The sequence below is a fragment of the Pelodiscus sinensis genome, chromosome 17 (assembly GCF_052426305.1).
Source record: "Pelodiscus sinensis isolate ZL-2025 chromosome 17, ASM5242630v1, whole genome shotgun sequence".
Taxonomy (NCBI): domain Eukaryota; kingdom Metazoa; phylum Chordata; order Testudines; family Trionychidae; genus Pelodiscus; species Pelodiscus sinensis.
The window spans coordinates 5,448,489-5,734,032 of NC_143068.1; the positions used below are offsets into that span (position 1 = coordinate 5,448,489).

The following is a 285,544-nucleotide window of genomic DNA, read 5'->3' on the forward strand; positions in this document are numbered from 1 at the left end:
ACCTGAGACCATCCTGTTGGCTCAGAAACAGGATGCAAAGAAAAGAACCCAACATTAAATTTAAAAACATCTTGGGATTGTTAAGCCGGTCTTGGGATATTTTTAAACGCCTGACATTATTACAGCAAGAGCGGGCAGATTTACCAGCTATATCATTTTACATGAGTTTTGCCAGGACCCTGCTGCCAGACTGTCCCTTCCCAGGGTGCAGGAGACTACTTTGGGACAGGCCTTGATTGGGTTGCTCTGAAATGCTGGTCAGAGACTCAGACATCCCCTAGCTCACAAGCGCAGAGCAACCAGAGAGAGTCCTCCGAGACATTTGTCAATGCTCCATGTGGTACAGTAAGAGATTTAACTCCAGGTTCAGGAAAGCACTTAAGCATTCGTTAAAACTTTAAATGCCTATTTAAGTGCTTTTCTATGTGGGGAACTTACTGGTGCTGCATCCCTCATTTAGCAAATCTGAGGGTGCATCTATTCCAGAAAAGCTCTGCTGCGTCCAAGGAACGCGTCCACTTTTCCAAAAAAAAATCAGAAAAGCGGACGCGTTTTCTCAGTGTCCCTGCAAACCTCGTTTCACGAGGAAGAAGGAATGTTCGGAAAGAGGGTTTTTTCCAACATTCAGCCCAGTGTAGACAGGCTAAGTGTCAGAAAAGCCTTTTTGGAAGAAAAGTGGAAAAAGATATGCAAATTGCGATTCTCAATTTGCGTATCTTTTTCTGACTTTTCTTTGTAGTGTAGAGACAGCCGAAGAGGATTATTTTCTTTCACTGTCAACTAAACAAGAAAGAAAGAAAGAAAATTAAGCACCTGGCGGAAGGCAGTGCTCTGGAGCTGATGCATTGACCATCTCTCACTTTCTAGAAGGTAAAATGCAGGACTATGTAGCACTTTAAAGACTAACAAGATGATTTATTAGATGAAGAGCTTTCGTGGGCCAGACCCACTTCCTCAGATCAAATAGTGGAAGAAAATAGTCACAACCATATATACCAAAGGATACAATTTTAAAAAATGAACACATATGAAAAGGACAATCAGTACAGTATGTTGATCTTAATGGATTGTTCACTTTCAGTCCTTTTTCTAGAAGGTCACGTTGAAGTCATTTAAGGGCAGAAGGAAAAGTGACTTTTCTCGTCTGTTTCCCTAGGGGAAAAAAATTCAGCATCTCTGCTGATTTGCATAATTCAAAGTTTCTTGAGAACCAAGGACAAGCCGCACTCATCTCCCAGCTGCTTGCCAAGGAGCATGGAGATGGAAGACAAGAGCAGAATTAAAGGAAGCAGAAGCAGCAAGGTTTTCCGAATGCTTTGGAAAGACCTTTATAACTCCCTTGGGGTATGTCTAGACTACAAGCCTCTTTTGAAAGAGATCGTCTAGACATCCACAAGACTTTTGAAAAAGCAATCTGCTTTTTCGAAAGAGAGCACTGAGGCATTCTGGATGCTCTCTTGCGAAAAAGACCTGTTTGCGTTCAAGAACGTCTTTTTTCGAAAGAGCTCTTTCAAAAAAAGCCATTCTTCCTCATAAAATGAGGTTTACCGCTGTCGAAAAAACACTATGTTCTTTTGATTTAATTTCGAAAGAACGCGATGGCAGTCTAGACACAGGGGAAATTTTTTTGAAAAAAGTTTTTTTGAAAAATGTGTGTCATAGAATCCTAGAGCTGGAAGAGACCTCAGGAGTCATCAAGTCCAACCTCCTGCCCAAGGCAGGACCAACCCCAGCTAGATGTAGTGTAGTCTAGACATAGCCTTGGAGTCGAGGCTGCCCATGGGTTGCCCATGGGCTAGTTTGTCCCAACTACACCATGGGCTGAGGCAGCCATAGGCAGAGTGTTTGGCAAAACTGCCGTCTGGTTTTGGATTTATAAATGCAAAGCCAGGGCTGAATCAGATCTGAGTGGAATCATCCCCCGGCTGCAGTTTTAACCCAGGCCTAGGCTCAGTGGCCCGGACTCACCCTGCCAGAGCTCCGTGAAAACTGGAAAGACAGTTACATGGGAGACAGCAGGAAGATCATACCAGGGATGAGTTTAGCTCAACATGTGCAAATTCGCACATTAGATCAAAGGGGCATAATGTGCCCCCCCCCCACCCCAAGCAACCGTCCCCTGAGAAAGATCACAGACAGGCACACTTGCCAGTGGGGAAAGGCTTGTGGGACAGACGGGTCCATGCAGAGATGAGTGAGGCATGGCTGGCCGTGACGGAAAAGCAGCCCCACACATGGCGCCATGAGCCGCTGGGAAGTGTGGGCTGGGGAGTTTTTCCAGCTCCCAGAAACAGACCCTTAGCTCAGGCTGCAGCAAGTCCCATGTTTAGCACCGGATGTCCCTCGTCCCATACCCATGTCTCAAGATGGCAGCGCAGCCTTTGCAGCGATAGACAGCTCTCCTCTCCCCACCACAAAAACCAGTCTGCTTCCTCCTTCCCGAGCGTGCCTGGGAGAGCCAGTGGGCAGGGGAGAGTTGAGGTCAGAGGACTTGGATGGGTAGCGCAGGAGCGGCTGCTTGCAGCACCAGCAGCCCAGCTAACCTATGCTGGTGCAGTCCGTGGCTCACCCAGCACAGCAGCGGGTGACGACAGAACAGCCGTGGTGCAGAACTCCATTGTTGTTTGTCTCCACAGATGCGGCACCCATGGCAACAGCTAGTGACACTTGGGTCTCCCCGCAGCATGACAGCCCTGGGCCTGATTTCTCATCTGGAGCTGCAAAGGTGCGTACGAGCTGGCTTGCTCAGCCCCACAGTGCCTGGTACCATTGTGCACAGGTGTGTGTGGCCACACTAGGGCTAGGCAGGCCCCATGGGCGTGGGGAACATGAGACTCAGCAACATGGTGCTGCAAGAAGAGCCAGGTCCCTACCAACCTTCCCCAGCAAGTGCTGTGCTATTCGTATCTCAAGGGAAACCCTTGCTCCTGCCCCAGCAGGGCTCAGTAAGGCCATGCACCGGGGCCTTGGGCATGCAGATTCCCAGCTTGCACAGTATTTGCTTGCCAGGCTGTGCATGGGCCCAAACTGTGTTTGGCAGCCCTTGGGTCAAAATCAGGTGACACCTAAAGGTGAAGTGCCTGGGCCCAGTTCTCCACTGCACCAGGGCCTCCGTAAAAGGTTCGGGTGGCATAAAGCTCTTGAGACTATTCCCTGAGCTTCCAGTCCTACTGTAAAGTCTCTATCCCAACTCCCCTTCAGCCCCACAGTACAGGGTCATGTTGGGGTGTGACTGGCACAGGGTGCCCCAGCTCGGTGCGTGGGAAGCAAAGCATAAGCAACAGCAGCCCAGAGAGACTCCCTCCTCCGCTCACTCAGACCCTTCTCCCTTCGCAGAGCACGGAATGGAACCCAGCAACCACACCGGAAACAGCTCCGGAGTCCCTACTCCCAGGGGGCCGGGCAGACCCGGCACAGCCCCGCTATCCAGAGAGCAGAATGGACGTCTCTGCTCCAAAGGCGGGCTGAGAAGGTCTAACAAGGGGGCTGCTGCACAGAGGCAGGGACCGGTGAGAGCGCTGGAATTTCCTTTGGCACACGGAGAGGCATCTGAGTGGATCCCAAAGCAGCTTTGTTGCTAATTATTTTACAAGGGGTTAGGCGAGGTTTGTCCTTAATATTGATGCTGTGTCAATGATGCATGTGTGTGTGAGCATTCCCCAGGGCTGCGTGTCCGAGGTCGCTGCTCCCTGTATTGTTAGCCTCGTTCCCTTCTTCCGCTCTGTTCTCTTCATCAGCCTCCTTCCTTTCTCACAAGTCAATGGCCAGATGTCTAAACGCTCAATCCTGTGAAGAAAACAAACCCAAAGCAAAAATAAAAACACACTGCGGGCAGGGGAAGATCCTCCCCGTCCCCAGAAAGTGGAGTGGCAGGAGCGGGGAAGAAATTGATGTTTCATCTTTCACCTGGGCTCTGGGGGTGTTGGGAGCTGGCCTCAGAAGTAGGCTGCTGGGTAGAGAGAACGGCTGCAGAAGGGAGGGAAGGGACAGTGCAGGTCTGAGTGGGCTGAGGCATTACAGTGTTCTAGGACGCCTGGGCCCTGCTGCCTCATGGGGAGAGGGGCTGTCTCTGTACCTCTCACACCCTCCAGCCCGCACACAGACAGGGGCTGCCTCTGCCTCTCCTGGCGCCTGGAGCTGCAAAGGTGTGCACCAGGTGGCCTGCTCGGCCCAATAGTGCCTGGTGCCCAGGTGTGTGTGGCCACTCTAGGGCCCAGTGCGGACTAAGGGGTGGGCTAGCCGGGCAGCTGCCCAGGGCACCAGCCTATGGGGCGGGAGCTGTGTTAACCCCCGCAGCACCAGCCAGCAGCACCCTTCCCCCCGCAGCCGCAGGGCCCTGCACAGTCAGGCGCAGCCCACCCCGGGCGGCCCAGGGCTGCGCGCCATCGGCAGTGGCCAGGCCGACTGGGCAGCGTATGCGCCGTGTGTCCACCCACGTGCCCTGGGGGCTGGCCTGCGCATGCGCCTCACACAGACGACCTCACGCGCCGCACGCCTAGGGCCCGGGGCACCAAAATGGCTCGGCCCAGGAAGAGGGCCACAGACTCACAGGGGGAGGGGCTGTCTCTGTACCTCTCACACCCTCCAGCCAGCCCCATGTGGACTGGGGCTGTCCCTGCCTCTCCCTGCTTCTGCCAAACCAGCAGACTGTGGGGCCAAGAGCCTCTCTCCATCTCTGTTGAGCAGAAGACTCCTGTTCTACTTTGGATTCCCTGCCCCCCCCCCCCAGGGAACACCCCTCTCCCCACTTCTTGCTGCGGCCCTTCCCTCCCGTGGGGCCTCGCTCCTTGGCCTCTGCTCCCGTCTCTCCTGGCCAAAGCCCTGACCTCTCGTCACTATCAAGCCCGACCTCTGACTGGCTGCTACAATGGGCCTTAGCAGGGGGCAGCTCCTCCCAGCTTAGCACTCGATTAGTCGGTAGGATTACCAACTTTCTACTGCACAAAACCAAACGGCCTAGCCCCGCCCCTTTGCTGAGACCACACCCCTTCCCCATCCCTTCCAGGCCCCGCCCCCTGCTCACATATCTGCATTCCCCCTCCCTTGGTGGCTCACTCTTCCCCACCTGAGAGAAAGTGAGTGAGGGTGCGGTGCAGGAGGGGTGAGGGCTCCAACTGGGGGTCCAGACTCTGGGGGGGGGCTGGGGATGAGGGGCTTGGCTGTAGTAGGGGGCTTCAGACTGGGGGAGGCTGAGAGACTTGGAATGTGGGAGGGGGCTGCAAGAGAGGGCTCTGGGCAGGGGGTGCAGGCTCTGGGGCAGGGCCGAGGATGAGGGGTTTGGGAGGTAGGAGGAGGCTCTGCATTTGGAGGGGGCAGGGTAGGGGGGCACGGGCTTACCTCAGGCAGCTGCTGGACAGTGGTGCAGCCTGTCGTGACACTGCTGTGCCCTGCAAGCTCCCAGGTGGGGGAGGGGCGCCCAGGAGCCTCCACGTGCCGTGTTCACCCACACGCACTGCCCCCTGCTCCCCTTCGCTGGTTGGTGCTCGGGTGGTGTCACGTTACCAAATTTGAGGGGAGCAGCCAGATCGCTGCTGCACCCAAAGGTGGGGGTGTTGGCCCCAACAATGGTATAGAAGGGGGCCATGTGAGGTATTGAATGGGAGCTTATTGTTTGCTGATCCTGTGTACGCTATTTATGTGAGTGTATAATGTCTGTGTGTGTAGGTAGGAATCTGTAATCTGTGTGGAAGCTGAATATTTCTCTGAATGCCCTGTGGGACAATGGCACTTGATGGGCCAAGGACACACCTAAAGCATGAGGGCGGAGACCTAAGAGCTGCCAGCAGAGAGAGGCTGAGGGCCAGGTGACTGGTTACATACAAGAAGAGGCCAGGAAGAGGGTATAAAGAGGCCATGTGGTAGATGCCATTTTGGTTCTCAGCTCAGCACTTCATCCCAGAGGCAGCATTGCAGGGATCGAAGAGCCCGGAAGATCTGTGAACCCATCCTGATGCTAGGATGTGCAACAAGAACTTTTAAACCAGCAGCTGTAACATCTCTGCTAGAGCCTGCATCGAGGACTGGGAGATTCGGTGCATGTAACGTACTATTCTTTAACAACCTTACTCTCATGCTTTTCTTTCTTGTGATAATAAACCTTTAGATCATAGATTCTAAAGGATTGGCCCAGCATGATTTGTGGGTAAGATCCAGAGGGTAAATTGACCAGGGATCTGTGGCTGGTTTCTTGGAACCGGACAGAACTTGTTCAGGGTAGGTGGGATTGGGTGTTAGGACCCCCCACCTGTGTATAGGCCCGGGGCCATCTGGGGCACGGATATTGCTGCGGTGTCGGAGGGGTTTTGCTTGTGAGGCTTCAGGCAGGCTGCTGAAGCGCTCTGTGGGACTGGTTTGTGGCCGGTTTGGAAAGGTCACCAGTCTGGGGGCTGTAAGGAGCCCCAGATTTGAGCAATTCACCCTGAGCGGACACCCTCAGCTGTGCCCAGACACGGCCCGGTCCGTCACAGGTGGGGGCAGCACATGGAGCCCCATTGCCTCGCCCCCCAGGCGCTAGACCCACTGGCCACTTCTGGGATGCAGCACAGACCAGCCTGACTCAGCCCGGCCAACAGGACTTGTAAGGGCCCAGTGGGAGGTGTTGACTAGAACCATGAAAGTCCCTTCCCACCGGGCGTCCCAGTCGAAAACTGGACACCTGGTCACCTACTAGTTACAACTTCGGAAACTTTTTGCTGGGCCCTGTGGTCTGCGTGGTGCTCACAGGCAAGCTCCATATTGGTGCATACATGGGTGCCTGAGCCTCCGAGCCCGGTTCAGAGACTTGTGTGTTGGGCCCGGCTCAGGGCTTGTGCCACGTTCACCGTTCTCATCCGAGGCCCTGGACCCTGCTCTCCGATCCCAGCCCTGGTTCATATCCCCCCAGGTGCTGGGGGAGGAGCCGGCTCGCTCCGTGTGGAGCCAAGACATGGGGAAAGCCCTGAGTCCGACCGGGAAGCGCTAAGTGGTGGTACGATGGGCTAGGAGAACCACCCTTTTGCTTTCCGCCAGGCCATGGCGCACAGGCCGAGGGAGGGAAACAGACTGTGCCAGTGTCCAGGCTGATCTAGGCTGTGAATGCAGACGGGAGCGATGGCTGGTGAGAAGCCGCCTAACCACAAGCGGCTCAGGAGAGGACAAATACACGTGGGGCTCGAGGCTAGCTAGTTGGGGCCGATGATTAGGCACAATCCCTTGCTCCCAGCAGTCATTGGATTAAAACCAAAAGGGTTTCCATTTCTGCGAGCGGCATTCAACGACCTCACAGGCCCCCACCGTGAGGTGAGCAGCAGTCCCTGCTGCAGGGAGCCCTTGGGCTGGGAGAACAGGAGGGCCAGGCTGGGCTGCATTGACACAGCCGTGCGAGGTCCCCAGGGCTGGAACAACAGGTGGTCCCGCAGCAAGGCTGGAGGTGCATTGGCAGAGCTGTGAAGGGGAAGCCCGGTGCATTGTGATCTCTCGGCTGTGGGCAGTACCATCCCTCTCACGTCCCTGAGCCCCTCCCAGGAAAACACAACACAAAGAAAAGCAGGGACTGGGTCAATGTGTTAGCGTCAGGCCAGCAGCCGCTCCAGACTTCGAGGGTGGTGCACCTGGGTAACCAAGAGCAGGTTGGGCCCAGTATAGAAAACCACTTTTAGTCACAGCTCTGGAGCAGATCATGCTGCCGAGGCCCCGAGTGGGAATCCGGGAGGTTCGTGTAGTGGAGGGCTGGGGTAGGGCAGCCACAGGCACCAGGAAGTGAAGGAGGTGAGGAGACCAAAGAGCGAGCCAATTGTGGTTACCCAGAAAGGTGCAGGCCCTGCACTGGTGCTTGGCCAGAGGTGAGACTGTCGGAGGGAATCCATCATTTTATTCATCCGCTGCAGCCCCACAAGGTGTCTGAGGGATTCCTGTCCATCCAGTTCCATTGACAGCCCTTGCTGACGGCCAGCGGAGGGAAGGGGATTAGTCAGCGCTCTGAGAAGGCTATTTCTGTCCGGCGTAGGTGGAACAGCGTAGCAATTTTTTCCCAGGAGATTGTCTTTGCTGAAGGTTTTTTTTTTAATAAATTAACATCCCAGAAATCCCTCCGCGTCTGCTGGTTTGCGCAGGAGATGGGCCCACCCAGGTGAGCCCTCGGCACGCTTATCCACTAGCACAGGCTACTGCTGGGCCTCTGGACAACATTGCCTGGCTAGAGCCACCCCACTCAGGCTCTGGGAGCTGCTTTGACAGGGCCAGTGACCTTACACACTGAAATGTCGTGGCCAGACTCAGTGGTGATGCAAACGCTGGGGCAGGTGTCAAACCTGGATACCTGGCGCTGAAGATGGGAACGGGAGGGTACCGGCTAGCCCAAGGGGGAGGGAGCCGGCCCTGCCTTACACCCTCCAGGCCGTGTTTGGCCTTGGGCCTCCTCACATGGAAGTGACGCGCTGCACCCTCCCCAGTGCCGAGGCTTTCCTGGGGGCAGCGCTTCACCACTCATACCCCTTCCCGAGCCCACCAGCACCCAGCTAGCCAGGGCTTCACCTGCTCACACCAGCTCCAGCCCTGGCCCAGCGTTAGCTGCACTGCAGCTGGAGAGTCTTGAAACCAGTCCACACAGGGGGCACGTCTCAGGAGCCGCTGAAGTGCTGAAAAAGGGCCGTTGTTAGAGTCCGGCCCAGAGGCGGGAGCCCAAGGCGGCTGTCTCATTGGAAAGCGTCCGCCTAGGCTCCACCCTTCCTGCCCGCCGGAAGTCACAGAACCAGTTCACATGCCCTCCGCGAGGACACTCCCCGCGTGCAGCACCCGCGGTGGAGGAGGAGGCCTTGCACTGCACCCTTTGGATCCAGAATGACGCTCCTTGCAGGATCTGTCCTTAGTGCTCTGATTCACACGGCTCCTTTTGCCTCTCAGCTGCGTAAGCTCTGGACTTCGCTGCTGAGCACCCTTCCCCCAGGCCCATTCACCCTGGTGCACGGATGTCGCCAATTCACAGCACTGGGCATTTGCGGGACTTGTGCATAGCCCTTAGCACCACAACACAGACTTCCGGAGCTCATGGAGCTACTCCCCGGGCCAGTAGCAGTAACAGGCCATTCTCCGTTACATGGATTAGCCAGTAGAGAGGGACGACCTACACTGCTCATGTGCTACTCTGGCACCAGTGCCCGCCCTGCAGCCACAATGGGGCCAGGCAGCCTCGTACATTTCAAACACCTGGTGCTCAGGGACCTTGCATGCAAGCCAGGGTGCGGGGTAGGCAAAGGTGTGCTTGCTCTAGGGATAAAATGGAAATGCACTGGAGGGTCAGACCTTCAGCTGGTGCCAGTCTGATCTGGCCTCTGCTCTGGGTACTTTGTCCCTGTAAGGTTTGTAGGTTTAATTCTTCAAACTCTCTAGCCAGATGCACCTGCTCTGGCACCACCCAGAGATCTTCCTTGGGCGATTGGGGACAATGGAGGCAGAGGGAAGGCCATGGATCCTGCAGGACGAATGCCCCTTGTAGACCACAGTCCCGGGTCAGCGTGTGCGCCCATAGGAGCAGCCACACACAGTCCCGACGGGGTGTGAGACCCAATTCCTCCCTGACACACAGCTCAGGCCTGGATTTGAACAGCTTGAAAGAGCAGCGGTGCCCGTGGGCGTAAAGCCAGGCGCCCATGCAAGCACAGGCTTCATCCCGCTGCAAGTCCCAGCATGGTGCCCTTGTGGGGCTCCTGCACCAGCCCCTCGGAGCTGGGGGAGATCAGGCCTTCCTGAGCAGCTGCTGCTACTGTGTGGCTCTGCTGTCGTCAGGGTAGCCTTGGCCACTGACTTCACAGGGAGCAGTCTGGCCCAGTCAGTCATCCTGGAGCTATCTCCCTGTGAGTGAGCCTTGGTTTCAGCTCTCAGGTCCTTTGCACCGAACACAGAGCCCCTTCATAGAATCATAGAGCTGGAAGAGACCTCAGGAGTCATCAAGTTCAGCCCCCTGCCCTAGGCAGGACCAATCCCAACTAAATCAACCCAGCCAGGGCTTTGTCAAGCCGAGACTTAAACACCTCTAGTGGCAGAGAGTCCACCATCTCCCTAGGGAACCCATCCCAGTGCTTCAACACCCTCCGAGTGAAACAGTTTTTCCTAATATCTAACCTGGACCTCTCCCAATGCAACTTGAGCCCATTGCTCCTTGTTCTGCCATCTGTCACTACTGAGAACAGCCTCTCTCCATCCTCTTTGGAACCTCCCTTCAGGAAGTTGAAGGCTGCTATCAAATCCCCCCTCACTCTTCACTTCTGCAGACTAAACAAACCCAAATCCCTTAGTCTCTCCTCATAGGTCATGTGCTCCAGCCCCCTCATCATTTTGGTTGCCCTCTGCTGGACCCTCTCCAATGCGTCCACATCCTTTCTATAGTGGGGGGCCCAGAACTGGACACAATACTCCAGATGTGGCCTCACCAGAGCCAAATAAAGGGGAATAATCACTTCTCTAGATCTGCTGGCAATGCTCCTCTTAATGCACCCTAATATGTCATTAGCCGCTTTGGCTACAAGGGCCCACTGTTGACTCATATCCAGCTTCTCATCCACTGTAACCCCCAGGTCCTTTTCTGCAGAACTGCTGCTTAGCCATTCGGTCCCCAGCCTGTAACAATGTTTGGGATTCTTCCCTCCCAGTTGCAGGACTCTACACTTGTCCTTGTTGAACCTCATCAGATTTCTTGTGGCCCAATCCTCTAATTTGTCCAGGTCACTCTGGACTCTATCCCTGCCTTCCAGCGTATCTACCTCTCCTCCTAGCTTAGTGTCATCTACGAACTTGCTGAGGGTGCAATCTATCTCCTCATCCAGATCATTAATAAAGATGTTGAACAAAACCGGTCCAAGAACAGATCCTTGGGGTACTCTGCTAGAAACCGACCGCCAACCTGACATCAAGCCGTTGATCACTATCCCTTGGGCCCGACAGTCTAGCCAGCTTTCTATCCATCTTACAGTCCATTTATCCAATCCACATTCCCTTAACTTGCTGGCAAGAATATTGTGGGAGACCATATTAAAAGCTTTGCTAAAGTCAAGGTATATCACATCCATTGACTTTCCCTTCCCAGGCTCCAGGAGGAAGGGCTGCCCTTTGACCCCAGAGGAAGACTACCACTTCATGGAGGCATAGGATGGGCCAAATCAGATTCACACCAGCTGAGGATCTTGTCCCCCCCTTTGTCTCTGACATAAGGTCCCAGCTGACCCATGTGGTATCTACTGCCAATTCTGCCTACACATTGCAAGGTAATGTGACTTGGTTTTGCACAGGCTCCCAGATTACTTGGCCCAAACTGTTGCTTCAGGCATGGAACATGGCAACTTTGAGCTGCTGCTTTGCATCCCAGAATGGCTGCATCTCAGTTGTGTCAGTGAGTAAGGAGTGACACGTCCAGTCATTCAGCCACCATTTGTCAAGGGGCCGGGAAAAGCTGCCGAGAGGCTTAGCTGGGTACCTGTCCTAAAGCAAACGGAAGAAAACAAGCCTCCAAGGCAGAGGGATGCTGGGCAGATTTGTGCCCCAGACACTGACAATGCACCTTTCCCTCTTGCTGGGCGAGCCCCGTCTAACCTCCCTCGGAAAACGTCACGTGGGCCTGTTTTGTAGAGACCCTTGTGAAATTAACCAGCAGAGCACAGTCCAAGCGCACGGTGGGAGTGGGTGGCTCAGAAGCCTTTACCAGAGGAAAACAGGAGCCTTCCAGCGATGGGAGAAACCGAGACTCTCCCCCGCCCATGCCCTGGCACACACTGTTCCCGCAGAACGTGAATGGCATCCCATACAGTTGGGAGTCTTACTCCCAACAGCAAAGCAAACCAAGCCCCCAAATCCTGTCCTATGCAAACACAGCAGGGGGCCCACTACTCCTCCAGTTCCTCTACTCTTGAGTGAGCAGACCACAGCCAAGGGAGCAGCAACAGAGCCTCATGGATACCTCCCTTTCCTACCTGGGAACAGCCAATCTCCTTCAGAGAGAGGACTCACTGGCAAGCAGCCCTGCTTAAGATCCTCTGGTAAGCAAGTAAATAGCTAGAAGGGCCTACTAGGCAATTTGGCTGCTAGGGTTCCAAGCTAGGACCCAGGAGACCTTGGGTTGGCTTTCATTTCCTTACAGCTTACTTTTGTCCCGATCTGTGCCTCAGTTTCCCCGTCTGTGATTTGCAGAGGGTGACAGTTCACCTATTTTTGTGCGGGGCTTTGGGATCCACAGGTGAAGAGCAAGACACAAACATTGCGAGTCACAGCAAACCCGTCTCTCTGGAAACCAGGCAGAATCCCAAGAACAAAGCAGCTCGAAGCTGACGATGCGGTTGGCTAATGTGCCAAGCACCACGATCAGGATTTCCCTGTCAGAGCTGACAACAAGGGAAAGTTCCCTGCTCTGCTTCAGGCTTTGGAGTTCTCATCGCTGGGGACTCAGTTCTGAGAGAGCCGCAGGACATTAGCCCCAGCAGGTTCTGCTCTTGGGGAAGATCTGCCAAGGTTTCGAACAAGGTTTCATGGGTGCCACAAACCTTCAACCTCTCCCCCTGGCGAGTGACCCGCCGCTCACAGACGCCTGCGCTACACGCCACATGCCCAGGTGCCTGCACATCATGCTGCCAGCTGAGGGTCCTCCACTGATCTCAGGGGTTCTGACACTCACTCACCCCACCACCCTCTGCACCAGCATGGGCTTGATGCAAGCCTTGGGCACTCAGCAGCATCCAGATCTGCTCCCTAATCCACCCGGTACCCGTGCCACACACACAGGGACGGCTTTTGGACACTAGCTGCCATGAAGACACAGGTCATGAAGAGGTTTGCCAGGGCCCGGCAAAGCAATCCCCCCCTCCCTCCCCCCAGCACAGAGGAAATAGCAGAGAGATTGGCCCGGGAGCACAAGGCAGCACCATCCACAGGCCTGTCATGAGACCATTCTAGATGCTCTCTGGCTCAAACCCTTCCACCCTGCCCCCATCCTGCCTTTTTACAGTTCCCTAGGTGGAGCTGGGGAAAGGCCCAGCCATGTGTCCAAAGCAGGCACTGCTCCACTGAAGTCAGGGGCACACCTGCCTGTGGTGAAGGTCTAGCGTGGGCCGGCACGTAGCAATCTAGGAGGATCATCAGGCTTCCTCAGAGACTTTAAAGCCAGAAGAGACCATTCAGCCTGGCCTCTGTGTACAGGCCAGAGCCACCCTCCCCCCCAGGGACTCCTTCCCGGATGGGGACTCATGGTTCTTCAGCTGTGTGCTCTTTTGGGATGGGACCCTCTTTTTTCTGTTTGTGCAGCACCTGGCCCAGCGGGGCCTGGATCCCGGACTGGGGCCCTTAGGCACCAGGCAATCCTGCTGTTACTAAGAGGAATTGAACTAAGGGGTTGGGGGGAGGGGAAGAGGACTCCATCCATCACTGCCCCCACCAAGGCCATGCTGGACTTGGGCGAAGGAACTTGCCCCTGAGCTGCAGGAGGGGCCGGGTGGGGGACGCACACGTGGAGAGGTAAGCCCTGCTGTCGCTGCCAATGAGACGGATGCAGAACCACCTGGGCCTGAGCTTGCTAGGAGCAACCCGCCACTTACTGGACAAACAGGGTAAGGCAAAGCCTGCTGGCCCAGGGCTGGGAGGACGGACGAGCCGGGGTGTGAGAGCAGCCTGGTTGGCATCGGCACTGGCCCCAGGGACTCGCCTGGTTCAGCAGCTGAGAGGAAAGCAGCCTTGGCCCTGTTACCAGCTCAGTGGGATCGGAGAGCAAGACGGGGAGCCGGATGCCTGTGTGCACGAGAGAGAGCGTGGTAATGAGAGCAGGTCCTGGTCTCATGCTGCTTTTGTCTTTCCTTCCTTCCTGCAGTCCCTGCTAAATCCCTGCACTCCGCCTGCCATCGACGGCCTGCCGGGCCTTCCCCAGGAACCGGAGAGCATTGGATTCCAGTAGCGGGACACCGGCACTCAGCAGACCCGACAAGGCCCAGCTGTGCGAGCAGAGAGCTCCCTCGCCAGGAGCCATTGGCCTTTTGCAGAAGAGTGTGAATGTCACCCCCTCCCCATGTGCCGCGCGGCCTGGTACCAGCTGGTGGGTGGGGAGGCTGGTATCAAGGCAGATGCTTCCTCTGGCACTTTTGATGGAGAGGCTGAATATAACAAGTGCTGTAAAAATACCCAGCCCTCCGTGAGCATCTCCCTTTGCTTGTGCAAAGCCCGTCAGCATAGGGACAGTGACGCTTTGCTTCTCCAGAGCACCTTCTAGCCCAGGGCCCCAAAGCACTAGGAAAGGAACTGAACAGGGGGGCAGGTGCAGCGAATGTAGGGGGCTGGCCTGAGGTCACACTGAGTCCCTGACAGTTTAGGACCAGAGCTGAGGTTTCTTGACTTGCAGCCCTTTCCAGCAGAGCCCCTGGCTCGGATTTGCAGAGGGCACTTCCAAGCCATTGGAAATACAGGCCCTGAGCGCAGTTCTGAGCTCTCGGGCTTCACCGGGGGTTTCCAGAGAACCTTGCACAGTCAAAGGGAAGCCGGGTGGCTCAGTGGATAAAACCAAGCTACCTGAAGTCCATGCCTGGCTCTGCCACCGACTTACGATGTAACCTCATGCCAGTGATGTTGCCCCAGCTGAAGGTGGAGAATCCATCCTTACCCAGCTTTGCATGATTGCGTTAAGGTCTACAATAGTAAGTGCTACCATCTATCACTCCCGAATGCTTTACCCACACACACTAGCTGCACACACGCGGTCAAACTTAGAATCCCCAGGCGCTGCAGCTGCTATTTCTGGCCCTCAAAGGGCACAAATATGTCCAGCACCTACGTCCCTCTCCCAGTGGGCTGTGGCTGTGCAGGTTGCTGCCTAAGGCTGTCTACGCTGCAGTACAATACCCACAGCGGGCCCAGGCTTGTGGGGCCCAGAGTGCAGGCTATAAAATGGCAGTGTAGACACTGGGGCTTGGGCTGAGAAGGGGGATGTGTTTTCTTCCTTGCTTCCCCCCGGCTTGCGTGCACTCCCAGATGAAGACGTGCCAGGACTCTGAATTCTAAGGTGCTCATTTGTCCAGCATTCAGGCAGTTTAAAGATGGGACAAATTAACCTTCTGTGCTGTCCTGGCAAAGACCGGGAGGAAAAATGTTACAGCTATGTTACAGCAGGGCTGGCCCACAACATTTTGGCACCTGAGGCGGGGAGTTCAAATGACGCCTCCCTACCCCCTCACTTGGGCCAAAACTTTGTAAGTTCTCAATTCTCTGGGTCCTAGTGCCCCCCCCCCCATCAGGCAGTCCCCAAGCTGGACGTGGGCCTACGCGTGGGTCTAATATCAGATCCAGCTCGGATCTGCCTTAAAATACAGGGACGTTTGGACCTTGTGTTCCAGCTTGGGCCCCACCTTTGTCTCAAAGAGGAACTGCGGCCCCTGAGCCAGTTCTCATCACAAGGGCTGGTGGAGAAGCCGCCTGTGTCCCCTTTCCCACTCTCTGGCCAAAGCCCAGCCCCTCGCCACCACTGCCCGGGGCTGCCCACCGCTTGCGGAGCAGCGGCTCGGGGCCAGCGAGAAAAGCCACGAGTTCCAGTGGCCGAAGGGAGCTTTTGGGGAGCTTCCCCAGAAATGCGGCTGGAGCGACCGCCCTCTCGCCCAGCACAGCCACGTGAGAGCACTGCCCCCACCCGCACGAGCCGCACGTCGGTGTTGCCAGTGCCTCGGGCGAGCACGGGTGTTGCAAAGAGAAGGCTGCCCCTGCCTGGGGGGGGGGGGGGGGCTGCGAGGCCTTACAAGTGCCACTAGGCTCCCCGGAAGGTGGATTGCAGACCCCACATCAAACCCGCGGGGCTTCCCTAGGAACTTCCAGCCCTGCCCAGCGAGCCCAGGCTCGGGGGCCAAGCACGGCCCCTGCATCCCCGACGGCGGAGACTCTGCCCTCCCCAATCAGCCCCCCAGCGGGACTGGAGCCCGGCGAGTTAGCGAGCTGGGTCGCAGCCTGTTTCCCCGGTGAAGTGAGGGACGGTCAGTCCCTGCGCAGGGTGCGAGCGCGGGTCCCGCCGCAGCAGCCCCCCCGCCGGCGCTCGGCCCGCGTCTCTTCCAAGGGGCTTCCGTCATGTCTCACGCCTGAGTTTCAGCCCCCCCCCCCCCCGGCTGTAGCAAGGCCCCGCTCCGAGTGAGGGGCCGCGCAGCTGGGAGGCGACGACTCCCCGCCCCGGGCGCACGGGACGCGGGGTTCCAGGAGGCCGGCGGGCGCCCGGGGACTCCTGCGGAGCAGAGCGGAGCCGGAGGGATTTGCTGCCACCTAGTGACCCTCGTTGTCACCACAGGGGCTCGGGGCCGCAGAAGGAGCCGGCAGCGAGGAGCCCAGATCTTGCGGGATGAGCTCATGGGCGGCAGGGGAGCCCGGGGGGGCCCACGGCCCTGCCCCTCTGCGCAAGGCTCCGCCACCGCAGCCCAGGGCCCCGTGGCAGCCAAACCCCCGTCGGGACAGGCCACCTGCCCCCAGCGAGCCAAGTGCGGCCCCAGCCCGAGTGCAGGGGGGAGAACGGGTGCTGCGCAGCCCCCAGCCTTTCCCAGCCCGGCCGGAGCACAGGGGAGAGGGAGGGAGACTGGCACCCAGCCCCCGCCTCAGCAGGGGCCTGGAGGAGATGCACTGAACGGGCCAGGGGTTGGGGGCTGGCAGTGGGGGAAGGCATTGCCTTTCCCTGCCTCTTCTACCCCTCCTCCTCCCCCATGAGTGGCCTACAAGAGTAGCAGTGAGAAGCTATTAGTACCCCAGGCAAGATCAATACGGTGCCATGGAGGACAGAGCGACCCTGCTGTGGCCTCCTAGTGAAATTAAGGCTCCTAGCTCACAGGTGGGCAGTTTGTGGAGACGGTTGGGAGCTTGACCTGCTGCTCACAAACAGGGAGGAACTAGTGGGAAAGTAGAGGTGGGCGACAACCTGGGAAGCAGTGACCATGAGATGGTAGATTTCAGGATCCTGACCAAAGGAAGAAAGGGGAGTAGCAAAATACGCACCCTGGACTTCAGAAGAGCAGACTTTGACTCCCTCAGAGAACTGATGGGCAGGATCCCCTGGGATGCTAACATGAGGGGGAAAGGAGTCCAGGAGAGCTGGCTGGATTTTAAAGAAGCCTTATTGAAGGCATGGGAAGAAACCATCCCTATGCGCAGTAAGAAAAGCAAATATGGTAGGCGACCAGATTGGCTTACCGGGGACATCCTTGGTGAGCTTAAACACAAAAAGGAAGCTTACACGAAGTGGAAACTTGGACAGATGACTAGGGAGGAGTTTAAATATATTGCTTGAGAATGCAAGGGAGTTATCAGGAAGGTGAAAGCACAACTGGGATTGCAGCTGGCAAGGGATGTGAAGGGTATCAAGAAAGGTTTCTTCAGGCATGTTAGCAATAAGAGGGTGATCAGAGAGGGTTTGGGGCCCTTACTGGATGAGGGAGGTAACCTAGTGACAGATGATGTGGGAAAAGCTGAAGTACTCAATGCTTTCTTTACCTCTGTCTTCACAGACAAGGTCAGCTCCCAGACTAATGCACTAGACAACACAGTATGGGAAGGAGGTGGACAGCCCTTGGTGGGGAAAGAACAAGTTAGGAACTATTTAGAAAAGCTAAACATACACAAATCCAAGGGCCTGGATTTAATGCATCCAAGGATACTGAGGGAGTTGCCAAGTGTCATTGCGGAGCCTTTGGCCATTATCTTTGAAAACTCATGGAGATCAGGAGAGATCCTGGAAGATTGGAAAAAGGGAAATGTAATGCCCTTCTTTAAAAAAAGGAAGAAGGACAATCCAGGGAACTACAGACCTGTCAGCCTTACCTCAGTCCCTGAAAAAATAATGGAGGGAATCCTCAAGGAATCCATTTTGAAGCACTTGGAAGAGGGGAAAGTGATCAGGAATCGTCAGCATGGATTCACGAAGGGCAAGTTTTGCCTGACCAATCTGTTTAGCTTCTATGATGAGGTAGATATGGGAAAGTCAGTGGATGTGATATACCTTGACTTTAGCAAAGCTTTTGCTACGGTCTCCCACAATATTCTTGCCAGCCAGTTAAGGGAGTATGGATTGGATAAATGGACTGTAAAATGGATAGAAAGCTGGCTAGACTGTCAGGCCCAACGGGTAGTGATCAACGGCTCAATGTCAAGTTAGAGGTCGGTTTCTAGCAGAGTACCCCAAGGATCTGTTCTAGGACCGGTTTTGTTCAACATTTTGTTAAAGGACCTGGCTGAGGGGATGGGTTGCACCCTCAGCAAGTTTGCAGATGATACTAAGTTAGGGGGAGAGGTAGATACGCTGGAAGGCAGGGATAGGGTCCAGAGTAACCTAGACAAATTGGAGGATTGGGCCAAAAGAAATCTGATGAGGTTCAACAAGGACAAGTGTAGAGTCCTGCAACTGGGAGGGAAGAATCCCAAGCATTGTTACAGGCTGGGGACCGACTGGCTAAGTAGCAGTTCTGCAGAAAAGGACCTGGGGGTTACAGTGGATAAGAAGCTGGAGATGAGTCAACAGGGTGAGCTTGTAGCCAAGAAGGATAATGGCATATTAGGGTGCATTAGGAGGAGCATTGTCAGCAGATCTAGAGAAGTGATTATTCCCCTTTATTTGGCTCTGGTGAGGTCACATCTAGAGTATTGTGTCCAGTTCTGGGCCCCCCATTACAGAAAGGATGTGGACGCATTGGAGAGGGTCCAGCGGAGGGCGACCAAAATGATTACGGGGCTGGAGTGCATGACCTATGAGGAGAGGCTGAGGGATTTGGGTTTGTTTAGTCTGCAGAAGTGAAGAGTGAGGGGGGATTTGATAGCAGCCTTCAACTTCCTGAAGGGAGGTTCCAAAGATGCTGGAGAGAGGCTGTTCTCAGTACTGAGGGATGCAGAACAAGGAGCAATGGTCTCAAGTTGCAGTGGGGGAGGTCTAGGTTGGATATTAGGAAAAACTATTTCACTAGGAGGGTGGTGAAGCACTGGGCTGGGTTCCCTAGGGTGGTGGTGGAATTTCCATCCCTAGAGGGTTTTTGACAAAGCCCTGGCTGGGTTGATCTAGTTGGGATTGGTCCTGCCTAGGGCAGGGGGCTGGACTTGATGACTCCTGAGGTCTCTTCCCGCTTTATGATTCTACAAATATTTTTTGGCTGGGGCCACCCCGGATGGTGCGGGGTCTAAACCAGAAGGGGCAGGGCCAAGTTGTTTCTGGGCTTCCCCATCCCCAGACCATGATTAGTCTGGGGGTGGGGGAGCCTCTTTGCACCCCCGCCCCCCACTAGGCACCCATGGCAGGGTGGGAAGAGGCTTCACATGCTCCCCCATCCCCAGGCCAATCAGCGCTTGGGGGCGGGGGAGCACACGCAACCTCCCCCAACCCTACTCCCCCATCCTCTGCCAGGAGCACACGGCACTGCCACGCTCCTCACAGGGTGGGGGGAGGCTTCACTCGCTCCCCCTGCCCCCAGACCAATCAGGGCCTGGGGGTGGGGGAGCTGCACAAAGTGTCCTTTGCCCTGCCCCCGCCCTGCACAAGCATATAGCACTTTGAAATGCTGCACGCTCCTTGCAGGGTCGGGGGCGGGGGAGGCCAATCAGGACTTGGGGGCGGGGGAGTGCCTGACATCTCCTCCCACCCTGAAGCAGCACAGGGTGCTTCAAAGCACGGCACAGCACTATTTAAGTAGGACCTACAATGCCCAGTACCTTGCCAAGTCAGCTGAAGAGACGCCAAGTTCCTAACAAACCTGGATCCTCAAGTTGTGGCAGACGATGCTGGTATATATAGGGCCAGATTCTCTGCTGGTGAAAATGTCATGCCTATTTATCGCAAAGAATCATCTGGCCCGTAATTTCTTACTTCTTGGAAGGATCTCTGGGTTATCAACTCCAGAGAATGAACAGGAATACTTTCACCCAGCACAGATGGGCAACACCTACTTAAACCAAGTGCTGCAACACGCCTCCCCAATTTAGAGCTAACAGGGAAGAAGAATTCAACAGGCAAGAGAAACTTCTGCATTAGGGAGGCAGGATGTAATTAGCCACATAAAGATTTGGGTAGGGACAGACACACACACAAAAAGCAGGTCAGTTTCACCTCTGTTGAAAGTCACTAGAGGAGGAAGCAATATTTTGCCAAACGAAAAGAACTGACACAGACCAATAACAAACACCATTTTCTTTTTAACGTTAGAAGGAGCTCTTGCAAAGAACAGCAAATCATAAGGAAGGCAGAACATGCAATACAGCTCTTGACCTGCCTACTTCTGTCAAGGAATAAAGTGAATAAAAGCCCCACAAGAAACATTACATCGTAATGGTTATTAGCCTTGTTAAGAGAATAAGCCTGTTAAACAAACATCTAGTCAGCGTGAATGTCCATCAATCAATATGATGTACGCCAAGTGCCTCTCCCAAGTGGATGCCTGCTAATGAAAGAAACCTATTAAAGGCCCCAAATGAGCCTGCACAATGTCTGGGTAATATGTTTAAACAAATCCCTTCTGGATCCCAAATTGAAAGTCTTTGAAATGTTTGTAAGGCTCACACTGACACTCCACTGGAGAATTGAAAAAAACAGAACGGCTGTTTGAAAAATACCACCACGCACAAGGATTTTGCTTAGTCCACACACACAGCAGAGTTTCACAGATAGGAACTGCGTGTCCCAGGTCTGAGCCATCTTTTCCTCCTTGCTGTCCAGTGACCCTGTCAAATCGTACTGAGACCAAAGCCACCCGAGAAGTCACACCTTTGGGGAGATGTACAGAGCACTTGAATGCACTGATCTTGTAAAGACTTGTGTCTTAACTTACACATGTGCCTGAGTTGTCCCTGGGCCACTCACTTAGTGGGAGCTGGTGCTGAAGTCATCACCGGCTAAGGATCTGTCTCATTGACATAAATGATACTATTAACAGGGCAGAAAATGAAGCACCTGAGACAAACACCTGTCAGGGCTAGTGCTTTGTCCTGCCATGAGCGCAAAGGGCTGGATTAGACGACCTCTCCAGGTACCTAACAATCCTGTATTGGCAACCTTGGAAGAATCAGGGTCCGAGGCTACGTCTCTCAGAGCATATCTTGGTCCATAGCCATGAGGAGGGCTTGCCAGCCACACATGCACATCTCTGAGTGTACTCGCAGTTGCCCGTACACCATCTTAATAACGATCAAACAGGATGTGGTACAGCCCTGGCCTGGCCCGTCACAAAGATAAAACTTGCCAGTAAAACCCAAATAAGCAGATCACGTTACATATGTTATGAATGGCATGGTGCACGGTGCAAGGCTGCAGACGTGCGTACTTGACTATCGTTTCATTGCTTAACTGTGCAACCTGCTCATGAAGTTTTTAAAAAGCATTTCCTCAGGTTAATAAAAGGACTCTTATCTGGACCTACAAGAGCAAGTAGCCTTAGGGCTCTATCTCGTTCAGTGTGCCTAGGAAAACTCTCTTATAAAGCCCGATTTATAATAGCACAGATGGTGGATTCTCTGTAACTTGAAATCTTTAAATCACCATGTGAGTTTTTCAGTCACTGGGCCAGAGATTAGGGGTTTGTTACAGGACAGGGTGGGTGAGGTCTTGTGGCCAGCAATGTGCAGGTCAGACTAGAGGATCGTGATGGTCCCTTACAGCTTTCAAGCCTAGGAGATTGAAAAGCACGGGATTGTCTCCCCTACAGGCAACATGTTTCCAGTGTTCAAAATAAAGTACAGAGAAGGCAAATCAGGTTCTTCTGTTGATCTTCTCCCATAAAACAAAAGTACAGGTTGAAACGCTCTTAACTGGGATTCTCTGGTCCGGCAACATCCATGGTCCGGCATAGATGTTGCAGGACCAGAGTCCCGGTGGAAGGCCAGCAGCAAGGTTCCCTGTGGAGTCGGTAGAGCAGTGGGATGCCTGCAGTGAGTTGATGGCGAAGCCATCCAGCACGTGGGAACGGGGCTGCCCTGCGGCGTTGGCTGACCTGGCATATGGCTGCTTGGCGGGGCTGGGAGTTACAGTAGTTTGGTGGGGCAGGGAGCCATGGCACGTGGCTGTCCCACAGGTCCCGGAGCTCCAGGGCGGCAGGCGTGGCTGTCCCACAGGTCCCAGAACTCCGTGGTGGTGGGCGCGGCTGTCCCACGGGTTCCTGAGCTGCGGGGCAGTTGTCCCACGGGTCCCAGAGCCAGGGCAGCAATGGCTGACCGGCGGGCAGGGCAAAGGCCAGCAGGAGGCAGAGAACCAGCCAGGAGCAGGGGTCCAAAATGACCTCCCTTGGTCTGGAAAAATCCTTCATCCAGGTCCGGTCAGGTCCAACCTGTACCAGCCGATGAAAGCACAAATTCAGAACAGATAAAAAGACATCCTTTTGTATACATTGCACTGTGGAACACGCTGCCATAAGGCATCACTGGAGCCAAGAACCCAGCAGGATTGAAGCCTGAATTTATGTAGTACATGTGCATAAATTGCAATATTCAAATGAAAGCTAGTTTTTACCAGAACACTCAAAGATTTCTCCTTCAAGAAAGGCTATTTCCTTACTAAAAGGTTATTTTCTAGCTCCAAATATTTTTGTGAAAGGTTGCTTATTAATGACTTTTGATTAAAAGAAACAAACCACCATGAGATTTTACTATCCCAAAATAATTGATTTATTTTTCCTCAAAATGTTAGAAGATTGGAAAAAGGGTTTTCAAGACAAGAGCAGGCCCAGGATATTTTAATCCAAAAGCTGGAGGTTTGCAAAGTTCTGAGCAACTGAAAACCAAGAGGGTTTTAATAGAAACACTTAGGCATCCCTTGCTGTTCCTAGCCTTCCAACTATGGTATCAGCTTTTCATGCCCATCAAACATTCTTACGAAATAAGGAAGAATGGAGCCCATCGGAACCCAAATGAAGAAGTAAATGCTGCTGCAGGGATGAAAACCAGCAACCAGCTCACTTACCGGTTCCCAGAAGAGGTCTGTGCTACTTGGAGATTAATTCCAACACAGCTTCTTTCTTCTGCCCAGCAGTTTTTATTAAATCATTATTGAAGAACTCATCCCTCCTATTTCCAGACATGACAGGATTTCACACTGCAGCTGACACATGTAGACAAGAGCAGAATGGCTCTTTCCTCCTACCTGACATGGGAATTTTGCTTCTAAATCAAGTTTTTCATTAATAATATACTTATTTTCTTAGCAAGGCCCACCTGCTCCCAGTCAATATAAATAGAACTCGCCCACTAGCTGAGGCCATGTCTAATCAGTGAACTAAATATGCTAGGGCTTTCCATTACAACTAACTTACATTGCTAAGTAGATCCAGAATGATTAAACCTGATTTTAACACAAAGCAATTGGATTTAAAAAAAAAATCAGATTTTTATTTAAATATTTTTAAAATAATCCAGTTTAAATTTAAACAATGTAGACCTAAACTTCCTATCATTATTTAAATAAAAAATATGGGCCAATAAACTCTCCTCACATTTTAATTATATATAGAATCCGGGGAAAGCATTTAACTTCAGAGGTCGTTCAAGAGTTACAAACATGTTACAGTGTTACTGCGTTCATGACTATATTATTCTGGAGCAAATACTTTTCCAAACAGAAGTCATTTCAGTAGTTGCCCTTTCTGCAGAATAAAGATCAGGTTATTAACTGTTTTCTACCCTAATAAAAAAGTCAGCTTTAAGAATTGCAGAGGGGTAGCCGTGTTAGTCTGAACGGGTGCCTCTACACAACAGCGTTATTTCAGAATAATGGCTGTTATTCCGAAATAACAATGCGAGCGTCTACACAGCAATTGTACTATCTCAAAATATATTTGAAATAACGGATGGCTTATTCCAACTTCTGTAAACCTCACTCCATGAGGAATGGTGCCTATTCAGAAATAGCTATTTTGGAGTAGCAGTCATGTGGATGCTCCACTGCTGCTATTTCGAAATAGCTTCTCCCTAAGGCCATTCAAACTAATTACTCCCCAGTGCCCTCCTGGAGCTCTAAATCAAGGTAGCGCGTCCACATTAACAACACTTGGTTTGTTAAATTACTCTTTTGTGGGGCAATTTTTACAGGATGAGCGAACTATGACCCAGAGGTCTAGCTGCTCAAAGGCAGTTAGGTGCATAACTCCATTAAAATAAATGGGAGCTAGACACCGAAATTCCTTTAAAAACCTGACCCACAAGAGAGTAAGTAGCTATCTGAGTCAGAGATAGAGCTGCAAATGAAACTTAGGAGTCCTGACACCTAGCCCTGTGCTCCTACCACAAGACCATCACGCCATTGCTCCTCCACTCAATGGAGCAAAGCTCTGACCCCACGTCACAGAGCTGAAATACAAATGTCAAAGCCATGTAAGGATGTAGGGCAGTGGGCCCTGTAAGCTGACAGCCACCCAGGAGAAATTCAGCTTCCACCCAGATGATTAGCAGAGCGCCCACAGCTGGCAGCATGTGTTTCTACTGGTGGTGCACATCTGCACTTGCCTCAGCATACATAACAAAATGTATTCAACATCTGGATGGAAAAAATTAGAGGGAACACTGATGTAAGGTACAAAATTAACTCTCCTAGCCATTCCAGCTTTGGATTTGCAAGCTCGGAAAATTTTAAATATTTGAGAAAAATGTAACTTTGAACTCTGTCGGGGGGGGGGGGGGGGGGAGTTGTTTATAGACCACTGCATGGGAATTACTGCATTTAAATAAGTCTACTGAAAAGGCTGCCAGGATTGTAGAGGGGTTTTCTTAGATGTTACCCTCTGTCAAACTAGACTTCTCTCCAACCTGCTTCCTGGCTCCACACATCTGAGAGCTGTCAGGAGCCAATTCAGCTTGCACAGATGCTGTGACAAATGCGAGCCCATCCTCTTTGTTCCAAATCCCTGGAGGATCATAAAGCCCTTCAAGCTGAAGTTGATGAACACCACTGCAAACCGGAGATAAGCTCCACTGGGAAGCAAGCAATGCTCAGCCCTAGCACCTGATTGGCAAAGCTTCAGCAGTGTGACCTATTTCTGCAACTGCAGAGCTTTGGAGGCAGCTTCTTTCCCCTCATGTAAGTGCAAAACCCTCCAAGCAAGTTACCATAGAGGTAAGTGATAGAGCAAGCTACACTAGTGGAGTAAAAGCATCAGCCTTGGATTGATATATATAAAGATTAGCCATATTGATTACTCTAACCCATTTGGATTGTTTGGTCAGGTCGCCTGACAGTTTATTTATTGTCATTTAATGAGGCCCCTAAAGTGAGAAGACTCAATGTGACGTATACATTAACTACAGAATGCTACAGAATAATCATGCTGTATTTAGCCACTCCCCAGCCATGCTTCAATTCACTTTTCATTCTTTTAACATACATGTCTCGGTGGGCCAGAGCAGTGATTACAGGTACCGCACAGAGTCAAAGGCCAGCGTTGTAATATCAAGGTAGAATGCAGTAAGGCTACGTCTACACTGGCAGCTTCTTGTGCAAGAACTCTTTTGTGGAAGAGATCTTGTGCAAAAACTCTTCCACAAGAGAGTGTCTACACTGGCATGTGCTTTTGTGCAAGAGCATCTATGGCAGGGTGGACGCTCTCTTGCGCAAGAAAGCTCTGATGCCCATTTTAGCCATAGGGGTTTCTCGTGCAAGAAATTCATGTTGCCTGTCTACACTGCCCTCTTGCGCAAGAGGGCTTATTCCTCATGGGGAGAGGAATAACTCTTCCGGAAGAAGCCCTGTTTTACAACGCTGTACTGTAAATTTACTTCTGGAAGAACGCTCATGCAGTGTAGACAGCCGGCAAGTTTTTGTGGAAGAACAGCTGTTCTTGCGGAAGAAGCTGCCAGCGTAGACGTAGCCTAAGAGAGCCTTGTTGTGAAGGGAAATGTATGGAACACCAAACAGCTCTCAAGAGGGAAGAAAACTAGCTTTGAAATTCCAGCAGTTCACATCACCTTGGAACATCCTTCCAAACACCTTTATTATAAAAAGAAAGTCAAGATGGGAGGGAGGGAAGCTTCCACAGCACAGGGGGCAGCTGAATAAGTCGGTCCATGATGACACTTGGAAAGTTACTTTTCTTTCCTCCTTCAGAGGAAGAGACTAGACATGGACCGCCACCTTCCTGAGACTGCAGGATCAGAGGCAGACTTTATTCAGTGCTATTCCAAGTACTGCCTACAACAGGAGAGAGAATTTACTCTAGAAAGGTATGTGACTATAGATAATGATGGGTTTTTTCTGGCCATCAGCAAAGCCATTGACAAAGATGGGAAGAGATTGTCCTCATCCGAGGAAGTGGGTTTTGCCCACCAAAGCTCATGATACTATATATATTTTTGTTAGTGTCTAACATGCCACAGGACTACTCGGTGTTTTTAAAGAGACTGGTTCAACTGAAAAGGCTAACGTTAATAATTAAGAAAACAGAAAAAGGCTACAGTTAAATATAAGCAAGAGAAAGACACGGATTAGATTTCTTAAGGTTAAAGAGAGGTTAAGTATTCATGTAGAATTTTTAAAATATAGATCTTCCCTGGGACTTCCTTGCTTGTGTTTTACAGTTAGTCCTCCTCCCTTCATCTGACATTTTAGATTATAAAAACTTTCGGGCAGGAACAGTCTCTTTGTGTGTGTTTGTATCACATCCAGCACAATGGGATCACAATGTTGTTCAAGGTCTTTGGGCGTACTTTAACACAAATGCTAATGCTGCTCAGAAAGGAAGTTGTCTTATAAAACAGTTTGGACAGACAGGCTAAATTAATGGTCAGCACCAGCACAACAAAGAAACTGGCACCAATCCAGCTGAAAACACAGGGACAAATGGACTTTTCTGTTCAGGTGATGGGGAGGAGATGGAAATCCCAAAGAAAGCCTCATGCACACAGACAGGAGAAGATAAGCAATTTTTGGCACTGTTCAATTATGCCTGTCTAAGGAAACTGACTGACTTGAAGAGTGACTGGCAAAATGAAAATGAAGTGTTTTTCCTCCCCCCCCCCCCCCGACAAGATGCCACATCGACATGAAAGAGCAGCTCTCCCATTGTTTTTCCCAACCCAAATTAGTTTGACTTTTTCTTTGCATTTGCAGATTGTCTCTGAGTTTGGATGCAGGAGTAGAGCTGGGCTTTTAGCATTAAGGGAGAACCAGCGAGTATAAACCCTTTTGGGCCAGCAAACTACATTAGAAACAGAGATAAATGGAAGATGGGGCAGCATCTAGCACCACTGGAAGTAGGTGGGAAGGATGTGGCATTGCATAGGCACATCCTCTGTCTTATGGAACCCTCAGGGACACTGACAGGTCAGCAGGAGTAACTGCAGATCACAAGACAACTCACCTCAGTGAGCAATGAGCGAGTGCATCACACACGGCCCTGGTAGCAGCGATGACAATCCCACTCGGGGGATTCAAGTGCCGCCCGTCACCTCTTCTCCCTCAAGAGCTTTTGGCAGAAGAGTGCTCTGCGAGGCAGGAAGCCAGCACACCCACTGCTGCACTGACACTTCTTGACACATGAAAAGCTGCTGTCTTGACCCTAATTGGTTACTGTATCATTGCTGCAAACTCATTAACTGTACTTCATTAGTTTCCCATAATGTATATGCATAATGATGACCTAAGAGCAAAACTGCTACCACTCAAGTTTATCTGTACAAAGAAGTGGGTGGCAAATATAATTTTTCCACCAGTAATGGAGAGGAGAAAATGTATTTAGCTGATCGTTTCTAAGATGTAAATAAAAAAATAATAATTTTTGAAGTTACCACCAGGATGTGGAATAAAATCACATTAAAGCTAACACAGCAAACATACAAAATACAAGTTTTGACAGGCTGCACATACGCAGAATATTGCGCAGCCTTAGATTGTTCTGTTTCCCTCAAAGATTAGGTCCTTCCAGAGAACTCACCTTCTTCATCCCTGCACCCAGTGATATACTGAGCCTGCCTTCTTCTTAGGATTTCCCGCTGTGTTGGTTGATGCTCTTTGCCTTCATTTATACATGACTGTTAAAAGGTGCAGAAGGGCTGGGGGTCATGAAATATTACATATCCTGCTCTTAATCAAAAATCATGGAGCTACTAAATGCGAGGGCTATAAAATCCCAGTTAATCAGTTAACTGGTTAACCGACTAGCAGGATCTCATCACTCCAGCCCCTCAGCCTGTGCAGCTGCCGCTGACTTCCAGCCACCAGCTGCATGGGGCAGAAGCAGCACTCTGCCCACAGCAGGCTGCAGGCAGGGGACTGCTCCCTGTAGATCGGGTTAACTGTTACCCAATAAGGGTGACATTTACTAGCTAACTGTTCACATCCCTACTCAATGCTGCTCTGGATTAGGCATAGCCAGTCACTGCAGAGCAACATAAAGCAGTGCAACATCTTTAGCCCTGAGCCAGCATGCTGTTTCTGCAGCTCTCCCAGGCTAGTTCAGATGAAGAAATCGGATATAGTTCTTTTGCTTGGTACTCCAGAGCACTATCAGCCCAGTGAAAGCAAAAATAAAATGTTGATGAAAGCATTGAAACATGAATTATGGGCAATCAGTAGGTGCAGGGAGAGTAACCCTTGCAGATACGAGTTCCTGAAGAGAATATCAATATGCAAGCGGAAGGTGGAGGATGGACTACTGTGTGGTGTAAGAAATAGCACTCGCATTAATTAGACAAAACTGAGCAAAGGAAGATTTAGGCAGTAAAACTTTGCTAATGGTGTTACCTGTTAGACTGAAATGCTCTCCTGACGACCCTCATTATTCAACTCATTTAAACCAGAACAGAAACACTAGTTAAATACACATCGGAGAACAATCCTGGAATGGCTGAGACTGCATGTAGCCAGGGTGGATTGATTTAAATCACCCATTTAAATCATCCATTGTAATAAACATTTCCACTTGTACTTCCGTTATTTTCTAAAGTAAGGTGCATTCTCATTGCTTAAATAAATGTACATAGTTATAATGTATCCTCCTATCTATCTATTTTCAGATTCTTAATTGTACATTTTAATAGGTTAGAAAATGCTTATTTACTAGATAACTAACTGCATAACATGAGTAAAGCTGCATTAGGAAACCAGAATTTAAACAAACTCACAAACAGCACATAATTATTTAAAAATAAAAACAACCTTAAACACTTTGGATGCATAAACTTCTGTCAAAATACATTTCACACTTATAATTAAATCATTTATTAAACAAAGGGATAAACAGTAATCAGTGAATTAAACTGATTATTTCAAGTCAACCTGTGAAAATTTTCAAATATGTCTAAGAGAAAATAACTGCAGTTTAAGTCTCCTAAGTTACTTAGGCTGACCTATTGTGCTGTATTTATAAAGCTTCACTTCAAAAGTAGAACCAGGAAGAAAACATCTTTACATAGAAAAACAGCCTTTATATTTAAAAAAAAAAAGATACATTTAAGGATTTAGAATATTTTTATTTAAATTATTTAAGAAATTATAAGTGTAGTCTTTAACATATTTTGTAGTACATTAATTTCATTTTAAAGAAGTTTATTTTTAAAAAGAAAAAATATGAACAAAAAAGCCATTGACTTCTATTCACTCTGTACTAAACAGATCTTTTCCTATCTTATTTCCATGACTGATACTTGGTTATTCAAAGGCACAGAATCACATGCCTCCTCTCACAGACATTGCACAATATCTTGCATTTTACTATGCTAGTGTTCCTCCTCATTGTGATCTGTCCTTGGCTGAGAGAGAAATCATTGATACTTTACTTCAAGGTGACAAGTACAATAACACTGACACTGCTGTGGTAAGGCTGGAACAATAATAGATCATACAACTTCGCTAAAATAGTTCATACACAAAAGACTGCAGAGATATTTTTATAGGAAGATTTATTCTGAATTACTTTTGTTAAAGATTCATAGGTAGGTTACTGTGTTGTGTTAGACAATACAACAAATTCCTGAAGGAATCTGTCTAGAAAGAAACAAGCGAGTTGAAAAACGGCCTGATCCCTACAACAGTAGGGATTCTTGTTTAAAAAACTGAAACAAAAACTCATCGTCTTACATGGAATAAGACTTACAGGATAACAACAATAGGAATTCAGCTACAAATTGTAAATTATTTTTATAGCATGTTCATTGCTCTGAAAGAACACCAGAGCCTCACAAGATTATTAATGAGAGATGACCAGTGTAAAGCAAAGAACAATTACAGTAAGAGTTCTAGAGATCTGACAAACCATGACAGTCAGTTAAAAATTCTGCCCTGGTATCTCATGGCTGGCTTTTTGTTTTGAAAATCTGGTGACTACTGCCCAAAAATTCCATTTCTGATTCCCGGACTGTTCTGATTCTTACACCAGGCTAAGCAGATTCCGCCTCTCTGTCACTGCAATTACAGTGTTGCCAGTGTCTATGTAAACGTGTTACCCTACTCTTCCAATCTGGTTATTTTAGTGTCAGGGTCACGGAACAGGAGGATTTAGTACAGGATATATTTTTCCATCACAGCATGCAATGGCAAAAGTGACTTGCGGAGCCACTGGATCCAGCTCGTGGACGCTACGGAAAGCCTCAGGCAGGCTCCTTGCTTGCCTTGGCCCACCCAGATGCTGCTCAGAAACATGGCTGCAGGGCAGTTTTTCTTTAAAAGCTTGAGCCCAGAGGGGAAGGGGAAGTCTTCAAGTGCTGCTCCTGCCCCTGGCACAATCCCATTGGCCAGTTTCTGGCCAGAAACTGGCGAATGGTAGCTGCCTTCAAACAGCCATGAAGCACCATGCTCCCGCCCCTCTAGAACTAGTTATTCACAAAGCACGTGGCTGCAGCCTGTCTGCCTGAGGAACTGCTGGGCTGCTGACTAGTAAGTCTCCTGGCCAAAGCCTGTGTCTGGCACTGCAGCCCCTCCCTTTGCCAAAGCTCTGCCCCCTCTCACACTCAAATCCCTTGCCCCAGATCACAATTCCCTCCTGCCCTAGCTCACAATCCAAACCCCTGCACCCCAGTCCAGTGCCCCAAGTAACAACTTCCTTCTTCACCCAAACACCCTCCCAGACCCACACTCCCTCCTGCGTCCTAATCCCTTAACCAAGTTCCCCTTTGCACCTAACTTCCATCCCAGACCCCACACCTCCTCCATGGTATTAATCCATGGAAGAGTGTGGCCCTCGACCACTTTCCAAATTCTTGAGTACTCCCCAATCAAAAATTATTGTCCACCCCGGCCAAGAGCATAATAATCTGACACAACATTTCTGAACTGTTTCAGTTAGATGCCCATAGGCATGAATGCAAATGAGCTGAGTGGAATTTCTAAATTTGTAATATGGGTACAGGCTGTAGGATGTAGTGACCACAAGGCAGGGCAACCTACCTCCTAATTATAAAGGTATCACGCTGGAGTCCAGGCTCCACAAGGCAGATGATTTCACAGGGGGGCTTCCTCAGCAAAAAATGGTTAAAACCATCCAACAGGGAGTTATGTCCGGGAACTGCAGAAGAGCTAAGGAAATACGAGTTGCTGAGTGCTCAGTGATCCTGGATGTGGGTATACTCTGTCCCAATAGATCCTAGAATGATGCCTGAAAGAGCTCTGGCCTGGAGGCGGAATATATAATGTTTCTGGGCTTCCCAGTCCTGCTTCTATAGCAGGAACAGGAATCAACTGGGGATCACCAAGTTCATTTCACACAATAAGCTACAGAATTCAGAAAGCCGGCAAATTTGGGGAGAGGGGAAGAAAAATAAGATACAAAAACCATATGCTAAGTTCCAAGAGAACATTTCATTCAGTCCAACAGCAGTCCTTCTGGCAGCTCCACTACCACTGGGGCACAGTCATCTGGCTCAGTCTCAAAGTCCCATTTGAATTTCTTAGTTAGGTGGGCTTTAAACTTTTCTGCCTTTTTCCTCAGCGTCCTGTCAACCGTGGTGCTGCAGGCGTAGGAAAAAAACACCTAAAAATACATTTGAAGTCAGTTAGATGATCACAGCAGTGATGTTATAAATGCATGTTTTCCTTGCCTTGACATGGGCCAAAGTACCCATCCAAGGGGCAGATTTCAGGTCAGTCTGGTTTGAGAAGAATTTTAATTGCAGGGTTTGCAACTGCTACACCGGAGGTGGAGAGCAGAGAGGCTTAGAAGCACCAATCTCTTCCAGTCTAGAGAATGGGATTCAATTAGATGGCCACATATGAAACTGCACGACCATATATCTCTGAGCAGTTGGCACTATTAGCTGAGAAGAGACTGGGGTGCACTGGCAAGGTTTTGTTCTGAGAGGAGGAACGTGCTGCTGTAATATCCCCTTTGGCTCAGCAGTTCTGGTTTCTCACTGTAACAAAAGCTTACAAACAAACACCACATATTTTCAGCAGATGAAATCAACCCAAATTGGAACTAGCTGTTGCACAATTAAAAACTGACAGCATGAGCCATAAGAATGTGGTGGCAGAACCAGGGTGTATGATCGCCCTCCCTTTCTTTATGGCTTGATATAAAGCAGATTCCCCCCAGTTTTGTCTGCTATAACATGTGACAAGAATATGGTTCTCTAGCATTTTCTATGTCTTAGAGGAAAAGGCAAGGATCTCCTAAAGAAACAGCCTTGGAGACTAGAGAAATGGAAAGTGTCCCCTCGAGATCCTTTAATACAGGTACCTACAGCCTGAAAACATCCTTACGGAGGGATTTTCTAATGTTTCACTTACACTTAAACCCATTAACTTTTCACACATTCACAGTTTTTCTGAGACACTTCAGGTGGTGATTGCAAATGTGTCTGACTAAACAGGATTTTCAGCCTCAGAGCCCATCTCTCCCCCTGCTTGAATTTGTGGCACAAAACTCATTTCCACAACAAATTGATGCTCTAAGCATAAGAATTTTATTGTAGGATCAAACCGAAGGGAAAGCCCCTTTGGGAAGAATACTGTTATTTAAGAGAGACCTAAAGGCAGCCAGAGAAAATACTGAAAATGAACAGCAAAGTTCACTGCTTTGTGCATAACTGTTTGTTTTTCCTTGTTCATCCTGCTGTGAAACTGCCTCTTCACACAGAGATGAACAAAAAACTCTCCTATAAAATGAGGCTGGTGTTTAAAAAGGGAAGATCATGGGGCCTACATTCATCCCTCTGACTAAGTTACACATCAAATTTGTTCATTTACAAGCCAAAACATAAAACTTTTTTTAACTTCAAGTGCTACAAAAACTCAATCTAGAGCAGAGTGACCAAACTGCACACGCATTCTTCAGAAGCCGGAGCTGGTCACACCTGAGAGGGCTCATGGTTTCTGCTCTGTGGCAGATTGGTGGTGCTAAGGGCTCCAGTCCCACAGGAGGCATCTGCCGGGGCTCGGTGCTTCTGTAAGAGCAGGGCTGAAGCCTTGAGCACAATAGGCATCTCCCCTGAGGCTGAAGTCATGTCAGCCCCCCAACCTGCTGAGCAGAAGCCCCTTGCCCTACAATCCCACTGCAGGACAGAAGCCCAGGGCTTCTCCCCCATCCTCCCAGTCTGATAGGTGGAAGTTGTGGGCATGGGAGGTGCCACAGGCTTGCAAGCCACAGTTTGGCCACCCTGATCTAGGGTATGAAAATCAAACTGTGCTCTTTCTGCCACTTCAGTCACCCTCAGGAATAAGGATTCAGCAGCTGAAGCTTAGAGGACGGTTCCATGCAAGAAACAGAAAAGAATTCAGCTTCTATTCCTATGGCTTCAATGACTCTAAAGTGCTAGCAGGAATAAACTTGATCAATGAAGTCAGCAGACAGGTTCTGTAAACAGACAATTTTACCATGTCATGTTTCTGGTTACAATTACACTTTAAGATTGTTCTCTGCTGCCAAGGATGCTATGTGTTTCACCCAAGCATTTGTGGTAAGAGGTGAGTTCATTGTGTATTACTTCCTGGTGTTCCCCTGTCGTCTAGCCAAATGCATTTTTCTTTTGTTCCATTAGGAGTACAATGACCTGTACCCAAGATTTCTCACATAATGGCATCAGTTCTCTAGCTTCCGCAACAGAGGCTAAGGCTCAGGGAGGAGGGTATCTTACACATGGTTCTGTTCCCCACAGACCTGTCTCTGAATTTGGCTGAGTTGGGCTTTGCATGCTCACTCATTTCCCATGAGAATTCTCATATGGCTGCTTCCTAAATAACATGCATAGCTGGTAGCTTACCTGCAAGGTGCTGGTTAAAAAGTTGTCCTGGGAGACTATGTCTACAAAGAAATCAGCTGGGATTTCATTGAGCTGGTGGTACAGGACAGAAATGAGGTTGGTGTAGAGGACACAATGCTTCCCTATGGCATTCTCTGATCTGCACAAGACATTCAGAAGTTTTTTCCAATGCTCAAATGCATCATACACATTCCCAATCAGGAAACAGATGAAAGCAAACTGCAGCTCGGCTGGACACACCCAGTCAAGGGAGGGCATGGAAAAAAAAACCAGGGAAGGATATTAGTCATTGAACCATAAGTGGAACCACCAATGTGGACAGTGTTAATTTTTGCAAATACTATCTGGGTTTGTCTTGCTGACATAAGCAGCACTCCTGATGACTATATTAGCAATCATCAGTCCTCCAAGCACTGGCCACTCTCCATCCCCTTCACCACATGACTAAGCAAGCAAGCACAGCATAGTCAACGAGGACATGTTATAGTAACAACCATTAACCTTCTTGTCACAAGCATCCGTAAATAGAGTCTGAGAACAATGTTCTTAACAAATCAATTCCAAAGATCGTGCTGTAGTGTTTGGATTCTCATGAAGTATCAAAGTATCATTTCTACTTATTACTAATATTCTGCAATAGTAAGCCAAGACATCACATCAAGATTTGTGTGGTCTCCTATGACTCCACTTAACACAAACTTGCCTTGTAGCTACTAAGAGGGAATCATTCTCTCTCTCTGCCTCTCCCTGCCTTTCCTGAGCCCATATGTCCAAAAAGGTGCTGCAAAGAAATTGCTGCTGCCACCACAACTAGATAGTGGTGTGGGAACTACAGTATGGACACACAGAGGCAGACAGTAAGAGCAATCTATGATATTATATGTGCAGAAGACAATGTGGTATTGCTATTACAGCAGCTTTGCTTTCCTAGACCTGGTCCATGTTTCAAAGTTAGGTGCCCCGGGTATGAAAAATCTACATAGTTGAGAGCTATAGATATACCATCCTAACCCCAGATTAGACTAAACTGATGGAAAAATTCCACTATCAGTACTCAAAGAGGTAGATTACCAACAGCAATGGAAAAAATTCCTTTCATCATTGTAGGTATCATCTAAACTACAGGACATCAACGCCATAGCCGGTACTATAGATGTGGCTTTATTTTGCCAGGCAGGATTCAGCATTACCAGATGTTTAGATATCCTTTTTATCACAACCGTTTCTGCATATGCTTTTCACAGAGCACTGGGAAATGTTTGTTAGCTGGGAAGGAAACTAGCTATTTTTATCTCTCAGAACATTTCAGAACAGAGTTCTGCTTTTTTAGGAGGTACATAGTTAACAGATAAAATGACAAGAACATGAGAAGCAAGCATCCAGGGTTTATCTTAAGGGTAACCGTGTCATCTCGGCTGGATTTCAGAGTTCTCAATAGAGTTGGCATTAACTTGTAACAGACGCTGCCATTATTTCCAACAGAGTTAGCAGCTAATTACAGCAATACTATTGAGGGCCACCAGCTGCTAATTTGTGATATGTCAGTAAATAATGCATGTCACATTCTTCTGTACAATGAATACAGTCTTTGTTCAAAGCTTTTCCTCACAATAATCTCCAAATCCTACCAGAAGGCGTCACCAGCAAAGCACAAGAGGTTTCGCCTTCCTAAGCTTGCTTCTTCCCTTTCAGCCTCTGCTGCTCTAGTATGGAGGGGAAGGGAAGGGAGGGGAGAGAAATGAATTTGTTCAAGATTTGCTTCTGCTTAGTTTTTTTAATGAAAAAATGGATAACAAATTAACAATAAATGGCTACAGTACTGTAGGAGCCAAAGCCAACATACCAATTTCTGCATGTCACAGTGATGTCCTATTTGTAGCATTTTTCTATGTCTGGAATAACCCATTTTTTCTGTTCCTAAGCTGAACAATTATGTTGATACCCATCGTGCTGCAAGTAATGATTTCAATATACTCTTCCTGCACCATCCAGACTGTTCCCAGTAATCACCTTTTTCAATGAAAATAATATAAGGCTGGTGGCTTACTTCCTTTTAAAACGTATTTTTATGTAATTAGTTAATTGGCAGGTTGCCAGCAGAGGTGGAACCAGATAATGTGGGATGGAGGAGAAAACCCAGAGATGGATGTGAAAGGAATATTGGGGAAAAACTTAAAAAACAATGAGTTGGAGACTAAAAAAACCATGTACATGGGATGAAGCCACTTCTTCAAGACTCACATCGCAACACTGAGAGCTCATAGCCAACATTCCACATGCTGCTCTGAACATTCACGCATAGCAAATTGCTTGTAAAAGCACTTCTCACTTAAGAATCTCAAAATGCTGCACAACACATTAAGCCCCCAAACACCCTGTGAAACAGGCACTGTATTATCCTTATTTTATAGATGGATAACTGGAGGCACAGAGAGGCTAAATGACTTGCCAAAAGTCCAAATGCTAATTTATTGGCAAGAGTGGAACTAAGACCTAAGTGTTCTGATTCCTAATTCCATACTATAGTCCAGGACCATATGTGGGCCGCGTGGCCCACAGCTCATTTGTTTGCGTCCTGTGGTGTGGTTGGGATTTACGCAGGGCTCAACACGCAGCCCATAGGTGGGAGCCAAAACAAAAAAGCAGTCAATATAATGGTCTTTTGTTGGTATGTGTTTTAGTAGTTAAATTTCTGGACTGTCATTGCTCATTTAAAGTGCTGTCATATGGGCAGAAATCGGGTAAATACTACATTTTATTAATATCAGCAGAACTGACTTAAATGGGGCCTGTGTGTTGTGTAGTCTTGCCTTAAGCTTTGTATTCATACCTGTCGGTGTGAAAGAAGCTATTTGCATATATATTTGCATGCATATGCAACCACAGTAAGTTGTGGCCCTTGGCATATGTTGAGTATCATTGTGGCCCCCGGGGCTTCCAAAGTTGAGTAGCCCTGCTATAGTCTATGATAGCTGGACACCCTCTTACTGATAAGTGTTTAAACTAGCTTGCAATGACTCAGTTTCTAGGACAGCCATTATACTCACCAAGCACATCTTGGGGTTGGCTGGAACACTGCTTGTTAATCACTGTTTCCAGAGCATAGCTAAGGTCCATGCTATGCCTAGTTATTTCCTCAGGAGTAGCACCATCAGGGTACATCTGCTTTGGCATTTCTGTGAACCGGATCTCAGTGCCAGCTTTCAGCTTCATTTTGGGCAGTCGGGCCAGGCCTTCTGCATAGCTCTTACATTCTGTGTCATATCGGGGCAGGTTCTGTTCAGCTCGGTCTTTGGTGTGCTTCCCAGCTAGAACTGGCAGAACTTCTGAAAAGGCACAGATCTGTCCACTCTCTGGCTGAAGCTTCTTCATCACTGGTTCACTGATGAAGTTAGTGAGAGAGATCCATTTCTTGAGGCTCTCATATGGGTATGGTCCAAGAAACTTGTCCATCTCCTGAAGATTTGACCTCATTATTTCAATCTCTTCTTCAGATGCTGGGGTGAGGTCCACCTCCTCATTGGATGAGTTCCAGTGCAGAACCCGCAAATCTCGCTGGTGCAGGCTTAAGAAGAAGCCAGTACGGGGGCCTGTTTCTTTAGTGTTGCACCGGTTGACAGAGCTATAGTGGAAGAAATGGATGCCTGGAGGAATCATCTTGACTCCACGGAACCTGGGGCCCACATGCCAAGTGTTGTAATCAATGCCAAACTCTGTCCCCTCAGGCATATTCAAAATGACAACTGTGGCACCTTCAAAAAACAGTCTCTTGGCCAGGTCTGGATCTATCTGCATCTCTGCCATCTTGTCTGCTGGTCTGGCTGTTGCGTCAGGCCTCTCTACCAAGAATCTAGGATAGGGCAAGCACATCACACTTGTATTATGTAAATACACAGATCCCTCCATCCAGGATAGTTTATGAAAACCTTTGCAAGTTAATATAGTCCAGTGCTGTACTTCTGGACCGTATGCTCACTGAAGAAGAGTGGTTTTGATAGCTGTGCCTTACGCAGTAAAGAAAACAGTTAGTACTTAACAAATAACAATACATAGGTGCCTCAGCACTAGGGATGTTAAAATAGTTGAATATGGTAATGGTGTATCTGCTAAAAGTCGGAGCGGTTACACGCTCTGGGGCTCTGCAATAGGGATGTAAGCAACTAATTGACTATCCAATAAGCAAAACCTTATCAGATAGTTGACACAGTAGTAAACTAGTCGTTTCCCTGCCACTTGCTGCCTCTATCAGAAAGAGGCAACAGGGTGAGAGAGAGGAGGTGGTGCTGGGGGGTACCGGCTCCCCCCAGCTCTGTGGGAGGAGGCAGGAGCACAGCAGCAGCATTCCACCTTTGACATGTACAAGAGCCCCCCACTTGCCCTGGTCTCCACATGGCGTTTCGATCTATTAAATGCACAAGAGCCCCTGCTGGGGATCTTGTACATGTCAAAGGCAGAATGCCACAAGCCACTTCCACCTTTGAAATGTAGCAACAGCCAGGCGGTCTAGCGCTACATTTGAAAGTGGAAGAGCCCTTATTAACTAATCAAATAGTCGATGGAAATTCCATCCATTTTTTGATTAGTTGATTCATTTAATTTTCACATCCATACTGTGTTCAATTCTCCCCCCCCCCCCCCCCCACTATAGAAAGGATGTGGATACACTGGAGAGGGTCCAGCAGAGGGCAACCAAAATGATTGGGGGGCACATGACCTACGAGGAAAGACTGAGGGATTTGGGCTTATTTAGTCTGCACAAGAAAAGAGTGAGGGGGGATTTGATAGCAGCTTTCAACTTCCTGAAGGGAGGTTCCAAAAAGGATGGAGAGAGGCTGTTCTCAATAGTGACGGATGACAGAACAAGGAGCAATGGTCTCAAGTTGCATTGGGAGAGGTCTAGGTTGGATATTAGGAAAAACTATTTCACTAGGACGGGGTGAAGCATTGGGATGGGTTCCCTAGGGAGGGGTGGAATCTCCATCCCTAGAGGTTTTTAAGCACCGGCTTGACAAAGCCCTGGCTGGGATGATTTAGTTGGAATTGGTCCTGCTTTGGGCAGGCAGCTGGACTCTGGACTCGATGACCTCCTGAGAGCTCTTCCTGCCCTATGATTCTATAATACTCTGCAGCATAAAGCTTAACTTTATACTAGGATGCAAAAGTGTGACCGTATACATGGTTAACTGATGAGCCTGGGCTTATCACTTAACCTTCACGGTTACATGCATGCTCCTGGTATACATGTAACCTGGTATACATGTAACAGGGCAACCGCTTAAAAGCCAGCTCCCGGGGAGCCACCTTTCCCCCTCTCTCCCCCACGCTGCTGCCTCTATATCACATGCAGCAATATAGGGTGGGCAGGCAGCAGCCATTGCATACAGGGAGCCAGATTAAAAGACGGTTCCCCATGCACACCAGCTCCTTGGGAGCTGCCTGCCCTCCTCCCCCACATTTATCAGCTGAAATTTTCAGTGGTTACATGTTTACTTGATTAAATGCATTTTTACATCTCTACTTTATACTGGATAGCCCACAGTGAAGCCTCCTCCGGAGCAAGGCCACCAGCAGCAGCGAAGCCTCCTCCCCAGGAATGGGGCCAGAAGCCTTTGCCTGTCTGGCTCCTGGGGAGCAGGCTTTGCTACCCTGTCACAGCAAAGCCACCTCCCTCGGAGTCAGCTGAGTGTAACTGGAACCATTAACCAAAAAGCACCAGCTTATCAGTCAATGGTTATTCAGCTACACTCTAACATCCCTATTTCAAACCCGATATGCAGTCTTCTCACTGCAGTCTGTAATCTGAAAGCACCACCTCACGGCACTCGCACTAGCCAAGAGGAGAAGAGATAAAGCTATAGCAGTACAATGATATTCGGCAGCTAGAAAAAAATCCATCTTAAAATCTTACCAATGAAAACATAAACTCTAGTCACAGCAATTCCCTGTCTAGTCCTTCCAGTAAGGATAATGGGAAAAATCACAGACTACAGCTCTGACACACACCTCTCACCATAGTCTGTTAGTAAGCGAGAGAAGATTTTACAAGGTGTATTTATAAACACACTCAGCAGAGCCTCCTCCTCAGGCTTCCCCTTGCCAGGAATAGTCTCCCAGAACCCCAGTCTCCCCGCCCAGGTATAACCACAGTCCCCTGGACCCCCAGTCTGCCCCCAACACACCAGTGGTATGTAGACAGCTACTTGCTCCCTTGCAGCTTTCTACACATACCACCAGCTCCCATAGCCCCGTATAACCCGCCCCCAGACCCACGGTCTGCGCCCCCCAACCAGCTCCCATAGCCCCGTATAACCCGGCCCAGACCCACGGTCTGCGCCCCCCAACCAGCTCCCACAGGCCCGTATAACCCGGCCCAGACCCACGGTCTGCGCCCCCCAAACCAGCTCCCACAGGCCCGGCCCCGTGTAACACTCCCCCCCCCGCGGTCTGCCCCTCCGCTCTCCCTCTCTAGACCCTCAGGCCCGTCTGCCGCCGACCCCCGTCGCCCACCCAGGGCGTTGAATCCCCCCAGGGCCCCCGAGCCGGGCGGCTGCCGCCCCCACCGCTCACCAGGGCGCCGCTCCGCACCTCACAACTCCCGCCGGAGCGCGCGGCGGACCGGAACCGCGGCGACTTCCGCCGGCCCCGCGAGTCCCCCCCGGAAAGCGGCCCGGGCAGCCCCACTGCCCCGGCACGAAGGGCCCGGCGAGCCAGGGAAACCCCTCCCCCTTCCCCAGCCGGGAGCGGAAGTTCTCAGGCTCCCGGCGCGAGCCCTGAGGTCTGGCTCTGCCTGCCCCGCGCCTGGCCCCTCCCCGCGCCCCCATGAGCCGGGGGGGCAATGGGGGAACGTTGTATAGCCCAGGCCGCCCGCCTCCTCCTGCCTTTTGAACGGCAGAGCCAGCAGGGGGGGCAAGTCAGGGCTGCCTGCCCCGCTGGGACCCCCAGGCCAGGGCTGCCTGACACAGACAGGGCTCTGGGAACCCGCTTCTAAGCCAGCTCCCTCCAGCACCGGCTCCTGCCTCGCCCCGCTGCCTGCCTCTGATACAGGGGGGCTGTGTCTACACTGGGCCACTTATTCCGGAAAATCAGCCGCTTTTCCGGAATAAGCTGCGAGCTGTCTACACTGGCCCTTGAATTTCCAGAAAAGCAACGATGCTCTACTGTACAAAATCAGCCGCTATTCCGGAAAAACTATTCTGCTCCCGCTCGTGCATAAGTCCTTATTCCGGAACACTGTTCTGGAAAAGGGCCAGTGTAGACAGCCCAGTAGTCTTTTCCGGAAAAAAGCCCCGATCGTGAAAATGGCGATCGGGGCTCTTTTCCGGAAAAGCACGTCTACATTGGCCACAGACGCTTTTCCGGAAAAAGGGCTTTTCCAGAAAAGCAACCTGCCAATGTAGACACTCCTTTTCCGGAAAAACTGAAAACAGAGTAGTATTCCGTTTTAAGCATTTCCGGAAATTCATGCCAGTGTAGACACAGCCAGGCAGCAAGGGGGAGGGGAGAACGCGAGTAGTCACTTGACTAATCGACAACCCTTTGACATCCCGACTGGTCTGAGGTAATCTGGACCAAACACCGAGGACGTAGGAAAGTTGGTTTGCAAATATGGGAACACATGATCTCTGTAATCCTGGCAACCCATCCAAAGACGGGTTTCGCACCTATGGCTGTGTAGATGGAGCAAGCATTGATGCAGAAGGAGAAGGTCTACCTTTGTAATCTCTACTTTTCTTTCTGTGCAGGTACTGATAAGCAGGGCAGAGTAACAGTTGCTCTGTTGTGGGTGGAAGTATGTTCTAGATGCCACTGGAATGTATATCGCAGAGTACTTTAGATTTGCCCTAGAGATAGTCAGGCAATGGATCTTGGAGTCAGTTTGCTCCAAAAGCATCAGACTTGGCCAACTGCATCATGGGCAGCATGAAGGAACGAGGTGTACCGGTAGTTCGGAATAGGAAGCCTAATCCGAACTACCTAGTTTGTGCTGCGTGTAGCCGCGGGCACGGAGTCCAATATAGCGGACATTTAAAAATGGCGGCGCTCGGCAATATGCAAATGAAGCCCGGGAAATTCAATTCCTGGGCTTCATTTGCAACTTCATTTGCAGTTGCCTACATTAACCACCCTAGTTCGAACTAGGGTGGTAGTGTAGACATACCCTGAGGGAGTCTGAGGGCAGCTGGGCCCTTTATACTGGCACGCAGTGGTGTTCGGTATCACTGAGGGAAATTCTTTTTTTAAACTGTGCACAGGGTGCAAGCAGGAACAGAATGCACATGTAGAGCTACTTTGAACAAAGATCGTAGCTTGTAAAGTTAGATCTGGGCCATTAGAAAGCATATGTTAAGAACGTTGATTGCTAGCCCGATACTAGTCTGTGCGGGTCACATTCACATCATTAAACATAAATCCAGAGCATGAAATCATCTCCAAAATAGTGTTTCAACACAAATATTGTTAATAATTGCATGTCCTTGACTAGTAGAAATCCACTAATGGCTTCCTTTCATGCTCTTCAATCTTGTCCAGGGAAGAAATAAAGACATAACTTAATCCTTCTACAAAACAACCCTTCAAGGACAGGATTTGCCTTCTAGCCCATTCCTGATTCCCAAATGGAAGGCCATTTTATCCATCTTCCTCTCAAAGTTTCAGTCTAACTACTTTCACCTATTCCTGCCTCTTGGTCCCAGCTTGTTCCCAGCTCAAAGCCTGGTTTCTGTTGCTCGCTACACAATGGTTTGGTGTACTGGCACTTCTCTTGAAACTGCTATCTCATTCTCCAGAATCTCTGCTTTCAGAAAATTATTTTATTCATGTACCAAAGAAGGGGGGGGGGGGGTCACAGATCCACATAGCTTACAGTACTGTCTCATTTTGATGCCACAAATGGCTGGTATTTGAGAGAGAACTCCCACAGCATCCCTTCCAACCCAATCAAGTAGGAGCCTGACCCAAGAAGCTTGACAAAAAACATGGACATATTAAAGACACCACAAGAGCTCAGAGAGCATGCACCTTCATATTTTGCACATTTGTAGAATGTACTGAGAGCAGCATCTCATTTTGGTGCCATGTGTGGATGGAGCTTATTTTTTCTGGGTGAAGACTTGGAAGAAAATTGGGACCATCCATTTAATCTCTGCATTAAATGGACAATGGAATTATCCTCATTCTGCCCAGTCCTGCTCCAAGGCTAACTAGGAAAGGTACAATCTCTCCTGCTCTCATTCAATGCTGCCTCCAGACATACTCCTGTAAAATACCTAGCCCTAATGCTCTTTCTCTAATTTTCCACTGTCCAGATAGAGAAAAGTCAGTTTCAGGCCACAAGCTGGTTGAGCATCAAACACATTTATTTCACTTTTATTGAATACAAGAACAGTGAGCACACACGCATACACCACCAAGCACTGAAAAAGAATATGATAGAAAGGGCTGAAAGAGAGAAGAAGAACGGGAAGAGGAAAGGGAAGTCAGTGAAGGAACTACAGAGCATTGCAGTTGGTTGGTAAGGTGCTTTTCAAATAAAAGTTATTTTTATGATTCATGCAATTGCAGGCCAGTTTTGAAATGAACTTGCAGATTTAGGGACAAACAGGCACTCGTGTCTCCCACCACTTCAACAGAAAGGCCCCCAGGAAAACAAAGTGATAAACTATCTCAAATGTCAGCAACAGTGATGAACAAAGTGTGAGGAAGCCAAGGCCTTAGAGTGAGACATGGCTTCAACACCATCATAAACAATGTAGATCTATAAAAATATATTTAAAGAAAAAGGTTGAAGTCATTGCTCAACTGTCAAGGTGTGGATTATATACATCTATAATACCTACATCTTACCAGGTAAGCAAAATACTCATGCTTTTTTTCTCCCCATTGTCACTCACTATGAGGAATTCAGAGAAACAAATCCACTGTTATTTAGTTCTGAACATGCAAGGTCAGTTTCTAATCCCCCATCCACTGATTTTACAGCAGTGCAACTCCACTGTTTGTAAATGGGTGACTCCAGAATTTACACTAGCATGTGCAAGATCAGAATCAGGTTCCTGGAATTCCAGAGTAGCCTCCAATTCAATTTCAGTGGCATCAACTTTGTACCAGCTTTGTTTGTTCTTGTTTGAAATTCGAAATGTGTCGAAGAGCCATTTTGAGGCATGTAAGAATTTACCCATAACAGAACATACAGGTCCTGTACTTGCACAGCTCTTAGGAACTGGTCCTCTGAGCTGGATTTCTCTTCCTGAAAGCATACATGTTTTTTTACAACTAACTTAGGTTACTGTTTTTTAAAATTCTCTGTGTATTTGCTGTCATTTCTTTTGGTTCTGGTGGGTGTTGTCCCTAAAGCAGCAGCATGTTATGGGCAGCTGTGAAGTTTTAGGTAGAATCCAGGGCAAACAATACACATTTGAATTCATCAGAAACCTGAAAAGACTCTTGCTGGCACTAGCAGATGTGTCTGTATTACTGTCAGGGAGCCTCGTACTTTTTATGCTTACAGGAGAAACTCACATACCAAAAGGAGAACAGACTTTATGGAGACAACTAGAAAGACTAAGGTCTACCAGAGACTCAGGGGTCCTTGCAATTGCAGGAAATTGATTATATAGGGTATGCCCACCTGATTCTAAATATTCAAATAATCCATTTTCATTAGGATTCTCAGATCCCAGGAGCCCTGCTGTAGCAGAAAGAAAGAAAGAAAGAAAGAAAGAAAGAAAGAAAGAAAGAAAGAAAGAAAGAAAGAAAGAAAGAAAGAAAGAAAGAAAGAAAGAAAGAAAGAAAGAAAGAAAGAAAGAAAGAAAAGCAAGCCTGGGCCCAAAGTCTCCACTCCATTGGCAGCAGCAGAGGAAAACTTCATCTAAGTTCCAGGTTCTGATCAAAGTAGCCTCCCTGCCACCTCATCAGTATCTGGCTCCTTAGTTCTGCTGCCCAGTCCTGTAAAACTGCTATTCTATGCATGTTTTTCACCTGGTATCTTCCATATCAACTGTCAATGGACAGGAATCAACCCTAAGCCAGTGTATCAGTGGACATTACCAAGAAGACAAAGGATGGAGTTGCCGCCATGAACTTGCTCTCCCCAGGACAGCTGTTGCAGTGTACAGCCACCCTGGCAAGGTACTTGCTGTGGAGAGGAAGTTGCTTACCTCAGACATTTCACTCAAAAAGCTCTCGAGCTGGCACTGGGGTTTAGAAATTAAACTAAAGACCAAGAGTCCTAGGCCAGTGTGTTGAGGGGATGTCGCCGTACGGATCTCTAACTGAGCCTGGTTTCCAAGAACCTGGTGACAAGCGTGACATGATACCTCTACTGCTCTATGGCTCCAGTTTTCAGGAGTCAAAGACTCCTAGAGGCTGGAAGCATAGGAATCAAGCAGTCTAATCTCGAGTCTCCAAACAACCACAACATCATTGGACTGAAGGTATGGGGAGACATGTATGTCTGGCACATATTGGTAAAGCTAACTGGATGCAGTCTGTTCCTTCTTTCTCAGCCCTTCACTTCTCCGTATTGCTGAACACTCCTTTATCACCAACCAACCAATTACAAACACATACCCTGTGTCACTACACCAACCCCTCCTGCCGCAGTCAGATCAAGTCAGTGGCAAACCTACCATCCTACCTCCCAAAAGGGCAGCGGCTAATTAAATGTTCCTTGTTCCCGTCTTGTGGGGTATCAGTGTGAGCTAAGATTCTCATAGTGTATCAACCACAGTCAACCAAACAATTATAATTTAAAAATGTCATCAGCAAACTTACCAGCACTGTTTAATTATTTTAATATCGTTCCCACCCCCACTTCACACCCCCCATTATATATAATATACATAACTTAAAAGCACATCCATATGAAACCCCTACAGACTGCATTTTTATAAGTGAGAACCATATACATATAGTTTTTGTTTTGTTTGAAATTAGATCTATTCTTAATTACCTTCAGCAGAACAAGAGATTGGACAAGGGGACAGAGGGAAAAGAAGGAAGGCCAGGGGCAGGAGGTAATAACAGAACCAAAAATGATGTAACAGGACTAGTGTGGAGTGGGGAAGAGGGCTGATCACCACACATCCTGAAGCAAAAAATAATTGCAATGTAATTGATTCAATGGTTCTCTCTCTTCTTTCCTTGGGTGGGGAATAGTTTTGCATCTGCTTGTGAGTTGTTGGAGTTTTTTTTGTTGCTGCTTTGTTGCAAAGCACGTTTCCTTTCCATTCAGTGTGCAACAAATGAACCCATGAGTTGTGTAACCTTTAAATGTAACATGCAAAATGGTGCTTTATTGTATTGTTAATATTATTATTGTTGTTATCATGGTTTTTGTTTGTTTTTGTGATGAATCCAGTCAATTCTTCAATTTGTCAGCAAAGGCTAAAGTAGGCGGTTGGTTTTGTGTGTTATTGTTGCTGTTGCTGTTTGCAATTCACCTCCAGCATATAGCAGCAGTGCAAGGATGCATTTTGTTTCCTGTATATATATATATATAATATATATATATATAATATATTTGCTATTCCTTTTTTAAAAAAAAATTGTCTCTCGCCATTAACGTTGCAGCCAGGACATCTAGGTCTCATTAAGGAATCCAGCAGGAAGGCCCCTTCTTCTTTGTTCTCCAAGTTGGGTTTGAATAGAGACACCAACTTCTTTGAACACAGCGATCAAGATTCCTGCACAGGATAGACAGAAATAATTGAACATGGAGCATGTCCTTTCTCATTTGGTTAATATTATTTATTTGTTTATAAAGAGCTTCTTGTTTGTATTAAGGCACCAGACAATCTAGCTGTGAACACCACAAGTGGATATATTCTTCTCCAGTGGTCACCAACCAGTACATCAGGAGCTACTGGTAAATCTTGGAGCCTCTGACAGGTGATCTGACTGGTTTGACCAAGAGACTGTCAAGCACAGCACTTCAGCTGCCCCTCCCAACACTGCTGCGCATCTCCTGCCCTTTGCCTTGGAGCTGCCCCTCCCCGGGAGCTTCCTGCTTGCTGTGCAGGGCAGAGAAGGGAGAGGAAGGGTGCTGATGTCACGGTGCCCTCTCTCCCACCCTGTATTCTATCTCCACAGAACAGGGGCGGAGGGGGGACACAACAGGTCTTCGGATGGAGGGTGTTTGCTGGCTGCTTTTGGGAGTGGTGCAGGCCAGGGCTTGGGTGAGGCTGCCTTAGCCCCACTGCACCACCGCCCAGGAGACACCTGAGGTCAGCAGTGTCCAGCTGGAGCCAGCTCTGATCCCCTGCCCCAGTCATGAACCCCATCCTGCACCCCAAGCCCTTGTTCTAGCCCTTGGACTAGCCCCTTATACCCAAACTCCCTTAAAGAGTCTGTACCCTGAACCCCCTCCTGAACTCCATCTTTCTGCCCAGGCTCAGCTCAGAGCCCCTCTCACACTCCAAATCCCTTAGCCCAACACCAGAGCCTGCACCCCAACCTTCTGCCCTTGCCTGGTGAAAGGGAGGGAGAATGGGGGAGGGAGGGAGGACGGAGTGAGCAGGGGCAAGGCCTTGGAGAAGGGGCACAAAGGATGCGGGACAAGGGAGTTTGAGTTTGATCCTGGATTTCACTTACATTCAAAAAGTGATCTTGTGCTTAAAAAGGTTGGAAACCACTGGTCTACTCTCAGTTCCCTGGTGAAATATGACTGATTTAAATCCATTTGCACTGGTGTAGAGGTCCTGTCATGCACAATCTCTTTGAAGTCACTGATAGAGTTTCCATTACTTGCAGTCATTACATAAAGACTGGATCTAAAAGATGTGCAAATTATTGGCTGGGTTCTGGTGTTGAGTGTTACACAGGGTCAAATGATCATGATCTCACAGCTTTCAGCTGTACAACCCTCTGAAAGCCATTGGAATTGACAACAAACAGCATCTTGCAGGACTGGGCCATGACTAAGGAGATTTTAGCCCCACATTTTACCGCAGTGACCAAGCTTTCATGGTCTCCCTTTATTCTAGATTTGCCTTTTGCCTTTTTGTATTGTTGATACAATGGTGATGCATCCCCCGCTATTTGTGTTGCCTGGTTTGAGTTCCTGTGCTGCCTTATTAGCTCTGTTTCCTTACAGTTTGGATTGTGATGAAAGCTTACATGCTGCTTGGGTGTAGAAACAAACAAAACCCAAATTTTCAAAAACGGACAGATCTGGTTTCCAGCTCTGTCTGGTATTTGTGTCTCTGAACATCTGGCCAAATTCATCTCAGATTCATGTCCTCTGAAGCTGACAGTGTCACACCAGTGTTGCATTTGGCCCACTGCACCTATATATAGTAAAGTTTGTCTGTGTTTCATTTATAAGCTCAGGATGCCTGTGGAATGGATGACTAATACATGAACTGAGATATTCTTAATAACCGGGTTTCAAAATTCTAGCCTCCAGCCCTGAAATTTAAAGCTAGACTATCTAGGTCAATTAGGGTGCGTCTAGACAGTGGCGCTATTTCGTGATACTTACGGTATCCCAAAATAGTGTTTTCCGCATCTTGATAGCACTCCCATTATTTCAAAAGAGCTTCTGAAATAAGGGGTGCACTATTCCAACACCCCTGAAAATCTCGTTCCATGAGGATTAAGGGTTGTTTCGGAATAGCACCCTATTTTGAAATTTGGCACTGTGTAGACAGTGCCAAATTTCGAAATAAGCTATTTCAAAATTAAGTCAAAATGAGCTACACAATTTGTGTAGCTCAAATTGCACACTTATTTAAGGGTGCAGTGTAGATGCACCTTTAGAAATAGAAACAAAAAAGCAGAGGCTCGTTTTCAAGAGGGCTCCAGAAGCAAATTGAATCTGTGAGAGGGCACCTGTCTGCACATGTAAAACACATACTTTTGCACTAGCAAATGGACATTTATAAGGAGGCAACTTGGGGAACCGGGCAGATTTTTTTTAAAAAGGATTTAAGAAGTTTCATTTGGTGAACAGTAGCCAGGGCCAGCTCTAGTTTTTTTGCTGCGCCAAGCAAAACATTTTTTGGCCACCCTCCCTCCTTTTTTTGCCTGGGGAGGGTTCGTGCACAAATGCAGCTTGCATGGCTTGCTTGGGGTGCACGCACAAATGCAACTTGTGCAGCTTCCTGGGGTGTGAGGCGTGCGCTTCAGGGGGATCCCAAACCCCGGGGCATTTTCATCTCCTAGGAGAGCAGCAGGGACTCCCCACGTGAGGACAACGGGAGGGCAGGTTCATCCACAGCAAGCCAGTTAAAGACTTCCAAAGCATGCAGCTGTTCACATCACCTAGTGCTGGAGTCCCGGTCCCACTCCTCACTCTGCAAAGGGATTTTATTACCAGAAGCCTTATAATCACTCAGACTCCAACCCCAAAACATAAGCTGTCCAATTCTTGGTGTCCATGGAGAAGAATCAGCCTCACTATACAATGAAACAGTTCAAAGGGATTAAGAGAACTTTTGTTTCAACTTCCCAGCTCAACTGTCCAGAACAAGACAGGCACCAGACAACAAAATCCCACTAGCCTAGGACCTATTCCATGAGCGCAGCCCTGTGGTTTCTCCTTCAGGGACGGACCAAACAGCCTCTGAAGCAGGGTGGATTGATTTAAATAGCTTTGATTTAAATCTCTAATTTTAATCATGATTTAAACTGGCAAGCAGAAAACCTAGGTTTAAATGAGCAATTAATCATTTAAATTATACTTTTAAAATATTTTCCAAAAGGATGGTTGAGTCTTATTGATTAGCAACCTTTAAAACATGTTGATTTACAAGTAACTATAACCTTTATGCCAAATTTGGTGCTTCTATTTACTAAGCAGGAGAATACACTTAGTACAGCTACCAACTAAATAAATGCCCAAATAATTGTGTAACTTACATGTAATCAGATTCTTAATTTTTACATTTTTATTCTATTACAAAATGGTGTGTAATAGGAACACTTTAGGAGACAAGTTTTACCCCACTTATTATTTGCTAAGTGGTGGCTACTTTTTTTTAAAACATATGATTTGCATCTACTTTGTCTGGATGAAAATTCTAATTAAAATAAACAAAACCAGCATTTAATTTTTGTATGAAATAAAACTACCTTAAATATGAAGGACACATAAAAAAGTATCCAAACACATTTTGCATCTAAAATTCATTTATTAAACAAAGGAAATAGCCACAGTGAATTTAAGATAGACTCTAGTCATCATGCTCTTCAAGATGTTAGAAGGCTCTCATAACCAGTTTTTTACTGAGAGAAGAGGAAAACAATTTTTCTGCTTTGTCAACTCTTGGTTTTGCAACGGTGAATGAACTAATCAATGAACTAAACTAGCTGAATAAACCAAAGTGATAAAAACATTCTTTCTTCACCTGCAGAAGAAGCTACTGCTGATGTAAACACTGGTTCTGAGTACTTACACTAGTGAACTGGTAGAATTTCTTTAAAAGTTGACAGGAGACATGTTCTATTTAATTTTTAAATTTAATTCATAAGTTATTTAAATAGGTTATGATAAATTTAGGCCATAACAATTTTTAATTGAATTTTAAAGGTATATTATTTAAAATGGGATCACAATTCCAATTTTAATAAAGCTCTCCTGCCCCAGACAGGAAGGGACTTGGTGACACGGGCACTGGGAACAACAGAGTTTCCCTTCCTCAGACAAAGGGAGAGGAAGAATTACCTGGGTCCCAGGTAGGTGTGAGGTTGTCGGGACACAGCACAAGGGGGCTGGGTTCCTGGGCAGGTGTATGTGTGTGGGGGGGGAGGGTTCAGAGCCCAGAGAGTATGGGGTGGGAGGATTGTTTAGAGAGCCAGACAAGAAATGGGGATCCAGGTGGGAGGCGGGGGGAGGAGAGAAGAGGAGACAGCATCCCAGCAGGGTCGCACTGGGCCAGGAGGTGGGGTTTCTGGGCAGAGGCTGAGCTGGGGGAGGTGAAGAGAGGGGAGAGGTGGAGGGGGGGGTCGCAGGACAGTGGGCAGGGGCACACAGGCTGGGGGGGGACGGCTGGGCAAGGGGGCGGTTCACAGTCAGAGGAGTTGCGGGGGAGAAAACACAGGTGGGGAGGGCAGGGAGAGGAGGAGTGCACAGGAGGGGGGGCCACACTCACGAAGGTGAAGAAGAGGCCGCCGGGCTCAGCCTCACCAGCCACGGCTGCCCCACACCGCCCTCCCCACAAGGGCCACACCTCGGGGCTGTCCAGACAGAGCTCCCAGTGCCAGGCGCAGGCTCCGAGCAACTGGGAGTGGGGCTCCTAGCTCGGGACAGCATCCGTGGGGCTCCCCGCTTGGGGGATAGAGCCCGCTGCGGCTGAGCCCCAGCGCCCGTCAAGTCCAATGAACTCCGCTCCAGTGAGCCGGCTGCCAGGAGCAGCCACTATGGCTGTGGCCGGCCTGCCCCGCCAGGCTCAGCATCACAAGCAGGGCTGCCCTGTGCTGGGGCCAGGTGCCCTGCCCTCCCAGTGCCCCACCCCGCCCTGCCCTCCCAGCGCCCTGGGGCTAGGCGCAGGCTCCGAGCAGCCGGGCATGAGGCTCCCAACTCGGGGCAGCGTCCAGGGGCCTCCCCGCCACCCTGTTCCTCCTGCAGGCCGGAATGCTGTTCCTGGCAATGTGGCCCCCAAGCACCTGCTTGTTTTGCTGGTGCCTAGACAGAGCCGGCCCTGACAGTAGCAGTCTGGCAGAACCTGGAGACTAACGTCCTCAATTTACCACAGAACGGGCACTTGCAATGCAGTGCTCAGCCAACCTCTGCTAGACATGAGCTGGGGACTGAGAGGTGAAAGGCTTTATGGGCCATTCCCAGTCCTTTGGGCAGGGCAGTCCAGTGTCCATCTGCAAGTGATCTTGGTCCCATGGCCATTTTTGGAAGCCCTTTGAAAATCTGTGCCAAAGTGTCTAAAAAGGAAGATGAATGAAGCACTCCACACTGGGGAAACAATTAAGAGAACTGACAGAGGGTTTCTAGAAAGAAATCTGAAGCTCTTTGGAAGTAAGGAGGGGCCGTGCTGAAGAAATGGGATAAAAACTGGACCCTCAAGTATGGCCTTTGGAACAGTCATTGTGACAACTCTAGACAGAGAACACTAAGCTCATGATTCTTTGCAAGTAGCCAGGATAACTGGCCAGCTAAGCAGTCTCCATAGCACATCTCAAAGGCTGCTCTAGAAGCAGCCTTTTAATAAACTGTTCATGGCTCTTGTCTACATTCTTTCCAGCTGTAACTACAATATGAGAGAGGCTCTGCCTGTATCATCACCTAGTATCATATCTGTGGTGAGAGAGGCTCTGCCTGTGTTGTTTTCTATGAATCACAGCCGTGAAGGACTCCCAGATAGTACCATGGTTTATTGCACCAATGCTACTATATTGCATCAATGGAGGATGCTCTGCCTATATTGTAACCTGTATGTACCTCTGAGAGGGGCTGTACTTTGTAATTACTATACCTGAGGTTTCTTGTCTCTTTCTTCTGGAGATGGTTCTGTTTCTCTGTACACCACAGCTTTGGTTACCAGCATGTCAGGGTGCTGCAGTTTTGCCTCTTTAATTGCCAGAGCTAATGCCTGTAAACCAGAAAAATGTCAAGAGTATTTACCACAACATCAAGTGCATCTTTTGTTAATAGCCAACATATGGCTTACTTCTGGAGCAAGCCACAAGCATGCCCAAAAAGGGGCTCAGTGTATGTGAAATGACTCCTAGTTAAAGTTGGACACACAAGGAACTGGGTTTGGATTGAATTCTCAGAAGCGTAACGATCCCTACAAACCCAAATACAGAGATCCCAACCTGACAGCACATCTTGTCCAGTAGCTGACCAAGGATTTGTAACATCATTTAGGATGCCCGATTCATGATTCTTTGCTGTCTAGATTTTCTAGATAATCATAGAAGGGATTTCAAGGATTATCTAGTCTAACCCTCAGGTTAGATGCAGGATTTGTTGTGGCTAAACCACACAGAGCGGAAGGCTCCTGCCTCCTTTTGAACAAAAAGGCCATTTGAACACCTCCAGTGAAAGTTTCCATAACCTTCTACAACCTCCCCCTCTACTGATCTTACAGGTAGGAAGTTTTCCCTGAAATTTAATCTAAATCTGCTATACTGTAATTTGAACTCACTGCCTCTTGTCCAGTCCTCTGTGATAAGCAAGAACAACTTTTCTTCATCTTTTTTATGGCAGCCTCTCGAATATGTGAAGACAACTGTCATGCCCCCCCCCCCCCGCCACCACCTCTTCTTTTCCAAACTAAATATCCCTACTTCTTTCAGCCTTTGTTCACATGGCTGCATTCCACTCCTTGGCCATCTTTGTCACTTGCCTCCGGATCCTTTCCAATTTCTCTATGTCCTTTATATATGCTGATGACCAAAACTGGACACTGTACTCCAAGTGGAGCCTAACCAGCACTGAATAAAGTACTATCATCAAGGATGTTATGAGATGGGTAACTGGCTAATTGTGTAGTCGACAGAATTTTTATGGACTACATGATTAGTCGATAAGGGAAGAAGCGCTCAGTCCCGGTTCATGCAGGGTCTGGGAGCTACCCCTGCTGTGGCTCTGCAGTTTGAATGTAGTAAGAGCCAGGCATGCAGGTAGCCTGGCCCCTATCAGTGTTGTCTTCAAGTCGTCATTGTCAAGTCCAAGTCGAGTCTCAAGTCACTAAAGTTCAAGTCTCAAGTCGGGTCTCGAGTCTTAATTTAAAAAATGTCAAGTCACTTTTGTACAAGACATCAATATCGGCATTTTCGGACAATTTTTCACCAAGTCAATTTAACAAAATTAGCAAGTCTCAAGTCGAGTCTCAAGTCACAAGCAATGAACCCGAGTTGAGTCTCAAGTCGAGTCACCTAGGCGACCTAAGTTGGACTCGAGTTCAATTTGTGGGACTCAAGTCAACAACTCTGGCCCCTACTATATTTAAATTGCAGAGCCACAGCAGGAGTAGGTCCTGGATCCAGCACGAGCTGGGACTGACTCCTGTACACGGTGGCCCAGGCTGGTCATGGGTCCTTACCCTGCCCCTGCACTGTGGCCTCTGATAGAGTCAGCAGAGTGGCGGGCAGGGGGGACAGGTGGCACTGCAGAGACGGTGCTGGGGGGAACCGGCTTTTAAGCTGGCTCCCTCTAGCACTGGCTTCGGCTGCATCTGTATCAGAGGCAGCAAGAGGGGGAATGTGAGTAGTTGACTAAACTACTTGCTTACATCCCTACCCAGAACTTGCATGCTATACCACTGTTAATGCAACCTAAAAGTGAATTTTCTTTTATGCAACAGCATCGTATTGATTCATGATCAGAATGCGATCCACCATGTCTCTCAGATCCTTCTCAGTGCTGCTGCCAAGCCAGTTACCCTACATTCTGTATGAATATATTTGTTTTTGCTTCCCTAAGCATAGCACCTAACATTTGTCTTTGTTGAATTTCATTTTGTTGTCTGTAGCTCACTTCTCTGATTTCTCAAGATCCCAATGAATTTTAGCTATAACCTCTGGAGTACTGGCAACCCCTCCCCCAGCTTTGTGTCATCTGCATATTTGATCTGTATGCTCTCTGTTCCTACATCCAGGTCATTAGTAAAGATGTCAAACCACACAGGATCCAGAACATATCCCTGTGGAACCCAACTGAGACCTCCCTCCAATCTGACATCATTCCATTCATAGTTACTCTTTGTTCGCAGTTGTTTAGCCAATTCTGTATCCACTCAATGGTAGTTCTGCCAGTTAGCCTGCATTTCTCCAGCTTACTTATCAGAATGTCATGTGGGACTGTGTCAAAAGCCTTGCTGAAGTTCTGGTATATTATATCCATCATATTCCCCATAGCCACCAAATCAGTTATCCTGCCAAAGGAATAACTCAAACTTTTTGGCGTAATTTGTTCTTCATGGCTGCTAGTGATCACCTCTTCATCTTCCAGGTATTTAGAACCTGAATGTTTTATTAATTGCTCCAATAGTTTCCCAGGTATCCAGGTCAGGCTGACTGGACTGTAGTTTTCTGGCTCCTCCTTTTTCTGCTTTTAAAGATGAGTGCCACAGTGACCCTTCTCTAGTTACTCAGCACCTTTCCTGTCATCCATAAGTTTTCAAATACTATTGCCAGGTTTCTTCAGCTAGGGATGCAGAACCTCTGAGTCTTCATCACTGAACCCTTAGCAGCGGTACTTCCGTAATTCTTTGTAATAAGATCATATTTTAGATTCTGCTCCTTTGAAAATAACTTTGTTTTTACATTTAGTTTTTGGGTAGTTTGTATTGTTAAGGTTTTCTTAATGGTATAAAAAAAGTAAGGAAGCTTGTCCTGTATCAGAACCTGGAACCCAGCTCTTCTATCTAAGGGTATGTCTACACTACCCCGCTAGTTCGAACTAGTGGGGTAATGTAGGCATACCGCACTTGCAAATGAAGCCCGGGATTTGAATTTCCCGGGCTTCATTTGCTTAAGCGGGGAGCTGCCATTTTTAAAACCCCGCTGGTTTGAACCCCGTGCAGCGTGGCTACACGGGGCTCGAACTAGGTAGTTCGGACTAGGCTTCCTATTCCGAACTACCGGTACCCCTCGTTCCACTAGGAAGCCTAGTCCGAACTACCTAGTTCGAGCCCCGTGTAGCCGCGCTGCACGGGGTTCGAACCAGCGGGGTTTTAAAAATGGCGGCTCCCCGCTTATGCAAATGAAGCCCGGGAAATTCAAATCCCGGGCTTCATTTGCAAGTGCGGTATGTCTACATTACCCTCCTAGTTCGAACTAGGAGGGTAGTGTAGACATACCCTAAGAGACTTGTGTCACTCTCTGGTACTTATGCACAAAGACCTTGGAGAGCTTCAACACTACGAATACATCCAATGGAAGCCAGTTGGAGTGAAATAGACTACAGCAAAACTCCAGAGAGAGGGTGATACAAAGTCCACGTTTGCTGATATATGCAAATCTCAGCTGCAGCTATAAGAAACTTCTGTTTATAAACAGCCAACCAACTGACCAACGTGACTCTCCAAGTCTGTCTATAATGCAGCCGGAGGTATGCTTTATAGCTTATGTAGATACACCCCTGCAAGCGCAGACTTCAGACTGGGTTGCACAAGCCCAACTGACTCCCTTGGATACATACTTGCTTGTACAACCAACACTGAAGCCCATGCAGTCACACACTTGTTATATTACATAACAAGAGAAGATCACAAGGGCCATATTGGGCCAGACCAAAGATCCATCTGCCCTATCCTGCACAGGGACCAATGCCAGGTGCCCCAGAGGGAATGAACCGAACAAGGAATCATCAAGCGATCCCTCCTTTGTCACCCATTCCCAGATTCTGACAAACAGAGGCTAGGGACACCATCCCTGCCTATCCCGGCTAATAGTCACTGATGGACCTAACCTCTATTAATTTATCTAGTTCTATTCAGTGACCTAGATAGCCTACAGCTTGGACAGGTACCATTTGCACCTGTGGTGGCAGTGTGGATGTTCTCTTGTTTGAATTTCTTTTGTATTGTGCTTGGCTTATGTGTTCAATCCACTCTGTCCTTTTGTGGTTAGAATCTCTTCTTAATCACACCTCTGCATCCCCAGTGGCTACGCTGCATTCACAATCCAAGCTGTTAGCTACATCTGGGAAGAGTAAATACGTGCTGGATCATGTGAGGATTACCTGTTGTGATCTCTCCCTCTGGGGCATCTGGTATTGGCCACTGTCAGCAGACAGGATACTGGGCTAGATGGACCATTGGTCTGACCCAGTCTGGCCATTCTTATGTTCTAACTTTCACGTCACTTGCTCAGGGCACAGAGAGAAGTTTTGCTGTGAGTGCAGAGCTTGCTGTACCCATATAGAGCCTCTACCCCAGTTGATCCCCTCTTCCATCCCCTGGAGAGAATGACCCTTCTCAGTGACAGCGGGGCAGTGGCTGGATGAGTTTTCACAGCAGAGTAGGAAGTGCGTGCAGGAAAGAACCACCACTGAAGGTCCCCCAATACAGAATGGCCTCCCGCAGGTTTCCCTCCTACCTGGTCTTGATCCACATCTTCATCTCCCGTAATAATGATCCGCTTCTCTATTCTGGTCTCTGCAAAGCCTCCTTTCACAGTCTGGAATGGAAAAGGGAGCAGGATGATGCCACAAAGTGGATGAGTCTCACACACTAGACAGGTGACTCGGCGAGCTGAGAACAGAGCAGCCTGATTGCTTTGTGGGGAGGGCCAAAGGGAACATAGTACCCCAGTGCTCCACAGATTGCACTGGCTTCCTGTTCGCTTGGGGGTGCAGTTCAAGGTGCTGTAGTTGATCCATAAAGCCCTACATGGTTTGGGTCCTACATGAGCTACTGAATCGGAGACCCCACCTCTCCTTGTGCGTCACCTCAAGAGACGTGTTTCTGCCCCAGTATTGGGCGCCTGCATGGGTGGCTGTCCCTGAAGGGCTCTTGGGTTTGGCAATGGCTTTCTTCATTGGTTTTGCATTAGGTGGGATGTTCAAAAATGCTCAGCACCAGCCAGACTCTGCTCCCAATTCCAGCTGAGAGCAATGGGAGCTGAGGCAATGCCGAGTGTTTTAGAAATCCAACCTGGCCCAGAACATTTCTCTCTGCCCTGCCGTCTTGGTGGCAAAATACCCCCTTGCCTAGTAGATCTGATTTGGCACTGATGTATATAAATATACAACACATTTACTTTGACTCTTAAGTGTTCATTTGCCAGGTAAATGGCTTGAGCTATAGGCCACTATGGGATGATGCATCTCCTGTTTCCAATTAGTGAAGGGGCTCTCAACTTTTCCAGACTCTTTCCCTCTGTCAGGAGTCTGATATGTCTCGCCTTCCCCAAGTTTCACCTCACTTAAAAACCACTTGCTTACAAACATCAGACATAAAAATACAAGTGTCCCAGCTCCTGTTACAATTGCTGACTTTGTCGTTTTTAACATATAATTATTAAAAAAATGAACTGAACATTGAATGTACATTTCAGCATGTAGTGTATAAAGCAGTATAAACAAGGCTTGGGTCTGTATGGGTTTGTCTACACTACAGCGTTATTTCGAAATATCTAATTTTGAAATAGTTATTTCAAAATAGCTTATTTTGAAATAACGCATCTACACACAAAATGCATTTCAAAATAGCGCGTCCACACTGAGTGGATGCTGAATCGCATTTAAGGCCGGCCAGAACCAGGTCTGGCAGGGCATCAGGTCAGGAGTTACTTTGTGTGGCTGCTGCCTGAGGCAATCTGAGGTCTGTGCTTAAAGAGACCCGCCCTGGAAAGCCAGTTCTCAGCTTTCCCTATTTGCTTGCCTACCTCAATGAGGGTATGTCTACACTACAAAGTTAGTTCGAACTAACGGACGTTAGTTCGAACTAACTTTAATAGGTGCTACACTAGCGCTCCGCTAGTTCGAATTTGAATCGAACTAGCGGAGCGCTTAGTTCGAACTAGGTAAACCTCATTTTACGAGGACTAACGCCTAGTTCGAACTAGCTAGTTCGAACTAAGGGCTGTGTAGCCCTTTAGTTCGAACTAGTGGGAGGCTAGCCCTCCCCAGGTTTCCCTGGTGGCCACTCTGGCCAACACCAGGGAAACTCTATGCCCCCCTCCCGGCCCCGGACCCCTTAAAGGGGCACGGGCTGGCTACGGTGCCCGTGCCAGGTGCAAGCCTGCCAGCACCCAGCTAGCAGACCCTGCACCTGGCAAAGGCACAGAGCCACCCACCCGATGCCCCCCAGCCCACCCCCTTTTGCCGGGACCAGGCTGGCGGCTCCCGGGAGCTTGCCCTGGACCGCAAGAGGCGGGCACCTTCCTGGGCTAGTGCGGACATCGTGGACCTCGTCCACGATCTCCGCACTAGGCACAGGAAAGTGGCCGTCTAGGGCAGGAGAGCTGCCAGCCTGGCCACCCAGGACCAGGTGTGCATGAAAATCAAGGGGGTCCACTGAGACCCCCGACACTGAGCCCTGAGCTTACAATGGCCGTCCTGGGTCAGACCAAAGGTCCATCTAGCCCAGTAGCCTGTCTGCCAACAGCGGCCAACCCTAGGGACCCTGGAGGGGATGGACCGAAGACAATGACCAAGCCATTTGTCTCGTGCCATCCCTCTCCAGCCTTCCACAAACTTTGGGCAGGGACACCACTCCTACCCTCTGGCTAATAGGACTCCATGGACCCAACCTCCATGACTTGATCTCACTTCCCTTTCAACTCTGTTCTAGTTCTAGCCTTCACATCCTCCTGCAGCAAGGAGTTCCACAGGTTAACTATTTGCTTTGTCAAGAACAACAACTTTCTCTTACTAGTTTCAAGCCTGCTACCCATTCCTTTCCTTTGGTGTCCTCTAGTCCTTCTTTATGGGAACTCAGGAAGAACTTTTCTGAATGCACCCTCTCCACCCAACCCCTGCTTTTAGAGACCTCTATCCTGTCCCCCCTCCATCTCCTCTTTTCTAAGCTGAACAGTCCCAGTCTCTGTAGCCTTTCTTCATCTGGGACCTGTTCCCAACCCCTGATCATGTTAGTTGCCCTCCCCTCTCCCAGCCTTTCTCTTCCCCTCTCCCACCTCCTTTTCCCAGTCTCCCCCAGTTTTTTTTCAATAAAGACAGAGTCAATGTTGGAAGAAACGTTATCTTTATTTTGTACATCAATAAGAAGGGGGGCTAAGGAAGGGTAAGTGGAAGGAGGTGAGGGAGGAATGGGGTACGAGCCCCCGATGGGGAGGACTGGGCTAGCTCTGCGGGCTTCTGGGGCAGCCTGCGGCAAGTGCAGCCGGGCTGATGGCCGAGTGGTGTGATGTGCCCAGTGTGGGCACTCAGGGCACTCCAAGCCAGAACTTCTTTGCAAGCGGGGCACCCCTTAGAACTGTGTGTCCGGGGTGGGGGTCGGGACCCTTTAAGCGCAGCCCTCGGCTAGCCTGAGACAGCATCTCCATGCTCTAAGTCCTCCTTTTATGCCCTGCCGGCACTGCTTCCGGCCATCCTTAAGCCCTGTTCAGAGTCCACTCAATGTGGACTTGCTAGTTCGAACTAGCAAAACGCTAGTTCGAACTAGTTTTTAGTTCTAGATGCGTTAGTTCGAATTAGCTTAGTTCGAATTAACTAATTCGAACTAAGTTAGTTCGAACTAGCGCTGTAGTGTAGACGTACCCTGAGGGACAGCAAAGCATTTTGTCTCTGCGTGCTCTGGTTGCCCTCACTCAGGATACCACAGCACTCTGCAACATGGAGCCAGAGTTGCCCCTGGGCACTCTGGTGCTTCTCCTGGACATATTGCTGTGAGCCTGGCTGCGCTTTCTGCAGGCTGCCATCCAGGAGGTCCATCGGGGGGCTGTCAGTATGCAGGAGGCCCTGCGGGAGAGCTTCCACCCTGAGGAGCACTAAGAGCCTCCCTGGTCTGCCCCACTGGGGGCTTGTGCCTCATTCCTCCCTCACGTCCTTCCACTTACCCATCCCTAGCCCCCCTGCCTGATGTCAAATAAAATACACATATTTTCATGAACACAAACTCTCTTTATTTAACAAAACTGGGGGGGGGGAATGAAACTCTGGTGAGACTGGGGAAAGGAGGTGGGAGAGGGAAGGAGAGAGAGTGGGAGAGGGGAGGGGGAAACCTGGGAGGAGGGAGCTGGAAGTGGGAAGCAAGGGGAAGAAGAGGGAGGGGAAGCTCAGGCCTCAAGGTTGGGGGTCTCGCCGGAGCAACTTGATTTTCATGAGAACCTGCTCCTGGGTTCGCAAGTGGCTTTTGGTGGCCAGGCTGGCAGCTATCCTGCCATAGACGGCCGCGTTCCTCTGTCTAGTGTGGAGATCATGGACATTGGGGGCATCCCCCCCCAACCTGAATAAAGTCCATGATCTCTACCCTGGACCAGGAAGGTGCCTGCCTTCTCCGGGCCCTGGCAGGCTCCTGGGAGCTGGCAGACTGCTCCTGGGGAGCGGTGGAGGGCTGACTGCCAGTGGCTTGCTGACTCATGTTTTGGGGCCACTGAGTCAGAGGAAGTGACTGGCTGGATCTAGGCTGGCAGGCTTGGAGCTGGCAAAGGCACTGTGGCCGAAGTCAACCACTTTAAGGGCTCTGGGGAGGGGGGAGGGAGGGAGAGGAGTGTTCTTGTTTGAGGCCAGAGTTGCCACCAGGGCATCCTGGGAAGGGCTGGAGGCCCCCTATTTTGAAATAAGTGTCTATACAGCACTTATTTCAAAATAGCTATTTTGAAATTGGCGTTATTCCTCGTGGAATGAGGTTTACCAATTTTGAAATAAGCGCTCCACTATTTTGAATTAATTTCGAAATAGCGGTTTGGCTGTGTAGATGCTAGTAAAGTTATTTTGAAATAACGGCTGATATTTCAAAATAACTGTGCTGTGTAGACATACACTATGAAATTGTAATTTGTACTGACTTTGCTAGTGCTTTTTTATGTAGGCTGTTGTAAAAGTAGGCAAATATCAAGATGAACTGATGCACCCCTGGAAGACCTCTGCGAATTCCCAGGAGTACATATGCCTTGGGCTGAGAACCACTGAATTAGTGTGTATTTGCTCCTGTACAATCTGCAGTGCTATTTCTCTCACCCCCAAAGGAACCAGCTTCCCTGCCAACAAGGTGCACTTTCAGCAACGCCCCTCTCCTGACTTTGTGCCGGCATCATCCTTACCTTGGTAACATGGGTAGTGGTGGAGGTGGAGAGGGTTTCTGCGGTGGCACCAAATATGCTGGTGAGAACTTCCTTCCCAGCAGAGCTGCTGGTGATCTAAGAACATGCAAGGAAGATCTGTGTCAACAGGACCGAGGGCAAGGGCAGCCCTGAAAGGACTGCCCCTTCCCCATGTGCTATCAGTGTGGGCCCAGGGAGATGCCAAAATGCCTACGACACCCTGGCTCTTAAGATGTATCATTCAACCATCCCTATTCTTTCTTATTCCTTTTCTCTCTTGCACACTGTCTTCCCCAGCTGCTCCTAGATTGCCTCTGTGCTGTGCTGGGGAGGTTGGGAGACAGGGCTTGGGTCACCCACCAGAGTGCAACCAGAGGGAGAGCTGTGCCAGCCGGGGCTAGCTGAGTCTAACCCTGCCCTTCTTGGATGAGATGGGGAGCCAGCCCACGAGGGGAGAGGAAGATGACAAAGGAGAAGAGAGACATGGGGCTCAGCAAGGCCAGGCTCACTCAGCGGTCAGCCTGTGGCTAGCTGCTTGGCTGCCAGACTGTCTGTCTGCTGTGCTGAGGGGGGACGGGTGTGCAAGGCAAGAGAGAGGCTGTACCATGCTTACAACCAGTCTGAGTGGTTTTGTGGGGACAAGCTGTCTCCAGAGCAGCCACAACAGCTGATGGAGCAGCGAGGACCACAATTCCGGTCCTCTGCATTTCCGGTCCCATCTCCAGACTCAGAAGAGTTATGGACAGATGCAATGCTGGGCTCAGCGTATGGCCCAGGTGCACCTACCCCCTTTTCTCAGCTGCAGGCATCTCAAGTGTGTGTGCTGCTTTGGGACACAGGCCCTGCTCAGCGACTGACTGGTGCAAGGGGCAGCTCCGGGCTGGGCCTGCCCCACCTACCAGTACTCAAAAGGGGGAAGCACTAACACACAGAGTGCAGCCCAAAGGCCTGATCCTGCAAATTGCTGCCCATGGGCATTGATGGAAGCCAAGCATCACCCCCCAGAGCCCGGATCTGCATCTGGAGCACAGAATTGGCCTTCCAGGGTCCATGCCATTAGTGATAGTAGACCAAGCCCTGCGTGCTGCTGCTCAAGCAGGTCTCCCCTGGAGTCAATGAGAGCTTTGCTTGACGGAGGAGCTAGCCTCGGGAGCTCTCCCCTCCCACTCGCTGTGCAGCGTGTGCTTGTTTGGGGCAATAGAAAGGCCCCAGTGGCAGACTGGCCCTGCCTTGCCTTGCACCCCTTAGGCAACCGGGAAGGCAGCCTGTCCTCTCTCCTGCTCCCCAGAACTCCCTCCGCTGAAGGAGCTGGTGTTCCCCGTCCCCAGCGGAAGGAGGGTGTCTGCGGCCAGGAAAAGGTAAAGCAGCAGGTGCATGAGCCAGCAGGTGAGGCAGCCTAATGGTAGAGGCCAGGGCCAGCCCCAGAGGGGTGGCGTTTCCCCGCCAGGCAGCATTCCTGCCGCAGCCCAGGGCCTCTGTCCAGCACCGAAACCTGGGCAGCGGAAGCAGCCTCTCAACTCACCGGAGACACGGAGCGGAATTCGGCCGCGGGGCCCGTCCCCTTCCCAGGCTTGGCGCAGTGATCCTGGAGGAACAACATTACACTGGAGCACTGGCACAAGCGCAAGCAGGACAGACTGCTGCCTGCCTCTGGGCGGGTCTGCAGGCCTCTCCCTTCATCTGCTGGAACCTTCAGGGACCGGGACAGTGTCCTTCCGTCCTTGTCCCCAATGGACCAGCATTCCCAACTCCCCCCCAAGCTCAGGGCTGCTCTCTCTCCCCCAGCACCCAGGCCTCAATCAGACGCCACCACTTAGGGCCCCCGGGGAAGTCGGCCTGGCTCCGCAGAGCCACCTGCTTACTGCGGCCATTGAGACGCTTTCTGTGGTGACAACGTGGGACGTGGCTGTGGTCTCTTTTCCGCCCGCCGTGCCTCTGTCGACCTGCGAAGGGAAGGGGAGACCAGGTGAGTGTGCGAGGATGCAGCCGGGGAGCGAGCCAGCTAGGAAGGAGCGCTTGGTCTGCTGCTGATGCACTGGGGGTAGGGAAACCGCAGAACTGCCTTGAAGCTGCAGACGGGCAGTAACTAGCCTGGAGCCATGTATTTAATGAACAGGAATGCAAACCACAGGCTGCTACTATCTGCCCCCACCCAAGCACAGCCAGAGAGCAATGCACAGCAATGCTGCACACCTGCTCAGGAGAGGATGCAAATCCTGAGTTTGCGGGGCATGTGCGGTGGAGAGCGAGGGGGTGTGCAATGGGTACTTTAACCTCCAGGAGGGGGATGGGGCCTTGATTTCATGTCTCTAGAGAAGGAGAGAGCTCATGAGTCTTTGTGCCATCTAGTCTAGGGGTGGGCAAACCTTTTGGCCTGGGTACGGAAATTGTATGGATGCGGCTGTTACCAAGGTGGGGGAGGGGGCTCTTTGGGTTGTTGCATGGGGGGGGGGGGGGTTCTACAAGGGAGTTACTGAGGTGGGGGGAGGGAGACTAATGGGAGCTCTACGGGGGCAGTACTGGGGAAGCAGCCAAGCAGTAAGGATAAGCCTGGATAAGGTTTGCCTATAAGCCCCTGAAGAGCTCCGCACCCTCTGTCCGTGTTTCCCAGAGCACCAGGCTGACGGGGTTGCGACCACGCCACCCAGGCACTGGGGTGAGGCTGCGAGGGAGGGCAGAAGGGGAAGGGCCAGGGGCTATCCTCCCTGGACAGCCGGATCACCGGCCACCGCTGCTTCCCAAGTCTGTCCCAACCCCGCTTCGCGGCCTGAAGGGTCCAATGGCCAGATGTGCCCACAGGCTGTAATTTGCCATGCTCTGATCCGGTCTGAGGCAGCCTAGCATTTTACAGGATTAAAAAGAAGCCTCACCAAACTGACCAGCACATTTTAAAATCCTCACCTGATCTAAGGGTATGTCTCCACTACAGCGGCTAAGCTGCGGTGCTGTAGCTGGGCCATTGTGGCACTGACGCTACACCAACAGACGAGGTTTTCCATAAGGTAGGAAATCTACCTCTCCGAGTGGTGGCACCAAGGTCAACCTAGCCCTACGTGTACGAGCGGTTAGGTTGGCCTAACAAACATCCCACGGGGTGTGGACAATGGGGCTAGGCTTTAAGGTGTAGCTCAGGCCCCAGAAATGCATTCCATTGGTGTGGCCTGGGCAGAAAGAACCCGCATGATTTGCTTTTGTCTGTGGATTTTGCTAACTCCAGACTGAGGCTCTGTAGAAAGCACGTTGGTGCAAAGCTGCTGCCTCGTGCACTTTGTGATTGGCTGTGTTGTGCACTTCAGCAAGTGCAAAGGGGCAAATCACCTGTGTTGTTTCCATTGTGGTGACCCTCTGGTGCACAGAGACCTCTGGTTCCGCCTTCTTCGTGCCAGCAACGGCGCTGACAGTCACAGTCTCTGTTTTCACAACGGATGACTGCAGAGGGAACACAGCAAGTCAGCCACAGACTGCGTGAAACTGTGTTGGCTCCTGGGGCTTGGTTAAAACGCAACAGCATCTTAGTATGTGCTGAATTGCTCCCCTTTCCCTGAACTGCACATCTTAGTATCTTCCTCCCGCAGTTCATGCACCCGGCAACGCATGCTGGGAAGAGCTATGGGTGCCAGGAGGCCTGCGATGCATTTACAAGGTCCCTGTCTTGGATCACTACAGGCCTCTTTACCCTGAGAGACACACAGCACGGACCAGCATCACCCATAGTGCACCCAATCACTGCAGGCTTCTACACAACTAGCCGGTGCACCCCGAGCCAGAGCTTCATGTGCCTTCAGCCGGTCTTCTCCTGAGAAGGCTTCCAAGTGCCCTGGTTTGTAACAAATGGCCACTTGAGACAGGCATGAGACCCACCAAGCTCGTTTCACTGGTGGCCTAAGGGAAGATTTGTAACGCTGGGTTAGATTTACCCCTGTGGGTGTGTGGAGAGGCACAGCTACATCCCTGGAGCCAGGCTGACCCTCAGGGATGCAGGGCAGAGGAGGACTTGCACACACAGAGGTGGTGTGAGTAGCACCTGTCCATGTGGTTGGAACCCTGCTGGTGAAGGCTGCCCAGGGGACACACTGATGCAGCTTTCACCCAGGTGCGCTGGCCATGCCCCTTCCCTCACTTTCTGGGCTGTGCAGGTCTCTGCAGGCCAGTGTGGCAGAGGGAAGGTTGCAGCCACTTCCCCACCTCTGCCAGCGTGGGACTGGAGTGAATTGGAGGCCCAGTTCTTCCCATGGCTCCCGCGGTTGGAGGATACGCTCTGAACACAGCTTTCAGCTCCAACACCCTGTGGATGCCTTCAGGGATGCTGGCTTCACGTCTTGGTCTTATCCTGCATGGGTTTGGTCCTAACATTTGGCTCTGCAGGGGCCTGGTGCGAATCGCCTTGTGGGGAAGCGCTTGATGAGGGGCCACATGTCAGTAACACACCAAACTGGCACCTGGGCCCAAGGGTCGGACACCAGCAACTCTACCAGGTGCTATTCTGGCAGAACAGGACACTGCCGAGGGGCAGCCCTCCCTGATCCTCAGTTCTCTGGATCGCGGTGCCGCGTACGCTCTCCACCGAGGCTGGGTTCCTCTGCCAGCGGCAGGAGAGACCCAGGAACACTGGCGGCCAGAAGACACAATCCATGGTGAGGAACTGAGGCCTTGGACGCAGTTTCAGAATTGCAGAGAGCAAAGAGCTTCATTCACTGGGGCCCAGGCCTGCCCTGCTCTCTGGCACGTGGACACTGGTAGTCTCTCTAGCAAGTCCATGTGCAGTTTGTTTACCTGATTATCCCCCTCGCAAGACCTTTCTATCACGTCCCACCAGCCCTTATGTAAGTTATTCCTTCCCCAGTAGGACCATAGGTTAACCGGCAAGACGTGACTTCAGCGTGCACGCTATTTCATGCAACACACCAGAACAGAGACTTGGGTTAAGAGACACACGCATGCTGCTACAGTACAGGCACAGGGCTCTCCAGCCAAACACAGTGAGTTAAGATGACGACGGCTTTTTCAGTTAAAAGACACACAGACACACTTAGCAGTACAATCGTGCACCGGAGGAGTCAGTAACAGCCATGCAAAACAGAGAGAACATTCATTAGAGGACAACAAAGACACTCCAGAGGCTCTCTGGGTTCTGAAAGCTGGCATGCTCTTCCAAACAGATGCAAGGGGCATGCTGGTCAAGCAACACCAGATGCCAAGACAGATAACACTGTGAGATGAGGACACCGCGACATAAGTCTTGCGGCATGGCTCCCCATTGTACCTCAAAGTGGGATACGTCTGGGATATGGTGGGAGGCCTGATCTTCTTCCTTGACATCTTCTTCTTGGCCAGGAGCTACTTTGTCAGCATCGTGGGAAGAAATCACACCTTCTGCTTCCATCTCACTCCTGTCTCTATCAAGCTCAGGCAGACTTCTGGAGAAGTCTTCAAAGGCTGTGCCATGGAAGTCGCCGATAACAGTAAAGTCCACTTCAGCTTCCAGGCTGGAGGTCGAGCTGACTGTGATGCTCGAACACTTTCGTTCGATGGCCAGGTGGTTGTCCTTCAGAAAGACAGAATCCTTCTCCTGGTCTTGCTCCTCATCCCCAGTGTCGCTCTCAGGGCCCCTGTGTCGAGGTGGCTTCACTTTCTCCTCTGTGCCCTCCCTCGCTCCCGCTCTCTGAATGAGACACAATGGCGGAGAGAGACTCAGACTGTAGGTACCGAAGGAATGGCTAGAGCTGGCTAGGCCAACAGGGGGAGAGGGAGGAGGCAGCTGGGGAAATGTCACAGTAGGGGATTCAAACACAACTCAAGCATGAAAACAGAAACCTTTTTGACAGCAGCAACTTTGCAGGGGGAATTGATTTGGTCTGATTTGTAGAGAGGAATTAGAAAAGAAATAATAATAATCATCATCATCATAATCATAATAAAGAAAAGCTGTCCAAAAGAAATTCTCAGGCATGTCACTGAGCCTGACAGAAGACATGTGCAAAACAACAGGTGTGTTAAGAGACATTTATAAACAGCTCAGACTGCAATCGTGTGTAAGTTTGGCACCAAAACAAACAAGGAAGGTAAAAGGGGAGAGGACAAGAGTTTGAATGAAAGAAAAGAAAAAAGCTCCATCAGTTGCATGTATTCAAGGGGAAGCAAAGGAGCTTGTCAATTTCACTGAGCTCACCCCATAAGAGTTTTACACTCACTGTGCTGGGGCGTCACTGGAGGTTTTTATGTGCTCGTTTTAATCATATATATGGGAGGAACAGTCAGTGTTTACACACAGAAGTCCCATGAATGTGATGGGACAGGGCCCCACCCTGCAGGGGTTCCTGCTGGGAGCTGAACAGAGTGCTTGTGTGAAAACCAGCCCAGACACCGTAATGCTTCCCTAAAGTTTGCTGCACATCAGGAGCGGGCCCATTTGGGTTTAATCGGCTGAGTGGTTAATCAGTGTAATTGACAACAAACTCAGAGCAAAGAGATAGCCTTCCTCTGCCGGCTCCTCTCGAACAATGTGCATACCTCTCAACTGGCCCAGCACAGAATAAATTTCACCCCACCTTGCTTGCCACCTGGGTACTGCTCAGAAATCTGGAATTAAATGTTATTTTTGGTTTAAGATTTGCTTTTTGCTCAAGGAACAGTTTCATTCCTCTATACAGGCTGTACCAAAGCCCACTGACGTCAGTGGAAAGCCGTCCAGTGACCTCACTGTGCTCAGGGTCAGCCCCTCACAAAGTCAGCAATACCCCCCACTTTGGTTGGAACGTTCCATCTCGGCTGCTTTTTATCCAGATGACTCGTGGGTTGAGAGGTATGAGACACGGGGGTCTCCAACAAACTCAAGAGGAGCATATACATATACATATATAGATATACGTATGTATAGCAGCTCTGCAAGGGGGAAGGAGTCAAAAGCATACAGTCCTCAGCTGGTTAAGGTGAGCTTTCATACTTTGGAAAGAAGCAGTTAGTAAAATAGCAGTGAGACCTGGGAGACCACTGGAATACCAGTCCTTAAACTCTCTTCTTTCAGGGTGGCTTTAACTGATGGGCCAGATAAATCCTTTTCTTTCCCAATTGGTTCTTGAGATTTGCTCTGGATTAGAGAAAAGGGTTAGTCTTTGGCAACGAACTCCAAAAGGAACTGAGCTAGTACCTTAGAAGAGCAGCAGAAAGCTATTTCACCCTCCAGCCACCAGCTTGCCAAAGTTGGGAGGGAAGTGGGAGGGACTCAAAAGCCGAGCAAGAGGGGACAACAATTTAAGAAGTGCAAGGGGCGAGCTGGAAGCATGGGAATTTTGCTGCTAGGTGTGTGTGGGGGGATATAAAAGCTCTCTGATCGGCACCCCAGGCCCCGTTCTTGCTCCTGGGCATGAAGCTCATGTGCCCAGTTTAACATTAGCAGCTGGCATTCTGGTGGCCAGCGGGTCTGCATTCAGCTTAGGAGTCAGGCCACAGACACATACATAAAGGACAGGGAATGCAAAGCGGCTGTTCTCAGTCAATGGATGTGTGAGGTGCCATTGAACATGATCATAAAAAAAAGAGCCACGCAACATGCTTATGAACTTTCCGTTGGGACAGTTCATGGGAGGAGTTACCACAGCTTCTCTCAGAGTGATTTCACAGCCCGAGTCAGGGGAAGCAAGTCTGCTGTCATCATCTCCTCTGCGCTTTGAATCGGTGGAAACGCCTTCCTTCGACGATGGAGGCTGGGAAGGCGCTCTTGTGCCTGTCTGGTATTCCCCACCAGGCACTCCCCCAGCATGCCTGGCTCTGTCATTTGAGGCACCCAAGGGTGTGGGAGACATAGCGAGGCCCGTGGCCTGCGGCGTTTCTACCTCTGTTTGTTTAGATGGTCTCTTGGTTTCACTTTCTCGTGGCCGCTCTTGGGCTGCTCTTTTTTGCTTATCAGAGAGTGAGCCACAAGCATAACCTTGTTCAAACAGCTTAATTTTAGAAGCCACAGAGGTTTTTTCATACGTCTCGCAGTCGTGTCCCTGTGAGCCCGGCCAGCCAGTGGTGATGGAGGGTGAAGCCAGCTCTGCAGGTGATTCCTTGGGCTCCCGAGATGTAACTTCCACCCCACCTGCAATGGATCTCAAAGGCCCAGGCTCTGGAGTTTGTTTCCTGTTGGTAGGCTTCCCGCCTTCAGCCACAGCAACAACAGGCTGTGACAGTTGCTTGGCCCCAGGTGATCCTCTTACAGGAGAGCTGGCGGGGAAGGCATCAGCTACTCCTCCTGAAGGAGGTTTATCCTTTAGTGGCTCGCCCATGGCAGAGCCTTGGCCCTTGAGAAGTACATCTGCCATGAAGCTTATGTCCTGAGGAGACTCACTCACCTTGGAGCCTCTAAGTAGCTCTCCCACACTGGGGATGAAATTTTGAGGCGGCTCACCTACAGCAGGGCCTGTGTCCTGGGGCGACTCGCCGGCCTTGGGGCCTGTGTCCTGGGGCGACTCGCCGGCCTTGGGGCCAGTGTCCTGGGGCGACTCGCCGGCCTTCGGGCCAGTGTCCTGGGGCGACTCGCCGGCCTTGGGGCCCGTGTCCTGGGGCGACTCGCCGGCCTTGGGGCCAGTGTCCTGGGGCGACTCGCCGGCCTTGGGGCCTGTGACCTGGGGCAACTTGCCGGCCTTGGGGCCTGTGTCCTGGGGCGGCTCGCCGGCCTTGGGGCCTGTGTCCTGGGGCGACTCGCCGGCCTTGGGGCCTGTGTCCTGGGGCGACTCGCCGGCCTTGGGGCCCGTGTCCTGGGGCGGCTCGCTGGCCTTGGGGCCCGTGTCCTGGGGCGACTCGCCAGCCTTGGGGCCCGTGTCCTGGGGCGGCTCGCCGGCCTTGGGGCCAGTGTCCTGGGGCGGCTCGCCGGCCTTGGGGCCAGTGTCCTGGGGCGGCTCGCCGGCCTTGGGGCCCGTGTCCTGGGGCGACTTGCCAGCCTTGGGGCCCGTGTCCTGGGGCGGCTCGCCGGCCTTGGGGCCTGTGTCCTGGGGCGGCTCGCCGGCCTTGGGGCCAGTGTCCTGGGGCGACTCGCCGGCTTTGGGGCCTGTGTCCTGGGGCGACTCGCCGGCCTTGGGGCCAGTGTCCTGGGGCGGCTCGCCGGCCTTGGGGCCAGTGTCCTGAGGTGGCTCGTTGGCCTTGGGGCCTGTGTCCTGGGGTGGTGCTCTGGCCTTGGTGTCTGCATCCGGGGATAGCACACTGGACTTGGGGCGCATGCTCTGGGGTAGTTCGCCCACCTTGGGGCTTGTATCATGGGGCGGCTCGCCCTTTGTGGGGTCTGTGCCCTGAAGCAGTTTGCAGACACTGGGGCCAGTGTCCTGGGGCAGCTCCCCAGCTTTGGGACCTGTGTCCTTGAGTGTCTCACCATCAGCAGGGCCCGCATCCTGGGGTGGCTCTCCTGCCTTGGGGACTGTGTTCTGGAGTGGCTGACCCTCAGCAGGGCCAGTGTCCTTGGGCAGCTCGCCAGCCTGGGGGCCAATATCCAGGGGCAGCTCGCCGGCCTTGGGGCCCGTGTCCTGGGGCGGCTCACCGGCCTTGGGGCCCGTGTCCTGGGGCGACTCGCCGGCCTTGGGGCCAGTGTCCTGGGGTGACTCTCCGGCATTGGGGCCTGTGTCCTGGGGCGGCTCGGCGGCCTTGGGGCCTGTGTCCTGGGGCGACTCGCCGGCCTTGGGGCCTAGGTCTTGGGGTGGCTCATTGGCCTTGGGGCCTAGGTCTTGGGGTGGTGCTCTGGCCATGGTGTCTGCATCTGGGGATAGCACACTGGACTTGGGGCGCATGCTCTGGGGTAGTTCGCCCACCTTGGGGCCTGTGTCCTGGGGCGGCTCGCCAGCCTTGGGGCCAATATCCAGAGGCAGCTCACCGGTCTTGGGGTCAATATCCAAGAGCGGCTCACCGGCTTTCTGGCCAGTGTCCTTGGGTGGCTCGCCGGCCTTGGGGCTAGTGTCCTGGGGAGGCTCCCCAGCCTTAGGGCCAGTGTCCTGATGTGGCTCTTTGGCCTCGGGGCCAGTGTCCTGGGGCGGCTCGCCGGCCTTGGGGCCTGTGTCCTGGGGCAACTCGCTGGCCTTGGGGCCTGTGTCCTGGGGCGACTCGCCGGCCTTGGGGCCTGTGTCCTGAGGTGACTCGCCGGCCTTGGGGCCTGTGTCCTGGGGCGACTCGCCGGCCTTGGGGCCAGTGTCCTGGGGCGACTTGCCGGCCTTGGGGCCTGTGTCCTGGGGCGACTCGCCGGCCTTGGGGCCTGTGTCCTGGGGCGGCTCGCCGGCCTTGGGGCCTGTGTCCTGAGGCGACTCGCCGGCCTTGGGGCCTGTGTCCTGGGGCGACTCGCCGGCCTTGGGGCCCGTGTCCTGGGGCGACTCGCCGGCCTTGGGGCCTGTGTCCTGGGGCGACTCCCCGGCCTTGGGGCCAGTGTCCTGGGGCGACTCGCCGGCCTTGGGGCCTGTGTCCTGGGGCGACTCACCGGCCTTGGGGCCTGTGTCCTGGGGCGGCTCGCCGGCCTTGGGGCCTGTGTCCTGGGGTGGCTCGCCGGCCTTGGGGCCTGTGTCCTGGGGCGGCTCGCCGGCCTTGGGGCCAGTGTCCCGGGACTGGGCCCCCACAGCAGGCTGGCTTAGTTTCTCTTTCTCTGGACTTTGTGTCGTGCTAGGAGGATGCTGCCAGGGAGGTTTCATAGGGGTTGGTTTCATCTCTATGGCTTCCATCTGAAGAACCATTTCTGACATGTTTCTTTCTCCTGACTCAGTTGTTTTCCTTCCAGTTACTGACATGCTAGAGGTTGCTCCCCCTTTCCACACGTCCTGCTTTTCTGACTCTTTCAGGCCTTCTGCCGGGATGGAGCTTGGTGCTGCACTGTCCCTCTGGTCTGGCTGCTGAGAGAGCTCAGATTTTCCACCTTCCCTGGGGTGGGAGCCAAGCTCTAATTCCACTATTGGGTCTTGCAGGTCCCCATCCTTCGATTCCTTCACTGGAGACTTTGACGTGGATTCACTTTTACCTTTTGATTCGCTGCCTATTGACCTGGCAGACTCCTCTTCCTCTGGTGCCTCTGGCCACTTCTCTGTAGCATGGTGCCCTAGGGAGAATGTCTTTTTGCTAAACTCTAGAACTTTCGCAGGTCTATCCGACTCTATACCTGGTTCATCAGTCTCTGACTTTCCTTGGCAACCTGTTGAGGATGTGGGTTGGAACTTCTTCTCTCCCCTTATAGCTGCTGGGTCAGATGCTGATTCAAGCTCAGGGCTCTTCCCTCTGTCATCTGAAAGGTCTGTTTGGGGCTCCAACCCCTCTTTTTCAGCAGGACAAGACTTTTCTTCCTCTTTCAATCTAAGGTGGATTTTACTCTCCATTTTGTCTCCTTCCATAGCTCCTATGTAGAAAATTCTCTCTCTAGCCAAAGACTCTTTCTCGTGATCACTTGATTCCACGGTAGCTTTAACACCTTTGGTGGGTGGGCTAGGTATTTTGGACTCTTCCTTATCTGAATCTGATGAGACAGACACAGGCTCCTGTACTGTAGCCTTGCTTGCTTTCTTTGGAGGTTCTGCCCCAGAAGGCTCAGACCTTAGTCTTTCATCTGCTTGGGAATCTCCAGGTTGTTGGCTTTGCTTGGCCTTGGCTTCCAAGGAGCCAGCTGGGTGCTCAAGTTCATTAATGATCACCTCTTCTTCCCCCTCCTTGGGCATCTGCTCTTTGCCCTTCTCTGACGGCTGACTTTCTTCCTCCAAAAGGGGTTCTTCTCTGGTTTCATGCTCATACACTTCATCCTCCCACACAGACTCAAAATCCTCTGGACTAGCAATCATTTTGGCTTTTGCACGGGTGTCCAGTTTGACACTTACTGGTTCCTCTTGTGCTGCTTCTTCTTTGGCTTTCCCTACAGCAATGTCCACTTTTAATAAGCTCACACTTGTTTGCGCCTCTGAAGTTCTTGTGCATGCATCATCTTTGGTTCCCACAGCTTTCCTTAGAGCAAGCTCTTCCAGCCTAGATGTTTCTCTCTCTATAAATACCCAATGCTCTGAACCCTGTATTGCAATTTGAGCAAGAAAAGTTAGCATCAAACATACTTTACTCACATAGCTGATCACTGTTTTATTAAGTAACAGAAGGCCGTATTGACTAAACCATTATTATGCATGCAACAACTGAGGCAGAAATGCAAATAAAGGAACTAGCAAGTAACCAACTAATAGCAGGTATTGAAATCTAGGGGCCTGATATTGTATGATTGGTCTAGGGAGTCAATGGAAAAAAGGTTGCTTAGTGTCTCACTGGGCGGGACCCCTCTCCCTTTTCGAATGCTTGGGACTAAATTCTTATTTTCAAAATTAGCAATTGCACCGGGGGAAAAAGAGGCCTCACTTTCCACTAACGTGTTAGTGAAACTATCACCATGTTTCTTGAACTGCTGTAGGACAGAACTGAACTTGAAAGACGCTGACATTCTACATTTTGTTGTTTTTCACTGACATTTTGAATTTGGATGAAAAACAGGATGAAATTTTCTAGAACACGTTAATCGAAATTATGCCCCATTTTTCAAGCAGCTCCACTCTGAGCTATGCCCAAGTATGTCAGATTGACACGGGGCAAGCAAGGAGAGAGTTTGCCTCATATTCAACTCCATCTGCATTAAACAGCTTGGACTGATTCCAAAGCCAATCAAGCTTTGGGAGAATCTCACAGGATATTTTCAAAGGAGAGTTAGGTACAGGCCTTTATGTGCAGTCAGAATGTTTTTACTGTGCTACAAATCTTCAGTTTCCTCTTCACACCTGATTTTTGCCACAGCTGTTTGCTAGAAAGCCTCACTTCTGTAAGAATTTGTCTCTCTGCCAGCCCATCTGTCTATAGAGCCCCTTCTGCTCTGAGTTCAAGCCCACCACTCAAATAGCCCAGGCCTGTGATCCTGAGTCTATTCCCAGATTAGTGGTCCTATAGCATCACTACTTCCTAGACACCCTTGACACCTGTGAAGAGTTTGGCACTGGCACTGGTCACATGAGTTAGAGCTTCCCCTAATTTCTCAGCTCTCTAGACACACCTGATCAGAGGCAACAATTTATCTACAATCCTAGCAAAACTTAGTGCAGGCAACTCAGAAAGGAGCCCATCACAAAAGACAATCTAGAAACACAAGGACAGGGCAGGACAGCTGCTACAGCTACAAGCACTGCAGAAAGGACCAAGAAAAGCAGTTGTGGCAGGGCGTTGCCCTGTACTGGCCCTTTAAGGGGCTAAGACCTGGAGTCGGGAGGAAGCCCAGCTGAGGCAGCTAAGAGGGCCCAGCTGGAGGCCATATAGAGCAGCTCCTGGGAGGAGGAAAGGGACCTGCCTGCTTGCAGGGGCTGCCTGTGATGATAGGCCGACTCAGCCATCGCCAAGGGTGCCCCCTTCAACGGGGTGCCCAGGGCACCCAATGAGACATCACGCCATTGAGGGCCATGCAGGCGGGGGCGCCGATTGCGTGTTCCACCTGGGTGCCAGCTGCCGCAGCCCCTCAGACTACCCCTGCCTGCCTGCAGTGAGAGAGGCTTCAGCCTAGCAAACCCAGGCTACCTGGACTGAGGCCCAGGGGCTGCAAGGAGGCAGTCATGGAGGGCAGGGCTTGCAAGGAGGCAGCCCTAAAAGGCCAGACTGCAAGGAGGCAGCCGTAGTTCGCAAGGAGGCAGCTGCAGTAGGCTGGGGGAGTTTGAGCCAGGGAAGCCCCAGGCCATAAGTCCGCAAGGCAGGGTTGCAGGAGGCAACTGGGCAGGAAGAGTGGGAGAAGAACTGGGGGTCCTAGAGAGTAGGGAGGACCCTGGAGGAGGAGTGGAGGAAGAACACTGTTGGTCCAGAAGGGGGCGTGGACCAAGACCGGAGTGGTCACTGCCGGAGGGCAGTGCCCTGAAGAGAACACCTCACCCAAAGGGGGCACGTCGGCATCGGAGCGGCCAGCTACTTCCCCAAAGCCACCCTGAGGGAAGAAGCTGTGCGTGAAAGTGCGTTGAACCCGCTACACAGTACAACAAGCTACAATATCCAGCAAATACACAGCACCCTGCAGCAGGGACATGGAAAGGTATTTGCTATTTAACAGGCTGTAGCGATCTATTGCTACACAGAGGAGCAGGCTGCCAGGTCACTATTATCATCACTAGTCCACTGGCACTGCAATGTACACGTTTCGTCTCAGAGGACAGCTAAAAGCTTTCCCAGCTGGACATGCACAGCACTGCTGAAGTGTAGCCACTGCTGGGGTAGTAGGTGGGAAATAACCCACTAGAACACAACAGCAGGAGGATGGGAGTTTTCTTCAACAAGGAAGTCAAGCTGACAGTCTGCTCCACGTCCGTGGGATTTGCATCACTCGCACTGAGTAGCCAGGACTTAAGGGGGGTGTATTTAAAGCTCTCACTTGGCATTCAGTCTCTAATGACATCAGAATACTGCAGCATCTTCATGCAGTAACTGGTTGGCTGTGGCTCAGTGTAGTCTATTGCTGGATTGTACATTCCCAATGCAGTGTAGTGTACGGCAAGCTGCAGTCCAAATGAGTGGACCATAGGGGGATGGCGTACCCTCGGATGGCCTGCTGCCAGAAGACAGTGTCTCCTGAGGCTGACCATGTTGTTTTTCTGTGGTACAAAACAGCAAATTTCAGCATCAAAATATTTGCAGCTGGCTGCACTGGTCCTCTTCCAACAGAGAAAAGTCTGAGCTGGAAAGAGACGTAAACTAAAATGAGCAGAAATGACTGTATCCATCAAGGGCCTGGGTACCGGCTGGCACTGACAAGGGCAGAGAAGTGAATACTGTGTCATTCAAACCAGGTGGAAACATAAATCCCACATAAGTCCTATAAGTCCCTGTAGAAAGAAAACGCCCAAGTAGGGAATCATCAAATTTTGGAAGTAAATATGTGGTTGCGCAGATGGTGTCGCAGAGAGGGCTTTGGATTCTTCGACCATGGGATGCTGTTCCAGGCACAAGAGTTGCTAGGAAGAGATGGGATCCACCTAACAAAGAGGGGAAAGCATCTTCGTGGGCAGGCTTGCAAACCTAGTGAGGAGGGTTTTAAATTAGGTTCGTCGAGGGATAGTGACCTAAGCTCTGAGGTAAGTGGGGAGGCGGGATACCGGGAGGAAACACAAGGAGGAAGGTGTAACAGAGGAGGACCCCTGATTCGTACGGAGACGGTAGGGCAATCAGCTAGTATCTAAGGTGTCTGTATATGAATGCAAGAAGCCTGGGAAACAAGCAGGAAGAATTGAAAGTCCTGGCACAGTCAAAGAACTATGATGTGATTAGAATAACGGAGACTTGGTGGGAGAACTCCCATGATTGAAGCACTGTCATGAAACAGCTCAGGAAGAACAGGCGGGGGAGAAAAGGAGGAGGAGTTGCACTGTATGTAAGAGAGCAATGTGATTGCTCAGAGCTCCAGCATAAAGCGGGAGAAAAGCCTGTTGAGAGTCTTTGGGTTAAGTTTAGAGGCAGGAGCAAAAAGGGTGATGTCATTGTGGGTGTCTGCTATAGACCGCCGGATCAGGGGGATGAGGCAGACGAGGCTTTCTTCAGACAGCTAAGAGAAGCTTCCAGATCACAGGCCCTGCTTCTCATGGGGGACTTTAATCACCCTGACATCTGTTGGGAGACCAATACAGCAGTTCACAGACAATCCAGGAACTTTTTGGAGAGTGCTGGGGACAGCTTCCTGGTGCAAGTGCTGAAAGAACCAACCAGGGACCATGCACAGCTTGGCCTGCTGCTCACAGCAGGGAGGAATTAGTAGGGGAAGTAGAGGTGGGTAATGACCATGAGATGGTTGAGTTTAGGATCCTGACCAAAGGAAGAAAGGCGAGCACCCAAACACTGACCATCGACTTCAGAAAAGCAGACTCTGACTCCCACAGGGTGTGTCTACACTACCACCCTAGTTCGAACTAGGGTGGTAGTGTAGACACACCCTCAGAGAACTGATGGGCCGGATCCCCTGGGATGCTAACAGGAGGGGCTAAGGCAGGCATGTCCAAAGTCCAGCCCGCGGGCCAATTGCGGCCCGTGTTCCGGTTTAATACAGCCCCACAGGTAATTTGGCAATATCTATTTTTATGGCCCCCAACGAATCCCCGAGTGCCGCTCAGGACTAAGGATGAGCTCGGGCGTGTTCGCAGCTCCATGTACCCGAACCCGCTGGGAAGCTGACAGCGCGCAGCGCTAATCACAGGTACTGAGACATTTTCCTGGTCCGCAGCTGCAGAGATCAGGAAATGTCTCAGTACCTGTGATTGGTGCTGCGCGCTGTCAGCTTCCTGGCAGGCTCGGGCACGTGGAGCTGCGAACACGCCCGAGCTCATCCTTAGACTCTTCACCACACACAGCCACAAAGGCAAGAGAATTCTTGTTGAGCAGTGTATTAGTGCTCGGACGAACACACTTAGACCAAAACCTCTGGTACTGCGCTCACATGATCCCTTCCCCTTCTGGTCAATTTCAAAAATGGCGACTGTAAATAAGAGAAGGAAAGTTGACAGTGAGGGCCGCTGCTTCCAGGACAGGTGGAAAGTGGAATATTTCTTCATTGAAATACGGAATCACTGTGTTTGTCTGATATGCCAAGAGACTGTGGCTGTTTATAAGGAACTTAATGTCAAGAGACACTACCAGTCGAGACATAGCACATACGACAAGCTAACAGGGCGTGACCGCAGTGAAAAGTTGAAGCAACTTGAAGCTGTTTTAATGTCACAACAGCGATTTTTCACAAGAGCCCGTGAGTCAAATGAAAATGCCACAAGGGCGAGCTATGAGGTGGCAACGTTAATTGCTAAAAATTGCAAATCTTTTGCTGAGGGTGACTTTATCAAAGAACGCGTTATGAAAATGGTTGAGAATATCTGTCCCGAGAAGAAGCAAGAGTTTGCCAACATTTGCCTGGCTTGTAAAACTGTAGCATGGAGAATTGAAGAGATTTCATCAGATATTAAGAGACAGTTGACATCCAAAGGAGTGGATTTTGACTTCTTTTCAATAGCCTGTGATGAAAGCACGGACCTGTCTGACACAGCTCAGTTGCTGATTTTTATGAGAGGGGTGGACGATGAAATGAATGTGACTGAAGAGCTACTTGACCTCCAGAGCCTTATGGACCAAACAAGAGGAAAAGATTTATTTGTTTCTGTTAGTTCCGCCATAGATGACATGAAACTGCCTTGGAACAAAACTACTGGGAATTATTACTGATGGGGCACCTGCCATGGCTGGTGAACGAAGTGGATTATCAACCCTAATCTGTAACAAGGTAATCGAAGAAGGAGGCAAAGCTATTAAACTCCATTGTATCATTCATCAACAAGTTCTCTGTGCTAAACATCTCAAATATGATCATGTTATGAAACCGGTGCTAAAGACTATTAATTTTATTCGCTCTAAAGCCCTGTGCCACCGCCAGTTTAAACAGTTTCTACTGGACATCCAGGCTGAATACGAAGATGTTTTATATCACAACGATGTAAGATGGCTCAGTCGAGGGTCTGCACTGCAGCGTTTCTACTCTCTCAGAAAGGAAATCGGAGAATTCTTGGAAACAAAGGGACAACCAATGCGAGAACTATCTGATCCTATTTGGCTGGCTGATTTGGGGTTTCTAGTTGACATAACAAAGCATCTGAATGTACTGAACACGAGTCTTCAGGGGAAAGATGCAGCGGTGAACCAGCTTTATTCACACCTCAAAGCCTTTGGAACAAAGCTGCAACTTTTCATAAGGCAGTTGTCACAAACACAGCCCAATACCATACATTTTTCAGCGTTGCAGGAAATAATGAACAGTTTTCCACAGGACAATATCAGTGCGCAAACAAGCAGGTATGCAGCAGACATCGCATCTCTGGCTGGGGGGTTTAAACGGCGCTTTCAGGATTTTGCAGCTATTGAAAAGGAGATCAGCCTTTTCTCCTCTCCATTCTCTGTTGACCCAGATGATGCTCCAGATCAGCTGCAGCTCGAGCTCATTGAGCTGCATTGTGACAGCGAGTTACGCAGTCGTCACCAACAGCTCTCTCTTGTGATCTTTTACCGCCAACTGGATAAGAGTCGGTTTCAAGAGATTTGAACATTGGCTAAGAAAATGCTGAGCTTGTTTGGCTCAACATATATGTGTGAGAAGACATTCTCTGCTATGAACTTTAACAAGAACCGCGTGAAGACAAGACTAAGTGACTCTCACCTGAGTGACATTTTGCGCATCAAAACCACTGCCTTTGAACCAGACCTAGCCTATGTGCTGCAGTCCAGATCTCAGTTTCACCCCTCACATTAGTGCAGGCAAGGTTTTTTTTTTTCAATTGAGATGAATACATTGTAAAATCTCAGTTAACGTCAGTTGGTCTAAATCAGTTATAAATATATTTGGACACAACATGTATACTTGGTGTTATGTTCCTATTCATATTTTTTGAACTTAAAAGTTGACAGACAACCTTTATTACCAATAATATGTAATGTACTTTACAATGTTCCTGACATATATTTCAGCTTCCTGGATTTTTTTTTCATCTGGCCTTCAGATATGAAAGGCAGAGTGATTTAACACCTGTTTAGATTTGTCATCCATGTGATGAAATGAAAAGTATGCCGTTTGCAATAAACTTTGCATAAAATAGTTAATTTGCATTCAATTTTAATGGTTCAAAGAATGTCAGGCAAAATGGTCGGCCCTCATGCATGTTCACTTCATCAAATCTGGCCCTCTTTGAAAAAAGTTTGGACACCCCTGGGCTAAGGAGTCCAGGAGGGCTGGCTGGAGTTTAAAGAAGCCTTATCAAAGGTACAAGAACAAAGCATCCCATTGTTCAGTAAGAAAAGCAAATGTGGTAGGCAACCATCTTGGCTTAACAGTGAAATCCGTGGTGAGCTTAAACACAAAAAGGAAGCTTGCAAGAAGTGGACACTTGGACAGATGACCAGGGAGGAGTATAAATCTATTGCTCGAGCATGCAGGGGTGTAATCAGGATGGCCAAAGCGCAGTTGGGATTGCAGCTAGCAAAGGATGTGAAGGGTAACAAGAAAGGTTTCTACAGGCATGTTAGCAATAGGAGAGTGATCAGCTTTAAACAGCAGGTGGCCCTAGCAGGAGAACTGCCTAGCTGGAGGATGCTCTGACTCAGCAAGTCTCATGGGCACACCCTCCTCTGCCCTGCTGCTCTGACTGGTATTGGACTTTTAAGAAGCTCCTCCTGCAGGCAGTTCAAGGCAGAAAGTCAGGGCCATGTAGCAGGAGGCAGCTGGGGCCAGACGTAGTATAGTTAGAAAGTCATTTCAACCGGTTCATGAGGAGAGAGGAACACAATGTCGGAGGAGACATCAGCTGCCAGGGAAGAATCCAAAGTGGCTTTCCTGATGGATCTTCTTTCAGGGGCAGGTGCTGCCATGCTTGGCATGAGCAGCAGAAAGATTCTGCAGCTGTGCTTTGGTCACTAGGAATTCTTCAGTGAAGACAGATCTGGCCAGAAAGGAGGTAAAACAAGCACCCCAGGGGAGTCCTGGGGCCCATGAGCCAGTCTGCAGCAGATGCTCCATAGTTCCTCTCTGACTACAGGTAAGGCTGTCAAATACCTCCCTGGTCCCAGCATGAGGCAACTGGGAGGGTGGCATGAGAAGCCGAGGGTTCTGGGCAGACCAGGATGCATGCCCTCACCAACTCAGTACACAAAAAGATCCGCTTCTTCTTTTCCCCTCAGCTCTCACCAGCCTGTCTGCCATTTCCCTGGGCCCAAATGGGCTGAGAGAAAAGAACTGGCTTGCCTGGAGCTCTGGAAAGCTGAGGGGAGAACTAGTCACTCGTTCTCATTCTTGAGACACCCTGGGGTGCTGCTTTACTGGCTCACTGGCCACTAGCATCCCCATCTAGCTGGAGGCAGAGCCTTGCCCATCAGACCACGTGTAGTTTGCCTGGCTGTTGCCTAAGACCGCAACACCACAGAGGAAGTGGGGCTGGGCCCCGACGCATTCCTTGCAAATAGCATGAACCCCAAGAATCACATCCTGTAAAAAGGGACTGGAGGGCGAGGATTGTGGGAGGAGGAGAATCTTGTTTCAACTGACATTAAATTGCAAGCGCCAAATGATTTCCCTACACCCCAGGAGGACTCGGACCTGTGATTCCACAGGGGGGCAGCAAGGAGCTCCATGGGGGGAGGGAGACCCATCCATCCATTACAAACACTCCAAAGTCAGGAACTCGCTTTTACTCATTAAGAGGCTGGGTTGCACAAGCGTGAAGCTGCAGCAGCCACACATCAAATCCCCAACGCACAGCCATAAACACTCGGAATGAAGTAGAAAGCAAAGCTCAAAATCAGTCCAGCTCTGCACTGGAGTGGTTTCAATCACCAAATGTCTCCAACGAGAGTGAACCATTACCGTGCCAAATGTATGCCAGGGCTTTTATGGCCCCTACTATTGTTGGGGTTTTTATTTCTTTTAAAGTAAATTCTATGGGTATGTCTACACTACCCCGCTAGTTCGAACTAGGGGGGGTAATGTAGTCATCCGCAGTTGCAAATGAAGCCCAGGATTTGAATTTCCCGGGCTTCATTTGCATAAGCCGGCCGGCGCCATTTTTAAATGCCGGCTAGTTCGAACCCCGTGCCACGCGGCTACATGCGGCACGGAGTAGCTAGTTCGGATTAGTTCCACGAGGAGTACAGCTAGTTCGGATTAGAAGCCTAATCCAAACTAGCTACTCCGTGCCGCGTGTAGCCGCGCAGCACAGGGTTCGAACTAGCCCGCATTTAAAAATGGCGCCGGCCGGCTTCATGCAAATGAAGCCCAGGAAATTCAAATCCCGGGCTTCATTTGCAACTGCGGATGACTACATTACCCCCGCTAGTTCGAATTAGCGGGGTAGTGTAGACATACCCTATGACAGAAGTTTGTGGCCAAGCTCTATTTCCATCCTAGGAGTGCACAGAGCTAGCAAGAATGGACCTCCAGCTCCTCCTGGGATGATCAGACCATTTTAGTGCAAACCTGCTTGAATGACAATGATTCTGGGCCTAATTCCCAGGGTGCAACTCCACTGCTATGCTGGTAACACTGCTGAAATCAAAGGTGCCACATTGGGACAAGGCCGTGGTGGATCAGGTCCTTTTGCTGATAAAAGCCACTGGCCGACTGTCAGCCGCTGACTCTAGATGTTTGGCCCACATTCTCAAAGGTCTGTCCTTGCCTCTTTGCCAAAGCATCCTTTGGATGCACACCCCCTCCACTTGCATGGCCTGCACTGAACCAATTCCACTCGTACAATGAGTGTTCTCTTGCGGCTGGTGGGCTGGATGCAGAAACAATTATGTATGGATTTGGGGAGGAGAGCGGAGGAAAATCCAAAGCATTGTTCAGAAAATCAGATGCAGAACTAACTGGAGTGAGGCATCTACCCGACTCTTCAGTCAATAAGCCACCAGGACGCCTGAGAGCTCCGGAGACTCAGCCTCTTTCCTCACTGAAACAGAGCTGTTTAACTGCATTCTCTTCTGTCCTACCATTCTAGACACCTCTGCAAGGGCTCTTTGTTCCGTCAGTCTCTGCTTTAGGCTCTGTCATCACTATTGATGCAGAGAAAGCACACAAGCACTGTGTGCCCAGCAAACTTTGCCAAGTTATCCACAGGATGCCTTACCAGTCATGCTAGCCCATGGGGAGCTACCCTAGGACACTTTCTCAGCAGGGAAACTGGTAATCCCATTAGAAGTGGAGGTAACTATGCTAGGCTGTAGTAGGGTTTGGAAACAATCTCCAAAGCCACCGGGTCCATCTGGGGTAACTGAGTTGAGGGCCAGCACCCAAAGGCTCACCATCCCACAACCACGTCTTAACAGGCTGCAGAGGCCCCAAATAGCCCTTCTCCCTCTCCTGGCTCCAAGCAGTAACTGGCTTGGCCTCACATCTTCCCTGGGGGACCAGGGGGTAATCGGAACCAGTCTCTTAGCTCCCTTTGGACTTGTCTCAGTGGCAGAAATCACCACATTTAAGCAAGGCACTGTCCCAACCAAGCTAGAATCTGATTCATCCTCACCTTGTAGACAGAGCAAACTCATGTTAGGAGAACCATGTTGTAGCCCAGTCTTCTTCCCCTGGGTGGAAAGTTGCATGGCAATACCCCTCCCCCCCGCACGCGCACACACCTCGACATATCAACAAACTGATACGACTTGAGAAACATAAAGAACAAACTGACAGTGGTGGGTAGATTCCACAGGACAGTTCGCTCCACTGCGTGAGGGAGGCGGGTTCTTTTATGCAGGTTTAATGTGGGTATAAGCGAAATATTTCAAAAGCATCCACTGACGTGCCCAACCTGAAAGGCCAATGGCTTGATTGCCAGCCGTGCCAAGAGGCAGCAGCTCCGTTTGAGCTGGAGTGGTGCTCCAGCCCTCTGGACATCAGGCCCAACATGGAGGTCCAGCAGTGCCCTACCACATTAATGACGGCAATGTGCTCAGGCACTTTGGGATGGGGCCATCTAGCTACCAAAGACTGACAGTGGTTGCCCCATTTTTTCTTCTGTTCTATATCATGCCAGTATCTGGCTCCTAAAAGGGGAGATTGGTCATGCCAATTTTCTTCCACTATTTGATCTGAGGAAGTGGGTCTGGCCCACGAAAGCTCATCACCTAATAAACCATCTTGTTAGTCTTTAAAGTGCTACATAGTCCTGGCTTTTGTTTCAGCTCCCCCAGACTAACAGGGCTACATTTCTATCACTGTTCTAAAAGGGCAGGGCACTCAAATGAATGGGGACCCTTGGAGAATGGTGGGCATAGCCCCATATGTTCCCATAACACTTTTCATCCAGAAGGATCCCACTGTGCATCACAAATGATGGGCCAAACCCTAGGGTTCTTGCTCAGATGTTACTCAGGCAAGCTCCCCTTTCTGGAATAGATGCTCTTTCTGAGTGCGGACTGTATAGAAACAGAGCCTGCAGGTGTCAGCCCAATGTACCTCACCTCCCTCAGCACCCAACTGGAACCATGCCCGGGCAGCAGGGCAGCCACGGTTCAGAAGAACAGCCAGACTGGCTCAGACCAAAGGTCCATCTAGACCAGTGTCCTGGCTGCCGGCAGTAGCCAATGCCCAAAAGCACATAGCAATGACCTGACCCAACCCTTTTGGAGAGGAGGTGAAGAAGGTCACCCGAACCAAATGCAAGGGAGCTGTAAGTGGGCAGAATGTACCATAATCACCCCAAGTAGACTTTGGCCAGCACACCAGGGTTAGCACCTTCTCTGCTGAAACACGCAGGGATCATCAGGGGAGAGTGGCCTGCACCTCTGATTTCCATCTCTGAGGAGACAGCAGCTCCAGCATAGCACCTATTTTACCCTGGGTCACTGACTTACAGAGAACCATCTCCTGAACAGATTGTCAGCACTGCCTCCTGCCACATCTGGGTTTTCCTCGAAGGACTCTCATCCAAGTACTGACGAGGCCCCACCCTGCTTAGCTCAACAACTTCAGCACCATAGCTCTAGAGTCTATGCAATAGGAGAACTGCTCAGGAGCCCTGCTTGGCTTCTCTCGCCAACACCACAGCCAAGCCTGTATTCTCTGAGGCAACATACAAAAGCTGCAAGATCCGCACTGATTCCTAGCTCTGTTCCAGAGACCAGGTTAACCCTCCTCCCTACATCACTGGCTTACAATGGGAGAGCCAGCTCAGAATAGGCCCTGGCAGCAAGTGACCAGCTGCCCAGGCATGGCTGGTACATGAGCAGAAAACCTTCCCAGAGGCTGTGAGGTGGATTATACAAGGGGCTACAAACAGAGACAAAGAGGGGGTGGGGGATAGAGAGAAATGGAAAGGCTGGTGATAACCTCAGGAGAAGAGACAAGGCTTTTCTGTGTGAAAGACTCCATGGACAAGGCAGCTCCGTGCTCGACTGAAAACTCCTCTAGGGAATCCTCTTCTATCCTCTGTTTCAGCAAGGGAAGCCCGTGCACCCACAGCCGGGGGCAGGGAGGAAGGGGGAGAGAGAGAGAGAGAGAGAACAAGAACGAATGAATAAATGAACAAATGGGTGGATAAATGAAAGAGGGTCATGAATATTCCAGCTGGGGCGTTGTGCTTTAGCAATCTGTTTTAAAGTCTCATGCCTGCCTGCTGCCAGTGACTGCAGATCTGCTGAGCTGGGCGTGCCTTCCTGCTGACCCCAGCACCCCCTGGCCTGCACACCAGCATGAGCCGGGGCACAGGGGGACCTAGCCCAGCACCCACCGTGAGCGTCCAGCTGAGCGCTGGAGGGGCTAAGCTGCAGGTAGTTATTCTTCCATCAGTGCTACAGCCCCCTACCCTCTCAGCTTCAGAACATCTCCCTGACAGCTTCACCGGGCCAGGGGCCTGCCCCTCTGAGGGCCAGATGCCTGAGACTAGGCAGCCCTCCTTTTTCCTCAGATCCTGCTGAGAAGGGGACGGGGTAACCCTTGAGGAGCTGTGAGAAGCTCTGGGTGAGGGGGGCTATACAAGAAGTCAGGCTTCGCGGTACCCCCCTCTCCCCACACACACACTCCCCGTGGAAGAGAGTGGAACTGTGGGTAGAAGACCCCAGCTGGAAGTTTTGCTTTCTGCCTGTGATGGTCTGGACAAAAAATGGAGCTCAGAGGCAAGAGCTAACAGCTGGGTCTGGCTGATAATTCCCCAGATTGGAGAGGCTGCCAGCTTACTGCCCCATCCTCCCAGCCACCCTCACTGCTGAACCACCCCCACTAGGTGCCAGACCCTTCCCCCACACATCCAGGGAGCGAGCCAGCTGGAGAGCAGCACTCAGCCTGAGAAGCCAACGCCAGAGTGAGCTCAGGCCATAGGACCTCGGCAGCCTGGGTTAAACACCAGTGCCCCTTGCCCTACGGCTGCCCCACAGCCAGTCAGTGGAGAGGCAGCAATGGGCCTGCCACACTGCAGCAGTAACTGCAGTCTGAGGCTTGCCCAGGCTACCTCCTGTCGAAGAGCTGGGGAGCGAGCAACACGAGCAATACTGATTCAGCTCCACGGGTGCGCACGGCTCGCTACCCAAAGCACCAAGCCGGCAGCCATTCCAAGGTAAAGCAGCCCTACAGCTGGGGCAGGGAGAGGGTCTTGCCATTTACATGCTGCACAGGTCGTCTAGCCAGGAGCTGAGGGAGTCGATGCTTGAAGCTAAAGGCAGGTGGCGCCCTTAACCGACAAAGCCCAGGCATCCCCTAGGGCTTTTCCACTGTCTTGGTTTATACAGCCAGTCTCCCCTTCCCAGCCCTCCCACCCACTTCCAGCTCCTTGTCCACAGGTGTCCCATCTACGGGAACCACCAGCAGGGCCGTCCTCAGCAGAGCACAGTTCTCTGTGGTCTCACCTGCCCTTCCTCACCTCTTGCTCACAGCCCAGCGGAGGATGGGCTCAACATGCTGCAGTATCCGCTGCCCTGTTCCCCTAAGGCCACAAGGGGCTGCATGCAGGATCCCAACTTTACAGAGCCATCTCCTGAGCTCCCCTGCATCAGCCAGCAAGCGCAGAGTCTGTGAGTCCTATCGCACACCCGTCCCAGAGCCTTGGGAGCAGAGGGGGCCGGAAACCCTTAACAACAGCTGGAAGCAGGCACCTCTCTCCCCCCCCACAGCAAGCCCAGAACTGCACCCTGGCACCAGAGACAGCTCAGCCAGCATTATTCACTCACTTCCCTTCACACTGCAAGCGCAGGGACATCGGCCATGGAGTCCTCAGCCCGACTCCTGTGTAGGGGTGCCCGAAGCAAGCAGAGCAGCCATCACAACAGAACGGAAGCAGCAAGACACCTGTCAGGCTGGATTTCATCGTCACTCAGGTGCGGGGGCATGGCCCTCCCTGGGTGTCTGGGCGTAAGTCCTGCCTGACTGCAAAGACTAGGCATCAAATCCAGAGGCCAGCTCGGGGCTGCTGCCATGTGCACACACTTTATTCAGGGCCCACTGAACATTTTCCTGAGTAGCACAGAGCACAGGGAGCCCAAGGCACCAATGATCCTCGCCTCCCACCATGCCACAGACACAAACTGACAGAACAGACACCAGAACTAACCTCGCTGGCCTTCTCCGGGGTCCCCTTTGGGGTCTCATCCTCATTCTTGGGCGAGGAAGAGGCTGGCGATGAAGGCAGCCTCCTGTCCCGATCCCGGTGAACCAGCTTGCTATTGGGCTCCTTCAGCGTCCTCTTCAGCTCATTGATACTGGCCTGGTGCTTTAGCAAAACGTCTTCTGGTTTGTCTAAAAACTTTGGGAGGGAGAGGAGCAGGTTAGTAGTAAGGCAGAGATTGGATACCTGTGGGGAAGGGAAACCTGCTTCCCACTGAGCTGAATTTGGGAAATCAAGAGCCAAATGTACCAGGAATCACCCCAAAGACGAGGGCAGCTTCAGCTGAAAGTGACTGGCAGAACTTACACATATTTCTTGGTATTGATCAATGTGCCCCCTTTCCAGCCAGGGACTCAAATGTCAGACCAGGGCGAGATGATCCTCAAGTACTAGTAGAGTGGTGGGACTCAAAGGGGAGTCATTTCCATTCCAGTCCTCTCTAGTCTCTATTCGATTCTACTGGTCTCTGTTAATTTCTGCTGGAGGGTCATCATGTTCCAACACTCCTGAAACCATAGACCCAATCTGTTCCAATCTATTTTACAGTGTTGCCAACTGGAACCCGTTGAAAATGTTCTACTGGTCTTTACATAAGGCTTCCCTGGAACTTGATTCTGGACAATGGTCCAAATCCCTCCCCTTAGTGCTACAATGTCCAGAGGTGGGGTTTGGCCCACTATTCAGGTGTGTTCCGCATACTGATTCAGGCCCTAACTCTACAGCAGAGCCAAACCTTTCCATGACAATGTGAGGGTTGTGAGAACCCCTGTTTCTGCACTAGTGATGGGTGAACCCAGTCAAAAAGAACAAGAACCAACTCCAATTTTTTCCCTAAACTCAAATCTGTTTGGAGGTTCAAAAAAGTTCCAATAAACTTCTATCTTGCCCTTATGTCAAACTCCTGTAGCAACTTGCACATTTCTGAGTCCTGTGCAGGACTGCAAGGGCCAAGAGGCCTTTTCCTGAGAAGTTCAACCTTCTTTGCAGACCCAGAGACATTTAGAATAAGAATCCAAACTGTTATCTGCATCCTAGGACTAGCCACTCTGAGGTTCACAGATCACTAGCACAAGGTGTTCTTGGGTGCACAGGACAGCGATGGAGAATGACACATGCAGAAAGGAATGAGGGATGAGACAGACCATGGAGGGAACAAGGCCAAGCACCTGCAGGAGCTGGGAAAATAAACAAACCAGCTCAGGCTGAAGAGCACATCAGTCATCAAAGGGGCTTGGCAGGGATTTTAGCTAGAGCATCTTTGAGAAAGTCTCCCTGTCTCGATTTAAAGATCACCACATCCCCATGTGAATTGTTCCACTGGTCACGTACCCTCGCAGACCCCTTGCCAAGTGGTTCTGAGCTGCCAGTAAAGCATGCAAGGACCCTCCCTAGCCAGACCCCTCTTCCAAAAGAACTCGTGCTCCCCACTAGCGGGTGGGTGAAACAGACCAAGAAGGATCCAAGTGACCTGCCCAAGGCCAGCGTGGGGGGCTGATTCTGGAACTCCAGAGGCCACCTGATTACTGCTCTCTCCAGGAGAGGAACCCGGGAAAGGTTCTCTTGCATGAGGGCTTGTATCTGACTTGGCACGTAACTGTGGGGCAGCATCGCTCCATGCAGCCCCATGCTTTGCCCAGAGCATTACAGAGGCCTCGCAGGGGTCACCATGGAGAGTTCTGAGCCTGGCAATAATGTTGCAAACTGGAAGAGATGGAGCTGGGGGTGGAGGGGGGAGGGCTGTCTCATTCTCCTCTGTCAGAGGGAGCCGGGGCCAGGGACAGAGAGAGGGGGCTGGGCAGAGAGAAGAGACACAGGAAGAAAATGCAGAGGCATCAGTAAAGAGAGCAGTCGCCAGGACACCCCAGGGGCATGGTGGCCTGGCTGTAGCACCTTGGGAGGGCTCATGTCCACATACCCGAGGCGAGGACAGCTGCCTCACTTAGTGGGACAGAAAATGCTGCTTGTGCTTCGGGGAACACGCCCATGTGCTTGGCCACTGGGTTTCTCGGACTGTGCTCTGGAGTGGGAGGCTCCCCAGTGATGTTTGGGTGCATCCTGTATTCCAGTAAATAGAGTGACACACAGTGGGGGAGGGATGAAGGGGCGGTGCTTGTTTTAAAGGAGATGGACAGTATGATGCACCAATGGGCAGTAAGATGCTCCAAAGAGAGAATACCTCCTGCTTGTGCCTGGGGGTGGTTTCCTGCTCCGGCTGGCAGCAAAGAGAGGGGAAAGGAACCAGCACAGTCAGTCAAGGGAACTTGTCACACACATCACAGTTCAGTTTAACACAGGACCCTGGGCAATGCCAGGGGCAAAATCAGCAACATGAGCTTCCCCATAGCAGTGCCTTGCTGGTGCCACCAGATTTCTAGTCACAGACTGAGATCAACTGTCAGAAAATCCATCTCTCTATGGGGGAGACCTGGAGGCCTGGCCCCCACGAAGTGGAAATAGAGAGAAGAAGCCAGAGGTCTGGACGACTCCTCTAAGACCGATCTGGCATCACTAGGATTGTGTATTTCAGTATGCAAGTGCCTGCGAGCAGGTGTATTTATTTGTAGGTGAGTGCCTGGTGTAAACGTCTGTCTGTGGGGGTGTCTCTATACAATGCGAACATTTGTGAGTGTAGTGAGTGTGTGTCTGCATGTGCAGTGCAAGCATTTGCGTGTGTAGTGTGAGTGTCTGTGTCTGCGTGTGCAAAGCGAGTGTTTGCCTGTGCAGTCTGTGAGAGTTTGTGTGTGCAGTGTGTCTGTGAGTATCTGCATGTGCAATATGAATGTGTGAGCTATGAGTGTTTGCTAAGTCTGCGTGTGCAAAGCAAGTGTTTGCATGTCCAGTGCAAGTGTCTGTGAATGTGTGTGTGTGTGCAGGTGGCTGTGTGTGCAGTGTGGATGGCTGCATGTGCAGTGCGTGTGGAGGGAAGGGAACTAGGAGTGTGGACTGTGCTCTGTTCTTTGGTCATGGCTACCCCCCATTCCCACATGGGCCAGAAGGGGAGCTCAGAAAGTGGCTGCTGCTCCATGACCCAGATAACCCCTGCTCAGACAGTGGCCAACGCTGAAATGCTCTGCCTCTCCCTGAAGGCAGCTGCAAGGTGTGCTGTGCTCTCCAGGTATATCCGAATGGCCCAGCCTGAGGGAAGCGTCTCCTTTCTTGCTCTCACCAAGGAGCCAAGCAGTGGCAGACAGCAAGGCCTGGGAAGCCCTTGCTGGCCAGATCTATGGAGACATCTCATGAGTGGGCCCGAGGTGGCATGAGGCTCCCCGTGTGGCTGGGCAAGGGAAGGAGGAGGGTCCTCCTCCCGAGGAAGACAGGCAAGCCCATACCTTGGAGCGCAGAGGGTCAGGAGCAGGTATCTCTGGGCCAGTGCCTCGCACGGAGGTCTTGGCATTTCCCAGCAGGGAAGGGCACTGCTGTGCGGCAGACACAGATTGTATGAGACAGCCCTTCCCCTCTGGGGTATAGAGCACCTGCTCCCATGTCTCTAGCCTCCTGGGCTCCTTCCCTCTCCACATGCACGCTGGGGCTGCCCTGGCCAATCCATATAGAGGGCGCCCCTCCAAACCAGCCTCTACATGGCCTCACTGCCAGTAGGCCCTGTACCTTCAGCTCCTTGATTTTTGTCGGGGTTGTGACTTCCTCATCCTCTGCCTCAGAGCGTCGCCTCCCGCCGTACTCGCTGTCCTCGTCCCGCCTCTCGGACTCCGCCCCTCCATCGTGGTTCTCGCTGACGGAGGCTGGGCGCGAGAATTCTGCAGGGTGCAGAGAACACACAGATTGGGGTAAGAGGTGGAAGGGGATTAGACAGACCCAGCTAGCCCCCCTGAACGCCGTCCCCAGCCATAGCCAGCACAGGCCTGGTCCTTACAGCCAGTCTCCTAGCAACAAGGCTTCCACTCTTCCCATGAGAGGCAATTCCACAGTCCTCCATGGCAGGGGTACTGCCCTGAGGGCCGGCCTGCATTTGCCGTTGTTTCCTTCCCTCCCCTTCCTCTCCTGCCTGGGACTAGCTCTAGACTACGGGGCTTTATCAGAAAAAGCTCTGCAATTTGCGTAGCTTTTTCCAATCGCTTTTGCACAAGAGACTTTTGGCCCAATCTAGAAAGGGCCATATGGCGGAAAAGCCTCCTCTTTTAGCGGAGGCCTTATGCCTCATGAAATGAGGAACACAGGGCTCCCCAAAAGAGCACGTTTGCTCTTCCGAGAAAAAAAGCAGAAGAGCAAACGCATTCCTTGGACGCGGCAGCATCCCGCAAAACCCTGTCGTCTAGACGTAGCCTCAAGGTATAAAGTCTTCATGGCCAGCTGCTCCCACGTTGCCCCACAGGCTTTGCCGAGACCAGTAATGGAGCTAGCTACGCTCCTCAAGCCCGGTCTGCAAGCCAGGTGAGCTAGCTCAGCTGAAAGAAGCCCCTCCCCTCGGCTAGGCAAGGCCGTAGGCCCAGCTTTGTAAGGCTATTTTGGCGCTGCTCCACCCAGGGCTGCCACGCCCAGTGAACTTCACCTAGGTCTCACTGAATGGCACCAGGACTCAGGCACCTGACCCAGAGTAGCAACACTGAGCAGTGCAATGCCTAAATGGCATTAAAAACCTGAGCCGGAGCCTCAGCAGTCAGGTAGCTGGAAGTGAGTCTGCTACACCCGCCCCGGGGTTGCCACTTCCCTCCCCGTGAACCGAGCACAGACTGGGTGCTCCCACACTAGAGCAGGGGTTTTATACCTGCAGTCTGTGCTGTGGGAGCAGAGATGAACCCAGCCCATTTATCTCATTTATTCTTCCCTCCAAGTCCAGCGGCTCGTCCTGCTTCCCAGTGTGTCAGTCCCTCACTCGAATGGCGCGGGGGCAGAAGGCCACAGGCCTGGGGGATCGGGTATTAGCCTAACTCTCCTACTAATGGGCCAGAAAGAGCCTGGTCCCAAGGGTCACTCGAAGCCCTGAGTTTAAAGCACTCCCAATGCCTTGGCAGACTGCATGCACAGCTAGCTCTGGGGCAGCAAGTGAGGCAGCAGGTCTGGGAGAGGAGTGATGGGGACACAAGCTGGAATAGCCGGGAGGTTGCGGGGAGACAGACATGGCTTGCTGCTCAGTCAGGACTGGGGAGAACTGGCAGAGCTGGGGGAGGAGCTGCGGGTCAGGACTGGGGTGCACTGGCAGAGCTGGGGGAGGGGCCGCGGGTCAGGACTGGGGTGCACTGGCAGAGCTGGGGGAGGGGCTGCGGGTCAGGACTGGGGTGCACTGGCAGAGCTGGGGGAGGGGCTGCAGGTCAGGACTGGGGTGCACTGGCAGAGCTGGGGGAGGGGCTGCGGGTCAGGACTGGGGTGCACTGGCAGAGCTGGGGGAGGAGCTGCGGGTCAGGACTGGGGTGCACTGGCAGAGCTGGGGGAGGGGCTGCGGGTCAGGACTGGGGTGCACTGGCAGAGCTGGGGGAGGGGCTGCGGGTCAGGACTGGGGTGCACTGGTGGAGCTGGAGGAGGGGCTGCGGGTCAGGACTGGGGTGCACTGGCGGAGCTGGGGGAGGGGCCGCGGGTCAGGACTGGGGTGCACTGGCAGAGCTGGGGGAGGGGCTGCGGGTCAGGACTGGGGTGCACTGGCAGAGCTGGGGGAGGGGCTGCGGGTTAGGAGTCGGGTGCACTGGCAGAGCTGGGGGAGGGGCCGCGGGTTAGGACTGGGGTGCACTGGCGGAGCTGGGGGAGGAGCTGCGGGTTAGGAGTCGGGTGCACTGGCAGAGCTGGGGGAGGGGCCGCGGGTCAGGACTGGGGTGCACTGGCAGAGCTGGGGGAGGGGCCGCGGGTCAGGACTGGGGTGCACTGGCAGAGCTGGGGGAGGGGCCGCGGGTCAGGACTGGGGTGCACTGGCAGAGCTGGGGGAGGGGCTGCGGGTCAGGACTGGGGTGCACTGGCAGAGCTGGGGGAGGGGCCGCGGGTCAGGACTGGGGTGCACTGGCAGAGCTGGGGGAGGGGCCGTGGGTTAGGAGTCGGGTGCATTGGCAGAGCAGTGGGGGTGACACCTGTGTGCTGTGCCTCGCTCGTACCAATCTCCCAGCTTCCCTGACACGTAAGAGTTGAGAGCAGCTGCAGGAAGCTGTGAGCTCACAGTGCCAGCCACCCTTCGCCCACACAGCCCCTTCGTCTGAGCCTGTCCTCCCCACTCCCACCAGTGAACCAATCTCCCTCCCCCTCCCCAATTTGGGGCGTACCTCCGTCGAGGCTGCGAGACATGGTGTACCGTTTGCTGGAGGAGCGCTCGAAGAAGGGCGCAGGCCGGTCGATCAGGGCACTGGCCTGCCGGGTCTGGGCCTGCGTCCGCCCACTGTAGCGGAACTTGGAGCCCATCACCAGGAAGCCCTTTGGGGGTGGCTCTGGGGAGACCAGCCTGTGGGGAAGGGGAAGGAAAGCAGTGTCACTGGCAGGCCTGCTCCACTCACACACCAGGCAGGGATTCATCAACATTGCGACTGGAGTTGGGGGGGAAAGGCCACGAAGCGCCACTGTCATAGCAGCGGGCGTTCACCTTGAAGCCGGATGGTGGCTACTTCATTGTTCTACTACAAATCCTTTCAGCAGAAAAATCCAGCTATGTGGGAAGCCTGGCTGAAAACGGTGGTTGTGGGCAGAGCTCAAACAAAGAGTGGCCTTCCCCAGCACCTTGGCGTTTAACCCTGCATCCAGAAACAGCCCTGTCCTGTTAGCAGAACGCTCCAGCCCTCTCCCTCCTCCCTGGTCTCTCGGCCTCCAGCTCAGTGGCTGTTCCTGTCCCGTCTACGTCTACTAAATGGTGAAGGTGCCTGCTGCCTCCCCCACAGCTCAGTGACTTCAGGAAATGCATTATGCAAATCATGTAGAAGTCAGGCAGTGGGGTGAAAGTGAGAGCTGAGGAGGCATGTGCCTAAATCGGATGATAACAGGGGAGGCAGGCGCATATAAACGAGGGTCTCTGTCTGGGGGTATGTCTACACTACCCCGCTAGTTCGAACTAGGAGGGTAATGTAGGCATACCGCACTTGCAAATGAAGCCCGGGATTTGAATTTCCCGGGCTTCATTTGCATAAGCGGGGAGCCGCCATTTTTAAATCCCCGCTGCTTCGAACCCCGTGCAGCGCGGCTACACGGGGCTCGAACTAGGTAGTTCGGACTAGGGTGCCTATTCCGAACTACCAGTACACCTCATTTCACAAGGAGTAACGGTAGTTCGGAATAGGAACCTAGTCCGAACTACCTAGTTCGTGCTGCGTGTAGCCGCGCTGCACGGGGTTCGAAGCAGCGGGGATTTAAAAATGGCGGCTCCCTGCTTATGCAAATGAAGCCCAGGAAATTCAAATCCCGGGCTTCATTTGCAAGTGCGGTATGCCTACATTACCCTCCTAGTTCGAACTAGGAGGGTAGTGTAGACATACCCTGGGTGAGGACAGCAGCGGGGAGGAGAGATACCAGGAGACATCTATTCAATGACATTTTGTGAATTGGTGTCACTCTGGTTGCATACTTTACCTTGAAACAAAAACAAGGAAAAATGCCAAAAAAAAAAATTCAAAATGTTTCAATATGGTTCTTGCAGGCCACTTTTCATTTAGGAATCCTGGCCTCACTGAAACTAATGGCAAAACTCCTGCAACGAGGCCAGGATCTCACAGGCAGTGGTTTTAAAAAGATCTCTGTAGGACACCTTGTCTCTGCTTAGAACAGAGCTCTGGAAACCAGGAGGACCACCAGCCAAGCACAGGCTGGCATGTACAAATCAACAGGCTCCAGAATCAGCATAAGAATTGCCAGGGTGGAGCCGAGAGAAAATACACTGCTGCCCCAATCAGCACAGGGTGCAACGGACTGCCATGGAGAGCCTGAGCCCATCAGCAGATGAAAAGCACACGGAGGGAAAGGACAGGCAGTGCCTCCAGCCCCCACTCTGTGTGCCCTGCCTGCTCCTGGGGGTTTCTTAGGGACCTTCCTTCTCACCTGAAGAAGGTGTGGTGCTCGATGCACACTTTCCAGAGCCTCTTGGCGGAGCGGTGGTTGGGCAGCTTGAAGCCAATGGTGCTCTCAAACTGCTCGTACTGAAAGCACAGGAGAGTCGGGTTACAGCCGGGGTTCCTGCTGGCCCCCAGGCGTGGCTCGGGCTGGTGACAGGTTCCAGTGACAGACCCGGTGTCTCTCTAAACCCGGTGTCTCTCTTCCCGGCATGCTCTGGGGCTGCTCAGCTTAGGCTGCAGCGGCTCCTCTGTCAGGACTCTGCTGGCAGTACAGGGGGGCCAGTTCCCACAGCAACGGTGCCACGTTTCCCTCGGCACTAACTGGCTTTTGGGCGGGAGGGGAAGGAACATAAAAGTCAAAACGTTCTGTTTCCTTCTGGGGGATAATCCGACTTTCTCTCCCTTTTTCAGACTCCTTCCGCCCCCCTGGAAACGAGACAGAGGGTTTGGTTTGTTTCCCCCTGTCATGAGTTTTGGGGGGCCCCCGGTCCTGGTGCACTGTAATATCGATGGGCCTTCCCCGCACACGAGCATGCTTGGGAGAGAAGAGACTTCCTGACATTGCCTGGGAGGCAAGGACAAGCTCTCCCAGTGCCCCCCACTGCTGAGGGACGGGCTCTCGTCAGACACCCACCTCACCGGGGCGGATTTTGATGTAGAAATTGCTCCTCTTGTAGGAAATCTTGAGGATCTTGGGCCAGGCAAAGCGGTTTATCCTCAGCCTGTCCCTGTAGATCAGCAGGCCATTGGCACAGACGCCCAGCATGATGTCGATGCCTTCTGAGTCCTGGGGGAAGCCAGAGGGGAGGGTTAAGGACAAGGCCAGACGGTTAGAGTTTGGCCGGCAAGTGGCCCTCCAGCTACTGCCTCTCAGTGTGGTCCAGAGCCAGCTCCAAGCCAGGCTGGAAATATGGGTCTGAAGCCAACTGTAAAATGTTGCAAGTGTATTCCCTCCCAAGCTCGCAGTGCCACTGGGCAGCCACCCCACCTCCCGTGGCCCCAGCTCCTCTGCTGGAGAGGCCAGTGGGGAGAGGCTGCTGGGAGGGGGCCAGAGGTTTGGAGAAACACTGGCTGTGAGACGTGCTTGGGCAATTGGTCGGGGGACGGGGGGTTCCTAGTGGCATTGAGCTCTGGAGCAGTCTCCGGGGTGGAGAGATAGGACCACTTCCCCAGCACAATGGGGCCCATCAATGGGGCCCACGTACTGACCGGCTGATGTTTTCAGAGGCACCTAAGTCAGTAAGGAGCCTGAGGCTTTGTCTGTGTGAGGTGTCCACTCTCAGTCACAGGGTGGGGATGGGATCCTGGCTCAGGTGGCAACAAGCCGGTCTTGGGGGCAGCCCAAGCTAGAGGTTGGGCTCCTTCATTTCTGATGTGCCTGCCACAGCTCCTTTCCCTTTGCCTGGGATCCCCCTCAGCCCTGCCGGGCCCCAGGCTCTTCGTGGCCTTTGCAAGGGCAGAGTAGGTATCTGTAGTCCTGAAGGAATGCTGCCACTGCGCTCAGGACCCATTCCTCCCCTCACAGGCTGAGGAAACCTAGGACCTTGCTCCTGGACCAGCCAGCAACTGGGGCTACGCTGTGAGCCCTGGACAGCAGAGTGGGCTTGTTGCTGGAGGACTGCCTGTACCAGTTCAGGTGACCACAGGCCTTGTGCCAACAGAGCTGCACTCAGGGATGGGGGCGAACTTCCCAGCAACGGTGCTAGCAGGCCCAGAATGTTGCGCTGGGGCAGAGGGTCGGGGTGGGCAGGGAGTGAGGGCAGGCCCTGGCACATGGGTCACACTATGCGACTGAGAGTGTCTCTTGGATGCCCTCCAGTTCCAGGTGACAGGGCAGCAAGGCCCCACTTGCCTGCACAAGGGGCCCTAGTCCTGCTTGTCCCAGCCTGGGTGAGACGAGCAGCAAACTCCTCAGTGCTGCCACTGGAATCCCAGGCACCATGCTGTACCAAGACACCCACAAGGGACGCGGGTCGGCAGGGGAGAGAGGGAGAAAGGAAATGCTGGACAGAGGGACGTACCCCTTGGGAGTGGGACTGCCGCACATCTAGGCCCGGCCCAGCCCGCGCTGAGCTAGCGAGCTCAAAGGGAAGATGGGCGTAGTGGTGGCAGCACAGGTGGCTGCTTGGGTCTGTACAGGGTCCCTAGCTAAAACAGCTCTAGCATGGGTCAGTCTGCATGTGTGGCTAGACGCCCCCGACCTGCCCAGAGAGGGTGCGAGCGAGACAGAGGGACACAGACAACGAGGCAGGGTGCCAGGCATGAGGTGAGGGCGTGGAGTCTGAGGAGAAGCGCAGAGAGGGCTCCAGTGCTCTGACGCCGTGGGCGTGGGTACCTTGGCGTGGTGCAGGTCGACACCGTACATGGAGAGCTTCTTCGCATTCTCCAGGAAGTGGATCTCCGCCTCGCCCGGCGTCATGCCCCTGGGAAGGAGACGAGGAGCCAAGAGAGGCTGATTAGACCCCCCTTGCTGCCTGTGGGTCTGGTCAGGGGCATTGCTCGGGAGAGGATGTGAGGAGCAGGGAACCCAGGGCACTTGGGAGGAACAGCGGGGGTTGAGGGGAGCCCGACCTGTAGGTCTTGTGCAGCTCCATGATGCGCTCCTCCAGCTCCCTGGTCTGGTTGGGCGCGAAGTGCAGCTCACTGACGTAGTTGCCAACATGCTCCTCGGAGTCGTAGTCTCCCAGCTCGGCCTGCACAGCGTAGGAGCCCAGCAGGGCATGCGTCACGAAGGAGCAGGGCAGGCGCCCCGTGATGATGTCAGCCCGCAGCTGCAGACACAGGTAGTATCTGGGGGGGGAGGGGCAACTGGTGAGATGAGAGAGGACTCAGGGATACACCCTGCTGAGCTCTCTGGGGGGCTGGCAGATTATGACCAACAGAGGGGTCCGCCCATGGCAGGGAGATGGTCACAGGGTGGGGGGCATGTATATGCACAGCCATCACTGCGCCCGTGACCAGGAGCAACCCCCTGTCCCCCACATTTGGGATGAGCCCCCTTGGGCCTCCACCCTCAGGATGGGCTCTCTCACCCTGTGCCAGGTGGGGATCCTCTGCCCCATGTGCAAGATGGATGCCATAGACCCTCCCACCCCCACAACACACCCAGACACAACACACCCAGGGTATGTCTACACTACCCCGCTAGTTCGAACTAGGAGGGTAATGTAGGCACACCGCACTTGCAAATGAAACCCGGGATTTGAATTTCCCGGGCTTCATTTGCATAAGCCGGGCGCCGCCATTTTTAAATCCCGGCTCGTTCGAACCCCGTGCCGCGCGGCTACACGCAGCACGGACTAGGTAGTTCGGACTAGGCTTCCTAGTCCGAACTACTGTTACTCCTCATTACTCCTCATTGAGTAACGGTAGTTCAGACTAGGAAGCCTAGTCCGAACTACCTAGTCCATGCCGCGTGTAGCCGCACGGCACGGGGTTCGAACGAGCTGGGATTTAAAAATGGCGGCGCCCGGCTTATGCAAATGAAGCCCGGGAAATTCAAATCCTGGGCTTCATTTGCAAGTGCGGTATGCCTACATTACCCTCCTACTTCGATCTAGCGGGGTAGTGTAGACATACCCCCAGAGAAACAGTCACACCCTGCACCTGCATGTGCATCTCCTGCGCTCTGCCTCACCCTGCACACCCTATCCTCTAGTCCGTGCCAGAACCCACATCACTGCCTCTCCTTCAGGGCATACCTTATCCCACCTTCCACTTTCAGGATCCAGCTCTATCCCAAGGGCAGTGCATGTTGGCTATCCTGTCGTTCCCTGAGGACACGGGACTTGAATGCACCACCCTTTTCTCCCGAGGCCAACACCCTAGCCCCTAGTTCACACCAGAACCCACCACATCCCACCACCTTATCTTCAGGGCGTCCCTTATCCCACCTTCCATGTGCAGGAGCCAGCTATCCCCGCCCGGATGCGGAGGCGGACCCACCCGACAGTCGCTCTGCACGTGCACACAATGCTCTCTGGACAGACGCAGTGTCGGGAAGGAAGAGCCCAGGCATGGCTGCACACTGCGTGCCCCCGGCTCCTCACCTTGTGATATCCTCTGTGAGCTGGGCTGGGTCGGGTGGGTAGAACTTAACAGTGAAGGCAAAGTTCCAGGGGCCACCTGTGGAGAGGAAGAGAGAGAAGAAAGGGAGTATGGTCCCCATGTGCCTAGGAAACGTCTTTTCCCAGGGCATCCGTCCCTAGCCAGGCGCAGTGGGCATAGGCAGCCCATGCCTGTGACCCGCTCCTCCCAACGCCCAGGGCCTGGGGCAGGCAGAAGAAGAGACAGCTCCTCTGGGGTTGCTACCCGAGAGCCTGGAGAGATGAACCTTCTGAACATGGGAGACACAGGGAATCCGCAGACGGTGATTCCCACAGACCCTACCGCCGTCTGGCCCAGCCAAGGTCTGCCCAGACTCCACCATGCAGGGACATCACCTCCTGTCGTCAACACAGCAACTAGCCCTGCATTTCCCAGCAAGGTTCCCTGAGGTCCACCAGTGAAACCCGAGGTAAAAGGTAAAAGTTCACTGAAACCAGATTTCACAGGGAGAGACTAGACTTCATGGTGACATGTTTTTCACGATTGTGAATTTGGCAGGGCCCTGCCTTGCTCACCACACTTCACACCAGGACCACGTGGTGATGTCATGGGAGCAGCACCTGACTGGCAGTGCTGTGAGTAAGAGAACCAAGCCCGCAGAGCTCCAGAGAGACTTGGCTGTGTGTTCCCGCCAGGGCTAAAGAGCAGCAAAGCCATGCCGACACTTGTGGTAAGACAGGGTCTCCACAGGAAAGGCTTGGTCCATCGGCTACTGGAGCCCTGCTCCGGACACCTTCTGCCAACGCACATGCAGCGTCAGCCAGGCATTCCCCAGCGCACTCCCTGACCTTCCTCTGCAAGGATGTCAGGGGCCCGGTTTTCAGAGGTACTAAGCAGCCCGTGCCACCTCCAGGGGCACTGCAGGCCCCTGGCATCTGCGAATCAGGCTCCAAGCTCGTATTCCTGCTGCAGCCCCATCTCCCCCTGGCTTCTCTTGCCCTGGGGGGCTGCACCCACAGCCTGGCGTTCCCACCAGGGTGAGCAGAATGGGGAGGTGACATAACTGGGCGCAGTGGGAGCTGCCGAGTTCCTTCTGCTGCCTGGCCAGCACAGGGGCACTACCCAGGCCTAACACATGGGGTGGGATAGCCCACTGGACGACTTACTGCGGATCTGCTTTTTGATCTCCTTGGAGGGGTCCAGCCAGTTCTAAAACAACAAGAAATAGCACAAAGAGGGGGTCACGGCCGCTGCCCTGAGGGCGGGGTGGGGGTAATGCAGCAAATGGCCTGGCAAAGGGCCCCAGGCCCCAAGCTTACCTTCTGGCTGTCCGAGTCGCAGAACGTCAGGCCGAAGTAATCCTTCTCCAGGAGGTTGAGGTGCTCACACACCATGTCGAAGAGCACCTGGCCCCGGGCGTGTTTCTGCAGGAGACACAGATGGGAAGGGGATTGGAGCCAGGGTCCCCCTCTTCCTCCAAGGCCAATCATGCTGCAGCTGCCCACCCGAATGCAGATGAAAGCAGGACCCATGGGACACAGGAAGTTTCTGCCCCTTGCTTCCCCCTCCCAGCGACCTCGTGCAATCACAGCCCGGGCTTAGGGTACTATGGGAGTGCCCCCAGAGGGGAGAGGGAGGGCTGGGGAGAAGGGGAGGCTCCCTCAAGGGCTGGCTGTAGGCATGGTCCCACGGCCTGGGAGGGCTGTCCCCTGGGATTGCCCCAGTCAGTACCCAACTCCCCCCTCTGCCTCGCTCTTCCCGGGCTTTGTTGGGGACTCGAACCAGAACACAGCACAGAACTCAGCCTGAGCTCCCTCGCTGTGCTCAGCTTCCCCGGGGGTTCCTTCCAGGCCATTCCTGGCCCAGCGCCCCCGTCCCTCCTCCGGAGAGAGCCAGCCCCACCTCCCACAGAGTCACGGGGCAGAGTCAATCGAGGAACCGACCCTGCCACAACCAGCGTCAGCAGCTTGGTGCAGAGTTTTAGCACCAACCCAGAGGGAGTGCACAGAAGAGCCCCAGCCCCACTTTCTAGGGCAGCGTGAGCGTTCAGCGCTCTGAGGTGAGAGCTGATGATGGCTGCTGGCAGACCTCCCACTGCAACAGAACACAGGCTCCCAGGAGCTGCTCGCCGGGACCTGAGCAATGGTCCCACCGGCCAGGAGCCTGTCTTTGACCAGTACCAGATGCCTGAGAGGACTGTGCAGGTAGCATGACAGCGGGCAATTCTGCAATAGCTTGACTGCAGGGTTAGTTCCTTCCTGACCCAGATGGTGAGTGGCCGGCTAGTGCCCTGAAGCAGGAGGGTTTATACAGCTTATGCCCTTGTATTTATCCTGTCTAACATACCAGTGGGTGTTCTCATTATCCAGTTAAATGTTCCATCATTTTGGGGATCCTACTCAGCATGTGGCTTCCTGCTATCTTGTGACAGCGAGCTCCACAGCTTAAGTATGAGGGGAGCTTTACACATATCACCCTCCAATTTCACTGAGTGTCTCCTTCTCCCTGTAATATGAGACTGGATACACTGAAGCACCTGATCTCCCTTACTAGACCATCCATTCTTTTACATTTACCATGTCCCCTCGAGTCTAAATTTAAGTCCCAATCTTGTCAGTCTCTCCCGGTAAAGAAACCTTTTCATACCTATGACGGTATGGACTAGGCCCTGAGGCCCCTGCTGGAGACTGTGTGGTCCTGCCACACCTGCCCCAGAAAAGGGCAGTAGAGAGGTTCTTAAAGCATCCTAGAGCAGCCGTGAGGGAAGCAGCCAATCAGGAGCCAGCAGGGCCAGAACAAGCTCAATTCCTTGCTGAAGCAGAAGGAGAGATGAAGCTCTGGGCTGGCTGCGGGGACAAGGCCCCTCGGATAAGGATGAAGAAGATGCTAGGGCTGTGGGGAATTATGGCAACAACACAGTTATTGAAAGAGCTGTTGCAGACAGCTGCTGTCTATAGGGCTCCTGGCTGGGACCTGGAGTGGAGGGTGGGCCTGGGTCTCCCCCCACCTCCCTATTAGTCACTAAAGCATGAGCAGGAGTGACCTGGACTTCAAGGCACCCCAGAAGGGGAATAGAACTGTAGTGGCCCAGCAGAGCTGTGGGCAGAAAGGCCCTAGGGCTATGTCTACACTGCAACATGATTTTGAGATACCGGTGTATCCCCAAATAGCCATCCTGCGTCTTCACAGCAAGCCCGTTATTTCGGGCTCGCTATTCCAACATCCCTGTAAGCCTCATTCCACGAGGAATAAGCGACGTTTCAGAACAGCAGGTTATTTCGAAATCTGGCGCTGTGTGGACAGTGCCAAAGTATGAAATAAGCTATTCTGAAATACGATCGAAATAAGATACGCTATTTGCATATCTCAAAGATACGCAATAAGACTATCAAAATAAGATACGCAATTTACACCGTTTCTTTCAAAGCCCGGTGCAGTGTCGCCGTAGCCCGTGAGGGCGAGAACATTGTCTCCGGGGAAGGAGCCCTGGGACACTGCTCTGATCCAGAGCAGGGACAAGCTGACAGGCAGCAGCGGGCACTGAGAGAGGCCCTGTTGGGCTCGGAGCCCCGAAGGGGTTTGGTTTGTTCTAACAGACTGTGTGGGACTTGGCTGCAGGGCTGAGCCCCTGAAGAGCCACTACAGAGAGAGCATGCACTTGACCAGGGGGCGCTCATGAGCAGTCAGTGCACCTACAATGCCTCCAATAGGTTTCCTGTCTCCTTTGATAGAAGTGCTGCAGAACAGACTTTGTTCAGGCCAGAGTATTGGCTTTACGTGTTTGAGCCCCACCTTTTTTTCTGAACCCAGTTTCCTCACTAGCCACAATTACCATTTGCCCACCACAAAGCATTGCAACAATTTAGGACTTCAACTTAACTCCACTGTGAATGGAATCTCATGAGCTCAGACTTCACCACTGACAGCTTGACCATAAATAAAACCAGTAGCAGAAATCAAGAGCAATAACATACCATGAGATGACTGTTTCCTAAGCTACATCCAGGCATAGAATTCTGAGGAGGAGACAGCAAGATATGGCTTATTTCTTGGGTATGATGCAGATATTTGTGGGCACACATTGGTGTCTGTTAGCTAAATATTAATCAGACGCTAGGGAGGGGTGATGAAATCCATGTGCTGTGTCATAGCTCAGAAAAGCTCATCTCTCCTGCTTTAAGGGACCATTTCAGTTGCTATAATGATCCCGTCTATTTACTGCTTTGTCACAATCAGTGTTTCTGCAGTAAATAAAAATGACAGTTCAAGCGTGGAGCTGCTGGAGGGAGATCAAAGGAACAAAGCAGATTCGCATTTCTTCACCCACTCAGTCCCACGCCCAGGCTTCAATATTCCAATTCTTCTATGGGAAACTCAGGGCTGCGGTTCTAACATTAATCTCCACTCGCACACAGTACAGACCTCTATGACCCACGACTTGAACACAAACTGATGTCTTCTGTCTGCTGAGCTCCTAGACCACTGACACCAGGGCTCAAAAATCCCATCACACGGGGGAGTGCCTCCCAGGTGAGCATGGGGCATTGAGGATTCAATTTATGCAGAATCTCAGCTTTCATATTGTTAAAAATACATTTCCAGCCCTTGTGGCTCTTAGGCAGCCTTCCAGAGAGTGCAACACAATTAAGTGCCACCTTCCTGAGTCTCCAGACCTCCAGTGCCTCTGTTGCTGCTCAGAGCCTTGTGGAGCAGCAGCTGAATGACATTAACAAGCGGGGTCAATTTCATGGCTGCTGCCCCAAACAGGTGGGAAGCAATAAGGAAGCAAAAGACCCCACTGAGTTTTATGCCACTGATGTGGCTTGGGATAACTCACAACAGTGGCAGAAGCACCACTCACAGGGGCAGAAGACTCACAGAACAGAGGTTAGGAGCAGGGCAGAGAAGTGGAGTCACCCTACTGCACTGCAGCAATCGACATGCTTTTCACTGCATCACTCGGCTGCAGGAGAGCAGCAGACAGCACTTCTGGTGAACTATTGCATCTCAATGGACACTTAACAATCCTCTCTCGCAGTACAGGAATCAAAATACAGGACTATGTAGCACTTTAAAGACTAACAAGATGGTTTATTAGATGATAAGCTTTCGTGGGCCAGACCCACTTCCTCAGATCAAATAGTGGAAGAAAATAGTCACGGCCATATATACCAAAGGATACAATTAAAAAAAATTGAACACATATGAAAAGGACAAATCACATTTCAGAACAGAAGGGGGATGTGGGGGGGGGGGGGGAGGAAGGTGAATGCCTGTGAGTTAATGATATTAGAGGTGGGGAAGGGTAGATGTCTGTGAGTTAATAGTATTAGAGGTGATAATTGGGGAAGCTATCTTTGTAATGGGTAAGATAGCTGGAGTCTTTGTTCAGCCCCCTGCGGAGAGTGTCGAATTTTAGCATGAATGCCAGTTCAGAGGATTCCCTTTCAAGTGCAGATTTGAATGTCTTCTGAAGTAGGATGCAGGTGAGTAGGTCATTGAGACAGTGTCCTTTCTGGTTGAAATGGCAAGCAACTGTTTTTTCTTTGTGATCCTGTCTAATGTCTGTTTTGTGGGCATTGATTCTTTGGCGAAGTGTCTGAGACGACTGTCCAATGTACATAGCAGACGGACACTTTCGGCACATGATAGCATAGATTATATTTCTGGAGGCGCAGGAATATGTGTTCTTGATCTTATAACTCACTTGGTTAGGCCCAATAATGGTGTCAGCAGAGTGAATATGTGGACAAAGCTGGCAATGGGGTTTGTTGCAAGGGAAAGTACCAGAGTGGTATGTCCTGTGGTTGTTGGTAAGAATCATCTTGAGGTTAGGTGGTTGTCTATAGGAGACTATGGGTCTGTCTCCCAGAGCTTCTTGGAGTTTAGTGTCCTGTTCCAGTATCGGCTGTAATTTATTGATAATGTGTTGGACAGGTTTAAGTTGGGAGCTGTAGGAGATGACAAGTGGTGTTCTATTGTTGGTTTTCTTGGGTCTGTCTTGTAGTAGATGGTTTCTAGGTATTCGTTTGGCTCTTTCAATTTGCTTTTTTATTTCTCCAGGTGGGTAGTTGAGGTTTATAAATGCTTGGTAGAGATCCTGAAGTTTCTGGGCTCTGTCAGTGTGATTAGAGCAGATGCGGTTGTATCGAAGGGCTTGGCTATAGATGATGGATCGTATGGTGTGTGCTGGATGGGAGCTGGAAGCATGTAGGTAACTGTATGAGTCAGTGAGTTTTCTGTAGAGGGTGGTATCTAATTTTCCATTGTTGATTTGTACTGTGGTGTCCAGGAAATGGATCTCTCGTTTGGAATGGTCCAGGCTGAGGTTAATGGTGGGGTGTAGGTTGTTGAAATCTCTGTGGAATGTCTCCAGTGTTTCTTGGCCATGCGTCCAGATCATAAAGATGTCATCGATGTAGCGTAAGTAGAGAAGGGGTAAAAGGGGACGGGAGTTGAGGAAACGTTGTTCTAGGTCAGCCATAAAGATATTAGCATACTGTGGGGCCATGCGTGTACCCATTGCTGTGCCGCTGATCTGGAGGTATAAGTTGTTCTCAAACTGGAAATAATTGTGGGTGAGAACGAAGTTACATAGGGCATTCATGCTAAAATTCGACACTCTCTGCAGGGGGCTGAACAAAGACTCCAGCTATCTTACCCATTACAAAGATAGCTTCCCCAATTATCACCTCTAATACTATTAACTCACAGACATCTACCCTTCCCCACCTCTAATACTATTAACTCACAGACATCTACCCTTCCCCACCTCTAATATCATTAACTCACAGGCATTCACCTTCCTTCCCCTCCCCCCCCCCCCCCCCCCCCGCATCCTCCTTCTGTTCTGAAATGTGATTTGTCCTTTTCATATGTGTCCAGTTTTTTTTAATTGTATCCTTTGGTATATATGGCTGTGACTATTTTCTTCCACTATTTGATCTGAGGAAGTGGGTCTGGCCCACGAAAGCTCATCACCTAATAAACCATCTTGTTAGTCTTTAAAGTGCTACATAGTCCTGTATTTTGTTTCAGCTACACCAGACTAACACAGCTACATTTCTATCACTATAGTACAGGAATCAGGCACTCTGCTCACAGTTTATCTAGCCAGCAGGGCTGGTGAAAATCTCACACTGTTAAAATAATGAGCAATCCTGTGGCATCAAATATTGGTGTAATATCATGAGCTTTCATGGGCAAAACCCACTTCCTCAGATGACCTGGAGTGGAAATAATTGAAATCGAGAATTTATAACAGAAAAAGAAGGGGTCCGGGAAAAAGCATTTGTCAGTTGTAGGGCTGGTGCTAATGAGGTTAGTGGCGTAGGCTGGAAGTGTCCTATCCTCAATTTTTGATATCAGTTCAGGGAAGACTGGCTTTATAATGCAATGTCCCACACTTCCATATTGTTTTCGTCAAAGGAAAATGAAAAACTGTGTTCTGATTTGAACTTAAATGAAAAAGAATCAGTGTACACATCTGGCAACTTCCCCTCTCTCCTTTTTTCTTATCCTCTTTTTCCACAGGAGGGGAAAATGGAGATTCGGGGGGGGGGGGGGGGGAAGATGACAAAAAACATTGGGCAATGCTGATCACTGACTTTGCTCCTGACCCACAGAGGTCTGAGTGCAGTTGATGCAGAGTGTGATTAGCCCATCACAGGGAAGAGGGTGTGGACAAAACCAAAGCAGGTGGTGCAGCCTCCAGCTTCCTGCATTAGTGCTTAGTCCAGGAATGTTAGTCCTTCCTTTCTGCATGATTCCCAGAGCTACTGGCTGGTGGTCTAGAGACCCTCGAGGGCGCTACTGTGTCAGCTGCAATGCTGGGTTTACATCTGCTGCTGAGTCAGCCTCAATTAGGCCCATCATCCCATATGAGCCTGTGCTGTGGAAATCAGACGAAAGCCGGGACCAGTCTGTTGTGGGGGCACTGGTAGCGGTTTCATTTACTGATGCATATCTGTTATCTTCACAGCAAAGCAACTGACAACTTCAGCTGGTTAATAACATGGCAAAAGCCTCTTGGTTGGATACTAACTTAGATGAGTTAGCAATGAAATCGCAAGGAGCTACGCTAAGGAGGGGCTTGCAGCCTGTGAGCCTCAGTCTGAGTAGCACTGCTTTACGTGCTGCAAGCGCTCCTCCCTCGAGCAAGGCCAGCCACTGTCACAGTGACACAGGTTCTCTCACTCACTCTCTAACCCACACACGCCTGTGCTTCATTTTCACCATGATACACAAATAGCAGGCAGCCCCCGCACTGAAATGCATGAGTCAGATTTGCATTCTCACTCCATTCACGTGTGTGCGTGTGTCCATGTGCACTTGGGGATTCGTCTGTGTCTACGTGAATGGGGACTTCCGTTACCGACCCAGGCGCCCCAGATGCCTTACCGAGCTAAAAGGCAGAAGTGTTTTCTGGCATAGGAGAGCTCTGCTCTGAAGATGGGAAATCAAAGGGTGGGGGGATAAGGTACACAGCTACCCCATTGGCTTGCTTATGCATCTGTGCTGGTGGGTGTGCAAATGTGTGCCTCTGCGTGCACATCTGTGCACTCTGAAAGCGTGTGCCTCTATCTGTGCCTGTGTACACATGTCTCGGGTTGCACATGCACATCTGTCTGCCTGTCTCTGGCTGTAGGAGCATGAACGTGCATGTGTCTATGTGTATCAGTAAATGGGGTGGGGGGCACTGCAGTTGGACTAGGAGCCTGGGGAGGGAGCCAGTGAGGATGGGAAATGTGGGTTGGGAGCGCGTGTGACTGAAGACAAGCGAGAAATGAAGAGACAGATCACGAGGTGCTGAGAAGAGGGAGACCGGAGCTGTCTGGGCAAGGAGGTTGGGTCTGGGATGAGAACCCTGGGGCTGGGCAAGGAGAATGGTCTGGGGCGAGGGGCCGTGGTAAAGAGACAAGACTGAGACGAGCAGCCTGGAGGGGATGGGGCAAAGGATATCAAGTTTGGAGGGGAAAGAGTCTGTGCTCACCAGAGCCTGCAACAGAAGCCCAGGTCCCTGAGTTTCACCATTTCTCTGCTAGCAGTGAACACATGAGAAACCCACTGGCAACGTGTCTCCCCTCCCTCTTCGATGCTGGCCCGCACACAGGATGACAACCGACAACAGCTCAACTGGCTGAGGTCTCTGCGCAGATCTGAAGGTTCCATGCCTGCTGAGGACCCATGTGACACCATAGGAAAGAATTTCTGTGTGTTCAGTTTGCCTATTGCAAACCCTAGGAAATCGACCTCCAAAGTAACAACGTGCAAGGCACGTTCTTAAAGTTGCAAAGTCAAGTGCCCAGATGCTAGGAAAGACCAGGCGTAAGGTGGGCTTTTAGGCTTTTACATGGGGAGCTTGCACTGTGATAGTCTTCAGTTGCACAATCATATGTATTTTGGCCACAAGCCCCCTACTTCTTCCGTGCACAGGACGGGCTTGGTGGGGGGGGGGGGGGGGGCAGAATCAGGGTTATTAGTGAAGGAGACTGAAAGACCCCTGTTGCATTTGCTGCAGAAGTTGGAAGGTGTGCAGTGAACAAGACAGGGGCTTGTGGGAAGTGGAAGGACAGTCTCATAGTTAAGGACATTGAATGGTGCAGAGCTCCCGGATGATGCTTGGTGCAACGTGTAAACCAAAACTTTTCACAGGTGGGCACTAATTGCATGTTCCTCCTTTTCTGGAGGCCTGATTGAGAGACTGCGGTCTGACCTGCTCACCGCTGCCACTGGAGCTGAGGGGAGCTGTGCTGTGAACACATGAAGTGCTTTCCAAGAGTGTCTCTTATCTTGCAGCAACCAGCACATCACAGGAAATACCCCGGGCTGGGAGCAATGCTGAAAAGGAGCCTCTGTACTGAAAGCGGGAGGAGCTTACTATGAATCTGAGGAAGTGCTGGTGAACGGGATGGACGTCCTGGGGAAAGCAGATGTCCTTTATGCCAAGAGCTGTGAAGCACAGGCTCTTCTCCAGGGGTGGAACGAGAGACGCCAGCCTAACTTTATGAAACTTTGAATTTATGCACAAAGTGGCAGTGGGCAAGAATGAGCCTCCAACCCCCTTTCTTTCTGGGAACTGGAAAATATGCAAAGTAACCCCCCTCAGAGGGACTGAGGAAGAACCTGCGCTCCCGCTCCTCATGGAGAATGTTCTTGTGAAAGCAACTCTCAAAGGAGGTAGCGGGAGGGTTTTGGAGGGTAGGGATGCAAACTCTATCGTCCATCTGGAATGCGTGAGCTGAGCACCCATCTCTCCACTGTTATTGCACTCCAGGGGTGTGTCTAGACGACATGCCTCCGTCGATGGAGCCATGTAGATTAGACAGACAGGCAAAGGGAAATGAAGCCGCGATTTAAATAATCGCCGCTTCATTTAAATTTACATGGCTGCCGCGCTGAGCCGACAAACAGCTGATCAGCTGTTTGTCGGCTCAGCACGCTAATCTGGACGCTCCGCGCCGACCTGAAAGCCTTTTATCGACATCCCCCTTATGCCTCCTAGGATGAGGTTTACAGGGGATGTCGATAAAAGGCTTTCATGTCGGCAGGGAAACGTCCAGACTAGCGTGCTGAGCCGACAAACAGCTGATCAGCTGTTTGTCAGCTCAGCGCGGCAGCCATGTAAATTTAAATGAAGCGGCGATTATTTAAATCGCGGCTTCATTTCCCTTTGCCAAAAAAACAAATCTACATGGCTCCATCGACAGAGCCATGTAGTTAAGACGTACCCCAGATGTTGACAAAGAAGGGGGACAAACATCCAAGGGTGTGCACGAGCCAGGAGATGTTAGACTCAGCGGCTTTTAGTTGTCAAGCACCTGTTAAAAACAACATTTAGCCGAGAGCTGCGATAGGGATGAGCGATGAACTGCAGAGGTTGGGGGAAGAGGGTCTTTTGAGCTCTCTGCCTCTTATGGGATGGCTTATAAGCTGTCTGGTGAGGAGCTGTTGAGCCATCGGGCGAGGCCAGTATTGCAGCTGGTGGAATTCTCCCCTCAGGGCAGGTGTACATATTTCCAGGGAGGGGACGGTGCTCCTGGGTTCCTTTCAAGTACATAAGGAGTCATCCATCTGTGGCCTGAACAGATGAATCTCACCACTGCGCAGGTCTGCATTAGAGTTCCGAATGTACTGAGGGAAAGCCCAATGCATGGAGTCACCAGTCCCTATGGATCACAGAGGCAGCCGCCATTACCCGGCACCTTGTATCAGCTGTTGGCAGGCCACACGTGCAGACCAACGGACTCTGCTTCCAAAGGCTCTGGGCACGTGAGGCACATGTGTCCCCAACCAGGAACCAGCTCTAGAGGCAGAATGCTGAATACTCTGAAAGATCAGGTCCTGGGAGTCTCCCACTGGACACCCAAAACTCCTGGAGAACTTTTGACTCTAATCTCTTTACGCCTCGTTTCCCAGGGGAGTAGTGACGATAAATCCATTAACGACGGTGACGCACTCAGATGAGCAGCATAAGAAAGCCCATGTGGAAATTCTGGCTTCCAAGAAGAGTTGGAAAGTGGGCAGCCCATGGGGTCTGGGCCACACGCTGAAGAACGAGAAGAAAACAGAATGTGGAAGAGCTGCTCACTGAGGCGCCACTGAGCCAGGGCTCATGGTTATCGAGCTGTGAGCACGAACGGCAGTGTGGCCGCACTAGCACAGGGAGCAGCAGCCAAGGCCTGGCTTAGCCATGCTGAATACAGCCCACCAGCCTCAGGCTGGCTTACATGTGTCTAGGCCATGCTGGACTGCTACTCCCTGGCTATCGCAGGTCCAATGTTATTTGTTCTCACGCTGCCTGATGAGAGCCAGCACAACTACTAGTACGTGAGCAGGGAATCGCACCCCTAGCTTGTAGGCAAAGCATCGCCCGCGAGAGCACCATCCAGCCTGTGCACTGAGAGAGGCAGGGGTCTGTGGGAAAAACAGCATGTCACCTGGAACTAAAGACAGTATCATAACATGTGAAACGGGGAGAAATTAAGGCTGCAGGGGGACCTTAACTCCAGCATTTCCTAACTGCCGACTGCTTGGCTTTGCAACTTTAATCATTCCTTTCCCCATAGCATTGTGCACATGAGAGGCAAATGGGGGTGTCTTAGGGATGCAAATGGTTAACTGGTGAGCCTTAACGGATGGAGTGTACCAGTTCCAGTAAACCGGTAGGGGTTGGAGTATTGCCCACCCGCCCATTAGCTCAGCAGTCTCCTCCTTCCCAGACGAAAAGGCCGGCACTGTTACACCGCCTAGGGCAGAGGTGGGCAATAAAAAAAGGCAGCCTGCATGGTTAGCCCCTGGCGGGCCGCCACCGCTAAGTTAACCTGCGCCTCTGCTGGTATCGAAGGATCGCAGCGCTGGTTGGCCGCAAATTGCTGTCCACAGCCAATGCAAGCGGCGGGAAGCATTGCAGACTTCCCACCACTTGCGTTGGCCGCACACGGTGATTTGTGACTAGCCAGACCTGAGACCCTCCAATATCTAGGGAGGTGCAGGTAAACATGGAGGTCGGGGCCCTCCAGGGACTAACCCTGCAGACTGGATTCAGCCCATAGGCTGGAATTGGCCCACCCCTGGCCTACGGAGTGACCTCTCACCCTGAGAACTGCTGCCATGTCAGAGGTGTCAGGCCTGGAGTCAGCTGGTTACAGGCCAAGAGTAGGGAGCAGCCTCCGGTCTCCTCTCGCACAGCTAGAGAGCGGGGCCAGACGCACCTTACTCCTGCTGCGCTGCCGTTTCTCTGGGGCAAAGCAGCTTGGCCTCCTGAGGTAAAACCAAGGCACATGCAGATTATAAAGCCAGTAAAGCCGGCTGTGGTCGTCTAGCCTGAGCTATTCTGTGACTCGGGCCCTGTGTGAGCTCCAGCAACTCATTTTCAAACGAAGACGGGGTGTTTTTCTGCCTCGCCATGACAGAATCCCCCCAGCCGCGTTACTGCCCCGTTACGGCCGAGAACGGGGACGCCGGCAGAGCAGGGCCCGGCAGAGGCGACAGAGTGACAGACGCATTCTCTGGCTAAGGAGACCCCCAGGCACTCACCTCCACCTCACACTCATACTCGGAGGCGTCGAGCAGCATCACCCTGCAGATGGCACTCTTGAGCTTCTTGGCGATTTTCTGTGGGGATTTCTGGGTCTTGCTGGGCGTGGTTTTCTCCGACAGCCCATCGGTTTCGCTGTAGTCCTTTTCCTCCAAGTCCATGCCCTGCAGGGGGAGCAGCACGCGTTACCCTGTGCCTCCCACAGCGAGCCCTGGGGCTTGGGAGCCATCTCTGGATGCACCATGCTGGGCCGGGGGGGTGGGAGCTGCGTTGCCTTCATACTAGCTGGACCAAAGAGACCCCCTCTGGCTAGGGTTGCCAGATGGTTTCAACAAAAATACCGGACACACTTGACATGACATCACAATCTACATTCCATCTGATTTAGAACACACCAGACAGTTCTATTTTCTCAATTTGTTTCCTGAACAGAAAGCTCAAATACTGGACTGTCCAGTTCAACACCAGACACCTGGCAACCCTACCCCGGCTCTGGCCTGCGCTGAGGGGCACGGGGGGGATCCCTGTGGGGAGAGAGGAGGCTGAGAAACCAGGCAAGGGAGAGGGAATCCTTCCCTCCTGGCACCTCAGTGAAATGGGGGCTGGTGGGAGAGACCGCCAGCGACCCCTCCCTCCCATCACGTGAGACATGGCCGCGCCATGGGAGCCCTGCTGCCATCCCGCTGTGGGGCAGTGGCTCTCGTAACGGCTTTCCTTGGCACGGTTCAAGCCCAGCCCCTCCGCCCCCCAAGCGTGTGCACACACCCAGCCCTCATTCACCAGACGGCAGTGCATGGCCAGCGAGCGCCGGGCCCGGGGCCTGTACTGACAGGAGGCCTGTGAACGGGCAGTGCTGAGCCTCGCCCAGCTCTGCAGGCCGCTTGCCCTCCCAGGAGACGGGCTTGCTGGAGTGTGGCATGATAGTGCCAACCGGTGCCAGCCCTGCTTCATCCTCCTGCGCGCTGGACCTGGGGGGCTGGAAGCACAGCTCCGAAGGACGAAGCTGGCTGGCACCTCCTGAGATGGGGGCTGAGGTCTGCTGTGGAGGGAGCCTCAGTGCACAGCCTGCTCCTTGGATTGTCCAAGAGATTCCAGCGTCACCCTGCCTGCCAGGGAGCATCCGAAATCTGGGCAGGAGGGAGGGTGGAGAACGGAGCAGGCTGGAGTCTCTCCCATGTGCCAGGATGGTAGCCCTAGGGAACTCAGCGGGGTCACGGTGCGTTGACCAGGCCTAGCTGAGATCAGCAGCCCACTAGCACGCCATACACAGTAACGCTGACTGGCAAATCGGCACTTCCCGGGGCTTGGCTGACGGCTGCCTGACACTCCCCAAAGTTAGGTGCTGAGTGGCCCACAGAGGCCTGTGCTCAGGCTGGGGCACATCTGCTCCCCAGCAGCTGAACAGGCCCATCCCTCACCCTGCTGGGACGCCGGGTGCCACGCTCAGGTCAGCGGCCTGCCACGCACTCCAGGACAGCCCCCAGGAACCGGGCCGCGGAGCAGCTGCACAGCATGTGACCCTGGGAGGTGAATGGCACAGGGGCATCATGAGCTCACATTTCTCCTCCCCAGATGAGGATTCGGGGCTGGATCAAGTCCCTGCTGTTCACAGTACCAGACGAGGGAGGGAGTCAGACCCGAGTTCAAGCCCTGCCCTAGGGCCGGTTCCAAACAGACAGACAGGAGCTTGGTGGCCTTTTCTCACCTCGTCGGCATGAGCCAGGGAGCCTTCCTCCCCCTCCCAGTCTGGGCAAGGCGGGCGGATGGGCGGGGGCGCTGCTATCGCCGCTGCCTAGGGTGTGCCCGCGTGGCTAAGGGAGTCAGGCACCCTCCTCAGTTGCGACACTCACAGCACCCCAAAACGCAGCTTCTTCCTGTCTACCCTGGCTTCCAGCAGCACCCCAGGCCTGGGCAAGCAGCGAGGGCCTTGCCGTGGAGCTACAGGAAGCGGTGGCCATTGCAAGGAGGCATGGCAGCACCACGAGAATCCACAGGAGCTCACACTGCCCTTGCACCTCTGCCTCTGCCCAGTGGCCAATGGCTCTTTGCTCACACCCCCGTTGAGCTGAAGGTCAATCTCCATCGCTCTAGCACAGAGGCTGTCAAAGCCCTGGAGCCCTGGGGCAGGCAGATTACACCAGTGGGACTGCAAGCAGAGCTTGGCCTGTGGCCGAGCACAGGAGACAGGATTAGGAGATGGACTCTCCGCAGGGGCCAGGAGGCTGTTCCTTGACAGCTGGTGCTAGCGTGCACCGTGCATCCCCTTCACCTGCTGCAATTAGCAGCTACCCTGGCGTAGCGTCAATCCTCTATCAGCCTGGAAATTCGGTTGGCAATTTTCCCCTGGGCAAGGCCTGGACTGTCCCTTTCCACTGCAGCAGGAAAGGCCTTACCTCCTCGGGTGGCACAACTGCCATAGCCACGAGAACTCCAGCTCATTGGCCTGGTTAACGTTCCTCTGACAAGCCAAGACGCCGCGTCTTAAGTCAGATTCCTGGCCCCCTTCTCAGGTCACATGGATCCCCGGGGTCCAATCCACAAGGAGCATCCCCGAGAGTGTCTATACTGCAGCACAAGGTGGGACTGCAGCTTGGGCAGATGCCCTTCCTAGCCTCCCCCACACTGGCACAGCTCAGCCTAGCTGGGCAGAGACAGCGGCACAAATAGGTGCGAGATGCTGGGAGGGCTTGTATACTGGTCCTGGGCTCCGGGGGTTTGAAACCTCGCTCCTGTCTCTGGGCACTGGCTGAGGCCCAGGGCTTTCCAGTGCCATGGGGAGTTCTTTTCCAGGGGCAACAGAACGGGGCTGGGTCTGGGGGTTGCTGCTCAGCTAGCGGCGCTCTCCATTGGCTGGCTAACGAGCAGGGAGCGAGCTTACAAAGCGCTTGCGCACGCGAGGTGAAGCGGAATCCTGAAGCCACGTGGAACGGCAAGACTATCTCGGTCTCCGCCAAGCCAGCCTCCGCTCTCCCAGCCTGTGTCCCTGGGAAACGAGAGCACTGAGCTCTCCACCAATCCTCCAGCACAGACCTCCAGCCTGAAAGGTCTTGCCCTGTGCGGGGGGATGCGATGGTGTTGCCAGCACCTCGGCCGTGTGCAATGGAAATGCCACTCTGCTTCAGACACCGGCCTGGCACTGCTGAGCCTGGCTTAGGGAGCTGGCTGGGAGCAGCGGCAAGAGAGATGGGGTCCCACGGAGCGCCCTCCTGCAGAGCTGGGCAGGCTTCACCAAGGGGACTGAGAAATTGCTCTCAGTAAAGTGCCCCCAGAGCAGCCCTAAGGGTGTATGAGAGGAGCAGGCCTGGCTGGGGAGACACAGGGTCAGCTCCCGTCTCTGGCGCTGCTCAGAGCAGCAGGAGGGAAGCCCCCAGGACACGCAGCAAGAGCTGCTCTGCACCACTTGCTCCTTTCCACTCTGGCACTCTGGCCAGGGCTGGAGAACACAGGCCCTCCAGAGGCCGGCTCAGAGCAGCCCTTAGCAGCCTTAGCTCTGCCAGGGACTGACTGCATCAGTGCACTGAGGCACATGGCTGCTCACCCCGCTCAGCCCCCCACGGAGGAGGAACGTGGTGGCTGCTCACCAGCTGCACTGTCAGGTCCAGCCTGCTTCCCACTCTCTGCTGGGGCTCCCAAAGCCATGCCCCCGTGCTGGGCAAGACCAGGCCCCAGGTCCCTCCTGCTCTTCCTGGGGCTCTCTGCTGCTGGAGGGTGGATGCAGATGGCTGCTACTCTAATGGGGAAAGGGCACAGAGGGCAAGCAGAGCTTGTACAGCAATGCTGATCACACAGTGCCCTGCAGTGCCAGCCGCCTGTGCATGAGCCACCTGAGCTGGGGTAAGCTCCACCCCCATCCACTCAAGAGGCTCCTTCCTGTGCGTGTACCAGCCTGGATCAATCCCCTTATCAAGCTAGGGCAAGGAACGCAAAGGCAGTAGCTTTGGGCAGGGGCTCAGATTGACTTAGCACAGGTCAGATTCTGGACCCCTCCAAACCCCTCTGCTGGGCAGAGAAGCAAGAGGGTGGCAGGCCACACCCCTGGGGGACCCATCACCATCGCCCTGCTCTGATGCATGGATGCCTCCTAGACATGCCCTTCCTGGAGCGTGTCTGAGCAAAGTCTGGGGCCAGCACATGAGGCTGCTGAGCTGAGATCCTGAGGGCCAGCTCCAGGCTGAAGGAGTATCTCTGGGTATGTCTACACTACCACACTAGTTCGAACTAGGGTGGTTAACGTAGGCAACCGAAGTTGCAAATGAAGCCTGGGATTTGAATTTCCCGGGCTTCATTTGCATCTTGCTGGGCGCCGCCATTTTTAAAGCCCCGCTAGTTCGGACTCCGTGCCGTGCGGCTACACGCGGCACAAACTAGGTAGTTCGGACTAGGCTTCCTAGTCCGAACTACCGTTACTCCTCGTCCGAACTAGCGGGGCTTTAAAAGTGGCGGCACCTGGCAAGATGCAAATGAAGCCCGGGAAATTCAAATCCCGGGCTTTATTTGCAACTTTGGTTGCCTACATTAACCACCCTAGTTCGAACTAGGATGGTAGTATAGACATACCCTCTGTGAGCAACGGCAGGATGAGTCCACTGGGCATTGCCCGGTGGCAAATGGAGCAGCTGGTTGGACATTAATAATACTGATGCTCACATCCTCAGCGCCATCCTGGTGGTTCCGGGGCGCAGGGGCTTGTGGAAACTGTTCGCCCAGTGGGTCTAGCTGATCCATCTCCCTCCCTCCCTCTGCTGAGTGGCCCTGGATGAGGTGTGCACCTGCCTGCTGGGACCAGGCGGCAGCCCACCCGGAACCAAGCCCTGGGACCCACAGGGCAGAGCATTTCAGTGGCCCACCCTGGCCGGACACCCACTCACCGGCTCGGCACTTCTGGAGTCGGCCTGGGCTCTGGGCTTTTCGTTGGCCTCAGCTTCCTGGCTGTTGGCCGTCGGGCCGGGGCCGGTGGTCACCGCGGTTGGGCCGGTTGCCGCTGCCTCCAGCTGCTGCTGCGGGGGTTCCTCCTGGGCATTCTTCACCTCTGAGTCTGGCCCCGTCTCTGTCGTCATGGTGACTAATTATTCTGCAGCTGCATAGGTGAGGAGAGGGAGGGGATTAAACGCCATCCTGGCCTTTGAAACCATCTCCCAGGCATCTGCGGGGAGGCACCCAGCAGCGTTCCAGGCGCTCCCCATGCCTTGGTAAGAGCCACGCCGAGGGCCTCCGAACTCGGTGACACTGCACGGTGAACGAGCCGTCCATCGGGCAGCCCAACAGCAGTGGGGCAAGCCCCCGGCCCCAAGGGTCCCTGCCAGGCCCAGCTCCCCAATCAGCCACAGCCCTGAGCCGTTACCAGCCTACAGTGCAGCTGGCCCATCACACTCCCCAGCGCTCCCTCCTTGCTTCCCTGGGCAGGGCAGGCATGGGGGAGACCCTCAGCCAGTTTGCAGAGCACCAGTGTGGGGGACATGTGACCAGGACAGGGCCCTGCTGGCTTCTTAGTCCCTGGGACCAGCTCCTGCATTCCTGAGCCCTGCTACGGATGCACTCTGGCCCCGTCGACAGCCAGGCTTTGCTGAAGCACTGGCGCAGCCCCCAAAGGAAAGGAGCAGCGGCCGCGTCACTGCTGGGTGTCCCGTCCAGGCGCTAGAGGGGTGGTGGGAGAATGCCACAGAGCCCTGAGCAGATGCAGCCGCAGGCCCTCGCGCTGCCCAGGGGCTGAGGGAGGGGCACGAGGCAGAGTCTGTAGGGAACCCGGCCTGGCCAGGCCTTGGCCACATGCAACACCCGGGCTGGAGACAGAGAATCCACGTGGTGATCAGCGTTCCAGCAGGCGCTGCCTGTTCCTGAGCCCCGATTTCCAGGCCAGGCCAATGCACCCATTGTCAGGCAGGCTTAGCGAGATGGCAAGCGCCGCTGGGCGCCCGACGGAAGCCTGACGGGGGGAGTGGCTGGGGAGGCGGGGCCGCGATCCTCGCCTGTGGGGTTTTTTTTGGTTTTTGCTCAACACATTTTTAGCACACGTCTTCGGTATTTTTTGGGAAATCATCTGGCTGCTCCAGCCTGGAGGGGCCTGTCGCAGACAGGGATGCCCCAGCCCCTGTCCATGGATTAACACCCTGGAGCGTAAAGCCAGCAGCAGACACCCAAATGACCAGCGCTGCTGACAGGTCCCCCTCTCCTCCCCCCAAGGGCCCTGGTCTCCAATACAGCCTGCCCTGCCGGGGCCAGCAGGTCCCGCTGCCCTGCTGAGAGATGCTTGCTCTCACATACCAAGCCTCCGCTCCCCCACAACGCTGCTCACAAACAGGGAGGAACTAGTAGGGGAAGCAGAGGTGGGTGTCAACCTGGGAAGCAGTGATCATGAGGTGGTCGTGTTCAGGATCCTGACCAAAGGAAGAAAGGAGAGCACCCAAACTCTGACCTTGTGCACACACCTCTGGCCACACAGCCCAAAGCTGTACTTGTACCAGAAAAAGGATTCCCCCACTGCTCCATTATAAACATGCAGCCATGGCACTACAAAACCCACAGGTCCTGCTACAGTCCGCGAGGAAACCCGGGGTGCATACGCATCCTGGTGACAGCAGCAGGGGCACTGCCCCGTGGGGCTGTGCTGGGGTGAAATGGAGAGTGCCCTATGTACAGGGCAGTGGGCACCACTCAGAGCTGCTCATCTCTCACTGTGACCCAGGCCATCTGCCAGCAAAAGCAGCATCTTCGCCCCAGCCAGTCCTGAACACAGGCTTTGCCTAGAGTGGAGCTTTGATCCCTGGCGTGGCGGTCGTGGGGAACTGACATTTGCACGAGGGTGCAGCCATGGGCCAAGGCAGAGGCGGTGAGAGGGTGGGGTAGGGCCAGGACTCAAGGCCCAAGAAGTTCAGGCAGCAGGCAGAACGGCTCCTATTCACCCCGCTTCCATTTCTACTCGCCCAGCCCATGAAAGTCGATGGATGCCACCCCCAGGCCTTTTCCCGGGGAGATCGGCGACACGAGTGAAGTGAACTGAGCGGGCGCCCCACGGTCCTGCCACACAAGCACTGGTGCCGCCGTGTGCCGTGATTGGCTGCGTCTGCTCAGGAGGGAGCCGGGACTGGAAGAGCAGGGGCAGCCTGAGATGCATCAGCAGAGCTGCATGTGCACTTGGGAGGCTGATGCAGGGATGGCAGGACTGTGCAGGGGGTTTGGTCCCCAGGCTTTCCCAGTGCAAACCCATGGCGGCTGCAGGCCCAGGCTGAGCGCGCTGTGCTGCCCTGCTGTGCACCACCCCATCTTCAAAGCCTTCGCCCACGGCACCATCAGGGAGACGTCAGGTCACCTTCCCCTGGGAGAGAGAGGAAGGGCAGGACCAAGAGACAGTGCGACTGGCTCAAGGCCTCTGGCTGCTCACCCCAACCAGCTGAGCTAATCTGTTCCCTGCCACCAGACTCCCCTCCGGCTGCCCCCGCTCTGGGTGCCTTAGCAGGCTCTCCCAGGGAGGGGGCACTGCCGCTGGAATGGACTGCGCAGCGCCCCCCACTCACTCCCTGCTCCTCACCTCCATCAGTCCCTCCCAGCCCTTCGCCCTGGCTCCCTCGCTCCCCGGCTTGTCTCCTCCTTGCTCCCTGGGGTTCTGCCTTTCCTCTCTCCCTGTCCTTCCACCTGCCTGCCCCCTGTCCAGAGCCGGGTGGCTCACAGGCACGCAGCGGCAGGGGCACGTTCACACGAAAGAATCCATTTACCAGCATTGTCACCCTGCCAGCAGGAGACATGGACCATTTTCTGGCTGGAGCAAAGCTGAGCAGCTGGGTTTCACCCCTCCCCATGCAGCAAGTACACAGACAGTTGAGACACAGACACCCCCCTCCCATAACAGCCCTCCCTGAGCTGGAGAGACAGGTGCTTTTTAGTAAAACCTTTACCCTGCTCCCATCCAGGTGCTGCCCCGCCCAAGGGTTTCTCACTGCTCCAAGGCCTGTCTTAGCTTTCCTCCCTAAAATCTCCCCATGCGTCCACATCAAACGCTGACAGGCATGAGAACCGTCTGGCCTCTCGGGGTACGTCTGCCCTGCAGTGTGTGAAGCCAGCAGGCCCTGGCCGGCAGCAGGTGGGACCGAACGAGCTAAAGCCATGAGCCTCATGACAGGCATAGCCATGGGTGGGCCTGAGTGGGCCATGCTGCCCGCTTTGCAGGTAGGCTCACACCCCATGCTCTGGACTTGCTTGCTGTGCCCTGGGGCTCCAGCCGGGGAGCAGGGTTGGGCTCACTCCCCCATCCCCCATTCTTGCCCCACCCAAGTGGGCCCTGCTGGCTATGCCACTGGCGCATGAGCTAAAAGCCACATGGCTCTTAGCTAAAGCTGCAGCGCAGACGTCACTCGCCCTTCTCAGTGGCTTCAGGGCTTCTGCATTGCAACCAAAACCCCAGGGCTGGCCTGTAGCAGCTGGCTCGGGCCGCAGGGCTGTAACATTGCAGTGCAGCGGGAGTCTGTGTGCTGGGGCCTTGCAAAGCTATGTCTAGACCATGGAGTTTTTCAAAAAACTCCGCCACGCACAGGGAATGCGGCTGCTCTGCCGAGATTTATTTTGGAACAGCGGACGCGCTCTCGGAAGCCCTGTATTCCTCATTTTCTGAGGAAGAGGGCTCTTCCAAAAGAGGACGTTTTTCCAAAATTTGGCTCCTTGTAGACAGCCCAAATTTAAGAAAAGCCTCCTCCAAAAAAAAAAAAATCGGAAAAAAATACACAAATTGCGGAGCACAAGTTGCGTACCTTTTACTGGAAAAAAGCATCAGTCTAAACGTAGCCCAAGCGGGGAGGACCTCTGGCAGGGGTTAGCAATGCCCCGGTCCAGCACAAGTCGAATGTCTGCACTGCAACTGAACAGCCCAAGCCCAAGCCCAAGTCGCCTCCGTGGGCCAATCCAGGGTGTGTAACTGCAGTGTAGTACAGCCTTGAAAATGGGGGCCGTTTGCTGTCCACGCAAGCCAGTTCGGGTTAGTTTTAGGGGGGTTCTTTTGAAAACAAAGATTTAGGTCTATTTCATTCTGTCCCTTGGCCTTATCTCTGGAGCAATACAAACCACACTACGGCTGTGTCTAGACTGGCACGATTTTCCGCAAATGCTTTTAATGGAAAAGTTTTCCGTTAAAAGCATTTTCGGAACAGAGCATCTAGATTGGCACGGACGCTTTTCCGCAAAAGCACTTTTTACGGAAAAGCGTCCGTGGCCATTCTAGACGTGCTTTTCCGCAAAAAAGCCCCAGTCGCCATTTTCGCAATCGGGGATTTTTTGTGGAAAACAAATCTGAGCTGTCTACACTGGCCCTTTTGCACAAAAGTTTTGCGCAAAAGGGACTTTTGCCCGAACGGGAGCAGCATAGTATTTCCGCAAAAAGCACTGATTTCATACAGTAGGAAGTCAGTGCTTTTGCAGAAATTCAAGCGGCCAGTGTAGACAGCTGGCAAGTTTTTCTGGAAAAGCGGCTGATTTTCCGGAAAAACTGGCCAGACTAGACACAGCCTGGCCAGAGGTTGAACCTCTCTAGCCTGGCACTCTCTGACCCGGCAACATCCATGGCTCAGCATGATTTCAGTCAGCAGGATGTCCACTTACCATGGCTGTGGCCGAGTTTCCCATGGACCCATGAAGTTAGTTTACAGCCCCCAGTCCTGGCTCTCAGTGTTCTGTGCTGTTATTTAGCTCTGATTTACCCCTTCTTCTAGGAGGCCAGTAAGCAGTGGCAGTGTTGATAAGGCTGCTAGACAATATTGATCTCCTATGGGTTGGCAAATTCTCTGGTTTGGCACCGGTCAGGTCCCCAAGGGTGCTGTACGAGAGAGATTCAACCTGTTCCTAAACGCCTTATGCCCTTTCCGCTATTGCAGTTCTGTAACATAGGCAGCACACAGAGGGCATAGGCAACCTTTGGAATACGATCCTTTCCCATGAAAAGTTTCTATTTCAGCAAATCTGCGCTTTTCAAACAATTCCTGACCAGCTGGAGTCCGAAGGGTTAACTTGGACGTGTGTCTGAAACCGGCGTAAGTAACTTGCAGCTTCCCCACGCCTGCGTCATGCAGACACCCCAACCAAATGCTATAAAGCTTTTAGCTCACGCACCACCAGTGAGGGACAACCCAGGCTAGTGAGTGGGCCTCCCCCTCACAAGACTGCCCTTACCCAGACGGTGTCCCGGGACAGGGCGGCTTTGCTAACTGCGCTGGTGTACCTAGAACTGGCGGGGTGCCGACTGACTCGCAGCAGCACTTTGACTGGCTCTCCGGGCCAGTCACAGGACTCTAGAACAGGAAGGGCCCTCGAGAGGACATCGCCTCCAGTCCCCTGCCCTCGCGGCAGGACCTGTGTTTGACCTCACGCACCCTCGCATTATGCGCGCCTCACTTTAGAAACACTGGAGGAAGAAAGCCACAGACAGAAACCAGGGGAATCTGGCAACCCTGCTCATGGGCAGACTGTCTCGCAGGCCACACCAAGAACCCTGATGGGCTGCATGTGGCCCTCAGGCTGCCCACCACTGCACTACACCGACCTGACCCCTCTAGTGTCCATAGCACAGCGCCCGCACTGCACAGATCATCTGCAGGGAGAGCCGCGGATTGGGGCTGCCCATTACCAGCCTATGGCAAGCACCTCCACGGCATTCCCTACTGCCCTCCTCCCCCTGCTGAGTCAGGAGAAGGTGTAACCGCCTCTGGTGTTCCTACCTCATGCCCTGTAATGACCCCTGGAGCTAGAGAGCCGCCCAGCACTCCCCTTGTGCACCTTACTCGACACACAGCCACACCCTCCCATGCTCTGCGTGCTGCGGATTCGAACTCCACGCCGACAGCTGACTCGGGAGTTTCTTTCCAGCCACCGGAATTCCTGAAGCGAGAGCTGGAGCAGAGTGAGCGCCCAGTCTGCTCTCCCGGCTGTGAGCACAGTTGCGTGTTCTCTGCCCCAAAAGGAACGAAGTTCCTTCAGAGGCCAGGGCTGCCACAGAGAGGATCTTCACAGGGCACAAAAGCCTGCCAAGAGAGAGACTCACCAGGGCTAGCATGTCAGAGCCTTGAAATGGCAGCCATCACAGCTTATTCCTGCAACGTAAACTCTGAGCCCTCCTCTGCCAGCATTGCTCTCTCTCCTCTTCTCCCCCGCCACGCCGCCCAGACCTGCCTTCTCTCCAGGCACCTCGCAGCTTCCCTCACCCTGCAAAGCACCAAAGCCGGCTGGGTTGCCTGTTGAGTTTCTTTCTATCAAAGGCGGGGCCAGACAAGCTGTGAGACAAAGCAGCTATCCAGGGAGTTGGTTTACAGATCCCCCAAACCTGGCACCATCTGGCTCCATGCCCAGCCTCTCCCAGGAGTCACTGGAGAAACACTCGTCCAATGTAAAATTCTCTCTCCTGCCACCTCCATCCCTGTGGCTCCTGCCTCCCAGAATCCCACTTGCCACCTGCTCCCAGCCTCGCCCCCATCCGAGACTAGAGCAGCTGAAAATCGATGAGACAGTGAGGGGTGGCAGAGCTAGTTGTGGCCTGTACCTTGCTGGCTGGACACCCGTCCACTGGCAATGAGGCTGCACAGAGCAGGACTGCCCCCCAGCCAGCACACAACCAGCCACGGTGCCCAGAGCCAGGCTGCCCGCAGTGCCCCAGCATGGGAAGCTGGAGTGGAAGGAAGCAGAATGTTCATCTCCCTGCGCGGGGAGAAATCGCCTCTCTGCTCCACACGATGCCTCTGAGCCACCCTCCTTCCTCCCCCACGTGCCAGGAGGCTGGAGAGGAGACAGCCCCTCCCTTCTGCCTGCCAACGCCATGTCCCTCCCTTTCCGCGCTACCCAGCCTGTGCCCCCGGCGCTGTGCCCAGCCTCCTCGGTGGGCTGCAAACTCTGCGCTGCCTCCCCCCTCCGGGTGTCTGGGTTTTGGCAGCGCCCTTCGCTCCAGGCTCAGCCGTACACCACAAGCGTGTGCGACGGAGATGCCGACGGCTGGCAGAATGCGCCAAGCAGCGACCCCGGCTTGGGCACAGCCGCGCCGCGCAGCTCAGCGTGCTCCGGCGGCCGGTGCGGTCACAGTGAACCGGGAGGCTGAACCTGCACAGCAAGCATCCTTCTCGTCTGTATTCCAGCTGCAAGGCATAGCCCGCACTGCAATCACGGTGCTAGGGCGCTGGCTCCCGTGGCTACAGAGACAACGCCAGCCCCACTGAGCTAGCAGCTAAATAGATAAGAGGGAAGGGAGGGAGAGCAGAGAAGGGACTCAACTTACCGCAGCTCATCCCGCAAATCCGGGAACAGAACCCAGCTTTCCTGCCTCTCCAGCTTGGCCCTGCCCACAGGACCACGCCACCGCTCAGAGGAGGTGGCACCCTCCGTGCCATGCATGAGGCTGGACAGAGCCTGGCTTACAACACCCTCGTGGGTACAGTAAAGGGAGGCAACAAAACCCACCCCAGATCCAAGCACTTACCACCGTTAGGATTAGGGCTGAGTTTGGGGCCAGGCAGTTTCCTGGGTCCCTTCCTAAGACACCACATGGCTGGGCAGCGGCACCCTCTGCTCCACTGCCCTGCAAAGCCTTTCTAGCATCAGGCGGCAGGTGGCAGGGACGGGGCGGGGCGAGGGCATTCAGCAGGAGGGCGTCTCCAGCTGGGCTGTATTGACACACTTGTCCTGAGCTGTGGGTGTAGGGCAGACACCCCTGCCTTGCAGACAGCTGAGTGAGGCTCTTGTAGGGTTTGGCAACACGCTGCCCGGGGTGCCGAGTGACACATCACCCCGCCAAGGCCGTTCTGCGCTCTAGATACTGCGTGGCCGGATGGGAGCGCAGGGCAGCACACTCGGCCAGGGAGGTCGGTCGGTGCGAACACGGCAGGGCGTAGCTGTAAGTACACGCCCAGTGGCAGTGCAAATCACTCGCGGGGTCGGTCGCATGGCCCCTCTGCACCCGGCCGTCTGTTTCTGGCCATTCCTGCTGCTGGCTTAGAAGTGCCTGGCTCACTCCCAGGGGCACAGCCAATGGCGGCGACCAGCACTCTCCTGCCTCCTGCTGCACATGACACACATGCCATCGAGGTGCGGGGGCAGGGGAAGTGCCCTCGCTGGGGCTCTCCTTATCTGTATCGCCGAGCCCAGCTTGAAAGCTGCGCTGCCGTCCCAAGGGCACCGTGGCCCTGGCAGGTGGCCAGGGTGCGTGTGCAGAGGCCGTTACTCCATGGCCGGGGTGATCGGTGCTAACACAGCTCCAGCCGAGCAAGCTGGGTTCCAGTCCTGCCGGGGAGTGCTCAGCAGGCATCTGAGCTGATTGTGGAGGGCAGAGTCTTTGCTGTTGGGGATGCATGAGCCGCAGGGACCCTGCTTGGCCCCAGAGCCCAGGGTTGCTGCACAGGGCCGGCTTGTGAAAGGGTCGGATGGGGGCTCCCTGGGAGAGGACACAGACGGAAGCCAGGCTGCCATTTCACAGAGCAGGCCCTGACTGGCCTAAGCTTATCCACAGAGCCCCCCTTCCTGCTCCCTCCCTACAAACCATCCTGCTACTCCAGCTAGACCTCCCTCCCTCCCTGTGCCCCCAGCTCTCTCTGCCCAGCTCCCTGCACGGCCCCTTGGACCCCCTTTGGCCACCCAGCCCGATGGCAAGGAGCCCAGCTCAGGTTTGGCCTCTCAAAGCAACCGTGCTGATACTGCCACGTGCAGCCATAGCAGCAGCGACAGGATGCGCCACGGCACGGAGAGCGGGAATCTTCAGAAACGCAAGCGCGCGCGGTGCTGTTCCCCCAGGGGAGGAGCTGCAGCCCCTTCCCTGCAAGGCCCTGACCGAAAGTGTCTGTCTCTGGGGTGGGCCTTCCCGGGACCCCTCTGGGACCCTCGCCCTTGAGCGAAGATGGAGCCCCCAGGGGTTGGAGTGACAGGTAGACCCTCCCTCCTTCTCCCGCTCATGCCCTGCCCTGGCAGTTACCCCAACGCTCTCCTGCCCTTTTTGGCCTCTGCCATCTCTTTTCCGTCTCAGATTTTTTCTTTCCTGGATGGTTTGGAGTCCTGGTTCCCGTCTGGTTTGCGGGTTCCTCTCCCCCCGCCATGGGCATGGGACTGCAATGCAGACAGGCCAGAGCCTGGCTCACGTAGCTTCCTCCAGCCTCAGGCCCTTCTCCTCTGCCAGGCCCCCTCCCACTCGGCTCTGCCTCACCCCGGCAGGGTACAGAGCACACCTTGCTGGAGGTGTCTGCCCCAGCTAAGGCTCCTCTGGCAGCACCATCTAGGCTGAACCAGCCCATGGAGGTCCTGCCGCCCCCCCATCAGGGCCTACAGACTGGGGGTGGGGCACAATGCAGAGTCAACTCTGGGGGTTGACTCAGACTTCACGCAGTCCCCCGCACACAGACCAATCAGGGTCTGTGGGCGGGGAAGCACAGACGTGTCCTGGCCCCGCCCCATCTGCCTTAGGCCCCGCCCTTTCTGGGGCAGCCTGGGGCCACTTCAGAAATTTTTGAAAATGTTCCAAAAATTATTGCCCACCCCTGATCTAGGCACATGTCTAGCTTGGCCAAATGCTAATCTGAGGCCAGTCAGCTTGGCTCAGGGCACCAACCTGGGACCTGTGAGAGCAGGGAGAAGGCGGAAGCCACTTGCTACAGCCGGGATCCGGCCCCAGGGGTGTGTCTGGGAGCTCTCAGCATGGAGCTGGCAGAGACAGAGTGGCACAGGTAACCACACTCCTTCTCTAGCCATCTTGAAGCCTCCTGTACCTCCCTTCCACTAGATCCACACAGCTCCCCCTCCCGGCATGTGTACAGGGACCCCAACTGCAGTGCCACTCTCCTGTCCAGGCAGGGGCCTGGTGCCCGGAGGCTGCGCTGATGGGTGCACACTGTCCAGTCTGCCATAAGGCAGAACTCCAGGAGGGTGTTGTTGTGAGCCAGTCAAAGTGGAGTGTGGAGGAGCCAGACTGATCACAACCCCTGTCTCTCCTCGCTTCCTCCCACGGTCTGTCCTGCAGAGGAAAAAATCCCTTTCCCCCAGATGACTGAATCCTGACCCTGCTTTACTGGCCATGCCCCAAAGAGCTGTGCCCACAGAGCAGGGAGGGCGTGGCTGGAGGTGGGGGATACCAGTGGGGCCCAGCTCTGCTCTCAGTTACATCACTGTCTGGGGGCCAAGGCGGCTAACCAGTTGAATATGAGCTCCCAGCATGACGCTCTGGGCAAAAGGGCTGCAGCATCCTGGGCTGCATAAGCCGGGGGCTCTCGAGTAGAGGCAGAGGGTTATGTGGCGCCTGGATCCTGCGTCCCGTCCTGGTGCCCATCTGTCAAGAAGGACGTTGACTACCTGGAGGGGGCTCAGAGAGGAGCCAGGAGAATGACAGACGGGCTGGAAAACCCGCCGGCTGGGGCAGCCTCAAGCAGCCCAATCTAGTTTCACAAAGAGAAGGTTAAACGTCTGCAGTTGCCTACCTGGGGGCGCGTTTGGTAACCGGCTCTGCAGTCTAGCAGGAGCAGCGCAGCACGGTCTGGTGGACGACACTGAGGCTGGCCAATTCGGACCGGAGAGGAGACGGGCGTCTTCCGGGGGAGTCACTAACAACGGCACACGTTGCCAAGGGTCGTGGGGATTCTCCAGCACTGAAAATATTTGTCGGGACTGGCGGCTTCGCCTCAAGCTCTGCGGCAGGAATGGCGGTCTCCGGCCTGTGCTGTGGGGGGGGGCAGACCACCCAACCACAGGGGTCCCTTCTGGCCTAGGAATCTCTCAGACCTGGAGTAACGAGGGACTCCTACCCCGCCAGGGGCACCTCCAGCAGCTGTAGCACATCCAGACCCACCGCCTGTCCCTGCTCCAGCCCCTGTGCCCAGCTCCGGGAGGGCCCGACTCTCCACTGCACGGCTTCACCCTGAGCTAGAGATGGGCCCCAGGTCATCCCGGAGAGGCTGCTGAGCTCAGCACCTGCCCAGATCCTTGTGCTGCTAGTTCAGCCCTCGCACGACTGAGTAGCCCTGAGGCTGCCTCGTCTTGCCCGCCAGGTACGGTGCTGTGGGAATGCCCCAGCATGCCCGGAACAGAGAGATGGCACAAGGCACAGACTGTGATGTGGAAGGGCTCAGTTAAAGGCACAAGCATCAGATTAGGCTCCTGCTCAAGCAGCTACGCTGAGGGGCAGGTGGGGTTGGGGCTGATAAAGTGTGAGCAGCTGGCCGGATGTGTGAGGTGCACAGCTCACTCGGAGGGCCCCAAACCCTGCCGGCTTGGCCAGGCCCTGAGGCGGCTGCTGTGAAGAGCAGCACTTTCACAGAATCCTAGAGCACTAGGACGGGGAGGGACCTCGAGAGATCATTGAGTCCAGTCCCCTGCCCTTGTGGCAGGACCCAGTGCTGTCTAGACCATCCCACAACTCTTACTCAGCGTGTCCCAGCACCTGTGCTACCAGGTGGGGCTGCCGCCAAGCCTTCAGGAGCAGGGGCCCCAACTCCCATTGGCTTTTCAGGGAGCTGGGTGCTCAGCTGCTCCTTTTGCCTTGGCAAGTCTGCTCCAGCGGAGGCTGCACTGCAGAGGTGCCAGGTGCACGGGGAGAGAGGTGGAAGGAAGCCTCCCTCCCTCGGTGCAAAGGCCATGGTCACACCATGAACAGCACAACGCCACCCTGGCAGCCTGCGTCCTCACCCCCCCCCCCCCCCCGCCCACACACCTTCGAGTCAGGAGCTGTCTGAGAAACATGCATTGGGCACAGCAGCCCCCCCCCCCCCCCCACAGGTCACCCTGGGCCAGCCCCGGGGAACCCTCGCAGCCTCCGTCTCAGGAGTGGGGCTGGAAAGGGACCTCCATGACTTCCCCGCCTCCAGTGGTACCTCAGGGACATGAGGAGACAGGCCAGACACCTAGAGCAGGAAAGGTGGCACCAGGGCAGTGGGGAGGGCCAGGGAGCACTTGCTGGGCCATTAAGAATCACAGAATCCTACAGCTGGAAGAGACCTCAGGCGGGTCATCAGGTCCAGCCCCCTGCCCAAGGCAGGACCAATCCCTGTGCTGGCAGAGGGACCCAAACCCATCATAGGCCCCTACTGTGCAGAGCCACTTCCAGCTGGGCCCGGCAGGTGCGTGCGGGCTAGCCACTGACTGCCAAGACAGCAAGCCGTGGCAAGCACTGTCTGAGACCCACGCTGGCACAGCCCCATGCCAGGCCCAGCAACAAGGGCTGCATTCAGGCCCTCGCATGCTGCTGGCTGCCAGCCCCGGGCGGCCAGCGGTCCTGCGGCAGGCGCTCAAGGACTCACTGTCCCGTCTCCTCCCATGGCTCCTGTGCTGAATGAGGATGACGAGAGCACAAAGAGCCTGCTGCAGACCCAGCCACCTGCTGGGCCTTGGCCCCTCACTAAACAAAGGCCAAAAGGGCCGGCGAAGGAGTCTGCCAGCGCAGCACAGGCCCAGCTCATAGCAAGCACCCAGGGCCAGTCAGATCCCAGGTCCCTCCCTGTCAGCCCAGTGCAGGAACCACCCTCGGCTCTGTGCGTAGAGCCCCTGACACAGCGAGGCCCGTCCGCGAGTGGGCTCCTGGATACTCCCCCAGCCAGGCAGGAGCAATCAGACTGACTCGTGGCTTTGCATCGGGCGAGGTGGCTCCCTGGAAGGTGATGATTCTCTGTCTGAAACTACCTGAAGGAGCTGCCCCTTTCTCTCCAGCCGTCATTGGCTACTGCAAGTTGGCACCTCCCCACCCGTCCCACAGCCCATGCAGTGAGATCCCCAGACCAGCTGTAATTCAGTGTGTGTGAATTTGCCAGACAGGCCCAGGAGCAAGGGCAGGTTCACTGGGCCTGAGGATAGGGGTGCTGGCGCCACATTGGGGTTACAGACCGGCTCTGTGCACTGCCTTACCACACCACAGACCCCCCCACACACACCTGCACCTTTGGAATGACCTCCCCACTCACGGCTCATGTCCCTGGACTGGCTCTCCAGGCACTGGGGATGAGAGATCCAGGCTTCTCCTCTTGGCCATTCCCGCCCCTGCCACTTCTGGCTCCTCCAGGGCATTCTGCCTGCAGCCGGATCCAGCCCAGCAGCACGCACAGCGCACTGTCTTCCCCCAGCACTGTCTGTGGAGCTGGGAGCCCTAAGGGTCACTTGCCTTCCCAAAAGCGCTCGGACCGCTCCGTGCCGGTTTGCACCTTCCTTCCCCAACTCAGCCCCCCTCTGCTTCCCTGCCATCTTCCCAGTTAGCCCCTTACACCACATGCCAGCAGCCATTCGGCCTAGGAACCCTGGATGTGCATCTAGCCCCAGGTCTCCCCCACCCCATCATTGCCTAGGGAGCTCAGGCCCCTTGATCGTAGTAGTCAGGGCCCTGATCGGCGGGAAGAGGGCTCTTTAAATCGCAGCCGAAGCTCCTGGCAGCGTGGGCTGGGCAGTGCCAAAGGGCTGGCTGGGGGTGGGAACTAGCCCCCAGCCCCGTCCCTTCTGCCGGGACCCCATCCCTGCTGGGAGCCCGGAGCCGGGGCTCCCCCGCCTTGCCCAGACACCCAGCAATTCTGTCGGCAGCCCTTGCAGCTCCCTGGGTAGCACCGCTATATTTTGGCTCAGTCCAGCTCACCTCTAACGGCCAGGAATGGGGGAAATCCTTCATGCCCTGACGGAGGAATGATGGAGGGGAACCAAGCGCATCCACGGTGGGTTATTTCTGCTCCAGCTAGTGCGCCGAATTCCTGGGGAAAGCGTAAAGAACTAACGAACGTGGCACGGCCAGCGCTGGGCACTGTGAAAGTGTGAGTCAGGGCCCCGGGTCAGGCAGCTCCATAACAATCATAAGGTTGTTTAAAATAATAACCTGGGTTTGTTCATTATCTTCTGGAGCCGAGTGTTTCGGATGCCCCGGACTTTGTTCTCCAGTGTGTCTCTGCAGCCATGACGGCTTCTTTTACATTGAAAGCTGAGGTTTCACGTGACTCCAGGAGCTGGGGCTTTAAGACCACTTTGTGCTAAAATCATGAGTGTTGGCCACACTTTGACTAGCGTGGGCGGGACCCGGAGTATGTGGGAGCCTGCAGGGGGCCAGCTGGCTCCGTGAGGCGTTCACTCTGCGAAGATCACACCCAGCTGTTTGGTGGGGGCACTGGCTGGTTCAGCTGTCAGTCCCGTGTCTGTGGATCAGCAGTTTGCACTGTGCACCAGGACACAGCCATTGCCAGTGTTTCCACAGGGCACTGACATCACTGACGCCCTGCGAACCTGCAGAAATCCCCAGGCCACGTTTGCAGATTGCAAATCGGACGCACTTACAAATTTTGTAGCCACACGGGGTCTGGTTATCACTAGTAGTGAACACGAAGCCTCCTCTGACCCAACATCAAAGGTGGGGAGGTTTTTGCATCTGGGCAGGACATAGGGTGCAAGGTTTGAATTGCAGGAGGAGAAGCAGGGTTAAGGCCTGGGGCCCCTGTGTATACCTAGGGGCAGGGACCGCCACCGACTCTACAACTTGGGAACACGCTGGGCCATTTGCCAGCGCTGTGTGTGAGTCTCGAGACAAACCCAGCCGCAGAGTGAAACAGCTGGGCCAGATCCTCCACCAGGGACAGATGGCTCAATTACAGTTCAGTGGAAGCGAGTGGAGCTATCCCATTCACACACACCTGGGAGCTGACTCCGTATTACTGCCAAACAGCAACATCAGAAGAACAGGAAAGTTGCGAAGTGAAGAACTCCAAAGTTCGGAGATGCCAGTGAAAGTTGCTTGTGCAGCCTTGATGTGGCCCCATTGCCCATGCATTATGATCCAGCCGTTAATTACATGCCCACAAACAGGAAGACAATGTGGCCTAAAGGGACAGAGCTCTGCACAGAGACCTTACTCCTATTCTTGACTTGAGTTTTGGGTGACTTTGGAGGAGCTATGTTGCCTCGCTGTGCCTCAGTTTCCCCATGTATAAAACAGGAGTGATGATACTTGGCTCCATTGCAGCACAATCTGAGATCTGCTCACAGCACAGACGAGCTAGGTATTAACCCTTGTGCCAGGGACTCCTGCCTCAAATCCATACAGACACCGCGTAACCACTAGGACTGGTAGCAGTTACAAGGTTACATTTTTAAATGGCCTTTTACAGCCCCACTGGGAGGGACCTGGAGAAGACGCCTAAAATCTTGGGGCTCTTTCCAAGGCTCTAAAGGGGAGTGTTCTCCTCCTGTCACAAATGAGTCGGTCTCTGCCCCTCCCCCATGCCCAGCTCCTTGCCCCCATCCCAAACTCCCCACAGGCTCCTTACCCAGCTGGTTTGAGTCCTTCCCTAGCTCCCACCTTGACTTCCCTCCCTCCCCACCACGGCCCCTAGCTGCCACCCTGACTTCCCTCCCTACCTACTCCTAACCCCTAGCTCCCACCCTGACTTCCCTCCCTCCCCACCCCTGGCCCAGCCTGCTCTCTGCAGGCTCCTGGCCCTACTCTGTTGCCTCACTCAGGTCCTGCTCTTGTCCCCTGTGCATCTGAGTCAGGCTGCATCTTACTTCATGCTACCTCAGTGCGTCTGGGGACAAGGCTCCTCACGCTCAGTCCCTGCCTTTGCACCCACGCTTCCCCAGACAGTCGCGTCTCTGACAAGTTTGAAGTGTCTCTCCATTCCCCTTTCCTCTCCTCTTCCTCTCAGCCAGTTTCCTCTCTGCTCCAGCCGTTCTATTTTTACTTTCCTAGCTCTCTCCCTCTCTCTCATCTGGGTTATTTTTGAAACCGTCTCTCTCTCCACTGTGCTAAATTTCTTCCTTCACTGCTTAGCCCCCCTGCCCCACAGCCTGATCCAACCTCCGTCTAGCCCAGGGGTGGGCAGTAAGATGCAGCAGTTCAGCAGCCGCCTCTGTATTCACCTGCACCTCTGCACGCACAGTGCTTGCAGCTCCCATCGGCCATGGATCGCAGTTCCTGGCCAATGGGAGCTGCAGGAAGTGGTGTCCTGGTCCGCGCCACTTCCCGCAGCTCCCATTAGCCTGGGATGGTGATCCACAGCCAGTGGGGGCTGCGAGCGCCCGTCCCTGCGGAGGTGGGTAAATACAGCGGTGGACCATCGGGGCTAACCCTGGCAAACCAGCTCTGGCCCGCAGGCTGGTATTTGCCTGCCGCTGTTCTAGCCTCTCGCCGTCTCTATCTGCCTTTTCTCCAGCCACCTTCCTTCCCTCCATTCTCTCCTCTAACGTAGCCTGCCCATCTCGGACCTGGGGCAGCCGAGCGCTGTGGACAGCCAGTCATGGGCAGGGCTGTGCTCTCCACTCCTCTGGTGTTACACCAGGAAGGGTGGGAGGGAGCGTCTGTGAGTTCCTCCCTCGTCTCTTTTGGCCCTCAAGTGTTCTCCCCTCCGGCTCTCTCTCCCAGTCCCCCTGGATTCCCTCTCCCAGGCATCGGCTCTTCCTGCTAGAGGTCTGAGCACAGGCCTTTCCTAGACACAGGATTTGGGGATTCCCTTCCTCACCGCACGTCTCCCGGGCTGTGTGCTCTGCCCATTCCTAGTGCATGGTCCTGAGCAGCCCCCTGACAATAACAAACCTGAGCCCCTTCTCCTGGCCATCCCTCAGAGCCGCCTGCCGGCTGCCAAACTGCAGCTGCCATCGAGCAAAGCTCCGCTGCTGTGCCTGCGCAGGGCGCCTGTCGACACTGGGTACACCCAAGGCACGGTGCATCTACCAGGTGCTGGCACCCCCAGCACTTGCCAGCCAGTGCCCCGGCAGGGACTACGCGGCCCCCAGGCTGCCGAGGGACAGGCTCAGTGCGGGGCCCAGCCGCGAAAGGCGTTAGACCTTCGGAATGCCTCGGGCCTGTTCTGCACTGAAGATTTAGATCCACCCTGCGCCATTGCTTCAGGATGCGACGAGAGTCCCGTCCCCGCATGCCGCAGTGAAACCGCCTTAGGCCCAGGTGTAGACACAGCTAGGCTGACAGAAGGATTCTTCCACTAACGCAGCGACTGCTGCTCGGGGAGGGGGAATTGCCTACGGCAAGAGAAACGCCCCTTCCATCAGCACAGCAAGTGTATACACAGGGGCCTCAAACTCACGGCCTGTGGCCCAAGCAGTTCCACAATCCAGCCTGCACATGGCTGCTGGCGCGTGAGTCCTGCAGCCCTGGGAGGGAGGGAGTGTGTCCGTATCCTTCCCCTAGTCCAGCCGCTGCTCTGCTCCCACCCCGCCTCTTCCCAGCCCTGCCCTGCCTCTCCCCCCATCGCAACCCTTCCTTCAAGCTGTAGGGACTTGGTCCGGGAATAACCGGGGGGCCTGGTAGGGAGCAGCAGCCGGGGTCGGGCCCCTCTGCTGGCGGGAGCTGGGGGAAGCAGAGCGATGCAGACGCCTCTGCCCCACTCCCATCTCCCAGGCCAGCCCGGTGCTTCACTTGGCCACGGCAACAGAAGTGGAGCGCCCCAGCCCAGAGCGGGCTGGCTTAGGGGACAGCAGCAGAGCGTCCCCGAGGTTCCTGCCACCATGGTGAGTATGGGGGGGCTCCAGGGCCTGCGGCTGGTCCCAGCCCGCCCAGGGCTCTGCAGGCTAACGTGAGTATGGGGGACTGTCCTGCCTATAGGATGGTTGGGGCAGCCACTGCAGGACCCCCCAAAGTGCAGGGCCCAGAGCGGCCGCACCGCACTGGCCTATGGACGGGGCGGCTCTGGGCCACAGGGACGTGTGGGCAGCAGAGCAGAGTTAGCCGCCGGAAGCCGCTCTAGCCCCACTGCGCTAATGGTGCCAGCGGTGGGAGCTCCCTGGGGAAGGGGGTGTTAAATCACCCAGCAGCCGCAGGCAAGGCTGGGAACACGCAAACACACATACCCCCCCGAGCCCTGCCAGAGGGGGATGCCACTAGCCCACTAGGAGGATGTGAGGATTAGCCCTGGCCCTACAGTAAATTGAGTTTGAGACCCTGGGTCCACCCTGCAGCAGCCCAGCTGCAGAAACCCCGGCTAGGTTCCCGCAGCGGAAGGCTGGCCCTTTAAGAAGCAAGAGGGAGTCTGCCAGGCTGCTGCCCCAGGCCCTTGCAGCAGAGACCGTCCCAGCGGGTCCACAGCTGGCGGCTGTGCTCAGGGCTCAGCCGAGCCGGGGAGAGGAGGGCCAGGCAGCTTCATGTGTCTCCCGCAGCCGCCCCACGAGCTCACACCAGCCTGCCCGGCTGGTAGCCCAGGATGGCCCAGCCCAGGGCCTGGCTGGGGTGCCAAAGGGAGCCCCTCCCCACGGCAGGCAGTCCCAAGGAACGCCGAGAACGCTTCTTGCTCGTCCAGCCAAAGGACCGGAGCCAAGGTGCTGAGGAGGGGCCAAGCCCTGCACCCCTGGCGGGCCCCTGGAGTAGCCAGTGCTGAGCTCCCAGCACAGATCGCACAGCTCTGAGTTGCACAAATCCCAAGCTGGAGACCAACCCGCCCTGAGCCTTCCCCGCACAAGCAGCCCGAGCGCTGCTGTGCCCTGCGCGGCCATCGGCTCTGCAGCGGGTCCCACAGCAACACAAAGCCACCAACGTGCTCCCAGCTCCGGGACAGGGACTAGCTCCTGCCAGGGGCCAGCAGCAGCCTGGGAATGAAACCAGCCTGAAAGCAGAACTCCAGGGGAAAATGTCTCTGCTCCCTCTGCAGCGGAGGCTCCGGGACCTGCATTGCGCTCAAGGCCATGACGGGATCTGGCCTCGTTTGGGCAGCCCCTGGCCACCCCCGGCCCCGCGTGCCTGTCGGTCAGGCAGCCCCTGGCCACCCCCGGCCCCGCGTGCCTGTCGGTCGGGCAGCCCCTGGCCACCCCTGGCCCCGCGTGCCTGTCGGTCAGGCAGCCCCTGGCCACCCCCGGCCCCGCGTGCCTGTCGGTCGGGCAGCCCCTGGCCGCCCCCGGCCCCGCGTGCCTGTCGGTCGGGCAGCCCCTGGCCGCCCCCGGCCCCGCGTGCCTGTCGGTCGGGCAGCCCCTGGCCGCCCCCGGCCCCGCGTGCCTGTCGGTCGGGCAGCCCCTGGCCGCCCCCGGCCCCGCGTGCCTGTCGGTCGGGCAGCCCCTGGCCGCCCCCGGCCCCGCGTGCCTGTCGGTCGGGCAGCCCCTGGCCGCCCCCGGCCCCGCGTGCCTGTCGGTCGGGCAGCCCCTGGCCGCCCCCGGCCCCGCGTGCCTGTCGGTCGGGCAGCCCCTGGTCACCCCCGGCCCCGCGTGCCTGTCGGTCGGTCGGCTCCGGGGCAGGCAGAGCTGGGACTGTCACAATGCGGAGAGCAGCCGGCTGGCGAGTTCGTGCTGCCTAGAAGCCCAGCATTTGCCTTTCCTCTCTCTCCCCCTCGCTCCTGCATGCGGGGCAGCTCCTACCTTGGCAAGCACGGTCCGTCCCCATGCCTGCAGCGAGGCTCCTCTCCTCTCCCGGACGGGGCTGCGCGTACACCACAGCGCTTGCTGCGGAGCAGCCTCTTCTCCAACTTTCACACCCCCGCGCAGTGATTGATGCCTACTGCAGTCGCAGCAGACCTCGCCGCACAGAGCAGGAACGGGCTCTCTTCCCACACTGCCAGGCCAGCTGCCTCACATGAAAACCCGCCGCGTCATCTCTCCCGGGACCGCCCTCCGCAGACAGCCAGCAGGCGCGCAGCGAGCTTTGCACCCAGCCCAGGTATGCCTGCTCTGCACCACGCTGGGGATCAGCCCACGGCCCCGCTGCCTCCCTCGCCTGCAAATGTCTGACTCATTCCCGGGCAGGCTCCAGGCAAGGGGGGCGGGCTGAGCGGATCCTAGAGCATCCTCCCCACGCACGCTGGGGCTTTCGTGTGCAGCACCAGCCTGGGTGTCTGTAGCAGCCTGTTTACCCGCAAGCTTTGCGCACGTCCTACGGGATAAACAAATACCGCGCCCCTCAAAAGCCCATGTCACCCAGGCCTATCTCTGCTACCGCAGGCAACCCAGGCACCTAAATCTGCCAGACTTGCATTGAGTTGTTTGCCCCCACTCCCCTCAACGGGAGCCTCTTCCCGAGCATCACTCCTCTGAGGGTTAGAAACCTTCCCATTTCCAGGCTGAATTCCTTCAGGGCCAGTTTATCCCCCTTTGTTCTTGTGCCAGCATTGGCCTTTAGCTCCAATAGTTCATCGTGCTCTGGTGTCTACCTAAAGGATCTCCAAGCATTCTCCGTTCCGTATACAGAGGCTTGAAAGGATTCAATTTTGATCAGTAAATGTCAGTAAATGCCAATTTCACTGTACACAGAAAATGTTTCCACTGACGACAATCGAAATGTATTCGTAGGCTAAGTAAGAAAAATGTTGCTCGAGAACTTGGTCATTCATTTAAGGTTATTTACTTTGCATAGACGTATAATGTTGACAATTGGTGTTTGAACTATTATAAAGCTTAAACTTTTTGAACCTCAGCCTCTGCTTTTATAGTCTGATCCCCCCATAACTTCCCACAACTTTGAACATTCAAATAGAAAAACACTGCGAAAAAAAGCTTAAAATAAACATTGGTGTCTGTCGAAATTATAAAAAAACAAACAAACCTTGAATTCTGCCAACAGCATATACCAGAAAGGTTCTGTCTGTCTATTGATGGAAAGTGCTATGTAAGAGCTAGGTTTTATTCTTATCCTCCACTGAAATGCAGCCATCTCTGCGGTGGAACATTATGCATTATCCTTTCCTGGGGATAATAATGTAAATCATAATTAATGGGAGCTGCGTGGCTAATTCCCCAGGGGCAGCAGAAAACCTTAAGCAATAGCACTTAGTCCATACAGAACACCTTTAAATCGAGCGTCTCAGCGTGTGCTCCAAAGGTAAGAATCCTGTCCCAATTTTATAAAATGAGGTGACTGAGTGGGGTGAAGGGCCTGCTTTCCAGAGGTGCTGAGCACCCTCAATTCCTAATGAGCAGCTTTGCTAGCTGCACGCTAAGGACCAGAATCTCCTCCTTTACTCACAGAGCGTAGCGCCTTCCTCCACAAATGCTTTCCCTGGAATCAACAGGGAGTGAAGCAGTGTACGGCTGGCAGGGTTCAGCCTACGTGACTTGCCCAGTGAACCAGTGACAGGTAGGCTGAAAACCCAGGAGTCCCCTGCACTAACCCCGAGGCAGGCTTTACTCCAGAGCCCCTGCAGGTTAACATGAGCAGCAGGAGTTTTTCACGGTCCCTCAATGGCTGGCCCTTTCAGCCCTCTCCCGGAGCAAGCCTTCTCTATCCCAGAGCACACCGCCTCGAAGTAACTTCATAAATATGACAATGAGGTTATTTCCCAGTCACTCCCTAATTGCAACATAAATAACGGCCCTTGTAATACGGCAGTGCAGCAGGTTCCCAGGCAGGCGCTGGGAACACCATGAAAACAGCACAGGGCCGCCGAATGACAAGGCAGCCAAGTTACAGGGTTGGATCTGGTCCTCAGTGAACTGAGGGCAAATGTGGCATACATGTGTGGTTTCTGCAGGCGTGAAAGGGGGAGGATCGAACCTCTGGCCTTTCCCTGAAGGCTCAAAGAATGGCAAGTCAATCAGCTCAGAAAAACAGCAGAACCCTCTTCAGCCTGTTGGTCTACATACAGCATGTACCTCCTGCCGCGGGACTAACGGGCTGAGCTTGCTCCCTATGGGTATGTCTACACTACAGCGCTAATTCGAACTAACGGATCCAGACTAAAAAACTAGTTCGAATTAGCGTTTTGCTAATTCGAACTAGCATGTCCACATTAAGTGGACCCTGAACCGAGGCTAAGGCTGGCCGGAAGCAGTGCCAGCAGGGCATCAGAGGAGGGCTTAGAGCGTGGAGATGCTGTCTCAAGCTAGCCGAGGGCTGTGCTTAAAGGGTCCCAACCCCCACCCCAGACAGACAGTTCTCAGGGATTCCCCGCTTGCAAAGCAGTCCTGGCTTGGAGAGCCCTGAGTGCCCACACTGGGCACATCACAGCACTCGGCCATCAGCCCGGCTGCACTTGCCGCAGGCTGCTATCTGGGGAGAGGGGGCAATTGGGGGGCTGCAGGAGAGCTTCCTCCCCCAGAAGCCCACAGAGCCAGCCCAGTCCTCCCCATCGGGGGCTCGTGCCCCATTCCTCCCTCACCTCCTTCCACTTACCCTTCCCTAGCCCCCCTTCCTGATGTACAAAATAAAGAAAACGTGTGGTCAAAAATAGAATCTGTCTTTATTGAACAAAACTGGGGGAGACTGGGAAAAGGAGGTGGGAGAGGGGAAGAGAGAGGCTGGGAGAGGGGAGGGCAACTAAAATGATGAGGGGTTTGGAAGAGGTCCCATATGAAGAGAGGCTAAAGAGACTGGGACTTTTCAGTTTAGAAAAGAGGAGACCGAGGGGGGATAGGCTAAAGGTCTATAAAAACATGAGTGTGGTGGAGAGGGTGCATACAGAAAAGTTCTTCATTAGTTCCCATAATAGAAGGACTAGAGGACACCAAAGGAAAGGAATGGGTAGCAGGCTTCAAACTAGTAACAGAAAGTTGTTCTTCACAAAGCAAAGAGTCAACCTGTGGAACTCCTTGCTGCAGGGGGCTGTGAAGGCTACAACTAGAACAGAGTTTAAAGAGAAGTGAGATAAAGTCATGGAGGTTGGGTCCATGGAGTGGTATTAGCCAAGGGGTAGGAGTGGTGTCCCTGCCCAAAGTTTGTGGAAGGCTGGAGAGGGATGGCACGAGACAAATGGCTTGGTCACTGTCTTCGGTCCATCCCCTCCAGGGTCGCTAGGGTTGGCCGCTGTCGGCAGACAGGCTACTGGGCTAGATGGACCTTTGGTCTGACCCAGGACGGCCATTGTAAGCTCAGGGCTCAGGGTCGGGGGTCTCAGTGGACCACCTTGATTTTCATGCACACCTGCTCCTGGGTGGCCAGGCTGGCAGCTCTCCTGCCCTAGACGGCCACTTTCCTGTGCCTAGTGCGGAGGTCATGGATGAGGTCCACGATGTCCGCACTAGCCCAGGCGGGTGCCCGCCTCTTGCGGTCCCGGGCAAGCTCCCGGGAGCCGCCAGCCTGGTCCCGGGAAGAGGGGAAGGGCTGGGGGGCATCGGGTGGCTGACTCGAGCCGTGCCAGGTGCAGGGTCTGCTGGCTGGGTGCTGGCAGGATTGCACCTGGCACGGGCACCGTAGCCAGCCCGTGCCCCTTTAAGAGGTCCGGGGCCGGGAGGGGGGCATAGAGTTTCCCTGGTGTTGGCCAGAGTGGCCACCAGGGAAAGCTGGGGAGGGCTAGCCTCCCACTAGTTCGAATTAAGGGGCTACACACCCCTTAATTCGAACTAGTAAGTTTGAACTAGGCTTAGTCCTCATAGAATGAGGTTTACCTAGTTCGAACTAAGCGCTCCGCTAGTTCGAATTAAGTTCGAACTAGCGGAGCGCTAGTGTAGTGCCTATCAAAGTTAATTCGAACTAACGTTCGTTAGTTCGAATTAACTTTGTAGTGTAGACATACCCTATCAGAGCTGTTGGGCTGGAATTTCACAGGAAACATTTAATTTGATGCAAGTTTCACATCAGGGTCTTGGCTGCTCTTGGTCATCACAACAGAGACCTCACTAATCCCTGGAGTGGGACGTTAACCCCTCAACTCCAACCTTATTCCTAGTCGACAAGTGCAAGTTGCTACTCTAGAATCCTTGTGGTGTCCATCGCTTTCTGTTCTCAGCTGTTGCTCTGCACCACTAAACAGTTCCACCCTGCATGGCTACTCTGCATGGCTGGGGGGGCGGGGTCTGCGCCAGCGGCCGGGAACGGGACACGCTGCATGGCGGGGGAGGGAGAGGTTTCTGCTCTCACACGGGGACGTGTGTGTTAATAAACTGGGTGCCACATGCCCCCCAAGCGTCAGTGGAAGTGCAGGTCAGTCCTGAGGACAGACCCAAGACAGGATGGGTGCCCTGCTGGGCTGGAGGGGTCACTGCATCCCCGTCCTGACCTATGGAGCTGGTTTCAGCCTGCTGACCACTGCCCCCCAAATAGAAGTCATTCTGCACCTATACCTGAGCCCTCCCGCCATGCTTAGACCCCCAATTTCCCCCTCTCTGGCCCTGGAGTTTTGGTAGCATTTGGGGGGGGGGGCTACAATGCAGCTCTGATTGATTGCCATTGAACTCGCCGGAATTTGCACAATTTGCCAGTTGTCCCATATTCACCATAGGGCAATATGGCCAGGCTGTACATGAGGAATTTTGTCTAAAGCATCTTCGAGTTATGCACATTTATATTCATAAGCTAAACTTCATGAAGCGTGGTGGGAGGGGTTGTCACAGAAACTAAGCCCTTGTCTATACTTGAAATGCTGCATCTGCACCAGGAAAGCGCTTCAGCAGAGATGCTGAATAAATGCTCCCATTGACATTGGTTATTCACCTCCCTGAGAGGCAGTAGGCAGGCTGACAAAAGAATTCTGCTGATCTAGTGATGTCTACAACCAGGTTCAGGGTGCTATACCTATGCCGCTCGGGGTGTGGTTTTCCCACACCCCAGAGATGCAGGTGGGTCAACCTAACGAATGAGTGTAGCCCAGGCCCAGCAAATCACCAGGGCAGGGCCAAACACTGCCCAGCATGGGCCACAGACCAGTGAGATTGGAGGCAATGTTCCCTCAAAGTTTTCCATCTATGTGCAGAATAAATTTTGTTATGTGCACCAAGGCATGTGCAGATGTGCACTACCAATGGAAACACATGCTGCTGGCTGTGATAACATAAGAACATAAGAATGGCGTACTGGGTCAGACCAAAGGTCCATCTAGCCCAGTAGCCTGTCTGCCGACAGTGGCCAGCACCAGCTGCCCCAGAGAGGGTGGACCAAAGACAATGATCAAGCGATTTGTCTCCTGCCATCCTTCTCCAGCCTCTGACAGACAGAGGCCAGGGACACCATTTCTATCCCCTGGCTAATAGCCTTTTATGGTCCCAAACTCCGTGAAATTATCTAGCTTCTCTTTAAACTCTGTTATAGTCCTAGCCTTTACAGCCTTCTCTGGCAAGGAGTTCCACAGGTTGACTACACGCTGTGTGAAGAAGAACTTTCTTTTATTCATTTTAAACCTGCTACCAGAGCTGGGTGCTCTGCTAATCAGCTGGGCATCACCTGGAACTTTCCTGGGTGGCCACACAAGCACCCAGCTTACAGGGAACAGTGGTTGGGGGGTGCAGTGGAGGGAACAGCTTGTGGCAAAGATTTTTTAGGTGGCAGCTGTTGGAAGCAGGCTGAGGATTGGAAGGGTTAGAAATGACCTCCCTGGGGACAGGGTACAGGGCGGTCAAAGGAGCATGTACAATGCTGCATATCACATGGCTCTGCAAAGTACCTGCTTATCATATAACTACCAGCCCCACTCATGCAGCCTGTGCACGCTACACAAGTGCAACGGGAACGGTGGTGTTACATCTGTCTCCATCATAACCTGGAGTCTACAGGGATCTGTATCGCTCTATATCGCACACACCATCTGCCTCTCCCATTTCAAAAGTGGCAGCTGGAATTCATTCCTCTCTGTCACCATCTCCTCTCTGCAGTGGAGTTTGCCTCTGTGCTTCCTCCTCAGCTTAGCCCTGTGGCTGCACAGCCTGCATTGATTTCCCTGTCTTTCCCTATAGGATTCCCATGACCTGCGGCTGGCTCACAAAGGCGTGGTTCTGTTCTCCCCTACAACTCGCGCCCCCATATGCAAACGCCCCCGTCAGAGCCCAGCCTGGTGGCCAGGAATTCCAGTGCACCTAGAGGCACTGCAGTTCCCTGGCACAGAGAGTGTGGTGTCATGTCCTGTCAGCAAAGCTCAGGTCCTCGCTGGCCCTCTCTGGCGAGGATCCTGGCCGAGGGAATTCTGCACATTGCCAACATCATGAGGCGATGATAACAATAACGAGTTCACATTTATGTCATGTCATTCACGCCGGAGGCACAACAGCCAATATGCATGGGGACTGCCTGACGGGGAAGCAGCCACCTCCGGGGGAACAACACGCAGCAGCAGCGTGTTCAGGGTGGGCAGCGTGGGAGAACGCTGTATGCAACTGAAACCCACGGAAGAACGTTAGATCCGTAAACTGTACGCACTCAGACTGAAATCAGGCCTGTCCACGGGAGAAACACGCTTCTTGCAGAAGCGCTCAGCCATTGGTAATGGCCATGAGTGGCCAGGAACGACGTTCAGCCAACTGTCAATCGGTGGAATGACTCAGCACTAAAAGGTCTGCCAGATGTTCTCCTCCGAGCCTTGTAACAAGAGCAGTAGGAAGTTAACATCATCAGAAATGAAGCAGGAAAAATCCCCAGGCTGGAGCTGGTCCCAGTGCTGTGATCCCTGGAAGGGAAGGCATCTCAGAGGCATCTCACCGCACTCTTAGAGCCTGCTCCAAAGTCAAGGACAATTGGAGCCTTCCCCATTCATTAACTAACTTAAATCTGACCCAGTCTCTCCCCTCAGCAGGGCGGGGGGAGTTAATAGCGGGAAATCAGGACGCACTCATTGAGTTTACTGGCCAACTGAACCGGAGAGACAACTGGCCAAGGGAGACACGTTAACAGCATCTTCCCACTTGGAAGCCACCATGTTCTTTTAATTTGCACAAGCTGGTGGAAAATGGGGGGAGGGGAGCCCACCACAGGCAGCAGAGAGACGCCAGTGTAGCTGAGGAGGCGCCCTGGTCAGTCGGAAACACCCTGCTGGCTTTGGAACCAAGCTTTCTGCCGTCACTTAGGGCGAGCGGGTGACACGCCAGAGGCACTGGTTGAATTTCTAGGTGAGATGTGCGTGTGGAGGGGAGGAACATGGGATGAGAGTCAGTAGCACAGGGCTAGTCACAGCCTTAAAGAGACAGATATCTCTGTTGACAGTGTCCCCTCCAGAAGGTAACAGCTCCCCTAATCCCATGGCAGGGTACTGGCTCAGCAGGAAAAGCACCACCTCCTGAATCACCAACCCCATGACACACGTAGGAGCTCTCCCACCCAAGTGCTGCCCAGTGCTACACTGTCGGATGATACGCTGACACTATTAGGAGGCCGGGTGATTGCAAAACTGCTTGAGACGGAACAAATACAAGCCCCTGTGGCCCATGCGAGCCGGACGCTCCACCACCCCAGGGCTGGCCCACAACATTTTGGCACCTGAGGTGGGGAGTTCAAATGATGCCCCCAGTCCCCCTCTCCTGCCTGCCTGTTATGTCTCTTGTGCCCGCCTTCCTCCAGCACCGCACTCCCCCATCTCTGTGCATCTAGAGCAGAGAGAATACATCTGCACCAGCAGCAGACACAATTGTCTACACTCTGGGTCCTAGTGGTGTCCCCCCCCCCCCCCCTCCCACAGTCTGGCACCTGAGAGAGGGGGAAGCACAGAAAGAAGAAAACCTGGGGAAAACCACAGAGGATGCAGAAACAGAAGGAGAGCGACAGAGACCAGGCAGAGAGAGAAAGTAAAAGGCAAAACAACAACAAAAGAGTGAGAAAGAAACGCGGGAGGAAAGAGGTGGCACTAGACAGAGCCCTCGCATCTGTTGCCCTGGCTAGAATTGGGCTGACATCTGATGGGAGAGCTGTTGTTCATATCACCCCTTGCGGAGTTCAGCCCCGGGTTGGTTTCTTCCCCTCGTATGTCTGGGAGCAATGCTCTGGGGAGAGCGACTGCTGGCGACAGCTCCCCAGTGCTGCGAGGCAGGACATGAGGGGCCGCTTGCCCCGTTAGCATTGCCTCCAAAGGGCAGGTCCGCTGGGAATGGGACCGTCCCGCCTCTGCCAGGGGCCAGGAGTGCCAGGTGGGTCGACAAGCCCCACAATGCGCCCCATGACTTGACTGTTCCCTTTCATCAAAGGAAGCATCTCCAGTTTCCCGGTCCTGTGCAGCTGCCGTCTCTCTGGAGCAGCCTGGCAGAGAGGTCTGCGACCTGCGCTGGAGGGAAAGGTCTGGCCTGTTGGGGACCCCGTGCCCACATGCAAATGCCCCTTTCTTCACTGGGGTCATTTTGGTCGGGTGGGGCCCTTTACCCGCTCAGCCCTGTTGCTTTGCAGGTGAGCTGGAGGAGCAGTTGCGGGGCAGAGGCACACCAGGCGCCAGGGCGTGGGGAGCAGGGGCTGCTCTGCCTACTGCACATGATGCCCGGGGAACTCAGCTGGGCGAGAGTCGGCCACCAGCTGCATGTGGGACGCTGCTGCCACAAGAGCCACGGTGCGGAGGGTGCCAAAGCAGTGGCAGGGATTTGCCCAGGCCCTCTCCAGAGCGTCCTCGTGCTGTCCCACGTCTGGCGTCCAAGCCTTCCTCCCGCTGCCAGGGAGGACGGGACAATGGACGGATGAGACACAGGACCGGGTCCAGCCCTTGCCTGGCTGGCGGGGCTGGCTAATTAAAGGGGGAGGGGGCTTTTGCCCAGTTCAGTCCAAAGATCTAAGTAGCTACAGTAAAATCCCAGGCGGGGGAGGGGACACAGCCGGAGAATACAGGAAATGGGGCAGGTGGGAGACTGTGGGTTGGGGGGCAGAATGGCCAGAAGGGGCAGGGTTTGTGTTCCCCCTGTTGCAATGACCAGACTGGCATTCAAGGAGGACAGAGGCGGGGGAGCAGTTGGGCAGGCCTGTTTCCCAGTGACTCAGCAATCGGCCTGCCCATCCCACACCAGCAGTCTGGCAAGGAACAGGCCCAGAGAGATGCAACTGTGCCCCCCAGATCGAGCTGCCTCAGCTCTCCCCCGCTGCTTGCAGTCAGGAGGCTGGGGGGAAGGGCAGCACATAAGGACTACAAAGCAGTAGAAACGGTGACGTCTGCAGGGCGATGAGGCAGACGAGGTTTTCTTCGGACAACAAACAAGCTTCCAGGCTCTGGTTCTCATGGGGGACTTCAATCAGCAATACAGCTGTGCACAGCAGGGGTGAAAGTAACTTACGCTTCTTACAGGTACCCTCGTATCACCATCCCCCTTGGGGGGGATCACAGCAGGAGATTGGCAGAGGCTGGCAATGGGCAGTACAGAAGAAATGTCAGTGTGGGATGGAGTGCAGGGGGGCTCGCGACAGGAGGCTGAGGTATGGGGGGAACTTAGGGCAGGGGGCTGGAGCGTATGAGGGGCTCAGGGCAGGGGTTGGGTATGTGGGTGGTGCAGGAGTCAGGGCAGAGGGATGGGTTATGGAGGGTTCAGGAATCAAAGCAGGGTTGGGGCGCTCAGGGCAGAGGTGCAGGAGCTAGGGCAGGGGGCTGTGCAGGGTGTGGGGCTCAAGGCAAGGGGCTGGACGGTATAGGGGCATTAGTTATGTGGGGGTGCAGAAGTCAGAGCACAGGGTTGGATGTGGGGGTGGAGCTGAGGGTGAGGGTGTAGGAATCAAGGGAGGGTTGGGGGACTCAGCGCAGGGGTGTGGAGGTGCAGGAGGTTGTGAGGGATGGGGGGTTGTGAGGGATGGGGGGTTGTGAGGGATGGGGGGTTGTGAGGGATGGGGGGAGCTCAGAGCTGGGAGTGCAGCCACTCACACTGCCCAGCTGCCAGATCCCCGGGGCTGGCTGGGGCAGTGGCGATGACAACGCCAGGCCACCAGAGCACCAGGGCTGGCCAGAGAGGCAGGGACTGCACTGCCCAGCTGACGGATCCCGGGAGCAGCAGGACCACACAGCTGGCTGCCCATACACTGGGGCTGACCAGGGAGGCAGGAACCATGCTGCCTGGATGCCTGAGCCTGGAGCTGGCGCTTGGGGCCCAAAGTGCCAGCAGCATCCAGAGCCCTGCCCCCAGCCAGCCAGTCACTTACTGGCGCGCCCCCCTGGGGCACACTGGCTTATTTCCACCTTTGGTGCACAGACAATCCAGGAAGCTTTTGGGGAGTGTGGTACAACTTCCTGGTACAAGCACTGGAGGATCCAACCAGGGCCATGCACAGCTTGACCTGCTGCTCACAACCAGGGAGGAATTGGTAGGAGAGGTAGAAATAGGAGGCAACCTGGGCAGCAATGACCATGAGATGGTTGAGTTTAGGATCTTGACGAAGGGGACAAAGGAGAGCGGCAGAATACGGAGCGTGGACTTTGATTCCCTCAGGGACTGATGGGCAGGATCCCCTGGGAGGCTAATATGAAGGTGAAAGAAGTCCAGGGGAGCTGGCTGGATTTTAAAGAAGTCTTATTCAGGAACAAACCATTCCAATGTGCAAAAAGAAAAGCAAAAATGGCAGGCAACCAGCTTGGCTTAAGAGAGAAATCTTCAGCAAGATTAAACACAAAGAGGAAGCTTACAAGAAGTGGAAACTTGGACCGATGACTAGGGAGGAATATAAAAATATAGCTCAAGCATGCAGGGGCATAATCAAGAAGGCCAAAGGGCAACTGGATTGCAGCTGAAGAACAAAAGGATTTCTACAAGTATATCAGCAACAAGTAGGTCATCAGGGAAGATATGGGACTCTTAGGCTATGTCTAGACTGCAGGCTTCTTTCGAAAGAGGCTCTTTCGAAAGATTGCGTCTAGACTGCAGGCGGATCTTTCGAAAGAGAAATCCGCTTTTTCGAAAGAGAGCACCCAGCGAGGAACTTTCGAAAGAAGGCGTTCTTCCTCGTGAAATGAGGTTTACCGCCATCGAAAGAAAAGCCGCGTTCTTTCGAAATAATTTCGAAAGAACGCGGCTTGAGTCTGGACGCAGGGGAAGTTTTTTCGGGAAAAGGCTACTTTTCCCGAAAAAACCCCTGAGTCTGGACACGGCCGTACTGAACAGGGAGGCAACCAGTGACAGATGATGTGAGTGGCCGCTATTGCTGAAAAAATCCCATACCTATCAGGGGAGGTCCCGGATGATTGGAAAAAGGCAAATGTAGTGCCCATCTTTAAAAAAAGGAAGAAGGACAATCCAGGGAACTACAGACCAGTCAGCCTCACCTCAATCCCCAGAAAAATCCTGGAGGGGAATCCATTTGGAAGAGCAGAAAGTGATCAGGAACAGCCAACATGCCTGACTAACCTGCTTGCCTTCTATGACGAGGTTCTATGGACACAGGGAAAGTGGTGGGTGTGATATACCCTGATTGGGCTGTCAGATGACAATGCTGACCTCCAAACAATGAAGTACAGAACCTACAAGGACATGTTCTCGGTCTCCCAACCAAAGCCACAAGGCCTGGGTTGGGCAGGAGATACAAAACCTCCTCTCACACGGAGATCCAGCTCCAGCCTTTATTGGGCTGAGAAATGAACAGGGCACCCTAGAGATCTGACCACAACAATAATGGGAGAAATTCCATTCCACACGGCATACAGGCCTGGGAAGCATCATCTTCCTGCCACTGGAAATTAGCTGGCGAAGTTGCCTTTGCTGTTCTTGGGCTCTGCTGATACGGCTGAACTGCAGCATAATTTTCTTGTGTCCTTGCAATCGTAACCTATGCAGGAGTTTTGTATTTGTATTCTCCATTGCAACCAGAAATGCTTTTCGATGACTCAGATGCTCTGAAATGGAGCCAGCTTCCTCTAGCTACGTGGGATGCAACTTAATATCTCAGCTCTTACAGTGGGTCTTAGCTGAAACTGGGATTCCGTTTTTGTTCAATTCCGGTAGCATGTTGGCCCACACAGGGGCAGACTTCTACCCACAGCAGGAGAAGGTTTCAAGCACAGAAGCTTGGATGGCAACTCATTCAGTCTCCAAGGAGAACTGTAGGCTACCTGGTCACTGCAGAAAATGGGGGTGTGGATGAAAGTGAGCTGGGCCTGAGCAGGGAGCTGAAGACAGAGCCCGGTGCTCTCTGTCAGTGGATAGAGATCAGCATCTTTGGGGAGCCCACAATAACAGGAAGTACTTGGGGGCTTCTCCACACCAGGGTTTTTTTGCCCACAAGCACCACTCAAATGCTGCGCTGCCACCATCATAAGCAATGGCCTCCTGGGGAGAAAATTCTCCACTGACGTGTTTTTCCAGTGGCAAACAGCTTTCCTGGCAAGGTGGATTTTTTACCAAAATGTCCATTTTCACACAGTCAGGGTTATTTGCAAGGACAAATGGTTGAGGCAGGGGTTGGATGAAGCCCCCCAAAGTGTCAGCAGGCGTGGTAGAAATGAGCAGGACTGTCATTGCAGCACCAGTGCAGCAGCGCCCGGCTCGTGCCACGAGGGGGGGCTACGGAAAAGATAAGGAAGAGCTGGGCCGGGGGAGATGACGGGTTCAGAGCAAGAGCTGGCTGCAGCCTGTGCACAAGAGAGAGGTCGATGGGGAGCAGACCTGGTCATAGGTAACAGACCATCCCCTGCCAAGCCCCCCTGACATGCTCAATGGCAGCAGGCAGCTCACTGGGCCAGCCGTGGCTCGCGAGAGCTTCAGCCCCGCACCCATTACAGAAATGAGGTTCCTGCTGTGCCTCCCACCCCGTACGAGGCTTGTCGGCTCTGGAGGAGCCCCAGCCGCCCTGGGTAACTGTCATATGACTGGAAGCCGGAAGGTTAAAGGCGACGCCTCAGCGACACTGCTGCAGTTTCCACACAAATGCTCAAGGCAGCGGCTATAACCCCACCGGCCAGCCGCACCCGTAACATGGCCTCAGCCTGCAATCACAGGAGCCAGGGAGGAGCAATGGGAGGAGCGCTGGGTTCAGTCCCTCGCTACTTAACAGACAGTGAGAACAGGGTGCTGGGGGGGAGCACATGCTCACAAGCATCTGGGTCCCCAACTTTCACTGGTGGCCCCAGGAGTTCAATGGGCCTGGGATCTGAGAGCTCTGACAAGTCCGGCTATTAGTCACTCAGGGGCCTGGTTCCCCACCTGTAAAGTGTGTGTGGGGGGGGAGGGGAATTTTCCTTTCTCCCGACCGTCGTCTGTCATGTCTACTTACACCGTAAGCCAGTTTGGAAGGGGCCTGTCTCCCCATAGCAGCCAATACAAGTTATCCCTAGTGACTGGGGCGGGGGCCAGTTCCAGCCTTGTGAGGCCAATATGACAGGTCAATCGCACACATACGGAGAGATAACACTCGGCACAATTCATTACCAGCTGGGGATAACAAGACATCTAGCAGCTTCCAGCCCAACACCCTTACACATCTGGCCAGTCGCCATACACCACTGGGAACCAGGCCATAGTAATTATCCCCCGTTTCACCACAGGGGAGACCGTGGTTCTCAGCAGAGACGAGGTTTGCCCAGAACAGTGGTAGAGCACAAAGAGCAGCCCAGATCTCCTGCCTGTGAAGGAAAGAACTGGCATCCTCCTAGTGATGTTTTCATCCCCAGGCAGCAATCTGGCTCATAATCTGTCTGACAACTAAGGACATGCCATAGGAGATCAGACAGCTAGTCCTTCACGGCTGGTATCTTGCCTTCAGCACTGACCCATCCTTGACAAGCCAGAGAAAGGTGAAAACCTTCTGTGACACACACAGCCACTGTGCCAGGCGTAGGTGGGAAAGGGAAATTCCTCTTCTTCTCATGCTGAAGGCTGAGCAGGGAGCCAGATGCCTGGACTGTGGGAAATGACATTTCACCCCAGCTTATCGCTTTCCTAGCACAACAGCCAGGACAGTAATCCACACCTGCCCTCTAGATCATGACAAGGCAGAAGCTACATGAGAGGAAACAGGCAGCAGGGCAGGGGGAAGGGAGGGAGTGGCCCTGCACAGTGACTATAAACAGCAGTCAACATCAGAAAACCCACTGGCATATTATGGAGGCAGCGATGTCTAGTACTTAGAGCAAAGGCCTGGGAGATAGGACCCCTGGCTCCCACTAGCAGCTCTCCCACAGACTGGCTGAATGACATTGGACACGTCACCAAACCACTCCATGTTTCAGTTCCCCCTTTTGTCAAATGGAGATAATACTTCGAGGAGAGTATACCCTGGAAGGGGGACATGTCAGACTTTTATAAGCAGCCTTTTCTTCAAATGCTTTGAACTCCTCAGGGGAAGAGCATGCCGTGCTCCGTCTTACAGTTTGTAACCTCCTGTGACCACTGCTCACTCCCGCCAAGGATTTTAAGGCCAGCAGGGACCATCCAGCCTGACACAGGCCATAGAATTTCATTCAGAGATGGCTACATCCAGCCCCTCATTGCAGACTGGGATTGGGCATCTCTCGGACAGGCGAAAGACCTGGATTTAAAAGTCACAGCAAGTGAGCAGGCCGTTAATTTGGGGTTGGTGAGAGCGTGGGTGGGAAACAAAATCAATTACTCTCTGGCCTAGCCCTTTGTCTATTCATCCTGTTTGAAGCTGTCCGTTCTGCACTGCATTACTGCTACAACAGTTACAAAAATAAAAAGACTGCTGCCCCTTTAAAGTCTGGCCAGGAGCCAGCTGGAGTAGAAAAACCACAGTAGCTATGATTCAGTGGGCTTTTCCCAGAATTCTTCTATTTGGGCTGCCAGGAGCAAACTGATTGAAAAATACTTGAGCAAACAGCTAGTGCTATACAAACGTACTGGAGGAAAACACAACAGTCAGAATGTCTCACACACAGATACACATCCACCCAACCATTACACACACACAGAGAATGGTACATAAGCAGGTATACACACATACATCGACCCACCAACTGTTTCACATACAGGCTCTATTACACACACACACACGGACTCAGAATGGTACATGCAGGTGTATGCACATGATTGGTACATAGACAGACACTGAATGGCATGTAGACAGACACTGAATGGCATGCATACAGTTGTTTGTTCCGGGTTGTGTTGTGTTGTGTTGTTTTTTTAAACTAGTTCACAACTTTGTCCACCCATCCCCCTTCTCCAGACAGGGTTAGTGTCATCACTCGTGTTCCAGAGTGACCGAGTGCAGTGGATCTTGTCTCCATATACGCGCAGTGGAACAGAGACACTCAGCGTCAAAGCCCTGTCAGCCCACAAAGAAAAAGAATGGGCGAGTCATTGTGAGATTGTCTCAGAAACTGCAGAGGCGATGCTACCAAGAACAGGGCATTCAACTTCCGTCATTTTACCTCGACGATGGCAATATTTTGTAGGCATCAGAGGGGTGGCCGAGTTACAGACTAACTGGAAAAACTTAAAGTACAACAGATAGTTTTGCAGCACCTTAAAGACTCACAAAACATGTAGGCTACGTCTACACTGGCACCCTTTTCCGGAAATGCTTAAAACGGAACAGTTTTCCGTTGTAAGTATTTCCGGAAAAAGTGCGTCTACATTGGCAGGATGCTTTTCCGGAAAAGCACTTTTTCCGGAAAAGCGTCCGTGCCAATGTAGATGTGCTTTTTCGCAAAAAAGCCCCGATCGTCATTTTCGCGATCGGGGCTTTTTTGCGGAAAAGAAATCTGTGCTGTCTACACTGGCCCTTTTCTGGAACAGTTTTCCGGAAAAGGACTTTTGCCCAAACAGGAGCAGCATAGTTTTTCCGGAAAAGCACTGATGATTTTACAGTAGATCATCAGTGCTTTTCCGGAAATTCAAGGGGCCAGTGTAGACAGCTGGCAAGTTATTCCGGAAAAGCGGCTGATTTTCCAGAATAAGTGGCCAGTGTAGACACAGCCGTAGATGGTATCATGCGCTTTCGTGGGTACAACCCACTTCTTCAGATGACTGGAATATTTCTTGTTTCTCTTAAAACTCCAGCTCCAAGAACCCTGTTTGTACACTGGAGCCATTTTTTAAAGTACGCATCCCTTGTGGTGCAGAGAAATTCCTGAAAATCTCAATCCGCCAGGCGCATAGAATGGAAGGCGAACAAAAGAGCCTCGCGTGTTTATTGTGGCTTTGGGAGCCGGGGCACAGCCTCCTGCTTTTGAATGCTTCAGCAGAGCCTTACGGGAGGAGTTTCCAACTCACAGGCTTCCACTGGACCCTCTTTTTAGCTTGGCTTTTGACTGCAAGGAACTTGTGTTCTGAAGATGGAAACAATCAAATCACTGTGGTGGAGCCAGCCTCCCCTGTGGTGAGCTCTCTGCGCTGCTCTGCAGCAGATCTCGGCTCAGTTCCCATGGCCCAAGTGCTCACTTTCCCAGCGAGGAAGGATGGGGAGTTCTGCTTGTAGCTGGCTAGCACCGGCCTGCTCAGAAATAAGACAGCTGGCTTTGATTCCCAGCTCCCGGGGCAGAATCTTTGCTGCTCCGGCTTGGTGCTGTGCAAAGGGTAGCACGGCCCAGCTCCAGGTGGAGGAAGAACAATAAAGAGGAAAAAGCAGAGCAAGATGCAGGAGACTGCTGCTTTCTAGCGGTCTCATTAACAAGGGCACAATCCACTGTGTCATCAGGGATCCAGAGAGAACAGTCAGTGAAATGTCCCAGGCCTCTCTCCTGCCCCACTCGCTAAGGAAGGACAGCAGTACTGAACAAGAGGGCTGGAAGGAGGAGCTTGGGATGGGAAGACATTTCTCAAAGGGCAAACCCTGCCCCCCTATCAGCATCACCCTCTAGATATGTCCCACCTTAGGGAACCAGCTGCTGTAGAAGAGCACAGATGGAGCAAGGTGCATGGGTGGTGGGGAAAGGTCTAGTGGGTAGAGCCTGGGACTGGAACTCAAATGCTCTGTCTCTGACCCTGCCTCCTCACCTATAAGGGGGTCGATAGTGGTTGTGGAGCTTTGTGGAGAGCTTGGAGACTGCTGGCCAAGAAGTGCTAAACGCAAGATGTCACTGGTGGAGGCTCAAGACTGGCTTGGGGTGATCTGCCAGCCAAAAGGGAGAAAAAATGGTCCCCTAAATCCTTCACAAGCCTTGATGCAGCTGCAAAAGGCTTCCCAATGTGCAGAGCCCCCTTGAACTCTTTGGGTATGTCTGCACTACCACCCTAGTTCGAACTAGGGTGGTTAATGTAGGCAACCGGAGTTGCAAATGAAGCCCGGGATTTGAATTTCCCGGGCTTCATTTGCATATTGCCGGGCACCGCCATTTTTAAATGTCCACTAGTTCGGACTCCATGCCCCGCGGCTACATGCGGCACGAACTAGGTAGTTCGGACTAGGCTTCCTATTCCGAACTACCGTTACTCCTCGTGGAACGAGGTGTACCGATAGTTCAGAATAGGAAGCCTAATCCAAACTACCTAGTTCGTGCCGCGTGTAGCTGCGGGCAGGGAGTCCGAACTAGTGGACATTTAAAAATGGTGGTGCCCGTCAATATGCAAATGAAGCCCGGGAAATTCAAATCCCGGGCTTCATTTGCAACTCCGGTTGCCTACATTAACCACCCTAGTTCGAAGTAGGGTGGTAGTGCAGACATACCCTTTGAGAATGCTCGCCCGCCTGGAACCTAAGCGTTAAGAAAGCAGTAGCAGCCCTGGACCCCAGCTGGGCAACGGAAGCAGAGAGAGGGCAAAAGGAAAAGGGCATAGAGGGAGTATAGAAGAGCTTGACAGAAGTAACGAGGAAACCAAAAAGAGAAGGAAAGAGAGAGAGAAAGAAAAGAAACGATACACACTGTGGGCTCTTTGGAAAAGAGACCATCTTTTCTCTGAGTTTGTACAGCACCAAGCACAGGTCCTGGTCCATGGCTGGAGCTGCCACGTGCGACAGTAACACACAGTAAATAACAAGAAGAACCAGGGTGACGGGAAGAAGAAGAAAGGAACATGAAAGAGGAGAAAAAAGAGAACTGGGGTCAAAGTTCCTGCAGCTAACCCTTGCTCCTTCCCTACATGGCAGCAGCTTTTAGCAGTGGAGAAGCCTGCAGCTTGATCAGCTGTGACCTTCTCTCTGGGGTCACAGCCCTCAGTGGGAAATCCTACATAGGAACTCAGGGCATGTGAGCAGATCTGGGTCAGGCCCCCACGCTAATGAGAAAAACAAAGGCCTGGCTTTTCAGCTGCACTGAATGGGAATGTGCCTGAACTCTGTAGTGCATGGGGGCCTACGCCGACCCTTCCAGGCACGAATTAGGGGAGGCAGGGATGGGAAACTGGTTTTGGGACAATCCTGGGAAATTAAAGGTCTGACGTGGCTTCCTCGGCTCTATTGTGCCTGCACCCAAATGGTGCTTGGGACATTTTTCAGGGTTAAGCGAGGTGTCTGGGGTGAACTGCCATCCTCTGTTCACATGTAACCCTTCCACCGGGTAGCACCAGCAGCAGCCAGGGCTGGGTCCAATAGCTAGGGGTTCCTCTCCATCCTTCCAACACAGAACTTGGCCAGGGAAGACCAGAGTTGAGGGCTATGTCTACACTGGCGGGTTCTTGCGCAAGAACCCGCAGAGCGTCCACACGGCCCGCCCGCTCTTGCTCAAGAAGATTTACAGTACCGCGTGGGAAGAGAGGGCTTCTTGTGCAAGAGCTACGCTCTTTTCTAACAAGTGTAAGCCCTCTTGCACAAGAGGACAGTGTGGACGCGTGGCAGGGGTTTCTTGCGCAAGAAAGCCCTATGGCTAAAATGGTCATCAGAGCTTTCTTGCCCAAGAAGACGTCCACGCTGCCATGAATGCTCTTGCGCAAAAGCACATGGCCGTATGGACATGTTCGCAAGAACCCACCAGTGTAGACATAGCCCAGAGGTGTATCCACAGAGTTCACCTCCCATCCTGAGTTGGGGCAGTGGGATCACCTACTCCACTGGTCACTCGCCAGCCACCTGCTCGCTGCCCTCTGGCACCGCCCTGCTCGCCATTCATTACCCCTTGCTGCCTCCGCTCTGCTGGCTGCTCCTCTTACCTCTTCATCCCCTCCCTACTGGCTACTCATTGCATCTTCCGCTGGCTTAAGCTCTGGGCCAAACAAAGTGGCTGTGTCCACACTGGCATGATTTTGCGCAAATACGTTTAACGGAAAAGTTTTTCCATTAAAAGTATTTGCGCAAGAGAGCGTCTACACTGGCATGTGCTTTTGCGCAAAAGATTTGCTTTTGCGCAAAAGCATCCGTGCCAGCGTAGATGCTCTCTTGCGCAAGAAAGCTCCGATGGCCATTTTAGTCATCGGGCTTCCTTGCACAAGAAATTAACGTTGCCTGTCTACACTGGCCTCTTGCGCAAGAGGGCTTATCCCTGAGTGGGAGCGTTAGAGTATTTGCGCAAGAAGCACTGATTTTGTACATTACAACGTCAGTGTCTTGCGCAAATACTCGCGGCCAGTGTAGACAGGCAGCAAGATTTTGCGCAAAAGCACCTGCTTTTGCGCAAAGTCTTGCCAATGTAGACACAGCCAGTGATTTCAGCTCTTAGCCCAAAGCACAGTCCAGCCACAAGAGGCTCCCGCATTCACTGGAGTACACTTACATACAAGAGGGACTTCTTATGGAGCTGTTCTTTAACTCTATCATTGAAACAGTGGGGAAAAACAGTCTGAACCAGTCTTACAGCTCACATCTGGAGGGCATGCAGCCTGCTGACTTACCTCCCTCCCCAGCACAATCTACAGGACTCCAGAAGTCAAGTCTCTGTCCATCCAAGTGTATTCACACTGACAGGGTGTCTCCTTTGAACTGCATTAAACACAGTCTGACTTTCCTGCATTCACCCAATAACTGCCAGCATTGGTGGTCATATCTCACAATTCCTGCATTTAGTGTTAACACAGTTTGTGACCCTACAACAGCCAAATTGGCTACAATGGGCAAAACACTTTCTAACAGTTGAATATCTAGCAGGCCTAAGCAAACTGAGTGAAATGTATTTACATAACCACACCCAGGATTTCCTTCCCATTCTAGCTGGCTGTAATAGAAACATGATTCAGACCCTGCTTATACATAGTGTGAGGGAACTGTATCTGTGCCCAAAGCTGCTGGCAACACAAGCACTCCATACCAGGCTACTGCAAACCCAGCTCCTTGCCACTGCATGCTGGGAGTTTACACCTCACACTGTCACCCTTGACTGCCCAGTCCCTTGTCTTCTGGGCACCACCCTGCTACCTTCGTAACGGCGCTCTCTGTTTCCTGAGTCCCCTTCGTTCACACTCCTTTCTGCCCAAGGCACTTTGCTGACCATTGTAAAACCAAATTGTGATTGTTTTTAAAAGGCCAGGTTAAAGAACTGAACAAAGGCCAGGAAACGGATTTGGAATAGTAAGGTGAGAGGTACCAGAAAACATTGATACAATAGAGCCTCTGCTTAGTGGCAAGTCACTGTCCTATGTACTGCCATATTTCTCACCCAACGGCCAGTCCTGCAAACAAATCCCAAGAGCTGGGATCCACTTTTCATGAGCCAGGCTGGCAGAGCTGCCTCTGGGATGGATGGGATCTTGTGTCCTTTCTTCTCCCCTGTACACGCCCAGACTTTGTCTCTCTTTTCATACTCGGGGGGTTTCATTAGCTTCAGCTCAGCTAGGAGACTCCCATATTCTTGGGGTTCTTGCACCTTATTACGTGCTCAGGCCCCAGCCTGGTCCAGACGAGGGATGTAAAATCCTGGTTAGTTAGTTAACCAGTTAAATGTTATGTTTAACTGGTTAACTGATTAAATGGAGGTCAGTGGGGGGCTGCTGTTTCCCGGCCAGACTGGAGTGCTCCTGCCTGTGGCCCGGATGGGAACTGCACTGACCAGGCTGGAGCACCCCCTGGCAGGTGGTGGGCCCCAGGTGGCAGGCCCAATGGGCTCAAGCAGCCTCCTGCCCATGGTGGATGAGGGCGACTGCAGTAAGCCTCGCCATTCACATCCCTAGCGCAGACTGGAAAGACAGGCCTGGGCTGGGCTGAAAGAGAGTGAGGGGTCTCACTCTGGACTGGGTTAGCCGACATCTGCCCCCCACCCCCAGCAGCTTTGCAACATAACATTGCACATTTGACACATTTCCCGTACACCCATCTCACAATAACCAGGACGATCGGCGAGTCCCTCGCTTTCGGGAGAGACCCCATGTCACCCAGGCCCCAGCAGAACAACAGGGATGCTCAAAGGGAAGAGACATGAGGCTCCCAACAGCTGCCTGCCACACCTCCTCGCAGCCTCAGTGTGCAGCAACTGGCACCATGATCATTCCAATCGGAACAAGAACGTCCATGGAAAGACGTTGCCGGCCGGAGGATCCCACACTGCCTGGCCAACCCCTGGCTCCCCAGCAGCAGGCAGCTGCTCCCAGGGTATCACAATGGTACATGCTGTTACATGGCCTTATGGCTGCACTAGCTCAGCCTGAAAGCAGAGGGCAAAGCGCCCCTTGCTGAATCACCAGATAGCGCTGCAGGCTCCGGCTCCCAGCTCTGAGCTGCAGAGCGCTCTCCCCTCCCCTGATTTCTTGTGTGGTTCATGGGAAGTCTCCCCAAGGGGCCACGCTGCAAAGCCTCATGTTCCCCATTGCTTCCCGTTTGGGTTGGGTGGCATCCCATGCTGAGCGCTCCCCAGAGCCCTCCCCACCTCCAGAGCCCAGGGGACAGAGCAGGAGCCTTGCCACCAGTGGAATCAGGCCCTTGCCGCACCGTCAGCCAACAAGCCAGCCAGGACATGACCACCCCCTACCACAGCCTAGCTGGGGCCTCTCCCAGCACAAAGGGGGGAGGGAGCCAGCTGCTCCCAGGCTAAGCACACTAGCAACCAGGCCCCAAGGTACTCAGGGCTTGTCTACACACATCCTGACAGAGTGAAAGTGGCACAGTCCCACTAACGTGGCTGTAGTTACACCAGTACAAACAGGGTCCTAGCAAATTCACAGCCATGCAAAACACATCATGGACAGCAACACCTGGTCTTTTGTGGTTTTACCCTACACCCTACACATCGTGGGGACACCAGTGTTTGTCAAATTGCAGCTCCTGATCCAGAAAGGACTTGCAGAGGGTCACAAGCAGGGTTCCCTCTCGACTGTGTGGTAGCACGGCCCTGCAGCTGCTTAGCCAGGGATTCAGGATTCAGGGCTCTGCACGGAGCTACCTGGCGGGGAGAGGGGCACTTCTCCTGCAGCTATAGCAGCAGCTCCCTGCACGGCAGGGACATGTCCCCTCCCCACCAGCTGGGAGAGACTCAGGCTCTGTCCTCAGCAGGGAGCTGCTGCTGCTGAGGAGAGAGAAGTGTCCCTCCCCCAGCCAGGCAGCTCTGTGCGCAGAGAACCCCTGGCTGGGCAGGCTCATTAAGCAGCTGCAGGGCCGTGCTACCATGCAGCTTAGAGGAAACCTTGGTCACAAGGCTTATTTTATGGAGGTTGCAGTATTTGCCACCCTCAGCTCTGTGCTGCCTTCAGAACTGCCTGGCTGCTGCTGACCGAGGGCCCAGCTCTACAGGCAGCAGCACAGAAGTCACTATGGCAACCCCATACCATGGCATCCTTACTTCTGCACTGCTGCTGGCAGAAGCTCTGCCTTCAGAGCTCAGCTCCTGGCCAGCCCCCACCACTCTCCAGCTGCCCAGCTCTGAATGCAGTCCTGCCACCAGCAGCGGAAGTCAAGGTAGCAGTGCTGCAACCCCCTCTACCATCCCTTCTGGCCACCCCACAACTCCTTTCCAGGCCAGAGATCTTACAATTACAACACCATGAAATTTCAGATCTAAATAGATGAAATAATGAAATTTACATTTTAAATTTTTAAATCCCCTGATTGTAAAATTGACCAAAATGGGACATGAATTTGGTAAGTATAAATGAGCTTACACTGGTATAATTTATTCCCATATGAGATGGGGCACATAATTATGCTGGTATAAGACACCTTTATACTAACTGTCTCCACAGGTTCAGAAAAGGGCAACAAAAATGATTATGGGTTTGGACCAGATCCCATATGAAGAGAGATTAAAAAGACTTGGATATTTCAGCTTAGAAAAGAGGAAACTAAGGGGGGATATGATAGAGGTCTATAAAATCACGACTGGTGTGGAAAAAGTGAATAAGGAAAAGCTATTTACTTAGTCCCACAATAAAAGAACTAGGGGTCACCAAATGGAATTAATAGGCAGCAGGTTTTAAACAAACAAAAGGAAGTTTTTCACCACTCAGTGCACAGTCAACCTGTGGAACTCCTTGCCAGAGGATGCGGTGAAGGCTAGAACTTTAACAGAGTTAAAAAAAGAGCTAGATAGATTCATAGAGGTTAGATCCATCAATGGCTATTAGCCAGGTTGGGCAGGAATGGTGTCCCTCGCCTCTGTTTCTCTGGAAGTGGGTGACAGGAGAGGGATCACATGAGGATTGCCTGTTATGATCCCTCCCTCTGGGGCATCTGGTATTGGCCACTGTCAGCAAACAGGATACTGAGCTAGATGGACCTTTGGTCTGACCCAGTATGACCATTCTTATGTTCTTATGTTCACATTGGTGCTTGTAGTGGTATATCCATTTAAAAGACCACATCCCTATCTGACAATTCGGGTGATACAAAATCTGTGTCTTTGTTTTTTCTGCGGTACAGTTTTCTTATAGTTTCCTTTCTCTTCCGTGGTCCCCTTTGCTGTCCCGCGGTTGTCTTTCAAGAACAATCAGCACTGCCTGTATTATCTGCCTTTCTTTTAATTACCATATGTGTGTATTTTATACTCAGGGCAAAAATAAAGCCACTTGAATGCAGCGCTCTGACTGAACAGTCAAGTGTGCTGGGAGTCAGGAATTCAGAGATGGTTCCCAAAGTTGGTGCAGCGCTGCTCTCCCTCCTCCCTGGGACTGGAGCGATCTGGACTGTGGTTTGCACCATGAACTCGATGCCCTGACATGTAGGTGCCGTGTGGCTCAGTTCTAATGGTTGTGAAAAGAACGGTGACTTGGAAATTTCCACACTTGGAAGTGTTCAAACTGTTGGCCTCCTGCACAATACACAAGCACAGGCAAACTGAATGCACATGCCAGGCTGTGCCATGCATCTAGTGCAGCTGGAGAGCAGCCACTTCAAAGACTGTTCCTTCCATGCAGGAGTTAGGGTGGCATGGAAGGGGTTAAATTCACACAGCACTGGCCTAATGCATTTATTTGCACTGGATTTCCAGGGCTTAAAAACAAACAGATGGGAGAGCAGGACAGGGAGTGATGGGGAATCAAAACAAAGGCATTATATTAATTATTTGTAATGCAACAGCTCTTAGGAACCCATTCCTGGGCCAGGCCCCTGTCCTATTGGCTCTGCATAAACACAGCAAAAAGTCTGTCTCTGACCTAACAGCTCAGCACACAACAGCGGTAGCGCCTCCTGTCGGAGGGTCTCAAAGCGCTTTGCAGAACATGTGACACAGAGATCTATTGCTTTCGAGACAGGAAAACTGGACCCCTAGGGGTGGTGAGGTCACACAAGTCAGCTAAGACCAGAACTGAAGAGGCCTGGCTCCCAGTCCCCGTTCCAGCCACTGAACAAAACTTCCTGACAGAAAGAATGAGAAGAAATGGGAAAGATCTCACACTGATAGAACCATCCAGGGCTCTCAGTTACCTGCAGGGGTGCATGAAGCTACAGGCAAAATCTGTCCATTATCTGTCTGGAAATGGAAGAGGCAACTGAGAACAACTAACTGTCAGATCTAATGCAAAAGTTACCGCTACAAAGCACTTTGCCAGCAATAGATGTGCTGGCATTTCCCTCGCAGTCTGAGAGTGAGCAGCCTGGGGACAGACCCCAACTGCAACCAAAGCTCAGAGTCTTTCCACTGACTGCCCTGATGGGGGCTATCAAAATCACCATGGCAACACTTGTATTTACTTCACTGTGCAGAGCTCTATGCCCGTGGTCCCCAACACGGTGCCCGCCATGGCGCCATGGCGCCCGCGGGGGCTTTCAATGCGCCCGCCAGGTGCTCGGGGCTGGCCTGGCCCCGGGCACATGGCGCACGGGCGCTTGCGGGGGGAGCGCGGTTGGCGGGGGGAGCGCCGGCCCCATGCACGCGGCACTCGGCGGGAGGGGGGAGCGCTGGCCCCGGGCATGCGACACTCGGCGGGGGGGGGGGCGCCGGCCCCGGGCGCTCGGCACTCGGCGGGGGGGGAGCGCCAGCCCCGGGCGCGCGGCACTCGGCGGGGGGGAGGGAGCGCCGCCCTGGGCGTGTGGCCCTTGGATGGGGCCCTGCCCCCAGGCGCGCGGCTAGGGGGGGCCCGCCCCCAGGCGCGCAAGTGTCCCCGCCCCCTGGCGCCCGGCGGGTAAACGACCACGCCCCCTGGCGCCCGACAACCTCAAAAGGTTGGGGACCACTGCTCTATGCACACAAGGCGTGAATTTCACCTTAAGTGCTCCCCAGTGCCTGATTTTGGTGTTACTCACTAGAGAGCGTGTTGCACGTCCCCCTCTGCACCAGATCCCCAGTGGGTTTGAATCTCTGACTGGCAGGGCTAGTGCATGCTAGATCACGCTGTAACAGTGCATGCTTTGTGTCCTGCGGGGCCCCAATTTGGCCTCTGTTGTGGTGGCCAAGATGTGTCCAAATCACTTTGTAAAGAGCTGAATTAATGGTCAATTTGATGCCTCAAGATATCAGACGCGCACGCATCCCTGAGGAGAGAGTCTGGGGCATTCTGACTGTTTCAGTCCCAGCTGCTTTGGAGCTACTGCGCCCAAAGAAGGAGACAGCGAAAGCCTGACTAATTTTCTTGAAGAGCAAAACACACCTTTCCCTCATGCTTGAGTAACTGGGGAATGGCTGAAAGTCTCTCTGACACACACAGACACACACACATTTCTCTCTCTCTCTCTCTCTCAGGGTATGTCTACACTACCCTCCTAGTTCGAACTAGGAGGGTAATGTATGCATACCGCACTTGCTAATGAAGCCCGGGATTTGAATTTCCCGGGCTTCATTAGCATAAGCGGGGAGCCGCCATTTTTAAATCCCCGCTGCTTCGAACCCCGTGTAGCGCGGCTACACGGGGCTCGAACTAGGTAGTTCGGACTAGGGTGCCTATTCCGAACTACCGGTACACCTCGTTTCATGAGGAGTACCGGTAGTTCGGAATAGGACCCTAGTCCGAACTACCTAGTTCGAGCCCCGTGTAGCCGCGCTACACGGGGTTCGAAGCAGCGGGGATTTAAAAATGGCGGCTCCCCGCTTATGCTAATGAAGCCCGGGAAATTCAAATCCCGGGCTTCATTAGCAAGTGCGGTATGCATACATTACCCCGCTAGTTCGAACTAGCGGGGTAGTGTAGACATACCCTCACACACACACACACACACACACAGCTTTGTGCTGAGGACAAGCATGGGAATTTTTTGTAACAATATGAATGTGAAAACATAGTGGCTCAGCCAGAATAGCACATGACACTGTAACTAGGGCCCAGTGCTAATCACTCTGTGTGTGATATTATAATTAGAAAATTCATGACAGTGTAAAAGGCAAAGCATTGGATTTCACAGAGCTAGCATGGCATGAATGTAACTAGCAAACACAATTTCAATAGCTCCAGTAGATGCTTTTTTAGTCTTTCTAGACAATGCAGCCATTCTGATCATTTGTCCTGCATCACACTCCATCTCCCCACAGACATGTGCCCAGCACAATGAGTGATACTAATATTTAAGAGCTCATGGTTTGGGGACATTTGCACCATGTCCATGCCCTCTAGGAACTCGTGATTTGCACGGGGCCCTACGGAGAATTTATCAGTACATGAATCTGTCCACTGCAACCATCGAATCTGTAGCCATCCCCATCTCAGCTACTCCAACCATTCCTGCCAGAGCTCCACTGGGATACATGGACCCACAATGCATCTCTCCCCCTTCTTTTGCATGTGAATCACAGCTTTCCTTTAAAAAACTAATTACCTATGGACTCTTCTGGCCTCGTTCCTGTAACGTGAAAGCACATGACAACCCTTCACTTCCTTGCTCTCACAACTCATCAGTGGGATTGCTTCTAACCCCATTCTACTGAGGCAAACAGGGGATAACAGCACCTGAGACAGAGAGACACTTAGTCTTGTCAACACGGGGCTTAATTTGCATTTTTGCATACTAAGTGGGGCATATGAGTTGGACACAATCATTACACACACATTCTCAACCGGGTTTGGATTCAGCATGGATCGTTGCACCTACACAGCAGGGATGTCATGCAAAGGAAGCGCATACTATTCCGGGCTCAGGAAAGCTGACTGAGCAGGTATTTGAACCTGGCTCCCTAAACATCCTTCCCTTATAGTTGGGGAGAAAACCTCCACAGCATGAACCAAGCCAACTGACAGAATAGCGTACACAGTGCCTGTAATCCACCCTCATTCATCCCAGCCCCACAGAGGAAGAGCTAAATCCCAGTGCTCAGGACAGTATCCATCACCTTATTTGAAACATCAGCGTAATCTGTGGTTGGAGTCTCAAATGGGGGGGACTTATTTTGTGGGCAGCACTTGGATGTAGGGGTGTGAAGGACTAGTTGACTAGTCGCTTCCCCCCCTTTGCTGCTCCTATCAGAAAAAGGCAGCAAGGGGGTGGAAAGAGGAGGGGATACTTCAAAGCAGCACCACTTGAAGCCTGGGGCCAGACCCCCGGGCTCCACGCAGTGCTACTGCTTTGAAATGCCACATGCAGCCCAGAGCCAGCTGGGGTGTCCCCAGGCTGCATACGGCGCGTGGAGTCTGGGATCAGCTGGGAACTCCCCAGCTGACCCCGGGCTCCCTGCAGCACTGCTGCTTTGAAACGCTGCAGGCAGCCCAGCGTCAGGCTCCCCACAGCATTTCAAAGATGCAGCGCCATGTGGAGCCCAGGATCAGCTGCGGACCCTGGGCTCCACGTGGCACTTTTGCCTTTGAAGTGCAGCAATAGCCCTAGGACTGTTGCTACTCTTCAAAGGCAGAGCCGACCTATCAACTAATCAAATAGTCAGTGCAAAAATGCACCAACTATTCAATTAGTCAGTTAGTCGATACTTAGCATCCTTACCAGTGTTGCCATAAGCTTTGTGCTTGAGTGAGCAACCACCCAAGAGAGCTGCAGATACCACCCCTCTGATCAGTAGAGCACCCATAGCTGGCAGCATGTGTTTCTGCTGAAGAAGCAAAGCTGCATATACCTTGGGACACAACAAAATTTATCCCACACATGGATGGAAAAAAATTTGAGGGAACGTTGATGCTTACCTTTGTTTCCTGCCACCACTTCAACCTTGATCCTTGCTACACATCTGGCCAGTGCTTTGGAAAGGCAGATGGGATAACATAAGGCAAAATTAGACTGCCCCTCTCAGTGCAGAACTGCTCTCATTCCAGAGGGAAATTTATTTCAACCCCACACCCATCTTGATCTGTTTCTTATCGCTGTGAATCATTAGCATCTGAAATGCTGAATCTGGAAGCAAGTTCAGCACTGCAGCTGCTAAATAAATCCTTCCCACAACTTCTTGCACTCTCACGTCTCACGCCCCTTGATTTGTCTTTGCCTCCATTGCAGCTTTAGCAGACCAAGAAGCACTGCATCGATCTAGCCACCACTAAGAGAACCTCCACGCCTACCTACTCTTACCGACCAGGGAAATTCTACTTTGAGCCGATAGAAGAGCTTGATTTAAATCACTGATTTTAATCAAGTTTTGTATTTGTACTTTAATTATTTGCCTAAAGAAATATTGATTCTCATTGGTTGAGAGCTAGTAAAACATACTGCTATTCAACTAAATATAGCCTTTACATTAAACTTGGTGCTTCTTTTTACTAACCAGGAAGTACACTATATTTATACACATTTATTTAAGCAATTATAGAGCTGAATTTACATTTATTCTGATTCTTAATGTTTTTCTTTAAGAAACATTTAACATTTTTCATTATGTTAGGAAATGGTGAGTGATGCATTTCTTATTTATTTAAATGCTGATTAAATTTTTGCTTGTGATTTATATGAAGCTCTGTTTGGATGGAAATTCAAATCCAATTAAAATGTATAGAAGCAGAACCTTTTTTCATTAAATAAAGCTGCCTTATATGTGCTAAATACATCAGAAAAAAGGTTTAACAAATTCTATCAAAGATGTTTTGCATTTAAAACTAACTCATTTATTAAACAAAGAAAAGATTATCTGGAGTTAGTGAATTGGACAGATTGCTTCTGTTCACTGTGTCTCACAAGATTTTAGAACTAGTAGACCTCATCCTTTGGTATGTAATTTTTATTCAAGTAGAAGAGGAAACCAAGTTTTCCTGATTTTCAAATTCCAATTGGATTCTTAATTCTGAATGAACCTGTCACTGAACTAATCTAGTTGAATAAACTGAAATAAAGAAAACATTTTCTCTTTACTAAAGAAGAGACTACTTCTGCCAAAAGGTGATTTATAGAACTTCTACAAACTCCGGTTTCCAGATCCCTAGCCTGTGACTTCCACCAGTTCCATAGCTTGACTCTCTAAAGCTCGGCAGCAACCATGGGGTTTTTGTATTTAAGTTATTTTAATAGAGCACAGTAAGATTAGGTCTTAACATAAGTTGCTAATTTCAAATTTAACTTTAACAAATAAAAAAGCCCAATTTACATTTTTTTAATCATATTTTTTTTAAATCTTACATCCCTATCTCCACCATAATCGGCTTGCTTCCCAACTGTCTCCAAATATTTTTTAAGCTTCACCTATTTTTTAACAGTTCTTACAAGGATTGAGTTCTTTGCAAAGAGTCAATTATCTTCTCCTTTCCTCCTGGACAACGAAACAGTGTGAACCAAAATTGGCCAGGACAGAATGTCACGCACTGCACAGACATTTCCCATTTTATTAAAAGGAAAAGGGTGCTATAAAAAGAAGGCAGAGATCAATTGTTCTGCATCTCCACCAAGGGTAGGATGAGACACAATCAACTCAATTTGCAGAAAGGGAAACTTTGGCTGGATATTAGGAAAAACTTTCCAACTCTCAGGATAGTTAAGCACTGGAATAGATTACCTAGGTTCAAGGTTACAGGATCCCATCATGTAGCTTTATTAGAACAGGTTAATCCTGCTCAGCATTGCAGTGAATGGAGGAAGCTGATTAGATGGCTTCTTGAAGGCCCCTGCCAACCCTATATTTCTATGACTCTATTCCTCCCACCTACCAGCAGTGCCTCCAACCTGCATGGAGCTGTTCTGCTGACCTGCCACTAGCCAAGTGCAGCCCCTCCCCCCCCCCCCCCCCAGGAATATAGCAGGCTGAGTTACAGAAGGACTGCCCAGTCTCTGGCCCTGCTCCTGCCACAGCAGGGAGGTAGCAGCACTGCGAGAAGCATAACAAGCTCAGCCCTTGAGGATAAGAAGAGCCCCCACCAGCATCTAACTCAGAAGCAGCCACCAAAACAAACCCGGGAAGGGTCCTGACAGGCTTCACGTGGAAGAGGAAGAATGAATTAACTTGCTTCCGCCTAGCCCAGTCATTGGGGATGGCGGCTGGGTGAGGCTATATGCCCAGAGTGCTAGCAGAACAGCCCCATGGAGCTGGTCAGAGGGCCATGCCTATCACTTTAGCTTAAAGCAGCCCTTAGGGAGCTCGAAATCGAGCCAGGAGCCAACCTGGTTCTAGCCAGCCCCAGGATTAGGTGGAGTCAGAGAAGTGACTTATTAGATTCCCCCTCCCCCTAAGATGCTGCACTGAGCACAGGTGGGTCTGGCCAGGGAATGTGGCCCCAGGTCTTGAAGGACAAACAAGAAATATCAGGATCCCATAACAGAGAGAAAAACAGTGCAAGCCAAGGTCTCCGGCCTGCCTCATCCCCACAAGGCACATGGTCAACAGGAGCAACAGCAGGAGGCAGCTTTGAAATCCACGCTGGCTTGTGGCTTGGGCCATGCTGGGACCACCTATTCTTCTCTCGTCAGGGATCCTGGGTGAACACTGCCCACCACCCTGTGTGCCGCTCCGGCAGGGGAGGGGTGGCAGGCGTGTGCAGGGACCATGGGCTTTGTAACTTCTCTGAATAGATTTGGCAAGGTGGCGCCATTGTGATGAAACCAGACTTAACTGACACGTGTTGCATTTGTGTTTGGGCAATTATGTATTTATGTACTGTCAGCAGTTGCCAATAGCCTGGACATCTGCTTACTCAACGTGCATGAGCAATGCAGTGAGTGGCCATTTGACCCTAGAGCGTGAGGCTGTTTATCTGCACTGCGTCTGAGGGAATGACAGGCAAACCCCTTTCCCCACACACCCAGTGTGCCAGACCCTGCAGGCTCCGCAACCCTGGAGCATATGGACCTCCTGCACCCCACACTGGCAGCCCCTGGTCCATCAGTGGCACTGTTCCAGAGGACAGACTGCAGTCTGACAACCTAGCGGAACTCACAGCCTGCTAGCATTGCCTCTCTCCCTCCCTTGGAAGGCAGAGGCCATGCCTTCAGCTAGCACCAGCCAGCCCATCGGGCATAAAAAGTCTGGGTATGTCTACACTGCAAAGTTAATTCGAACTAACGGATGTTAGTTCGAATTAACTTTGATAGGCGCTACACAAGCGCTCCGCTAGTTCGAACTTAATTCGAACTAGCGGAGCGCTTAGTTCGAACAAGGTAAACCTCATTCTACGAGGACTAATGCCTAGTTCGAATTAACTAGTTCGAATTAAGGGGTGTGTAGCCACTTAATTCGAACTAGTGGGAGGCTAGCCCTCCCCAGCTTTCCCTGGTGGCCACTCTGGCCAACACCAGGGAAACTCGTCTGCCCCCCTCCCGGTCCCGGACCCCTTAAAGGGGCATGGGCTGGCTACGGTGCCCGTGCCAGGTGCAAGCCTGCCAGCACCCAGCTAGCAGACCCTGCACCTGGCACGGCTCGAGCCAGCCACCCGATGCCCCCCAGCCCTCCCCCTCTTCCCGGGACCAGGTTGGCGGCTCCCGGGAGTTTGCCCGGGACCGTAAGAGGCGGGCACCCGCCTGGGCTAGTGCGGACATCGTGGACCTCATCCACGACCTCCGCACTAGGCACAGGAAAGTGGCCGTCTAGGGCAGGAGAGCTGCCAGCCTGGCCACCCAGGAGCAGGTGTGCATGAAAATCAAGGTGGTCCACTGAGACCCCCGACCCTGAGCCCTGAGCTTACAATGGCCGTCCTGGGTCAGACCAAAGATCCATCTAGCCCAGTAGCCTGTCTGCCGACAGCGGCCAACCCTAGGGACCCTGGAGGGGATGGACCGACGACAGTGACCAAGCCATTTGTCTCGTGCCATCCCTCTCCAGCCTTCCACAAACTTTGGGCAGGGACACCACTCCTACCCCCTGGCTAATACCTCTCCATGGACCCAACCTCCATCACTTTATCTCACTTCTCTTTAAACTCTGTTCTAGTTCTAGCCTTCACATCCTCCTGCAGCAAGGAGTTCCACAGGTTGACTCTTTGCTTTGTGAAGAACAACTTTCTGTTACTAGTTTGAAACCTGCTACCCATTCCTTTCCTTTGGTGTCCTCTAGTCCTTCTATTATGGGAACTAATGAAGAACTTTTCTTGATGCACCCTCTTCACCCCACTCACGCTTTTATAGACCTCTATCATATCCCCCCTCAGTCTCCTCTTTTCTAAGCTGAAAAGTCCCAGTCTCTTTAGCCTTTCTTCATATGGGACCTGTTCCAGACCCCTCATCATTGTAGTTGCCCTCCCCTCTCCCACCCTCTCTCTTCCCCTCTCCCATCTCCTTTTCCCAGTCTCCCCCAGGTTTGTTCAATAAAGAGAGATTCTATTTTTGAACACAATTGTCCTTTATTTTGTACATCAGGAAGGGGAGCTAGGGAGGGGTAAGTGGAAGGAGGTGAGGGAGGAATGGGGTACGAGCTCCTGATGGGGAGGACTGGGGTGGCTCTGCGGGCTTCTGGGGGTGGAAGCTCTCCTGCAGCCCCCCAATTGCCCCCTCTCCCCAGATGGCAGCCTGCGGCAAGTGCAGCCGGTCTGATGGCCGAGTGCTGTGATGTGCCAAGTGTGGGCACTCAGGGCACTCCAAGCCAGGACTACTTTGCAAGCAGGGCACCCCTGAGAACTGTCTGCCCGGGGTGGGGGTCGGGTCCCTTTAAGCACAGCTCTCGGCTAGCCTGAGACAGCAGCTCCACGCTCTAAGTCCTCATCTGATGCCCTGCCGGCACTGCTTCCGGCCATCCTTAACCCCGCTTCAGGGTCCACTCAGTGTGGACATGCTAGTTCGAATTAGCAAAACGCTAATTCAAACTAGTTTTTTAGTCTGGATCCATTAGTTCGAATTAGCGCTGTAATGTAGACGTACCCTCTGTGTGAATTATACTGAGATTAAATGAGAGTTGCCAGTCATACCCCACATAACTCCATCAAAGACACCAGTGCAACAGCAAAACCTTTTTGGCCTAACAATAGAACACTCAGAGGAAGAAAGGGAAAGTAAAAGGGCTGCTGCATTTAAACAGCTGAGATGGCAAGGTTGGTCGTCTCCACAAACTAGCCTGACACTTCAAAGGATACTGTCTGTCATCTTCAAAATCCCATTTCCCCCTGGAGATACCTGCCCAGCTGGAGTGACAGCTGACCCCTCTGGTTATAGTCAGAGAGAAAGAAATTAACGGGAGAAAAACATCCCATTTTCAGCTTGTTTTCTTTGTGCATTTGACAGCACTTTGTGTCTAGTCAGTCTCACTGCCTCCCCATATAGACAATTAATCACTTTCTTCTTTGCTTAAAAAACAAATCCAAACCAAACCAAACCAAACCAAAAGACTCTTCTAGACATCAGCAAGGGAAGCAGAAACACCACTTATTTGGGTGCCTAAACCTGGACTCAGAATAAGGAGCCAAACTTTGGCCATCCAGTTTTAAAAATCTTGGCCAGTCGCGTTTAGTTAAAATATTCGTCTCTTTCAAGTCAATCAGTGTGCAAAAGTATCGGTTCTTTCTTCCCAATAGCAGACACAGAGCAACACATGATTACAGCAATCAGTCATCTCCAAAGCATCCGTCGTTTAGGGCTCTTTTAAACAAGTTATTTAGCCACCAAGGCTTTTATCCTTTTGGGTGGCATCTTCCCGCTGAATAACTAAATCGTCATGAATAAACTGCAATTCCCTTTTTCTGTCTATCACTGGAGAGTCCAAGTAACACCTTCCACTGAACTTTGACAATATGCAAATGAAGCGTCACTTAGCTGGTAGGCCATAGCTACAAAGGGCAATGTAGTTGTGTAATAAGTACACAGTTCTCAGGAGAGAAAGCAGGTTGGACCAGTTCCATTCTGCCTACAATCTGCTGCCTGTTTCTCTTCCCACTCTTTTCTACTGGCTGTTTGGATTGTAAGCTCTCCAGGGCATGCACTGTCACTTCCTATGGGTCTGGACAGTGCCTGGCACACCAGGGTCCCAATCTCTTTGGAGGTTTCTGGGTGCTACTGTGATCCACCCAACTATCATAGTGCAAGGGCAGTGTAGAAGAAGCCCGGATGGCATGGCCCATGCTCTGCCCATTCTGTGGCTTGATACCAGATTGGCGTCAAAGGCTGTTCCCCCATCTGCTCCTTTTCTGCCAGCACAAAACACACTTTGCTTGGGGTTTTTGTAATGTTAATGTGGCTTCTATGTCATCTGCAAGAACAGTGTCCAGGCCTGCCTCCCTGCACACAGGTCTACCATGGAGGAAGTACCATTAGGGGCATGATGGTCGTTCAGTGTCTGTGCTGGCTCTGTCCCAGCCAGGGCTGTTGTCACAGCTTGGACACTAGCCCCTGTGAACTCGACTGACGCCAAAGCCAAACAATTCTTCCCTGCCACTTCTGGGCACTACTGCCCCAGTGGGATTGGAGCTGACCAGCCCAGCAATTAAAGGCTCTGTGCCCTGCCAAGGGACTGCTGAGCAGAACACAGGAAAGGGACCCAGAAATGCCAGGTCCTTTGCAGAGCGCCACGAAGCCCTACGGGTATGTCTACACTACCCTCCTAGTTCGAACTAGCGGGGTAATGTAGGCATACCGCACTTGCAAATGAAGCCCGGGATTTGAATTTCCCGGGCTTCATTTGCATAAGCGGGGAGCTGCCATTTTTAAAACCCCGCTGGTTCGAACCCCGTGTAGCGCGGCTACACGGGGCTCGAACTAGGTAGTTCGGACTAGGCTTCCTATTCCGAACTACCGGTACACCTCGAGGTTTTAAAAATGGCGGCTCCCCGCTTATGCAAATGAAGCCCGGGAAATTCAAATCCCGGGCTTCATTTGCAAGTGCGGTATGCCTACATTACCCCGCTAGTTAGAACTAGCGGGGTAGTGTAGACATACCCTACGTGATATAGCTGAGCTTGTATTTTTACCCTCTGCCCAGAGTATCTTTCCACTCCCTTGCCTGAGGAAGCAGCCGCGCAGTGCCATACTAAGCTACTTCCACTGAAAGGGCTGGTTGTTATTCCAAAGCTGTGTAATCTAAACCTGACTTCTTCATGCTTCATCTCCCCTCCTCCTCAGCCTGACAGAAGGCAGCTCGTTATCGGGGAGTGGAAATGCCTACCTGTCTCGGGTCTGAGGGGAAACAACCACTTCAAGCCGCTCCCCTCCCTGTTTAACTGATGCCTGGAGCAAGACACATCCCTGTGTCATGAAGTCCCACGCGTGTCTATCCATCAGCCCCAAAGCATTTCCACAGGGCTAATGAGGTGAATCCACATGGCCCTCTAAACATCCCTCTTCTCAGCCTCCTGGTAGCTGGGAAGGGTTGCTCACAGCTGCCCTGCTTGTTCATATGTCTGATAACCCAGGCTGGGAGCAGAAGAGTCTCAGGGCTTAGGATACTGAACCACTTGAACTCTCAGGAAAACTCCCTCTTTTGCCCCAGTGCCCGCTTTACAACTCAAAGCTCTATCAACATAACTGCTCTGGTTCGAGGGGTCAATTTCCCTGAAAAAGTCATCCTCAAAAACACCCCAGCATGGCTGCAGCTACACTTAATGTCTGAACTTCCATTCCTGCCCAAGAGTGGCTAGTGCAATACCAGCATAAGGGTATTGGTATAACCAGTGTCCATTTTCCAGGCCATGCAGCTGCAGACTCAGGGAGGCAGCACAGCACCAGCTGCTCTTGAAAAACCTGCTTTTGCGGCATTTGCGTATTTAAAATTCTGCAGAGGCTGAAGATCAAGGCTCTCGTCCCCAGCCCGGGAAAGCACTCTTCCCTCCCTTCTGGAAAGGAGACTGGTCAAGCTCCAGAGGCATCATTATCCTCATGCTACAGATGGGGAAACTGAGGCACAGAGTGGCACTGTGATTTGCCCACAGTTGGTGCAGAGACAGGAAGAGAACACAGGCTTTCGCCAATTGGGGTCTGTGCTTTCACCACAAGATCCGCCCTCTCAAGGCAACAGCCGTTTAGTAGGGTTTTCTCTTCTCCAGCTGCCCATTTTCTAAAGCAGAGAGGGAAGGACCCACCATGCAGTGCCTGAAGGTTTACTAAGGCTTCTCCGTGCAGAGAGAGACATTGCACAGCTCACCTCCTCTGTCATGTCGGCAGCCCAGAGCAGCCAGCAATGTGCCAGTTGAGACAAATCCATGCTTTCGAAGGCACATTTTCATCCGGACTGGAGTTCAGAGAGGGCGAGGAGCCATAGGAGGGAATCCTCCCAGCACTGAGTGGGACAGCCAATGCCCTCCGCACCGCCAACAGACGTCACTGCACATATCCCAGACAAGCTGCGCGGGTTCCAGGCAGTGGACCCAGGAACATCATAGGAGTTGCTTAATATTCCGCATGCAGCTTCCCAAGGAGTCACAGTGCAGTTCCACTGCACAGACATGCTGAGCCAATGGGTTTGGGTTAATGCTAATGGGGCCACCCCCCAGGAGCACTGCCCTCTTGGTACATTACTGGGCATTTCTACCAGTTGTTGGCCCCGTACCTTGAAGCAGTAACTCCGCTCCTTCTCGTATACTCCCTGCTTCTATCACAAGACCTCCAAGTTCTTTACAAGTGCCAATCTGGAAGAGTGAGGAAGAGATTATACCCATTTCCCAGATAGCAAAACAGAGACACAGAGCAGTATAAATCACTTACCCAAGTTCCCATAGCAGATTAATGGCAGAGCTGGGAAGCCAGGAATTTAGCCATATTATACTGCAGTATAAGTGCAAGATAATTCTTGCTGCCCAACCTCCCCTTGGCTAAAGCCCGACTGCCCTCTCCCCATCCAGTCCCCTGCAGCAGACGCCCAGCCAGGAGTGGGAAGTTGGAGCAAAGCAGCACCACTCTGTCAGGGGCACAGATGCCAGGCATTTCACGGCACTGAGGTGAGGGATTTACCAGGGACATTCCACAGCCGGGGGCACCTGTCTGTCCGCGATCCCAAGATGTACCTGCTGACCTGTCCTCTTTCCCCCTCTGGCCACTTAGGGGATGAGCTGGGAGGGGCTGTGGTTCAGGACCACCCCTAGCTACAAGCAGGAGCTTCAGCTCTGTCTGAGTTGCTAAGATCAGAGGGTAGCGCCTTTTCTCCTTCCCCCAGAACACAATAGCAGCCGCACCCACTCTCTCCGGCACCAATATCAACCGAATTCAGGTCATTCTCCAAGCACGCAGACATGCCACTAGGGCATCGCGACTACCCTGGAGAGGCTGCTGCCTTTGACAACAAGCAATCTCTACCTTCTCTGGTTGCCAGGCAACCGCCTCCTCACAGGATATTAACACAACCTCTGCACCCTTCCGAGCTCTCGTCCCCTGACAGGAGCCGCATCCTCTGGCTGGAACCAGCCCACGTCTCTCCCAGCCAGCACCGGGCCAAACCAGTCAGTGGGGCAAACGAATATGACTGGACATGGACAATGCCTGTCAGGCAGACTACAGTCTCAGAGCTGTCTAGTGAGCGTTGTGCCTCTGTTTGCCAGGTCCCGTGTACATCTCCTAGATACGCTCAGTGAAACACATGCAGCTGGAGGCTGCTGGCTCTGCTTCGCCATTCGCAGGCTGGACTTGCTGGCCTTCCCATCGCCACAGGAGGACCATCCTTTTGCTTGCCTTAGGGTACTAGGGGCACCAGCTTCATCCTTTCACAGAATCATAGAATCCTAGAACACTAGAACTGGAAGGGACCTCAAGAGCTCATCGAGTCCAGTCCCCTCCCCTCACGGCAGGACCAAGCACCATCTAGTCCAGTGGTCCCCAACGCGGTGCCTGCGGGCACCATGGCGCCCGCCGGGGGATTTCTGTGCGCCCGCTGAAACATCTGGGCTGGCCCCACCCCCGGCGCACGGCACATGCATGGTGCCGGCTCCAGCGCGGGATGCATGGGCGGCCCCTCCCCTGGGCGCGCGGCACATGCACAGGGCTGGCCCGGGGCGCGTGGGCAGCCCCAGCCCCGGCCCCAGGGCACATGTGCGGTGCCGGCCTGGGGCGCGTGGCTCATGGGCGGCCCCGCCCACGGGTGCGCGGCGCATGCATGGCCCCGCCCCCGTGTGCCCAGCACGGGAGTGGCTCTGCCCCCGGGCGCCCGACAGCCACGCAACGTTGGGGACCACTGATCTAGACCATCCCCGACAGGTGTCAGTCTAACCTGCTCTTAATTATCTCCAGTGGTGGAGATTCCACAACCTCCCCAGGCAATTTACTCCAGTTTTTAACCACCCTGACAGGCAGGAAGTTTTCCCTGATGTCCAATCTAAACCTCCCTTGCTGCAATTCAAGTCCAATCATCAGAGGCCAAGGAGAACAATTTTTCTCCCTCCCCCTTATAACATCTTTTTAGATACTTGAAAACTGCTGTAATGTCCCCTCTCAGGGTATATCTACACTGCAGAGCACGTGAAGTGAGGTGTGCGCTGCTTGCACACAACACTGAGGCTATGTCTACACTGCAGAGTTTTTTCGGGAAATCAGCTGTTTTTTAAAAAAAATTCACTTAGGTCCACACTGCAATCGCGTTCATTCGAAAGAAAATCAAAAGAACTGAGGGGTTTTTCCAGCATTGGTAAACCTCTTTCTACGAGGAAGAAGCCTTTTTCTGAAAGAATTCTTTCGGAAAAAGGCATGTGAGGACGGGGAAGAGGGAGTTCTTTCGAAAGAAGAGGGAAAAGGAAAAAGCACAGGTGCCCTGGTGGCCACTCTGTCCATAGTAATCACAGCTTAAATGCGAGAGACTGGACGCTATCTTTCGAAAAAACAGATCACTTTTTCAATGCGCTTTGACAGTGTGGTCACTCTCTTTTGGAAGATCTCTTCCGGAAAAGCTTCTTCCAAAAGAAGCCTGCAGTCTAGACATAGCCCCGGTCTTCTCTTTTCTAAACTAAACAAGCCTAGTTCTTTCAATCTTCCTTCATAGGTCATGTTTTCTAGAGCTTAAATCATTTTTGTTGCTCTTCTCTGGACATTATCCAGTTTTCCCAAATCTTTCTTGAAAAGTGGTGCCCAGAACTGGACACAGTATTTCAGTTGAGGCCTAATCAGCGCAGAGTAGAGCAGAAGAATGACTTCTCGTGTCTTGCTCACAATATTCCTGTTAATGCAGCCCAGAATCATGTTTGCATTTTTTTTGCAACAGTGTCACTCTATTGACTCATGTTTAACTTGTCGTCTACTATGACCCCTAGATGCTCTTCTGCAGTGCTCCTTCCTAGACAGTCATGTCCCATTCTGTATGTGTGAAACTGATTGTTCCTTCCTAAGTGGAGTACTTTGCATTTGTCCTTACTAAACTTCATCCTGTTTACCTCAGTCCATTTCTCTAGTTTGTCCAGATCATTTTAAATTTTGACCCTATCCGCCAAAGCACTTGCAACCCCTTCCAGCTTGGTATCATCTGCAAATGTAATCACACTCTCTATGCCATCATCTAAATCATTGATGAAAATTTGAACAGAACCGGCCCCGAAACAGACCCCTGTGGAACCCCATGAGTTATGCCCTTCCAGCACGATTGTGACCCGTTAATAACTACTCTCTGAGAATGGTTATCCAGCCAGTTGTGCACCCACCTTATAGTAGCCCCGTCTAAGCTGTATGATAAGAAGGTGATCCGAGACCATATCAAATGCCTTACTAAAGTCTAGGTATACCGTGTCCACTGCTTCTCCCTTAGGCTAGGTCCACACTACAGCTTTTTCTGATTTTTTTTCGGAAGAGGCTTTTCCGACATTTGGCCCATCTACACTGGGAAGCCAGGGCTTTTGAAAGAGCGCGTTTGCACTTCCGCAAAAAGAAAAAGCAGAAGAGTAAATGCGTTCCCTGGACGCAGAGAATTTTTCTGGGAACCTCCCAGAAAACCCCCGCAGTGTAGACCTAGCTTTAGCCACAAGACTTGTTAACCTATCAAAGAAAGCTATCAGATTGGTTTGACATGATTTGTTCTTTACAAATCCATGCTGGCTGTTCCCTATCACCTTATTATCTTCTAGATGTTTGCAGATGGTTTCCTTAATTATCTGCTCCATTATCTTCCCTGGCACAGAAGTTAAACTGACTGGTCTATAGTTTCCTGGGTTGTTCTTATTTCCCTTTTTATAGATGGGCACTAGATTTGCCCTTTTCCAGTCTTCTGGAATCTCTCGTGTCTTCCATGATTTTTCAGAGGATAGCTAAAGGCTCAGATACCTCCTCTATCAGCTCCTTCAGTATTCTAGGATGCATTTCATCAAGCCCTGATACTTCATGAGCCCAAACACTGTGGGGAAGAGCATGAGACAGGAGGCCCACTCTGGTTCTGATGGTCCTTTCCAGCAGTAGACAAATGCCACAGAGGGAAGGAGGTAGATGGCTGACCCCAGACTGTTCGGGGCAGAGCAACTCTCACTCCACCTCACTCCAGCTCCCCATCTGGGAGCCAGCAGCCTGTGCCCCCAGATGCTGAGATCCCATCACCTTCATACCAAGCAGCTTTCACAAAGCCACATGCAGGATTCAAAGCCAGATCCAAATCCCTCCATCTCCCTGCCCAGAGCAGGTGGCTACTCTCTAACCCCTCAGTCCTTTCTCCTAGCCCCCAAGCAATGGCATAGAAAGCAGCTAGCTCCACAGAGGAGGCCCAATAAATCCAGCCACCTGATCTTCCCTCTCTGGAGAGCAAGCTTGCTCTTTATCCAGCACGAGAGTCAAGCACCAGCTCTGACCCCTATGCTCCTCCCCCGCCGCACGTGTTCTTCTTCTGCACCATGCAGCACTCACACTTTCTGCTTTCTTTCCTGCTTTGCACGTTCCTTCTTGTAAGGCCCTTGTCAAGTTTTAACTGGCAGTGCCTTCAGCAATAGTGAAACCTAGACCACACCTGTGCTTAATTAGTAGTGAAATTTGTAGTTGTAATGAAAATGTCCAAGCTTTTTAAAAAAAAAAAAAATTATAAGTGATGCAGCAAGCCCAGAGGTGCTGGAGCTACGAATTGGCAAGCCCAGAGGTGCTGGAGCTATGAACCGCCAAATCTAATTAAGCACTGGTCCATATGCTCCATGAAAATCCTCCCACAAAACTCACGCACCAATTCCCTGAAGAAAACCCACCGTAAAGAGCAAGTTACGGATCTCCACCTTATTTTTCAGTTACTAAAGCATCAGGGATGGGGTGAGCCCTTTAACTTATTGCAGACTCCTCAGTGAGGGGGAGGTTGGGAGAGGGGAGGACAGATTGTAATAACAACCACAAAAAAAGCAATCAATTAAATAGGAGGAGGTTGAGTTAGGTTTGCAAAATGGTTTAGCTTCTCTTCCTTCTTTTGACTGGTGGCAGAATTCTGTGCTGCATTTCAGCCATCTCAGGACCAGCTGGGAAAGGCGAAGCAGATCGCTATGTTAATCACAGCAAATCAAGCCTGCATATGAAACCTGCTGGCTCTCCCGGTCTGCTCCTGCCACGGAAGGATAAACCCGAGGGGTCAGCCTATTATTCGGACAGAGTGCACGCTACACATTAATGAGGAGAGAGTGAGTGCTTTTCCTTTCAACCACTGTTAAAAGTGAAAGGAAAAAAATACCTCTTTGGAAAAATGGCATGATCACAAGCCCTTTTCAGAGTCAGAAGGTTCGGCGCCTTCTAGTTTTAAGTTAAAAGCATTTTATTTTTATAAATTTAACTTGTGAGCAGATTTCAGAGCTACGCAAAGCGAGTTCCCAGGGATGCTAAAAGGAGCCTGGGCTGGCATGTAAGCTTCCCCCTACAGCTGTCCCAGGCTAGGGGCTACATCTAGACTGCAGCGCTTTTCTGGGATACCTGAGGTATCCTGGAAAAGCATCCAAGGAACGTGCCTGCTTTTCCGAAATTTTTTTTGGAACAGTGGACACGCTCTTTCACCATCCCTGTAAACCTCATTCTATAAGCCATAAGGGTTGTGTCAAAAGAGCACGTTTTTCCTAAATTTGGCACCGTGCAGACATGCCAAATTTCGGAAAAGCCTCTTTCGAAAGAACATCTGGAAAAGATACGTAATTTGTGTACCACAAGTTGCATATCGTTTTCTGATTGAACACTGCAGTCTAGACGTAGCCTAAGTCTAGCCTAGCCCTGACTTGTAGCACCTGCACTCACTGTGCTGGGCTGCTAGGACAGTCCAGTCACGGTATAATCTGGATCCCCAGCACCCCTGTTATTCCAGTCTAGGGCCACTATCAAAAGTTGGCTGAAAAACTGGTTAAGTTTCCTCTGGAACATTTCAAAGTAAAGGGAAAATGCCATTTTTGTCTAAGTTCTCCAAGGAAAACTTTGATATTTTTTCAGCAGAAATTTAAATACAAAAAAATTCTTTTCCAAACCCAAAAATCTCCATTTTCAGAAAAAAAAATCAGTTTTTTCAAATAAATTTTTTTTTGTGAAAAGCAGAGACCTGTATAGTAGAAATTCTAATTTCCTATCAAAAGACAGTTTTCAAGGGACAGTTTTTAGCCACAGAACTGCTATTGTAACACACACACCTAGGCTACAGCTGCACTGTCGCCTTTTTCCAGAAAAGCTTATGCAAATGAAGCGTGGCGTGGACTATCGCCGCACTTCATTTGCATAATTAATTAGCAGCCATTTCTGCGCAAGAGGCTTTTGCGCAAAAAGGAGCTGTGTAGATGGCTCCTTTTTGCGCAAAAATACCCTCTTGTGAAAGAGCTGTTCTTCCTGAAAAGATAAGGAAGAATGGCTCTTGTGCAAGAGGGAGTTTTTGCACAAAAAGAAGCCATCTACACAGTTCCTTTTTGTGCAAAATCCTCTTGCTCAAAAGCGGCTGCTCATTAAATATGCAAATGAAGCGTGACAATATTCTACACTGCGCTTCATTTGCATAAGCTTTTCTGGACAAAGGCTACAGTGTAGCCGTAGCCTTAGGCTATGTCTACACTCGCGGCTTCTTGCGCAAGTACAGCTGTTCTTGCGCAAGAATCTGCAGAGCATCCACACAACCCGCCCACTCTTGCACAAGGAAATTTACAGTACGGCGCCCACTCTTTTTTATCAGGTGTAAGCCCTCTTGCGCAGGAGCTCTTGTGCAAGAGGGCAGTGTGGACGCTCAGAAAGGATTTCTTGCACAAGAAAGCCCTATGGCTAAAATGGCCATCAGAGCTTTCTTGCGCAAGAGAGCGTCCACACTGCCATGGGAGCTCTTGCGCAAAAGCACAGCTCGCACATGGCAGTGTGGACGTTTTCTTGCACAAGACTTCTTGCACAAGAACCCAGTAGTGTAAACATAGTCTTAGTGCGGTTCATAGTCCCATGTTGTGGCACTTAGACCACTTACAGCAAGAGATAAGAACAAGGGAGTTCTACAGCCTAAACTGAGAGCCAGCTGGCTTTATAGCTCAAGCTGTAGAGGCTTCTCTATTCAGCTCCAGAAGCCCATAGGTCAAATCTGCCCTGTGATGGTTAGAAGTGGGAGCTTGTCTGGAATCTCAACTGTGTCTCTGAAATTTGGGATGTGCTTCCTCAGCTAGAGAAAGGCTGTAACCCACACACTTGGGCTGTGTCTAAACTACATGGCTCTGTCGACAGAGCCATGTAGATTAGAGTTATAGGGAAATGAAGCGGCGATTTAAATAATCGCCGCTTCATTTAAATTTACATGGCTGCTGCGCTGAGTCGACAAACAGCTGATTAGCTGTTTGTCCGCTCAGCGCGCTAGTCTGAACGCTCCTCTGCCGACATCAAAGCCCTTTGTCGGCAGCCCCGTTATTCCTCGTGGAATGAGGTTTACTGGGGCTGCTGACAAAGGGCTTTGATGTCGGCAGGGGAGCATCCAGACTAGCGCGCTGAGCGGACAAACAGCTGATCAGTTGTTTGTCAGCTCAGCACGGCAGCCATGTAAATTTAAATGAAGCCGCGATCATTTAAATTGCGGCTTCATTTGCCTTTGCCAAAACAACAAATCTACATGGCTCCGTCGCCGGAGCCATGTAGTTTAGACGTACCCTTGGAGTGTGTCTATACTGCATGCTTATTTTGAAAGAGATATTCTGGAATAATTATTCCAAAATAGCTTATTTCAAAATAGAACATCTACACTGAGGGAAGCCTCAAAATTAGTCTGAGGCAGGCTTCCCTACTGTAGATGTGCTATCTCGATTTAGAGCCCCAGGAGGCACTGGAGAGGAATAACTTAGCCCCTCACCAGGGCCATTCTATTTCAAAATAGTAGCAGTGGAGCATCTACACACGCCTTGTTTTAGAATAGGCATTATTCCTTGTAGGTTTACAGATTTCGGAATAAGCCATCCGTTAGTTTGAAATTATTTCGAAATAACGGAATGGCTGTGTAGATGCTCACATTGTCAATTCAAACTAATGCTAGTTATCTTGAAATAACAGTGCAGTGTAGATGCGCCCCTAGTGTGGTTCTCTCTCCCATGTAGTAGCACTTAGACCACGTACAGTGAAAGACAAGAACAAGGGAACTTTACAGCCTAAACTGAGAGCCAGCTGGCTTTGTAGTTCATGCTGAAGTGGCTCCTATCCAGAAGTCCCAGGTTCAAATCTGCCCAGTGATTGTTACACTGCCACCATTCTATCAATGCACAATATGATTTCACAGCTTTCCTGTTTATCCAACCCTGGGAGGTTTATGTATGGACAACTTCTATAGTACAGTTAAACACTCTTATAGGGACACTGGTGACTTTTGGCAGCTTGATAGACTACACCCCAGAGGCCATGACAGATGAGTGTGGAATAAGCATCTTAGCTGGATGGGTCTACAGTAGTGTTTCTTAAACTTTTGAAGACCAATGAACACCAAACAATTTTTTTTTAATGGGGAACAAGAATTTTTTTGTTGAGAAAAAAAAAAAAGCCTCCAGAGAAAAGCTGCTGAGCAAAACAAACAAACAAACAAACAAACAAAAAAAGGAGACTTTAAGGGCAGCCATTCCCCGGGGAAAAGTTGTTGACCAAAAAAAAGCCCCTTTAAGAGTGGCCATTTTGAATTCTGTTCTCTCCTCTGCACAACTCCGACTTTAAGAAATGCTGGTTTACAGAGTTGACATTTGGGCCGTTGTTGTTAGGCTTCAGAGTTAACTTTCCACAGCCTCTCCGAGCTATGGTTTCTAGCTGGCAGCAGTCTCAGGAAGATGCCACAACATTGACTTATGTTCCATTCAGTTTTAAAATATTTTTTCATCCATGCAGATCAGAAACTTTTTTAAATTGAAAACAGATTCCACAGCAGGCTCTAGCTAGGCGGCTTAGCTGATTTGAGTTGTATCTTCTGTTCACTATCGACTGGAGCTGGATTTGAACAGCAATGTAGAGGTGAAAAGGGACCATCCCTCAGTGCCAATCCATAGCCTCTCAGTGCACTGCTCTGTTAGCGCAGACCTCCACTTTATTCTGGATCGCCACTTGAAATCTCAGCAGTGAGCAATAGGAGGGTGTCAAACTTTGACCCCTTACATGATTCGGGAGAGCACTGAAATAGCTCCAAGCCATATCTGGTGGCTTCCTCCTTTCTACTCCTGGCCCATGCTGCCCCACCGCACACACATGCATGCGACACAGAGATTCTGATCTCACTCACAGTGCTGAAATCAGGAGTGACCCCATTTACGTCAATGGATTTACACAGGTGTAAAAGCAGTGAGAGGAGAACCAGAGCAGAAATAGCACACGAGCTTCCTTTGCAGCATCACTTGAGAATGAATCATCAGCAGGGCCAACTCACTTTGAAGAGCGACATTTACCTCATTATTATTCTGAGGGAAATGCCGAGGCTGCTATTGTCAAGGGAAAACATCTGGGTGGAAAGAACAATAATTACCATTTTCTATACATCCAGAATCCCGGTGCAGGGGCTAGTGACAACATAAAGATCTGGAGCCAGAACTCAAATCCCAGACCCCTGCATGGAAACCAGCAATGGAAGAAACCCATCAAGTTCCCAGACCCTTCTCTGCTCACAGGGCAGGGCTGTTCCAGACGCTCTGTTCCCCAGGGTCTGTCTCAGTCTAGTTTCAAACATGCCAGTCACTGGTGCTTCCATTTCCCTTGGCAGGCTGTCCTGGGGGAGCCAAGAGGATGGGTGTTTTTGAATATTCAGAGTGATTAGTCTTTGCTCACATTCTTCCCGTTACTCCCAAATTAGAGCCCCTACGACCAATCCAAAAATTCCCCCCACCCAGAGGCTGTTTTCACCACCACCCCCAAGCTCCCCAGTGGGTGCTGTAATTCCAGACATACGCTTCGCTCTGTCCGACATCCACCCCACGGTCTTCACTGGGCTGCAGGGGAACGGAAAAGGTGTTTTCTTGGCTTGAGTCAGCTACCAGGACATCAAATCCTAGTCCCAGGGAGGCAGATTCAAGGGTTCTCACAAGGTAGCAAATCCAAGTATAGACACTGGGAGAGCCTACGGTTACTTCAACCTCACACACCTTACGAGTGCAGGTGCACACCCTACTCTGCACTACTACTACTACTACTACTACTACATCTACGCCCCAATCAGAGGCATCACTGCAGCATGTGCAGTACAACCCCGGGTAATTACTGGAGCAGCAAGCCTGCACTGAATCCATGTAGCACAGCTCCTGGTATCCCGCCTAGCTCAGGGAGAACCAGCTCAGCTATGCCTACATATGGGGCAGTCACCCCAATGATTGCAGTGCAGACAGAGCAAGGTCCTACCAGCCTCCAGCCAGAATGCCTAACGTGGTTGCTAGAGACTCTGCACCTGAGGCTGGAGGGAACAAGAGAAAAGACTCTAGACAGACACCCAGATACACACGGAGCCCAAGGAATTCGGATGCCATCATGGTAACCATGAGAACAATGCCTGAATGCTCCCATCAGGGCTGCCAGACAGTCCTGACTCCCAGTACTGCGGACCAGCCAGCCACCTCGTTTAAATGACAGAGATTGCTGGTGGATCACAAAAGGACACTGCCTTTACAAAACAACCTTTCCGAGAGCATTAGAAAGGCTGTCAATCTCTGGCAGGTGTGCGGAAGCTGTACTCAAATGAGAAATCGCAGCAGCATCCAAAATACAGTCTCTAGCCCAGGAGACCTGAAGGGCTGAGGGGCACCCAAGCACAAGAGAAAGCACTCCTATCTAGTCTGGACACACGCGGACAGCTGTGTGGCTAGCAGACATCTCCTAGGTACAGAGATGGCATAGAAGCCAAGCCTGTTTGTATCCAAAGGATTTGGGTGTCAATTAAAGTTGTGACATTATAACTCGAGTGGTTGGTAGCAGTCACCAGAACTCAGCCTTCAGACAGGAAGCAGCTCAGATCTTCCCAGAGTACAGCAGTGCACTATACATTTTACAGAGAGTGACACTGAGGCACAGAGAGGTGAAGTACCTTGCTTGAGCACACGCGGCAAGTCAGAGGCAAATCCAGAAGTGGGACCCAGAATCCAGTCCCAGAATCCGAGAATTATCCTTCCGGCCCATTCAGATTCCTTAGCGGTGCACAGACCTTGAGGCGCATGAGCCTGGGCGGCAGCATACGTGCAGGGCAGGTGCTGTTCCAAAAAATCTAACTCGTGGGTGCTCCAAGGAAACTAAAGTGATGACCTGTCTTTGTGAACACATACATACTCATTGAGTCTCCCCTTTGTTTTGTTCATTTGAACCTGGGGGCTTTTGAAAGCTTTTGGACAACGGATGAATAATGCACGTTCTTCCCAGAGGCTGGAGGGGCTGGCTAGAGCGAAGGAGACCTAGCTCCCAGGGGGTCAGTCATTAATGTATATCTGAAAGGGTTTGGAGAGCCTCGGATGGAAGATGCCAGAACCATGCTGAGTCTGACCCCAGTGGTGCAAGGCATCATCCCCTGGCTACAAGAGCAGGGATTGGTGTATTCCTTAACATTACGCTGCAAAGAGAAAGGGGTGGGGCTTTAATTCATAAAAAGAAGGGCCACAGAGCCAATCAAGTGCCTCCGAATGGTCTGAAAGCCCTGGTTACCTTGGTAACAAAGGCAACGGTACCTTCCTGCTGGCAGCCAAGTGGTCTTGTGCAGAATAGGTTGTGCTGCATCCATAATAGGATTACAACAGCCCCCCTTCCCTCGGCTCTCTCCTCACGTCCTTTTCATCTGCAATTGGCTATTAATAGAAAATGTTCTGGTGAGGGAAAGGAATTATTTTGGAGGAATGCTGCTTCCTCAGCCTCCTTCCCCCCCCTCCCCCCTCCCCCAGACCTGGAGCTAAGCAGTGTGTGAGCTTCCCTCTTCTCAACAAAAGGGCTGTGGAAAATTTAGACGGGGAAGGTTTGTATATGAAGGACAAAGGGGAGGGAGGCAGGGATTAACATGAATCCTCTCTAGGTGCATCTACACTGCATGCTTCTTTAGGCATCATGCAGAGAACATATCTGCACTGGCCCCCTGGCATGGGGACAAAAATAGCTGGGAATCAATGGAGGTGCTGCTTAGTTTAGTAAAGACCCATCTGAAGGGTAGACAAGTACCCTCCAACTGGTGCCTTCAAGCTACAATCAAAGCTCTGTTACCCAGCACTCAAATAACCAGAACGCTCAATTAACTGGCATTCCTCACATCTCCCAATACAAATCTTCAGTCTAGTAACTGGGAGGAGTATACCGCCCAGTCCTTTATGCAGTTGCACATTCTGCACTCTACTTTTGTGCAAAAGAGGCAGAAGGCAGGGATGCAAGCTGAAATCAGAGATTTATTCAAAAATGCAGTTTCCAGGTTATGTCATAGGGTCATTACGGATTTGGTGCATCTCCTACACCTTCTACATCTACAATGATAATTGATGTTTAGAAAAGAGGAGACTGAGGGGGGATATGATAGAGGTATATAAAATCACGAGTGGTGTGGAGAGGGCCGATAAAGAAAAGTTATTTATTAGTTCCCTAAATAGAAGAACTAGAGGACACCAAATGAAATTAGTTTAAAACTAATAAAAGAAAGTTCTTCTTCACACAGCGTGTAGTCAACCTGTGGAACTCCTTGCCAGAGGAGGCTGTGAAGGCTAGGACTATAATAGAGTTTAAAGAGAAGCTAGATAATTTCATGGAGGTTAGGTCCATAAAAGGCTATTAGCCAGGGGATAAAATGGTGTCCTTGGCCTCTGTTTGTCAGAGGCTGGAGAGGGATGGCAGGAGACAAATCGCTTGATCCTTGTCTTTGGTCCACCCTCTCTGGGGCACCTGGTGCTGGCCACTGTCGGCAGACAGGCTACTGGGCTAGATGGACCTTTGGTCTGATCCAGTACGGCCGTTCTTATGTTCTTATGTTGATAATAACGACCCAGAGGCAAGTCAAGACCCTGAAGTACCTTCTGAATCATCAAAAAAAGATTAAATTCTGTTCAGTCTAGTTTTAGTGCTAAGCGTATTTTTAATGATCTGGATGTACACCATATGATGCCCATAGAGATCTGTAGTGTCATAAGATAACCTACTGTATAGAAAACTTTTCCTATATACCCCTAAGTGTGTCAAGCAACCAACTACACTGCAGTGCTACTGCTGGAGTGCTGAGTACCTGTACTCTATTTCATACTTTATACATTTTACTGTATTCTAATTCTTTGACAATTGCCATTCAGTTGGTGAAGTATAACTTTCAGTTAACCACTAAGAACAGGGATAGAAAGAGGCCTCCCTTAATGGGCTTCTATTTGACCACATACAGCATCAACTGGCTCATCCGATGAAGTGGGTTTTACTCACAAAAGCTCATCTCTAAGGCACCCCAGGACTACTTGTTATTTCTCTTAGGAATACTTATCTGCGCCCCGTTCGCCTAGCATCGCAGCCTTCGACACATCTGTAAGATAGAAGCTAAGGCCCAGACAGGCTACATAGGCAGTTTTTGGCACAGCAGAGAATTGAACCCAAGCTGCCCAAGTTCCAAATAAGCATCCAGAGCCACTGGACCATGCTCTGACACCTACCCACATTGCTGCTAAGGGCTGCCCATTCTAGCTGCTGAGTTGCTTCTGGGGCGCTTGGACCAGCAGAGCACCAGCCTTAGATGGCGCAGGATAGAGCCTCTCAGGAACAGGCTGAGCTAGAGGCAGGGGATACAGTTGCTGGGTACAATTAAGGCTCTCTGAGGACCAGAGGGATGTCTGATGAGCAGGGTGGCTGGGACTGGAGGCACTGGAGGGAGGAAAGCACAGGAAAGGGGCGATTCCAACAAAACATGCCTGGGTTTCCCCAGGCAGGATTCAGGTCACATGACATCCCTGGGACAACCCAACAGCCTGAGGTGTGTGCAGTCAGTTCCCCCACATTGTAATAGTGGCTCCACTCCTGGATCTAGTCTCACATACTGAAGATCTGGACAATTTATTTTCTGACATATTAAAACAATAATGATTGAAAGTCAAATTATATTACAAATACTGATGTACAGACGTGTTTTCTAGAAGTAAAATGTTCCATATGACATAGACAAATAGGGTTGAAATCGTATGTCCATTTTAAACCAAGCGCCATAAGAAAGTCCGTAATGTGCACGCTGCAGTGTAAAATATGGAGATATGCTTTGTAGTTCCTTATTCATAAATCTGTACCTATGAAAACTGCAAGGGACAAAACATTATTTTAAAAACAATACAATTTCTAATATAAATTAAATAATAATTATTCTTATTTTTAAAAATGACCATTATTTTTGCACCACTTGATGTGATATATATTATACACACACACATATACGTATAAATAGGCTCCACTCCTAACCCTAATCCTAACCCAGCCCAACAGTCTCTCGCATGGGAAATATTGGGAAAACGTGCAATGCGGGTGTAGCTGTCTTGCAGTGGAACGCAGCGGCTGGAGAGGAGGAGAAAGGCTTGCATGGGCCACCTGTGGGAAAGGGGATGCTCCTTTAAAAGCAAGGCAGGCAGGGAACCACCATGATCCCAGTGTTAGAGGAATGCCAGTGGCACTGGAAACCCCCAGAGGAACTGCAGGAGGAGGCAGTGCGGAGGGAGCGAAGGGGCGGGGGTAGGAAGTTGCGTGTAACCGTGAATGTTAACCAATGAACCTAGGCTCTTCGGTTGAACGTGTACACGGTTACACTTTCACATCCCTACTGTCAGCCATTTCCTCTAAGGCTAAAACAACATCCTGTGGAAACAGCAACCCCAATGGAACCCATCCATCTCCTTAGAGACACTGCCAAGAAGACCCAGTCTTCCCGTTATCGCTCTGCCTCCTGATGTGGGAGATGAGGGGATAGGGTATCCGCTATGCAGAGCTGTAGAACGAATGCAGAGCGATAGCCACGTGCTGATAAACGTGCCAAGATAGGCAGGCTGCTCTGCTCCCTAGATAAAGGCATGGAGATGCTTTCCTAAACACCAGCACAACTTCCCCCGCCGCCTGCACACAAACACGCCTCACCGTGACCCAGACGCCCGCCCACTGAAAGGTGAAGGAAAAGGTGCTGAACCTGCCCAGACCTGAGCCAGGCCTGCAGGGCTCTGCACTTCTCCCACTGCTGTGGTTGATTCTGGAACAGCCTGGTGCACTGTGTGTTGTGGCAGCTTTCGGGGAGCTCTTTCTGACCTGACAGGTGTCAAAGCAGGTCTGCTAAAGCCGTGTTCTCTTAGATCCACCAATGAACCCATGTCCCGAGGTGGCGATGAGAGCGTGTTACTAACTGGAGAACAAGCAGAGCGCATCGGGACACCACCCTGCTTGCACTGCTGTAGGGTTCACCAAGGACATCGGCTGGAGCGGGGATGAGCGCAGCCAGGATCCAACTGATCTAAGCCAAGGCCTTGTCTTGTGGACCCTGACATGCTACCTTCACTCCTGGGAGTCAGCCTATTGAACTCGGGGTGCAGATTCATGGAAGGAAAGCTGCTCCATTATCTGCAGTGGGGTTACCAGCTGACTGGTGTTTGACTGGCCTGGCCAGTTTGTTTATGGAATTGCCGGTTGCCAGAAAAAGAACTTAATGTGCCAGGTTGTTGGGTATTATAACATGGGTTTAAGATTTGCGTTGTTATTAGGGATGTTAAATTTCGAATAATTGACTAATCAAATAGTCGATGCAAATTGCATCGACTATTCAATTAGTCGACAGGGCACCTCCGCCTCTGAAGTGTAGCAACAGCCCTAGGGTTGTTACTACACTTCAAAGGCAAAAGCGCTGCGGGGACCATGGGGCCAGCGGGGCAGCAGCCACTTTGAAACACTGCGGGGAGCCCAGCATCTTTAGCTGGACACAGAAACTTTTGACATTAGATATCTCAGGGTCTTGTGATAACCACTAGGGATGTGAACACTGTAAATGCTTTGAAACGCCACAGGGAACCCAGCATCAGGCTCCAAGTGGCATTTCAAAGCAGCAGCACTGCATGGAGCTCAAGGTCAGCAGGGGAGACCCTGGGCTGTGTGCCGCGTTTCAAAACGGCAGCACCACGTGGAGCCCGGGATCTGGCCCCAGAGTCCATGTGGCACTGTCGCTTAGAAATACCCCCTCTTGTTTCCACCCTCCCTTGCTGCCTCTTCTGATAGAGGCAGTAAGGAGGGGAATGACTACTTGTTCCCATCCCTAGTTGTTATCACAATACCCTGAGATATCAAATGCCAAAAGTGCCTGTGTCCAGCTAAAGATGCTGCAGGGTTCCCACCTGCCACTTTAAGCATAGCAGGTGTGTGAAAACGCAGCCTCTGTCTGCCCCCCAGCACGCAGGTGCCCCCAGTGTGTGTGTGAGGGTTTGAGTCACTGACTGCAGAGACCTGCTGTTACCAAGATGTGCTCTTTCTAGATCCGACATGTGGCTGTTGAAGGGGGAGATGCAGGCTGGCCTTGGGTGGGGGTTGATTTGCAGTGTACTTACCTTATGTGAGGGAGTAGCGATACTGGGGAGTGCAGTTCAGAGTGGCAACCCTAATTTTCAGGGCAGGGGCTTGGAGCACACACTCCAGGGGCCGGGAGCATTAGAAAGCACAGTCGGCAACAACTGCCCTATTTGGATGAGCTGGCTAGCAATAGAGAACTGCTACACACCCACCCACGTGCTGCGTCTGCTCTGGCCCCACCCTGGCTGCACAGAGCCCAAGGAACGGAAGCAAGTGGGGGAGACAGCCTGGGACCCTTTGCCCCTACCAAGCAGCAGAGCCATTTTGAAACCACAAGTACAGCTCCCAAGAGCTCTGCCTCCCTGGCATCTTCCCCCTTTGCCAGCAGACCGGTCAGTCAGGGACCCATTGGCTTCAAGGGGGCAGCAGAGAAGCAGATGATCCACACATAATGGAGCCCCCAACGCCGTCTCTCATTGCATAGGAACCAAGGCGACTGCATGGTGGTCACAAGAGCAGGGAAGAACCTAGATGTGGCCCTCGAGTGTTCCCGCTGGCAGCGCAATGCTGGGGGCAGAGAGAAGCCAGCGGGAGTGTTAGCTGAGTATTCACTTGCATGTCTGACTGTCCTTTAGCTTTAAAGCTGCAAGGCAGCGGAGGGCAGAAACGCCGCAAGCTGGAAGAGACACTCTGGCCCGGATACCGTAGTGCCTCTGAGAACCCTTCGGTGTCATGCTGAGAATGTGGCACAAGAATAGGCCAAACTACAAGAACATGGGGCCAGGAGTCTCCCATGGGACAGGGTAACTGTTCTGCTGCTGCCCCTGGCATAACCCTAAAGCAGCCCAGGATCTCACATGAGCCCTGTGCTTCCCAGCCCTAAGGATCCCAGAAGGCTCGGCCCAGGGGATTGCTGCCCCCTCCCCAGAGGAACACAGCAGCCCTTTAGCCTCATCCAGCAATGGCAGGGAGGAGCGTGGGACAGGGGGCCAAGTGGAATGTTCCATCCAGCTGGCATAGCAGGTGGAGCTTTAGGCAAATGAACTGTTCCATGACGCCTCCATCACCCACTTAGTGCGTCGTCAAACAAGCACCCTCCTGCCAGTGCTCGCTCTCATTCTTCCCATCCCGAGCAGAATGAATTGGATTGTGAGCACCAGCGTGGAGGGGACGTGCAACATCTTGGGCTGGGGATGAGGCACTCGGGGCACAGAGGGCTGGGATGCAAGGGCTCTGGGGTGAGGGGCTTGGAGGGTGGGAGGGGGCTGCAGATGAAGGCAGGGGATTGAGGTGCAGGAGGGGGGTGCTCTGTGGTGGGTGAGCTATAGGGTGAGGGGTTTGGGATGGAAGACCAGGGGATGGGCAATAATTTTTGATGGGGAGCCACTCCAAGATTTTTGAAAGTGGTTGAGGGCCGCACACCTTCTATGATATTAGTGGAGGAGGTGTGGGGTCTGGGGTAGAGGTTGGGTGCAGAAGGGAGTGTGGGGTCTGGGAGGGAGTTTGGGTGAAGGAGACAGTTGTGACCTGGGGCAGGGGACTGGGGTGTAGGTGTTTGGGATGTGACATAGGACTGGAGAGGGTTGTGACCTAGGGCAGGGTATTGGGGTACAGGACAGGAGACGGGGTTTGGGTTGGGACCTAGGGAAAGAGGGGGTGGTGACCTGGGGCAGAGGATTGGGGTGCAGGTTCTGGGAGGGGGTATGGGTGCAGGAGGGGGGCAGAGGGTTTGGGTTATGTGGGGTAATGGGGCAGGCGTGGGGGAACAGAAGGTTGAGGGGGCTGGAGCACCTAGGTGACTCCTAGCCAGCAGCCCAGCACATTTCTAAGACAGCCTCCCTGCCTGCCCCACCCCTGCACAGGCTGCAGAGGCCATGTGCGTGTGTGAATAACTTAGGAGCCAGAGGGGAGAGGGCATGATGCTTTTCAAACACACAGCTCCAATTGGCCAGAAAATAGCCAATGGGATTGTGCTGGGGCCAGGGGCAGCTCATGAAACATTCCCCCCTCCCCTCGGAGCTCACCGTTGTGAAAGAGAAACAACTGGGCGTGGCAAGCAGGGCGCCTGCATGGGGTTCCCTGCTGCATCTGCGGGCCAGATCCTGTGGCTTGGCAGGCCCACGGGCCATATTTTGCCCATCCCTGTGCAAGACAGTGCTCCAGGTTTGGGAAGGAGCTTAGGCCTGCGGTACAGTATAGGGGATGGGCTCTTGGCTGGGGGTGTTGGGTTTGGGGCGGGGTCAGGATAGAAGTTTGTGGTGCAGGAAGTGGCCTGGAAGCGGCCAGCAGGGGAGGGAGGGGACATGAGGCTCCACACGGCACGGAGTCCCATGACTCTAGCCTTTTTATGCTTTTAGTTGCTCTACCAGTTTGCCCACAGTGAGACAACTGCCTCCTGTATCTTACATATGGCATTCCTGTCAACACACCCTAGAGCGGCATTAGCCTTTTGCACACCTGCTTCACACCACTGCCGCCTGTTCAACTGGCGATCCTCAGTAACCCCCAGATCCTTTCTGGCAGTATTACTGGCTAGCCAGTTGTTCGCCACGTTTTACATTTGCATTGTTTTTCCTTCCTATGTCAAGTTACTTTGCCCTCTACTTCACTGAATTTCATACTGTTGAATCCAGGCAAATTGGAGAATTGGTCAAGGTCATTTTGAATTCTATCCTCCAAAGTGCAAGCAACCCCTCCCAGCTCGATGGCATCAGCAAATGTTATAAACATTCTCTCCACGTCATTATCCAAGTCATTACTGTCATTATTGACGAGTACCAAAGGCAGGACTATCCCATCCAGGACCCCACTAGATATATCCTCCCACTTTGCCATCAAAACATTGATAACTACTCTCTGAGTATTGCATTATGGTAATTTCATTGAGACCACATCTCCCTACTGTGTCTATGCAAGTGTCATGGGGGACTGTGTCAAAACCCTTACTAAAAATCAAGGTATATCATGCCTACTGCTTCCTCCCTATCCACTAGAGTCTAGTGGTTCCCAGACTTTTTGGCATCATGCTCCCTTTTTGATTTTTGAGAAACCTTCACATCCCTCCCACCCAAGAGCGGCAAAACTTGTTGAGGAAAAAAAAAAAGGACCAGGGGCCAAAAAACAAAAATAGCAGCAAAACTTAGGTGGAGACGTGAGGGTTTCTCAAAAGGGGGGGTTGATGAGGGAGGGGGACTGGGTCGCCTCACCCCCCCCCCCCTGGAATTTCTTCACGCCCCCAGTTTGGGAACCTATGTGACTAGACCATTAAGCTTGTCAAAGAAGGAAACTAGGTTGATTTGATGTGATCTGTTCTTGACAAATCCTCCATGCTGGCTATTCCCCATAACTGTGATGCCTGATGTGCTTACAGACGGATTGTTTAATCATTTGTCCCAGTGTAGTGAAGTTAGGCTGACTGGTCTAGAAAGCGCCAGGTTCTCTTTGTTCCTCTTTTGAAAGAGGGAAACATAGTACAGGTTGGACCTCCCTGGTCCAGCACGCTCGGGACCTGACCAGTCCCAAACAAGGGAATTTGCCGGACCAGGGGAGGTCCCTTGTCATTGGTCCCCTGGCCCACCGACCCTCCCCAATGCCGGCTCCACTTTCTGCCCGGCTGAGCCCCCCTCTACCTCTGGCCCAGCTGGACAGCCAGCCCCAGCCAGCTCCTGGTGCCCAAAATGCCAGCCCCAGCCAGGGCTGCCATGGTACTTCTGGCTCCACTACCACAGGTTCCCAAGGCTGCCATGGGCTGCCTGCCCCACTGCCACAGGCTGCCACTGGCTCCCGGTCCCGGCCAGGTCTGCCAGACAGCAACCCACTGCCACAGGGCTCCACTGGGATGTTGCTGGACCAGAGAGTCCTGATTTACAGAGGTACAACCTGCACCTTTCTCCGGTCCTCCACGACGTCAGCCACCCACCATGAGTTCTCAGAGGTACCCGGTAAGGGCACGTCTAGACTACAGTCCTCTTTCGAAAGAGGAATGTAAATGAAGCAAATTGAAAGTGCAAATGAAGCACGGATTTAAATATCCCATGCTTCATTTGCATATTCACGTCCAATTGCTTTTGAAAGCGCAGTCTAGACGGGGTTCTTTCGGGGAAAAGAATTTTCAAAAAAGTGCTCGGACACGAATATGCAAATGAAGCGCAGGATATTTAAATCTGCACTTCATTTGCACTTTCAATTTGCCTCATTTACATTCCTCTTTTGGAAGAGGAATGTAGTCTAGACATAGCCCAACTGCTCTAAGAATTCTTCAGCGACTTTCTGAGACCCTAAATGGCTTTCTTCAGGCCCTGCCAACTTGAACACACCTACCCTAACTCAGCACTCTTTCATCTGTTCTTTCCCGCTCTGGGCTCGTGTGCCTTCCCCCCGTAAACACTCTGTCACATATCTAGACACAACTTACGACTGTAGTGAAGACTGAAATAAAAGAGACCTGGAACGTGTATCTCACCTCCACTGGGAGCAATCCCCGGGGAACTGAGCAGCCTGTACACCACCCTGACGGGTTTCCTAGGTCTGCTGGGAGAGGCAGGGTTAAGAACCAGAGTCTCACAGCTCTTTGTCTGGCAGCCAGAAAGCTGATCAAAGTCTCTCTTCATTCCAGCTGATTTTTGCTAGTCTTCTACTGGAGGCAACTCCCCTGTAACCTTCCCCAAGCTCAGATGTGTTCAGCTGTGTGCAGTTGGGGGAGGGAGGGAGTGAAGTGCATTCTGGGATGGTCATTGGGATGTCTGAATATGCAGCAAAAGAAATCACACAGGTGGAGACGGGACAGACACAGGATGGAGGAAGACAGACACAGACAGACAGAGGCAGGATCACACACACACACACACACACACACACGGAACCATATTACAAGCACGTCCCATGGACTTGTCCTATCCGAGGCACAGGGACCACAGAAAGCAGAGAGCACGAGCATGCAGCGGAGGGCGGAGGACGAGGGAAATGTCTCTCTCTTGCCACAATGGGCCAATGGCTCTGCAAGCCCCACACGGTCTAACCCAGGGCTATTCAATTTGTTCAAGATCCACACTTTTGGGTCACAGTACAGTCAGACTCCAGAGAAAATAATAAAAACAAAGATGATAGGTCAATAAAAAGATTTCACCATCCATTCGAGTGTCTGTGGTCTGGATTTGGCCCCGGGTCTGCCTATTGCCTACCCCTGCCTAACCCCACTCCAGGCAGGCCTGGCCCCCTACGACATGGCAGCCGAAAACCCATCTGCATGAGGAATCCATCCCCATGCTGCCAAGACCCAGGAAGCCAAGGCAGCGAGTGACAGCGCAATTTGAGAAGTACATAGCCCCAGGTACATCCAATCCCTCCCTAACACTGGGTCTCCCTTTCTATACCGAGCTCCCCTCCTGAGAACCTCTCCAGAGAATTCACCAGGCACATCTCCTAATGCTGACAGACACACACACTGCGGGATCTTGTGATCATCCGGTCTGACCTCCTGGTCCAATCCAGGAATGCTGACAACAAGCACGGGGCCCTAGGCAAGGGGGAGGGGGGTGCAGCTCTATGCTCCTGAAAGGGGTGGGGCCTCGGATGGAAGAGGGGTCCAGGGCAGCCAGCCCTCCACACCTCCCAGCCCTCAAAGCCACACAGAGCGAACTGCCTGAGAGCCCCGGGTCCCTTTGAATTGCTGGGCCCTGGGGCAGCTGCCCCCTTTCCCCTGCCCCCTCAGCAGGCCTGTACACACTTCTCCCTTGTCAGCTATCAGCTGTGCAAGTTCAAAGCCTTTCATCAGGAGGGCTGAGAGCAGAGGAGGGTCGGCATGACCCCCACCAACGGTAAGGGAAACAAACACATGCTGGCCACATGGCAAGTCAGCAGCAGAGCTGGGAATAGAACCGAGGTCCCCGGCCACTGAGCCAGGCAGCCTCCTGGATTCAGAGTCTCAGCAATGCCTTCTGTCTCACCCATTCTCCTGTATAGCCCCCAGTGCCGGGTGCCTGTGGACAGGCCAGACAGAGCTGCCACCCAGAACTGAACTCTTGCAGACACACACGTGGCCCTCCTGAAGGATGAGCTGGTTGGGATTACCGAGCAGAAATTGCTCATAAAACTTTACAAGCTGCCTTGGCTCAGAGAGAGAGAAAACCCCCAGCCCTGAGGGCCATGCACGCTCTACACTTTAATCAATGGCAGTGACCCACTTCTAGCTCTCCTCCAAGACATGGATTCCTGCCTGGCTCACGGGCCCGGGAGGAATTTGCTCTGACAACACTGCGTCTCTGGCCCCACGCGCAGTGAACCAGTTCGGCTCCTGGGGAGTGCACGGTTCAGACCCTGCCTTCAGGCTCCAGAGAGAGGGAGCCTGGGGAGCTGTACTTAGGACTCATCACAGCTGCACCCCACAGAGTCACACCGCCGGGCTGGACTGCTAGGGAGAGCTCTACGCTGGCACTGCATTGGCGGCGGGCACCAAAGACAGGCAGGGACGAGTATTCTGAAGGGTTTTCTCTCTAGACGGTGGAAGAGAAGTTCGAAGCCTCTGATTTGATCACAAGGCTGAGAATGGCACATGACTGGGTACTAGGGTTACCGGATGGTTTAAAAAAAAAAACGGACACATTTGATCTCAGATGGAGGCGGAACTGGCTGGCAGGAAGCTGGGCTGGCTGGGAGGGGGTTTTGGGGGAGCGGAGCTGGCTGGAGGAGACTGCGGGGGAGGGGGGAGGGAACCAGCCAGCAGGAAACAGGGCTGGCCGGGAGGGGATTGGGGGGGAACAGGGCTGGCTAGGGGGGAACTGGCCACCAGGAAGCATGGCTGGCCTGCGGGGTGGGGGCGGGAACTGGCCGGCGGGGAGCGGGGATGGCCCAGGAGCACGCAGATCCCTGGGTGCTTCCCGTCCCACACATGGTCCTGGCGGGGCGCATGGGTGAGTCCGGCCCTGGGGATTCCATCCCGCCCCGGCCCTGCCCCCCTCCTCTCTACTGTGTAGTTGCGTACTGCCTGGCTGGTAGACACGCTCACACACTGTGACTCACGCAGTATGAGCACGTCTACCAGCCAGGCAGTACGCAGCTACGTACTGATACTCATGATAATAAATAAAAACGTAATTAGAAAATACTTAGCGCCCCCCCCCCCCCCGGCCACACACACACAAACCTCTCCCTATCTCCACGGCACCTCACTTATATCTCCCCAGGGCTGCATCACACGAGAGCCTCCCAAATTCATGCTCTGAGTGCCTGGGTGAGGCTGGGGTTTCTGCTCAGAACAGTACATGAATTGCACTCAAACAGGCAGTGAATTGGACAGCTATCCAGAAAGAGGTGCCATCATCCGACAACCAGCCTCAAGCACCTCATGTCCCCTGATTAAACATTTCAGGCACCTCTGTGATTGAACAGAAGGGGTTTCTACATTCCTCCCTTCCCAGTCCCCGCGCGCAATCTGCATTCCGAGAATAAACACGGAACTAGAGTGGGCTAACCCAGGCTTACGCAGCTTGGCCTGAAATCAGGGAATCCACATTCCAAGCAGATCAATCACCAAGACAAAGCATTTTTCAATGTGGAGCCTCAAAACAGCCCCATCCATAGGAAACAGCCCATTTTCAAGTGCACAGCGAAATATAAAGAAAAGCCCCCAGAGCACCCCAAAAGCACCATTTCTGAGCATTGCACTTGACTCAGAGCTTCTGCACCTCTATTTCCAGTACTCCTTGTGGTTTTGGAGTCTAGTCATTAATCAGCAGGGCCCATTATTATTCACACTGCAGTAGCGCCCAAAGGCCTCAGTCGGGACTGGGATCCTTTCACACTACTGAAAACATTCATGCTTTTAGGAGCAAGCATGTACATGTTGCCTCGGCTAGAAAAAGAGAATAGAGGGCCACTAGCACAAAGGACAGACTCACCCCGTCTCCAAGAACAGCTCTTGGCTCTTTAACGTCTGATGGGGCACCGTTCGGAACCTGGGAGAGAGAGAGAAAAAAAATCATCCAAAGTGTCTTCTAAAAAATGATCAAAACAATGAACGCTGGCGCGAGGCGGAATAGGCATCCCATATGCCATCGTGCGCTCACTGGGGTCTTAGTGGCTTGAGCACTGTATTCAATTCAATGCGAATGTGTTCATTTATGTGCAGCCCTACTTGGAAAAAGGTCTAGATGAAACAGCACCTTCTAACTGAGCAGGTCTGCTCCCTGTGTATTCAGAGGCAGAGCTGCTAATCGGAGTGATAAAAGCCGTCTTTACAAACTGCAGGCAGCCCAGCAGAACCAGCACTGCTGGGAGAAAGTGAACTGGATACCTTCCTGGCTTGCACAGTGAATCATTAACCCACTTCTAATTCCATGGCCATCTGTGCAGTGCCAGCATCTTATATCCCTCAGTTTCACCTACAGCCCCACTGAAGACAACAGAGTTGCCCAGCTGTTGCTGAGGGCAACATTTGGTTTGCAGATAGGTGATGATGCATGAGGCACAAAGAACCCAGTTGGACTTGCAGATGTCACGGGAAGGCTGGCAGGGCTGGCACTTTACTGGTGAACCGAGTGTCTCTGCTATGAAATGGCCCTTGCAAAACAATCTCCACGACAGCATTTTGAGAGAGGCACTTTTTGGAGTAGAACTATGGTTCAGGGAAGACAAAGGTCTGAGGAGCACTGACATCCCTGTAAGTGTATTACACACCAGAACAGAATCAGTATGTTTATGTCATAGGCGCCAAGTAGGAGAAAAGTTTATAGGGCCCAGCTTGGGAATGATACAGAAGAGCTGGGATAGCTCCTACTTTTGCACAAGAAAGATTTTTTTACACTAATAGGTTCATTTTCCAGTGGGACTCCAGCGTACGCCCAGGGAAAGTTGTGGGTAGACTCCCATGCAAAGTACTAATGCAGATCAGGCAGGACGGCACATAATCCATTAATTGGGCTTTGCAAAGTGCTATTGACATGCACAGAGCCCACAAAGGAAGCATGTGTACTAATAAGAACCTCTTTGAAAATCCAACCCCCAGGATCTGCGCTGCACCAGTTCCACATTTCACTTTGATTTAATGAGACCACTTAATTGAATCCAATGTAAACCGCACACCTAACAATCACCTCCCAGACTCTGACTCAGAGCGGACTTTGGCCCAGTAGCATCAGTATAAATCCAGAGTCATTTCACTGAAATCAGTGGCCAGAGCAGAATTTGGCCTGCCATGTGCCTCTGGGGGGATGTAGTCAGAGTCCCAGCTCCGTAGAAATTTCATCTGCAACAGTCCGGCTGCCGCCCTGCAGGCATCTTTCAGTCCCATGAGAGCATGCATTGTCTGGGCCCCACCTCCAATCCACAAGTGGCACGCTCAGTAGGATGGGTTGAACCACCAGAAGGACACACACATTTTGGGGCTCCAAAAAGAACAGAAAAGAACTCCCAGAACCGGAGCCAGTTTTACTCCCGCATCCAAGAGAAGGAATTCACCACTGGGCTATGGAAAAGCCTGGACCGTCTCAGTTCCCAATATGCCCTTCCCCCACAAAGCCTGAACGACAGAAAGAAGGGGCTGGAACGGGAATGAGAACTCACTGAAGGACTGTGCCCCAGGCCTCTCCCCACTCCTGCGCGCTCAGGAGCCCAGCAGAATTACACCAGCCTCCATCAGCAGAGCTGGGGCTGGAGGGGAACTCAGGACTGTTTAAGGGTTTTTCCAAAGCCAGACGTCCCCTTACTGGGCCGCAGCGTGGGGAAGGCTTGGGTGTTTACGCAGCTCCGCCATCCAGCTGTGCCACACCGTGGTAAAAGTGAAACCCACTGAACTTATGCCACATCCCCACCAGTGCAGCTGCAGTTCTGAGGAGCAAGAGTCTGAACAAGCAAGCTGGGCCGATGCCCCCACTGTACGAGCCAGCCAGCCCCGAGTGTGGCTCTGCTGACACAGCCACAGCCTGACTGCAGCAGGTCCCGCTGCTCCTGTCACGGGCCTCTGCAAGCTCTCACATCCCTCTGCAACAGGGCCAGGTGGAGCTCATCAGCCTCCCTACCAGCTGTGACCCGCACAGGGATTTGAACTCCTGGCTCCAGCAAGATGCTACTCCCTGGCCAGCAAGCACCACCCAGCCCACTCTTCAGAGCCACTAACAACCTGCCTGCTGCTCTGCTGCTGGATGCGGATGCTCCCTGCTGATTTCAATGGGCAACATCCCGGAAAGGGCTAGACGGAGAGCGTCCGCACGCAGCATCCGAGCAGTTCATGTGCAACAGCCGCCTGGCTAGGCCTCCGTGGGAAAGCAGGACGCTTCCTTCCCGCCCGTCGGCCCCGTCTTTGCTTGGACAAGGTGCCCACGGTTGGAGACACAAGACTGAAGGGCTGGAGCGTGACGGGATTTCTAAGGCAGAGTTGAGTTCACTGGATCCCACCTCCCTCTGGGCAATTTTGTCCCATCCCATCTCCCCTCCCCCCTCCATTCCCGAGCGCCTGCTGCCCACCCTGATATCCTGGGAGGCCCAACTCTCGGTTTCTTGCTCGAGAGGTCAGGAGGTAAGACACAAACTCATTGCTTATGAGACTGCTAAGGGACCTACCTGCGGGGTCAGTGCTAGAACTGGAAATGAAGGACACCTGCATGGTCTCCAGCTTCCCCACTGACTTGCTGTGTGGCTCCGGGGAGTGACCAAGACCCATACTGACAAGAGCCCTGAATAAGCAAGGCAGCCCAAGAGCCAGGACTTGAATGACCTGCCATCTGAGGGGTCACGCACCCACAGATCGCACCAGCCTGGCCACATGGGCACTCGGCATCTCTAGGAAAACAGGTTCTAGGTGTCTAAAAAATGGGGCCCAAGAATGAACTCAGCCAGAACCGGTGACCACTTGGAAAGCTCATTGCGGGGGGAGGGGCATTCATGCCTCAGCTTCCCCATCTGTAAAGTGGGGATGAGATTCAATCTACCTCACAGACAAGCTGAGGGGCAGTTAACAAGTGTGCGTGCAGCGGTCTGGAAGCCTCAGGAAGAGAGAATTCCTTGTCATCGCCCTGTGCTTGTGTCCTGTCCTACCAAACAGCACACTTCGAAATGTGGCCCCTCTAGCAATGGGACAGAGACCCCCCCCCCCCACAATCGTAAGGCCCGAGACGTCCCTGGTCTGGGCTGGATCAGACCTGCCACCCTGGAGTTCCCACACTCTGCCTTCCACTGACAGAGCCTCTCTCCAGCGGCTGGGATGTCTCCAGGCACCAGACCTGCTGGGGGTTCCATCAGCTCAGTGCTTGCTCTGCGCCCCCAGAGTTTGGGGAGCAGTGACAATTTGCTCCCTTCTCCCCCAGGCTGGGAGGGGCCCATAATTCTGGGCGGCAAAGAACCTGCCCAGTAAGTGCCTCTCTGCTTTCCTGCCAGTGGTGGGGTCAATGGCCTCACAGCCATAGGGAGGGGGAAGTTCTCACCCCCCAACGCCGCGTCCTATCCCCGTCTGGGTTTTCCTTGAGCCCAATTCCAATGCCAGACAACAGGGCCCAACTCTCTCTCCCGCCCCCTGAAACACAAACACGGACGCCAGGAAAGGCCTCTGCCCGCCCAGCACAACAACCTGAACTAAGGGGACAGCCACTGTTCTAACAGCCCAGCAGCAGAGACTGTTCTGCCCTGCCTCCAGCAGCCAGCACACATGGGCACCCCCGGGCCATGCTAAGCCCAGGAGCTGGCCTTTCTAGAGGGGCCCTGCCCTCCGAGCAGAGGCCAGGAAGGTCTATGGGGCAGGCATGCGGCTTGCAATGGGATTCCTTTCTAGAGAGCCCCTCTCCGTACCCGCACTGCCTCACTTCCAGTAGACCAAGCAAGCAGAGCACAGATGTGGATGGGCGAGGCGGATACATCCAGGGGTTCGCTGCGTCGGCAGCTCAGGAGCAAGCGTTCACCCCCAACGGGGGTGGCTGAGACAAGTCCTGAAAGGGGCGGGAGGTTTGCTCGGTCTCTGCTGCCCCTGAACAAAGTGCACCGCAGTGTGTAGATACCAGATACCAGGGGTGCAACAGAAAAAGCCAGGCTGGAGTCTCCGGGTCCCTAGGCAGGGTGAGCCTGAGGGGCAGATCACACCTGGGGAAAGCACTGACCCTACACTGCAGTCATGCCAAGTCCTGTGGCTTCTCTCCCCATCAGGGATGGGCTAGTCACAGCCTTGGCGACATACTAATTAAGGTCACTGCATTCTGCTAACCAAGGCTCCCCTGTGCTTTCAATGGGCACAGAAATTTCCCTCCCTTCTTGCCTTACTCAGCTGTGTCAAGTTGTTGCCCTGGAGGCTGGCTGAGCACCCCAGGCTGTGACCTCCTCCCTCATCACCCCAGACAGTGCTCAGAGGGGCAGTCAGTTCTGCAGGCAGCGCTGGCACGGTGCCAGAGAGCATCGCCCAGATAAAAGTCAGCACGGAGGTCCTGAGCGCCCAGTGGGCATGAAGGCTGCTTGCTGCCGTGTCCTGGCCAAACTGTAACTTGGGCGATTCCACGTGGCCTACCCACAACTCCCTTGGCAGTTTCAGCTGGACATAGTCTGCACTGCTGCTCCGACATAACCCTGCTGTTTAACATTGCTGCCTTGCCAATGAGCTTCTCCCCAGTCAGGCTAGGTCTAGACTACAGTCCATTGTCGGAAAAAGCTACGCAAATTGCCCTCTGCGATTTGCGTAGCTTTTTCCGATAGCTTTTCCAGAAGAGGCTTTTCCACCATTTGGCCCCATTTAGATCGGGCCAAATGACGGAAAAGCCTCCTCTTTCAGAGGAGCCCTTATTCCTCATAGAACGAGGTACACAGGGCTCCCCAAAAGAGCGCATTTGCTCTTCCGCAAAAAAAACGCGTTCCCTGGACACGGAGGAGTTTTTCCGGGATACCTCTGGAAAAACACACCAGCCTAGACGTACCCTCAGCTGCGTTTTACCAGCAATGCATGCCGAAAAGATGCCTACACAAAGAAGATATACAGACATATGATATATTATCCCCCAACCTCAGTGATGTCACACAAGGGCTGAACTTGGGCCATGGTATCGGACAGTGCTTTTCGGCCTTGGGATGAAAGACACTATAACATACAAGTCCTGTCTCCTCCAGGTTACACCCACCCACATCCAGGGCAGGACTGTACCCAACAGCAAGTTTTCTTTGTTCTGTCCAGTCTAATTTGGAAGAGTCCTCAGAGATGAGGCATCTTCCCTTGACAGACAATTCCACAGCTAGATCCATGTGTAAGGCTGGAAATTTCCCCCATCCCAAAATTCAGCCTAAATTTTGCCCAACCCAATTCCATCTCTCACTGCCAGTGATGTACCTAGTAATGCTATTTGTTATAATCAAACTCCAGCCAAACTCTCCACTTGGAGACTCAGCTGCTAACCAGCACCCTCTCTGCATTGGGGAAAAGGGAAAACAGAACAAAACAAAATACTACACATGTGCACAAAACCCCCCAGAAATGCCCAGCAACTTCCCATGCTATCCAATAGCAACAAAAGCTCCTACCAACAGAAAGTGTGCCCAATCAATAGTGTATCTAATTAGAACATTTAATTACTTCCATTGTTCATTGTTCCCCAAACCAGATCATTAGAAAAACTAGCAACACCCTTTTTAGTATTCCAGATCCTTCACACGGTACCTGGATGGTAGCTCCAACACCCCCTCCCCCCAAGACATACTGGATTATTAAACAGTCTGTGTTCCCCCATCCCAGCTCCAGCCTCCCTCCTGGTCTTGAAACCCTCCTTGCTTTAGATGCGGTTCCCAGGTGCACACCTGACTGCCTCTGTCTAAAAACACTTTCCACTTGCACTAACTGCAACAAACAAGATTAGTCAATTACAAAGGGAGTCATTAAAAACGCACCTTCCCCTTCCCAGCCGCTGGGCATGTAATGAAATGGCTCGCTCTCTCCCTGTCAAGATGCAGCTCCTTTCCAGACCCAGGACACAATAAGAATCAAAGCTAAAAATACTCTCTGATTTTCGCTACCATGGCACCTGGCAGTAGTGAAATGGGGGGAGGGGAGAAGTGGAGGGCTGTGGATGTGTTTTAAACACTTAATGAAGCTTCAGAATGCTGTTTGATCACTCCTCATTTATCTGGAATTTCAGAATGGATAAAAACCAAACAAGCATTCCCTTTGTGCAGCAAGGGAGAGAGGACCCCACCCTGCGCATTTTCCTTTCTGTGATACCAGCCCATGCATCCTAGATCCCCCTGCTAGCCAACATTTGGGGAGGAGGAAGTAAGAGGAGGCAGACATAGGGAGAAAGTTGAGGTAAACGGTGGTATTGGGTTACTTTTGCAAAGATTAAAACCCCAGCTGGAGTCATTTTGTGCAAGACCTCTCTACACCCTGCACGGTCCAGTGTTTTATCCACTCTCCAAATGGGATGTTAAGTATCAGTTAACGGAATAGTCAACCTCATGAATTCTTATCAGGTAGTCGACTGTTCTATAGTCCCCGGGCAGCCCCTATCCGGGGGTGAGGGGTCTGAGCTCCCGGACCCGGCACAAGCCGGAACTGAGCAGGGCTGCCTGACCATCTGCCTCCTAATACACTTTAAATACAGAGGGGGTAGGTCCAGGACCCAGTGCAAGCCGGGACTGAGCTGGGCTGCTGGCCAGCTTGCGAAACAATTTACTGGCAAGAGGTGGGGGGCAAATGCTGTAGTCCTGTGGTCCCCAACCTTTCGGGGCTGCCGGGCGCCTGTGGGTGGGGCCGCTCACATGCTGCACGTCCAGGGATGGGGCCACACATGCGCCGCGTGCCTGGGGACAGCACCGCACATGTGCCACGTGCCCGGGGCAGGGGCCGCCCCACGTGTCATGCGCCGGGGGTGGGGCTGGCCCAGATGATTCAGCGGGCAACATAAATGCCTCGACGGGTGCCATGGCGCCCACGGGCACCGCGTTGGGGACCACTGTTAAGTCTATAGCATTAACCTATACGCTTTTGATTATCAGTTAATTGGATCATCGACTATACTATTAGACCCCTAGTCTCCAATACCATATGCAGGCATGTCAGTCTCTCCTGCACATTGTGGGGAGCACAGCATCAGACAGGAGCAGAGCAGGAAGAGATGCAGAGACCTGCTGGATCATGGTAGACTCTATTGACATCCACAGGCAGGACACTTGCCCTGAAAGAGGATGGATTGGACAGTAAATGGCCACTGTAGCTCGTCTTCTCCCGAAGGCCAAGAGCCCTAGTAAAGCTGCTGACCTGAGGAGATTTGTGGAGCTGACACTTTACATTCATTTGTCTTGTGTTGTAAACAGAACGAGGCCACCATAGTACCCTGTGATCACAGGCTCTGGGCTGCCATGCAGAGGACTTGGGACCATTTCCAGTACTGGCTCTCTCCAGAAGCAAGTCCAGGGACAACGAGAGCAGATGCAGCCCCAGGTGGCATTAACCCCAGATGAAATCAAGCCTTGTCCTTCATGGCTGGTGGCCTCAAAGGGAGGGGCTGTGAATTAGGGAGGGAGGGAAGGACACACGGGGATAGTGAAACAGCAGCACAGAAAAGTTCCATGTGAGCTTTTCACAAGGCACAGTCGCACTGGATCTACCCTGCCCACGAGGTTCTGCCCAGTGCACCTCTCTGGCACCAATCCGGAGCTCGCCTAGAACGTTTGCCTTCCTGCTGTCAATCCTCACAAGCATGTATTTCCCCTCGGTCTATACCAAGGGGAAACTGAGGAATGCGGCTTAGGGCCGAAGAGTTACTGGCTCTCAGGGCTGTGTTCAACCCACTGGCCCACATTCTCTGTCTGCTAAAGGCAAGTGAGCCTTGGCTCCCAGCCCAGCCTCAGCATCATCATAGTGTGTTCCCAGGTGCCTGGGAATGCTTCACTCCCACCGGCGGGCCCAGAACGACAGACGCTGCATCACGCTCTACCCTTGCAGACGAGACGCCGGCTGCCAGGCTCTCCGAGGAACAGCTCCCCAGCCTCCCGCTCCACTCCCAGGAGGCACAGGCAGCAGCCCATCCCCCTTTCACCATGTGCCCCTGTGCACACTCAGGTCTCAGGCAACGCAGCTGCTTCCAGCTCAGCCCTGAAAGGGTCCGGCGAACGGTGTTCCACACCAGGACTGTGAAACACGCCAGGGTGGTGCCCTCTGCCATCACTTCCCATCACCTGTCTCCCCCGGAGCCAGCCCAGCCCTGAGCAGGACAGGGGCCCAGCCATTTCCTGCCAGCTTTGAAAACTCTATTCAGGCTTCCCCCTAAAAATCTTATGCTTCTTTTCCCACCTCTGTGACTGCAATGAAAACCCGCTGACTCAGAGCCCTCTGATGGCTCCAGCGAGAACAATAGGCCACTCAGCCGAAGCCGTCACATTCTCCAGCAAGCGCGTTTTCCGACGGCGTGTCGGAGTAGCATATTGATACCGGTGCATGGGAGTGTCTATGCAGATGAGCACTCGGAGGCTGGGGAATCGTCTCAGACTCGTGTTTCTGACTTGGGAAAGGGCTTCAATGGAAAGTGACAGGCCCCAAAAGGAAAGCTAGGCCGGCTTAACTCCCAGCCCAGATCTGCCATGAAACCAAAAGCCCTATGAAAGCGAGGGCTTTCCCCTCTCTGTGCCACCTCCGCCCCATCCTCCAGTCACCTGAGCCGCAATGATATTGTCCTCACAACACCCTCCCTCCAGGCAGGGAAACAGCTGGAGCAACGGGGCACGGAAAGACATGCTCCAGGGCACCTCGCAGGGAGCTGGGATCTGAGCCCAGCCCTCAGCGTCCTCACTAACGTCCCAAGAAGTCACACTCCAGCTTGGGGGCAGATTTTCCAAGGCACAAACAGGAGCTTGGTGCCCAACTGCCCTGTGAGCATCTGAGAACGACCTACCTGGCCAGCACAGCACAGAAACACCAGTGCAAGTCACAGTGCTGGGGGAAATAGTATTAACCCACAGAGGTCCAGAGAATGCTTCTTATTGCCACTCGGCTCACCCCGGGATATGGGGGCTAGTATATGAATCAGAGAGACGCTGAGAGTCAGCAAGAGAGAGGCCTGAAGGCCAACAGGTTGGATCTGCAGTAGCACCACCGGATCAAGGCCAGCACTCCCACGGACGATCCAGCCATGACAGCTAACAGGCAGTCACAGGCAAGTAGCAGAGACCAGCACCCTCAGGAGCCCTGGTGTCAAACAGCAGCTACCCCCAGGACAGCTGTGCTCCCCACACACTCCTAGAGAGCCAGAGCCTGGCTTTGCTGTCTGTGCTGATGGCTGATGCCTCTGTTACTACCTGAAGTTGCTGTTAAAGCAAGAAACACAATGTAGGTTGTAAAAAGAAAAGACAAATACTCCACTGCCAGCAATTGCTGATCTGGCAAGGGGACACGGGAGGCTGTGCTAGGTGCAAAGAACCTGGGGGCGGGAGGATGTAGAGGCTGCATTTGTAATACTACACACAGCTTGCATCCCGATAAGGACTAGAATGAGAGCCAGGGCATGCATACAATCTGTGTGTGTGTGTACGTGTATGTGTGTGTATGTGTACACACAAGTTTAAGGAGGAAAGGGGGAGGCCATTACAATCAAGGGCTGGCACTGAGAGCTCACCACACAGTCCCTGTTCTCACTGCCCAGGGCCAACCGCAGCACTGGATGGAGTCTCCAAAGCATCAGTCTCCTCTGAACACAGGCACCTACCAGGAAGCTACCTATGTAATTAAACAGGCTCCAGTCCAGTGACCACACAAGACCAAGGCCTTGCCATTCAGGGGGATGCTCCCCACTTCTAGCTCTCTCCCATAAACCTGCCCAGTCTCTCCACTACTCTCATTGCTCAACTGTGTCTAGCTTGAAAAAGACAAAGAAACATTGCAGCGAGAGGCTAAACCAACTCCCTGCGAGCACAGTCATGCTGCACATAGCCCAGACTGTGTCAGGGAATGGGATCTCACGAGTACAGAGTTCTCAGGTGGTTTGCAGTGAGACAAACATAAAAATTGGTTTACAATCCAGCATAGAAGCATCGTGTGTGTGTGTGTCTACAGATACGCCCCCACACATAATAACATAGCTCTGGACATTAACACACACGTAGGCAGGCAGCCACTGTGGACTAGAGGCCGTGGCTACACAGCAGCGTTATTTCAGAATAAATTAACATAGTCCACGTCTACACATAATGTTGAAATAATGTCAAGTTGGAAGACTTCTTACTCCAACTTCCATAACCCTCATTGTACGAGGAGTGAGGGAAGTCAAGGAAGAGTGCTCTAACTTGGACTTACTGCTGTGTAGACAGCGCCAAAAGCCAAGATAAGCTATTTTGAATTAAGTTACGCAATTGACATAGCTCAAGTTGTGTAGCTTATTTCGGCTTTAGCCCTGCTGTGTAGACGTGCCCTAAGATAGCAGAGAAGAGCAAAGCCATAAAAGAAAAAAAGGAATCATTAGGGCCCACCAATGCAGCATAACTCAGACTAATAATATACTTAACACATCTCTAGCTCTTTAGAGCTTAGAAGCAGAAAAACATCAAGCACACCTAATGGCAGAAAATTGAGGAAAAGGAGGATTTATGCTGAAGATCAGGGTAAAGCATCATGACAGCGAGATTGATTAGAGCATGGAACAATCTCTCCACGGAAGTGGGGAAAGCTGCTCCTCTAGGGAGGTCTGAAATTAGACTGAGAAAGGTCCAGTGAATACTCCGTAACGCGCTAACTCCCGCCAACCCCTCGATGATCTCTAACTTCCATGACACAGTGTATAAATTAAAGGGCACATTTAATCTGTTTGTTGCTCAGAAAAAGCCCATAATTTCAGATACTGAGCGAAGCATTAGAAATGCAAGAGGGGAGCAATGCTGTGGTGGAAATAATCCATCTTGTGAATGCACCAACGGTACAGGAAGGAGACTTACAAGGTCCCGTCCCTTTGCACAATCTCGGGTATGATCAGACAATTAAGGAAGCACTGTGCTTCGTTATACCTCCAGAGCCTACCTCCTGCCATCTGATGAGATTCCAAAAATAACCCTGCAAATATGCAGGGACACATTCCAAGTTAATCCTGGCTCCCCACACACTCCCCTCTCATGTAAATTATCCTCCTGACATCAACACTCCTGCAGCGGATAGGGAATCAGACACATTTTTTCACCTCCATTTGCAGTTTATTGTTTGGCCGGGTGATTTATTTAACCCCTCAGCTGCCAGAGACTGGGAAGTGTAGCACTAACTGTTCTGAACATCCACATGAAAAAGAGCTTCTCTGGAGTAGTACAGGAGAATTGGCGCGGGCGCATGGGGAACTCTTCTCCAGTAACTGTGATCACAACAAAATGTTAAGAGAGAGCTGAGTCCTAAGGCCCAGCTCTGCTCTAGTCTCAGAAGGTGGCTAACCATCCCCAACCATGTCACTGCTGCAAGAGCCAGCCCCAGGTTGGGGAGGGGGAACAGCAGCTTGCTATTCTCCCAGAGATGTACACAGGCCCTGCCCTGTACAAAGGTGTGGGAAAGTAAACAGTGCGTAAAGCTCATTAACCAGTTCGGAGGCATCAAGGAAACTCCAGGTAGTGGCAGAGAGAGTATTCACAGCACAGCCACTGGAGGAGCAGAGATCTGGGTGTGGTGGCCAAGTCTTGCTCAAGACTGTCAGCTCTAGTGTTTCAGTGCCTGCAAGCTCCCTGAAGGGGAAGAGATGCCAACACTACCTGACCTTGGCAGAGGAGAGGTGCCCTGACAGATCACCTGCTTAGTACAGAAAAAGCCACTCCCCCTGAAAGGGCTCTCTGCTTCCTGGCTGGCTCCCCACCGCTCTCCTCTCTGCTCCACTGGGTGTGTCACTCAGGAAACCCAAACAGGTAGGTTTCAACTGGCCAGTCCCAGAAACTTTCAGCGCCAAATCTCTGTCTTCTGGGCTGCGGGTTAGCCCACCCCAGATGGGATTTTCCCTACCTCATTCCTCCCCCACTCTTGCTGCCACAGTGTAGCTCTCTCCAGCCCCTCCCTGCCAAGGACAACACCAAACACACACACAGTGCACACACACCCCGCACACACACAGTGCACACACGCACACCCTGCACACACACGCAGTGTACACACACACCCCGGACACATACACAGTGTACACACACCCCGGACACACACACACCCTGCGTGCACACAGTGCACACACGCACACCCCGCACACACACACAGTGCACACACGCACACCCTGCACACACACACAGTGCACACACGCACACCCCGGACACACACACAGTGTACACACACCCCGGACACACACACACCCTGCGTGCACACAGTGCACACACGCACACCCCGCACACACACACAGTGCACACACGCACACCCTGCACACACACACAGTGCACACACACACATCCCGGACACACACACAGCGTACACACACCCCGGACACACACACACCCCGGACACACACACACCCTGCGTGCACACACGCACACCCCGCACAAACACACAGTGCACACACGCACACCCTGCACACACACACAGTGCACACACACACACACCCCGGACACACACACAGTGTACACACACCCCGGACACACACACACCCCGCACACACACCCAGTGCACACACACACACCCCGGACACACACACAGTGTACACACACCCCGCACACACACACAGTGCACACACACACACCCCGCGCACACACACAGTGCACACACACACACCCCGCACACACACACAGTGCACACACACCCCGGACACACGCACACCCCGGACACACGCACACACACCACGTTGATCTCCGCTCTGACACAAAGCAGAGCGGGTGGGCATGTGAGGGGCAGGGCGGCTACCAGAACCAGCTGCATCCCCCCCACCCCGGTCATTTTGTTCTCTCCCCGAGGGACCTGCCCGGGAGAGCCGGGGCGGGGCGGGAGCTGCTGGCTCCGCGCTACAGTGCAGTTGCGATTGGGGGGTGGGGCCGCAGGGGGAGGCGAGGACCGAGCCTTAAAGCCAAGAGAGCAGCGGGGAAGGCGCCGGGCGCGCGGGCAGGAAGGGGCGCCCCACGCCACCCCGCAGCCCGCACTCGGGGCAGCCTGACCCGGACTGCGGGGCGCGGCGCGCAGGGAGGCAGCGGCACTTGGCACCGGGGCAGGCGCTGCAGGGAGCGGGGCTGCAGGGAGGGGGGCGCAGGGAGCAGACACCCCCCCCCGCACGCCCCCAGGCCACCGAGGCGCCCCGGCCGCCCGCCCAGGCGCAGGGCCCCGCTCACCTGGCTGCCGCTCCGGAGTCAGGCTGCGCAGGGCGCGGCGCGGTAGCCGCATCCCAGGCTCCCGGCCGCCTGCCCGGTCACAGCGACGCAGCCGCTTCCCCGCCCCGCCGCGGGACAAATCGCTGGGCGAGGGGCGGGCCGGGAGCGCGGGCTGCAGCGGCGGGAGGGGCGGGCCCAGCCCCCGCACGGGGGGGCCGCGGCTGCGGCAGCGCACCTAGGGCCGGGCGCCTGCAGCCAGGTGCGGCGCCGCCCAGAGCCGCTGCCCTGCTGCCCGGCCACGCCTGGCTCTCCCGGCGCTGGGGAGGCCGGTGCCTGGCAGAGCTGGGGCCCCGAGGGACGCGGCACCCGAACTCCCCCTCCACCCCGGAGTTGGGGTCTAGCCCGCCCCGCGCGGAGCCGGCCCCCGCTGCTACAGCTGGGCGGGATGCACAGACCGGCGGGGGATCCCGCTTCCCCGTTTTGGCCGGGCTCGTTCACACCCCTTGCTGCCCTGGGCCTGAAATCCGGGCACACACCGGGCCCAGCGGTTCGCGTGCGCGGGGGATGGGAACGTCCCATGTGCTCTGGCCCAGGTCCCGTGGCGCTGCCCGCGGGGCGCTAAGGAGCCGGAGGCTTGGTCTGTCCGGAGAGGCAACTGACAAATGCTCTTTGGGACAGAGACTGTGTCCAGCGCCTGGCACAACGGGGCCTGAGCCCATCGGACCTGACCGACCCGCCGCAAAACAACCACCGACCCGAAATGACCACAGCGGGGACCTCTGCCCTGTGCTCACAGGCAACTGAAAGGGGGAGGGAGGCTAAAGCATGGGATGAATAGTACACAACACATTCAGTATGGGGAGAGGGTCCCGCACGCTCCCCTTTGCTCCTATCAATAATCCTTCCTGGGCTTGGTTCTGCATTTCTATCCAGGGCTGACTTTAAGGGCTTATTGTTCTTCTTGTGGTGTAATCAGGTCTGTCTGGATCACATCAGATTCCAGGCAGAGCATGTTAAATTACTGCCATTCCTTATATGGCCTCAGTGCTGTGTCTGATTATCTAGGGCTGGGTGACTGTCAGACCTTGCTGCATTGATCTTTGGAAGATTAAAAACAAAACAGATGCATCTATCAATGAGCATCTGGTAAGATGAGCTCCTGGAAAGGTGACTGTCTCCAACCAGGGATAGGCCCTGGCATGAAAGGGGTAGACAGGGAAGGTGGCTAATTTCAGGGTAAAGACAAAGGCAGCAGCTATTTTATTGCTGGTGAACTCAGAGAAGGGTCTAGCAGTGATAGGTCACACGAGGTTGAAGTTTAGACCCCCATGCATGTGGTTTATGTCAATTTATATACAAATCAGGTGTTGGCCTCAGGCTCCTGACAAGTTGCCTCTTTGTCACCAGCTGTCACAGAGGCCCAGAAGCCTCATGTATCCCTATTATTAATCATAGCTGCTGGGAACAGACCCAGCCAGTATGGCCCTAGCTATGTTACAGGAGTAATCTGCCCTAACCTAAGCCCTGCTGTGGTCTCATAGCCTGTGTCTATGTTAGGGGTTTGCACTGGTGACTTGCTTTAATGTGGACAAGGCCTAAATCCATTCCACACAGGACTATGCAGCTTTCCCTATGGGTGCAAAACCAGAGAAAACGTGCCCTTAAGTCTCACGTAGTGAGCAGGCAGCCATAGAACTAGTCCCTGACTTCACATTCATGCAACCACGAGCACACGCTTGAATGAAGGCGGCTTATTTTACTGCTGCATAAAATGCCTCCCTTTATTAGTCACACTGAGGCTTTTTCTTTACAAACCACACGCCAGCAGGCAGTACCGGGAACAAAACTAAGCTGCCTGGTCTAGTGGTTAGAGCCAAGGATTAGGAGCAAGGGTCTTGTCCTCTACTGAGCTGTTGACTCACTATACAAACTTGGGCAAGTCTTTGCCTCTTTGTGCCCTGGTCAAAACCAGCTGCAAAGTCAGGCACATGGCAGAAACTTTGTGAAAAGTTCAGACACTGCATAAGAGCCAAGCTTGAGGGAGCTTTCATCCACAAATAAATTTCAACTTGTTATTCAAAATTCCCCCTGCAGTGCCCTCTGGACATGTTTTTCAATTCCAGCCCTAAACACTCTTGTGTAGTGTTGCTGTGCACCATTAAATAGCTGCTGTGTTTCACCCCAGGGGTGGCTGCAATTCAATGGTGAGTGAAGGAATGTGTGTGTCACACTTCACTAAGTTTGCATGAAAGAAGACACAGATTATTATTGCTGTAAGTACACAATACTGAAGCTGCATTCACTTTGATTCTCTCCGGAAACTGATGGGCAGGATCCCCTGGGATGCTAACATGAAGGGGAAAGGAGTCCAGGAGAGCTGGCTGGATCTTAAAGAAGCCTTATTGAAGGCACAGGAACAACCCATTCCGATGTACCATAAGAAAAGCAAATATGGTAGGCAACCAGCTTGGCTTATCAGTGACATCTTTGGGGATCTTAAACACAAAAAGGAAGCATAAGTGGAGATTTGGACAGATGTAATTACAGGTGTAATCAGGATGGCCAAAGCACAATTGGAATTGCAGCTAGCAAGCGATGTGAAGGGTAACAAGAAAGGTTTCTACAGGCATGTTAGCAATAACAAGGTGGTCTGGGAAGGTGTGGGAGGGACCCGTACTGGATGATGGTAACTTAGTGACAGATGATGTGGGAAAAGCTGAAGTGCTCAATGCTTTCTTTATCTCTCTGCATAGACAAGGTCAGCTCCTAGACTGCTGCACTGGACAACACAGTGTGGGAAGGAGGTGGGCAGCCCTTGGTGGAGAAAGAACAGGTTAAGACCTCTTTAGAAAAGCTGGACATACACAAATTCAGATCTAATGCATCTGAGGGTGATGAGTTGGCTGATGTGACTGCAGATCCATTGGCCATTATCTTTGAAAACTCATGGCTATCAGGGGTTGTGACTATTTTCTTCCACTATTTGGTCTGGCCCACGAAAGCTCATCATCTAATAAACCATCTTGTTAGTCTTTAAAGTGCTACATAGTCCTGTATTTTGTTTCGGCTATCAGGGGAGGTCCTGGATGATTGGAAAAAGGCAAAGGTAGTGCACATCTTTTAAAACGGGAGAAGAAGAATCTGCGTAACTACAGACTGGTCAGCCTCACCTCATCCCCTGGAAAAACCATGGAGGAGAACCACAAGGAATCCATTTTGAAGCACTTGGAGGAGGGGAAAGTGATCAGGAACAGTCAACATGGATTCACCAAGGGCAGGTCCTGCCTGACCAACCTGATTGCCTTCTATGATGAGGTAACTGGCTCTGTGGACATGAGGAAGGCGATGGATGTGATATACCTTGACTTTAGCAAAGCTTTTGATACGGTCTCCCACAGTATTTTGCCAGCAAGTTAAAGTATGGATGGGATAAATGGACTGGTAAAGTGGATAGAAAGATGGCTAGATCATCAAGCTCAGTAGGTAGTGATCAACGGCTCAATGTCTGGTTGCTGTTTGGTTTTAAGCAGAGTGTCCCAAGGGTCGGTTCTGGGACCAGTTCTGTTCAATATCTTTATTAATGACCTGGCTGAGGGGATGGATTGCACCCTCAGCAAGTTGGCAGATGACACTAAGCTAGGGGGAGGGCTAGATCTGTTGGAGGGTCGGGATAAGGTCCAGAATGACCTAGACAAATGGGAGGATTGGGCCCAAAAAAATCTGATGAAGTTTAATAAGGAGATGTGCAGAGTCCAGCAATTTGGATGGAAGAATCCCAAGCACTGCTACAGACTGGGGACCGACTGGCTAAGTAGTAGTTCTGCAGAAAAAGACCTGGGGGTTACAGTGGATGAGAAGCTGGATATGAGTCGACAGTGCGCCCTTGTAGCCAAGAAGGCTAATGGCATATCGAGATACATTAGTCGGTGCACAGTCAGCAGATCTAGAGAAGTGTTTATTCCCCTTTATTCGGCACTGGTGAGGCCACATCTGGAATATTGTGTCCAGTTCTGGGCCCCCCACTACAGAAAGGATGTGGACGCATTGGAGAAAGCCCAGCAGAGGGCCACAAAAATTATGAGGGGGCTGGAGCACGTGACCTATAAGGAGAGGCTGAAGATTTGGGGTTATTTAATCTACAGAAGAGAAGAGTGAGGGGGGATTTGATAGCAGCCTTCAGCTACCTGCAGGGGAAGTGCAAAGAGGTTTGAGAGAGGCTATTCTCAGTGGTAACAGATGGCAGAACAAGGAGCAATGGTCTCAAGTTGCAGTGGGGGAGGTCTAGGTTGGATATTAGGAAAAACTATTTCCCTAGGAGGGTGGCGAAGCACTGGGATGGGTTCCCTAGGGAGGGGGTGGAACGTCCATGCCTGGAGGTTTTTAAGTCCCAGCTTGACAAAGCCCTGGCTGGGATGATTTAGTTGGAGTTGATCCTGCTTTGGGCAGGGGGGTGGACTTGATGACCTTGTGAGATCTTTCAGCCCTAGGATTTATGAACTAGAATTATTGTTACAATAGAACTTTGTCAGGCTATCCAATGGAAAAAATATTTCTTGTGGAGCTAATGTAGATATGCCTCATGCCAATGAAAGCTAAGGACCTGTACGTGGCTTTGGGATTCCAAAGGAGCCATTGGGTAACCCAACTAGCACATTCCAAATGCAGATTCTTGACTTGCTACTTCGTGATACACACCTGAGCAGGAAGTTCTTTAGCGAAGCCCTGGCTGACCGTATTTGGTGCTCAGCAGATGCAGTTTTGCGATGATTCTTTCAGTCTATACTGCAGGCTTCCTGCTTGCGCAAAAACTTGTGGAGCGTCTACACTGCATGCGCGTTCTTGTGCAAGTAAATTTACAGTAAGGCATCGGAACAGAGAGCTTCTTGCGCAAGAGTTGTTCCTCTCCCCATGAGGAATAAGCCCTCTTGCACAAGAAGGCAGTGTGGATGGGCAACAGGGGTTTCTTGTGTAAGAAACCCCTATGGCTAAAATGGCCATCAGAGCTTTCTTACGCAAGAGAGTGTCCACACTGCCATGGATGCTCTTGCACAAAAGCACATGGCAGTGTGGACATGCTCTTGTGCAAAACAGTTCTTGCACAAGAAGCCTGCAGTGTAGACGTAGCCCTATAGTAGTGGGAGCAGTGGAGGCAGCTAGCAATAGCACGGTTCCATGCCAGGTATCATACAGGTGGTCAGAAAATAAAACTGTATTTCTCAAAGAAGTCCATTTTCATCTATACCTATTTTGACTGGATCCAACCTGTTGACTAGTTGCCCCATATTATCCTGCAGGAGTGGCCCTCTGCTTGCAACCACTGTGGCTTGGCACCCTCACTGTAACCTTTCTCTGGAGCTCGCAGGAAAGGGGACTAAACTTAACAGAAGCTGCAGTTTAGTGGAAAGTCATTGCTGGGCCTGACCAATGAAGCTCCGCAGTAGCGGCCTGCAGGCCCAGTGTTCATGCTGCCTGCTCAACTGAAGACTCCCTCTTTGGGGAATCAGGTTTTTGTGAAGCAGCTGGAATGAAGAGAGTCTCTGGCCAAATTCCCACCATCCGGCAACGTTAGCTTGAAATAATGGCTGAAGACAAGATAAATACCAGTAAGCACAAACTAGTACGGCTACAGAGCCCAGCTGCTCCGCTAGCCGAATCTGACAGGCTGGGAGGAAGGTTTGGTCCCTGAACTCCTGACAATTCCTCTTCAGGGCCATCTTGCTCTTTAAAACAACACTGTGCAGCTGATTCTGCTCCCCTGGATCCAGTTGGCCCCATTGACTCCAGTACAGTTACTCCTGATTTACACCAGCCTGAGAGGGAAAGTGAGTTGGGGCTCGTGAATATCTTTGCTTTCCTGATGCTTGTGTTGGAGGGTCATTTCCCTTTTCTCATTAAGTCAGTGCAGTGACTGGGTGTAGGTAGGTCCTGGTTAGCAGGCATCAAACATAACTCCGTCTCTGCATAGTGGCACTGACTTTCACTCAGGTCCTTCTGTCTTTTTAGCATGCCTAATGTCCCTATGAGTAACCCCTAGCATTTACTGTCTTCCACGCAAACATTTATGGATTAGTTCTCCCGTTGCCCAGGTTTGTAATGCTTGTTCTGAAGCATTCTTCATCCGGGCCTGACACACTCAGGGACGGGGCAGAAGTTGAATTGTGCTACCGTTCTGCTCATTTCTAGTGTGAACCCATGTGCACAGCAGGCGCGAAATCCTCAGCTGCTGTAAATCAGCACTGTTCCCCTGAAGTGAATTCTCATCCACACCAGCTGAGATTCCTGCCCCGAATGTCTGTCATTACCTGTGACAAAACTGGTGGGAACAATCCGTGCTCTGGGACACTTGGAACTGCCTCGGATGTGGGCCCTGACCAGCTGTTTTCATGCTGCAGTCCCTAGCGGCAGGGGCAGAGTCTCCAATGGACGGTAATGCAGACAACCTGCTCAGCAGGCCTCCACCCTAGCGCTCCAAAAGACCAGACCCAGTTCAGCGGCGAAGGCACTTGGCCAGGTGTGTCGACAAGGTGCAGCTCCAGGGCCCCATCGATTCTACAGGTGCCCTCAGGCATGTGAGCCCCTGACAATAGACAGCTCTGGCAGCAGCAGGCCTTTCCTCTGCTCCCTCGGTGGGACAAAGATGTCTGTTTTGGGACCCCGCTTAACACTGATGCAAACAAGTTACATGTTACCCTCCCGCCCTGGATAGCCCCGCCCTGCCCCTCGTACGTGTTGGTTTGAACAAAACCCTCCATCCATTAGCCTGACCTGGTCTTTGGGTCACTGCCCCGTCTTCAGGGAGTGTCTTTATATTTGGCTTTGTATTGGGCTATTCTTGTACTACAGGTTGCACCTCTGTAAACCGGGACTCCCTGGTCCAGTAGCATCCCTGGTCCAGCAGGACCACAGATGTTCCAGGACCAGAGAGTCCTGGTCGCGGGATGGTGGCTGGGCTCCCCATAGCTGGGCTGCCCAGCACAACTCAGCAGGGCTGCCTGGCAGGGCCAGGAGACCAGCACACAGGGAGCTGGGCTACAGCTGGGCTGCCCCCAGCAGAGCAGGAAAGGGGGTGGGGGAACCAGCAGGGCAGTGAGACCAGCAGCATGCGGGGAGCCAGCCAGGAAGTCAGCAGCTGGTCCAGGGCTGGGGGAGGGGCCAATAGTAGAGAGGCCAAATATGACTTCCTCCGGTCCAGCAAAATCCCTCATCCTGGACCAGTTAGGTCCCAAGGGTGCCAGACCAGGGAGGTCCAACCTGTACCTACAGAAACACCTAGTGCTCCTTGGGAGTGCCTGGCTTTTAACAGCACCAGCAGTAGTGTTGCCAAGTTTGTGTACTGGCAGTGGGGGAACCTCACAGTGCCCAGTGCAGCCCCTCCCAGAAGGCAGCACTGTAGGGAATGGGGGAATGCTGCTGGCTGCGAGGCCACCCAGAAAATCCAAGTGTGCCTGAACCTTTATTCCCCAGTACCCCCAGCCAGCAAAGCAGGTTTCGCAGAAAGGGGTTCCCAGAAGCTGCCCGTTCCCGCTCCCTGCTGCATCTCAGCCCCAGCGGCAGCCAGGAAAGCCCAGCCGTTGGGGCTCCATGTTTGCATGTTTGCGGCAGGAGGTTATTTTGGAACCCGGGCCTGCGCTGCCGCTAGTGTTGATGCACTGTGATAACAGCCTTTCAGGCCTCTGGCTTGTTTATGCAGGGCATGAAAAGCCCTTTTGTGCAGTTCAGTGAGCTGGCAGCCAGCTGGGAGCTTTGAGGCCCTCTGCACAGCTCCGATCCCCTTCGCCCTTGGCACGCTCCCTCCTGGGCTCAGGGGCCAGGCTGCTGAGAGCGGGGAAAGATCTTTCCAGGGACATTCAGGTCCAGGGAAGGACAAACTTGGACTCTTACTCCATGCCTGTTGTTGAAGGGACATTGTCGGGTTAAAGGTCATAGGGCAGGGGTCTCAAACTCACAGCCGTCCACATGGGCCATCCACAGCCCAAGCCGTTCCACAATCCAGCCCGTGCCCAGCTGCCAGCATGTCAGTCCCTGCGGCCCAGGGTTGGGTGTCCGTGCTCGTCCCTCAAGTCCAGACCCTGCCCTGTCTTCCTGCCCTTGCCCCTCCCCCCATTGCATCCCTTCCTTCATGCCCCCTCCCCCGAGGGATGCAGCCTTGGGAATTAAAGGGGGCCTGGCACAGGACAGTAGCAGGGGTCGCCGCTCACACACACTCACCTGGCAGTAGGAGCCCCGGGACGCGGAGTGACGCAGCAGCCTCTGCTCCACTCTGCCGCGGTCTCCTAGACCTGCCCAGTCGCTCTGCTCCACTGCTGCGCACACCTGCCCCCGGCCACAGGGACGTGTGGGCCAAGGCACAGAGCTAGCAGCCAGAAGCCGCTCTAGTCCTGCTGTGCTGCCGGTGGTGCTGGGGTTACATTGCCTGGGGCCGGGGGACATATGGGAGAGGGGGGTGTGTGGACTGCCAGGTGGGGCTGGGAGACACGCAGGGGGAGTGCACGGAGACCACTGCCCCCCAGCCCTGCCCGAGGTGGGTGCCTGCTGGCCCGCTAGGCGGATTTTGGAGGGCTGGCAGTGGCCCTAAGGTAAACTGTGTTTGAGATCCCTGTCAGAAAGGCCAGAGGCTACTTTCTTACATGACAGTAAACAGCAGAAATTCTAGGAACCAGTGATACGGGCTCTCACTGAAAAGCAGCCACCCACGGCAGTGTCTGTGACACCATCTTAGACTATTAAAACTACAGGAAAAAAATCAAAATCGACATTTTCTTCAAACCCCTCCCCCACACACATGCATGCCCCACCAGGATTTTTCCTTTGCTTTGCCCATTTCCCTCCCTTGGAGACACTGGTCAGTGCTTGTTCCTAGTCGATTTTACTTCCGGAGTTCAGTGTCTGCCTTGCAGGCAGCTAGGGAATTCTTTACCTCCAAACAAAAAAGCTGCCCTGGGAATTTCAAATTGCTCGTAATAAACGTATTAATGTTGCTTGTAGACACTGCACAGCCTTGCAGCTGAAAAGCTAAATTTGGTTGCTTAAACCAATTAGACGTAACTCTCTGGGCATTTGGAATCTGATTCAGAACTGCTGGAGCCAGTGGGAGTCTGACTTCAAAGAGCTTTGGATCAGGCCCTTCTCTTCCCCAAGTACGTTGAGTATCTAGTAGCACCTTTGGGGCAGAAATAAGAAGGCAGCTGTTTTCCTTGCATGCACTTCATCTCTCATGTACCAGGACCCTGCTTCTAGCCCCAACTGCTCCCAGCCCCTCCCATCCTGTTGTGATCTCACCCGAGTGATTCAGTGAGTCTGCCGGGCAAGCAGAAGCCCAGGGCACTGAGTTTCAGAGCCTGGGCCTACAGACTTGGGCTCACCCTATGGCACTTACGCTAGCAGTGTCGATAGCTCAAGCCCAAGCCTGAACGTCTACATGGCTATTTTTAGCGCCAGACGCAAGCTCTGAGACTCCGACCACAGGCTTCCATTGTCCGTGCAGACAGATCTGAGTGAGTCACATCACCAACGGAGAATTAGCTACACAACCTTAAGAAAAGAGCGATCCACATCAGCCACCTCCACATCTTCCAAGTCTAGAGCTGGGCAGAGAAAAGGGGAGCAGCCTCCCAGAGCAGTGTCCTGAAGCCCCAAGAGAAGAGGAAGTTTAAAGAACAACACTGAGCTTTTCCTCTTCAAAGCCCATATCCACACTGCAGCCTCAGCACACCTGTGCGGTCGGGAGGGAGTCATAGCCCCATTTTGCAGGCAGGAAAACTGAAGCACAGAGAGTCAAAGTGACTTGTCTGAGGTCATGCACTGAGTCAGCAGTGAGGGTGTGTCTAGACTACATGCCTCCTTCGACGGAGGCATGTAGATTAGCCAGATCGGAAGAGGGAAATGAAGCCGCGATTAAAATAATCGCGGCTTCATTTAAATTTAAATGGCTGCCCCGATCTGCCAATCAGCTGTTTGTCGGCAGATCGGGGGAGTCTGGACGCGATGCCCCGACAAAGAAGCCTTTCTTCATCGACACAGGTAAGCCTGGTTTCACGAGGCTTACCTGTGTCGATGAAGAAAGGCTTCTTTGTCGGGGCATCGCGTCCAGACTCCCCCGATCTGCCGACAAACAGCTGATCGGCAGATCGGGGCAGCCATTTAAATTTAAATGAAGCCGCGATTATTTTAATCGCGGCTTCATTTCCCTCTTCCGATCTGGCTAATCTACATGCCTCCGTCGAAGGAGGCATGTAGTCTAGACACACCCTGAGAGTAGAAGTGAGCAAGAAAGCCAGGTGGGCTGATCATGTTTCCTCCTACGCGAGACTGTTTCCACATTGGAAACGTGGAAGCTGCTTTCAGAGAACACAGGGAAGTCGGACTCTGATGAGTGACTAGTTGGGAGGGATCAACGACCCATAAACAAAGCAACCAGCCAGAGGAAACTTCTGTTTTCTTCTGTGCTGATTCAAAAGGGAACACTAGTGTCAAAGCCCAGCCACAGCCAATGAACCAGCAGGGGCGCCATTTCAGATTTTGGGGAGAGGCCAAACTGTGCATGACATGATGGGAGGAGAGAGTGAGATCATGGGAGGCAGACTGAGGACAGTGACTTCAGCAGACTGAGGGCAGCATGCTCAGTACAAACCAAGCACCAAATGGGGGGGGGGAGGACCAACTCCATCCGCCCTCCCTTCACATGCATCATCTCTATACATGGGCTACCAAGGCACTGGAAAACTCAGCTTTTTTGGCAGACAACTTAGCAGTTAGCTGACAGGAGCACTGTATCTAATTCCTATATAACAGAAAGAAAATTAAATTCATATTAGACTCCCTCAGCTCTAACACTGATATTCTGACATCTTGTGGCAAATCACTTAAGGGACACTGGTTAGCTTAAAATGTTAATGTCTATTCTTACTATGTTACTAATTCTGGGAACAGAATTAGACCCCATCAGGACTCCTGGGCTCTATCTTAGCTCTGGAAGGGGAGTGGGGTCTATTGCAGTGTTTCTTAAACTTTTTAAGACTGAGGAACACCAAACAATATTTTTTTTTATAAGGAACACCAAGGATTTTTTGTTGAGAAAAAAAATGGTGGTGGGGAAGAATGGGGGGATGTTATTGAGAAAAAAAAGGTCGCCTGCCCCTTTAAGGGCAGCCATTTTTAATTCTGTTGTTCTCCACGGCACACCTCTGACTGCTTTGCGGTACATCGGAATGCCGCGGAACACAGTTTAAGAAACACTGGTCTAGTGGGCTACAGCAGGGGGGCAGATACATTTCAGCTCTATATAAGAACATCAAAATGGCCAGACTGGGTCAGATGAAAGGTCCCTCTAGCCATGTATCCTGTCTTCCAACAATGGCCAATGCCAGATGCTTCAGAAGGAATAAACAGAAGAGGCAATCATCATGATCCATCCCATCGCTCATTCCCAGCTTCTGGCAAACAGAATCTAGGGGCACCATCCCTGCCCAGTCTGGCTAGAAGCCATTGATGGACCCATCCTCTTCAAACTTATTTGGTTCCTATTGGAACCCTGTCATAGTCTGAACCTTTCCACCATCTCCTGGCAAAGAGTTCCACAGGTTGACTGTGAAAAAATAATTTTCGTTTTGTTTAAAATCTGGTGCCTATAAATGTAATTGGGTGAGCTTCTTGTGTTATTTTTAGTGAAGGAATGAATAAGATTTCCTTACTCTATTTTCCCACACCATTCATGATTTTATAGACCTTTAACATACCCCCCCTCCCCCAAATCATTTCTTTTTCAAGCTGAAAAGTCCCGGTCTCATTAATCTCTCCTCTTATGGAAGCTGTTCCTTATCTCTAATAATTTCGGTTGCCCTTTCTGTACCTTTTCCAAATCCAATATATATATTTTTAGATGGGGTGACCAGATCTGCATGCAATATTCAAAATGTGGGAATACAATGATTTTATATAGAGGCAATATGGCATTTTGTTTTATCTATTCCTTTCCTAGTGATTCCCAGTATTCTGTTAGCATTTTAGTTTTTAGATTGCCCCTGCACATTGAGCAGATATTTCAAGGATTCCAAGATTTCTTTCTTGAGTGGTAACAGCTATTTCAGACCCCATCATTTTTGTATCTCTAATGAGGATTATACTTTTTCCATGTGCATTATTTTGCACTTATCAACACTGAATTTCATCTGCCCTTGTGTGGCCCAATCACCCAGTTTTGTGAGACCCCTTTGTAATGCTTTGCAGTCATCTTTGGATTAGTCATTGTCTACCCCTTTTTCAAGAACATTGATGAGAAGTTTAACAGCAGTGGTCCAAATGCAGATCCCTGCAGCACAACACTCATTCCTACACATTCCCCCATCTTTTAAGTGGAGTACCCGCCAATGCTTTAGTGATGATCTAACAATCCTTCAATTACCTGAATAACCAGCCTTTTGTTATTCTTAATCACCCTGCCCCTCCCTCTTTTTATAACAAACTCCCTTCCCCAAAGGCAAAGCTGCAAGCAACTCAAATTCTGTTGGGTTTAAGAACTGCCTCTGGAGTCAGAGCATGCAGCCTTAAACAGACCTCACACATAAAATCCAGGGACTCAGACTCGGGGGGGTCTCCCCTAGCCCTCCATAAATAGTGCCCTTGTGTACTAGTCCCCTCTCCCCAGTTGCCTGTCTCTTGCCCATCTCTAGGGTACCATGTACTGCACAGGTCCTACCCAGCCACTGGAAGGGAAGGAGTGGGAGGGCTTGGCTTGCTTGTCTTGCTCCTAAATGGAGTCAGAGGCCCCTACCCTGGACTGCTGGAGAGCCTTGGCAGCTTAATCCAAGGCCTAGGCTGCAATGTAATGTCTGTGGAGGCATTGGGGGAAGGCTGGAGCTGTGCAGTGGGACAGCTGTGGGTTTGCCCCCTCACTGTGGGAGAAGGAGCTCTCAGTGCCATGGGGGCCTGGTGTGGTTCGAACACACACTGATTAAAGGTCATGATTTGACAACTTAATTAAGCACCAGTCTGAGAATGTCATGCACTGAATTAGATCAGAGTCCGACAACACCCCTGTCCCCCAGAGAGTGACAGCTGACAGCCACCCCACAGCGATCTCCCTGGCTCAGAGATGAGGGAAAGCAGACAAAATTAGGTGTGATACAGAAAGATTCCCACTTGCCTGGCTGCCATCAAGCACCATGCAGCTAAAATCAGCCAACCCCACTGCACATCCCAACCCAAGCCCGGTCTCCAGTCCCAAAGAACAAGCCCTCTTTAAAATGGCTACCGCACTCCTCCACTGGCTCCCGTTCTGAGAGACGCTCTTCAACTGAGGCCCGGATTTAATTCTGTCCTGAACAACCCTGGTGTGGAATGTGGGAGAAGAGGGTGTTCTAGTACTGACTGTATTCCAGCCGAGCTGGTGACTCGTGGGACAGCCACGCTAGAAAACACTATTTCTGCTTGAGAAATTGACCTCATGCTGTTTTATGCTACCTGGGCTATTAATTATCAGTGCAAACATTGAGACCATTGGAACTTTTCTGTCCAGAATTATGAGGGTGAAGAGGCGAGCACAGAGGGGCTTAAATGCAGCCCTGTCAACTCTTCCAAATAGCACGATCAAAGCTCCAGCTCCTGGAGTCAAGTGGTTACATGAGAACTTCAGCTTTCATTTTTTTTAAAAGTGCATTTCTTGATGTAAAAACTTCAGTTGATGGAATATCCACCACATCTCTAGGTAAAGTTAATTATCCTTGCTGCAAAACAGCCATCTTCTTTCTAGTCCAAATTGACTCGCTTCAGCTTCTAGATGTGGGACCTTTGTCCACTGGACAGAAAAGCCCCCTATTCTTATCAGAAATCTCCCCATGCAGTATTTATAGACTGATCGAGTCACCTCTGAGCCTGCTCTTGGATAAACTGAATAGATTCAGCTTCTTCACCTCTCTCAGGCATGTTGTTTTGCAAACCTTGAGTTGTTCCTGTAGTTCTTTTCAGAATCCTTTCCACCATTCAGTGTCTGTGCAAGCTCAGGACTCTTAAGCCACTCGTGACTTCTGGGGGCTTGACAGGGGTTGGCCACCCTTCTCTGTCTCTGCTCCAGATTCGCGCCTTAGAATCCCCTTTCCTCACTTTTGCAGAGTTGTCTCTCCGGAGGAAGCCCTTGGAGGAATGTGGATCGCAGTGAATGGTGGCATCTCTCAGTTTCCACAGAAGGAGCCTCCTTTTCTGCTGATCAAGGCAGGAATAACATTGAGGCAGACGCATCAGCTGAGAGAATGAAAGAAACAACCTTGAGTGGGGTGCGTGCCAGGGACTGTTCCGATCTGCTGGACAATGAGCTACTGTACAGAGACAGAGGGCGTGAGGGTCAAGAGCTCTCCCAGGTGAGCAGCATCGTGAGCCAAGTGGACCGGCAGCGGCTGGATGGCCATATGAACCACACCAGCGGCAATTAATTGTAGTCCTCTCCCTATCCAGTTCCCAAAGGGAAACCCAAAGAATCACCCTCTTCTAGGCTATCACTAAGCCGCTTACGCCCCTGAGAGTTGGGCAGGTCAGAGGAATGAGTGTGGGACTGGCAGAGTAGATGGATAGGATTAGATCAGATAGAGGCAGAATTTTCCTTTTGGGAGCGTAGAGGGAGGATTTATTCCACCCCACCTCAGATGCTCCGGCAGTGATTCAGGAATGTACCAGACCTCGTCAGCCTCCCAGGCCCAAGGGCCACAAACAAGAGGACCACTTCCGGGGGCTGGTGTGAGGCACTTGGGAGGTGAGTGGAGAAAAGGGGTGGGGAACACAGGGGAAGCGTCAGGAAGCCACTTTCATCTGTAAAGAAGAGGTGGGAAAAGATCAAAAGTACTGAGAGAATGAGAGCAGCTGCCTGCCGGTTCCCCCAGCCCAGAGCCTGTGTGAAGCATACAGCCCAGCCAGCCATCTCCTCCTGGCTCCACCCCAGGGGCAGCTAAGGGCTCAGGGTTCACCAGGACCATTGCCGGAGTTCTGGAGACTGGCTCTCTGCATCAGCTCTCCTCAGGCTCTCCACTGCTGCTAATGGCAGCTAGGCCAAAGGGGGTGCAGTTCATTGCCAGCTTCCATGTTCTAGCAACACAAGCAGAGGTGCAGCTGGGAGGGAGCAGACACTGTCTGCAGCCGCACTGGCACCTTGTACAGAACCTGCCGCTCGTGCAGTCAGCAAGGCCGGGGGAGGCGGCAGGAAACAGACAGTCCTAATGGCGCGGGAGGCACTTTGGGAGCAGCAACGAGGGGGGTCAGTAGGGCGGCCCGGGAGCACCGGGCCCAGGGGACACAGCCGTGCAGGTACTTTTTGATCCTGGGCAAGGGAGTTTCCCCATAACTGCTCTCCATTCCTCCTCCTCTTGTATGGCTGCGATGTTGCGAGCAATGGACCAAGCACACCACGGCATGGTCTGTCAGCAAGCTGCCCGGAGGGCCGTGGCAGTACTCGCCTTGTGTGTGTCACCCAGGGTGGCTGTGTCACCCAGCATGTCCAGTGCGCTCCTCCCCTCCCCACAAGCCAGGCCTGCCAGATGGACATGCCCATCCCCAACCACAGAGTCCCCCAGCAGAGCATCCCCCAGGCTGACCAGCAGGGCCTGCCACCCTCTCAGCACAGGCCGCCTGGCAGAGCGTATGCACCACCTCACCCTGCTGGCCCAGGGCCGTCTAGCACACCAGGCCTGCCCAGCTCCTCTGTAGTACGCCCCGGTTCTAAGGGCTGTGGATGGACAAAGGCAGCGCAGGCAGGGGCAGCCCGTCCATATAGTGAACTAGGCGGTCGCCTAGGACGCCAAGTTAATGCGGTGCCAAATGGTGGTGCAATAGCGTTGAGGGGTTGGGGGGGGCGCCGATTGCATGGCTCGCCTAGGGCGCCAGTTGCTGGCAGCTAGTCTAGGGCCGCCCCTGAACACAGGGGCCTAATTTTTCTGTTCCCCATGGAAGGACGTTGGTCACAACAGCCCCGCAGCTGCCCCCACTAGATCAGGCACTGGAGTGTCTCCCTCGGTGGCCAGCACGTCTCTGGGCTGTGCTGCCGGTAGCCATGCCACTGCAGGGGCACCCAGAACCCAGGGGCTGCCCTTGACTCTTTGCTTCGGCTTAAAATCCAGCCTGGCCATTGGGGAGCGCCCAGCCCTGTCATCTAAGATCAGGGCAGAGCCCTGTGGGCTCTCCTCAGCCCCGCTGCATGCTGGCAAGTGCCTGAGCCCAGATGGTGGGAAAGGGGTGGCAGCCCGGATTGGAAATGGGCCTTGGTTCGTCCCCCCGCAGCATAGCAGGAACGGCACTTGGTGGCAAAGAATGAGCAAGGCATTCTGCACTGGGCTGCTGGACAGACAGAACCTGGCCAGCCCACAGGCCTCACTATCTGCTCTCACCCCACAGGGCCTGGCCCTCATGGGCTGGAGTTTGGATCTTAATCCGAATTAAGTCCTTAGTTGGGATTAACTGATACAGCTCATTCCACGAGGAGTAACAGTTAATCCGAACTAAGGACTTAGTTCCGATTAACTTTAAACTGCCGCGTATAGCCGCGGGCAGTTCGTTCAGACTAAGGGGGATTTTAAAATGGCAGCCGGACGGGAACATGCAAATAAAACCCAGGATATTTAAATCCTGGGCTTCATTTGCAACTCTGGTTGCCTGATTTGCCTACCTAGCTCGAATTAACGAGCTAGTGTAGACATACCCAAAGCACTTCACAGAGGCCGTCGATATTGTGACATCGGCTTTAGAAATGGAGAAACTGAGGCATGGAGAAGGGATCAAGTTGTCCACGGTCACCCAGCAGGCCTCCCAAGTCCCTGTCTGGTGTGCTAGTCCCTACCCCCGCCCTAGGCCATGCTGGAAGTGCACCAGCCTGCCCCAGTTCCCATCTGCCACTGAATTCACAGCCAGATCTAAAGGGCAAAAAGAAAACAAAGAGGAGGAGAAGGCTGCCCAGCTGGCTTTGAACAAGGCATTCCCCTGCCCTGTGGTGATGCAGCCCCCGCCCCATGCTACACAGCAGAGGAGCTATGTGCCAGCCAGCGAAGAGGAAAGCTGTTTCCATGGTTCCCCCCTCCCCCAAGGGCTCTGCAAGTTTCCCCCATTAAGTGGGTGAATTGGCAGCTGCAGTGTTAGGGGGCCAGGTGAGCCTCCCTGCCTGCAAGAATCAGGTGAAAGCCAAGACCAGACAGCTGGATAACGCAGGTGAGAGGCCCTGCCCATGAACGGAAGTGGCAGGTGTGTGTGCATGGAGGAGGGGGGGAGGAAAGCAGCTGATTAGCTCACACACTTGACTGGCAGCTGTGAAATTGTATCCCCACTCCCCAAGTGTAAAACACCTGGCGGGAATGTGGGCGACTGACGGAAGCAAGACAAAGCCCTGTGGGAGACGATCCTACGGTGTGGTGCTGTTTGCTGAGAGCTGAACGAAGCAGGTCAGGGAGGGCTCTGCACAGACAGTGGCCAGGGCAAGCAAAGCCCGCCCCGGCCCTGGGAGAGCTTGGGAAAGCAGAGCAAATGGAGGGCAGCCAGTCCATAAGGCACATTTCGGAGCCATGGAGCACGTGAAGTCATGACTCGTGAAGTCATTCTGCCGCTCTACTCTGCACTAGTTAGGCCTCAGCTGGAGTACTGTGTCCAGTTCTGGGCGCCACATTTCAAGAAAGATGTGGAGAAATTGGAAAGGGTACAGAGAAGAGAGACAAGAATGATTAAAGGTCTAGAGAACATGACCTATGAAGCCAGGCTTCATGAACTGGGCTTGTTTAGTTTGGAAAAAAGAAGATTAAGGGGGGACATGATAGCGGTTTTCAAATATCTAAGGGTATGTCTACATTACCCTCCTAGTTCGAACAAGCGGGGTAATGTAGGCATACCGCACTTGCAAATGAAGCCCGGGATTTGAATTTCCCGGGCTTCATTTGCATAAGCGGGGAGCCGCCATTTTTAAAACCCTGCTGGTTCGAACCCCGTGCAGCGCGGCTACACGGGGCATGAACTAGGTAGTTCGAACTAGGCTTCCTAGTTCAAACTACCGTTACTCCTCATTTCACGAGGAGTAACGGTAGTTCGAACTAGGAAGCCTAGTTCGAACTACCTAGTTCGTGCTGCGTGTAGCCGCGCTGCACGGGGTTCGAGCCAGCGAGGTTTAAAAAATGGCGGCTCCCCGCTTATGCAAATGAAGCCCGGGAAATTCAAATCCCGGGCTTCATTTGCAAGTGCGGTATGCCTACATTACCCCGCTTGTTCAAACTAGCGGGGTAATGTAGACATATCCTAAAAGGGTGTCACAAGGAGGAAGGAGAAAATTTGTTCCTCTTGGTTTCTGAGAACAGGACAAGGAGTAATGTGCTTAAAGTGCAGCAGGGGAGGTTTAGATTGGACATTAGGAAAAAATTCCTAACTGTCAGGGTGGTCAAATATTGGAATAAATTGCCAATGGAGGTGGTGGAATCTCCCTCTCTGGACATATTTAAGAGTAGGTTAGATAGACATCTGTCAGGGATGGTGTAGACGGAGCTTGGTCCTGCCTTGAGGGTGGGGGGCTGGACTTGATGACCTCTCGAGGTCCCTTCCAGTCCTATGATTCTATAAGAACCAGGCAGCAGGCAGGTGTGGGCAATCTGCCCCCCCCAGCTCTCATTCCGATATCCATAGCTACAGATTGGCACCAGCCCTCCTGCCCCAGGTATAATAGCAGGTGCATAGCCAGCTTCCTCTCACAACTGCCCAGGAGCTCCAATCCCGAGCCTTGGATCTTCCTTTAAATTAGCCCAGCATCCTCCTGCTTCGGCCATCCGTCTTCTCCGCTGTAGGCAGGCAAATACCATGGGGCATAAGGGTATAGCTTCTCCCCAATCTCAAACAATGTCAAAGCTCCCATCCATCAGGATGGATTCTCCTTCCCTGTCCCTCCCAGTCCTATGCCCTTGCTGCCCCTCCCAGCTGACAACCCAGCCCAGCAGGTGCCTGATATTTTGATTGTTGTGCCTGGGATTCATCTGACTGATCCCCAGTAGATCCAGCCAAGCTGGGTTCCCCAGCGTTCTACTCTTGGTAAACTTTGGCACCAGATGCCCTGGCTGGCATGAAACCTGATGGACACTCTGACCCATCACTGGCATCTCCCTGCTCCCCATGGGAGCGGCAGCACGTCCCCAGGACAGCAACCCCCGGTGACAGGGCCAGTAACTGCCGGCCAACACTGGAACCCCAGGGCCGGGAGTCTGAGCCAAGGCCATTTCAAACAGCCACTGGAGAGCAGCAAGCCCTCTGCTGAGCCACAGCGAGTGAGGTGCTCCCGCTCCGTGGCTGGCACTGAGCAGCGCCCATCTATCTGCACTCCACACTCAGTGCTCTCAAGACAGCTGAGGCCAGAATCAGGCTCAATCCAAGGCCCTGGCCACGAGTGGGCTGGGCTTGGCTGTCACCATCTTCTCATACATGTCCCATTGTTGGCAATGCTGAGGCGCTGGCAGCAACACCTGCAGCTCTCTAGGAACTGCAGCAGGGCGCCGTGGCCTAGGGAGAAGGGAGACTAGCTCAAGCTTTGGGGCTTGCAGGGACAGTGGTTTGTTTGGCAAAGGCTCAAAGCCAGAGTCCCAGGATGAGTCTGGATCCAGTGTTCCCTGTAAGCGGAGTGCTTGGACAGCCACCCTGGAGAGATTCAAATGCTGCCCAGCTGATTAGCAGAAGGGTTTCTCACTGACCTAAGGAATTTGGTCAGTAAGATGCTGAAAGCACATGGTGAGAAACTTAGCTGGAGACGGGTGTATTTTGTTGTTAGGCACCAGTAGAACTTTAACTTTGTTTTCTTGTAACCAGTTCTAGCTTTCATGCCTTATTACCTGTATTCACTAAAGAGCTTGCTCTCTTGGTAGGTAATAAACTTGTGTTTTATCTAATCCTTTGTATAAATTAAGGTGTCTGGGACACTCCATTTGGGGTGATGAGTTGTGTGCAAGTTGTTTCTAGGAAAGCAATAATGGACTTTATATGAACTTGTCTTGTCAGGAGAGGGCTGGGCAGTACAAGGCATATGTTTCTGGGTGGAAATCTAAGACTAGGGGTGTGTTGGGGTCTCCTCGAACAAACTGACAGGAGCCAAGCTGCAGCTGGCTGGCTGCAACACGCACATGCAGACATGTTTATGAAGGCTGTTTATGGGCAGTCCAGGCTGGAAGCTACAGCAGCAAGGCATTGTAAAGGGCAAGGGAGAAACAGCTATTCATTAGTCTAGGTTGCTCCCTGGCATGTCACGCACTCCCATCCCCACTCCCACTGATGCAGCTGGACAATTCTGTGATGCTTTTTCATGAGGGGGGAACAGGACTTCCCTGGGGCATGGGCCCTGGAGCTCAGGGCCTGGATTTCCAAGCAAAAGTCAGCCCAAGGAAAAAGGAGCAAGGCTGTGCAAGCAAATCCTGTTTTGTCTTCATTTCCTCCCCTCACTCCCACCTTGGACTCATTACGCCCTTTGCAGCAACATCTCCCATCACCACTCTGCAGGGCAAGCGGCCATGCAGCAGGCAATGCACGGACAGCCCAGAGTCTTGATCTGCAGGCAGGAGGGGCTGCAGGGGAGGTTCGTCGTTTCTGCCCTGGAAGAACAGACAAGGCGTCAGCAGCCAGTTTGCTCGGCCCAGGGTGCTGGTGACTCCACAAAGGAGCATTCCCCTGTCATTATTTCTCATCACGTCCAGAAGAGTGACTGGAAAACAGAGGCCCCAATCCAGCCACACGCTGTGCCCCCTCACTCCCACTGAGTCCCACAGGAGCCAAGCTTCCTCAGCACCCAGCAGAAGCTTTCCTGAGGCATTCAGGATGGGGCTCAGCATGTGTAGTGGAAACAAGGCATTTCTGAGCAGTGCCCTCCAGCTGGGGTTACCAGCCTGCTGGAAAGGCGCCTCACTGATGTCAAGCTAATTAAAAATCATAACGCGCCCGCCCCCCTGCAGCTGGCTTCTAAGTCCAGCGTCCCCGTCAGGAGCACAGGGCAGGCATTATAATGGGACAGCTTTGTGATTAAGGCCCTGGAATTCCCAGCTCTGCCACAGGCTCCCTGTGTCATCTGGGGTGACGCACATGCAGCCAGGCTGCCAGAATGAACCCTCCAGTGGCTGAGCATCGTCTGCAGCTCTGGTCCCTTGTTTTGGGGCCGACGCGGATGCTGAGCTCTTGGAACTCTAGCCCCAGTTGTGGGTGTGGAGCTGTTTGGCAAACCTACTGCCTCCTTCCAGCACTTCTGGGCTCAGGTTGTGACATGGGGGTGATGCCTCCCTTGCGCAAAGGATTACAAGGAGTTTCCATTGGCAACCTGCTCAGATACCACCCTGATGGGCATCATGCTAGGGACCAGATAACTAAGGGTATGTCTGCACTACCACCCTAGTTCGAACTAGGGTGGTTAACGTAGGCAACCGGAGTTGCAAATGAATCCCGGGATTTGAATTTCCCGGGCTTCATTTGCATGTTGCCGGGCGCCGCCATTTTTAAATGTCCGCTAGTTCGGACTCCGTGCCCATGGCTACACGCGGCACGAACTAGGTAGTTCGGACTGGGCTTCCTATTCTGAACTACCGGTACACCTCGTTCCCTGAGGAGGGTGGTAGTGTAGACACACCCTAACAGGGTGGCTAGCATTATGCCAGGTGGGCAGAAAGCAGTGCCAATGAGTACTCTAGCCAGCAGGCTGGCCCCAGATTTCTCCCCATCCAAATGGCCCGGGTATCTGGCTGCAAAGTCAGGCCTGGCTGAGGCAGCCCCCATTAGCATTGGTGCTGGGCTGGTGCAGAGCCTGGCTGTTGCTCTGCCAAGTTCCCGATCACTGCACCCAGCCCACTAGCAAACAGGGCCAATTCTCCAAAGAATTCCCTGCCTTACAGCAGCCTCTGAGTGACACAGTCCAGGGGACCAAGGCACAGACACTCCAGCCCAGACTGTCAAAGGTATGTGGGCTCCTAAGTCCCATTAATGAATGAGAGCTAGGCACTTCAGTGCTTCTGAGGATCTGGGCAAAGTGACTTGCCCAAGGTCACCCAGGCAGCCTGTGGCCAAGCAGGAATTGAATCCAGGTCTCCAGCCAGAGCCCTACCCACTGGAACATCCTTCCTCTCTTCCTAGGGATGCTGTTTCACCCACAATCTGCTTTGGGGGGGCAGGGGTCCCTGCAGACAATCAGCACCGCCCTCCCCCACACACACACACACACAGGGATGGGGCTAACCAGGAAGGGGGCTGATTCACAGCAGCCCAAGGTGATCTGTGGCCATGGCCCCTGTGAAGCTGTCACCATCTCAGTAGCATCACAGAGGACACTATAAAAACAACAAATGGCCTGGTAGCACTTCACAGAGTAACGAACACGGAGATGGGATCCTGAGCTTTCGTGGGCACAGCCCACTTCTTCACTGTGTTAAACTACACAGCTCTTCAAGGAATGCCTCCCCATTGGGGTGCAGCAGCCACCTGCTGGCACAGGGAGGTACAGCAAGGCTGGGCTGCTCCGCTCCTTCCCTCTGCAGCGCTGTTCCCAGGGCTCAGCCCTTTCCCTGGCCAGGGGCATCTGTGGCTAGAGATAGTACCATGAACACGGAGCTGAGTGGCTGGATGCCCTGATGTCCTGTCTAAAATCAAGGGCATCATTGTCACTGACCCAGAGTAGGCAGGAGAACAGCACAAACAAGAGAGATGATGTTATGCTGGACGGGCATAACAAGTGGGGTTCTGCAGGGATAAGTTGGGGGACTGGTTCTGTTCAATATCTTCATCAATGTTATGGATATTGGCATAAAGAATACATTTAAAAAGTTTGCAGAAGATACCAAGCGGGGAGGGGTTGCAAGTGCTTTGGAGGGCAGGGTCATAATTCAAAATGATCTGGACAAACTGGAGAAATGGTCTGAGGTAAATAGGATGAAATTCAATAAGGAGAATCGCAAAGTACTCCACTTAGGGAAGAACAATCCGTTTTGCACATACAATACAGGAAATGACTGTCTAGGAAGGAGCACTGCAGAAAGAGATCTAGGGGTCATAGCTTAATATGTGTCAACAGTGTGACATTGTTGCAAAAAACCCCAAACCCCATCATTCTAGAATGCATTGTAAGCAAGACACGAGAAGTCATTCTTCCTCTCTATTCTGCACTGATTAGGCCTCATCTGGAGTATTGTGTCCAGTTCTGGGCACCACATTTCATGAAAGATCTGGAGAAATTGGAGAGGGTCCAGAGAAGAGCAACAAAAATGATTAAAGGTCTAGAAAATGTGACCAATGAGGCAAGATTGAAAGAACTGGGCTTATTTAGTCTAGAAAAGAGAAGACTGAGGGAGACATGATAACAGCTTTGAAGTACCTGAAAGGGTGCCACAAGGAGGAGGGAGAAAAGTTATTCCCCTTGACCACTTATGATAGGGCAAGAAGCAATGGGCTTAAATTGCAGCCATGGAAGTTAGATTGGACATTAGGAAAAAATTCCTGTTAGGATTTTACACACGGGAATACATTGACTAAGAAGGCTGGGAATCTCCATCACTGGAGATATTTAAGAACAGATTAGACAGGCATCTGTCAGGGATGATCTAGACGGTGCTTGATCCTGCCGTAAGTGCAAAGGACTGGACTTGATGACCTCTCGAGGTCCCTTCTAGCTCTACGATAGTCCCATATTTAAAAACAAGGGTACTGAATATCAGAGGCACCAAGGAGTTCTCCCACCTCCTTCTGCTTCCAGGACTTGGGGCTCCCCGACCCAGCACCTTGTTCTCCAAAACACGTTCTCAGAACACGGATCTCGGAGAGGAAGAGACCACTGGCCACAGGCAGCAGCATCTCCTCTGTCCAGGTGAACCTCTGGGCCAGGCTGCTCAGCATGAGGCAAATGTCACCCTAACGTGGCACCTGAAATCTAATCACCTGTATCCTTGGTGTCTGTGCCAACTTTGTGAGCATGTGGCATCCAAGCCGAGGACACGACCGATTGTGACATGGGTGACAAATCACTGGTGTCTAGTAAAGAGAGAACCAATAAGGCTAATGCACTCTTCTCGTCTGTGCCCCCTGGGGCTCCTGACATTTGGGGACATCAGTCACCACGGCTGGGGTTTGTTCACAGCTACTGTGGGTCCTGTGCAAATCTTAATTTCTACCAGCAGAGGAGAAAGGTTAATGGCTGTGATGTGGAAAACAGCCTGCAAGTCATGTTAATGTCAAGGACTGTGCTGTCAGCAGAGCTCTCAAAGTGCTGGAACAGCCTGGAAAGCTCCCCCCCCCCCCCAATCCTCTTGCAAAACATGCAGGAAACAATGAGACACAAGCAATCAGTATCTTGCTCCCTCCCTCTGAAATGCAAACTCATGTACAGCGGCTACAATTACTCTGTCACTGGACCATACGTGCTATTACCTTGTACTGTGCATGCCATTACTTTCAGCCAGACACGTTGTTATTCTCTCTACTTATGCTGCCAACATTTGCACGCAATAACCACACTCTGACTGGCGTGTCACTGGGGCTCAGTTGAGTGCTCTGGAGCCAGTGGTTGGACAGATTTTGGGACCAAGCCCCAAGTGAGGGCTAGGGAGCCTGTCCAGGGCCGACACTGGTGAGTGGGTTTGCTGCTAGGAGGTCCTGTGGGACGTCCACATGCGCTTAGAACTACTGATGAAAATCGAGACTCAACATTTCACAGACTGGATTTTTTTCTATAAGACAGAAGTTATTCTGGGTGAGTTCTCTGGGTCATGCAAATCAGACGAGATGATCACAATGGTCCCTTCTGGTCTTTAAATCTGTATCAAAACATCAATATAAAAACAATCACCCACTAGAACATTAGCAATCACCAGCTGGGATCTTGTCCGACAGTGCACAGAAACAGGTGCTTAAGAGGATGAGGCAAAAACGTGCCATCAGGAAGATGTAGGATAATCTGTCCCCCACATTAGGTTTCATTCTGATCTCTGATGGTTAGAGATTGTCTCTACTTGTGGAGCACAAGATGTATGTTCTAGATGTATGTTGGCATTAACTCTAACTCTGGAGTCTAGTTATAGAATTATAGCCACGTCGGGCTGGAAGGGACCTCAAGAGGTCACGAACCCAACCCCCTGCACTGCAGCAGGACCAAGCAAACCTAGGCCAGGCCTGACAGGTGTTTGGCTCCAGGGCTCAACTATCCTTCTGGTGAGAAAGTTTTTCCTAATGTCTCACCTAAATCTCCCTTGAGGCAGAATAAGTCAAATGTCTAGTTTCTTTTTGGCCTTAGGGGGTGAGCAACCTGCATTTTACTAGGTCATTTGCAACTCAAATGGCTGTAAATATGAAACTATAATTCTACTAGCAGATTTACTGGGCGTTGCCTGGTGTGGAACTCAAGAAGTGGTTGGGTGGGTTTTGGTGGGAACTGAAAGGAGGAGCAGAGCTGGGGGGAGGGAGAAGGAGGGCACAGCCAGGCCCGTGAGGAGGAGTGGGAGGTGAGAGAGAATCCCAGGCCCCAAGTGAATCAGAAGGGGGGGGGGAGATGGGGAAATCCTCAGCCCTGTGAGGATGTGGGGGGAGCAAAAGGAATTACCAAGTGGTGGGGGTGGGAGGGGTAACCACTAGACGCTGTAGGACCCTCACAGCAGGGGAGGAATCTCCATGCACCCGTGGGGAGGGGAGGGGAGTGTGCCGGCCCTGTAGCAGGATGGGGGGAGAACACCCAGGCTCTGTAGCTGCGGGGCAGGTGGGAGGGGAACCTTACCAGTAGAAGGAGAGTGTGAGGATCACCTCGCTCCTCTCTGCCCCTCCTTTTCCATGTTCAGGGGAAAGCCCCATTCCCACCACTTCCCACGTTCCCAGCACAGCCAAACCCTGACCTTGCTCTAAGCCAGGGTAAGAGGAAGCTCCCTGCCAAATTTGGTGGCCCCAGCTGTTACCATTGAGGAGGAGTTCTTGCACAGACGGACAGACCTTTCATCTCGAAAATAGAGAGAGAGATTAAGGAAGAAACTTGGGCCCAAAATTATTACGACCCTTAAAAAACCCATTGAAACTATTTCCATGTTTGCTTTGTAAACATTCCATTGCAAGTCTTTGTGTCGCAAATGGGCATGTCGCCAGGCCCCTGTTTGAAGCCCAGAACAGCAGCCTTGCACTGAGACAGAGGAACTGAAATTAGTTCAGGAGTGAACTGAAACCAGGCTTGTTAACTGGCCAGGAAAATTTACCAACCTAAATGCAAAACTTCCTTGCCCACTTACCTTCCCATGGCGGTGGGGAGAAGGGAAATGAAATCTACTGGTATTGTAAAGTACTTTGCTAAAGTGTTGGCCAAGTGGCTGAGGAGAATCAGGAACTATCCTAAGCCAAGAATGAAACTGATAATTGCTCTGTTTAGATTGCCCAAGTGCAACTGATGCCAAAAGTGGATGAACAGCATATAGGAAAAATCAATACGCCTGCACCAATTCTGTCCCTTCTGAGAAGCTAATGCCCCACCAGTAACACAACTAAGGACTTTTATTTTCAATATATTAATTTTAGCTCCACCCAGCCCCTTTTCAGAAAGGGTAAGAGAACCTCAGTGCCCACATTCTTCTCCCCGTGGCTCCTGTCAGAGGCTGTGGCTAAGCTACTGCAGGGAACACCAGCTAGGGTGTTTGCCTGAATCATCAGAGCCTGCAAACCTCTTGGGACACTGTGGGCATGAAAGGAGTTATTGTAGACCCACCCTCTGTTCCATCTGCACCATTCGCAGACTGGGAGTGGGTTGGGGGCTTTGATCTATAACAGAACTCATAAAAGAGAGAGGACAGGCCCATCACTCCTACTGATTCTACACCCCGGGGTTCCCAACAATTGCAGTGCTTGTGAGCCAAATGAGCAGTGTAAGGTCCATTGGTATTGGACAGTCAGCAATGGTGCAGTCTGGCTCCTCCCTGGTCGGAGTATCCACCTGTGCACCAGGGCCTACCCCGGTGGCATCTCATGGAAGTCTCAAGCCACGCATACCAGTCACCATTAAAGCCATAGCAGTGCTAGTGCATTGCTGGTAAGACCACGGTTCCCAAAGAGAAACCAACTATCTGTCTAGGTTTCCCCTCTGTAAGACTCTGGTGTCCTTCACTAGCCTGTACTGCACTGAAGGGGGCAGCTGTAACACCTACTACTTTCCAGCCATTGATCTCTAAGCAGTGCCATGATCTCCATTTACAGCTGGAGAAAACTAAGGTACAGTGGTGTGCCCAAGGCCATCCGCAGGCCCATGGCAGAGGTAAGACTCGAATCCAGGGTTCTGCATGCTAAGGCAATACTCTAGCCACTTAGCCACACAGGCTTAGCATAACTGGCTTATTATAGAAACAGACCCACAGTGGGAGGACAGGGGCAGCAAACAACGATCCACCTCTGCCCGATTGCTCAGAAAGAAGAATGTGCAGCCCATGTTCAAATCGATGGTGCAATTCCGGCAGCTATCCAGCCTCAAGCTGTCCGCAAAGTGGCCACCAGTTCTGCTTCCCACCAGGAGATGATCAGAGACTGGCTGGCCTGACAAGGCACCAAGGGGTTAAAGTAAAAATCACGTGACACCCTGTTTACCTGGAGGAACTGTCTTAATGTTAATGATTAATAGGCATCGGTGGGGGAGAAAGAGAGCCCTGGGAGCTATTAGTGCGGGTGCTGTGCTAGGGAGATAATAAATCATGATTAGGCACGGAGGGCTGATAGATTAGCAGGGTGAGACTCAGAGCCATGCAAGGCTGGGCACCCAGATGAGCCCGGGGAGGGGACAGTGGTGGGTGCAAGGAGAAGCAGGCCGCTGCATTCCCCTCCCTCCCCAAGTCCCAGCCCGCACACAAGGGCCGGATTCTCCTCTCATTTCCACACAGACTCCTGTTTACCAGCAGGAAGTCAGAATCAGACCCTGGCATCTGGCGGTCACAGCCTGTTGATGGAGCCTAATGAAGCCAGCTGTTTATAAAATGGAAGCCAGGTCTCTGCCGTGAAATGGAGCACTCACTCCAGCAGGGAGAGGAGGGTGGGTTGGGGTGTGCATCTCTGAAGAGCCCGGGCAGAGGATGCCGCCACTCTGTGTTACAGACAGGCTCCCTGGACAACACGGGCAGCTGACTGCGCCGAGCGTTTAGCAGAGTCCTGTAACAAGGGGGAGGAGAGGGAGACGCTCCAGAGTCCCTGGACAGCCTGTTTGTCTTCAGCAACCAAGCCCCAGCACTTCCAAGAAACATGTTCACATCTGCGCCGGCTGGCCTGCTGCAGGGAAATCCATTTGTAATAAGCATGATTAGTCCCCATGGCTAGACGCAATTGCAGAGAGGAGCTCCATTAGGGGAAGTGGCTGTAATTGCTGCATGTGCTGTGTGGGGATGTCTGGCTCAGACAGCCCCTGGGCTCCCTGCGCTGAGGCTGATGACAAGCTCCTTGGATATTGGGGCTGGCTATCCTGGGGGAATTCACACCAGTAGAGCTACGTGATTAGCGCATGAGTGCAAAGCCCTAATGTTGTCCTACAGTGGGGTCCTCTTTGGGACTTGCCCCGCGTGTGACATCACTGCAATCCCCAGCACATCTCCGCAGGGGAGCGGCTCCTAGAGTTGCCATAGCAGGGCAGCCATGGCCCGTCTCACTGGGCTGCCAGGGATTTCAATGTATGCTCAGCGGGAGGAGAGACAGGCTCAGCCTGACACAAGGGTGAATGGGAGATGGAAACTGAGCTGAGGATGGACATGTTTTCCTGCAGCTCCACTATGCTGCAGCCAGAACGGGAGGGCGTTGTGTTCGCAGATACATTCAAGCAGGAGCCGAGGGGCACGAGCAACCAGGGCGGGCTGCAATGCTTCCACCTGTCAAATGGCTGCTGAGATGATCAATAATGAAACATGGGGAGGAGTCAGTAGCCAAGGGTAAAGGTGGGGAACAGCTGTTAATTACTGTCACTATTACACGCAGCTATCAGTTTGCCAGCAGCAGGCTAGGTTGGGGTTCTTTACAGCAGTGGTCACCAACCAGTAGATCGGGATCTACCAGGAGATCTTGGAGCCTCTGACAGGGGATCCTCACTGGTTTGGCCAGGAAGCTCTCAAGGGCTGGCACTTCAGTTGCCCCTCCACCCACTCTCATGCTGCTCCTGCTCCCTGGGAGCCACCTGCTTGTTATGCAGGGTGTGGGAGGGAGAAGAGGGGATGCTGATGTCAGGGTGCTCCCCTCCCCCACTCCTGTACCCTGTCTTCACACAGAGAGAAGGGGATGGAGGGAGCTTGGCAATGCAAAGACCAGAGCCTGCACCCCAACCCTCTACCCCAGCCTGGTGAAAGTGAATGAGATTCAGGGAAGAAGGGGGATGGAGTGAGCAGGGTGAGGCCTTGGAGAAGAGGTGGAGCAGGGGCAGGGGGGAAGGAAGCCGTGCAGGGGTATTTGGGTTTGAGGTAGATCTTACATTGCACTTAAGTAGAAAAAGTGAGCTTGTGGTGAAAAAGGTTGGAGACCCCTGCTTGACTGGGTTTAAACTGGGCTGATAACACTCAGATACGAGCAGCAAATAGCCCCCTCCCCAGTAACCTGTGTGACTGTGGCAAGGGGCAGAGACTTTAAGCAAGAAAGGGGGATGAGTGTGAGTCACTGGGCAAAATTCCCCCATTTTATGGCAAATTGGACAGGCATTTCCTTTGCAAATGTGTGGCCTTAGGAAGCACAGGATTGTGGACCTAGATGAAAAGGGGCTGTCACCACAGCACAGCCTGCTCTGCCCCTCTCCAGGGCCATCTCTGCCTCTCACCTGCAAAAATCTGTCTTACCTTCACTGCACCAGGCATGGTTCTCTGTGGATCTACTCCAGGACACAGGGCCTGGAACTGTGGGACAGGTGCCACTCTGCTTCAAACACAACGCTCTGGGTGGGTACATTGCACTGCTCCATCAAAGCCAGACCAGCTAGTGTGGGGAAACTGAACCACTGCAGGGCACCTTCCCAGTCCTAACAGCTCACTACTACATTCTGCCCAGTCACAAATCCTCCTGCAGGCTGCACTGGACACACGATTGTTTCCTACAAGTCACAGATTAAGGCCAGAAGGGACCCAACAAATGATGAACTCATGTCAAACCAACCTGCTAGCTTTCCTGGACAGGATAACAAGGGGGAAGTGCTAGATGCGCTATACCTAGACTTTTGTATCAGTTGCTTTACTGCAGGGGTGGCCAACCTGAACCTGAGAAGGAGCCAGAATTTACCAATGCCCATTGCCAGCCCTGATCATCTCCCCATCACCACTCTCAGCACATCTCGCCCACTGGCAGCCCCCCGGTCAGTGCCTCCTTCTCCTTTCCTCCTGCCCACTGTGACAGCTCTCTCTGGGTATGTCTACACTACCCTCCTAATTCGAACTAGTCCGTGCCGCATGTAGCCGCGCAGCACGGGGTTCGAACTAGCCGGGATTTAAAAATGGCGGTGCCCGTCTTATGCAAATGAAGCCCGGGAAATTCAAATCCCGGACTTCATTTGCAAGTGCGGTATGCATACATTACCCTCCTAGTTCGAATTAGGAGGGTAGTGTAGACATACCCTCTCAGTGGGAGAAGCATGAGTGTGACTGGCTCAGTGGAGAGGATAGGAAGTGGCAGGATCGTAGGGGGAAAGGGCCTGGGGGTTGAACAGTGAGCACCCTCCGGCTCATTGGTAAGTTGGCACCAGTAGCTCCAGCCCTGGATTTGGTACCTATGCAAGGAGCCCCGTATTAACTTCTGAAGAGCTGCATGTGGCTCTGGAGCCATAGGTTGGCCATCCCTGTTTTACTGTCTCACATAATCTTATCAATAAACTAGAGAAATAAATGTAGCTGGAGCTACTATAAATTAGTAGCATAACTGGTTGGACAACTGTTCCCAGAGAGTGGTTATCAAGGGTTCACAATCATGCTGGAAGGACATAACAAGTGGGGTTCTGTGGGGATCAGATTTGGGACTGGTTCTGTTCAGTATCTTCAATGATTTAGACAACGGCATAGAGAGTACGCTTCTAAAGTTTGTGGCTGATACCAAGCTAGAAGGGGCTGCAAGTGCTTTGGAGAATTGGATTATATTCAGAATGATCTAGACAAACTGGAGAAATGCTCTGAGGTAAATAGGATGAAGTTCAATAAGGACAAATGCAAAGTACTCCACTGAGGGAAGAACAATCAGTTTTATACATACAGCCTGGGAAGTGACTGTCTAAGGAAGGCTATGTCTACACTATGGGGGTTTTCTGGGATACCAGCAGTATCCCAGAAAAACTCCAATATGTCCAGGGTATGCATCTGCTCTTCCGCTTTTTCTGCAGAAGAGCAGATGCGCTTTTTCGGAAGCCCTGTCTTCCTCCTCCCATAATGAAGAAGGGCTCTTTCAAAAAAGGAGGCTTTTCTGAAATTTGGCCTGGTGTAGATGGGCCAAATTTCAGAAAAGCCTCTTCCGACAAAACAATTGGGAAAAGGTATGCAAATTGTGGAGCGCAATTTGCGTACATTTTTCTGATAGATCCCTGTAGTGTAGACACAGCCGAAGTGTACTGCAAAAAGGGATCTAGGAGTCATAGCAGATGGACCACAAGCTAAATATGAGTCAACAGTGTAACACTGTTGCCAAAAAAGCAAACATGATTCTGGGATGCATTAACAAAAGTGTTGTGCACTGATTATGCCTCAGTTGGAGTATTGTGTCCAGTTCTGGGTGCCACATTTCAGGAATGATGTGGAAAAATTGGAAAAGGCCCAGGGAAGAGCAACAAAAATGATGAAAGGTCTAGAAAACATGATCTATAAGGGAAAATTGGAAGAACTGGGCATGTTTCGTTTGTGAAAGCGAAGACTGAGAGGGGACATGGTAGCAGCTTTCACGTACCTAAAAGGGTGTTACAAGAAGGAGGGAGAAAAATTGTTCTCCTTGGCCTTTGAAGATAGAACAAGAAGCAATGGACTTAAACTGCAGCAAGGGAGATTTAGGTTGGACATTAGGGGAAAAAACTGAACTGTCAGGGTGGTTAAACACTGGAATCAATTGCCCAGGGAGGTTGTGGGATCTCCATCTCTGGAGACATGTTAGACCAGGTTAGACAGACAGCTGTCAGAAATGATCTAGATGGTACTTGATCCTGCTGTTAAGTGCGGGGAACTGGACTTGATGGACTTGGATCTCTCGAGGTCCTGTGCAGTTGTAGTATTCTATGATTCTATCATCTAGAACTGCAGAAGACAGCTCAGGCCCTGCTGAGTACTAGGATCCTGAGAGGGGAGACAGAAGATGTAATCCTGCCAGACAGCCTGGCCCACTGGGGAGAGTGGAAGCTTAAACTACATCTCCCATGAAGCAATGTGCCACAGACACACAGGCTACATCTATCCTGTAGCCTTCTTGAGGAAAAGCATATGTGCATGAAGCGCAGCATGGAATATTGCCGTGTTTCATTTGCATAAGTAATGAGCAGCCGCTTTTGCGCAAGAGGCTTTTGGGCAAAAAGGAGCTGTGTAGATGGCTCCTTTTTGTGCAAAACCCCCTCTTGCACAAAAGCTGTTCTTCCTGAAAAAATGAGGAAGAACGGCTCTTGCGCAAGGGGATGTTTTTGAGCAAAAAGGAGCCGTCTACACAGCTCCTTTTTGCGCAAAAGCCTCTTGCGCAAAAGCGGCTGCTCGTTACTTATGCAAATGAAACACGGCAATATTCCACGCTGTGCTTCATTTGCATATGCTTTTCTGCAAGAAGGCTACAGTATAGACGTAGCCACATCGGTTAATGCTGAACTGACCTAGAATGGATTTATTTTAATTTTGATATTCCTGATGGGAAAAACATTGAATTTTTGTAAAATGTAAGTTTATCCACAAACTTGTCACAAAGTCATTTGGATGGAAAATTCCCAGCTAGGTCTAGTGACGATTTGATGTGACACTCTCCATACGACAACATGCCAGAAAAGGTTGGGGGAATGCCAGCTGGATCCCAAACTGCTGCTATGAGCGAGGCAAAGGGGGTTAACAGAGTCAGTGGGGCACTCAACAGCGAGCTCCTGGCAAGTAGCACCAGAGCTGAGTGGACAGGAAGAACAAGTGAAAAGCTGCTCTGTGGGAAAAAGAGATTTTGGCAGGAGTTGCACATACAGACCATGGCTGCTGCCACCAGGGCTTTGCTCCTCACTAGGGATAATCATTCTCTTTGCTCTGTGCTTTGAGCGGACCCTGCATCCGCCACAGAAGGGAAGCAGGACGCTTGCAAACACCTCTTCAGCTGAGTTACTGCTGGACCTCTCTACTGGCCAAGCCTGTGCCTCTGAGATTCAGGTCCCGCTCCGGAGGCGTGGTGAAGCAGCTGAGAGGCCATTACCAGTCCATTTTGGGGGAATGGCTTGTGGCTGGGAAGCAAGGTTCCTGTCGGTTCACTGACTCAGCTGAGCAACCTTGTGCAAGTCACTTCCCAACTCAATGCCTCAGTTTCCCCATCTGCCAAATAGGAATAATCACACCGTCCTCCGAGCACTGGGGGAACTAGCTAACAAGAGATGGTGTCAGTTTGTATTCGGAATATCCCAAAGTTTGGTCAGTCATACGATTCTGCTCAACCAGCCGTTGGATTTCCAGTCACTGGGAGACTCAGCAATCGCAGGGGTGAGGAGAGTCACTCTGCCCCTCCCCAGGTGGAAAGACAGATGGACAGACACACACACTATATGGCACTGGAGAAGTGGAACAGTGCCACAAAGTGTGCAGGGAAGAATTCCCCTGGTGCAAAAAGATCTATGCTGTTCCCCTCGCAAGTCCCATGGGGAGGGGGCAAACCCATGGCACAGATTCCAGCCCATAGGCAGCCAAGGAAAGAGCAGCATAAAACATAGTGGGGCTGCACCAGCTGACGCAGAATCCAGGAAGCACCAAGAATTTAGTTACACATTTGCCTCCCCCTCTGTCTGCACATTTGAGACTGCCTGGGCTGAGCGGGCGAGAACTGGGCCTGCAGTTGGAGCTGAGTTAGTGCTCTGAGCCCCACCCCTTTGCAGGAGGTGCTAGGATCCAGCACTCCCTAGCGTTTAGCTTTCCTTTAATTAATAGGAAGGGGGAGCTGGGGGAGAAGAGCTTTAAATGAAGAGCAGCGTAGGAGTGCAAACTTAATGCTGTTTATCAGCTGTGATTTTGCAGCCCCCATACAGCCTGACTAACCTTGGTGTGTGACAGCACTGCAGGGCTAGCAGCAGAAACGGCTCCAAGGGGCAGGAGGAAGCTGGAGCCGATTTTGCTATCCCCACACCCACCCACAGGACAACTTTCCCCAAGGAGCTCAGGGCTCCTTAGAACTGCTGCCAGTAAGAATGCACCAACCCCTCCACAATTAAGGGTAGGGTTGCCAGATGGTTTCAACAAAAATACCAGACACACTTGACATTACATCACAATCTACATTCCATCTGATTTAGAAAATACCGGACATTTCTATTTTCTCATTTGTATTTTCTCAATTTGTTCCCCAACAGAAAGCTCAAATACTAGACTGTCCGGTTAAAAACCGGACACCTGGCAACCCTAATAATGGGAAAAGAGCACAGAAACTCAAACTAGCAATACCCACAGCTAGCTGGCAAGCCGGGCAGCTGGCACAGACCAAATAACCCTTGTAAGGCCACAGTAGCTTGTCTCAACCAGGAGACAAGACAAGGAGCATGGTGGGAAAGAGTAAAAGCCTTAATCCCAGGCTGTTGGCTGGGCCCTTTGTGCTGCTCTGCTCTACGAACGTACCCAGGCTCCACATGCCTGCTAGGTGTCTCTCTGGTGGTTTCTGGCTGGTAGGAATGGCTATGTCTTTTGGGGGCAGGGATGTTGTGCTGCAGGAAGGAGACTGTAGGACTGGCATAACTTGTGTTCTGGTCCCTCTGAGCTGCTGCATGATCCCTCACGTCTCAGGGCATAACTTGCATTGAATTCAGTAAGAGCTAGGCACCTCCTTGTAAGGTCCTGGGCCTTAGAGATGAAATTACACCTGGGGGGATGTAGAAGTCTCTAGGCTGGTTGCAGAAGCTGGGAGAGGCACTCTTAGGCTGCCATTCACAGGGTAAGGAGCTGTGAATGCCTCAACCAGGGCTGGGGATGTGGCCGAGAGGCACACCAAGCCTGCTCTTCTGAGGGTGTGATGCCCTTTGTCTGCCCCACACAGTCACGGGTCCATAACCACACTCCAGAGGAGTTTGACAGCACTTGCGACTGCCACTCCCTCCTCACAGATGGAGGTTGGCCGCAAGGACTGAGGCCCATTGCTCAGGAGGAATCCCAAGCAAAGCTGCACACCCCTTAGCAGTAGAGTTGCCAGGTGTCCGGTATTGACCCAGACAGTCTGGTATTTTCGCCTCCTGTCCAGTAAAAAATTTCAGAAAATACTGGATGCCTGAAATTTCTGGTATTTTCTGGTTTTTTTCCTGCCAGGAGGTGAAAATACCTGGCAACCCTATGACACACTTAGCAACTGGACCCAGCCCCCCACCCACCCATGGCCCCCTCCGTCCCCAGGCCTCCTGCTTACCTGGGGGGGCTCGATCAAGAAAACAAGATTGAGGACCTGAAGCAAGGGGAAGCAATGCCTTCCCTGGGTCTTAGTGCCCAACCACTCCCTCTTGCACTTAAAGGGGCCATCCTGTTTTAATGCTGTTTTATTTTATTTTATTTGTGCTTAATAACTCTTGGGGTCCTTTTTTTTCTCAGTAACTTTGGTCTTCCCCCCTTTTTTCCCCCCTCAACAGAATTTTTTCCCTGGTGTTTTTTTTGGGGGGGAGCAGGGTGTTAAACCATCTGGCAACCCTACTTAGCAGAAATAGCACCAAGCCTCAGGACATGGGTCTGGACTGCTCATGTCCTATCTGCCCTGCTGCTCCACCCAGCATCCCTCTTCACATGCTCCTGAGGCAGCTAAAATCTCTGATCATGCTAATTAGCTCTTTTCAGCCTCTCATTCGAAGCACTTCACAAGGAAGCCAGGATCTTTATCCCCACCCTAGAACCTGAGGCATAGGGGAGAAGGTTCACTTGGCAGGGAAAAGAACCCAGCTCTCCTGTCACCTAAGCCAGCACTCGACCCACTAGGCCACACTGCTTGTTATTCCCCCACCACCATCCCCCAGCGGTATTCTCAGGGGGACCCTACTGTTCCTTTTCTTGGCTCAAATGCCTTCTCGCTCCCTCCCCTTCACTTTTCCACCTCACTGCTGATCTCAGCCCTGGCGGAGGTGGGAGGGAAGAGCCCTTTGGGACCAAGGGGGCTGGAACAATGTGTATAGCAGGGATGCCGAGATCCATTAAACCCTGCGTGTGATGAAAACCTCTTCAAGCCTGGGGCAGCAAACCCAGCCCCTGTATCTGGGGCTCCTGGCTTTGCCCTCTCTCAGGGCTAGACTAGCTGCTTGTTCTGTGACCATTTCTAGCCGGAGCTGCCCAGGACTGGCTGTTCCCCGGGGCTCCGTGCGTGAGGAAAGAATTCCAGGCTGCACAGCTCAGCCTTTGCCCTGCCCTAGCCAGCAGCCCCACTTAGCCGACACCACCCTGCTCCCCGTCAATGGGGAATTTATTAAAGACACCAGCTCCAGACTCTAGGGCCTGGGGAAACCTGGTGCTCCCACAGCTGCTGGCATTTCTGCTGGCAATAGGAAGCTGCTATTTACACTACCAGCCTGGTGGTGGGTCCTCTCCTCTGCTCGAAGCCCTGGGCTTAGCACAGCAGGTCTCCAGGCCCTGGCCCCACCTTTACACTGGCCCAACTGGGCTGAAAATGCTGCCACTGTCTTCCGCCCGCTCCAAACATGCTCAGTGAGGAGCAGGCCAGCTGCGTCACTCGGATAGTCCATGGAGCCGGGGTAGGGAGAGAGGGGCACGGTGCCCCCTGTGCTGCTCTCCGGGGAGTGTGGATGGCAGCCTCTGCCATGCCTAGCGCCTGCCCTTCTTGGCTAGAAGAATGGTTGCCATGGCAGCAGGGGATGCTAGGAACAGGAGATGGGGAAAGGCTGCATGGAGGAGGGGAGAGTCCAGGGCTCTGGAGTCGCCTCTGTGGAAAGCCTGGATTCCTTATGCCTGTGAGACCGAGAGCCTTACCCGTTACCCCCAGCTGAGTCTGGTCCAGCGAGGATGCTCTGGTTTGGATCCAAGTCCGCACCCGGGTGCCACGGCTCAGGCCCATTTCCTGGCAGCACGACTCACAGCTAGAAGCATTCATTCCTTGGCACCATCCCCCTCCAGGCACCTCTTACTATCTGTTGCTGCAAGCAGCTGAATGGGGTAAGGAAACAGCTATGTGTAATGGGGTGAGGGGACTGGGCACTGGGCTGCCTGCATTCAAGCCCCCCTGGCATCCCTAGTGGGGAGGCCTGCCTGTGTCCCCTGTAGACAGACCCCCCCCCCATTCACCCAGGCTTAGATTTTACCACCTGTAGATTGGTGGGCTCATTCAGCAGCTGGGGGAAAGCAAGGGGCCCCCAGTGCAGTCCGAAGCCCTTGGACAGGGCTCCATGTAGTGTCCCACATGAGACGAGGGCATGGAGGGATACTGAATTAATAGCCCTGTTCCCCGTAGAGATCCCCAGCCTCTGGCAATCTAGGGTGAGAGTCCCCCCTCAGTCCATGCTCCAGGCTTCTGCCCTCATCTCCTCCTCCATGAGCATGTTTCATCACATAGTCCCCTAACTTCTACCACCACTAATGTAGTTCTGCTATAGGAGCGCAGAAGTGTAGCTCAAGCACTGTGATTGTGTTAGTAGCCGACAGGTTGTGCTCATGCAGAGTTCTACCTTTCTCTTCTCAAGCCAGCCAGCTTGCATTAAAAGCACCACCATGTGCTAGTTAAGGGCTTCTTGTGTGGATGGGACTTGAGTAAGGGGTAATCCTGGAACTACAAGTCAAGTTAACTTTTCAGTGAAGATAAGCTCTAAAAGCTGTGCTAGGAAGATAACTGGGTGTGGAGATTTGCCTAGGATAAGAGCTCAGAAAGACAATTTAATATGGGGGAAATGGTGATACAGGTAGGTGTTTGGGTAGAAGGAAAACACCTCACTTCATTCCTTTCTACCTCCTAGAAAGGAGACAGAATTTAACCGAGGTCCAGAAACTGTCTAACAAAAGGGTCAGGTGCCAGGGACCTGCTTTGCACTTCCATGAGCTGCTGTCAAGAGAGATGAGAGCGAGCTAGTCTGCAGGAAAATAGATTTAAAGGGGGATTTTGGCTGACTCCACAAAGAGACCTTGGCAAGAAGTTAAGAACAATAAAAGTGAGTCAAGTGTTTCCAAGCCCCCAGGCTGAGGAGCAGGAAATTGACAGATAACCAAGGCCTGCAAAAGAACAGCCAGAACTGTATTAAGTGAGGTGTAGAGGGAGCTAATCATGCAGTTAAGTGGGATAACACAAGGAAAACTTGGGAAGATAGGCCTAATTTTGATCTCATTGATATTAGTCTAAGCCAGAAGTTACACTAACTCTTGCACAGCTCTTTCCACCCATAGATCTCAAAATGCTTTACAACACAGGGACAGGATCCCTCACTCTCTTTTACAGATGAGGACACTGAGGCACAGAGCAAGGCTACACCAGGCTCTGAACTGTAGGAAAATAAACATAGGCCAATCTCTCTCCTTCCCTTGTGAATCCAAACCAGCAAGCCTGGCTGCAGTGCCTAAAGATTAAGTCATACTAGTCAGAAGCATCTGCGGCAGCTGCCTGGCTATTAGCTGGCATTTCTAGAAGCTCCGCATCAGAGGGTGGCACAGTCTGTGACCAGCTCACCCCAGCTCACATATCTGCCAATCACAGCACAGCTGGCTTAGTCTGCATAGGGGAAGGTAACAGCCAACCCCATTTTTCAGGATTTAGGGCAGGGGTGGGGAACTTTCTTTCAGTCAGAGGCCACTGACCCACAGAAAAATCAGTCGGGAGCCACACACAAATGAGAAGCAAAGACAATAACCCAAAGCAGCCAAACCCTCACTGACATGACCCACAACTGAGCAGCAGAAAGACACATTCCCTCCACACACCAGAGCCTGGGGGGCCTAGGCAAGTAGACTGTGTGCTCCAGCCCCATGGAGGGGTGGTGGGAGGGCTGGAATGCCAGAGTGGGCTCCCCAATGCTGAGACTCTTGGGGGCTGGATGCAGGCAAGCCAGGAGCTGCGTCTGGCACCCCAGGCCTTAAGTTCCCCACCCCTGATTTAGGGAAATTGGTCTTTGAAAAACTACCTCACCTGGCTCCTCTCAGCACAGCCTGAGTAGGCCCGTTGCCTCCTGTTGCCTGCATAGGAAGTGTGGCCACTGCGCCATGCTTTAGGGGAGGTCCGCTGACACCCTCCCTTGCAGGAGGTGGGCAGAAGTAGCACCTCCTTGGAAAGAACACTTGTCTTGGATTTGAGCCTGGAACCTCAGGCATCTCTACAGAAACATGTTACTCCACAGCTTGTCGTTTGTCTCGCAGGTTGTGCTGCTCATCAGCGGCAGACTCTATTTGGGGGCAGGAGGGCCATTTGGCCTGGGCCTCAGGAGATGAAGGGGCCTCAAATTTTGACATTTTTCTACCAAGTCATTTCCATTTATTATACGCCTCGTAGTTATAAAAGAGACAACAAAAGAAGCTGTATATACACCTGCAAAAAACTGGGACTCGGGCCTTCGCCAATTTTTCAGTCACATCTGAGTTTCTGTCTGCGTGACTGGAGACTGGAGTAGCTTCTGTGATTAGTGATTCTATGCTATGAAACGCTGATTACGGTCTTTGCATAGTTTAGAGGTTTTGAAAGTCGTAATTAATTCTGTTACTATAAAATGATTTTGCTTGGTCTCAGGGTGAGTTTAACCTTTAATTAAATGTCTCTAATTAGATGTATCTCTGCACAGGAGATTTTCATATTCCTGGTTTTTCTTATGTCTCTTTGTATACAGTAACCATATCAGGCTCAGGTGTAAGCTACCTCTTCATCCAGTTTTATATTCACCTTTAAAGGCTTTTTTGTGATAATAAACTTTTAATTCTAGTGGTTTAAAAAACTTTATATCTAATCTGTCATTGCCCCATGTTCATATTCATAATAACGTACCAGTTATTAGAGGAATTTAATAAAAGGAACATGTAAGCAAATGAAATTTCAAGACTTTGAAATAAGGCTATAAGGGTGGTAGCAAATAACATCCCCAAACCGTTATTATATTAATTGTGAAGTATATACAATTAAAATTTTGTTTAACTAATAGCCTTCAGCAAATTAATTTATTGTGTGTTACTGTGTTTTAAAAGAACCTTTTATGAAAAGTGAAGATTTGAAAGTGGTGTACGTAAGAGACAGCAAAAGCAACAGAGCTAAGCAGTTAAGGGTTTAAAGTCAATAAAATCATTTCTCGTAGAAAAGACACCTCAGCCATTAGACGATAACCATACTGACAGTGACAAGGAGTCCTGTGGCACCTTATAGACTAACAGATGTATTGGATCATAAGCTTTCGTGGGCAAAGACCCACTTTGTCAGATTCATCTTTGCCCACGAAAGCTTATGCTCCAATACATCTGTTAGTCTATAAGGGTGTGTCTAGACTACATGCCTCCGTCGACGGAGGCATGTAGATTAGCCAGATCGGCAGAGAGAAATGAAGCCGCAATTAAAATAATCGCGGCTTCATTTAAATTTAAATGGCTGCCCCGCTCTGCCGATCAGCTGTTTGTCGGCAGATCGGGGCAGTCTGGACGCGACGCGCCGACAAAGAAGCCTTTCTTGATCGGCACAGGTATGCTTCGTGAAACCAGGTTTACCTGTGCCGATCAAGAAAGGCTTCTTTGTCGGCGCGGCGCGTCCAGACTGCCCCGATCTGCCGACAAACAGCTGATCGGCAGAGCGGGGCAGCCATTTAAATTTAAATGAAGCCGCGATTATTTTAATCGCGGCTTCATTTCCCTCTGCCGATCTGGCTAATCTACATGCCTCCGTCGACGGAGGCATGTAGTCTAGACGTACCCTAAGATGCCACAGGACTCCTTTTCGCTTTTGCAGATCCAAACTAACACGGCTACCCCTCTGGTACTTGACATACTGACAGTGGCACTTCCAGTTCTGATTATGAAAATGAGGAGGTCATTAATCAACACACAGAAATGCCAATAGATGCAGAATCTATGCTCAATGTAGAGACTGTGCAGGCAGAAAAGGAGGACCTCAGATGCTGCGTAGCAAGAGCAAGAACTTATGACAAGCACAGGACACAGTGAAACAACAGTGGCATCAGAACCTGATATTTGACTTCTTGATAAGAACAACGTTGCTCAAAGGAAGTCATTTCTCAAAGTTAGCTATTTTCAGATGCCAAGTAATATACCGAAAGATGCTGAAAATCATGCTTTTCCCACTTGTCTGCTGACAAAAACTCTTCCAAATGGAGAGATTTACACAAAAGACTGGCTCTGCTGGAGCATGGAAAATCAGGCTCTGTATTGTGTACCCTGTTTCATTTTTAATAGTAATACTTCAGATGAATCAGTACTGTCTGATCCATCCAGTTGGAGCATTTATAGAGGTTGGAGGGAGTTGAAAGACTGAATATCTGCACATAAAACTTCAGTATTACATAAAGATAACCATGTTACATGGAAATCAGCTAGTAGAGCAGCACTAGCTGACAGTTCCACTGAAAACTTACTCCTAAGTGAAATAAACACAGAAACTGATAATTGGGAAAAATTCCTTGAGTGCATATTGAATTTCATTCTTTTTCTTTCTGAATAGGGATTGGCTTTGTTTGGTTTCAGTCAATATATCAGTGACTCTACAAATGGAAACTTTCTTGGTATACTTGAGCTTCTTAGCAAGTATGACCCACATTTATCCGGCCATGTTAAACATGTTCGTGAATCACAAGAGAGCGGAAAATGCACGCAAGTCCATTATTTGTCTACCACAATACAAAATGAGTTAATTGAGCTGTGTGGGACATTCGTGCAAGCAAGAATTCTTAAAGAGATACGACATGCAAAGTACTTTTCAATTATTATTGATGCAACTCCAGACTGTTCTCATAGGGTATGTCTACACTACCCCACTAGTTCGAACTAGCGGGGTAATGTAGGCATACCGCACTTGCAAATGAAGCCCGGGATTTGAATTTCCCGGGCTTCATTTGCATAAGCCGGCCGGCGCCATTTTTAAATGCCGGCTTGTTCGAACCCCGTGCCGCGCGGCTACACGCGGCACGGGCTAGATAGTTCGAACTAGCAAGCCATTCCGCACTAGCAAGCCGTTCCACGAGGTGTACAGATAGTGCGGAATGGCTTGCTAGTTCGAACTATCTAGCCCGTGCCGCGTGTAGCCGCGCGGCATGGGGTTCGAAAAAGCCGGCATTTAAAAATGGCGCCAGCCGGCTTATGCAAATGAAGCCCGGGAAATTCAAATCCCGGCTTCATTTGCAAGTGCGGTATGCCTACACTACCCCCCTAGTTCGAACTAGCGGGGTAATGTAGGCATACCGCAATTGCAAATGAAGCCTGGGGTTTGAATTTCCCGGGCTTCATTTGCATAAGCGGGGCGCCACCATTTTTAAATCCCCGCTGGTTCGAACCCCGAAATAAGGAATAAGGGATCTTTCGGAAAAGGCTTTATTTTCTGAAAGATCCCCGTCTAGACTGGCGCTTTTTTCCGGCAAAGCTCCGAGCCGGAAAAAAGTGGCAGCCATTTTTATGCAAATGAAGCGGGGGGATTTAAATCCCCGCTTCATTTGCAATTGCGATGTGTCTAATTTGCATCCCTTTTACGGAAAAAGGATGCAGTCTAGACACAGACTAACAGAGTTTAAAGAGAAGCTAGATAATTTCATGGAGGTTAGGTCCATAAAAGGCTATTAGCCAGGGGACAGAATTGGTGTCCCTGGCCTCTGTTTATCAGAGGCTGGAGAGGGATGGCAGGAGACAAATCGCTTGATCATTGTCTTCAGTCCACCCTCTCTGGGGCACCTGGTGTTGGCTACTGTCGGCAGACAGGCTACTGGGCTAGATGGACCTTTGGTCTGACCCAGTACGGCCATTCTTATGTTCCTGTGTTCTTATATAAATCCATGATACAACCACATCTTGAATACCACGTACAGATGTGGTCTCCTCATTTCAAAAAAGATATATTGGCATTAGAAAAGGTTCAGAGAAGGGCAATTAAAATGATTAGGGGTTTGGAACAGGTCCCTTATGAGGAGAGATTAAAGAGAGTAGGACTTTTCCGCTTGGAAAAGAGGAGACTAAGGATATGTCTACACTGCAAAGTTAATTCGAAATAACAGCCCTTATTTCGAATTAACTTCAATAGCGTTTATACATGCAAACCGCTATTTCAAATTTAATTTGAAATAGCGGAGCCTTTAATTTGAATTTGGTAAACCTCATTCTATGAGGAGTAATGCCAAATTCGAAATAGCTATTTCGAATTAACTGCTGTGTAGACACTTAATTCAAAATAGGGGATCTCCAGCCCTTCCCAGGGAGCCCTGGTGGCCACTCTGGGCACAACCAGTAAAACTTACTCTCCTCTCCCCCAGCCCCACAGCCATTAAAGGGGTAGACCCTGGCCACAGGGCCTGTGCCAGCTCCAAGCCTGTCAGCCCAGAGCCAGCAGTGGCCACCGGGGCCCTTGACCCAGTGGCCCCAAAACATGAATCAGCAAGCCACTGGCAGCCAGCCCTCCACTGCTCCCCAGGAGCAGTCTGCCAGCTCCTAGGAGCCTCACAAGGGCTGGAGAAGGCAGGCGCCTTCCTGGACCAGGGTGGAGATCATGGACCTTTTTCTGGTTTGGGGGGGATGCTCCTAACATCCATGATCTCAGCCCTAGATGGAGGAATGCGGCCGTCTATGGCAGGATAGCTGCCAGCCTGGCCACCAAAGGCCACATGTGAACCCAGGAGCAGGTTTGCATGAAAATCAAGTTGGTCCAGCGAGATCCCCAATCCTGGGCCCTGAACTTCCCCTCCCGCTTCTTCCCCTTGCTTCCTCATTCCAGCTCCCTCATCCCAGGTTTCCCCCTCCCCTCTCCCACCCTCTCTCTTCCCCTCTTCCACCTCCTTTTCCCAGTCTCCCCAGAGGTTCATCCCCCGCCCCCAGTTTTGTTCAATAAATCCAGTTTCTATTTTTGAACATACGTGTCTTTTATTTGACATCAAGAAGGGAGGCTAGGGAGGGGTAAGTGAAAGGACAGGAGGGAGGAATGGGGCACGAGTCCCCGGTGGAAAGGACCAGGGCAGCTCTGATAATGAATAATTTCCCAATAATCAATAAGTAAATAATTGAGAACCAATATTGATACAAATATTAACTGTGATTATATCTTTAGTGAAGGGGTTCTCTCAAGTCTAGATTAGTTCAACAGTGACAAACCTTGGCTAAGTCAGCTTTGATCGACTGTATTGATTTAAGAGTTAGAAAAGACAGCCCCTATGCAGAGAGACATACAGCTATCAGAAGCGGTGAAAGACCTTTCCTGTAGTTCACAGCCAGCCAGCACAGAGTCTAAAAATGGTCTTACATCCTTCTGAGTTCTTAAGGTAATTATACCCTTAACTTTTAGCGGACATCATTCCAAGCCTTATCTGCCTTCTCTGGGTACATACTGCTTCTTATCGGGGGTTCTTGCCTAAGTTCCCCATTCCCTTCTAATTTTCCAACTGCCTTAACATCTTATGGTTAGTCATAGTTTATTCCCTTTTTGGAGATGTTATTCATTATCCCTCTGCACACATTCAGATGTTATTGTTACTAAAATAACGGTTGTGGCAATTTGTGAAGATTATCCATAGCTTCTTTCTTTAATCTGTTTAAAGTGTCAGCAAAACAAATAAATAAACAACATTCCTGACCCTCTGAGAAGTCTTAAGGTTTGGGTCAGCTTGAAATCTGGTTGAAGCTTCAGGTTGAGACTCACAGATTCATAGGTTTTAAAATCCAAAGGGACCATCAAGAAAGTCCAGCAACCTTTCAAAAGTGACGTGCCAAGATTTAACTTACTTCTATTTAAGGAGCTGCGTGCTGGGGAGAGAAGAGGGCAGTGGCAGATTGGGTACGGTGACCATATTTTCTGAACCAGCTGCAGCTCAGGAGAACGGTTTAATTTAAATAATTAAACAGATTAAGCATTTAAACTTTCTCATATTAGTTTATCAAACTTCATTTTAAATAAAGTTAAATATTAATTTATGTCTAACACAAAAGGTTTCAAGGTTTTCTTTATTTATGGCAGGGGCAGGGAACCTTTTTTGGGTCAGGAGCCACTGACCAACAAAAAAAATCACTTGGGAACCATACAAGTGAGAAGCAAAAAACTCAAAAAAACCCTCAACCCTTACTGATGTGGTCCCCAACTGAGAAACCTCACTCCTCTAGTGCTCCAGCCTCGCAGGGTGAGGGGAAGGGACAGGGAGGACTGAGGTTCAGGGTTTCCCATAGGCCAGATTTACTTTATTGAGGTTCTGGAGTTAGTAGATTTTATGGACCCTCTTAGGCTCTGGGGTAGGGACAAAAACGAGGGGTTCAATGTGCGAGACAAGGCTGCCAGTGAGTGGGATAAGGATGGGGTGCAGGATCTGGGAGGGAGGTGAGGTGCAGAAGGGGAAGAGGTTGCAAGGACTGGGTGAGAGCTAGGGTACAAAACTTGCTATAAAAATGCCATTGCCTAGCCTTGCCACAACGGCATTTCTGCATAGAAAAGCCAGGCCAGCCTTAAGGGGTAGCATGAAGGGCAATGGCCCAGGGCCCTGCACAGCTAAATTGCTCAGACTTTGGCTTCAGTCTCAGGTGGCCGGGCTCAGGGTCCCAGGCTGTGGGGCTTTGGCTTTCTGCGCTGGGCCTTAGCAAATCTAACAAGTCTGGCATTGGCCATGCTTGGCGGACTCCCTGAAACCTGCTGGCGGCCTGAGACTCCTGACTGAGAACCACTGCTCTACTCTGACCTCCTGTGGTATTGCCAGCCTTGGCATGCATGAGCCAGAGCCCCCAAAAGTCATGCTTTTTTCCCCAAACACTGGGCTCTATATTTTTGGGGCTGGCTGGTCTCTGAGCCTGTCTGCTACACTCATGCCATGAGGACTAGAAACTGAACAAAGGCGGAAAGCGCTGAGATCCTTGCACAATCCCTGCAGATGTGCGTTTGGGGCTTTAAGAAACACCAGATCTTCCCCATTGGCACCACAGCTCGTGCCCCGCACAGACCACAGAATGACAGCCAATTCCGTTACTTAACCATGTTGCCCTCCCTAATGCCGAGGTGGGATGCAGCCATAACCCACCCCTCTGAGGAAGGACAGCAGGGTTTGACACACGCACCCCAGCCATGTTCAGTAAATTCTCCAGAGAAGCAATTTGAGGAGGAATGGCTTGCCAAGGTAGGGCAAGTTTTAAGACTAAGTTCTTTTGGCAGAATCCAATCAATCTAAATAACAGATCATAATTTGCCCCTAATTCCCTCCATTAGGGATGCCAGTGAATCGCTCAGTCAGTCACAAGGCAGTGTGAGGAGTCGCTCTTTGTCAGGAGCACTATGCACAAACAGAACTGAACAGCGGCTCAAAGACTGCAGCTTTGGCTTGGCTCTCCCAGGGCCTGTTGACTCATGCAGGATGGTGCATCTCACCCCTAGGCTGGGAGAGCCCCCACAAAGGATGGATGCAGAGCAGAGGCTGCATGGAGAGCTGTAGTGTGAGCACAGGGATGGGACCCGGGGACTGTTGTGTTCTAATCTTGGCTCACTTCAGTGGCCCTGGAGAAACACCCTCCTCTTTCTATGCCTAACTTTCCCCTCGTGTCACACAAGTATGACACTTCCTGATGGGGCTGGGGGTGAAGGTTAGTTAGGTTATATTAAAAAATCACTTTGAAGTGAAAATGTTCCTTACAGAGTGTTACTAGCCCTTGGCCCCTCTGCTTTGACTGACAAGCTGCTTGTGTTTTTGTGATATGGCAGAAAGTGACTTACCCGCCCCTGGGAAGGGTGTGAGATAGCAGGTCTCGTGGTCTCGTCCCACAGTGCTCCCTGCCACGCTGGCCCTGCAATGGTCCCTTGCAAGTTTCACTCCTGGCAGGGTATTAGTGTCAGAAAGCCAGGACTGGCAGAGGAGGTCACCAAGGAGGTCATAGAATCAGGAAATCATCGAGTCCAGCCCCCTGCCCAAAGCAGGACCAACCCCAACTCAATCATCCCAGCCAGGGCTTTGTCAAGCCGGGTCTTAAAAACCTCTAGGGATGGAGATTTCACCACCTCCCTAGGGAACCCATCCCAGTGCTACACCACCCTCCTAGAGAAATCGTTTTTCCTAATATCCAACCTAGACCTCCCCCATTGTAACTTGAGACCATTGCTCCTTGTTCTGCCATCCATCACCACTAAGGCTACGTCTACACTGCAGCCTTTTGTCGGCAGAGACAATGCAAATGAAGCGCTCATTAGCATTTGTCACGCTGTCATTTGCATACTCTCTGCTGATGCTTTTTGTGGAAGAGGTTTTTGCGCAACAACAAACAGTGTAGACGGGGCCATTTTGCACAAAAAAAACCCTTTTAAAAAAATACATCCTTGTTGGCAGCATAAGGGATCTTACGCAAAAGGGTTTTTTGTGCAGAACGGACCCATCTACACTGCTTGTTGTGTAAAAACCTCTTGCGCAAAAAGCATCAGCAGAGAGTATGCAAATGACAGTGCGACAAATGCTAATGAGCGCTTCATTTACATTGTCTCTGCCCCCTGTTGACTCATATGCAGCTTCTCATCCACTGGAATCCCACAGCTTTTTCTGCTGAACTGCTACTTGGCCAGTCAGTCCCCAGCCTGTAACAATGCTTGGGATTCTTCCATCCCACGGGCAGGACTCTGCACTTGTACTTACTGAACCTCATCAGATTTCTTGTGGCCCAATCCTCCACTTTGTCTTGGTCACTCTGCACCCTATCCCTGCCCTGCAGCGTATCTACCTCTCCCCCTAGCTTAGCGTCATCCGCAAAGTTGCTGAGGGTGCAATCCGTCCCCTCATCCAGGTCATTAATAAAGATGTTGAACAAAACCAGCCCAGGACTGACCCCTGGGGCACTCCACTTGGTACCAACCGCCCACCAGCCATCGAGCCATTGGTCATACCCAGTGAGCCCAACGATTTAACCAGCTTTCTATCCACTGTGGCAAAGCTCCAGCTATTCCCCGTGGGTCTTGCGCTAGTGGTGGATGGTGTTAGCCTCAGAGGCTCACTGTGGCTTCCCACGGCCGCTTTCTCTTCACTAGAGGCAGGAGCCACAGCCTACTAGCGCCTCACAGGCTAGTTCTTAAGTTGGGATAAAATCCCCTCTGGAGTCCTGATCTCCCTTCTCAGGGCAGAGGTGGAGATGTTGGGGGGAACCCGGGCCCGCCCACGACTGCAGGTTCTGGCCCAGGGACCCTAAGGCAGCAGCAACAGGCAGAGGCATTGCCACTCGCAATGTGGGAGCTCTTCCCTGGGCCACTTCCCCAAATGGTCCGCCCCAGCACCTTTCCTTCGATATCTGCTCATCAGTCCTCTGCTCATCCTCATGCTCACGCTCGCACCCACACCCACACCCGCAGGCGCACCCTCACCCGCACCCGCACCCGCACCCGCAGGCGCACCCTCACCCGCACCCGCACCCGCAGGCGCACCCTCACCCGCACACGCACCCACAGCGCTTCTGCACACAGCACTTCCTCTTTCCTCTCCTTCACTCTTTTCCTGCCCCTTTCCTTGCCTGGGGGAGCCCTTTTAAAGCAGCACCACAGGCCTTAAGTGGCTGCAGGTGTCTAATCAGCCTGTAGCTTCTAGAAAGCTCTAATTCAGAGATGGGCAATAATTTTTAAGGGGTGGGGACAGTCCAAGATTTTGGAAAGTGGTCGAGGGCTGCATGCTTCCATGATATTAATGGAAGAAGTGCGGGGTCTGGGATGGAGGCTGGGTGCAGAAGGGAGCTTGGGGTAAGGGATTGGGGTGCATGAAGAAGAGTGGGGGCTGGGAGGGAGTTTAGGTGAAGGAGGCAGTTATGACCTAGGTCAGGGGACTGGGGTGCAAGAGTTTGGTTTGTGACCTAGGGCATGAGGAGATTATGATCTGGGGCAGAGGATTGGGGTGCCAGATCTGGGAGGCGGTATGGGTGCAGGAGGGGGTGCAGAAGGTTTGGGTATGTTGAGTAGGGGGGCAGAGCCGGCCCAAGCTACAGGCTGACTAGGCGATAGCCTGGGGCACCCGATTGTAAGGGGCGCTGTGTGGCGCTGCTGGGCTGGGCGGGGGCGGGGCCACGCATGCGTCGTGCGTGCGGGATGCAAGAATGAGCCGTGCACCCAGGGGTGGGGCCACGCATGTGCCACGCACCCGGGGTGCAAGAATGGCTCGGGCCGGCTCTGTGCGGGGTAGAGGGTTGGGGAAGAGAGGGGCTGGGATGCCAGAGACAGGCTCTGGCCAGGACACTTAGCAGCCCAACCAGCCTGCCTGCCTGCACAGCTAAATGCTTGCAGAGCTTAAAAAGTTTCTCAGCCAGCCTGCCTGCTCCACAGCTGCACAGGCTGCATGGCCATTAGCTTGTGTGAATAACTGAACCACAGGGAAGGGGGGGGTGCTTTGCATAAACAGGCAGCTCCCATTGGCCAGTTTCTGGCCAGAAGCTGGCCAATGGGATTGTGCTGGGGTTGGGCATTATGCCTGAAGTCTTCCCCCCTCTCCTCCAGGCTCACAATTTTTAAAGGGAAACAGCCCCTTTTCTGAGCGACAAGCAGGGTTGCAGGGCAAGCACAGGAGCCTGTCTGCTGCATCCGTGGACCAGATCCAGTGGCTTGGCAGGCCAGATCTGGCCCTGGGCTGTATTTTGCCCAGGCCTGCTCTTATTGACCTCAGGTGCCTGCCTGATTACTCTGCGGTTAGGTTTTGGGCTTTCTTTTACTTAGGGAAAAGAAAGCAGTTCACCCAAACCCCAGCATCTTTTCCCTCCATCAGAGTGCGGCTGCCAGTGAGTTTGGGTCTGTCACATCACCTTAGAGTCCATTTATCCAGGCCATGCTTCTTTAAGTTGCTGGCAAAAATAACTTGCTGGAGACAGTATCAAAAGCTTTGCTAAAGTCACTATATATATCATATCTACCGCCTTTTCCATATCCCCAGAGCCAGTTACCTCATCATGGAAGCAATCAGGTTGGTCAGGCAGGACTTGCCCTTGGTGACGCCATGTTGACTGTTCCTGATCACTTTCCCCTCCTCCAAGTGCTTCAAAAACAACATCCCACGCAGCTCTAATTGCCAAGAGGGGCGCCAGGCTCCTCTGCACTCCCACACTTCTCCCAGAGCAGCAGGTCCCAGGTTCCCCTCTGGCATCCTCCAACACAATAGGAAACCCCAGACACACTAAACCCAACTAAACACCCACTGGCCACCCAGCCTGAGCCTTTCGTCCCAATAGTCTGGGTGGGGCCTCCGTCTAACAGAAAAAGCATGATGAGCGCTGTGGTTGGAAGCTGAAACCGGACAAACTCAGACTGGGAATAAAGCTCACATTTTCCATGGGGAGGTTAATTAATCCTTGGAACAACTTGCCCAGGCTCATGGCAGAGTCTCCCCGCCTGGCAGTCTGTAAATGAAGACTGGATGTTTTCTCTGAAATATAATTAATGGTGAGTTATTTGGAAGGAATATTAAACATCAGGGTTGGTTTAACCAACTCCGGAGATCCGGCTGAGACCTTCATGGGGCAGATTATCCTACATCGACCTACTGCGGGGTTCTTGCCCCATCCTTTGCAGTACCCGGTGCTGGCAGAGTCAGAGGTTGGAGTGTGGGATACATCAATCTGGGCTCTGATCCAGGCTGGCAAGTCCAGTGTCCCTAGGAGCTGCTCTAGCGCAAAGAGACGTTATGGGTTTGCTGCAGGAGTCACTGAGGCGGTTCTTGGACCTGTGCTCTGCAGGAGCTCAGATCAGCAATTATAAGGGTCCCTTCTGGCCTTAAACCTAGCTAGGGAAAGGAGGGCAGCCGCCTATCCCTAGGGTGACCAGATGTCCTGTTTTAAAATGGACAGTCCCATATTTATGCCCCCTTGCAGGTGTCCTAATTTTCTCTTAAGAATGGGCCAATTGTCCCGTATTTTTTGTCTCTCCCCTCCCACGAGTCCTGGTGTGTCCTGCTGCTGGTGAGATTCTCACTCACTAGCCAGCCACCCGCCAGTGCAGTGGGGGGGGTGTCCAGTGGCAGATGATGGGGTGAGTGTGCAAGGCTGGCGGGAAGGCAAAGCTGCCATGTGTGGGGCCGGCCACTCCCACGCTAGTCTGTCAGTGCAGTCCCTGCTGTGTGTTCCTCTTGGCCAGCAGGCTCTGCCCCACCCCAGCAGGCCCTGTTTCCTGCCAGCACTGACTGCTTGCTGCAGTGGCCGGTGAGAGCAGGCAGGCGCTGGCTGGTTACATGTCACCTCTGCTGCCCACCCATCGGCCCCTCACATGCTTCCTCTCTCAGGCCTGGTCTATGCGTAGCTGGAGGCGGCTTTCCTTAAGCCAAGCCATGGTGGCGTCCACAGCAGGAGCACACGCTCCCATCGCTTCCCTTACTCCTCGCCGAAGGAGGCGTGCCGGACCCCAGAGGGGGCTGCCCTCCCCGTTCGATTTAGGGGGGTCTATACGAGATCTGCTAAATCGATCTTAGACGATAGACCTCTGGAGTGTAGACCTTCTCATGCTTCACTGCGCTCCCCTGCTGTGCCCCCTCACCCCTCAGCCCTGCCGCTTCTCCATATACTGCCCCTGTCAGGACGCACCCCTCTCCCAGCCCCAGGTCGGATCATTCAGCTCACAACAGCCTGGCTGGCAGGCTCCTTCCTCCCCCACCCCTGGTTGGGCTGGCAGCCATGAGAAGCTCAAGACCCTCTGGCCTGGGGTGCTGGCTAGCCAAGCCCAAGGCCCACACAGCCCTGGCAGGGTCAGGCTCTCAGCCCCTCACCGAAGCTCTGCAGTGGCAGGGGGAAGCTATTTCCAGCCTGTTCACACCCTGACCCTGCAGGATCCACAGCAGCCCCTTGAGCCGGGGCACTTAGCACCCACTTCACACACGGCCCTCACCCTAAGTGCTGCCCCAGGCATCCTCCCCTGCTGAGCCACCTCTGAGGTTGCTGAAGCCTCTGCAGTCAGGTTCCCTGGGCCCTGATGCTCAATGCTTAGGCCTTACCCCTTCTGCCCGCGATGTAGCCAGGAGACAGGCGGTGGCTGGCTTATGCCGGAGGCAACATGGAGGTGCTAGCTGCCTTTCTACAGGCAGGAAGGAACAAGCTGCTTCTAGCCACAGGGGAGAGGGGAGCTAGTGGGCAGGACGGGGGAAGAAACCTCTGCAAAGACATTGGCTAAGTCATCCTACCCACCCTCCTCCACCATCCTGTGGTGGGAATCCCTTCCCTCTGGCACAGCGCCGAAAGGCTGCTGCTGGCCATCTCCTGGTGTGAACCCTGACAGAAATCTGGGGAGGGTGGGCCTGTCACCCTGCATGCCCCCCACATGCTGCCTCGAGAAGACACAGCACCAGGTACCAAGAGAGGCAGGTCCATCCTGGGGGCCCAGCCAGGCATGGAAGGTGGAAAGCTCTGGGCAGGAAGAGTTAGATCAGGTCAGTCAGCCACCCCCTCTTCAAGTGGGAGGTGTCCAGGAATGTGTGTGTGTGTGTGTGTGTGTGTGTGTGTGTGTGTGTGTGTGTGTGTGTGTGTGTGTGTGTGACCTGTCTCCATGCAAAGCTTAAACATAAGAAGGTAAATACAAAGGCTCCAGCTACACAGGATTTCTTTTGAACAGGGGCTCAGGCAACGTGATGTTAATGTGAATGTTTGTACTGCATAGCTCTGACTGATTGCCATTGAACTCGCTTGACTACAAGCAATTTTACCCATATTCAGCATAGAGAAATTTGGGAAATTCCACCCTCCCTATCCTGAGTGCAGCGATTCGCAGGGAAGCTGGACTGGGCTAGTGAAGTCCCTCTGAAAGGGATGTGCAAGGGCAGCTCAGGGGCTGATGGGAGAGGGTGGTCTGGGGAGAGCTGATTCTCTGGATCTTGGCTAATGCAAGCCCCATGTCAGTGCTCAGCTGGAGCCCAGGGAGCCCTGCTGTATCTGTGCTTGGCCCACAGTGGGGCAGAACTCTCCACTGCTAGCCCTGCTACTTTGCCAAAGGGCTGTGAGACGCCCCCCACTGCTGAGACCCCTCCTTTGCTCCTGTCTGACTATCAGTAAAGCAGCAGAGGCACCTTGGGCGCAAGGCTGGACCTGGCTGAAGGGCTCTGTGTGATGGAGATGCTGGACATGCATCTCTCTGGTAGCGGTGGGTGCAGGCACAAGGAGCAGCAAGGTCAAAACAACTCTCCGTCTTTGTGTTCCCGGCTGCTCAGCAGTTCATCCTGGCACCCCCAAACCAGGCGGCTGGCAGGCACTTTTCAGCCTAGCTCCGTTAATCCACACGTAGCAGGTAGCACCACAGAGACAAAGTAGAACAGCCACCTAAAAAAGCAAGAGAGCGAGAGGGCGGGAGCTAATCATTGCCTCATTCATCGTCCGCTGGATTCCGGCTTTCAGCACAAGGAGGCCTAATCTCCAGCGTTTCTTCCAGGGGGCTATAATTAGCGCTCAGGCAGCAGGCCGTGACTTTCATGGGTCTGGTTTGCACGCCGCTCCAGTCTTGTTCTGCATGTCGCTGCTGTCAGTCCTGGGAAGAGCCAAGCACACAACTCTGCTGCACAGAGGCACTTTCATTTCTTAGGCAGAAGCTGGCTCGGGTAGTGCTGATGCTAATGGCAAATGCAGTAGCCACATGAGCGGGGACTTTGGGCGTGGCTGATGGCCAGTGTATCCCCACGAAGCAATCCATTCAATTTCAGGATGCTAGTTATAGCCACTTCCCCTCCCAATTTTCCCCTTCCCTTCACTCCAGGGCTGACAGAAACAAGTCATGGTGCCCAATGCTCTACAAGTCGCTGCACAGAGAGTTTGGCATGGTTCTGCCATAAAAAGTGGTTGTGCATAAATGGCAGTGTTTTGCCCTACAGATCAGTGTCTCTGTGGGTTTGTCTACATTACCCTCCTAGTTTGAATTAGGAGGGTAGTGTAGACATACCCTGAGTGTCTGCTCTTGTGAGCACAGCAAAGCCAGCACAGAGATGGGTGAGTCAGCTGGATGTTGCTCCTGCCGTAGCAACAACTAACATATTTGCTCAATTCCAGCTCTGTGCAAGCCCACAGACTGCAAAGCAGTTTTACAGGTATCAATGAGGGCACAATTGGAGCTACAAAGACTTGACCTCTGGGGAAGAAGGCACAAGGAAGGGCAAGTTGGCTTGACTTTGCAGAAGAAAACAATTAGACAGAACACATTTTGAGTGGCATTGAGGGCATTCAATGTGAAATCAGCAAAGTATAAACCCAGGAATCCTTCCTTAGACATATTTACAGTAGCACCGAATGGCCCCATCAGAACTGCAGCTGCAGTGAGGGATGTGAAATTTCGATTAACCAGCTAATCGAGTAGTCGATGGAATTTCTATTGTCTACTCGATTAGTCAATAAAGGGGGCACTCCCTATCCCACTGCACCTCTCCCTTTGAAATGTACAAGAACCGCCCGTGGCTCTTGTATATTTCAAAGGGAGAGAGACAGCGGGAACCCTGAGTAAAGCAGTTCCTGCTGGCTGTGCGACCAGCATGAGCAGGACTGCTTCAATCCCCACTTGCGCCATTTCCCTGCAGCCCCCTACCTCGCCTGCCCCCTGTGGAGATGGTGCTGGGGGGTGGGAACTGGCTTTTAAGCTGGTTCCCCCCAGCACCGGATTGTGTTTCCCCCCTTGCTGCCTCTCTCTGATAGAGGCAGCAAAGAGGGAGGAGGGGAGGAAGCAACTAGTCGAGTTCCTTCTGGACTACCTGATAAGCATTTGTTCATTGGGTAGTTGGCTAGTTGCTTACATCCCTAGATTGCAGCGTCATTGTGCTTGGTGCTGTACAAACATGTCATGCATGTCTCTGCCCCCAAAGAGTTTAGTCTACAGAGACAAGACCGAAAAGAAGAACTGTCTTTGTTTTACAGAAGGGAACTGAACACAGGGAGGTGATGGGACTGGGCTACAGTCACACAGAAAGTCCGTAGCAAAGCTGGGAACAGACCCAAGCTCCGCTGACTCAGTCCCAGCCCAATCACAAGGCAGACCCTCCTTTCTGTCTGCACCTGGATCCCTTGAAAGCCAAGCCCCTGCTCTGATCTCTGGGCCTATCGCTCTCCAGCAAAACCAGGCTGCGGAGATGAGCATTACTCTGCCAGGCTGGCAGGGCACTGTTTTCTCTTTTCTTTCTTCTCATGTAAGACAAAAAGGGACAAGTAAAAGCTCCTGGAAACTTCATTTTTTATTCTGCCAGTTTGAAGCCGGAGGGATCAGGACAAGGCCATTAATGATCCAGCCAGGGAACTGCAGCAGCCTCACTCCAACCAGCCTAGTTTGTATTTCCTACCAAACAGCTTCCTGGAAAGCCGGGCAGTTCTCTGGGCGCAGCGGCAATGAGCTGCTTGAGGAAGGGAATGAAAAGGAGCAGCCGGGCTGGTGATTCTACTGCACACAGAAAGGGCTTCCCTCCCCAGCTGAGACTACACCATAGCTCCGTTGCACTGGCCCGTGTGTAATGGAAGCATGGTCAAATGGGCCAGCCCCCCAACCGAGCATGTGCAGACGCAGCATGGGCCTTGCCCCAAACCCCCACGTGTGTGACGAGCTGCAGTGAGGGAGAGGGACAAACAGTAAGGGCCACTGGACAAAGGGGGGCATTCAGTCATTGGATGGCCCCCGCGGAGACCCCCTGGTTTGGGGCTGTACGTCTCCTGGCTCTAGTGGAGGGAGGGAGGGTTCCAGAGGGTTTTGAATGCCCTGCAGGCGGTTCCTGTGACTTGGAACAGTAACGGCACCGAGAACCCCAAGAGTGAAACCATGAAAAGTCAAGAGACTGCTTGGACCCTCCTCCCCCTTCCCCTGCTCCACCCCTCGCCACACAAAATAATAAATGTTGGACTCTTTTATCTGTGTCCTGGCTCCTGGGCCTTTTGGGTGCGCTTGGGTCACATTTTCCAGCTTTTCTCCATAGCACAGGCGTTAGGCAGGAACTTGTAGTTTAGTGAAAGACATGCCTCCAGGAGCTCAGGCTTTCATACAAACCTCAGAGAGCACAAGGCTCGCTTAGGACCACGAGCGCTGGCAGCCTGCAGTACGTGAGTCACACTGCTGCGCTGGCTGGCTGCCAGCCCGGGCCGTGTTTCCGGAGAGGGGCAGGCTGCATATGCACAAAGAGGTGTTTGGGATGCTCCATCCTGTTTCAGCAAGAGGAGGCTGGCTGAGGCAGGGTGAGTTCAGTGGGTCCGCGGGGTGCGTTCTGCATGCCCAGGGGCCATGTGCCACAAGGAATTTCTCTTGGGCTCAGCCAGGCATTGCTGCCCCAGGTGTGGCTCACTCGGCATGAGACATTAACACGCTCACCTGCCAGCTGTGCACAGGCACACCTGGGAACACAGTCAGAAACGACTGTGCGCCCTTCAACTGCACTGTAGGGCATGAGTAACCCTCCCCCGTCCCAGCATCTTGGCAGTCGGTGGCTGGTGGCACAGGAGGCAAATGTCACATTCCTTTATGCTTAAATTGGCAGAGGCCTATTGACCTCTGGCCGGCAGAAGCCACCTCTGAGCCATGCCACACTCGCCTCCATGAACCACTGGCAGAGGTCAAGTCTGGTGTCACCCAGGAATCTCTCCCTGCTCCCCGGTGTGGAGCACGGGGAGCAGGCTCATCTGCCTGACAGCACAATGTGCTTGAGTCTCCCAGGCTCCTTTACACTCCGGCACAGCCCAGCTCTCAGCAGAGGGAGGCACGGAGGAGCTGTGGAAGATTTTGCAGAAGATAAGGCACAATCCTCAGACATCCCAGCAAGCTCACTCAGCACAATGCCAGCCTCACAGGCAGGACGGATCATAGGCTATGTCTACATTCGCGGCTTCTTGTGCGAGTAATATGCAAATGAGGCTAAATGTGGAATATCACCGAGCCTCATTTGCATACCTAATGAGCCACCATTTTTTTCAGAAGAGGCTCTTGTGCCAGAAGGAGCTGTCTACACGGCCCCTTCTTGCGCAAGAAAAACCCTCTTGCGTGATTCCGTTACACCCATTACTTTTCAGGAAGAACGGTGTTGCGCAAGAGGCTCGGCGATATTCCACGTTTAGCTTCATTTGCATATTACTCACGCCAGAAGCCGCGAGTGTAGACATAGAGTCTTAGGGCTGGAAGAGACCTTAGGAGGCGAGTCCAGCCCTCTGCCCAAAGCAGACTGTGACAGGGCGGACAGGCCCCGCACTGGAGGGCAGGGAGTAGCCCAGGCCCATCTGGCTGAGAAGGCCCCGCCCCTCCAGCCCTGCTGGGCATGCTCCCAGCAGAGCCAGAGTATAAAAGCAGAGAGAGCCCTGCAGCAAGAAAGGCCATGGGGGCAGGAGTAGGCCAGGATGTAGCTGTGTTTCTGCAACAGCTGGGACTGGAGCTGCCGCTACCCCCTGGGAGGCAGAAGAGCCCCCGGTGCCAGCCCTGGTGAGGGCCGGGCCGGGAGGCCAGCAGTGATAGGAAGCAGCCCAGGGCAGAGGACTGATAATGTGGCTTGTTGTGTATCTGCTGGATTCCAGGCCAAGCAGGCAGGAGCTATAGTCCCTGCCTAAAGGGCCCTGAGCTGGGACCCGGTGGAGAGAGAGGGCCCGGGTCCCCCCCACCCTTTTCCCTACTCTGGACAATCACCCCTGGCCAGGAGGGGCTTTTCTTGTGACTGGGCCAGATGCCATATATACCCTGATAGAGGGGGCTGAACTTTGTGGCTGGGCTGCAAGGGCTGTATATACCCTTATAGAGGGACATGAACTTTGGGGCTAGGCTTTAAGGGATGCCTGTAACCTAACACGGGGGAAGGGTGTTTTTGGGTTGGGCCACAAGGGCTGTGTATACCCTAGGGGCAGGTCATAGAACCAACCCTGAGGGGGAGACATGCCTCTTGACAAGGACCACCCCCAACTCAATCATCCCAGCCAGGGCTTGGTCAAGCCGGGACTTAAAATCTTCTAGGGGTAGGGCTAGACTGCAGGTTTTTGATAACCTGAAAAAACTCTGCTGCCTCCAGGGAACGCGTTTGCTCTTCCACTTTTTTTGTGGCACAGCAAACGCACTCTTTCGGAAGCCCCTGTATTCTTCATGCCATGAGGAAGAAGGGGGCTTTTGAAAGAGGGTTTGTTTGTTTTTTAAATTTGGCCCAGTCTAGATGGGCCAAATTTCGGAAAAGCCTCTTCCAACAAAAGTATCGGAAAAAGATACACAAATATGCTCCGCATTTTACGTATCTTTTTCTGGGTACGTCTACACTACAGCGCTAGTTCGAACTAACTTAGTTCGAATTAGTTAATTCGAACTAAGCTAGTTCGAACTAATGCATCTAGAACTAAAAACTAGTTCGAACTAGCGTTTTGCTAGTTCGAACTAGTAAGTCCACATTAAGTGGACTCTGAACAGGGCTTAAGGATGGCCGGAAGCAGTGCCGGCAGGGCATAAAAGGAGGACTTAGAGCATGGAGATGCTGTCTCAGGCTAGCCGAGGGCTGCGCTTAAAGGGTCCCGACCCCCACCCCGGACACACAGTTCTAAGGGGTGCCCCGCTTGCAAAGAAGTTCTGGCTTGGAGTGCCCTGAGTGCCCACACTGGGCACATCACACCACTCGGCCATCAGCCCGGCTGCACTTGCCGCAGGCTGCCATCTAGGGAGAGGGAGTAATTGGGGGGCTGCAGGAGAGCTTCCACCCCCAGAAGCCCGCAGAGCCAGCCCAGTCCTCCCCATCGGGGGCTCGTACCCCATTCCTCCCTCACCTCCTTCCACTTACCCTTCCCTAGCCCCCCTTCTTATTGATGTACAAAATAAAGATAACGTTTCTTCCAACATTGACTCTGTCTTTATTGAAAAAAACTGGGGGAGACTGGGAAAAGGAGGTGGGAGAGGGGAAGAGAAAGGCTGGGAGAGGGGAGGGCAACTAACATGATCAGGGGTTGGGAACAGGTCCCAGATGAAGAAAGGCTACAGAGACTGGGACTGTTCAGCTTAGAAAAGAGGAGACGGAGGGGGGACAGGATAGAGGTCTCTAAAAGCAGGGGTTGGGTGGAGAGGGTGCATTCAGAAAAGTTCTTCCTGAGTTCCCATAAAGAAGGACTAGAGGACACCAAAGGAAAGGAATGGGTAGCAGGCTTCAAACTAGTAAGAGAAAGTTGTTCTTGACAAAGCAAAGAGTCAACCTGTGGAACTCCTTGCTGCAGGAGGCTGTGAAGGCTACAACTAGAACAGAGTTTAAAGGGAAGTGAGATAAAGTGATGGAGGTTGGGTCCATGGAGTCCTATTAGCTGAGGGTAGGAGTGGTGTCCCTGCCCAAAGTTTGTGGAAGGCTGGAGAGGGATGGCACGAGACAAATGGCTTGGTCACTGTCTTCGGTCCATCCCCTCCAGGGTCCCTAGGGTTGGCCGCTGTTGGCAGACAGGCTACTGGGCTAGATGGACCTTTGGTCTGACCCAGGACGGCCATTGTAAGCTCAGGGCTCAGTGTCGGGGGTCTCAGTGGACCCCCTTGATTTTCATGCACACCTGGTCCTGGGTGGCCAGGCTGGCAGCTCTCCTGCCCTAGACGGCCACTTTCCTGTGCCTAGTGCGGAGATCGTGGACGAGGTCCACGATGTCCGCACTAGCCCAGGAAGGTGCCCGCCTCTTGCGGTCCAGGGCAAGCTCCTGGGAGCCGCCAGCCTGGTCCCGGCAAGAGGGGGTGGGCTGGGGGGCATCGGGTGGGTGGCTCTGTGCCGTGCCAGGTGCAGGGTCTGCTAGCTGGGTGCTGGCAGGCTTGCACCTGGCACGGGCACCGTAGCCAGCCCGTGCCCCTTTAAGGGGTCCAGGGCCGGGAGGGGGGCATAGAGTTTCCCTGGTGTTGGCCAGAGTGGCCACCAGGGAAACCTGGGGAGGGCTAGCCTCCCACTAGTTCGAACTAAAGGGCTACACAGCCCTTAGTTCGAACTAGCTAGTTCGAACTAGGCGTTAGTCCTCGTAAAATGAGGTTTACCTAGTTCGAACTAAGCGCTCCGCTAGTTCGATTCAAATTCGAACTAGCGGAGCGCTAGTGTAGCGCATAGGAAAGTTAGTTCGAACTAACGTCCGTTAGTTCGAACTAACTTTCTAGTGTAGACATACCCTCTGATAGATCCTTGCAGTTTAGCTGTACCCTAGGGATGGAGATTCCACCCCCTCCCTAGATAACCCATCCCAGTGTTTCCCCACCCTCCTAGGCTACGTCTACACTGGCATGTAGACTGGCTTCTGCAAAAACTCTCCCAGAAGAGAGCGTCTACACTGCCATGTGCTTTTGCGCAAGAGCATCCGTGCCAGTGTAGATGCTCTCTTGCGCAAGAAAGCTCTGATGGCCATTTTCTCCATAGGGCTTTCTTGAGCAAGAAATTCATGTTGCCTGTCTACACTGGCCTCTTGCACAAGAACAGTTGCACAAAAGGGTTTATTCCTGAGCGGGAGCATCCGAGTTCTGGCACAAGAAGCCCTGATTTCATACAGTAGAACGTCAGTTTAGTTGCGCAAGAACACGTGGCCAGTGTAGACAGGCAGCAAGTTTTTGCGCAAGAGCGGCTGCTTTTGCGCAAGATCGCGCCAGTGTAGACACAGCCTTAGTGAAATAGATTTTCCTAATATCCCACCTAGACCTCCCCCACTGTAAGTTGAGACCATTGCTCCTTGTTCTGTCATCTGTCACCACTGAGCACAGCCTTTCTCTGTCCTCCTTGTACCCCCCTTCAGGGAGTTGAAGGCTGCTCTCAAATCCCCCCTCAGTCTTCTCTTTTGCAGACTAAACAAGCCCAAATCCCTCAGCCTCTCCTCTGTTGTGTGCACCAGCCCTTTGCTGCCTCTTTCTCTAGCACCTTCCAGTCAAGGATTTCAAGGCATTTATTTCCCTTCCCTCCACTCCAACATTAGTGAATCAGGCAAAACCTGGTAAGGGCAGAATTCTGCTCCCAGGACTGGTCTGCATGCCAGTAACTGAAGGCAGGTCCATGGGCAGTTGGCAATGTAGGCAAGGGAGGCACAACCTTCCCAGAACTGCCTACATGCCCAACTGCCTCAGGCTGGGGCTGCCGCCAGGGAAGGCTAGGGCCACAGTGTGCCCCCCGATCTGTGGGGAAGGCAGCCCAGCTCAGCAGCCCCGCTGCCGGGGAGTGATGGGGCTGTGGTGCAGCAGCCGGGGTGCCCCAGCCATCAAGGAGGGCCAGGCCAGGGCTGCAGCACGGCCGCTCTAGCTCTCCATGTGGCAAGGAAGCATCGGGCTGGGAGTGGGCAGGGCTTGGCTTCAGGGGCCTCGGTGGAAGGGGTGGGCCTGGGGCTTGCCTTCCCCAGCTGTGCTTTCACCCAAGTCCTGCCAGCCCCATTTGCGGAGATGGAAACAAGGCACAGAAGATAATGCCCTGGTTTTTGAATGAGGCCCCTGGCTTTAGATTCCATTGGTCCCTGGAGGGGACTCAATACTTTAGAAAATCTGGGTCTTTCCAAAGCACCTAGGTGCCCAGCCCCCACCGAATGCCGTTGAATGCGTGAAATCAATAGGAATGAGGCTGTTACTGCCTTGGGAGATCAGGCCCCTCAGTCCTGCTGAGCACCCAGTGCAGCCTGGGAGCTGCAGGGGCTCGGAAAGCAAGTGCCTGCCGTGCCTGGCTTGGGCCCTCCCAGGAACAGGCCACCTGGAATCTGAGGCAAGTTCGGGAACATTTGGACCAAAGGGGCTGTCCCGGTGAGCATGCGTCTGGGGCAGCGGGCTCCTGAGTGCCAAAGCAGGCGTTAGCTGCGATGCCGCAACCTAGGACAGTGCACAGAGCGCTCCATGCCGGGCTGTGTCTGGAAGGCCCTTCGTCCTCCCGGGAAGCTCAGGTGCTGGTCAGAGCGACTGCTCCTTATGAAGACAAATGGCCTCTATTCTCTGAGCCGGGAGCCAGAGAGCCCCTCATGCAGTGATCACGGACGGGGAAGGGCCATTGCGGGGTGCTGCCGTGGGGGTGGATCTGCAGTCCCTCTGTCAGCCAGCCCCGAGCTGGTCGGTGTACTCACTTGTACGCAGCATGCCCATTAATCGAATGGGTCCTTCGTGCCGCTGCTGCCAGACAGAGACATATTACTGCTGCACCGGGCCTGTTTAGCTGCGTCTGCCTTTTGTACTTGTGCTGTCAACAGTCATCATGTCAGCTCAGCACTGAGTCCAGCTCATCTCCCTTCGCCTCCCTCGGAGACAGCTGAGAGTGTCCACTTGCGGTCTCCCCAGAGCGTGGTGGTCTCACTCTGCTGTGATTTATGATCATAGGCCGGGTAGGGCAGGGTCACTCTGGCATGGCTGCTGTAAGCCACATTCCTCGTATCCCTCAAAGGGGCAAGTTTGGCCTCGGAAGCAGGCATTTTCCAGAGACAGCCGTCTATGGGCAAAATCCTGCTTTCAGGTCTGCGCAGATGCAGGCACCAATATGTGCCCCAGAGCCTAGGTCTGGCTGTCTCTCAGAACTGGGCTGCTACCGGCTGATGAGATACCGACCATGAAGTTATTCTTCTTTCTTCTCCCTTTTAATTTTGTTGTGCCAGCTCCCATCAGGCCAGGTTTTCAGTGAGACTGGAGCCCTGCTGTGCTCTCCCACTGAGCCAGGGAGGGGCAAGAGGGAGAAAAAGGAACAGGCAGCCACACGGAGGTGCAGTTGCTAAATTTTGTGCAGTTTCATGTGTCACTTTTTATGCAAATTATTCAAGTGGCTAACTTGCATGAACACGTCTTACCCCAAACAGTTGGAGGTGCAGGACATGAAGCTGCAGAAACTTGGCAGCCAGGGCTGGTGTGGGAGGAGGGGTCGGGGGACTGGTGCAAGCTGTTGATAAGCCCTGTCCATACTGGGTTGCTTTGCACAGAAGTAGCCTAAGTGCAGCAACATGGCTGCGCCAATGCAAAAGCTCTAACCTCTGTGGACAGGCCTCCTTCTGCTGATGGGGTTGCACCAGTGGAAATGCCCCTAGTTTAGACAAGCCCATAGCAACAACCGACAACGTGATAGAGGGTCCAGTGCTCAAATCTATGTGCTTCATGCCCATGCAGCCCAACAGGTGTCTAGTCAGTAAGGATGGGGCGGCAGCCTAGGCACTAGCTCAAGACTCTGGACGTGGGAGTTGTCACTAGAGCTGCTTGGAATCTTTCTGAAAGAAAACACTCCTGAGAAAATCAGCCTTATGGCAGAATTGGGATGTTATGGGAGCAGCTCTATGGCCCCCCAGCCGTGTTCTCGTTGCAATCACCCATTCCCTATAGAAGCGCTAAACACAAGCCTCTAGCCTGCGGCTTGATGGGCAGAGTGCGCTAGCTCCGGCTCCTCTTCCCGCACTCCCACGGCCTGGCTTCCAGTCTGGTGCCTAGGTCATGGTGGGGAGAGGGGAGTGTCCTTTCCAAATAGTCAGCAATGGCCTGCCCCCGTGTGGTTGGATGTGGAAGTTCATTCTTCTCTAGTGGCCCAGGCACTGACGGTCGCCCTTTCCTGCAGTGTTCTGGGTCCTCTAGGCAGGTCATGGTTTAATTCCACACAGAGGATACGTCTACACTACAGCGTTAATTCGAGTTAACTTAATTCAAAATAGCTAATTCGAATTAAGCTAATTCGAATTAATGTATCTACACACAAAACCTTTTTTGAAATAGCGTTTTGCTATTAGGGACTTAGGGTATGTCTACACTACAAAGTTAATTCGAACTAGCGGAGCGCTTAGTTCGAACTAGGTGAAACTCATTCTACGAGGACTAAGCCTAGTTTGAACTTACTAGTTCGAATTAAGGGCTGTGTAGACCAGGGGTGTCCAAACTTTTTTCAAAGAGGGCCAGATTTGATGAAGTGAACATGCGTGAGGGCCGACCATTTTGCCTGACATTCTTTGAACCATTAAAATTAAATGCAAATTAACTATTTTATGCAAAGTTTATTGCAAACGGCATACTTTTCATTTCGTCACATGGATGACAAATCTAAACAGGTGTTAAATCACTCTGCCTTTCATATCTGAAGGCTAGATGAAAAAAAAATCCAGGAAGCTGAAATATATGTCAGGAACATTGCAAAGTACATTACATATTATTGGTAATAAAGGTTGTCTGTCAACTTTTAAGTTAAAAAAAATATGAACAGGAACATAACACCAAGTATACATGTTGTGTCCAAATATATTTATAACTGATTTAGACCAACTGACATTAACTGAGATTTTACAATGTATTCATCTCAATACATATGGATTCGTTGGAGGCCATAAAAAATAGATATTGCCAAATTACCTGTGGGGCCGTATTAAACCGGAACACGGGCCGCAATTGGCCCGCGGGCCGGACTTTGGACATGCCTGGTGTAGACCCTTAATTCGAACTAGTGGGAGGCTAGCCCTCCCCAGCTTTCCCTGGTGGCCACTCTGGCCAACACCAGGGAAACTCGTATGCCCCCCTCCGGCCCTGGACCCCTTAAAGGGGCACAGGCTGTCTACGGTGCCCATGCCAGGTGCAAGCCTGCCAGCACCCAGCCAGCAGACCATACACCTGGCACGGCTTGAGCCAGCCACCCGATGCCCCCCAGCCCTCCCCCTCTTCCCGGGACCAGGCTGGCGGCTCCCGGGAGCTTGCCCAGGACCGCAAGAGGCGGGCACCCGCCTGGTCTAGTGCGGACATCGTGGACCTCGTCCACGATCTCCGCACTAGGCACAGGAAAGTGGCCGTCTAGGGCAGGATAGCTGCCAGCCTGGCCACCCAGGAGCAGGTGTGCATGAAAATCATGGTGGTCCACTGAGATCCCTGACCCTGAGCCCTGAGCTTCCAATGGCCGTACTGGGTCAGACCAAAGGTCCATCTAGCCCAGTAGCCTGTCTGCCGACAGTGGCCAACCCTAGAGACCCTGGAGGGGATGGACTGAAGACAGTGACCAAGCCATTTGTCTCGTGCCATCCCTCTCCAGCCTTCCACAAACTTTGAGCAGGGACACCACTCCTACCCCCTGACTAATACCACTCCATGGACCCAACCTCCATCACTTTATCTCACTTCTCTTTAAACTCTGTTCTAGTTCTAGCCTTCACAGCCTCCTGCAGCAAGGAGTTCCACAGGTTGACTCTTTGCTTTGTGAAGAACTTTCTGTTATTAGTTTGAAGCCTGCTACCCATTCCTTTCCTTTGGTGTCCTCTAGTCCTTCTATTATGGGAACTAATGAAGAACTTTTCTTGATGCACCCTCTCCACCCCACTCATGCTTTTATAGACCTCTATCCTATCCCCCCTTGGTCTCCTCTTTTCTAAACTGAAAAGTCCCAGTCTCTTTAGCCTCTCTTCATATGGGACCTCTTCTAAACCTCTGATCATTTTAGTTGCCCTCCCCTCTCCCACCCTCTCTCTTCCCCTCTCCCACCTCCTTTTCCCAGTCTCCCCGAGTTTTGTTCAATAAAGAGAGATTCTATTTTTGACCACACGTGTTCTTTATTTTGTACATCAGGAAGGGGGGCTAGGGAAAGGCAAGTGGAAGGAGGTGAGGGAGGAATGGGGTACGAGCCCCCGATGGGGAGGACTGGGCTGGCTCTGCGGGCTTCTGGGGGTGGAAGCTCTCCTGCAGCCCCCCAATTGCCCCCTCTCCCCAGATGGCAGCCTGCGGCAAGTGCAGCCGGTCTGATGGCTGAGTGCTGTGATGTGCCCAGTGTGGGCACTCAGGGCACTCCAAAACAGGACTGCTTTGCAAGCGGGGCACCCCTGAGAACTGTCTGTCCGAGGTGGGGGTCAGGTCCCTTTAAGCACAGCCCTCGGCTAGCCTAAGGCAGCAGCTCCACGCTCTAAGTCCTCATCTGATGCCCTGCCGGCACTGCTTCCGGCCATCCTTAACCACGCTTCAGGGTCCACTTAATGTGGACATGCTAGTTCGAATTAGCAAAACACTAATTCGAACTAGTTTTTTAGTCTGGATGCGTTAGTTCGAATTAGCGCTGTAGTGTAGACATACCCCAAGTGTGTGGAGCTGCTGACTGAGGCTAACCTAGCTTCATGCTTAAAGGGACCCTACCCCCACCCCAGACAGACAGTTCTCAGGGTTCCCCGCTTGCTTGTCTACCTCGATGAGAGACAGCAAAGCAGTCCTGTCTTGGAGTGCCCTGAGTGCCCTCACTCGGGACACCGCAGCACTCGGCCACATGGAGCCAGAGCTGCCCCTGGGCATGCCAGTGCGCTCATAGGGTCGTTGCCATCAGCCCGGCTGCACTTGCTTCAGGCTGCCATCCAGGGGTTCCATCGGGGGGCTGTCAGGATCCAGGAGGCCCTGCAGGAAATCGTCCATCCCGAGGAGCCCTCAAAGCCACTCTGGTCCTCCCCACCGGGGGCTCGTGCCCCATTCCTCCCTCATGTCCTTCCACTTACCCCTACCTAGCTCCCCTTCCTCATGTCAAACAAAAGACACGTATGTTCAAAAATAGAAACTGGGTTTATTGAACAAAACTGGAGTGGGAGGATGAACTCTGGGGAGACTGGGAAAAAGAGGTGGAAGAGGGGAAGAGAGAACCTGGGAGAAGGGAGCTGGAAGGGGGAAGCAAGGGGAAGAAGGGGAAGGGGAAGCTCAGGGCCCAGGGTTGGGGGTCTTGCCAGACCAACTTGATTTTCATGCAAACCTGCTCCTGGGTTCACATGTGGCCTTTGGTGGCCAGGCTGGCAGCTATCCTGCCATAGACGGCCGCATTCCTCCGTCTAGTGCGGAGATCATGAACATTGGGGGCATCCCCACCCCAAACCTGGTCCACCCTGGTCCAGGAAGGCACCCGCCTTCTCCAGCCCCTGTCAGGCTCCTGGGAGCTGACAGACTGCTCCTGGGGAGCGGTGGAGGCTGCCAGTGGCTTGCTGGCTCATGTTTTGGGGCCTCTGGGTCAGGGGCCCTGGTGGCCACTGCTGGCTCTGGGCTGGCAGGCTTGGAGCTGGCACAGGCACTGTGGCCAGGGTCTACCCCTTTAATGGCTGTGGGGCTGGGGGAGAGGAGAGTAAGTTTTCCTGGTTGTGCCCATAGTGGCCACCAGGGCTCCCTGGGAAGGGCTGGAGGCCCCCTATTTCGAATTAAGTGTCTACACAGCACTTAATTCGAAATAGCTATTTTGAATTTGGCATTACTCCTCGTAGCATGAGGTTTACCAAATCTGAATTAAGCGCACCACTATTTCGAATTAATTTCAAAATAGCAGTTTGCCTGTATAGATGCTATTAAAGTTAATTCGAAATAACGGCTGCTATTTTGAATTAGCGTTGCAGTGTAGACATACCCTGAGGATGTTAAGTATTGGGTAATTGACTAATCACATAGTCGATGCATTTTTGCATCGACTATTTGATTAGCCAATAGGGCACCACTGCCTTTGAAATGTTCTATGCTGTTCTACGTCTGACTGCCTTGGTGATCCTGGGTGAGTTATTTCCCCTTTCCAGGCATGTCTGCACTGCATCCAGGCGTGTGATTTGCAACTTGTGTAGGTATATTTGCATCAGCTGCATTCTGACTAGCTGGCTAAAAATAGAAGTGAGAATAGGATAGTGACGGCTCTAGTCAAGGCTGCACAAGCCCATCTGATCCCCTGGGTATCTATTTGCCTGTGCTGCTAATTTTAATGAGCATGTTAGAATACAGCTAGGGTATGTCTACACTACATGGCTCCGTCAACGGAGCCATGTAGATGAGCTTTGTAGACATAGCTTCATTTACATCAAAATGGCTGCTGCACTGTGCCGATCAGCTGTTTCGCGGCACAGCGCGGTAGTCTGGACGCTCGGCGGTCGACAGCAAAAGCCTTTGTCGACTGCCCCGTTATGCCTCGTGGGATGAGGTTTACCGGGATGGTTGACAAAGGCTTTTGATGTCGACCGCCGAGCGTCCAGACTCCCGCGCTGCGCCGCCAAACAGCTGATTAGCACAGCGCGGCAGCCATTTTGATGTAAATAAGCAGCGATTATTTAAATTGCCACTTCATTTTGCTATGTCTACAAAGCTCCTCTACATGGCTCCATCGATGGAGCCATGTAGTGTAGACATACCCTAGTGTGGGTATGGCTACCTAAGCTGCAAATCACCCTGCTCTTGCTGCAGAAAGAGTCCCCACCCATCCTTTGTGTGTCTTTTCTAGACTGAGCTCACTTCAGGACACAGACTGTTTTTCGTTATGTGTTTGTACAGCTCCTAGCACTTGCTGTCCTTTGGTGTTACAGTCATACAGCCGCACCAGGAAGCTTGCAGGTTAGGGCTAGAACAGTGGTAATAGGGAGGAGTGATGAGGCAGTAATGTAGAGTATATCAATACACATATAAACTAAAAGCCAATTAAATGCACATAACAGATTGTAAACCTCTGGTGTATTGTTTAAAAAAACCCATGTTTTCAGCTTGTCTGTCTTCAGAGCGCTCCTCAATAACATGGTTTTATTCTGGCTGAGAAACTGCAGGCATCCCGCCCACACCGTGCAAAGCCTGACATTTAAAATCATATAATTTTTAAGTAATAAAAAATTTCATAACCTCAGCATGACTTACTTCTAAATGGAGCCAGATGTGGTTCCATCTCCAGCTGCTGGAAAGAAACCTGATAAATAGCATACATGGCTGCTATTGCAGCTAGGTGGAAGCAGGCCTACTGACTGATTTACAACAGCTTATCTAAGTTAACTGTAAATTCAGCAAACCTGCTGCTGAAAAGAATATTGATATGATCATTTGCACCATTTGTTCATGCCATGAATGAAATTGGTTGGTCTGATGCATTGAAAACTGTAGCCACGAAATAAATTACAACTGTTACTTTTAGGGATGTCGGGTAAATGAATAGTCGTGTAACTGCATGAAATGGCTACACGACTATTCAATAGTCCCCAGGGCGGGGCTGGCAGCCAGTGTGCTCCCAACCTCATTCCCAGGAGCCCGCCCCCACCCTGCTCTTCTGCCTCTGTATCAGACGCAGCAGTGCAGGACGGCAGGGGGAGCAGTCCATAAGGGGTGCCAGTTTAAAAGCCAGTTCCCAGCACCTTGCCTCGAGCGTGTGAGACAACCCTCTGACAAAGAACCTCGAGGGCAGGGCCGACTTATCCAGTAGGCACAGTAGGCACAGTGCCTAGGGCCCACGATACTTTTAGGGGCCCATGAAAATGTTTTAAATTCTTTTAAAATCAGAAGAAAAAAAATGAACTTTTAGGGTCGAAGAAAATGTTTTAATTTTTTTCTCACATCTGAAAAAAATGAAACTTTTAGGGCCCATGACAATCTATTAAATTTTGCCTAAAACAGGGGAAAAAATGTTGATGTATTTAAAGTTATATCAAAAATCATTTTTAATATTGATATTATTAGGGTGGGAGGGGCCCACGAAAGTCATAATGCGGCCCTGCTCGAGGGTTTTCCCTGGTTGCAAGTGCAGGGGCTGCGGTTTTGGAGGCAGCAGGGGCACAGGGATGGGAGCACAACCCTGAGAGGAAGCAGAGCGTTTCTCGGGCACAGAGCTCCCTGGAGCAGCACTCAATTTCCGAGCAAGGAAACTGTCTGTTGTTTGTTTCTCCTATTATGTTTAGGGAAACAGGACTCACCAAATGTGGGCACCAAGAACAGACTCCCTCCTACCTTCCATAGCTCACCCAGCTCTGCCAGGCTCTAAATCCTGGCTAGCCCTCCAGCCTAAGGGGATGCAGTCTGCTGATTGCACCCAGCTCTGTTTCCATGGCACCTGACCCCGCTGGAGCATGCTATGACTAGCCCAGTGTCTGGCAGACTGTGTGTGAGCACTAACTGGCTGTGACTGACTCCAGACGAGGCAGAGAGAAATATTTGGGGAGCCATTGGGGGAGGGGGCTAAAGGGCACAGCTGCTGTTTGGAAAATAAATGCACCATAGACTGGTGTTCTGAGGTCCTGGGTTGCTCAAGTTGGGGCTGAGAAAAATGTAGCAATCTGGCTGATGCAGTGACCTGGCTGCAATTATCCAGCAAAGCACAAGGCATGTGCTACCTTGGGAGATAATGCAGCCACAGCAGAGATCATCCAGTCAATCAGTGGGAAATATAGCCCGTGGCAGGGGGGATTCCAACTTCACTGCAAACATATCCCTCTAATTGTGTGGGGACTACAGAACTGGGCTTAGCTACTGCAGTGATGGGCACCTGAGAAATGCTGATAGACAGAGACAGAGACAGGGTCAGGGCAGATTGCATCATGTTTGTGCACTCATCTGGCTAGAAGAGAGAAATAGGAAAGAAATCCCACCACATCCACAAACTGCAGAGATCTGGACAATTAAAGGTGATTTTGTTTTATTTGTATTTCTTTCTTTCTTTCTTTCTGTTTTGAGCTTAATAGCTCTTATATAGTGCTTTCCACCATTTATTTAAAAAAAATAGAGGAAAAGGAAAACTACAGGCAACAATACTGCTATTATGATTTTATTACGAGATTTGGATAGTTGATGATTTTCTGAAAGCCCCAGGATCTGGAGTCATGCGATTAGGTAAAAATCTCTTTAAAAAAGGCTTCTATGACTTGTGGTTTCAAAGAAGCTTGGAAATGTGACACCAGTGCACCCTAAAGGCTCCGAGACCAGAAGCAGAATGAAATGAACATCAGGGCTGTGTCTAGACTGGCAAGTTTTTCCGCAAAATCATCTGCTTTTGCGGAAAACCTTGCCAGCTGTCTACACTGGCCGCTTGAATTTCCGGAAAAGCACTGACGATCTCATGTAAAATCATCAGTGCTTTTCCGGAAAAACTATGCTGCTCCCGTTCGGGCAAAAGTCTTTTTCCGAAAGACTTTTGCGCAAAAGGGCCAGTGTAGATAGCACAGTACTGTTTTCCGCAAAAAAGCCCCGATCGTGAAAAAGGCAATCGGGGCTTTTTTGCGGAAAACCGCGTCTAGATTGGCCACGGACACTTTTCCGCAAAAAGTGCTTTTGCGGAAAAGCATCCTGCCAATCTAGACGCACCTTTCCGAAAATACTTTTAATGGAAAACTTTTCCGTTAAAAGCATTTTTGGAAATTCATGCCAGTGTAGACGTAGCCCCCAGATGTATTGTCCTTTTTTAAATCTCATGGATTTTAAGCCAATGTTATGTTTTTGGAGGCCTGACTCGTGGTTTCTGAAGGCTTGGGGGTGGCAATACTGGGACAGTAAATACAGCATGAAGATGGATGTAATTTCCAAAGGGAATCATTTGTATGGTCATGGAGTGCAAAGCATTGGTCAGACCTCATTTGCTGAATAATGTATTCATGATTACATTCTCTGTGCAGAGAGGCCTGGCACAAAGCCTAGGCCCCACTTAAGTCACACTTAAGCCTTAGCTGATAGCATCTCTGGGATTATAAATGGCACATGGGTCTTGTATTGGCTCTCAGCACGAGGGTGCCTGTCATCCTCATTAATAATGTTATTATTCTCCAAAGAGCTTAGTCGACAAATGATTGTTTGCATTTCTTTCCCTGTTATGTGGGTGCTCAAATAATCTCCATCTAATACCACATCATTACAAGATCCAATATATTATTTGCTGCCAGTGCGGTGATGCCACTGCCTACCATGCTGACCAAGACTGTCTCAGTGTTTATTTGCACTCTACTTTCTGTCTGTATCCATTTCTCTCTTGTCTTTGTGACAGTCAGGGCCTAGGTTCCCCCGAGAGGAAAATGACGGGGGTGTAAAACCCCCAAGAATAATCATCTGAATCAACTGATTGTATACAATGTGGGTACGTCTAAACTACATGGCTCCGTCGACGGAGCCATGTAGATTTGTTGTCTTGGCAAAGGCAAATGAAGCCGCGATTTAAATGATCGCGGCTTCATTTAAATTTACATGGCTGCCGCAATGAGCTGACAAACAGCTGATCAGCTGTTTGTTTGCTCAGCGCGCTAGTCTGGACGCTCCCCTGCGACATCAAAGCCCTTTGTCGGCAGCCCCGGTAAACCTCATCCCACGAGGAATAACGGGGCTGCCGACAAAGGGCTTTGATGTCGACAGGGGAGCGTCCAGACTAGCGCGCTGAGCGGACAAACAACTGTTCAGCTGTTTGTCAGCTCAGCGCAGCAGCCATGTAAATTTAAATGAAGCCGCGATCATTTAAATCGCGGCTTCATTTGACTTTGCCTATGTGTCTAATCTACATGCCTCTGGCGACAGAGGCATGTAGTCTAGACACAGCCTGTGAGGGTAAGGTCTTTTAGGAAAGCCTGTAATGTTTTAAATTTAACAGTCGCTAAGATTGTATCCAGGCTAGGGTTGTGCATTTACCTGTGTGGGTATCTGGAGAAGTGAACCCACAGCAGGACAGTGAGCAATCAGACCAGGAGAGGCACCTCCCAAGCCAAGTGTTGGGGAGACTCACTCAGGACTGGAAGGGCTGCTGGGTCACTCTGCAAAGAGAATGGGACGGGTGCTGAGAGCCAAGGTGAGGCCTTGAGCTTATGGGCAGGCTGCTGGTGTCAGGGCTCTGAGCCACAGTAGCACGGCAATAAGGCACCTCAGGGTTACAAGGCAGCTGAAGATCTCCAAAACATCCGTTTTACAGTTAGATTGCAAGCTCTCTAGGGCAGAGAACTTGGTTTTGGTTCTGTTAGTACCATACCTAGTACACTGCAGTTCTGATTCATGACCAGTTGCTATACTATAGTATTATGTAGTGGGGCAGCTCTGGCCAGACGGGGTTAAAACAGGCAGGAGAGAGTTTGTGCAGAGTCCCAGCCCATCAGGGAAAGGCTTCTAGGGAGCCAACTGGAGAGCAGCTTGCTGGGGCAGCCCTGTTTATAAGGAGCTGCTCAGTAGAGCAGAGGGCCGTAGGGTCCTGACCAGTGAGGGTGCAGGACCAGCTCCCAGTGAAGGAGAAGCACCTTTGATAGACCAGTGCTGGGCAGGCTCCGGGGAGCTAGAGAGGCTCTGGCATGATATCCCCCACCACCCAGGCTGTGGCCTTGATACAAAGGCCAAGAAGGTGCAAGGGGGTCAAGGGGAAGTAGCCCAGTAGAGGGAGGAGAAAGAGGGCAGGTGCTGCCAGTGTCCCTGGGCTGGGACCCAGTGTAGGGTGGCCTTTGTCTTCCCATTTGCACTGCACCTAACCTAGCCACACTGAAGAGGCCTTTATATTCTATGGCTTTCTCCTGAGGCGAGGGGCTAGACAGGGGTGGCAGCTGGCCATGCTGGCAGAGGGTGAGACTGGACTGCTGCTACCGGAAGGGGGAGAGTTCAGAGTGATGGGAGTGACACGGCTCCAGAGCTAAAGTGTGGAGAGAGCACAGAGCGATGACAGGCGAGACACCGGCCAGCAGGGCATGGCCTCCTCAGGACAGGGCTAATTCCTGGAGTGACCAGCAGGAGCCGTGTCGGCTGTGAGTCCCGACCCTGTAACAAATAATGAGTGTTGGTCTGCTCATAATTATACCCGCTATCTGACTAAATCTCAAAAAATAATAGAGAGCAAATGAAAGGTTTATCATCCAAATATTCCTGACATGACTTGTCTGCAGCCAGCATCTGGCCCTATGGGGCTATGAAACTGTCATATTTCTAATAGTGTGTGGGCGGCTTGTATCAAATGAGACACCCATTAACAAGGCAAGGAAGGTAATTCCAAGAAGCCTGCACCTTGTACTGTATTCAGAGCTTGTCAGCTTCATGTATTCCA

The 285,544-nt window shown here is 52.2% G+C and overlaps 2 protein-coding genes across 8 annotated transcripts; both read right to left on the reverse strand.

Annotated features, from left to right (window-relative positions):
* Positions 1-29,367: 29,367 nt before the first annotated feature.
* AAR2 (AAR2 splicing factor) lies at positions 29,368-40,836 on the reverse strand. 4 transcript variants are annotated; one of them, XM_075901395.2, is made up of 4 exons: positions 40,678-40,836; positions 37,158-37,960; positions 34,111-34,340; positions 29,368-31,883 (listed from the first exon to the last, which is right to left on the reverse strand). In XM_075901395.2, the coding sequence occupies exons 2-4, from the start codon at positions 37,912-37,914 to the stop codon at positions 31,716-31,718; spliced, it is 1,155 nt and encodes a 384-aa protein (XP_075757510.1). In that variant the 5' UTR covers positions 37,915-37,960; positions 40,678-40,836; the 3' UTR covers positions 29,368-31,715. The 4 variants fall into 4 exon arrangements, with proteins under 4 accessions (XP_075757510.1, XP_075757509.1, XP_075757511.1 ...); XM_075901394.2 differs by having other exon boundaries at positions 40,696-40,829; XM_075901396.2 differs by lacking the exon at positions 40,678-40,836 and adding an exon at positions 40,019-40,185.
* A 2,609-nt stretch (positions 40,837-43,445) lies between these two features.
* On the reverse strand, positions 43,446-212,408 carry EPB41L1 (erythrocyte membrane protein band 4.1 like 1). 4 transcript variants are annotated; one of them, XM_075901384.2, is made up of 25 exons: positions 211,792-212,408; positions 198,477-198,533; positions 117,761-117,969; positions 112,892-113,056; positions 101,173-101,277; positions 101,020-101,062; positions 99,856-99,931; positions 98,378-98,596; positions 98,142-98,229; positions 96,441-96,593; positions 95,793-95,890; positions 94,037-94,212; positions 91,443-91,591; positions 90,013-90,048; positions 87,783-87,974; positions 85,571-85,669; positions 69,330-73,733; positions 67,001-67,399; positions 65,056-65,166; positions 63,600-63,680; positions 63,260-63,322; positions 61,738-61,833; positions 57,109-57,189; positions 52,536-52,652; positions 43,446-46,793 (listed from the first exon to the last, which is right to left on the reverse strand). In XM_075901384.2, exons 3-25 carry the CDS (start codon positions 117,947-117,949, stop codon positions 46,785-46,787), a joined length of 7,149 nt encoding a protein of 2,382 aa, XP_075757499.2. In that variant the 5' UTR covers positions 117,950-117,969; positions 198,477-198,533; positions 211,792-212,408; the 3' UTR covers positions 43,446-46,784. The 4 variants fall into 4 exon arrangements, with proteins under 4 accessions (XP_075757499.2, XP_089625766.1, XP_089625765.1 ...); XM_089769640.1 differs by lacking the exon at positions 85,571-85,669; XM_089769639.1 differs by lacking the exon at positions 90,013-90,048 and having other exon boundaries at positions 211,792-212,407.
* Positions 212,409-285,544: the final 73,136 nt, after the last annotated feature.

Excerpts from the sequence above, each read along its gene's own strand:
- AAR2 (XM_006126670.5), bottom strand. The coding sequence starts at position 38,016 with ATGGAGGGATCTGTGTATTTACATAATACAAGTGTGATGTGCTTGCCC. Across the intron at positions 34,341-37,157 it reads CCAACCCCAAGATGTGCTTG|CCGAGCTGCAGTTTGCTTTC; the intron begins GTGAGTATAATG and ends GGGTGTGTCCAG. Across the intron at positions 31,884-34,110 it reads TTTTAACCAGCACCTTGCAG|GTGTTTTTTTCCTACGCCTG; the intron begins GTAAGCTACCAG and ends ATGTATTTTTAG.
- EPB41L1 (XM_075901384.2), bottom strand. The coding sequence starts at position 117,949 with ATGACGACAGAGACGGGGCCAGACTCAGAGGTGAAGAATGCCCAGGAG. Across the intron at positions 87,975-90,012 it reads CCCCCAGGCACAAGCAGGAG|TTTTTAGACAAACCAGAAGA; the intron begins GTATTCTCTCTT and ends TCCCTCCCAAAG. Across the intron at positions 57,190-61,737 it reads CCACTACCCATGTTACCAAG|ACTGTGAAAGGAGGCTTTGC; the intron begins GTAAGGATGATG and ends TTTCCATTCCAG.